The sequence below is a fragment of the Aedes albopictus genome, chromosome 2 (assembly GCF_035046485.1).
Source record: "Aedes albopictus strain Foshan chromosome 2, AalbF5, whole genome shotgun sequence".
NCBI lineage: Eukaryota > Metazoa > Arthropoda > Insecta > Diptera > Culicidae > Aedes > Aedes albopictus.
In genome coordinates this window covers 511028268-511316625 of record NC_085137.1, presented here as the reverse complement: position 1 = coordinate 511316625, position 288358 = coordinate 511028268, and the positions used below count along the sequence as shown (strand labels likewise).

General features: G+C 40.1%; 5 protein-coding genes across 16 annotated transcripts in view; 4 read left to right on the top strand and 1 right to left on the bottom strand.

The window, feature by feature from the left end:
• The window catches only part of LOC109404750 (transcription initiation factor TFIID subunit 4), a 47752-nt gene extending 46586 nt beyond the window's left edge, over positions 1-1166 (top strand). For all 3 annotated transcript variants that reach the window (XM_029870281.2, XM_062854529.1, XM_029870282.2), the window contains one exon: positions 1-1166. This exon is cut by the window's left edge and continues 144 nt beyond it. In XM_029870281.2, the coding sequence (XP_029726141.1) occupies positions 1-15 (15 nt within the window). In that variant the 3' untranslated portion in view covers positions 16-1166.
• A 77579-nt stretch (positions 1167-78745) lies between these two features.
• On the top strand, positions 78746-184394 carry LOC109621675 (uncharacterized). The gene is made up of 5 exons (XM_029870287.2): positions 78746-79663; positions 182982-183171; positions 183232-183621; positions 183715-183821; positions 184164-184394. The coding sequence occupies exons 1-5, from the start codon at positions 78831-78833 to the stop codon at positions 184381-184383; spliced, it is 1740 nt and encodes a 579-aa protein (XP_029726147.1). The 5' UTR covers positions 78746-78830; the 3' UTR covers positions 184384-184394.
• On the bottom strand, positions 79805-183240 carry LOC109621275 (carbohydrate sulfotransferase 11). 4 transcript variants are annotated; one of them, XM_062854535.1, is made up of 6 exons: positions 183217-183240; positions 131003-131777; positions 91403-91664; positions 91124-91329; positions 81357-81524; positions 79805-81286 (listed from the first exon to the last, which is right to left on the bottom strand). In XM_062854535.1, the coding sequence occupies exons 2-6, from the start codon at positions 131135-131137 to the stop codon at positions 80900-80902; spliced, it is 1158 nt and encodes a 385-aa protein (XP_062710519.1). In that variant the 5' UTR covers positions 131138-131777; positions 183217-183240; the 3' UTR covers positions 79805-80899. The 4 variants fall into 4 exon arrangements, with proteins under 4 accessions (XP_062710519.1, XP_062710518.1, XP_019931363.2 ...); XM_062854534.1 differs by having other exon boundaries at positions 131003-131782; positions 183217-183234; XM_020075804.3 differs by lacking the exon at positions 183217-183240 and adding an exon at positions 172641-173148 and having other exon boundaries at positions 131003-131782.
• A 10897-nt stretch (positions 184395-195291) lies between the features above and the next one.
• On the top strand, positions 195292-196470 carry LOC109404761 (adenine phosphoribosyltransferase). The gene is made up of 3 exons (XM_019677698.4): positions 195292-195715; positions 195781-196018; positions 196084-196470. The coding sequence occupies exons 1-3, from the start codon at positions 195639-195641 to the stop codon at positions 196318-196320; spliced, it is 552 nt and encodes a 183-aa protein (XP_019533243.3). The 5' UTR covers positions 195292-195638; the 3' UTR covers positions 196321-196470.
• A 12168-nt stretch (positions 196471-208638) lies between these two features.
• On the top strand, positions 208639-288030 carry LOC109404762 (LHFPL tetraspan subfamily member 3 protein). Of its 7 annotated transcripts, none has more exons than XM_062854524.1 (7): positions 208639-208780; positions 228507-228856; positions 253921-254054; positions 254407-254533; positions 286808-286948; positions 287011-287112; positions 287240-288030. In XM_062854524.1, the coding sequence occupies exons 2-7, from the start codon at positions 228715-228717 to the stop codon at positions 287440-287442; spliced, it is 849 nt and encodes a 282-aa protein (XP_062710508.1). In that variant the 5' UTR covers positions 208639-208780; positions 228507-228714; the 3' UTR covers positions 287443-288030. The 7 variants fall into 7 exon arrangements, with proteins under 7 accessions (XP_062710508.1, XP_062710509.1, XP_029726149.1 ...); XM_062854525.1 differs by having other exon boundaries at positions 208669-208777; XM_029870289.2 differs by having other exon boundaries at positions 208686-208877; positions 287267-288030.
• Positions 288031-288358: the final 328 nt, after the last annotated feature.

Sequence of the window (288358 nt, the reverse complement as noted above, 5' to 3'; positions counted from 1 at the left end):
GCCTACCTCAAGTGATCGTCGATTGTGGTGGTACAAAAACAGCTAAAAATGGTGATACAAACAATGACGGCGCTTGTTCTCTGCTGCTGAAGCCGAAGAAGAACGGCGCCCAGGACCAATCCACGCAGGCCGCCAGCGAAAAGGTTTTTAACTCGAAATCCGATGGCGATGGCGTTCCAGCTCGGAAGCGCGAGGAGATTTCGGTCCAATCAAAATGCGTTTCACGCGGTCAGGTCAGGTCAGATGTCGAGTCAGAGCTAATGGAAGTTCAGAGGAGCGAAGTTTGTGTTCGGAAGCGAATCATCATGATGTGTGTACGTGTGAATGAGTGTGTGCGTGATTTTTGAGATTTTTTGTACATATTTCAATTGGCCGTTCCGGCGGTGGAATATCAGGAATCGTGCGCATGAGTGACGACGAAAAGGATTGGGCGGGTAGATCGCAGTTTGGCAAGGGATTCCGACCGACCGAACTGGTTTTTGATGTTTTATTTAATTTGGAACACTAACTTCGAAATCAAGTGTACAGAAAACAACACATTATAGGGTAAAGTGCACGAGAGCGAGTCTAGGTATGTAGGGATATGTAGGAAAGAAGCAGAAGAATGGAAAAATTAGGTCTAAAATAGTGAAAACAGATTTAAACAATTGTGTAATTAATTTTGAGTCCTCTAGAGCTGTGTGCTTGGCGGAACAAAAGAAAAAAAAACTGGTCAGCCGCAAGCATTGTTTTTGTTTGTTTATCATTTTAAGTCTATATCGATAGGAACAAAATAAAACTCAATAGGAAACAGAAAAAAAAACATTAAGGAAAACAAAAAATCTGAAAATTTCAACCGGATGGATAAAACATAGTTTATATATCTATTAAATCGCCGTTTTCTCGGAAACGAAAATCGATATGTTATAGGTTAAATTGACGAACAGTCAATGAGTAACAAGCTTTGTTTGTGATTATATCACTAAAAATTTAAAAAAAAATCAATGAAAAAAAACTAAAACTGTAATCGTTTATTTATGTTTAATGTGTCCTTTTCATTCAAATTTGATTTAATGAAATGAAGAACCTACGAAAATGAAAAAAAAAACAACAGAAAATGCAAAAGAAGAGATCAACAATAGAGATACATTTTCTTATGAAAAATAAACTATGAAAAGAAAATGAAACACTTGACTTACAGTATCGATTGAAAGAAAACAAAATTACTAAAATCCTACATCTTAAATCTTCGATACATAATTTGTTCCTTTCCCAATACCATTTTATTCCATATTGTAAAGTTTTAGAGTCCTAACACTCCATTTTGGATTTAGGCCTGAAATGAATTGAAATATCCGCAGTCTTCCCCATAACAAACTTGCTCATATTGCATAGTTTTAGAGCTTAAAAATCCTTAAACAACTTCCATCTTCTACTTTACCTCCAAATTTGTATTTTTCGATCTCGATATCCGATCTCTGGACATCTGCCCTATACCAAGTACACTGCATGGGATTCCATAAACAATCGCTATCTTGATTTTGACCCTGTTACGACCTGGAGTTCGGGGTGGCCGGGAGACATGACTCCCAGGTGTAGCGAAATAACACATTAAAACGTTACTCTTTTATTCTTCAACCCTTAATCTAATTTGCAGCTATTTTGTCCATTGGGGCACTGCGTGAGCGATTCCAATTGGCAGCTGCACTTACAGTTTGTACAGCGCCTAAATGTATTCTATTCTAATTTTTTTTGCTAGGTTTCTAGCTGCACTCTGAATAGAGTTGAAACCTCTACACTAGACCTGAAGATAGGAAAGAGTACGTAATCTTTCAGAAGCAGTTTGCCAGACGTACGCGGAAAATGACATCCATTAAGACACTGTTGCAAACTGACTCAGAAAGTTACGGTAGAAGATTGGAAAGTTTTCAATTGATCAGTCAGTCAGGATTTGCCTATGTAGTGTTATAGTCACACGGTTTGTATTTGTCTTCTTGTTTGATTTTGTGGTATGGTTCAATATGTTTTTTCCCCATTACGTCAGTTGTCGTATGTTTGTTTTTTTTTTCATCGAATCAGTCGAACCCCGTTTGTTAAAATATAGTCGATCCTGTGTCAAATTGTTTTCTTCATTATTGCGGATTTTTAGAAAATTTTCCACTCTGCGGTAGCCGCCGAGTTCTACCGCAGCTGTCAAAGTCCTACCGCAGCCATGAAAATGATCGTATCATTGAAAAGTTTGGTCAAATCAAAGCATGCTTGCAAAGTGAAATGTTCTGAAAAGCAACAACAAACAATGGTCATCGGCGTCGTATCCAAGGCTCGATCCAAGGTATCCTTGGACTGATTGATGATACATTGGTAAAAATCATCAGTCTGACAGCTGCGGTAGCTTTTCAATCTTCCGTAAAGTGGAAAATTTTCTCTAAATTAGCAATATGCTAATCGTTTTCTACTTCTCTGTGTTCATCTTTTGTGTCCTTAAATTGTCATCGGCCCAAGACCTACAGAAACATGTAACTGAACTTCTGATATTTTTCTGTTGGTGTCATAATACCATCTGAGTTATAAAAAAAATCGTCAAGTTGGTCAGTTGCTATAAAATTTTAAAATTATAAAGATTGCTTGTCAACTATTATATATTCATCCCCAAATACTATAAAAAATATTCAAATTCGTTCAATTGTCCTATGGGTCCTACCTTGATAAACTTTGTCATTTTTTCAAGCGTGCCTAGAAATGTCAACCTACCTTGTCTTAAACAAGTAACGTTGTTCAGCTAATAAAAGGTAGGTAGTCAGTTTTTTGTCCAAAATGTCACGACGAACGCATTGACGTCAACAACGCGTTTAAGTGTTCGCACGTTAGCTTCGAATCTATCAGCACAATTGAGTGCTGCAAATCTCCTTCCCACTATTAATTCTTCGGTTGATTTTAATTGCTTTATTTAAAGAAAATATGTCCAAGTAACATTGTAAAAATTCGAAAAAGCGACTATGACATCAAAAAATTACTAATCAAAATCAACCGAGAAACGTGGAAAATAGAGCCCAAACAACATTTTGAAGTCAGATGGCTGTAAAAGGTTCCAAAACCTGTCAAAAATCCTATAATACTTTTATTAGGATTTGTAACGATCATCAAAACCTTCTCAAATCCAACCGACTTGGAACTATTGCTTGGGAATAGACTCTACTGAGCCCCGGCGGTTCCTCCGTGTTTATCGAGCATGTCTGATGCATATGATCAGCCATACTCCATCTGCAGCAGCCGGTTCGTGATGAACCGTTGGAGGCGCATTAAAGTGTTAAAAAGGTGATATGTTTCACTAAAGAACACTACATTACAATAATCAAAATGAAACTCCTTCACTTTAATACCGTCAACCCCTGCGAACTTGGCCAGGGCTAAATGTATTCTATTCTAATTGTATTATATTGAACTGGTTGCCTTTGCGCTGCTGTCACTTTTCTGCCCTGTCCATGGCAGAATGATGAACACGAGTTATGTTGATGTGTGGCTCTTGTTCCTTTTCCAGTCCAATTGGGGGTCCATTATGAGTTGCCGTTAGCTGATATCCAGGTTTCCGGCTCCGGCTGGAGCATAGGTACAACACGGCGATTATAATAATTATTAAATTATTTTTCCAATCCAATCCTAACATCTGAGATTGTGCATCGACCGAAGGCATACCAAAATGCTATCGACGAGCAACCAGATCGAGCAGATGCACGCAAAAACGGCTACACTCAAAAATGTGTTCGGCCTGCACATTTTTAGTAAACATCCATGCCGCACATGACTGTGTTGGAAACACACATTTTTTTAAAATTGCTCGTGCGCTCACATGAGCATGTGATGTATTTTGCAATAATTTCGACATAGTAACCTCACTGGCTTTATAAACCACCTTCAAATACCGAAAAATATTGATATTTTGCAAAAATGTGATCGTACGAGCAATTTAAAAAAAATGTGTGTTTCCAACACAGTCCCTGTGTGGCATGGGCGCTACTCAAAAATGAGAGTTTTTATTTTAGAGAGTGAGCAGGCAAGAGCATGAGAGACTATCCAGTGATTCTCAACAGATCCGCACTCTTGAATTTTAGTCTGCCATCTTGAGTTTTGGTCCACCATCTTGAGTTTTCTGATTACCATATTTTTGACCTCCAGACATCTTGCTCATCTTTCTATATCATTACAGTCCAAACCAAAATAGTTCAAAACAATCCAATACTAAAAAGTGCTAAAAAATACCTAATTTTAAAGAAAAAAACAGCAAACAAACCTGCAACTAATACGCATGTACATTGTACAACTACCAAATTACCATTGGCGGAGCCAGCATTTTCTTTTAACTTACTCTCCTAAACATACACGAGAAAGAGAAAGAAGACGGGCTTGGTGGTCTAGTGGCTACCGCTTCTGATTTCTATGCAGAAGGTCATGGGTTCAATCCCTGGCCCGTCCCTTTCATCTTACTTTGTATCTTTTAAACTTTCTCTCTCTCGCTTCTCTACATATACAACTCATGTATATTCATATGTTCATAGCCATCGCTAGAACCAGAAACGAACTGGAAAAAATACGTTTCCCTTCCTTCCAACTTTCACTCACAGCACAGTGTATAACGCCTACAAGTTATGCAACCAAAGCGTTCTGTGCCGGTTGACCTTATTCACCACACAATCTATCACCTTACAAAAACACTATATTGTCGTCACGGTTGAAACCCGAAGTTTCCCCACACCCGACAATCGAATTTTCTCAAAATCCATACGTGAAACCTAACGTCGGACGTAGTGCGCTGGACAGCGGACCTGGCCCTCTATCCAGCGCACTGTGCCCGACGTACATCCGACACACGTTTTAGCAGAAAAATCGATTTTCGCGTGTCAAAAATTCCGATTTTCAACTGCACGAACAATAAATAACTCCCAATCCATGGATCGCATCACCGACCCAACGGAGACCCCTTTCCGTCTAATGTCGAATTCGTTTTTGAACTTGGGTTGGGACTGGATTGGCCGAAAATGTGTAAACAAACAATCGTCAAACAAACTCAAACAAACTTAACTACAAGCGAAACCGAAGTCGGGTTGGTATTGAAACTGTGATCTCATCCAGTTCCAACCCAGGTTGGAACTGAATCAAAAACGAAAACGACATAACAAATACCCCAGTCCGTGCTGGTTGTGGGGATGCAGAGGTGATCTCGGTCTTTAGTAGCAACAACCAGCACACTTTAACATTCCTTTCTCTTCCCAACTGACTATGGATTACTGCACGAACTTATATTGGCCTGCTTACTCTCACACGAAATTTGACGTTTGAGCGGTGTCGGCACCGCTCAAACGTCAAAATTACTGTGAGAGTGAGCAGGCTAGCAAAAATTCGTGCAGTGGACCATAAGGACGTGGCCGGCGCCTTTATTGATCAAAAATGTATGAGCTGCTTAATTTGCACTTTGAGAATAAGTGGAGTGTCCCAGCCCTTATTCATTTGGATCTCAGTGCAATTGGTACCAGCTAAGATCAATCACGGAGGAGCAACCATTGACATGTATAGTCAGATTTAATCGTTTTTTGATTGATCGTAAACATACACGAGAAAGAGAAAAATAGAAGAGGAGGCAGCTTGCCACTAAACAAAGAACAATTATTCCACTGATTTTCCCCTGAGGATGGTAACAAGCGTTGCCGAAACGTATGGACGAATCGTAAACGTTTTCGTTCTAGAAAGTCAAGGACTGATAAGCTGAATTTCCTAACCTTGAACATAGATCTAGTAGTCCAAAAATTAGTCTATGGTCGAACTCTCGCACATGAGCGCTTGCACAGTGACGTCAGCATTGTCTCATTCTCTTTCTTTCCTTCGGCGACCGACGGTCCATAAAGCCGTCCTTGCCCTCCAAAAAAAAATGTGAGGGCAATGTTTACAAATTATTAGAGTCAAAACCTCCATACAGCAGTCCCCATCGAATTTTGTGATCACTTTTGCAGGATTCAGGACAGGGGAAACCCCATCTTGGATTTTATGCATGGTTTTAGAACCTCAAATTCCATAAATCAACCGCCATCTTGATTTTGGTCCACCATTTTAAATATTGCTTGGTCTTCTTGGATTTTCTGGTTACCATTTTTGGACTCCCGATAGATATCTTCTCCAAACATACACTGAGATAAGTTTTTAAATGGACTGTTTTCATATTCATGTTTTTTTAAACTGAAATATCACACATTATTATTATTATTTATTAAAGACACTTTACCACTTATGTGGCATTCGTGTCTGAAATATCACACAGATGTTGCGAAATTGTTTTAAAATTTAATATAATTTCGCAAAATCTGTATATTGTTGAAAATTAAATTTTGAAACATCCAGGACTTGCAAAAAAAATACTGGCAGCAACTTCTGTGAATCTAACAACCAGCTTTCATCAACCAGTTTTATTTTTCCGTGTTTTTACTGGTTGGTGGGAATCTAACAACCAGTTTTTGTACCGTACTTGAACAAAGGGGTGACTTTGTACCGATAAAAGATTAATCCTGTAAAACATGTGTCCGATCCATCGCAACAACTGAAAATGTTGCGCAACGTGAAAAAGTTGCATTGCTATGAAAAATGTTGCATGGTATGGTTACATAGCAAAAAAAATGTTGCATGCTGCAAAACGTTACCTCCATAAGAATACTTATGTAGGCGTCATGCGATGTTGTGTCATGCGATATTAAAAATGTTGCACGATATAAAACACGTTGCATGACATTGAGAATGTTGCATCTCATGAAAAATGTTGCATGCCTCCAAAATGTCACCTTCATGAGAGTACTAGTATTGGTTGTATGTCACTTATAACAATAATGTTGCATGATACAAAAGGTGTATGCCATTAAAGTTGTTGCATGACATGAAAAATGTAGCATCACAAGAAAAATGTAGCATGTCCGCAAAAGATCACCTCTAATAGAATACTAATGTGGGTAGGATGTCAAACAATAGAAAGAATGTAGCTGACATGTTGCAGATATGAAAATTGTTGCATCGCATGGAAAACGTTGCATGCCTGTAAAATGTCACCTTCATGAGAATACTAGTATTGGTTGTATGTCACTTATAACAATAATGTTGCATGATACAAAAGGTGTATGCCATTAAAGTTGTTGCATGACATGAAAAATGTAGCATCACAAGAAAAATGTAGCATGTCTGCAAAAGATCACCTCTGATAGAATACTAATGTGGGTAGGATGTCAAACAATAGAAAGAATGTAGCTGACATGTTGCAGATATGAAAATTGTAGCATCGCATGGAAAATGTTGCATGCCTGTAAAATCCCAAGTAACCACGGTGCTGAAGCCTTATTGCATGCAGATATACGGTGTATTTAGTGCAATCATTACTTTACATGCAAACTTAAGGTTGATTTAAAGTGGAAGTGGGCAATTATAGAATCAAATTAAGATTAAACTGGTATAATCTTGGAGCAGTCGCATAATTGCCCATTTCCACTTTAAATCAACTTTAAGTTTGCATGTAAAGTAATGTTTGCTCTAAATGCACCGTATATCAGCATACAATGAGGCTTCCAGCATCGTGGTTACTTGGGATGTCACCTTCATGAGAGTACTAGTATTGGTTGTATGTCACTTATAACAATAATGTTGCATGATACAAAAAGTGCATGCCATGAAAGTTGTTGCATGACATGAAAAATGTAGCATCACATGAAAAATGTAGCATATCCGCAAAAGATCACCTCTGATAGGATACTAATGTGATTTGGGGCAGTGTTGGTAAACTCACACTCAAAGCACACTCATGAACCGCTCCCGCGTGAACAAACTCGCACGCGATTCTGAATCGTTTTCTCACGCGCGAGAATTTCATGCAAAATCTCGCACTCACGAGTCAAGCGCCGAAATCTCGTTCGCTTGTAAAACGAACCCAAATCAATTTGAACGCCATTCAATGTTGTTGTACGCTAGATTTGCTTTTGTTCTATCATACAATCCTAATAACTTGAGTTCATAGCCAATCATCGCGTACGTCGGACGTGCCCTCGCTTCGCTTACAAAGTAATCATGTGTGGTGCAAGAAAAAACACCCTTGTAGTTGATTTTACCGTTCTGCCGGTTCGCCCGGATGTGAAAAAGGTTCAGCAGTTTTTGGAGGAAGAAATTAAACTTCAATATCCCGATGTTGAAAGCATACAGTTGCATCACCACCGCAACTGTGTGCTCATCGAAATGAAGAATCATGAAATTGTCTCGCGCTACCAAGTGGAGAACAATTGCAAACGGACAATGCTTTGTGCGGGAAAAGAATTTCGCATCCCCGTTTACGTCGATTGTGATTTTGTGACCGTACGAATACACGATCTCCCTCGGTCAATGGATAATTCCATTATCAGTGATCACATGCTAAAGTATGGGGAGGTAATTTCTATTCGCAATGATACGTGGAGACACTATTTCTCCGGAATTCCGAACGGAGTGCGAGTGTTGAGAATGCGTTTGATTCGTGACATTCCATCGTTCATCACTATCGAAGACGAAAGGACGATGGTTTCTTACATCAATCAACCCAAATTATACCATCCAAGCAACAAACCGGCTCACGTCGATCAGAACTGTGCGGGTTCCAGCACACCAACTGAAGCTATACAGAGACGTGTATCAGCTGAAGCGACATCCGACGAGCTATTCAATCCAATCGATTTTCCTTCTATCAACAACACCGAAAATACGTCAACTGATATAAACGAACCTACAGCTGAAGACCGCAGACAACAGAACAACGAAGATTGGACCGACATCGAAGACAATGGATCAAGCACTACATCTGATTTCAACGTTGTGACACACAAGCGTCGGCGATCCTCTAAACAAAAAGAAAACGTTACCAAAAAAGCTTGCGCTGAACAGGGGTCTCCAAACACGGGCCACGAAGTTGCATCAGTCGACACTTTGTCGAAGGAAAAGAATGTTTTGTTAAAAAATAAAAATCGGAAGGGAGTAGTTTTTACTATTTATAATCCAAAATAAATATAAGAATATCGGCTCTGCAAAGCTGAAACCGGCGGGTGAGCCTTAAAATAAACGAAATGGATAAAAAAAAAAATCCTAATAACTTCGATGTAAACATTAAGAACACCAAGAAATAAAGAAATGAGTGAAATCATGAGTCAACTCATGCATGATTTTTTCGGCGGTGAGTTTGGCGAGTCAAGAATCGCGCGTGAAACAACTCAACCATGAGATTTGAGAATTTGAGTTTTTACCAACACTGATTTGGGGCCAGTTAAGACTTAAACCTTAAGTTTAGACCCCAATTCATCTACTAAGGGCAAAGACTTGAGGCCAGTTCACTGAATTTGTGTGGTACAACTGTTTGACTTTTAACAACCACTTTTCCTTGTATATGGGTAACCCACCCTAAATCGTCATTTGGCAAAAACTGCCCGATAGAAAGTGAACGTCTCCCTCCTAAACCTTAAGTTTAGACCCCAAGTCATCTACTAAGGGCAAAGACTTGAGGCCAGTTCACTGAATTTGTGTGGTACAACTGTTTGACTTTTAACAACCACTTTTCCTTGTATATGGGTAACCCACCCTAAATCGTCATTTGGCAAAAACTGCCCGATAGAAAGTGAACGTCTCCCTCCTAAACCTTAAGTTTAGACCCCAAGTCATCTTCTAAGGGCAAAGACTTGAGGCCAGTTCACTGATTTCATGTAGGAAAAATGTTTGACTTTTAACAACCACTTTCCTTGTATATGGGTAACCCACCCTAAATCGTCATTTGGAAAAAACTGCCCGATACAAGGTGAATGTCTCCCTCCTAAACCTTAAGTTTAGACCCCAAGTCATCTACTAAGGGCAAAGACTTGAGGCCAGTTCACTGAATTTGTGTGGTACAACTGTTTGACTTTTAACAACCACTTTTCCTTGTATATGGGTAACCCACCCTAAATCGTCATTTGGCAAAAACTGCCCGATAGAAAGTGAACGTCTCCCTCCTAAACCTTAAGTTTAGACCCCAAGTCATCTTCTAAGGGCAAAGACTTGAGGCCAGTTCACTGATTTCATGTAGGAAAAATGTTTGACTTTTAACAACCACTTTCCTTGTATATGGGTAACCCACCCTAAATCGTCATTTGGCAAAAACTGCCCGATAGAAAGTGAATGTCTCCCTCCTAAACCTTAAGTTTAGACCCCAAGTCATCTACTAAGGGCAAAGACTTGAGGCCAGTTCACTGAATTTGTGTGGTACAACTGTTTGACTTTTAACAACCACTTTTCCTAGTATATGGGTAACCCACCCTAAAGCGTCATTTGGCAAAAACTGCCCGATAGAAAGTGAACGTCTCCCACCTAAACCTTAAGTTTAGACCCCAAGTCATCTTCTAAGGGCAAAGACTTGAGGCCAGTTCACTGATTCTGTGTGGTAGTACTGTTTGACATTTAACAACCACTTCTCCTTGTATACAGGAAACTCACCCTAAATCGTCATTTGGCAAAAACTGCCCGATAGAAAGTGAACGTGTCCCTCCTAAACCTTAAGTTTAGACCCCAAGTCATCTACTAAGGGCAAAGACTTGAGGCCAGTTCACTGAATTTGTGTGGTACAACTGTTTGACTTTTAACAACCACTTTTCCTTGTATATGGGTAACCCACCCTAAATCGTCATTTGGCAAAAACTGCCCGATAGAAAGTGAACGTCTCCCTCCTAAACCTTAAGTTTAGACCCCAAGTCATCTTCTAAGGGCAAAGACTTGAGGCCAGTTCACTGAATTTGTGTGGTAGAACTGTTGACTTTTAACAACCACTTTCCTTGTATATGGGTAACCCACCCTAAATCGTCATTTGGCAATAACTGCCCGATAGAAAGTGAACGTCTCTCTCCTAAACCTTAAGTTTAGACCCCAAGTCATCTTCTAAGGGCAAAGACTTGAGGCCAGTTCACTGATTTCATGTAGAAAAAATGTTTGACTTTTAACAACCTTTTTCCTTGTATATGGGTAACGCACCCTGAATCGTCATTTGGCAATAACTGCCCGATAGAAAGTGAACGTCTCCCTCCTAAACCTTAAGTTTAGACCCCAAGTCATCTTCTAAGGGCAAAGACTTGAGGCCAGTTCGCTGATTTCATGTAGGAAAAATGTTTGACTTTTAACAACCTTTTTCCTTGTATATGGGTAACCCACCCTGAATCGTCATTTGGCAATAACTGCCCGATAGAAAGTGAACGTCTCCCTCCTAAACCTTAAGTTTAGACCCCAAGTCATCTTCTAAGGGCAAAGACTTGAGGCCAGTTCGCTGATTTCATGTAGGAAAAATGTTTGACTTTTAACAACCTTTTTCCTTGTATATGGGTAACCCACCCTGAATCGTCATTTGGCAATAACTGCCCGATAGAAAGTGAACGTCTCCCTCCTAAACCTTAAGTTTAGACCCCAAGTCATCTTCTAAGGGCAAAGACTTGAGGCCAGTTCACTGATTTCATGTAGGAAAAATGTTTGACTTTTAACAACCACTTTCCTTGTATATGGGTAACCCACCCTAAATCGTCATTTGGCAAAAACTGCCCGATAGAAAGTGAACGTCTCCCTCCTAAACCTTAAGTTTAGACCCCAAGGCATCTACTAAGGGCAAAGACTTGAGGCCAGTTCACTGATTCTGTGCGGTAGAACTGTTTGATTTTTAACAACCACTTTTCCTAGTATACAGGAAACTCACCCTAAATCGTCATTTGGCAAAAACTGCCCGATAGAAAGTGAACGTCTCCCTCCTAAACCTTAAGTTTAGACCCCAAGTCAGCTTCTAAGGGCAAAGACTTGAGGCCAGTTCACTGATTTCATGTAGGAAAAATGTTTGACTTTTAACAACCACTTTCCTTGTATATGGGCAACCCACCCTAAATCGTCATTTGGCAAAAACTGCCCGATAGAAAGTGAACGTCTCCCTCCTAAACCTTAAGTTTAGACCCCAAGTCATCTACTAAGGGCAAAGACTTGAGGCCAGTTCACTAAATTTGTGTGGTACAACTGTTTGACTTTTAACAACCACTTTTCCTTGTATATGGGCAACCCACCCTAAATCGTCATTTGGCAAAAACTGCCCGATAGAAAGTGAACGTCTCTCTCCTAAACCTTAAGTTTAGACCCCAAGTCATCTTCTAAGGGCAAAGACTTGAGGCCAGTTCACTGATTTCATGTAGGAAAAATGTTTGACTTTTAACAACCACTTTCCTTGTATATGGGTAACCCACCCTAAATCGTCATTTGGCAAAAACTGCCCGATAGAAAGTGAACGTCTCCCTCCTAAACCTTAAGTTTAGACCCCAAGTCATCTACTAAGGGCAAAGACTTGAGGCCAGTTCACTAAATTTGTGTGGTACAACTGTTTGACTTTTAACAACCACTTTTCCTTGTATATGGGCAACCCACCCTAAATCGTCATTTGGCAAAAACTGCCCGATAGAAAATGAACGTCTCTCTCCTAAACCTTAAGTTTAGACCCCAAGGCATCTACTAAGGGCAAAGACTTGAGGCCAGTTCACTGAATTTGTGTGATAGAACTGTTTGACTTTTAACAACCACTTTTCCTTGTATATGGGTAACCCACCCTAAATCGTCATTTGGCAAAAACTGCCCGATAGAAAGTGAACGTCTCCCTCCTAAACCTTAAGTTTAGACCCCAATGCATCTACTAAGGGCAAAGACTTGAGGCCAGTTCACTGAATTTGTGTGGTAGAACTGTTTGACTTTTAACAACCACTTTTCCTTGTATATGGGTAACCCACCCTAAATCGTCATTTGGCAAAAACTGCCCGATAGAAAGTGAACGTCTCCCTCCAAAACCTTAAGTTTAGACCCCAAGGCATCTACTAAGGGCAAAGACTTGAGGCCAGTTCACTGATTCTGTGCGGTAGAACTGTTTGACATTTAACAACCACTTTTCCTAGTATACAGGAAACTCACCCAAAATCGTCATTTGGCAAAAACTGCCCGATAGAAAGTGAATGTCTCCCTCCTAAACCTTAAGTTTAGACCCCAAGTCATCTACTAAGGGCAAAGACTTGAGGCCAGTTCACTGAATTTGTGTGGTAGAACTGTTTGACATTTAACAACCACTTTTCCTAGTATACAGGAAATTCACCCTAAATCGTCATTTGGCAAAAACTGCCCGATAGAAAGTGAACGTCTTCCTCCTAAACCTTAAGTTTAGACCCCAAGTCATCTTCTAAGGGCAAAGACTTGAGGCCAGTTCACTGATTTCATGTAGGAAAAATGTTTGACTTTTAACAACCACTTTCCTTGTATATGGGTAACCCACCCTAAATCGTCATTTGGCAAAAACTGCCCGATACAAGGTGAATGTCTCCCTCCTAAACCTTAAGTTTAGACCCCAAGTCATCTACTAAGGGCAAAGACTTGAGGCCAGTTCACTGAATTTGTGTGGTACAACTGTTTGACTTTTAACAACCACTTTTCCTTGTATATGGGTAACCCACCCTAAATCGTCATTTGGCAAAAACTGCCCGATAGAAAGTGAACGTCTCCCTCCTAAACCTTTAGTTTAGACCCCAAGTCATCTTCTAAGGGCAAAGACTTGAGGCCAGTTCACTGATTTCATGTAGGAAAAATGTTTGACTTTTAACAACCACTTTCCTTGTATATGGGTAACCCACCCTAAATCGTCATTTGGCAAAAACTGCCCGATAGAAAGTGAATGTCTCCCTCCTAAACCTTAAGTTTAGACCCCAAGTCATCTACTAAGGGCAAAGACTTGAGGCCAGTTCACTGAATTTGTGTGGTACAACTGTTTGACTTTTAACAACCACTTTTCCTAGTATATGGGTAACCCACCCTAAAGCGTCATTTGGCAAAAACTGCCCGATAGAAAGTGAACGTCTCCCACCTAAACCTTAAGTTTAGACCCCAAGTCATCTTCTAAGGGCAAAGACTTGAGGCCAGTTCACTGATTCTGTGTGGTAGTACTGTTTGACATTTAACAACCACTTCTCCTTGTATACAGGAAACTCACCCTAAATCGTCATTTGGCAAAAACTGCCCGATAGAAAGTGAACGTGTCCCTCCTAAACCTTAAGTTTAGACCCCAAGTCATCTACTAAGGGCAAAGACTTGAGGCCAGTTCACTGAATTTGTGTGGTACAACTGTTTGTTTTTTAACAACCACTTTTCCTTGTATATGGGTAACCCACCCTAAATCGTCATTTGGCAAAAACTGCCCGATAGAAAGTGAACGTCTCCCTCCTAAACCTTAAGTTTAGACCCCAAGTCATCTTCTAAGGGCAAAGACTTGAGGCCAGTTCACTGAATTTGTGTGGTAGAACTGTTGACTTTTAACAACCACTTTCCTTGTATATGGGTAACCCACCCTAAATCGTCATTTGGCAATAACTGCCCGATAGAAAGTGAACGTCTCTCTCCTAAACCTTAAGTTTAGACCCCAAGTCATCTTCTAAGGGCAAAGACTTGAGGCCAGTTCACTGATTTCATGTAGAAAAAATGTTTGACTTTTAACAACCTTTTTCCTTGTATATGGGTAACGCACCCTGAATCGTCATTTGGCAATAACTGCCCGATAGAAAGTGAACGTCTCCCTCCTAAACCTTAAGTTTAGACCCCAAGTCATCTTCTAAGGGCAAAGACTTGAGGCCAGTTCGCTGATTTCATGTAGGAAAAATGTTTGACTTTTAACAACCTTTTTCCTTGTATATGGGTAACCCACCCTGAATCGTCATTTGGCAATAACTGCCCGATAGAAAGTGAACGTCTCCCTCCTAAACCTTAAGTTTAGACCCCAAGTCATCTTCTAAGGGCAAAGACTTGAGGCCAGTTCACTGATTTCATGTAGGAAAAATGTTTGACTTTTAACAACCACTTTCCTTGTATATGGGTAACCCACCCTAAATCGTCATTTGGCAAAAACTGCCCGATAGAAAGTGAACGTCTCCCTCCTAAACCTTAAGTTTAGACCCCAAGGCATCTGCTAAGGGCAAAGACTTGAGGCCAGTTCACTGATTCTGTGCGGAAGAACTGTTTGATTTTTAACAACCACTTTTCCTAGTATACAGGAAACTCACCCTAAATCGTCATTTGGCAAAAACTGCCCGATAGAAAGTGAACGTCTCCCTCCTAAACCTTAAGTTTAGACCCCAAGTCATCTTCTAAGGGCAAAGACTTGAGGCCAGTTCACTGATTTCATGTAGGAAAAATGTTTGACTTTTAACAACCACTTTCCTTGTATATGGGTAACCCACCCTAAATCGTCATTTGGCAAAAACTGCCCGATAGAAAGTGAACGTCTCCCTCCTAAACCTTAAGTTTAGACCCCAAGGCATCTGCTAAGGGCAAAGACTTGAGGCCAGTTCACTGATTCTGTGCGGAAGAACTGTTTGATTTTTAACAACCACTTTTCCTAGTATACAGGAAACTCACCCTAAATCGTCATTTGGCAAAAACTGCCCGATAGAAAGTGAACGTCTCCCTCCTAAACCTTAAGTTTAGACCCCAAGTCAGCTTCTAAGGGCAAAGACTTGAGGCCAGTTCACTGATTTCATGTAGGAAAAATGTTTGACTTTTAACAACCACTTTCCTTGTATATGGGCAACCCACCCTAAATCGTCATTTGGCAAAAACTGCCCGATAGAAAGTGAACGTCTCCCTCCTAAACCTTAAGTTTAGACCCCAAGTCATCTACTAAGGGCAAAGACTTGAGGCCAGTTCACTAAATTTGTGTGGTACAACTGTTTGACTTTTAACAACCACTTTTCCTTGTATATGGGCAACCCACCCTAAATCGTCATTTGGCAAAAACTGCCCGATAGAAAGTGAACGTCTCTCTCCTAAACCTTAAGTTTAGACCCCAAGTCATCTTCTAAGGGCAAAGACTTGAGGCCAGTTCACTGATTTCATGTAGGAAAAATGTTTGACATTTAACAACCACTTTCCTTGTATATGGGTAACCCACCCTAAATCGTCATTTGGCAAAAACTGCCCGATAGAAAGTGAACGTCTCCCTCCTAAACCTTAAGTTTAGACCCCAAGTCATCTACTAAGGGCAAAGACTTGAGGCCAGTTCACTAAATTTGTGTGGTACAACTGTTTGACTTTTAACAACCACTTTTCCTTGTATATGGGCAACCCATCCTAAATCGTCATTTGGCAAAAACTGCCCGATAGAAAATGAACGTCTCTCTCCTAAACCTTAAGTTTAGACCCCAAGGCATCTACTAAGGGCAAAGACTTGAGGCCAGTTCACTGAATTTGTGTGGTAGAACTGTTTGACTTTTAACAACCACTTTTCCTTGTATATGGGTAACCCACCCTAAATCGTCATTTGGCAAAAACTGCCCGATAGAAAGTGAACGTCTCCCTCCAAAACCTTAAGTTTAGACCCCAAGGCATCTACTAAGGGCAAAGACTTGAGGCCAGTTCACTGATTCTGTGCGGTAGAACTGTTTGACATTTAACAACCACTTTTCCTAGTATACAGGAAACTCACCCAAAATCGTCATTTGGCAAAAACTGCCCGATAGAAAGTGAATGTCTCCCTCCTAAACCTTAAGTTTAGACCCCAAGTCATCTACTAAGGGCAAAGACTTGAGGCCAGTTCACTGAATTTGTGTGGTAGAACTGTTTGACATTTAACAACCACTTTTCCTAGTATAGAGGAAATTCACCCTAAATCGTCATTTGGCAAAAACTGCCCGATAGAAAGTGAACGTCTTCCTCCTAAACCCAAGGGGAGTGACATATCCTTTCCTAATCGGAATATCCGCATTTATCCGTTTCTAACCGTCGCTAACCGTTGCTAAGCGAGCTGCTAAGTGAGCAGCGGTTAGACACGGTTAGCGACGGTTAGAAACGGATTAAGGCGGATATTCCGGTTAGAAAAGGATATGTCATTCCCCTTGCCTAAACAAACCTTGCCTAAGTTTAGACCCCAAGGCATCTACTAAGGGCAAAGACTTTGTTACCACCCAAAGCGGAAACAATATACCACACCCACTCGAAAGAGACCAATAAGTCGCAATGATAGGCGAGATGATAGGTAGATTTTTTGGATAGGAGTTTTTATGTACGTGGCATTTTGTGTAAGATGAGGGAAAACAACTAAACCATAAATTTAGGCCCCCTGTCTCTAACATCCACCCCCTTACTACGACCATGGTGAATTGAACGATTCACATCTCTCACTGACTGACACTCTGATTCTAAGAACTTGGTACACCTGGGCAGCTGTCAATGGTTCCGGAAGGGAGATATGAGAGGAGAGTAGGAAAGAAAGGAAGAGAGAGAGAGGGGGAAGAGAGTGTACTGGTACGAGGTAACAGGCAGAAAAGAATTAGCGGTCAAGCAGTTCGCACTTACCGGGACGAATCGAGTCGAAAAAAGAAGTTCGCGTGGTAGCAAAGTTAATTATTTCTAAAAAGCGTGATCCGAAGTTGAGAAGTTGTCGGTGTAAGGAAGTTGTGAACCGATCAACGAGTTTTTCCCCGGGACTGTGACGACGAACCTCCAGACACTCGGTGCACCGAACTGGCCCAGGAAGACTGGTGGTAACTGACCGGCGAGCTGTGCACTGGTGACCAACGAGCTGAGCCATCGTTGTGCCACACGCCACGGGTACCGGTAACCGCAGTCATTGAGATGCGGGCGGTAGTGAGGTCCGGCTGGTTTACCCCGCTCACTATCGCTCAATATCCGATGTGTTGCCCGTCCCGTCCGCGAGTGCTCAGACGTCGGTTGACCAGTCATCGTAGACCCCCTTGGCCAGTGAAAGTTAGTCCTTCAAACGCCGCTGGATAAGTAGAACCCCAACACCGCACGTGGCCCGAAGCACAGGACTGTCCGACTACGCTATAGCCAACAATATCAAGCCTTCCTGACATCGTGATTAGAGCAGCCAACCCCTCACGCGCCCAGTGGTACAAGGACCTCAGGACTACGACCGATCAAGCCCCATCAATCCGCCGTTAGGCCAGGTGGGCATCTCATACCCCCAAAACGTCCCACGTGGTTTGGAGCGCAGGACGCCAGGTTTCATTCGCGGTGAAGAGTTCCAAGCCCAGCTGGCCGATCAGTGGGCTGGCCGTGCCACCAGCTGATTCGCATCGATCGGGAGCGCAACCGGAAGGTAGTCCGAAGACGGTGAAACACATGGCAAGTAACCCCTAAATGTGAAGCGATACCTCTCTCTCCCTCTCGCATGAAGTTTAAACGCCCTACCAAGACCAAATGTTCCGGATCGGCCGCAACGAACCCCCCCCCCCCTTTTCTCTATGTAAAAAGTTAAGATAATAAATATGTTTAAGCTTATTTGTATTGTTTTGTGCCACGTCATTTCATGGAGAACGTCCTTGGTTTCTCTCGTACTGGGTCAGTCCTTTGTATCGTTGGTTCCGTTGGGTAAAGGTAAGTGAGTCCACCTGAGTAAGCAGCCGCCGACCCTGAGAGGGTATAGCCGTGGGGCTAGCCGGTGATTACAACTTGAGGCCCGATAGAAAGTGAACGTCTTCCTCCTAAACCTTAAGTTTAGACCCCAAGGCATCTACTAAGGGCAAAGACTTGAGGCCAGTTCGCTGATTTCATGTAGGAAAAATGTTTGACTTTTAACAACCACTTTCCTTGTATATGGGCAACCCACCCTAAATCGTCATTTGGCAAAAACTGCCCGATAGAAAGTGAACGTCTCCCTCCTAAACCTTAAGTTTAGACCCCAAGTCAGCTTCTAAGGGCAAAGACTTGAGGCCAGTTCACTAAATTTGTGTGGCACAACTGTTTGACTTTTAACAACCACTTTTCCTTGTATATGGGTAACCCACCCTAAATCGTCATTTGGCAAAAACTGCCCGATAGAAAGTGAACGTCTCCCTCCTAAACCTTAAGTTTAGACCCCAAGTCATCTACTAAGGGCAAAGACTTGAGGACCGTTCACTGAATTTGTGTGGTACAACTGTTTGACTTTTATAACCACTTTTCCTTGTATATGGGTAACCCACCCTAAATCGTCATTTGGCAAAAACTGCCCGATAGAAAGTGAATGTCTCCCTCCTAAACCTTAAGTTTAGACCCCAAGTCATCTTCTAAGGGCAAAGACTTGAGGCCAGTTCACTGATATCATGTAGGAAAAATGTTTGACTTTTAACAACCACTTTCCTTGTATATGGGTAACCCACCCTAAATCGTCATTTGGCAAAAACTGCCCGATAGAAAGTGAACGTCTCCCTCCTAAACCTTAAGTTTAGACCCCAAGTCAGCTTCTAAGGGCAAAGACTTGAGGCCAGTTCACTGATTTCATGTAGGAAAAGTGTTTGACTTTTAACAACCACTGTCCTTGTATATGGGCAACCCACCCTAAATCGTCATTTGGCAATAACTGCCCGATAGAAAGTGAACGTCTTCCTCCGAAACCTTAAGTTTAGACCCCAAGGCATCTACTAAGGGCAAAGACTTGAGGCCAGTTCGCTGATTTCATGTAGGAAAAATGTTTGACTTTTAACAACCACTTTCCTTGTATATGGGCAACCCACCCTAAATCGTCATTTGGCAAAAACTGCCCGATAGAAAGTGAACGTCTCCCTCCGAAACCTTAAGTTTAGACCCCAAGTCATCTACTAAGGGCAAAGACTTGAGGCCAGTTCACTGATATCATGTAGGAAAAATGTTTGACTTTTAACAACCACTTTCCTTGTACATGGGTAACCCACCCTAAATCGTCATTTGGCAAAAACTGCCCGATAGAAAGTGAATGTCTCCCTCCTAAACCTTAAGTTTAGACCCCAAGTCATCTACTAAGGGCAAAGACTTGAGGCCAGTTCACTGAATTTGTGTGGTAGAACTGTTTGACTTTTAACAACCACTTTTCCTTGTATATGGGTAACCCACCCTAAATCGTCATTTGGCAAAAACTGACCGATAGAAAGTGAACGTCTCCCTCCTAAACCTTAAGTTTAGACCCCAAGTCATCTTTTAAGGGCAAAGACTTGAGGCCAGTTCACTGAATTTGTGTGGTAGAACTGTTGACTTTTAACAACCACTTTTCCTTGTATATGGGTAACCCACCCTAAATCGTCATTTGGCAAAAACTGCCCGATAGAAAGTGAACGTCTCCCTCCTAAACCTTAGGTTTAGACCCCAAGTCATCTTCTAAGGGCAAAGACTTGAGGCCAGTTCACTGATTTCATGTAGGAAAAATGTTTGACTTTTAACAACCACTTTCCTTGTATATGGGTAACCCACCCTAAATCGTCATTTGGCAATAACTGCCCGATAGAAAGTGAACGTCTCCCTCCTAAACCTTAAGTTTAGACCCCAAGTCATCTTCTAAGGGCAAAGACTTGAGGCCAGTTCACTGAATTTGTGTGGTAGAACTGTTGACTTTTAACAACCACTTTCCTTGTATATGGGTAACCCACCCTAAATCGTCATTTGGCAATAACTGCCCGATAGAAAGTGAACGTCTCTCTCCTAAACCTTAAGTTTAGACCCCAAGTCATCTTCTAAGGGCAAATACTTGAGGCCAGTTCACTGATTTCATGTAGAAAAAATGTTTGACTTTTAACAACCTTTTTCCTTGTATATGGGTAACGCACCCTGAATCGTCATTTGGCAATAACTGCCCGATAGAAAGTGAACGTCTCCCTCCTAAACCTTAAGTTTAGACCCCAAGTCATCTTCTAAGGGCAAAGACTTGAGGCCAGTTCACTGAATTTGTGTGGTAGAACTGTTGACTTTTAACAACCACTTTCCTTGTATATGGGTAACCCACCCTAAATCGTCATTTGGCAATAACTGCCCGATAGAAAGTGAACGTCTCTCTCCTAAACCTTAAGTTTAGACCCCAAGTCATCTTCTAAGGGCAAAGACTTGAGGCCAGTTCACTGATTTCATGTAGAAAAAAATGTTTGACTTTTAACAACCACTTTCCTTGTATATGGGTAACCCACCCTAAATCGTCATTTGGCAAAAACTGCCCGATAGAAAGTGAACGTCTCCCTCCTAAACATTAAGTTTAGACCCCAAGGCATCTACTAAGGGCAAAGACTTGAGGCCAGTTCGCTGATTTCATGTAGGAAAAATGTTTGACTTTTAACAACCACTTTCCTTGTATATGGGTAACCCACCCTGAATCGTCATTTGGCAATAACTGCCCGATAGAAAGTGAACGTCTCCCTCCTAAACCTTAAGTTTAGACCCCAAGTCATCTTCTAAGGGCAAGGACTTGAGGCCAGTTCACTGAATTTGTGTGGTAGAACTGTTGACTTTTAACAACCACTTTCCTTGTATATGGGTAACCCACCCTAAATCGTCATTTGGCAATAACTGCCCGATAGAAAGTGAACGTCTCTCTCCTAAACCTTAAGTTTAGACCCCAAGTCATCTACTAAGGGCAAAGACTTGAGGCCAGTTCACTGATTTCATGTAGAAAAAATGTTTGACTTTTAACAACCTTTTTCCTTGTATATGGGTAACGCACCCTGAATCGTCATTTGGCAATAACTGCCCGATAGAAAGTGAACGTCTCCCTCCTAAACCTTAAGTTTAGACCCCAAGTCATCTTCTAAGGGCAAAGACTTGAGGCCAGTTCGCTGATTTCATGTAGGAAAAATGTTTGACTTTTAACAACCTTTTTCCTTGTATATGGGTAACCCACCCTGAATCGTCATTTGGCAATAACTGCCCGATAGAAAGTGAACGTCTCCCTCCTAAACCTTAAGTTTAGACCCCAAGTCATCTTCTAAGGGCAAAGACTTGAGGCCAGTTCACTGATTTCATGTAGGAAAAATGTTTGACTTTTAACAACCACTTTCCTTGTATATGGGTAACCCACCCTAAATCGTCATTTGGCAAAAACTGCCCGATAGAAAGTGAACGTCTTCCTCCTAAACCTTAAGTTTAGACCCCAAGTCATCTTCTAAGGGCAAAGACTTGAGGCCAGTTCACTGATTTCATGTAGGAAAAATGTTTGACTTTTAACAACCACTTTCCTTGTATATGGGTAACCCACCCTAAATCGTCATTTGGCAAAAACTGCCCGATAGAAAGTGAACGTCTCCCTCCTAAACCTTAAGTTTAGACCCCAAGGCATCTACTAAGGGCAAAGACTTGAGGCCAGTTCACTGATTCTGTGCGGTAGAACTGTTTGATTTTTAACAACCACTTTTCCTAGTATACAGGAAACTCACCCTAAATCGTCATTTGGCAAAAACTGCCCGATAGAAAGTGAACGTCTCCCTCCTAAACCTTAAGTTTAGACCCCAAGTCAGCTTCTAAGGGCAAAGACTTGAGGCCAGTTCACTGATTTCATGTAGGAAAAATGTTTGACTTTTAACAACCACTTTCCTTGTATATGGGCAACCCACCCTAAATCGTCATTTGGCAAAAACTGCCCGATAGAAAGTGAACGTCTCTCTCCTAAACCTTAAGTTTAGACCCCAAGGCATCTACTAAGGGCAAAGACTTGAGGCCAGTTCACTGATTCTGTGCGGTAGAACTGTTTGACATTTAACAACCACTTTTCCTAGTATACAGGAAACTCACCCAAAATCGTCATTTGGCAAAAACTGCCCGATAGAAAGTGAATGTCTCCCTCCTAAACCTTAAGTTTAGACACCAATGCATCTACTAAGGGCAAAGACTTGAGGCCAGTTCACTGAATTTGTGTGGTAGAACTGTTTGACATTTAACAACCACTTTTCCTTGTATATGGGTAACCCACCCTAAATCGTCATTTGGCAAAAACTGCCCGATAGAAAGTGAACGTCTCCCTCCAAAACCTTAAGTTTAGACCCCAAGGCATCTACTAAGGGCAAAGACTTGAGGCCAGTTCACTGATTCTGTGCGGTAGAACTGTTTGACATTTAACAACCACTTTTCCTAGTATACAGGAAACTCACCCAAAATCGTCATTTGGCAAAAACTGCCCGATAGAAAGTGAATGTCTCCCTCCTAAACCTTAAGTTTAGACACCAATGCATCTACTAAGGGCAAAGACTTGAGGCCAGTTCACTGAATTTGTGTGGTAGAACTGTTTGACATTTAACAACCACTTTTCCTTGTATATGGGTAACCCACCCTAAATCGTCATTTGGCAAAAACTGCCCGATAGAAAGTGAACGTCTCCCTCCTAAACCTTAAATTTAGACCCCAATGCATCTACTAAGGGCAAAGACTTGAGGCCAGTTCACTGAATTTGTGTGGTAGAACTGTTTGACTTTTAACAACCACTTTTCCTTGTATATGGGTAACCCACCCTAAATCGTCATTTGGCAAAAACTGCCCGATAGAAAGTGAACGTCTCCCTCCAAAACCTTAAGTTTAGACCCCAAGGCATCTACTAAGGGCAAAGACTTGAGGCCAGTTCACTGATTCTGTGCGGTAGAACTGTTTGACATTTAACAACCACTTTTCCTAGTATACAGGAAACTCACCCAAAATCGTCATTTGGCAAAAACTGCCCGATAGAAAGTGAATGTCTCCCTCCTAAACCTTAAGTTTAGACACCAATGCATCTACTAAGGGCAAAGACTTGAGGCCAGTTCACTGAATTTGTGTGGTAGAACTGTTTGACATTTAACAACCACTTTTCCTAGTATACAGGAAATTCACCCTAAATCGTCATTTGGCAAAAACTGCCCGATAGAAAGTGAACGTCTTCCTCCTAAACCTTAAGTTTAGACCCCAATGCATCTACTAAGGGCAAAGACTTGAGGCCAGTTCGCTGATTTCATGTAGGAAAAATGTTTGACTTTTAACAACCACTTTCCTTGTATATGGGCAACCCACCCTAATTCGTCATTTGGCAAAAACTGCCCGATAGAAAGTGAACGTCTCCCTCCTAAACCTTAAGTTTAGACCCCAAGTCATCTACTAAGGGCAAAGACTTGAGGCCAGTTCACTAAATTTGTGTGGTACAACTGTTTGACTTTTAACAACCACTTTTCCTTGTATATGGGTAACCCACCCTAAATCGTCATTTGGCAAAAACTGCCCGATAGAAAGTGAACGTCTCCCTCCTAAACCTTAGGTTTAGACCCCAAGTCATCTTCTAAGGGCAAAGATTTGAGGCCAGTTCGCTGATTTCATGTAGGAAAAATGTTTGACTTTTAACAACCTTTTTCCTTGTATATGGGTAACCCACCCTGAATTGTCATTTGGCAATAACTGCCCGATAGAAAGTGAACGTCTCCCTCCTAAACCTTAAGTTTAGACCCCAAGTTATCTTCTAAGGGCAAAGACTTGAGGCCAGTTCACTGATTTCATGTAGGAAAAATGTTTGACCTTTAACAACCACTTTCCTTGTATATGGGTAACCCACCCTAAATCGTCATTTGGCAAAAACTGCCCGATAGAAAGTGAACGTCTCCCTCCTAAACCTTAAGTTTAGACCCCAAGGCATCTACTAAGGGCAAAGACTTGAGGCCAGTTCACTGATTCTGTGTGGTAGAACTGTTTGTTATTTAACAACCACTTTTCCTTGTATACAGGAAACTCACCCTAAATCGTCATTTGGCAAAAACTGCCCGATAGAAAGTGAACGTCTTCCTCCTAAACCTTAAGTTTAGACCCCAAGTCATCTTCTAAGGGCAAAGACTTGAGGCCAGTTCGCTGATTTCATGTAGGAAAAATGTTTGACTTTTAACAACCTTTTTCCTTGTATATGGGTAACCCACCCTGAATTGTCATTTGGCAATAACTGCCCGATAGAAAGTGAACGTCTCCCTCCTAAACCTTAAGTTTAGACCCCAAGTTATCTTCTAAGGGCAAAGACTTGAGGCCAGTTCACTGATTTCATGTAGGAAAAATGTTTGACTTTTAACAACCACTTTCCTTGTATATGGGTAACCCACCCTAAATCGTCATTTGGCAAAAACTGCCCGATAGAAAGTGAACGTCTCCCTCCTAAACCTTAAGTTTAGACCCCAAGGCATCTACTAAGGGCAAAGACTTGAGGCCAGTTCACTGATTCTGTGTGGTAGAACTGTTTGACATTTAACAACCACTTTTCCTTGTATACAGGAAACTCACCCTAAATCGTCATTTGGCAAAAACTGCCCGATAGAAAGTGAACGTCTTCCTCCTAAACCTTAAGTTTAGACCCCAAGTCATCTACTAAGGGCAAAGACTTGAGGCCAGTTCGCTGATTTCATGTAGGAAAAATGTTTGACTTTTAACAACCACTTTCCTTGAATATGGGCAACCCACCCTAAATCGTCATTTGGCAAAAACTGCCCGATAGAAAGTGAACGTCTCCCTCCTAAACCTTAAGTTTAGACCCCAAGTCATCTACTAAGGGCAAAGACTTGAGGCCAGTTCACTAAATTTGTGTGGTACAACTGTTTGACTTTTAACAACCACTTTTCCTTGTATATGGGTAACCCACCCTAAATCGTCATTTGGCAAAAACTGCCCGATAGAAAGTGAACGTCTTCCTCCTAAACCTTAAGTTTAGACCCCAAGGCATCTACTAAGAGCAAAGACTTGAGGCCAGTTCGCTGATTTCATGTAGGAAAAATGTTTGACTTTTAACAACCACTTTCCTTGTATATGGGTAACCCACCCTAAATCGTCATTTGGCAAAAACTGCCCGATAGAAAGTGAACGTCTCCCTCCAAAACCTTAAGTTTAGACCCCAAGGCATCTACTAAGGGCAAAGACTTGAGGCCAGTTCACTGATTCTGTGCGGTAGAACTGTTTGACATTTAACAACCACTTTTCCTAGTATACAGGAAACTCACCCTAAATCGTCATTTGGCAAAAACTGCCCGATAGAAAGTGAACGTCTTCCTCCTAAACCTTAAGTTTAGACCCCAAGGCATCTACTAAGGGCAAAGACTTGAGGCCAGTTCGCTGATTTCATGTAGGAAAAATGTTTGACTTTTAACAACCACTTTCCTTGTATATGGGCAACCCACCCTAAATCGCATTTGGCAAAAACTGCCCGATAGAAAGTGAACGTCTCCCTCCTAAACCTTAAGTTTAGACCCCAAGTCATCTACTAAGGGCAAAGACTTGAGGCCAGTTCACTAAATTTGTGTGGCACAACTGTTTGACTTTTAACAACCACTTTTCCTTGTATATGGGTAACCCAGCCTAAATCGTCATTTGGCAAAAACTGCCCGATAGAAAGTGAATGTCTCCCTCCTAAACCTTAAGTTTAGACCCCAAGTCATCTTCTAAGGGCAAAGACTTGAGGCCAGTTCACTGATATCATGTAGGAAAAATGTTTGACTTTTAACAACCACTTTCCTTGTATATGGGTAACCCACCCTAAATCGTCATTTGGCAAAAACTGCCCGATAGAAAGTGAACGTCTCCCTCCTAAACCTTAAGTTTAGACCCCAAGTCAGCTTCTAAGGGCAAAGACTTGAGGCCAGTTCACTGATTTCATGTAGGAAAAGTATTTGACTTTTAACAACCACTGTCCTTGTATATGGGCAACCCACCCTAAATCGTCATTTGGCAAAAACTGCCCGATAGAAAGTGAACGTCTTCCTCCTAAACCTTAAGTTTAGACCCCAAGGCATCTACTAAGAGCAAAGACTTGAGGCCAGTTCGCTGATTTCATGTAGGAAAAATGTTTGACTTTTAACAACCACTTTCCTTGTATATGGGCAACCCACCCTAAATCGTCATTTGGCAAAAACTGCCCGATAGAAAGTGAACGTCTCCCTCCGAAACCTTAAGTTTAGACCCCAAGTCATCTACTAAGGGCAAAGACTTGAGGCCAGTTCACTGAATTTGTGTGGTACAACTGTTTGACTTTTAACAACCACTTTTCCTTGTATATGGGTAACCCACCCTAAATCGTCATTTGGCAAAAACTGCCCGATAGAAAGTGAACGTCTCCCTCCTAAACCTTAAGTTTAGACCCCAAGGCATCTACTAAGGGCAAAGACTTGAGGCCAGTTCACTGATTCTGTGCGGTAGAACTGTTTGACATTTAACAACCACTTTTCCTAGTATACAGGAAACTCACCCTAAATCGTCATTTGGCAAAAACTGCCCGATAGAAAGTGGACGTCTCCATCCTAAACCTTAAGTTTAGACCCCAATGCATCTACTAAGGGCAAAGACTTGAGGCCAGTTCACTGAATTTGTGTGGTACAACTGTTTGACTTTTAACAACCACTTTTCCTAGTATACAGGAAACTCACCCTAAATCGTCATTTGGCAAAAACTGCCCGATAGAAAGTGAACGTCTTCCTCCTAAACCTTAAGTTAAGACCCCAAGGCATCTACTAAGGGCAAAGACTTGAGGCCAGTTCACTAAATTTGTGTGGTACAACTGTTTGACTTTTAACAACCACTTTTCCTAGTATACAGGAAACTCACCCTAAATCGTCATTTGGCAAAAACTGCCCGATAGAAAGTGAACGTCTTCCTCCTAAACCTTAAGTTAAGACCCCAAGGCATCTACTAAGGGCAAAGACTTGAGGCCAGTTCGCTGATTTCATGTAGGAAAAATGTTTGACTTTTAACAACCACTTTCCTTGTATATGGGCAACCCACCCTAAATCGTCATTTGGCAAAAACTGCCCGATAGAAAGTGAACGTCTCCCTCCTAAACCTTAAGTTTAGACCCCAAGTCATCTACTAAGGGCAAAGACTTGAGGCCAGTTCACTAAATTTGTGTGGTACAACTGTTTGACTTTTAACAACCACTTTCCTTGTATAAGGGCAACCCACCCTAAATCGTCATTTGGCAAAAACTGCCCGATAGAAAGTGAACGCCTCCCTCCTAAACCTTAAGTTTAGACCACAAGTCATCTTCCAAGGGCAAAGACTTGAGGCCAGTTTACTGATTTCATGTAGGAAAAATGTTTGACTTTTAACAACCACTTTCCTTGTATATGGGTAACCCACCCTAAATCGTCATTTGGCAAAAACTGCCCGATAGAAAGTGAACGTCTCCCTCCTAAACCTTAAGTTTAGACCCCAAGGCATCTACTAAGGGCAAAGACTTGAGGCCAGTTCACTGATTCTGTGTGGTAGAACTGTTTGACATTTAACAACCACTTTTCCTTGTATACAGGAAACTCACCCTAAATCGTCATTTGGCAAAAACTGCCCGATAGAAAGTGAATGTCTCCCTCCTAAACCTTAAGTTTAGACCCCAAGGCATCTTCTAATGGCAAAGACTTGAGGCCAGTTCACTGAATTTGTGTGGTAGAACTGTTTGACTTTTAACAACCACTTTTCCTTGTATATGGGTAACCCACCCTAAATCGTCATTTGGCAAAAACTGCCCGATAGAAAGTGAACGTCTCCCTCCTAAACCTTAAGTTTAGACCCCAAGTCATCTACTAAGGGCAAAGACTTGAGGCCAGTTCACTGAATTTGTGTGGTACAACTGTTTGACTTTTAACAACCACTTTCCTTGTATATGGGTAACCCACCCTAAATCGTCATTTGGCAAAAACTGCCCGATAGAAAGTGAACGTCTCCCTCCTAAACCTTAAGTTTAGACCCCAAGGCATCTACTAAGGGCAAAGACTTGAGGCCAGTTCACTGATTCTGTGTGGTAGAACTGTTTAACATTTAACAACCACTTGTCCTAGTATACAGGAAACTCACCCTAAATCGTCATTTGGCAAAAACTGCCCGATAGAAAGTGAACGTCTCCCTCCTAAACCTTAAGTTTAGACCCCAAGTCATCTTCTAAGGGCAAAGACTTGAGGCCAGTTCAATGAATTTGTGTAATAGAACTGTTTGACTTTTAACAACCACTTTTCCTTGTATATGGGTAACCCACCCTAAATCGTCATTTGGCAAAAACTGCCCGATAGAAAGTGAACGTCTCCCTCCAAAACCTTAAGTTTAGACCCCAAGGCATCTACTAAGGGCAAAGACTTGAGGCCAGTTCACTGAATTTGTGTGGTAGAACTGTTTGACTTTTAACAACCACTTTTCCTTGTATATGGATAACCCACCCTGAATCGTCATTTGGCAAAAACTGCCCGATAGAAAGTGAACGTCTCCCTCCTAAACCTTAAGTTTAGACCCCAAGTCAGCTTCTAAGGGCAAAGACTTGAGGCCAGTTCACTGATTTCATGTAGGAAAAGTGTTTGACTTTTAACAACCACTTTCCTTGTATAAGGGCAACCCACCCTAAATCGTCATTTGGCAAAAACTGCCCGATAGAAAGTGAACGTCTTCCTCCTAAACCTTAAGTTTAGACCCCAAGGCATCTACTAAGAGCAAAGACTTGAGGCCAGTTCGCTGATTTCATGTAGGAAAAATGTTTGACTTTTAACAACCACTTTCCTTGTATATGGGTAACCCACCCTAAATCGTCATTTGGCAAAAACTGCCCGATAGAAAGTGAACGTCTCCCTCCTAAACCTTAAGTTAAGACCCCAAGTCATCTACTAAGGGCAAAGACTTGAGGCCAGTTCACTGAATTTGTGTGGTACAACTGTTTGACTTTTAACAACCACTTTTCCTTGTATATGGGTAACCCACCCTAAATCGTCATTTGGCAAAAACTGCCCGATAGAAAGTGAACGTCTCCCTCCTAAACCTTAAGTTTAGACCCCAAGTCATCTTCTAAGGGCAAAGACTTGAGGCCAGTTCACTAATTTCATGTAGGAAAAATGTTTGACTTTTAACAACCACTTTCCTTGTATATGGGTAACCCACCCTAAATCGTCATTTGGCAAAAACTGCCCGATAGAAAGTGAACGTCTCCCTCCTAAACCTTAAGTTTAGACCCCAAGGCATCTACTAAGGGCAAAGACTTGAGGCCAGTTCACTGATTCTGTGCGGTAGAACTGTTTGACATTTAACAACCACTTTTCCTAGTATACAGGAAACTCACCCTAAATCGTCATTTGGCAAAAACTGCCCGATAGGAAGTGAACGTCTCCCTCCTAAACCTTAAGTTTAGACCCCAATGCATCTACTAAGGGCAAAGACTTGAGGCCAGTTCACTGAATTTGTGTGATAGAACTGTTTGACTTTTAACAACCACTTTTCCTTGTATATGGGTAACCCACCCTAAATCGTCATTTGGCAAAAACTGCCCGATAGAAAGTGAACGTCTCCCTCCTAAACCTTAAGTTTAGACCCCAAGGCATCTACTAAGGGCAAAGACTTGAGGCCAGTTCACTGATTCTGTGCGGTAGAACTGTTTGACATTTAACAACCACTTTTCCTAGTATACAGGAAACTCACCCTAAATCGTCATTTGGCAAAAACTGCCCGATAGAAAGTGAACGTCTCCCTCCTAAACCATAAGTTTAGACCACAAGGCATCTACTAAGGGCAAAGACTTGAGGCCAGTTCACTGAATTTGTGTGGTAGAACTGTTTGACTTTTAACAACCACTTTTCCTTGTATATGGGTAACCCACCCTAAATCGTCATTTGGCAAAAACTGCCCGATAGAAAGTGAACGTCTTCCTCCTAAACCTTAAATTTAGACCCCAAGGCATCTACTAAGGGCAAAGACTTGAGGCCAGTTCACTGAATTTGTGTGATAGAACTGTTTGACTTTTAACAACCACTTTTCCTTGTATATGGGTAACCCACCCTAAATCGTCATTTGGCAAAAACTGCCCGATAGAAAGTGAACGTCTTCCTCCTAAACCTTAAATTTAGACCCCAAGGCATCTACTAAGGGCAAAGACTTGAGGCCAGTTCGCTGATTTCATGTAGGAAAAATGTTTGACTTTTAACAACCACTTTCCTTGTATATGGGCAACCCACCCTAAATCGTCATTTGGCAAAAACTGCCCGATAGAAAGTGAACGTCTCCCTCCTAAACCTTAAGTTTAGACCCCAAGTCATCTACTAAGGGCAAAGACTTGAGGCCAGTTCACTAAATTTGTGTGGTACAACTGTTTGACTTTTAACAACCACTTTTCCTTGTATATGGGTAACCCACCCTAAATCGTCATTTGGCAAAAACTGCCCGATAGAAAGTGAACGTCTCCCTCCTAAACCTTAAGTTTAGACCCCAAGTCATTTTCCAAGGGCAAAGACTTGAGGCCAGTTCACTGATTTCATGTAGGAAAAATGTTTGACTTTTAACAACCACTTTCCTTGTATATGGGTAACCCACCCAAAATCGTCATTTGGCAAAAACTGCCTGATAGAAAGTGAACGTCTTCCTCCTAAACCTTAAGTTTAGACCCCAAGGCATCTACTAAGAGCAAAGACTTGAGGCCAGTTCGCTGATTTCATGTAGGAAAAATGTTTGACTTTTAACAACCACTTTCCTTGTATATGGGTAACCCACCCTAAATCGTCATTTGGCAAAAACTGCCCGATAGAAAGTGAACGTCTCCCTCCAAAACCTTAAGTTTAGACCCCAAGGCATCTACTAAGGGCAAAGACTTGAGGCCAGTTCACTGATTCTGTGCGGTAGAACTGTTTGACATTTAACAACCACTTTTCCTAGTATACAGGAAACTCACCCTAAATCGTCATTTGGCAAAAACTGCCCGATAGAAAGTGAACGTCTCCCTCCTAAACCTTAAGTTTAGACCCCAAGTCATCTTCTAAGGGCAAAGACTTGAGGCCAGTTCAATGAATTTGTGTGATAGAACTGTTTGACTTTTAACAACCACTTTTCCTTGTATATGGGTAACCCACCCTAAATCGTCATTTGGCAAAAACTGCCCGATAGAAAGTGAATGTCTCCCTCCTAAACCTTAAGTTTAGACCCCATGTCATCTACTAAGGGCAAAGACTTGAGGCCAGTTCACTGAATTTGTGTGGTAGAACTGTTTGACATTTAACAACCACTTTTCCTAGTATACAGGAAACTCACCCTAAATCGTCATTTGGCAAAAACTGCCCGATAGAAAGTGAACGTCTTCCTCCTAAACCTTAAGTTTAGACCCCAAGGCATCTACTAAGGGCAAAGACTTGAGGCCAGTTCGCTGATTTCATGTAGGAAAAATGTTTGACTTTTAACAACCACTTTCCTTGTATATGGGCAACCCACCCTAAATCGCATTTGGCAAAAACTGCCCGATAGAAAGTGAACGTCTCCCTCCTAAACCTTAAGTTTAGACCCCAAGTCATCTACTAAGGGCAAAGACTTGAGGCCAGTTCACTAAATTTGTGTGGCACAACTGTTTGACTTTTAACAACCACTTTTCCTTGTATATGGGTAACCCACCCTAAATCGTCATTTGGCAAAAACTGCCCGATAGAAAGTGAACGTGTCCCTCCTAAACCTTAAGTTTAGACCCCAAGTCATCTACTAAGGGCAAAGACTTGAGGCCAGTTCACTGAATTTGTGTGGTACAACTGTTTGACTTTTATAACCACTTTTCCTTGTATATGGGTAACCCACCCTAAATCGTTATTTGGCAAAAACTGCCCGATAGAAAGGTAATGTCTCCCTCCTAAACCTTAAGTTTAGACCCCAAGTCAGCTTCTAAGGGCAAAGACTTGAGGCCAATTCACTGATATCATGTAGGAAAAATGTTTGACTTTTAACAACCACTTTCCTTGTATATGGGTAACCCACCCTAAATCGTCATTTGGCAAAAACTACCCGATAGAAAGTGAACGTCTTCCTCCTAAACCTTAAGTTTAGACCCCAAGTCATCTTCTAAGGGCAAAGACTTGAGGCCAGTTCGCTGATTTCATGTAGGAAAAATGTTTGACTTTTAACAACCACTTTCCTTGTATATGGGCAACCCACCCTAAATCGTCATTTGGCAAAAACTGCCCGATAGAAAGTGAACGTCTCCCTCCTAAACCTTAAGTTTAGACCCCAAGTCATCTTCTAAGGGCAAAGACTTGAGGCCAGTTCACTGATTCTGTGTGGTAGAACTGTTTAACATTTAACAACCACTTTTCCTTGTATACAGGAAACTCACCCTAAATCGTCATTTGGCAAAAACTGCCCGATAGAAAGTGAACGTCTTCCTCCTAAACCTTAAGTTTAGACCCCAAGTCATCTTCTAAGGGCAAAGACTTGAGGCCAGTTCGCTGATTTCATGTAGGAAAAATGTTTGACTTTTAACAACCTTTTTCCTTGTATATGGGTAACCCACCCTGAATTGTCATTTGGCAATAACTGCCCGATAGAAAGTGAACGTCTCCCTCCTAAACCTTAAGTTTAGACCCCAAGTTATCTTCTAAGGGCAAAGACTTGAGGCCAGTTCACTGATTTCATGTAGGAAAAATGTTTGACTTTTAACAACCACTTTCCTTGTATATGGGTAACCCACCCTAAATCGTCATTTGGCAAAAACTGCCCGATAGAAAGTGAACGTCTCCCTCCTAAACCTTAAGTTTAGACCCCAAGGCATCTACTAAGGGCAAAGACTTGAGGCCAGTTCACTGATTCTGTGTGGTAGAACTGTTTGACATTTAACAACCACTTTTCCTTGTATACAGGAAACTCACCCTAAATCGTCATTTGGCAAAAACTGCCCGATAGAAAGTGAACGTCTTCCTCCTAAACCTTAAGTTTAGACCCCAAGTCATCTACTAAGGGCAAAGACTTGAGGCCAGTTCGCTGATTTCATGTAGGAAAAATGTTTGACTTTTAACAACCACTTTCCTTGAATATGGGCAACCCACCCTAAATCGTCATTTGGCAAAAACTGCCCGATAGAAAGTGAACGTCTCCCTCCTAAACCTTAAGTTTAGACCCCAAGTCATCTACTAAGGGCAAAGACTTGAGGCCAGTTCACTAAATTTGTGTGGTACAACTGTTTGACTTTTAACAACCACTTTTCCTTGTATATGGGTAACCCACCCTAAATCGTCATTTGGCAAAAACTGCCCGATAGAAAGTGAACGTCTTCCTCCTAAACCTTAAGTTTAGACCCCAAGGCATCTACTAAGAGCAAAGACTTGAGGCCAGTTCGCTGATTTCATGTAGGAAAAATGTTTGACTTTTAACAACCACTTTCCTTGTATATGGGTAACCCACCCTAAATCGTCATTTGGCAAAAACTGCCCGATAGAAAGTGAACGTCTCCCTCCAAAACCTTAAGTTTAGACCCCAAGGCATCTACTAAGGGCAAAGACTTGAGGCCAGTTCACTGATTCTGTGCGGTAGAACTGTTTGACATTTAACAACCACTTTTCCTAGTATACAGGAAACTCACCCTAAATCGTCATTTGGCAAAAACTGCCCGATAGAAAGTGAACGTCTTCCTCCTAAACCTTAAGTATAGACCCCAAGGCATCTACTAAGGGCAAAGACTTGAGGCCAGTTCGCTGATTTCATGTAGGAAAAATGTTTGACTTTTAACAACCACTTTCCTTGTATATGGGCAACCCACCCTAAATCGCATTTGGCAAAAACTGCCCGATAGAAAGTGAACGTCTCCCTCCTAAACATTAAGTTTAGACCCCAAGTCATCTACTAAGGGCAAAGACTTGAGGCCAGTTCACTAAATTTGTGTGGCACAACTGTTTGACTTTTAACAACCACTTTTCCTTGTATATGGGTAACCCAGCCTAAATCGTCATTTGGCAAAAACTGCCCGATAGAAAGTGAACGTGTCCCTCCTAAACCTTAAGTTTAGACCCCAAGTCATCTACTAAGGGCAAAGACTTGAGGCCAGTTCACTGAATTTGTGTGGCACAACTGTTTGACTTTTAACAACCACTTTTCCTTGTATATGGGTAACCCAGCCTAAATCGTCATTTGGCAAAAACTGCCCGATAGAAAGTGAATGTCTCCCTCCTAAACCTTAAGTTTAGACCCCAAGTCATCTTCTAAGGGCAAAGACTTGAGGCCAGTTCACTGATATCATGTAGGAAAAATGTTTGACATTTAACAACCACTTTCCTTGTATATGGGTAACCCACCCTAAATCGTCATTTGGCAAAAACTGCCCGATAGAAAGTGAACGTCTCCCTCCTAAACCTTAAGTTTAGACCCCAAGTCAGCTTCTAAGGGCAAAGACTTGAGGCCAGTTCACTGATTTCATGTAGGAAAAGTGTTTGACTTTTAACAACCACTGTCCTTGTATATGGGCAACCCACCCTAAATCGTCATTTGGCAAAAACTGCCCGATAGAAAGTGAACGTCTTCCTCCTAAACCTTAAGTTTAGACCCCAAGGCATCTACTAAGAGCAAAGACTTGAGGCCAGTTCGCTGATTTCATGTAGGAAAAATGTTTGACTTTTAACAACCACTTTCCTTGTATATGGGCAACCCACCCTAAATCGTCATTTGGCAAAAACTGCCCGATAGAAAGTGAACGTCTTCCTCCTAAACCTTAAGTTTAGACCCCAAGTCATCTACTAAGGGCAAAGACTTGAGGCCAGTTCACTAAATTTGTGTGGTACAACTGTTTGACTTTTAACAACCACTTTCCTTGTATAAGGGCAACCCACCCTAAATCGTCATTTGGCAAAAACTGCCCGATAGAAAGTGAACGTCTCCCTCCTAAACCTTAAGTTTAGACCACAAGTCATCTTCCAAGGGCAAAGACTTGAGGCCAGTTTACTGATTTCATGTAGGAAAAATGTTTGACTTTTAACAACCACTTTCCTTGTATATGGGTAACCCACCCTAAATCGTCATTTGGCAAAAACTGCCCGATAGAAAGTGAACGTCTCCCTCCTAAACCTTAAGTTTAGACCCCAAGGCATCTACTAAGGGCAAAGACTTGAGGCCAGTTCACTGATTCTGTGTGGTAGAACTGTTTGACATTTAACAACCACTTTTCCTTGTATACAGGAAACTCACCCTAAATCGTCATTTGGCAAAAACTGCCCGATAGAAAGTGAATGTCTCCCTCCTAAACCTTAAGTTTAGACCCCAAGGCATCTTCTAATGGCAAAGACTTGAGGCCAGTTCACTGAATTTGTGTGGTAGAACTGTTTGACTTTTAACAACCACTTTTCCTTGTATATGGGTAACCCACCCTAAATCGTCATTTGGCAAAAACTGCCCGATAGAAAGTGAACGTCTCCCTCCTAAACCTTAAGTTTAGACCCCAAGGCATCTACTAAGGGCAAAGACTTGAGGCCAGTTCACTGATTCTGTGTGGTAGAACTGTTTAACATTTAACAACCACTTGTCCTAGTATACAGGAAACTCACCCTAAATCGTCATTTGGCAAAAACTGCCCGATAGGAAGTGAACGTCTCCCTCCTAAACCTTAAGTTTAGACCCCAAGTCATCTTCTAAGGGCAAAGACTTGAGGCTAGTTCAATGAATTTGTGTGATAGAACTGTTTGACTTTTAACAACCACTTTTCCTTGTATATGGGTAACCCACCCTAAATCGTCATTTGGCAAAAACTGCCCGATAGAAAGTGAACGTCTCCCTCCAAAACCTTAAGTTTAGACCCCAAGGCATCTACTAAGGGCAAAGACTTGAGGCCAGTTCACTGAATTTGTGTGGTAGAACTGTTTGACTTTTAACAACCACTTTTCCTTGTATATGGATAACCCACCCTGAATCGTCATTTGGCAAAAACTGCCCGATAGAAAGTGAACGTCTCCCTCCTAAACCTTAAGTTTAGACCCCAAGTCAGCTTCTAAGGGCAAAGACTTGAGGCCAGTTCACTGATTTCATGTAGGAAAAGTGTTTGATTTTTAACAACCACTTTCCTTGTATAAGGGCAACCCACCCTAAATCATCATTTGGCAAAAAATGCCCGATAGAAAGGGAACGTCTTCCTCCTAAACCTTAAGTTTAGACCCCAAGTCATCTTCTAAGGGCAAAGACTTGAGGCCAGTTCGCTGATTTCATGTAGGAAAAATGTTTGACTTTTAACAACCACTTTCCTTGTATATGGGCAACCCACCCTAAATCGTCATTTGGCAAAAACTGCCCGATAGAAAGTGAACGTCTTCCTCCTAAACCTTAAGTTTAGACCCCAAGGCATCTACTAAGAGCAAAGACTTGAGGCCAGTTCGCTGATTTCATGTAGGAAAAATGTTTGACTTTTAACAACCACTTTCCTTGTATATGGGTAACCCACCCTAAATCGTCATTTGGCAAAAACTGCCCGATAGAAAGTGAACGTCTCCCTCCTAAACCTTAAGTTAAGACCCCAAGTCATCTACTAAGGGCAAAGACTTGAGGCCAGTTCACTGAATTTGTGTGGTACAACTGTTTGACATTTAACAACCACTTTTCCTTGTATATGGGTAACCCACCCTAAATCGTCATTTGGCAAAAACTGCCCGATAGAAAGTGAACGTCTCCCTCCTAAACCTTAAGTTTAGACCCCAAGTCATCTTCTAAGGGCAAAGACTTGAGGCCAGTTCACTAATTTCATGTAGGAAAAATGTTTGACTTTTAACAACCACTTTCCTTGTATATGGGTAACCCACCCTAAATCGTCATTTGGCAAAAACTGCCCGATAGAAAGTGAACGTCTCCCTCCTAAACCTTTAGTTTAGACCCCAAGGCATCTACTAAGGGCAAAGACTTGAGGCCAGTTCACTGATTCTGTGCGGAAGAACTGTTTGACATTTAACAACCACTTTTCCTAGTATACAGGAAACTCACCCTAAATCGTCATTTGGCAAAAACTGCCCGATAGGAAGTGAACGTCTCCCTCCTAAACCTTAAGTTTAGACCCCAATGCATCTACTAAGGGCAAAGACTTGAGGCCAGTTCACTGAATTTGTGTGGTAGAACTGTTTGACTTTTAACAACCACTTTTCCTTGTATATGGGTAACCCACCCTAAATCGTCATTTGGCAAAAACTACCCGATAGAAAGTGAACGTCTCCCTCCTAAACCTTAAGTTTAGACCCCAAGGCATCTACTAAGGGCAAAGACTTGAGGCCAGTTCACTGAATTTGTGTGATAGAACTGTTTGACTTTTAACAACCACTTTTCCTTGTATATGGGTAGCCCACCCTAAATCGTCATTTGGCAAAAACTGCCCGATAGAAAGTGAACGTCTCTCTCCTAAACCTTAAGTTTAGACCCCAAGGCATCTACTAAGGGCAAAGACTTGAGGCCAGTTCGCTGATTTCATGTAGGAAAAATGTTTGACTTTTAACAACCACTTTCCTTGTATATGGGCAACCCACCCTAAATCGTCATTTGGCAAAAACTGCCCGATAGAAAGTGAACGTCTCCCTCCTAAACCTTAAGTTTAGACCCCAAGTCATCTACTAAGGGCAAAGACTTGAGGCCAGTTCACTAAATTTGTGTGGTACAACTGTTTGACTTTTAACAACCACTTTTCCTTGTATATGGGTAACCCACCCTAAATCGTCATTTGGCAAAAACTGCCTGATAGAAAGTGAACGTCTCCCTCCTAAACCTTAAGTTTAGACCCCAAGTCATTTTCCAAGGGCAAAGACTTGAGGCCAGTTCACTGATTTCATGTAGGAAAAATGTTTGACTTTTAACAACCACTTTCCTTGTATATGGGTAACCCACCCAAAATCGTCATTTGGCAAAAACTGCCTGATAGAAAGTGAACGTCTTCCTCCTAAACCTTAAGTTTAGACCCCAAGGCATCTACTAAGAGCAAAGACTTGAGGCCAGTTCGCTGATTTCATGTAGGAAAAATGTTTGACTTTTAACAACCACTTTCCTTGTATATGGGTAACCCACCCTAAATCGTCATTTGGCAAAAACTGCCCGATAGAAAGTGAACGTCTCCCTCCAAAACCTTAAGTTTAGACCCCAAGGCATCTACTAAGGGCAAAGACTTGAGGCCAGTTCACTGATTCTGTGCGGTAGAACTGTTTGACATTTAACAACCACTTTTCCTAGTATACAGGAAACTCACCCTAAATCGTCATTTGGCAAAAACTGCCCGATAGAAAGTGAACGTCTCCCTCCTAAACCTTAAGTTTAGACCCCAAGTCATCTTCTAAGGGCAAAGACTTGAGGCCAGTTCAATGAATTTGTGTGATAGAACTGTTTGACTTTTAACAACCACTTTTCCTTGTATATGGGTAACCCACCCTAAATCGTCATTTGGCAAAAACTGCCCGATAGAAAGTGAATGTCTCCCTCCTAAACCTTAAGTTTAGACCCCATGTCATCTACTAAGGGCAAAGACTTGAGGCCAGTTCACTGAATTTGTGTGGTAGAACTGTTTGACATTTAACAACCACTTTTCCTAGTATACAGGAAACTCACCCTAAATCGTCATTTGGCAAAAACTGCCCGATAGAAAGTGAACGTCTTCCTCCTAAACCTTAAGTTTAGACCCCAAGGCATCTACTAAGGGCAAAGACTTGAGGCCAGTTCGCTGATTTCATGTAGGAAAAATGTTTGACTTTTAACAACCACTTTCCTTGTATATGGGCAACCCACCCTAAATCGCATTTGGCAAAAACTGCCCGATAGAAAGTGAACGTCTCCATCCTAAACCTTAAGTTTAGACCCCAGTCATCTTCTAAGGGCAAAGACTTGAGGCCAGTTCAATGAATTTGTGTGATAGAACTGTTTGACTTTTAACCAGGGGCGTACAATTTCGTTTCAATGATACACTTTCATGCAACATTTGAATGAGTCACTTCAAGTGTTTCATACATTTTTCTAATGACTCGGTCGTTAAAAAAAACTTTTCCACTCATCGTAGCACTCGGTAGTCTCCCACCCGGTCGCATTGCTTGTGCTTCACCCGTCAGAGCATTAGTGTCTCACTGGTGCGCGCTAGTCTCTCAATGGTTACGGGCGCCGGATAATTGGATTTAAGTGGTCGAATTTGTTATCCTCTTTCATAAAACATAATTATCATTCTATTGGCGTGCACCACTATTTAAAAATGTGGTTTAAATAGTGTTTTTAGCATGTTGAAGTATTTCAATGACTCATAAATGAAACGAAAATCCAAGTGTATTGCGGATTCTTAGAAAATTTTCCACTCTGCGGTAGCCGCCGAGTTCTACCGCAGCTGTCAAAGTCCTACCGCAGCCATGAAAATGATCGTATCATTGAAAAGTTTGGTCAAATCAAAGCATGCTTGCAAAGTGAAATATTCAGAAAAGCAACAACAAATAATGATCATCGGCGTCGTATCCAAGGCTCCATCCAAGGTATCCTTGGACTGATTGATGATACATTGGTGAAAATCATCAGTATGACAGCTGCGGTAGCTTTTCAATCTTCCGTAAAGTGGAAAATTTTCTCTAAATTAGCAATATCATCCCATGTTTCATACACACTTGTTTCTGTAGCAGCAACGAACGAGTGTGTTGCTGGGTGAGAGATGAAGCATCACAGCAGTCCGTTCGCATGGGAAACGATTTGCTACAGTCGTCGTACGTCATGTTTTCCTTTCGAAATTGCACGACCCTGCTTTTAACAACCACTTTTCCTTGTATATGGGTAACCCACAATAAATCGTCATTTGGCAAAAACTGCCCGATAGAAAGTGAACGTCTCCCTCCAAAACCTTAAGTTTAGACCCCAAGGCATCTACTAAGGGCAAAGACTTGAAGCCAGTTCACTGATTCTGTGCGGTAGAACTGTTTGACATTTAACAACCACTTTTCCTAGTATACAGGAAACTCACCCTAAATCGTCATTTGGCAAAAACTGCCCGATAGAAAGTGAATGTCTCCCTCCTAAACCTTAAGTTTAGACCCAAAGTCATCTTCTAAGGGCAAAGACTTGAGGCCAGTTCAATGAATTTGTGTGATAGAACTGTTTGACTTTTAACAACCACTTTTCCTTGTATATGGATAACCCACCCTGAATCGTCATTTGGCAAAAACTGCCCGATAGAAAGTGAACGTCTCCCTCCTAAACCTTAAGTTTAGATCCCAAGTCAGCTTCTAAGGGCAAAGACTTGAGGCCAGTTCACTGATTTCATGTAGGAAAAGTGTTTGACTTTTAACAACCACTTTCCTTGTATATGGGTAACCCACCCTAAATCGTCATTTGGCAAAAACTGCCCGATAGAAAGTGAACGTCTCCCTCCTAAACCTTAAGTTTAGATCCCAAGTCAGCTTCTAAGGGCAAAGACTTGAGGCCAGTTCACTGATTTCATGTAGGAAAAGTGTTTGACTTTTAACAACCACTGTCCTTGTATATGGGCAACCCACCCTAAATCGTCATTTGGCAAAAACTGCCCGATAGAAAGTGAACGTCTCCCTCCTAAACCTTAAGTTTAGACCCAAAGTCATCTTCTAAGGGCAAAGACTTGAGGCCAGTTCAATGAATTTGTGTGATAGAACTGTTTGACTTTTAACAACCACTTTTCCTTGTATATGGGTAACCCACCCTAAATCGTCATTTGGCAAAAACTGCCCGATAGAAAGTGAACGTCTCCCTCCTAAACCTTAAGTTTAGACCCCAAGTCATCTACTAAGGGCAAAGACTTGAGGCCAGTTCGCTGATTTCATGTAGGAAAAATGTTTGACTCTAACAACCACTTTCCTTGTATATGGGCAACCCACCCTAAATCGTCATTTGGCAAAAACTGCCCGATAGAAAGTGAACGTCTTCCTCCTAAACCTTAAGTTTAGACCCCAAGGCATCTACTAAGAGCAAAGACTTGAGGCCAGTTCGCTGATTTCATGTAGGAAAAATGTTTAACTTTTAACAACCACTTTCCTTGTATATGGGCAACCCACCCTAAATCGTCATTTGGCAAAAACTGCCCGATAGAAAGTGAACGTCTTCCTCCTAAACCTTAAGTTTAGACCCCAAGGCATCTACTAAGAGCAAAGACTTGAGGCCAGTTCGCTGATTTCATGCAGGAAAAATGTTTGACTTTTAACAACCACTTTCCTTGTATATGGGTAACCCACCCTAAATCGTCATTTGGCAAAAACTGCCCGATAGAAAGTGAACGTCTCCCTCCTAAACCTTAAGTTAAGACCCCAAAGCATCTACTAAGGGCAAAGACTTGAGGCCAGTTCACTGATTCTGTGTGGTAGAACTGTTTGACATTTAACAACCACTTTTCCTAGTATACTCCTAAATCGTCATTTGGCAAAAACTGCCCGATAGAAAGTGAATGTCTTCCTCCTAAACCTTAAGTTTAGACCCCAAGGCATCTTCTGAGGGCAAAGACTTGAGGCCAGTTCACTGAATTTGTGTGGTAGAACTGTTTGACTTTTAACAACCACTTTTCCTTGTATAGGGGTAACCCACCGTAAATCGTCATTTGGCAAAAACTGCCCGATAGAAAGTGAACGTCTCCCTCCTAAACCTTAAGTTAAGACCCCAAGTCATCTACTAAGGGCAAAGACTTGAGGCCAGTTCACTGAATTTGTGTGGTACAACTGTTTGACTTTTAACAACCACTTTTCCTTGTATATGGGTAACCCACCCTAAATCGTCATTTGGCAAAAACTGCCCGATAGAAAGTGAACGTCTCCCTCCTAAACCTTAAGTTTAGACCCCAAGGCATCTACTAAGGGCAAAGACTTGAGGCCAGTTCACTGAATTTGTGTGGTACAACTGTTTGACTTTTATTAACCACTTTTCCTTGTATATGGGTAACCCACCCTAAATCGTCATTTGGCAAAAACTGCCCGATAGAAAGTGAACGTCTCCCTCCTTAACCTTAAGTTAAGACCCCAAGTCATCTACTAAGGGCAAAGACTTGAGGCCAGTTCACTGAATTTGTGTGGTACAACTGTTTGACTTTTAACAACCACTTTTCCTTGTATATGGGTAACCCACCCTAAATCGTCATTTGGCAAAAACTGCCCGATAGAAAGTGAACGTCTCCCTCCTAAACCTTAAGTTTAGATCCCAAGGCATCTACTAAGGGCAAAGACTTGAGGCCAGTTCACTGAATTTGTGTGGTACAACTGTTTGACTTTTAACAACCACTTTTCCTTGTATATGGGTAACCCACCCTAAATCGTCATTTGGCAAAAACTGCCCGATAGAAAGTGAACGTCTCCCTCCTAAACCTTAAGTTTAGACCCCAATTCATCTTCTAAGGGCAAAAACTTGAGGCCAGTTCACTGATTTCATGTAGGAAAAATGTTTGACTTTTAACAACCACTTTCCTTGTATATGGGTAACCCACCCTAAATCGTCATTTGGCAAAAACTGCCCGATAGAAAGTGAACGTCTCCCTCCAAAACCTTAAGTATAGACCCCAAGGCATCTACTAAGGGCAAAGACTTGAAGCCAGTTCACTGATTCTGTGTGGTAGAACTGTTTGACATTTAACAACCTCTTTTCCTAGTATACAGGAAACTCACCCTAAATCGTCATTTGGCAAAAACTGCCCGATAGAAAGTGAACGTCTCTCTCCTAAACCTTAAATTTAGACCCCAAGTCATCTTCTACGGGCAAAGACTTGAGGCCAGTTCACTGATTTCATGTAGGAAAAATGTTTGACTTTTAACAACCACTTTCCTTGTATATGGGTAACCCACCCTAAATCGTCATTTGGCAAAAACTGCCCGATAGAAAGTGAACGTCTCCCTCCTAAACCTTAAGTTTAGACCCCAGGGCATCTACTAAGGGCAAAGACTTGAGGCCAGTTCACTGATTCTGTGTGATAGAACTGTTTGACATTTAACAACCACTTTTCCTAGTATACAGGAAACTCACCCTAAATCGTCATTTGGCAAAAACTGCCCGATAGAAAGTGAATGTCTCCCTCCTAAACCTTAAGTTTAGACCCCAAGGCATCTTCTAAGGGCAAAGACTTGAGGCCAGTTCACTGAATTTGTGTGGTAGAACTGTTTGACTTTTAACAACCACTTTTCCTTGTATATGGGTAACCCACCCTAAATCGTCATTTGGCAAAAACTGCCCGATAGAAAGTGAACGTCTCCCTCCTAAACCTTAAGTTTAGACCCCAATTCATCTTCTAAGGGCAAAAACTTGAGGCCAGTTCACTGATTTCATGTAGGAAAAATGTTTGACTTTTAACAACCACTTTCCTTGTATATGGGTAACCCACCCTAAATCGTCATTTGGCAAAAACTGCCTGATAGAAAGTGAACGTCTCCCTCCTAAACCTTAAGTTTAGACCCCAAGTCATCTACTAAGGGCAAAGACTTGAGGCCAGTTCGCTGATTTCATGTAGGAAAAATGTTTGACTCTAACAACCACTTTCCTTGTATATGGGCAACCCACCCTAAATCGTCATTTGGCAAAAACTGCCCGATAGAAAGTGAACGTCGTCCTCCTAAACCTTAAGTTTAGACCCCAAGGCATCTACTAAGAGCAAAGACTTGAGGCCAGTTTGCTGATTTCATGTAGGAAAAATGTTTGACTTTTAACAACCACACTGTTGTAACAACCACACAAATTCATTGAACTGGCCTCAAGTCTTTGCCCTTAGTAGATGACTTGTCTAAACTTAAGGTTAAGGAGGGAGACATTCACTTTCTATCGGGCAGTTTTTGCCAAATGACGATTTAGGGTGGGTTACCCATATACAAGGAAAGTGGTTGTTAAAAGTCAAACATTTTTCCTACATGAAATCAGTGAACTGGCCTCAAGTCTTTGCCCTTAGAAGATGACTTGGGGTCTAAACTTAAGGTTTAGGAGGGAGACGTTCACTTTCTATCGGGCAGTTTTTGCCAAATGACGATTTAGGGTGGGTTACCCATATACAAGGAAAAGTGGTTGTTGAAAGTCAAACAGTTCTATCACACAAATTCATTGAACTGGCCTCAAGTCTTTGGGGTCGTTCAAATATGACGTCCATCATATAGTGGGGAGGGGGGGTCTGAGAAAGTGTGACACTCCATCTAATAGGTATACAAAAAAGCGTGACAGAGGGGGGAGGGGGGGCCTAAAAATCCCGAAAAATGATGGACGTCATATTTGAATCGTCCCTTTGCCCTTAGTAGATGACTTGGGGTCTAAACTTAAGGTTTAGGAGGGAGACGTTCACTTTCTATCGGGCAGTTTTTGCCAAATGACGATTTAGGGTGGGTTACCCATATACAAGGAAAAGTGGTTGTTAAAAGTCAAACAGTTGTACCACACAAATTCAGTGAACTGGCCTCAAGTCTTTGCCCTTAGTAGATGACTTGGGGTCTTAACTTAAGGTTTAGGAGGGAGACGTTCACTTTCTATCGGGCAGTTTTTGCCAAATGACGATTTAGGGTGAGTTTCCTGTATACTAGGAAAAGTGGTTGTTAAATGTCAAACAGTTCTACCACACAGAATCAGTGAACTGAACTCAAGTCCTTAGTAGATGCCTTGGGGTCTAAACTTGAGGTTTAGGAGGGAGACGTTCACTTTCTATCGGGCAGTTTTTGCCAAATGACGATTTAGGGTGGGTTACCCATATACAAGGAAAAGTGGTTGTTAAAAGTCAACAGTTCTACCACACAAATTCAGTGAACTGGCCTCAAGTCTTTGCCCTTAGAAGATGACTTGGGGTCTAAACTTAAGGTTTAGGAGGGAGACGTTCACTTTCTATCGGGCAGTTTTTGCCAAATGACGATTTAGGGTGGGTTACCCATATACAAGGAAAAGTGGTTGTTAAAAGTCAAACAGTTGTACCACACAAATTCAGTGAACTGGCCTCAAGTCTTTGCCCTTAGTAGATGACTTGGGGTCTTAACTTAAGGTTTAGGAGGGAGACGTTCACTTTCTATCGGGCAGTTTTTGCCAAATGACGATTTAGGGTGAGTTTCCTGTATACTAGGAAAAGTGGTTGTTAAATGTCAAACAGTTCTACCACACAGAATCAGTGAACTGAACTCAAGTCCTTAGTAGATGCCTTGGGGTCTAAACTTGAGGTTTAGGAGGGAGACGTTCACTTTCTATCGGGCAGTTTTTGCCAAATGACGATTTAGGGTGGGTTACCCATATACAAGGAAAAGTGGTTGTTAAAAGTCAAACAGTTGTACCACACAAATTCAGTGAACTGGCCTCAAGTCTTTGCCCTTAGTAGATGACTTGGGGTCTTAACTTAAGGTTTAGGAGGGAGACGTTCACTTTCTATCGGGCAGTTTTTGCCAAATGACGATTTAGGGTGGGTTACCCATACACAAGGAAAAGTGGTTGTTAAAAATCAAACAGTTTTACCACACAAATTCAGTGAACTGGCCTCAAGTCTTTGCCCTGAGTAGATGACTTGGGGTCTAAACTTAAGGTTTAGGAGGGAGACATTCACTTTCTATCGGGCAGTATTTGCCAAATGACGATATAGGGTAGGTTACCCATATACAAGGAAAGTGGTTGTTAAAAGTCAAACATTTTTCCTACATGAAATCAGTGAACTGGCCTCAAGTCTTTGCCCTTAGAAGCTGACTTGGGGTCTAAACTTAAGGTTTAGGAGGGAGACGTTCACTTTCTATCGGGCAGTTTTTGCCAAATGACGATTCAGGGTGGGTTATCCATATACTAGGAAAAGTGGTCGTACAAGGAAAGTGGTTGTTAAAAGTCAAACATTTTTCCTACATGAAATCAGTGAACTGGCCTCAAGTCTTTGCCCTTAGAAGATGACTTGGGGTCTAAACTTAAGGTTTAGGAGGGAGACGTTCACTTTCTATCGGGCAGTTTTTGCCAAATGACGATTTAGGGTGGGTTACCCATATACAAGGAAAAGTGGTTGTTAAAAGTCAAACATATTTCCTACATGAAATCAGTGAACTGGCCTCAAGTCTTTGCCCATAGAAGATGACTTGGGGTCTAAACTTAAGGTTTAGGAGGGAGACGTTCACTTTCTATCGGGCAGTTTTTGCCAAATGACGATTTATGGTGGGTTACCCATATACAAGGAAAAGTGGTTGTTAAAAGTCAACAGTTCTACCACACAAATTCAGTGAGCTGGCCTCAAGTCTTTGCCCTTAGAAGATGACTTGGGGTCTAAACTTAAGGTTTAGGAGGGAGACGTTCACTTTCTATCGGACAGTTTTTGCCAAATGACGATTTAGGGTGGGTTACCCATATACAAGGAAAAGTGGTTGTTAAAAGTCAAACAGTAGTACCACACAAATTCAGTGAACTGGCCTCAAGTCTTTGCCCTTAGTAGATGACTTGGGGTCTAAACTTAAGGTTTTGGAGGGACACGTTCACATTCTATCGGGCAGTTTTTGCCAAATGACGATTTAGGGTGAGTTTCCTGTATACTAGGAAAAGTGGTTGTTAAATGTCAAACAGTTCTACCACACAGAATCAGTGAACTGGCCTCAAGTCTTTGCCCTTAGAAGATGACTTGGGGTCTAAACTTAAGGTTTAGGTGGGAGACGTTCACTTTCTATCGGGCAGTTTTTGCCAAATGACGATTTAGGGTGGGTTACCCATATACTAGGAAAAGTGGTTGTTAAATGTCAAACAGTTCTACCACACAGAATCAGTGAACTGGCCTCAAGTCTTTGCCCTTAGTAGATGCCTTGGGGTCTAAACTTAAGGTTTAGGAGGGAGACGTTCACTTTCTATCGGGCAGTTTTTGCCAAATGACGATTTAGGGTGGGTTACCCATATACAAGGAAAGTGGTTGTTAAAAGTCAAACATTTTTCCTACATGAAATCAGTGAACTGGCCTCAAGTCTTTGCCCTTAGAAGATGCCTTGGGGTCTAAACTTAAGGTTTAGGAGGGAGACGTTCACTTTCTATCGGGCAGTTTTTGCCAAATGACGATATAGGGTGGGTTACCCATATACAAGGAAAGTGGTTGTTAAAAGTCAAACATTTTTCCTACATGAAATCAGTGAACTGGCTTCAAGTCTTTGCCCTTAGTAGATGAATTGGGGTCTAAACTTAAGGTTTAGGAGGGAGACGTTAACTTTCTATCGGACAGTTTTTGCCAAATGACGATTTAGGGTGGGTTACCCATATACAAGGAAAAGTGGTTGTTAAAAGTCAAACAGTTCTACCACACAAATTCAGTGAACTGGCCTCAAGTCTTTGCCCTTAGAAGATGCCTTGGGGTCTAAACTTAAGGTTTAGGAGGGAGACATTCACTTTCTATCGGGCAGTTTTTGCCAAATGACGATTTAGGGTGAGTTTCCTGTATACTAGGAAAAGTGGTTGTTAAATGTCAAACAGTTCTACCACACAGAATTAGTGAACTGGCCTCAAGTCTTTGCCCTTAGTAGATGCCTTGGGGTCTAAACTTAAGGTTTAGGAGGGAGACGTTCACTTTCTATCGGGCAGTTTTTGCCAAATGACGATTTATTGTGGGTTACCCATATACAAGGAAAAAGGTTGTTAAATGTCAAACATTTTTCCTACATGAAATCAGTGAACTGGCCTCAAGTCTTTGCCCTTAGAAGATGACTTGGGGTCTAAACTTAAGGTTTAGGAGGGAGACGTTCACTTTCTATCGGGCAGTTTTTGCCAAATGACGATTTAGGGTGGGTTACCCATATACAAGGAAAAGTGGTTGTTAAAAGTCAAACAGTTGTACCACACAAATTCAGTGAACTGGCCTCAAGTCTTTGCCCTTAGTAGATGACTTGGGGTCTTAACTTAAGGTTTAGGAGGGAGACGTTCACTTTCTATCGAGCAGTTTTTGCCAAATGACGATTTAGGGTGGGTTACCCATATACAAGGAAAAGTGGTTGTTAAAAGTCAAACAGTTCTACCACACAAATTCAGTGAACTGGCCTCAAGTCTTTGCCCTTAGAAGATGCCTTGGGGTCTAAACTTAAGGTTTAGGAGGGAGACATTCACTTTCTATCGGGCAGTTTTTGCCAAATGACGATATAGGGTGGGTTACCCATATACAAGGAAAAGTGGTTGTTAAAAGTCAAACATTTTTCCTACATGAAATCAGTGAACTGGCCTCAAGTTTTTGCCCTTAGAAGCTGACTTGGGGTCTAAACTTAAGGTTTAGGAGGGAGACGTTCACTTTCTATCGGGCAGTTTTTGCCAAATGACGATTTAGGGTGGGTTACCCATATACAAGGAAAAGTGGTTGTTAAAAGTCAAACAGTTCTACCACACAAATTCAGTGAACTGGCCTCAAGTCTTTGCCCTTAGAAGATGACTTGGGGTCTAAACTTAAGGTTTAGGAGGGAGACATTCACTTTCTATCGGGCAGTTTTTGCCAAATGACGATTTAGGGTGAGTTTCCTGTATACTAGGAAAAGTGGTTGTTAAATGTCAAACAGTTCTACCGCACAGAATCAGTGAACTGGCCTCAAGTCTTTGCCCTTAGTAGATGCCTTGGGGTCTAAACTTAAGGTTTTGGAGGGAGACGTTCACTTTCTATCGGGCAGTTTTTGCCAAATGACGATATAGGGTGGGTTACCCATATACAAGGAAAGTGGTTGTTAAAAGTCAAACATTTTTCCTACATGAAATCAGTGAACTGGCTTCAAGTCTTTGCCCTTAGTAGATGAATTGGGGTCTAAACTTAAGGTTTAGGAGGGAGACGTTCACTTTCTATCGGACAGTTTTTGCCAAATGACGATTTAGGGTGGGTTACCCATATACAAGGAAAGTGGTTGTTAAAAGTCAAACATTTTTCCTACATGAAATCAGTGAACTGGCTTCAAGTCTTTGCCCTTAGTAGATGAATTGGGGTCTAAACTTAAGGTTTAGGAGGGAGACGTTCACTTTCTATCGGACAGTTTTTGCCAAATGACGATTTAGGGTGGGTTACCCATATACAAGGAAAAGTGGTTGTTAAAAGTCAAACAGTTCTACCACACAAATTCAGTGAACTGGCCTCAAGTCTTTGCCCTTAGAAGATGACTTGGGGTCTAAACTTAAGGTTTAGGAGGGAGACATTCACTTTCTATCGGGCAGTTTTTGCCAAATGACGATTTAGGGTGGGTTACCCATATACAAGGAAAGTGGTTGTTAAAAGTCAAACATTTTTCCTACATGAAATCAGTGAACTGGCCTCAAGTCTTTGCCCTTAGAAGATGCCTTGGGGTCTATACTTAAGGTTTAGGAGGGACACGTTCACTTTCTATCGGGCAGTTTTTGCCAAATGACGATTTAGGGTGAGTTTCCTGTATACTAGGAAAAGTGGTTGTTAAATGTCAAACAGTTCTACCACACAGAATTAGTGAACTGGCCTCAAGTCTTTGCCCTTAGAAGATGCCTTGGGGTCTATACTTAAGGTTTAGGAGGGAGACGTTCACTTTCTATCGGGCAGTTTTTGCCAAATGACGATTTAGGGTGGGTTACCCATATACAAGGAAAAAGGTTGTTAAATGTCAAACATTTTTCCTACATGAAATCAGTGAACTGGCCTCAAGTCTTTGCCCTTAGAAGATGACTTGGGGTCTAAACTTAAGGTTTAGGAGGGAGACGTTCACTTTCTATCGGGCAGTTTTTGCCAAATGACGATTTAGGGTGGGTTACCCATATACAAGGAAAAAGGTTGTTAAAAGTCAAACATTTTTCCTACATGAAATCAGTGAACTGGCCTCAAGTCTTTGCCCTTGGAAGCTGACTTGGGGTCTAAACTTAAGGTTTAGGAGGGAGACGTTCACTTTCTATTGGGCAGTTTTTGCCAAATGACGATTTAGGGTGAGTTTCCTGTATACTAGGAAAAGTGGTTGTTAAATGTCAAACAGTTCTACCGCACAGAATCAGTGAACTGGCCTCAAGTCTTTGCCCTTAGTAGATGCCTTGGGGTCTAAACTTAAGGTTTAGGAGGGAGACATTCACTTTCTATCGGGCAGTTTTTACCAAATGACGATTTAGGGTGAGTTTCCTGTATACTAGGAAAAGTGGTTGTTAAATGTCAAACGGTTCTACCGCACAGAATCAGTGAACTGGCCTCAAGTCTTTGCCCTTAGTAGATGCCTTGGGGTCTAAACTTAAGGTTTAGGAGGAAGACATTCACTTTCTATCGGGCAGTTTTTGCCAAATGACGATTTAGGGTGAGTTTCCTGTATACTAGGAAAAGTGGTTGTTAAATGTCAAACAGTTCTACCGCACAGAATCAGTGAACTGGCCTCAAGTCTTTGCCCTTAGAAGATGCCTTGGGGTCTAAACTTAAGGTTTAGGAGGGAGACGTTCACTTTCTATCGGGCAGTTTTTGCCAAATGACGATTTATGGTGGGTTACCCATATACAAGGAAAAGTGGTTGTTAAAAGTCAACAGTTCTACCACACAAATTCAGTGAGCTGGCCTCAAGTCTTTGCCCTTAGAAGATGACTTGGGGTCTAAACTTAAGGTTTAGGAGGGAGACGTTCACTTTCTATCGGACAGTTTTTGCCAAATGACGATTTAGGGTGGGTTACCCATATACAAGGAAAAGTGGTTGTTAAAAGTCAAACAGTAGTACCACACAAATTCAGTGAACTGGCCTCAAGTCTTTGCCCTTAGTAGATGACTTGGGGTCTAAACTTAAGGTTTTGGAGGGACACGTTCACATTCTATCGGGCAGTTTTTGCCAAATGACGATTTAGGGTGAGTTTCCTGTATACTAGGAAAAGTGGTTGTTAAATGTCAAACAGTTCTACCACACAGAATCAGTGAACTGGCCTCAAGTCTTTGCCCTTAGAAGATGACTTGGGGTCTAAACTTAAGGTTTAGGTGGGAGACGTTCACTTTCTATCGGGCAGTTTTTGCCAAATGACGATTTAGGGTGGGTTACCCATATACTAGGAAAAGTGGTTGTTAAATGTCAAACAGTTCTACCACACAGAATCAGTGAACTGGCCTCAAGTCTTTGCCCTTAGTAGATGCCTTGGGGTCTAAACTTAAGGTTTAGGAGGGAGACGTTCACTTTCTATCGGGCAGTTTTTGCCAAATGACGATTTAGGGTGGGTTACCCATATACAAGGAAAGTGGTTGTTAAAAGTCAAACATTTTTCCTACATGAAATCAGTGAACTGGCCTCAAGTCTTTGCCCTTAGAAGATGCCTTGGGGTCTAAACTTAAGGTTTAGGAGGGAGACGTTCACTTTCTATCGGGCAGTTTTTGCCAAATGACGATATAGGGTGGGTTACCCATATACAAGGAAAGTGGTTGTTAAAAGTCAAACATTTTTCCTACATGAAATCAGTGAACTGGCTTCAAGTCTTTGCCCTTAGTAGATGAATTGGGGTCTAAACTTAAGGTTTAGGAGGGAGACGTTAACTTTCTATCGGACAGTTTTTGCCAAATGACGATTTAGGGTGGGTTACCCATATACAAGGAAAAGTGGTTGTTAAAAGTCAAACAGTTCTACCACACAAATTCAGTGAACTGGCCTCAAGTCTTTGCCCTTAGAAGATGCCTTGGGGTCTAAACTTAAGGTTTAGGAGGGAGACATTCACTTTCTATCGGGCAGTTTTTGCCAAATGACGATTTAGGGTGAGTTTCCTGTATACTAGGAAAAGTGGTTGTTAAATGTCAAACAGTTCTACCACACAGAATTAGTGAACTGGCCTCAAGTCTTTGCCCTTAGTAGATGCCTTGGGGTCTAAACTTAAGGTTTAGGAGGGAGACGTTCACTTTCTATCGGGCAGTTTTTGCCAAATGACGATTTATTGTGGGTTACCCATATACAAGGAAAAAGGTTGTTAAATGTCAAACATTTTTCCTACATGAAATCAGTGAACTGGCCTCAAGTCTTTGCCCTTAGAAGATGACTTGGGGTCTAAACTTAAGGTTTAGGAGGGAGACGTTCACTTTCTATCGGGCAGTTTTTGCCAAATGACGATTTAGGGTGGGTTACCCATATACAAGGAAAAGTGGTTGTTAAAAGTCAAACAGTTGTACCACACAAATTCAGTGAACTGGCCTCAAGTCTTTGCCCTTAGTAGATGACTTGGGGTCTTAACTTAAGGTTTAGGAGGGAGACGTTCACTTTCTATCGAGCAGTTTTTGCCAAATGACGATTTAGGGTGGGTTACCCATATACAAGGAAAAGTGGTTGTTAAAAGTCAAACAGTTCTACCACACAAATTCAGTGAACTGGCCTCAAGTCTTTGCCCTTAGAAGATGCCTTGGGGTCTAAACTTAAGGTTTAGGAGGGAGACATTCACTTTCTATCGGGCAGTTTTTGCCAAATGACGATATAGTGTGGGTTACCCATATACAAGGAAAAGTGGTTGTTAAAAGTCAAACATTTTTCCTACATGAAATCAGTGAACTGGCCTCAAGTTTTTGCCCTTAGAAGCTGACTTGGGGTCTAAACTTAAGGTTTAGGAGGGAGACGTTCACTTTCTATCGGGCAGTTTTTGCCAAATGACGATTTATGGTGGGTTACCCATATACAAGGAAAAGTGGTTGTTAAAAGTCAACAGTTCTACCACACAAATTCAGTGAGCTGGCCTCAAGTCTTTGCCCTTAGAAGATGACTTGGGGTCTAAACTTAAGGTTTAGGAGGGAGACGTTCACTTTCTATCGGACAGTTTTTGCCAAATGACGATTTAGGGTGGGTTACCCATATACAAGGAAAAGTGGTTGTTAAAAGTCAAACAGTAGTACCACACAAATTCAGTGAACTGGCCTCAAGTCTTTGCCCTTAGTAGATGACTTGGGGTCTAAACTTAAGGTTTTGGAGGGACACGTTCACATTCTATCGGGCAGTTTTTGCCAAATGACGATTTAGGGTGAGTTTCCTGTATACTAGGAAAAGTGGTTGTTAAATGTCAAACAGTTCTACCACACAGAATCAGTGAACTGGCCTCAAGTCTTTGCCCTTAGAAGATGACTTGGGGTCTAAACTTAAGGTTTAGGTGGGAGACGTTCACTTTCTATCGGGCAGTTTTTGCCAAATGACGATTTAGGGTGGGTTACCCATATACTAGGAAAAGTGGTTGTTAAATGTCAAACAGTTCTACCACACAGAATCAGTGAACTGGCCTCAAGTCTTTGCCCTTAGTAGATGCCTTGGGGTCTAAACTTAAGGTTTAGGAGGGAGACGTTCACTTTCTATCGGGCAGTTTTTGCCAAATGACGATTTAGGGTGGGTTACCCATATACAAGGAAAAGTGGTTGTTAAAAGTCAACAGTTCTACCACACAAATTCAGTGAGCTGGCCTCAAGTCTTTGCCCTTAGAAGATGACTTGGGGTCTAAACTTAAGGTTTAGGAGGGAGACGTTCACTTTCTATCGGACAGTTTTTGCCAAATGACGATTTAGGGTGGGTTACCCATATACAAGGAAAAGTGGTTGTTAAAAGTCAAACAGTAGTACCACACAAATTCAGTGAACTGGCCTCAAGTCTTTGCCCTTAGTAGATGACTTGGGGTCTAAACTTAAGGTTTTGGAGGGACACGTTCACATTCTATCGGGCAGTTTTTGCCAAATGACGATTTAGGGTGAGTTTCCTGTATACTAGGAAAAGTGGTTGTTAAATGTCAAACAGTTCTACCACACAGAATCAGTGAACTGGCCTCAAGTCTTTGCCCTTAGAAGATGACTTGGGGTCTAAACTTAAGGTTTAGGTGGGAGACGTTCACTTTCTATCGGGCAGTTTTTGCCAAATGACGATTTAGGGTGGGTTACCCATATACTAGGAAAAGTGGTTGTTAAATGTCAAACAGTTCTACCACACAGAATCAGTGAACTGGCCTCAAGTCTTTGCCCTTAGTAGATGCCTTGGGGTCTAAACTTAAGGTTTAGGAGGGAGACGTTCACTTTCTATCGGGCAGTTTTTGCCAAATGACGATTTAGGGTGAGTTTCCTGTATACTAGGAAAAGTGGTTGTTAAATGTCAAACAGTTCTACCGCACAGAATCAGTGAACTGGCCTCAAGTCTTTGCCCTTAGAAGATGCCTTGGGGTCTAAACTTAAGGTTTAGGAGGGAGACGTTCACTTTCTATCGGGCAGTTTTTGCCAAATGACGATTTATGGTGGGTTACCCATATACAAGGAAAAGTGGTTGTTAAAAGTCAACAGTTCTACCACACAAATTCAGTGAGCTGGCCTCAAGTCTTTGCCCTTAGAAGATGACTTGGGGTCTAAACTTAAGGTTTAGGAGGGAGACGTTCACTTTCTATCGGACAGTTTTTGCCAAATGACGATTTAGGGTGGGTTACCCATATACAAGGAAAAGTGGTTGTTAAAAGTCAAACAGTAGTACCACACAAATTCAGTGAACTGGCCTCAAGTCTTTGCCCTTAGTAGATGACTTGGGGTCTAAACTTAAGGTTTTGGAGGGACACGTTCACATTCTATCGGGCAGTTTTTGCCAAATGACGATTTAGGGTGAGTTTCCTGTATACTAGGAAAAGTGGTTGTTAAATGTCAAACAGTTCTACCACACAGAATCAGTGAACTGGCCTCAAGTCTTTGCCTTTAGAAGATGACTTGGGGTCTAAACTTAAGGTTTAGGTGGGAGACGTTCACTTTCTATCGGGCAGTTTTTGCCAAATGACGATTTAGGGTGGGTTACCCATATACTAGGAAAAGTGGTTGTTAAATGTCAAACAGTTCTACCACACAGAATCAGTGAACTGGCCTCAAGTCTTTGCCCTTAGTAGATGCCTTGGGGTCTAAACTTAAGGTTTAGGAGGGAGACGTTCACTTTCTATCGGGCAGTTTTTGCCAAATGACGATTTAGGGTGGGTTACCCATATACAAGGAAAGTGGTTGTTAAAAGTCAAACATTTTTCCTACATGAAATCAGTGAACTGGCCTCAAGTCTTTGCCCTTAGAAGATGCCTTGGGGTCTAAACTTAAGGTTTAGGAGGGAGACGTTCACTTTCTATCGGGCAGTTTTTGCCAAATGACGATATAGGGTGGGTTACCCATATACAAGGAAAGTGGTTGTTAAAAGTCAAACATTTTTCCTACATGAAATCAGTGAACTGGCTTCAAGTCTTTGCCCTTAGTAGATGAATTGGGGTCTAAACTTAAGGTTTAGGAGGGAGACGTTAACTTTCTATCGGACAGTTTTTGCCAAATGACGATTTAGGGTGGGTTACCCATATACAAGGAAAAGTGGTTGTTAAAAGTCAAACAGTTCTACCACACAAATTCAGTGAACTGGCCTCAAGTCTTTGCCCTTAGAAGATGCCTTGGGGTCTAAACTTAAGGTTTAGGAGGGAGACATTCACTTTCTATCGGGCAGTTTTTGCCAAATGACGATTTAGGGTGAGTTTCCTGTATACTAGGAAAAGTGGTTGTTAAATGTCAAACAGTTCTACCACACAGAATTAGTGAACTGGCCTCAAGTCTTTGCCCTTAGTAGATGCCTTGGGGTCTAAACTTAAGGTTTAGGAGGGAGACGTTCACTTTCTATCGGGCAGTTTTTGCCAAATGACGATTTATTGTGGGTTACCCATATACAAGGAAAAAGGTTGTTAAATGTCAAACATTTTTCCTACATGAAATCAGTGAACTGGCCTCAAGTCTTTGCCCTTAGAAGATGACTTGGGGTCTAAACTTAAGGTTTAGGAGGGAGACGTTCACTTTCTATCGGGCAGTTTTTGCCAAATGACGATTTAGGGTGGGTTACCCATATACAAGGAAAAGTGGTTGTTAAAAGTCAAACAGTTGTACCACACAAATTCAGTGAACTGGCCTCAAGTCTTTGCCCTTAGTAGATGACTTGGGGTCTTAACTTAAGGTTTAGGAGGGAGACGTTCACTTTCTATCGAGCAGTTTTTGCCAAATGACGATTTAGGGTGGGTTACCCATATACAAGGAAAAGTGGTTGTTAAAAGTCAAACAGTTCTACCACACAAATTCAGTGAACTGGCCTCAAGTCTTTGCCCTTAGAAGATGCCTTGGGGTCTAAACTTAAGGTTTAGGAGGGAGACATTCACTTTCTATCGGGCAGTTTTTGCCAAATGACGATATAGGGTGGGTTACCCATATACAAGGAAAAGTGGTTGTTAAAAGTCAAACATTTTTCCTACATGAAATCAGTGAACTGGCCTCAAGTTTTTGCCCTTAGAAGCTGACTTGGGGTCTAAACTTAAGGTTTAGGAGGGAGACGTTCACTTTCTATCGGGCAGTTTTTGCCAAATGACGATTTAGGGTGGGTTACCCATATACAAGGAAAAGTGGTTGTTAAAAGTCAAACAGTTCTACCACACAAATTCAGTGAACTGGCCTCAAGTCTTTGCCCTTAGAAGATGACTTGGGGTCTAAACTTAAGGTTTAGGAGGGAGACATTCACTTTCTATCGGGCAGTTTTTGCCAAATGACGATTTAGGGTGAGTTTCCTGTATACTAGGAAAAGTGGTTGTTAAATGTCAAACAGTTCTACCGCACAGAATCAGTGAACTGGCCTCAAGTCTTTGCCCTTAGTAGATGCCTTGGGGTCTAAACTTAAGGTTTTGGAGGGAGACGTTCACTTTCTATCGGGCAGTTTTTGCCAAATGACGATATAGGGTGGGTTACCCATATACAAGGAAAGTGGTTGTTAAAAGTCAAACATTTTTCCTACATGAAATCAGTGAACTGGCTTCAAGTCTTTGCCCTTAGTAGATGAATTGGGGTCTAAACTTAAGGTTTAGGAGGGAGACGTTCACTTTCTATCGGACAGTTTTTGCCAAATGACGATTTAGGGTGGGTTACCCATATACAAGGAAAGTGGTTGTTAAAAGTCAAACATTTTTCCTACATGAAATCAGTGAACTGGCCTCAAGTCTTTGCCCTTAGAAGATGCCTTGGGGTCTAAACTTAAGGTTTAGGAGGGAGACGTTCACTTTCTATCGGGCAGTTTTTGCCAAATGACGATATAGGGTGGGTTACCCATATACAAGGAAAGTGGTTGTTAAAAGTCAAACATTTTTCCTACATGAAATCAGTGAACTGGCTTCAAGTCTTTGCCCTTAGTAGATGAATTGGGGTCTAAACTTAAGGTTTAGGAGGGAGACGTTCACTTTCTATCGGACAGTTTTTGCCAAATGACGATTTAGGGTGGGTTACCCATATACAAGGAAAAGTGGTTGTTAAAAGTCAAACAGTTCTACCACACAAATTCAGTGAACTGGCCTCAAGTCTTTGCCCTTAGAAGATGACTTGGGGTCTAAACTTAAGGTTTAGGAGGGAGACATTCACTTTCTATCGGGCAGTTTTTGCCAAATGACGATTTAGGGTGGGTTACCCATATACAAGGAAAGTGGTTGTTAAAAGTCAAACATTTTTCCTACATGAAATCAGTGAACTGGCCTCAAGTCTTTGCCCTTAGAAGATGCCTTGGGGTCTATACTTAAGGTTTAGGAGGGACACGTTCACTTTCTATCGGGCAGTTTTTGCCAAATGACGATTTAGGGTGAGTTTCCTGTATACTAGGAAAAGTGGTTGTTAAATGTCAAACAGTTCTACCACACAGAATTAGTGAACTGGCCTCAAGTCTTTGCCCTTAGAAGATGCCTTGGGGTCTATACTTAAGGTTTAGGAGGGAGACGTTCACTTTCTATCGGGCAGTTTTTGCCAAATGACGATTTAGGGTGGGTTACCCATATACAAGGAAAAAGGTTGTTAAATGTCAAACATTTTTCCTACATGAAATCAGTGAACTGGCCTCAAGTCTTTGCCCTTAGAAGATGACTTGGGGTCTAAACTTAAGGTTTAGGAGGGAGACGTTCACTTTCTATCGGGCAGTTTTTGCCAAATGACGATTTAGGGTGGGTTACCCATATACAAGGAAAGTGGTTGTTAAAAGTCAAACATTTTTCCTACATGAAATCAGTGAACTGGCCTCAAGTCTTTGCCCTTGGAAGCTGACTTGGGGTCTAAACTTAAGGTTTAGGAGGGAGACGTTCACTTTCTATTGGGCAGTTTTTGCCAAATGACGATTTAGGGTGAGTTTCCTGTATACTAGGAAAAGTGGTTGTTAAATGTCAAACAGTTCTACCGCACAGAATCAGTGAACTGGCCTCAAGTCTTTGCCCTTAGTAGATGCCTTGGGGTCTAAACTTAAGGTTTAGGAGGGAGACATTCACTTTCTATCGGGCAGTTTTTACCAAATGACGATTTAGGGTGAGTTTCCTGTATACTAGGAAAAGTGGTTGTTAAATGTCAAACGGTTCTACCGCACAGAATCAGTGAACTGGCCTCAAGTCTTTGCCCTTAGTAGATGCCTTGGGGTCTAAACTTAAGGTTTAGGAGGAAGACATTCACTTTCTATCGGGCAGTTTTTGCCAAATGACGATTTAGGGTGAGTTTCCTGTATACTAGGAAAAGTGGTTGTTAAATGTCAAACAGTTCTACCGCACAGAATCAGTGAACTGGCCTCAAGTCTTTGCCCTTAGAAGATGCCTTGGGGTCTAAACTTAAGGTTTAGGAGGGAGACGTTCACTTTCTATCGGGCAGTTTTTGCCAAATGACGATTTATGGTGGGTTACCCATATACAAGGAAAAGTGGTTGTTAAAAGTCAACAGTTCTACCACACAAATTCAGTGAGCTGGCCTCAAGTCTTTGCCCTTAGAAGATGACTTGGGGTCTAAACTTAAGGTTTAGGAGGGAGACGTTCACTTTCTATCGGACAGTTTTTGCCAAATGACGATTTAGGGTGGGTTACCCATATACAAGGAAAAGTGGTTGTTAAAAGTCAAACAGTAGTACCACACAAATTCAGTGAACTGGCCTCAAGTCTTTGCCCTTAGTAGATGACTTGGGGTCTAAACTTAAGGTTTTGGAGGGACACGTTCACATTCTATCGGGCAGTTTTTGCCAAATGACGATTTAGGGTGAGTTTCCTGTATACTAGGAAAAGTGGTTGTTAAATGTCAAACAGTTCTACCACACAGAATCAGTGAACTGGCCTCAAGTCTTTGCCCTTAGAAGATGACTTGGGGTCTAAACTTAAGGTTTAGGTGGGAGACGTTCACTTTCTATCGGGCAGTTTTTGCCAAATGACGATTTAGGGTGGGTTACCCATATACTAGGAAAAGTGGTTGTTAAATGTCAAACAGTTCTACCACACAGAATCAGTGAACTGGCCTCAAGTCTTTGCCCTTAGTAGATGCCTTGGGGTCTAAACTTAAGGTTTAGGAGGGAGACGTTCACTTTCTATCGGGCAGTTTTTGCCAAATGACGATTTAGGGTGGGTTACCCATATACAAGGAAAGTGGTTGTTAAAAGTCAAACATTTTTCCTACATGAAATCAGTGAACTGGCCTCAAGTCTTTGCCCTTAGAAGATGCCTTGGGGTCTAAACTTAAGGTTTAGGAGGGAGACGTTCACTTTCTATCGGGCAGTTTTTGCCAAATGACGATATAGGGTGGGTTACCCATATACAAGGAAAGTGGTTGTTAAAAGTCAAACATTTTTCCTACATGAAATCAGTGAACTGGCTTCAAGTCTTTGCCCTTAGTAGATGAATTGGGGTCTAAACTTAAGGTTTAGGAGGGAGACGTTAACTTTCTATCGGACAGTTTTTGCCAAATGACGATTTAGGGTGGGTTACCCATATACAAGGAAAAGTGGTTGTTAAAAGTCAAACAGTTCTACCACACAAATTCAGTGAACTGGCCTCAAGTCTTTGCCCTTAGAAGATGCCTTGGGGTCTAAACTTAAGGTTTAGGAGGGAGACATTCACTTTCTATCGGGCAGTTTTTGCCAAATGACGATTTAGGGTGAGTTTCCTGTATACTAGGAAAAGTGGTTGTTAAATGTCAAACAGTTCTACCACACAGAATTAGTGAACTGGCCTCAAGTCTTTGCCCTTAGTAGATGCCTTGGGGTCTAAACTTAAGGTTTAGGAGGGAGACGTTCACTTTCTATCGGGCAGTTTTTGCCAAATGACGATTTATTGTGGGTTACCCATATACAAGGAAAAAGGTTGTTAAATGTCAAACATTTTTCCTACATGAAATCAGTGAACTGGCCTCAAGTCTTTGCCCTTAGAAGATGACTTGGGGTCTAAACTTAAGGTTTAGGAGGGAGACGTTCACTTTCTATCGGGCAGTTTTTGCCAAATGACGATTTAGGGTGGGTTACCCATATACAAGGAAAAGTGGTTGTTAAAAGTCAAACAGTTGTACCACACAAATTCAGTGAACTGGCCTCAAGTCTTTGCCCTTAGTAGATGACTTGGGGTCTTAACTTAAGGTTTAGGAGGGAGACGTTCACTTTCTATCGAGCAGTTTTTGCCAAATGACGATTTAGGGTGGGTTACCCATATACAAGGAAAAGTGGTTGTTAAAAGTCAAACAGTTCTACCACACAAATTCAGTGAACTGGCCTCAAGTCTTTGCCCTTAGAAGATGCCTTGGGGTCTAAACTTAAGGTTTAGGAGGGAGACATTCACTTTCTATCGGGCAGTTTTTGCCAAATGACGATATAGGGTGGGTTACCCATATACAAGGAAAAGTGGTTGTTAAAAGTCAAACATTTTTCCTACATGAAATCAGTGAACTGGCCTCAAGTTTTTGCCCTTAGAAGCTGACTTGGGGTCTAAACTTAAGGTTTAGGAGGGAGACGTTCACTTTCTATCGGGCAGTTTTTGCCAAATGACGATTTATGGTGGGTTACCCATATACAAGGAAAAGTGGTTGTTAAAAGTCAACAGTTCTACCACACAAATTCAGTGAGCTGGCCTCAAGTCTTTGCCCTTAGAAGATGACTTGGGGTCTAAACTTAAGGTTTAGGAGGGAGACGTTCACTTTCTATCGGACAGTTTTTGCCAAATGACGATTTAGGGTGGGTTACCCATATACAAGGAAAAGTGGTTGTTAAAAGTCAAACAGTAGTACCACACAAATTCAGTGAACTGGCCTCAAGTCTTTGCCCTTAGTAGATGACTTGGGGTCTAAACTTAAGGTTTTGGAGGGACACGTTCACATTCTATCGGGCAGTTTTTGCCAAATGACGATTTAGGGTGAGTTTCCTGTATACTAGGAAAAGTGGTTGTTAAATGTCAAACAGTTCTACCACACAGAATCAGTGAACTGGCCTCAAGTCTTTGCCCTTAGAAGATGACTTGGGGTCTAAACTTAAGGTTTAGGTGGGAGACGTTCACTTTCTATCGGGCAGTTTTTGCCAAATGACGATTTAGGGTGGGTTACCCATATACTAGGAAAAGTGGTTGTTAAATGTCAAACAGTTCTACCACACAGAATCAGTGAACTGGCCTCAAGTCTTTGCCCTTAGTAGATGCCTTGGGGTCTAAACTTAAGGTTTAGGAGGGAGACGTTCACTTTCTATCGGGCAGTTTTTGCCAAATGACGATTTAGGGTGGGTTACCCATATACAAGGAAAAGTGGTTGTTAAAAGTCAACAGTTCTACCACACAAATTCAGTGAGCTGGCCTCAAGTCTTTGCCCTTAGAAGATGACTTGGGGTCTAAACTTAAGGTTTAGGAGGGAGACGTTCACTTTCTATCGGACAGTTTTTGCCAAATGACGATTTAGGGTGGGTTACCCATATACAAGGAAAAGTGGTTGTTAAAAGTCAAACAGTAGTACCACACAAATTCAGTGAACTGGCCTCAAGTCTTTGCCCTTAGTAGATGACTTGGGGTCTAAACTTAAGGTTTTGGAGGGACACGTTCACATTCTATCGGGCAGTTTTTGCCAAATGACGATTTAGGGTGAGTTTCCTGTATACTAGGAAAAGTGGTTGTTAAATGTCAAACAGTTCTACCACACAGAATCAGTGAACTGGCCTCAAGTCTTTGCCCTTAGAAGATGACTTGGGGTCTAAACTTAAGGTTTAGGTGGGAGACGTTCACTTTCTATCGGGCAGTTTTTGCCAAATGACGATTTAGGGTGGGTTACCCATATACTAGGAAAAGTGGTTGTTAAATGTCAAACAGTTCTACCACACAGAATCAGTGAACTGGCCTCAAGTCTTTGCCCTTAGTAGATGCCTTGGGGTCTAAACTTAAGGTTTAGGAGGGAGACGTTCACTTTCTATCGGGCAGTTTTTGCCAAATGACGATTTAGGGTGAGTTTCCTGTATACTAGGAAAAGTGGTTGTTAAATGTCAAACAGTTCTACCGCACAGAATCAGTGAACTGGCCTCAAGTCTTTGCCCTTAGAAGATGCCTTGGGGTCTAAACTTAAGGTTTAGGAGGGAGACGTTCACTTTCTATCGGGCAGTTTTTGCCAAATGACGATTTATGGTGGGTTACCCATATACAAGGAAAAGTGGTTGTTAAAAGTCAACAGTTCTACCACACAAATTCAGTGAGCTGGCCTCAAGTCTTTGCCCTTAGAAGATGACTTGGGGTCTAAACTTAAGGTTTAGGAGGGAGACGTTCACTTTCTATCGGACAGTTTTTGCCAAATGACGATTTAGGGTGGGTTACCCATATACAAGGAAAAGTGGTTGTTAAAAGTCAAACAGTAGTACCACACAAATTCAGTGAACTGGCCTCAAGTCTTTGCCCTTAGTAGATGACTTGGGGTCTAAACTTAAGGTTTTGGAGGGACACGTTCACATTCTATCGGGCAGTTTTTGCCAAATGACGATTTAGGGTGAGTTTCCTGTATACTAGGAAAAGTGGTTGTTAAATGTCAAACAGTTCTACCACACAGAATCAGTGAACTGGCCTCAAGTCTTTGCCCTTAGAAGATGACTTGGGGTCTAAACTTAAGGTTTAGGTGGGAGACGTTCACTTTCTATCGGGCAGTTTTTGCCAAATGACGATTTAGGGTGGGTTACCCATATACTAGGAAAAGTGGTTGTTAAATGTCAAACAGTTCTACCACACAGAATCAGTGAACTGGCCTCAAGTCTTTGCCCTTAGTAGATGCCTTGGGGTCTAAACTTAAGGTTTAGGAGGGAGACGTTCACTTTCTATCGGGCAGTTTTTGCCAAATGACGATTTAGGGTGGGTTACCCATATACAAGGAAAGTGGTTGTTAAAAGTCAAACATTTTTCCTACATGAAATCAGTGAACTGGCCTCAAGTCTTTGCCCTTAGAAGATGCCTTGGGGTCTAAACTTAAGGTTTAGGAGGGAGACGTTCACTTTCTATCGGGCAGTTTTTGCCAAATGACGATATAGGGTGGGTTACCCATATACAAGGAAAGTGGTTGTTAAAAGTCAAACATTTTTCCTACATGAAATCAGTGAACTGGCTTCAAGTCTTTGCCCTTAGTAGATGAATTGGGGTCTAAACTTAAGGTTTAGGAGGGAGACGTTAACTTTCTATCGGACAGTTTTTGCCAAATGACGATTTAGGGTGGGTTACCCATATACAAGGAAAAGTGGTTGTTAAAAGTCAAACAGTTCTACCACACAAATTCAGTGAACTGGCCTCAAGTCTTTGCCCTTAGAAGATGCCTTGGGGTCTAAACTTAAGGTTTAGGAGGGAGACATTCACTTTCTATCGGGCAGTTTTTGCCAAATGACGATTTAGGGTGAGTTTCCTGTATACTAGGAAAAGTGGTTGTTAAATGTCAAACAGTTCTACCACACAGAATTAGTGAACTGGCCTCAAGTCTTTGCCCTTAGTAGATGCCTTGGGGTCTAAACTTAAGGTTTAGGAGGGAGACGTTCACTTTCTATCGGGCAGTTTTTGCCAAATGACGATTTATTGTGGGTTACCCATATACAAGGAAAAAGGTTGTTAAATGTCAAACATTTTTCCTACATGAAATCAGTGAACTGGCCTCAAGTCTTTGCCCTTAGAAGATGACTTGGGGTCTAAACTTAAGGTTTAGGAGGGAGACGTTCACTTTCTATCGGGCAGTTTTTGCCAAATGACGATTTAGGGTGGGTTACCCATATACAAGGAAAAGTGGTTGTTAAAAGTCAAACAGTTGTACCACACAAATTCAGTGAACTGGCCTCAAGTCTTTGCCCTTAGTAGATGACTTGGGGTCTTAACTTAAGGTTTAGGAGGGAGACGTTCACTTTCTATCGGGCAGTTTTTGCCAAATGACGATTTAGGGTGGGTTACCCATATACAAGGAAAAGTGGTTGTTAAATGTCAAACAGTTCTACCGCACAGAATCAGTGAACTGGCCTCAAGTCTTTGCCCTTAGTAGATGCCTTGGGGTCTAAACTTAAGGTTTTGGAGGGAGACGTTCACTTTCTATCGGGCAGTTTTTGCCAAATGACGATATAGGGTGGGTTACCCATATACAAGGAAAGTGGTTGTTAAAAGTCAAACATTTTTCCTACATGAAATCAGTGAACTGGCTTCAAGTCTTTGCCCTTAGTAGATGAATTGGGGTCTAAACTTAAGGTTTAGGAGGGAGACGTTCACTTTCTATCGGACAGTTTTTGCCAAATGACGATTTAGGGTGGGTTACCCATATACAAGGAAAGTGGTTGTTAAAAGTCAAACATTTTTCCTACATGAAATCAGTGAACTGGCCTCAAGTCTTTGCCCTTAGAAGATGCCTTGGGGTCTAAACTTAAGGTTTAGGAGGGAGACGTTCACTTTCTATCGGGCAGTTTTTGCCAAATGACGATATAGGGTGGGTTACCCATATACAAGGAAAAGTGGTTGTTAAAAGTCAAACAGTTCTACCACACAAATTCAGTGAACTGGCCTCAAGTCTTTGCCCTTAGAAGATGACTTGGGGTCTAAACTTAAGGTTTAGGAGGGAGACATTCACTTTCTATCGGGCAGTTTTTGCCAAATGACGATTTAGGGTGGGTTACCCATATACAAGGAAAGTGGTTGTTAAAAGTCAAACATTTTTCCTACATGAAATCAGTGAACTGGCCTCAAGTCTTTGCCCTTAGAAGATGCCTTGGGGTCTATACTTAAGGTTTAGGAGGGACACGTTCACTTTCTATCGGGCAGTTTTTGCCAAATGACGATTTAGGGTGAGTTTCCTGTATACTAGGAAAAGTGGTTGTTAAATGTCAAACAGTTCTACCACACAGAATTAGTGAACTGGCCTCAAGTCTTTGCCCTTAGAAGATGCCTTGGGGTCTATACTTAAGGTTTAGGAGGGAGACGTTCACTTTCTATCGGGCAGTTTTTGCCAAATGACGATTTAGGGTGGGTTACCCATATACAAGGAAAAAGGTTGTTAAATGTCAAACATTTTTCCTACATGAAATCAGTGAACTGGCCTCAAGTCTTTGCCCTTAGAAGATGACTTGGGGTCTAAACTTAAGGTTTAGGAGGGAGACGTTCACTTTCTATCGGGCAGTTTTTGCCAAATGACGATTTAGGGTGGGTTACCCATATACAAGGAAAGTGGTTGTTAAAAGTCAAACATTTTTCCTACATGAAATCAGTGAACTGGCCTCAAGTCTTTGCCCTTGGAAGCTGACTTGGGGTCTAAACTTAAGGTTTAGGAGGGAGACGTTCACTTTCTATTGGGCAGTTTTTGCCAAATGACGATTTAGGGTGAGTTTCCTGTATACTAGGAAAAGTGGTTGTTAAATGTCAAACAGTTCTACCGCACAGAATCAGTGAACTGGCCTCAAGTCTTTGCCCTTAGTAGATGCCTTGGGGTCTAAACTTAAGGTTTAGGAGGGAGACATTCACTTTCTATCGGGCAGTTTTTACCAAATGACGATTTAGGGTGAGTTTCCTGTATACTAGGAAAAGTGGTTGTTAAATGTCAAACGGTTCTACCGCACAGAATCAGTGAACTGGCCTCAAGTCTTTGCCCTTAGTAGATGCCTTGGGGTCTAAACTTAAGGTTTAGGAGGAAGACATTCACTTTCTATCGGGCAGTTTTTGCCAAATGACGATTTAGGGTGAGTTTCCTGTATACTAGGAAAAGTGGTTGTTAAATGTCAAACAGTTCTACCGCACAGAATCAGTGAACTGGCCTCAAGTCTTTGCCCTTAGTAGATGACTTGGGGTCTTAACTTAAGGTTTAGGAGGGAGACGTTCACTTTCTATCGGGCAGTTTTTGCCAAATGACGATTTAGGGTGGGTTAACCATATACAAGGAAAAGTGGTTGTTAAGAGTCAAACAGTTGTACCACACAAATTCAGTGAACTGGCCTCAAGTCTTTGCCCTTAGAAGATGCCTTGGGGTCTAAACTTAAGGTTTAGGAGGGAGACATTCACTTTCTATCGGGCAGTTTTTGCCAAATGACGATATAGGGTGGGTTACCCATATACAAGGAAAGTGGTTGTTAAAAGTCAAACATTTTTCCTACATGAAATCAGTGAACTGGCCTCAAGTCTTTGCCCTTAGAAGCTGACTTGGGGTCTAAACTTAAGGTTTAGGAGGAAGACGTTCACTTTCTATTGGGCAGTTTTTGCCAAATGACGATTTAGGGTGAGTTTCCTGTATACTAGGAAAAGTGGTTGTTAAATGTCAAACAGTTCTACCGCACAGAATCAGTAAACTGGCCTCAAGTCTTTGCCCTTAGTAGATGCCTTGGGGTCTAAACTTAAGGTTTAGGAGGGAGACATTCACTTTCTATCGGGCAGTTTTTGCCAAATGACGATTTAGGGTGGGTTAACCATATACAAGGAAAAGTGGTTGTTAAAAGTCAAACAGTTGTACCACACAAATTCAGTGAACTGGCCTCAAGTCTTTGCCCTTAGAAGATGCCTTGGGGTCTAAACTTAAGGTTTAGGAGGGAGACATTCACTTTCTATCGGGCAGTTTTTGCCAAATGACGATTTAGGGTGGGTTACCCATATACAAGGAAAGTGGTTGTTAAAAGTCAAACATTTTTCCTACATGAAATCAGTGAACTGGCCTCAAGTCTTTGCCCTTAGAAGATGACTTGGGGTCTAAACTTAAGGTTTAGGAGGGAGACGTTCACTTTCTATCGGACAGTTTTTGCCAAATGACGATTTAGGGTGGGTTACCCATATACAAGGAAAAGTGGTTGTTAAAAGTCAAACAGTTGTACCACACAAATTCAGTGAACTGGCCTCAAGTCTTTGCCCTTAGTAGATGACTTGGGGTCTAAACTTAAGGTTTTGGAGGGAGACGTTCACTTTCTATCGGACAGTTTTTGCCAAATGACGATTTAGGGTGGGTTACCCATATACAAGGAAAAGTGGTTGTTAAAAGTCAAACAGTTCTACCACACAAATTCAGTGAACTGGCCTCAAGTCTTTGCCCTTAGTAGATGCCTTGGGGTCTAAACTCAAGGTTTAGGAGGGAGACATTCATTTTCTATCGGGCAGTTTTTGTCAAATGACAATTTAGGGTGAGTTTCCTGTATACTAGGAAAAGTGGTTGTTAAAAGTCAAACAGTTGTACCACACAAATTCAGTGAACTGGCCTCAAGTCTTTGCCCTTAGTAGATGACTTGGGGTCTAAACTTAAGGTTTAGGAGGGAGACATTCACTTTCTATCGGGCAGTTTTTGCCAAATGACGATTTATGGTGGGTTACCCATATACAAGGAAAAGTGGTTGTTAAAAGTCAACAGTTCTACCACACAAATTCAGTGAGCTGGCCTCAAGTCTTTGCCCTTAGAAGATGACTTGGGGTCTAAACTTAAGGTTTAGGAGGGAGACATTCACTTTCTATCGGGCAGTTTTTGCCAAATGACGATATAGGGTGGGTTACCCATATACAAGGAAAGTGGTTGTTAAAAGTCAAACATTTTTCCTACATGAAATCAGCGAACTGGCCTCAAGTCTTTGCCCTTAGTAGATACCTTGGGGTCTAAACTTAAGGTTTAGGAGGGAGACATGCACTTTCTATCGGGCAGTTTTTGCCAAATGACGATTTAGGGTGGGTTACCCATATACAAGGAAAGTGGTTGTTAAAAGTCAAACATTTTTCCTACATGAAATCAGTGAACTGGCCTCAAGTCTTTGCCCTTAGAAGATGACTTGGGGTCTAAACTTAAGGTTTAGGAGGGAGACGTTCACTTTCTATCGGGCAGTTTTTGCCAAATGACGATTTAGGGTGGGTTACCCATATACAAGGAAAAGTGGTTGTTAAAAGTCAAACAGTTCTACCACACAAATTCAGTGAACTGGCCTCAAGTCTTTGCCCTTAGTAGATGCCTTGGGGTCTAAACTTAAGGTTTAGGAGGGAGACGTTCACTTTCTATCGGGCAGTTTTTGCCAAATGACGATTTAGGGTGGGTTACCCATATACAAGGAAAGTGGTTGTTAAAAGTCAAACATTTTTCCTACATGAAATCAGTGAACTGGCCTCAAGTCTTTGCCCTTAGAAGATGACTTGGGGTCTAAACTTAAGGTTTAGGAGGGAGACGTTCACTTTCTATCGGGCAGTTTTTGCCAAATGACGATTTAGGGTGGGTTACCCATATACAAGGAAAAGTGGTTGTTAAAAGTCAAACAGTTCTACCACACAAATTCAGTGAACTGGCCTCAAGTCTTTGCCCTTAGAAGATGCCTTGGGGTCTAAACTTAAGGTTTAGGAGGGAGACATTCACTTTCTATCGGGCAGTTTTTGCCAAATGACGATTTAGGGTGAGTTTCCTGTATACTAGGAAAAGTGGTTGTTAAAAGTCAAACAGTTGTACCACACAAATTCAGTGAACTGGCCTCAAGTCTTTGCCCTTAGTAGATGACTTGGGGTCTTAACTTAAGGTTTAGGAGGGAGACGTTCACTTTCTATCGGGCAGTTTTTGCCAAATGACGATTTAGGGTGGGTTACCCATATACAAGGAAAAGTGGTTGTTAAAAGTCAAACAGTTCTACCACACAAATTCAGTGAACTGGCCTCAAGTCTTTGCCCTTAGAAGATGCCTTGGGGTCTAAACTCAAGGTTTAGGAGGGAGACATTCACTTTCTATCGGGCAGTTTTTGTCAAATGACGATTTAGGGCGAGTTTCCTGTATACTAGGAAAAGTGGTTGTTAAAAGTCAAACAGTTGTACCACACAAATTCAGTGAACTGGCCTCAAGTCTTTGCCCTTAGTAGATGACTTGGGGTCTAAACTTAAGGTTTAGGAGGGAGACATTCACTTTCTATCGGGCAGTTTTTGCCAAATGACGATATAGGGTGGGTTACCCATATACAAGGAAAGTGGTTGTTAAAAGTCAAACATTTTTTCTACATGAAATCAGTGAACTGGCCTCAAGTCTTTGCCCTTAGAAGCTGACTTGGGGTCTAAACTTAAGGTTTAGGAGGGAGACGTTCACTTTCTATCGGGCAGTTTTTGCCAAATGACGATTCAGGGTGGGTTATCCATATACAAGGAAAAGTGGTTGTTAAAAGTCAAACAGTTCTACCACACAAATTCAGTGAACTGGCCTCAAGTCTTTGCCCTTAGAAGATGACTTGGGGTCTAAACTTAAGGTTTAGGAGGGAGACATTCACTTTCTATCGGGCAGTTTTTGCCAAATGACGATTTAGGGTGAGTTTCCTGTATACTAGGAAAAGTGGTTGTTAAATGTCAAACAGTTCTACCGCACAGAATCAGTGAACTGGCCTCAAATCTTTGCCCTTATTAGATGCCTTGGGGTCTAAACTTAAGGTTTTGGAGGGAGACGTTCACTTTCTATCGGGCAGTTTTTGCCAAATGACGATTTAGGGTGAGTTTCCTGTATACTAGGAAAAGTGGTTGTTAAATGTTAAACAGTTCTACCACACAGAATCAGTGAACTGGCCTCAAGTCTTTGCCCTTAGTAGATGCCTTGGGGTCTAAACTTAAGGTTCAGGAGGGAGACGTTCACTTTCTATCGGGCAGTTTTTGCCAAATGACGATTTAGGGTGGGTTACCCATATACAAGGAAAGTGGTTGTTAAAAGTCAAACATTTTTCCTACATGAAATCTGTGAACTGGCCTCAAGTCTTTGCCCTTAGAAGATGACTTGGGGTCTAAACTTAAGGTTTAGGAGGGAGACGTTCACTTTCTATCGGGCAGTTTTTGCCAAATGACGATTTAGGGTGGGTTACCCATATACAAGGACAGTGGTTGTTAAATGTCAAACAGTTCTACCACACAAATTCAGTGAACTGGCCTCAAGTCTTTGCCCTTAGTAGATGACTTGGGGTCTTAACTTAAGGTTTAGGAGGGAGACGTTCACTTTCTATCGGGCAGTTTTTGCCAAATGACGATTTAGGGTGGGTTACCCATATACAAGGAAAGTGGTTGTTAAATGTCAAACAGTTCTACCACACAAATTCAGTGAACTGGCCTCAAGTCTTTGCCCTTAGTAGATGCCTTGGGGTCTAAACTTAAGGTTTAGGAGGGAGACGTTCACTTTCTATCGGGCAGTTTTTGCCAAATGACGATTTAGGGTGAGTTTCCTGTATACTAGGAAAAGTGGTTGTTAAATGTTAAACAGTTCTACCACACAGAATCAGTGAACTGGCCTCAAGTCTTTGCCCTTAGTAGATGCCTTGGGGTCTAAACTTAAGGTTCAGGAGGGAGACGTTCACTTTCTATCGGGCAGTTTTTGCCAAATGACGATTTAGGGTGGGTTACCCATATACAAGGAAAGTGGTTGTTAAAAGTCAAACATTTTTCCTACATGAAATCAGTGAACTGGCCTCAAGTCTTTGCCCTTAGAAGATGACTTGGGGTCTAAACTTAAGGTTTAGGAGAGAGACGTTCACTTTCTATCGGGCAGTTTTTGCCAAATGACGATTTAGGGTGAGTTTCCTGTATACTAGGAAGGAGGTTGTTAAATGTCAAACAGTTCTACCACACAGAATCAGTGAACTGGCCTCAAGTCCTTAGTAGATGCCTTGGGGTCTAAACTTAAGGTTTAGGAGGGAGACGTTCACTTTCTATCGGGCAGTTTTGCCAAATGACGATTTAGGGTGGGTTACCCATATACAAGGAAAAGTGGTTGTTAAAAGTCAAACAGTTGTACCACACAAATTCAGTGAACTGGCCTCAAGTCTTTGCCCTTAGTAGATGACTTGGGGTCTTAACTTAAGGTTTAGGAGGGAGACGTTCACTTTCTATCGGGCAGTTTTTGCCAAATGACGATTTAGGGTGGGTTACCCATACACAAGGAAAAGTGGTTGTTAAAAATCAAACAGTTGTACCACACAAATTCAGTGAACTGGCCTCAAGTCTTTGCCCTTAGTAGATGACTTGGGGTCTAAACTTAAGGTTTAGGAGGGAGACATTCACTTTCTATCGGGCAGTTTTTGCCAAATGACGATTTAGGGTGAGTTTCCTGTATACTAGGAAAAGTGGTTGTTAAATGTCAAACAGTTCTACCGCACAGAATCAGTGAACTGGCCTCAAGTCTTTGCCCTTAGTAGATGACTTGGGGTCTAAACTTAAGGTTTAGGAGGGAGACGTTCACTTTCTATCGGGCAGTTTTTGCCAAATGACGATTTAGGGTGGGTTACCCATATACAAGGAAAAGTGGTTGTTAAAAGTCAACAGTTCTACCACACAGAATCAGTGAACTGGCCTCAAGTCTTTGCCCTTAGTAGATGCCTTGGGGTCTAAACTTAAGGTTTAGGAGGGAGACGTTCACTTTCTATCGGGCAGTTTTTGCCAAATGACGATTTAGGGTGGGTTACCCATATACAAGGAAAAGTGGTTGTTAAAAGTCAAACAGTTGTACCACACAAATTCAGTGAACTGGCCTCAAGTCTTTGCCCTTAGAAGATGACTTGGAGTCTAAACTTAAGGTTTAGGAGGGAGACGTTCACTTTCTATCGGGCAGTTTTTGCCAAAAGACGATTTAGGGTGGGTTACCCATATACAAGGAAAAGTGGTTGTTAAAAGTCAAACAGTTCTACCACACAAATTCAGTGAACTGGCCTCAAGTCTTTGCCCTTAGAAGATGCCTTGGGGTCTAAACTCAAGGTTTAGGAGGGAGACATTCACTTTCTATCGGGCAGTTTTTGTCAAATGACGATTTAGGGCGAGTTTCCTGTATACTAGGAAAAGTGGTTGTTAAAAGTCAAACAGTTGTACCACACAAATTCAGTGAACTGGCCTCAAGTCTTTGCCCTTAGTAGATGACTTGGGGTCTAAACTTAAGGTTTAGGAGGGAGACATTCACTTTCTATCGGGCAGTTTTTGCCAAATGACGATATAGGGTGGGTTACCCATATACAAGGAAAGTGGTTGTTAAAAGTCAAACATTTTTTCTACATGAAATCAGTGAACTGGCCTCAAGTCTTTGCCCTTAGAAGCTGACTTGGGGTCTAAACTTAAGGTTTAGGAGGGAGACGTTCACTTTCTATCGGGCAGTTTTTGCCAAATGACGATTCAGGGTGGGTTATCCATATACAAGGAAAAGTGGTTGTTAAAAGTCAAACAGTTCTACCACACAAATTCAGTGAACTGGCCTCAAGTCTTTGCCCTTAGTAGATGACTTGGGGTCTAAACTTAAGGTTTAGGAGGGAGACATTCACTTTCTATCGGGCAGTTTTTGCCAAATGACGATTTAGGGTGAGTTTCCTGTATACTAGGAAAAGTGGTTGTTAAATGTCAAACAGTTCTACCGCACAGAATCAGTGAACTGGCCTCAAATCTTTGCCCTTATTAGATGCCTTGGGGTCTAAACTTAAGGTTTTGGAGGGAGACGTTCACTTTCTATCGGGCAGTTTTTGCCAAATGACGATTTAGGGTGGGTTACCCATATACAAGGAAAGTGGTTGTTAAAAGTCAAACATTTTTCCTACATGAAATCAGCGAACTGGCCTCAAGTCTTTGCCCTTAGTAGATGCCTTGGGGTCTAAACTTAAGGTTTTGGAGGGAGACGTTCACTTTCTATCGGGCAGTTTTTGCCAAATGACGATTTAGGGTGAGTTTCCTGTATACTAGGAAAAGTGGTTGTTAAATGTTAAACAGTTCTACCACACAGAATCAGTGAACTGGCCTCAAGTCTTTGCCCTTAGTAGATGCCTTGGGGTCTAAACTTAAGGTTCAGGAGGGAGACGTTCACTTTCTATCGGGCAGTTTTTGCCAAATGACGATTTAGGGTGGGTTACCCATATACAAGGAAAGTGGTTGTTAAAAGTCAAACATTTTTCCTACATGAAATCTGTGAACTGGCCTCAAGTCTTTGCCCTTAGAAGATGACTTGGGGTCTAAACTTAAGGTTTAGGAGGGAGACGTTCACTTTCTATCGGGCAGTTTTTGCCAAATGACGATTTAGGGTGGGTTACCCATATACAAGGACAGTGGTTGTTAAATGTCAAACAGTTCTACCACACAAATTCAGTGAACTGGCCTCAAGTCTTTGCCCTTAGTAGATGACTTGGGGTCTTAACTTAAGGTTTAGGAGGGAGACGTTCACTTTCTATCGGGCAGTTTTTGCCAAATGACGATTTAGGGTGGGTTACCCATATACAAGGAAAGTGGTTGTTAAATGTCAAACAGTTCTACCACACAAATTCAGTGAACTGGCCTCAAGTCTTTGCCCTTAGTAGATGCATTGGGGTCTAAACTTAAGGTTTAGGAGGGAGACGTTCACTTTCTATCGGGCAGTTTTTGCCAAATGACGATTTAGGGTGAGTTTCCTGTATACTAGGAAAAGTGGTTGTTAAATGTTAAACAGTTCTACCACACAGAATCAGTGAACTGGCCTCAAGTCTTTGCCCTTAGTAGATGCCTTGGGGTCTAAACTTAAGGTTCAGGAGGGAGACGTTCACTTTCTATCGGGCAGTTTTTGCCAAATGACGATTTAGGGTGGGTTACCCATATACAAGGAAAGTGGTTGTTAAAAGTCAAACATTTTTCCTACATGAAATCAGTGAACTGGCCTCAAGTCTTTGCCCTTAGAAGATGACTTGGGGTCTAAACTTAAGGTTTAGGAGAGAGACGTTCACTTTCTATCGGGCAGTTTTTGCCAAATGACGATTTAGGGTGAGTTTCCTGTATACTAGGAAGGAGGTTGTTAAATGTCAAACAGTTCTACCACACAGAATCAGTGAACTGGCCTCAAGTCCTTAGTAGATGCCTTGGGGTCTAAACTTAAGGTTTAGGAGGGAGACGTTCACTTTCTATCGGGCAGTTTTGCCAAATGACGATTTAGGGTGGGTTACCCATATACAAGGAAAAGTGGTTGTTAAAAGTCAAACAGTTGTACCACACAAATTCAGTGAACTGGCCTCAAGTCTTTGCCCTTAGTAGATGACTTGGGGTCTTAACTTAAGGTTTAGGAGGGAGACGTTCACTTTCTATCGGGCAGTTTTTGCCAAATGACGATTTAGGGTGGGTTACCCATACACAAGGAAAAGTGGTTGTTAAAAATCAAACAGTTGTACCACACAAATTCAGTGAACTGGCCTCAAGTCTTTGCCCTTAGTAGATGACTTGGGGTCTAAACTTAAGGTTTAGGAGGGAGACATTCACTTTCTATCGGGCAGTTTTTGCCAAATGACGATTTAGGGTGAGTTTCCTGTATACTAGGAAAAGTGGTTGTTAAATGTCAAACAGTTCTACCGCACAGAATCAGTGAACTGGCCTCAAGTCTTTGCCCTTAGTAGATGACTTGGGGTCTAAACTTAAGGTTTAGGAGGGAGACGTTCACTTTCTATCGGGCAGTTTTTGCCAAATGACGATTTAGGGTGGGTTACCCATATACAAGGAAAAGTGGTTGTTAAAAGTCAACAGTTCTACCACACAGAATCAGTGAACTGGCCTCAAGTCTTTGCCCTTAGTAGATGCCTTGGGGTCTAAACTTAAGGTTTAGGAGGGAGACGTTCACTTTCTATCGGGCAGTTTTTGCCAAATGACGATTTAGGGTGGGTTACCCATATACAAGGAAAAGTGGTTGTTAAAAGTCAAACAGTTGTACCACACAAATTCAGTGAACTGGCCTCAAGTCTTTGCCCTTAGTAGATGACTTGGGGTCTAAACTTAAGGTTTAGGAGGGACACGTTCACTTTCTATCGGGCAGTTTTTGCCAAATGACGATTTAAGCGGTCTTCTCACTTTACCGGGCCGGGACCGTGCCGGGCCCCGGCCGTGCCCCGGTCATCGATTTCTTTCTAACGATATCTGTGGCGTGCTTCTCACTAGCCCGGACGGGGCCCGACCGAGCCCCGGCACGGTGTGATGTGAAACACGCCATAGTAATCGCATGTAAGAAATCGATGACCGGGGCACGGCCGGGGCCCGGCACGGTCCCGGCCCGGTGTAATGGGAATAGCCCTTTAAGGTGGGTTACCCATATACTAGGAAAAGTGGTTGTTAAATGTCAAACAGTTCTACCACACAGAATCAGTGAACTGGCCTCAAGTCTTTGCCCTTAGTAGATGCCTTGGGGTCTAAACTTAAGGTTTAGGAGGGAGACGTTCACTTTCTATCGGGCAGGTTTTGCCAAATGACGATTTAGGGTGGGTTACCCATATACAAGGAAAGTGGTTGTTAAAAGTCAAACATTTTTCCTACATGAAATCAGTGAACTGGCCTCAAGTCTTTGCCCTTAGTAGATGACTTGGGGTCTAAACTTAAGGTTTAGGAGGGAGACATTCACTTTCTATCGGGCAGTTTTTGCCAAATGACGATATAGGGTGGGTTACCCATATACAAGGAAAGTGGTTGTTAAAAGTCAAACATTTTTCCTACATGAAATCAGTGAACTGGCCTCAAGTCTTTGCCCTTAGTAGATGAATTGGGGTCTAAACTTAAGGTTTAAGTCTAAACTGGCCCCAAATCACATTAGTATTCTATCAGAGGTGATCTTTTGCGGATATGCTACATTTTTCATGTGATGCTACATTTTTCATGTCATGCAACAACTTTCATGGCATGCACTTTTTATATCATGCAACGTTATTGTTATAAGTGACATACAACCAATACTAGTACTCTCATGAAGGTGACCCCAAGTAACCACGATGCTGGAAGCCTCATTGAATGCTGATATACGGTGCATTTAGAGCAAACATTACTTTACATGCAAACTTAAAGTTGATTTAAAGTGGAAATGGGCAATTATGCGACTGCTCCAAGATTATACCAGTTTAATCTTAATTTGATTCTATAATTGCCCACTTCCACTTTAAATCAACCTTAAGTTTGCATGTAAAGTAATGATTGCACTAAATACACCGTATATCTGCATGCAATAAGGCTTCAGCACCGTGGTTACTTGGGATTTTACAGGCATGCAACATTTTCCATGCGATGCTACAATTTTCATATCTGCAACATGTCAGCTACATTCTCTCTATTGTTTGACATCCTACCCACATTAGTATTCTATCAGAGGTGATCTTTTGCGGACATGCTACATTTTTCTTGTGATGCTACATTTTTCATGTCATGCAACAACTTTAATGGCATACACCTTTTGTATCATGCAACATTATTGTTATAAGTGACATACAACCAATACTAGTATTCTCATGAAGGTGACATTTTACAGGCATGCAACGTTTTCCATGCGATGCAACAATTTTCATATCTGCAACATGTCAGCTACATTCTTTCTATTGTTTGACATCCTACCCACATTAGTATTCTATCAGAGGTGATCTTTTGCAAACATGCTACATTTTTCTTGTGATGCTACATTTTTCATGTCATGCAACAACTTTCATGGCATGCACTTTTTGTATCATGCAACATTATTGTTATAAGTGACATACAACCAATACTAGTATTCTCATGAAGGTGACATTTTACAGGCATGCAACGTTTTCCATGCGATGCAACAATTTTCATATCTGCAACATGTCAGCTACATTCTTTCTATTGTTTGACATCCTACCCACATTAGTATTCTATCAGAGGTGATCTTTTGCGGACATGCTACATTTTTCTTGTGATGCTACATTTTTCATGTCATGCAACAACTTTCATGGCATGCACTTTTTGTATCATGCAACATTATTGTTATAAGTGACATACAACCAATACTAGTATTCTCATGAAGGTGACATTTTACAGGCATGCAACGTTTTCCATGCGATGCAACAATTTTCATATCTGCAACATGTCAGCTACATTCTCTCTATTGTTTGACATCCTACCCACATTAGTATTCTATCAGAGGTGATCTTTTGCAGACATGCTACATTTTTCTTGTGATGCTACATTTTTCATGTCATGCAACAACTTTAATGACATACACCTTTTGTATCATGCAACATTATTGTTATAAGTGACATACAACGAATACTAGTACTCTCATGAAGGTGACATTTTACAGGCATGCAACGTTTTCCATGCGATACATTCTTTCTATTGTTTGACATCCTACCCACATTAGTATTCTATCAGAGGTGATCTTTTGCGGACATGCTACATTTTTCTTGTGATGCTACATTTTTCATGTCATGCAACAACTTTCATGGCATGCACTTTTTGTATCATGCAACATTATTGTTATAAGTGACATACAACCAATACTAGTATTCTCATGAAGGTGACATTTTACAGGCATGCAACGTTTTCCATGCGATGCAACAATTTTCATATCTGCAACATGTCAGCTACATTCTTTCTATTGTTTGACATCCTACCCACATTAGTATTCTATCAGAGGTGATCTTTTGCGGACATGCTACATTTTTCTTGTGATGTTACATTTTTCATGTCATGCAACAACTTTAATGGCATACACCTTTTGTATCATGCAACATTATTGTTATAAGTGACATACAACCAATACTAGTATTCTCATGAAGGTGACATTTTACAGGCATGCAACGTTTTCCATGCGATGCAACAATTTTCATATCTGCAACATGTCAGCTACATTCTTTCTATTGTTTGACATCCTACCCACATTAGTATTCTATCAGAGGTGATCTTTTGCGGACATGCTACATTTTTCTTGTGATGTTACATTTTTCATGTCATGCAACAACTTTAATGGCATAAACCTTTTGTATCATGCAACATTATTGTTATAAGTGACATACAACCAATACTAGTACTCTCATGAAGGTGACATTTTGGAGGCATGCAACATTTTTCATGAGATGCAACATTTTCAATGTCATGCAACGTGTTTTATATCGTGCAACATTTTTAATATCGCATGACACAACATCGCATGACGCCTACATAAGTATTCTTATGGAGGTAACGTTTTGCGGCATGCAACATTTTTTTTGCTATGTAACCATACCATGCAACATTTTTCATAGCAATGCAACTTTTTCACGTTGCGCAACATTTTCAGTTGTTGCGATGGATCGGACACATGTTTTACAGGATTAATCTTTTATCGGTACAAAGTCACCCCTTTGTTCAAGTACGGTACAAAAACTGGTTGTTAGATTCCCACCAACCAGTAAAAACACGGAAAAATAAAATTGGTTGATGAAAGCTGGTTGTTAGATTCACAGAAGTCTGGCAGCACTGTTTTGCACCACGCGCGCAATCGAAGTTTGTTTTTGTTTTGATCGTATCGGGCTTCTCGGACGGGCAGAAAGAAGACTAGTAATAAAACATCAGTGATCATGGCCCTCATATCCCCGCCGAGTGACCATCTGAACGAAATCCCCAGAAGCCTACTGGACAGGCTGCTGTTTGTGGAAAGGATCGTGTTGGGTCGGAACAGTTCAGTGCTTGCTGTGATTACCGCGGATCGCCAACTGCTGGAAGTGAAAGAACGATCGATCGTCGCCTGCGTTGATTTGGGTGGTGGGAGTGGGGTTGAAGACGTTGGACGCAGTGTGCATGAACCGCCAGTGGTTTCTAGCATTTTTGGAACATTGTCCCCAAAAGAAAGTGATGAGAGTAGGGACCAAAGGATCGTTTTGACGGTGTTTCGTTCATTCGATGGATCGGACAGAAAATTGTTCTATCTGTTGGAACTGGATAGAAAGTTGCTAGTCGTGGAAAGGGAACAAAGTCCTTGTGTGAAATTTGTGCTTCGTGAATCATTCGAAGGATTTATCAAACTTTTGATAACGGAACGAGATGACCGAGTCGGGTGTCCGGTTATAAAAATCTATGTCGAACAACAGCTGGAACCGATTGTAACCGACTTCCACGCACACCGGGTGGAGTCCAGTGCTGCCAGTGTGAACAATTTCACCTGTTTCCACGAGATTTTGAAATCGTTGAAAGAGCGCGTGAATCAACGGCGGGCGGAGTTGGCCGCGCTTCAAACTGTGACCGGGGAGTTGTTCGAGCGGATGAATGGGCAGTTGAAGCATGTTCCCAGCTTGCTGCGTACGGAGAATCCCGACGAGAGACAGCCTCTGGTGAAGTACGGAGACGTTTGGACCAAGGTGCATAACGATCGGCTGGTTATTGGAGTTCCGGTTTTCAATTGCACCTATAAGAGGTAAGTGTGCCGTATACCTACTGTCGTGAATTGGAGGGTTTAATAGTTATTTGGGCAACAAGTTGCAAAAGGATGTTTTCAGAACGATTCGTACACTTTATCAACGATGTCATCAAAATGAAACTAGTTATTTTGTTCTACTTAAGATGATTCTTATCGTTTGAAATGTATTTATTATTGCCATTTTTATTTGGAATTTAAATTCATTGATCTACAATTGATATCTTTCTGCTCATCACATTTTTTTTTCTCCTACACCTTGCGACTTTTGTTTCCTACTTAATGTTGGTAGCTTTCTTTCAATTGATTATTTTTAAGTAACGCTCGATTTTATAATTGATCGAATTTATGCGAATTGATCGGTTTTTTTTCTCTTGTTTCTAAATTGATACTCTTCAAAATTCGTTGATTGGTATTGTCAACTAACTGCAACATAAATGATCAATGCAATGTAAACTGCTAAACACTAATGAAAATTCAACTATTTGTCTTTTATGTTCTCTTTTTGTGTAAGGTTGGACTTTGGTGTTGTTATTATATTCTACTTATTGAATACTCTAAAAAGCAGGATAGTTCAGAGCTTGAAGCTATATATGTATTAGGAAGTCAAATTTCAGTAAGGAAATTATTCATTGAGATCTCTGTCCGATGCATGCGTTCTTCGCAACATAAGTTACAACAACGATAATTTAAGTTTAGATCCATCTAAATTTGAGCATTCAACAGTGCCTATCCGAAAATTAAATTGACTAAATAATGAAATCTACAGCTCTTATTACCAATTATGTATATCTGTTTCCCCCCGAATTAATAGACAACTTACTCTGGACTTTCACTGAAAATCTAGATAAGCATTAGATAGTTTTTATTCTACGCATTTCTCGTGAATACATAGTTGTTGTATGATAAGAAAATTATGTTTTTGGCCAAAATTCAATCGTAGAAAGAGAAGCTGCTGTTATAATTTTGTATTTTTCCTATGTACTAGTGGACGTTCAAAATTGATTTCACTTCACTGATATAAAATATATATTTTTGCGATTCTAGGAAAAGTTTCTTTGCATCAGTTGCTATTTGCTGTCATTCTCTCGCGCGGTAATATCAAAACTGATGTCAAGGCGGTGCACATTAGTTACGCAACGCTAAAAAGTAGAACCGCTACGTAATTCATGGACAACGTCTAGGTCTGTAGGCGATCAGTGTAATTTGATGATTCTAAAACAAACGAAACCCCTTCTAGCGCCCCCGTCCGCTGAAGTAGTCATCCGTGCTGTATCCGAACAGTTCAAAGTCGTACTTGTAGTACTCGTACAGGCATCGGACCTGCTCGTCAACCAGTTCGGTGAACAGTTTCACCACCAGGTCGTTGGTGTGGGCCCCCTTGCCGGCGTTCCGCCACTGGGGCTTTATCATGTGCCCCAGCTGCGCCACCGCTATCAGGTAGTTTTGGTCCTCCTCCAGGGTTTCGAATTTGGCTATCACATCGTAATGGAAGAAACAGGGCGTACAGAAGTACGTCACCGGAATCCAGTGCATGTCGATCTCGGTGTGCGGATGCCGGACCTCGTCCAGCAGGTAATTGACAAACTCCGAGAACGTGGGATACTTTTGGGTATTCCAAGGCTGCAAAAGAAGTAAGAAATAGAAAATTTTGTTTCTTGAATTTCCTAAAAGTGTGGAGTTTAGTACTTACCTGACCCTTGGCCAGCTTGCGATACTTCTGGATAATCCGGATGCCGAGCTTGTGGTGGTGCGAGTTCGGCAGTGCGTATTGGATTTTGTCCTTGTAGGCGCTAACCAGTCTTTCAAAGGGGTGTCGCACGATCACGAACGAGATCGAACCGTTGATGGCCTCGCGGAGCTGCAATGGACAGATTTAATTTTTGTTTTAAGCGTTTTACAAACATATTTAAGGTTTCATATAAAAAATCTTGCCATAGAGTAAGAGGCAAAGAGGGAGTGGAAAAATCGTGAAAACTGTTTTAAGTAATTGAACAGCCCCGTGATACCTTAGAGCATGGTTTCCCAAACTGTGGGTCGCGATCCCCCAGGGGGGTCGGCGGCGTTCATCCAGGGGGTCGCGAGGGACAGTAAAATATTGCGCTGTAACAGACAAATGAGGGAATTTCTATGATGGGGTCGCGAAAACTACGTCAGCTGGCACAAGGGGGTCGCGCGACCTGAAAGTTTGGGAACCTATGCCTTAGAGAAATTCTTGGGAATTGGCTACCCCCTTCGCATAACAGTGTCATCTTTACTGTGTTTCCTGTTCACACGGGACTGTTATGCGAATAGCAGTTGGGTTCTCTTAAAATTTCTCTCTGGATTCCGCTTGATTAACTTTTCGCGATTCCATCTGGTGTTGCTCATAGAATTTACCAAGGAGTTTTTACTGGGATTTCTATCGGAGTTTGTTCAGAATTTGTCCCTGAGATTTATACTAGACCACCTCCTAGTATTTCATCAGTAGTTTTTTACAAAGCTTCCGGGGTTTGTTCCAGAGGTTTTACATGTATTGATTCATTCTGAATTCTGCAGGGAATTTCCTCTTGAGCTCGTGATTCGGCAAACAATTTGATTGTTGTAGAAAACTTTACAGTTTGTAGTATGAATATCTACTCAGAAATGTAGCTCAAGTTTACTGCAATGAATGAAAAAGTATTCCAATGTGTACTGTTTCTTTCATTCGAACATGAGCTTTTCTACATGTGTGTAAATACAAATATTTGTCCCGTAATTTTCTAACTGCCACCGGCTACTGGAAGCCCTTGATTCCGAAGAGGAGTTGAGAATTTCTCCGAATGATAATTCGAAAATTAAGTTAGATCAAGAAGAACCGTGGATAACCATGCTAGCATAAAAAAGGAGGGCTTCATGATCAAGCAGATATTCATAATAAGCTGACATTTTGCATCCTGAGCTCTCAAGATTTATTCCGGGATCTCAATAGAAGAGAGTTGTCTTACAGTTATTCTCTCGGGATTCCTCAAAAGATTTTTCCAATGTTCCTACAAGAATTGTTCCTAGGATTTCAATGATTTCTTCAGGAGTTTTTTCACGAAGTTTCTGCAGGAGGTCCTACCGGGATCTTTTTTTTTCCAAAGTTCTGGACTCTGGTTGTCTTTTTTTCAATAAATTTCTGTAAGTTTTCTTTTTGAGTTTCTCCCGGGATTTTTGCAGAAGTTTCTCTCGAGATATTTCTATTAGCTTCTCAGAGGATTTCTCTTCAAGTTTCATTTGAGATTTCTGACGGAGTTTCTCCCGAGGCTTCCCTTAGAAGATTCCTTCCGGTGTTGCTCCCGAAGTGTCTAGAAGTTTTTCAATATTTACCCCGGACTTTCTCCCAAGATTATTTCCGGGTCATTTTCCGGACTTCTTTTCAAGATTTCTACAGGAGTTATTGCTGAATTTGTCATGGAGTTCTTCCTCAGAGTTGAAATTCCGGGGAAGAAATATCGGAAGTAATTCAGGTCGAAAGTATGCGAGAGACTCCGGAAAGACCTACTTTGTTGTTCTTCTGCAAAGTGACGTAAGCGACATTGACAATTTTATTACATCTTCGTTTTTATGTATTAAACTCTTGGTCGTTCTCAATGTTTTCTTCCATAGATGCTAGATTACCACTACATCTTGCATTTACCACAGTTTTATTATTTCACCAGATATATATCAAAAGATGTCGAAACTTGGAATGGCGCTTACGTCACTTTACGGAATTACGGCAGTATTGGAATAATCGGAAATATGGAAATTGGAACATATCGGAATGTAAAATTCTGGGTGTAATCTATAAAAAAAACTCGAGGAGAAAAACCGGGGGAAGCTAGACAAAATCCCGCGAGGAAACCCCGGAAAACTCTCTGGAAGAAATCCCTGGAAGTTCTTCCGCAGAAATCTCGCAAATAATTTTAGCGAGAAACTCTGGGAGCAGCTGTGAAAGAAATCCCAAGGGATGCTCCTACAGAGATCCCGTATAAAAACTCATACAGAATCCTGAGAGCAACTCTAGTAGAAATTCCAGAAACAACTCTCGGAATTCCAAGAAAAATATCCAAACTCTGACAGTAAATCTGAAAAAAAAACTGTAGAATCTTGGGAGATAGTCCTGGGGAAATCCAGAAAAAGAAATCCGGCAAACCTCCAGGAAAAAAAGTTAATAATTTAAGGAAAACTCAGAGAAATGTCATGAGAAGAATTCTCCCGCAGAATTCTCGCAAATATCTCGAAAATATTGGAAAACAAACACGGAATCCACTTGGAAAAATTTCTAAAGGAACTTGGATAAAATTTGGAAGAATCTTCGGAAGAAATTCAGCGAGAAACTCTGGGAGCATATCGGGAAAAGCTATGAAAGCAACCCCAAGGGATGCTCCTACAGAGACCCCGTAGAAAAACTCATACAGAATCCTGAGAGCAACTCTTGTAGAAATTCCAGAAACAACTCTCGGAATTCCAAGAAAAATATCCAAACTCTGACAGTAAATCCGGAAAAACGCTGTAGAATCTTGAGAGATAGGGGAAATTACCTATTCTCGGCCGTTTTGTTCCTTCGTCTTAGGGGGTTTTTTGAAACCTATTGATCTCAGAGTTGGTCTCAAATCCTTCCCAACTAAGCTGAATTATATGGCCAAGTTTCAGGCAATTTGGCTGACAAAAACACCCCATGACGAAGAGAACAAACCTGCCGATAATATCCATTGTCACCCTAGTCCTGGAGAAATCCAGAAAAAAAAATCCGGCAAACCTTCAGGAAAAAAAAGTTAATAATTTAAGGAAAACTCAGAGAAAGGTCATGTGAAGAATTCTTCCGCAGAAATTTGGAAAATAACTCAAAAATATTGGAAAACAAACACAGTAAACCACTTAGAGAAACTTCTGAAGGAACTTAGATTAAATTTGGAAGAATCTTCGGAAGGAATTCAGCGAAAAACTCTGGAAGCATATCGGGAAAAGCTAATCCCGAGAGATGCTCCTACAGCGACCCCGTAGAAAAACTCATACAGAACCCTGAGAGCAACTCTAGTAGAAATTCCAGAAACAACTCTCGGAATTCCAGGAAAAATACCCAAACTCTGGTAGTAAATCCGGAAAAAGCTGTAGAATCTTGGGAGAAATTTAGAAAAAAAATCCGGCAAACCTTTCAGAAAAAAAAAACCGGTAATAATTTAAGGAAAACTCAGAGAAAGGAAGAAATCTGTAAAAAAAGTCCAAAGAATCTTGTGGAACGGAATGCCAACATTGCTACACCGCTAGAAACCTTTGGAATTAAACACTCAACGCTTGAAATAGTTACTACTTTTATCCATACAGAATGCTCTATTTGTAGTGTGTTTAAAAGCTGCACAGTATTGTTCCGATTTTATCACGCCCCTTTTCAAAAATGTTTTTAAATATTCTACAACGCATTTTAAATATGTTTAACGTTGCAAATCGCGTCTTCAACATTCACCTTAAAGATGAGGGGGAACACTTGCTCTCAAATGTAACAGCAAATGAATGAAAAATGAAGGACTGACGCGCGGAGGCCGTGATAAAATCGGAACATTACTGTAGTGCAGCAAACTCGTTTTTGTTCCACAGGTAGTCGTAAAAAAGTCGTAAACCTCAAAATTTCTTCTTTTTATTAATGTGACTCCCAAAATTAACCAGTTCAGGAGGAAAACTTACTCCAGAAGAAAGTTGGATAGTAGGGTACTCAGATAACGCAGGTTTGCGGCAAGATCTAGAAATTCCTCTCCAAGGATTTCTCCAAGAACTCCGCCAAAAATTGCTTCTGAAAATTCTCCTTGAATTTCTTCCAGGGTTACTTCGCAAAATTTTATCTAGGATTTCTCCTGGGAATCTTTTTTAATGTTTTCTTGTGGATTCTTTTCGTGATTTCCCGCGCAATGCTTTCAATGAATCTTCCAGGGGTTCTTCCCAGTTTTTCCCTAAAAATCGTTCGAGATTCCTGCCTGACCGACATTCATTCCGCGGTTTCTCCTGGAGCTGCTTGAGGATTTTATCGAAGACAAATTTCTCAAGGACTTGTTCTAGATCTAGAGATTCACTCGAAGTTTCTTTTGCGATTTCTGTAGCAGTACATCCACTAATTTTTCAAGAATTTCTAAAGTTCCTCTCGGGTTTTTTTTTATAGAAAAACTTCTCCCGGGGTTCTTCGCTGGATCATTCCCGTAATCGGCGTAATCCATCCAGGAATTTCGTTTAAAGAACTTTCCGGAATTTCTTTCAGGATTCCTTCCGGAAATTTATCCCGGAGTTCCATTCGGTATTTTACCTGGCAAATTGTTCACGGAGTTCCTTCCGAAATTTCTGCTGGCATCTGCTGGCATACAATCTCTTGAAAAAATACGAGAGAATTCCTCCCGAAATATCTACAGGAATTCCTCCTCTGAAACCCGGTAGAAATTGTGGGAGAAATCTTCGTACTAGTTCAAGTGCAACACCGATTGGAATTTCAGAAAGAATTCTTCCCAGAAAGAACAATTTCCGATAAAACATTCTTGCAAACTCCTTGGTGAAATCCCGAGATAAATTTCGGTACAAATACTAGCATAAAATTTGGAAGAAATTCTAGAACGCGAGATGGAATCCGTCAATGAACGGAAAGAATCCCGGGAAGAGTTTTACTTTGAATTTCGGAACAAGCCCCAGTAGAAATCCCGAGAGGTGTCATATATAAATTACGTAACGAACATATCTCTCGTAACTTTGAAAAATGTGATTATAAGTAAGTCATCCACGTGACGCTGGGGTTGGGTTTTAAATGCTTTAACTGATTGTCGTTCCAATATGTAAAAAAATGCAAAATTTACATTCCTTCTTTCCAGCGATGTCTCCAGGGATTCCTACAGGAATGCTTGCTGGAATTGTTCCAGGAATTCTTGCTGAGATTTCCAGAATTAGCAGCTAGTTCCAGAGATTACCCTAAAATATCCGCCATGGATTTCCCAAGGATTTTTTTAGATATTCCATCATAAATTCCTCTTGTGATTCCTGCGAGAATTCCCATTACTGGACGAACATTTGAAAAGGGCCTATCTGCTTTGCGTAAACAAACATGTTTTTGTCTCTGTAGGGCCCATCTGCATCCACCCACGCACATCAACACCGTTATCAGAAAGAGTGTTCTTCAAGCTATCTGTTAAGGGTGTTGATGTGCGTGGGTGGATGCAGATGGGCTCTGCAGAGACAGAAACATGTTTGTTTACAAAAAGCAGATAGGCCCTTTTCAAATGTTCGTCCAGATTAGTAATTTTTCAGAAATTTGTAATGGGATTCCTCCTTGGATTCCTCCATAAATTGTTGCTGCGAATCCTCCATGAATCTTCTTCTTCTTCTTCTTTTTGGCTCTACGTCCCCACTGGGACTTGGCCTGCCTCTCTTCAACTTAGTGTTCTTCGAGCACTTCCACAGTTATTAATTGAAGGGCTTCCTTTGCCTGCCATTGTATGAATTTGTATATTGTGAGGCAAGTACAATGATACACTATGCTCAGGGAGTCGAGAAAATTTTCCCGACCGGAACGGGAATCGAACCCGCCGTCTCCGGATTGGCGATCCATAGCCTCAACCACTAGGCTAACTGGAGACCCCATGAATCTACTGGGATTTTTCTAGGAATTTCTGCTGGCATTTCTATGGTAATTTCTCCGGAACTCCGTCCAGGAATTCTTCCGGAGATAAGTTTAGGAATTCTTTCAGATATTGCCCTAAGAATTTGTTCCAGATTTTCCTTCTGTGATACCACTACAAGTTTTTCTTGGAATATCTGCAGGAGCTTCTGCTAATAACCTTTCAAAAATTGTTGCTGGTATTCCGGCAGCATTATTTCTAGGAATTTATACAGGAGCTTCTCTAGGGATACACCCACATTCACACGGGACTTCCTCCAGGATTTTTTTTTCGTAGATTTCTATGAGAATCCCTTGAGATATTCTCTCGGGAAAATCCCGAGAGGCATCCTATATAAATTACGTAACGAACAAATCTCTCGTAACTTTCTAAAATGTGATTATAAGTAAGACATTTTGGAGAATATTTTAGAGTAATCTCTGGAACTAGCAGCTAATTATGGAAATCTGCACCATAAATCTCAGCAAGAATTCCTGACACAATTCCAGCAAACATTCCTGTAGGAATCCCTGGAATCGTTGGAAGAAGGAATGCAAATTGTACATTTTTTCATATTGGAACGACATGCAGTTAAAGAAGTTATAACCCACAAGGATTTCCCAAGGACTTTTTTAGATATTCCATCGTAAATTCCTCTTGTGATTCCTCCGAGAATTCCTATTAGTCACCTTTCAGAAATTTGTGACGGGATTCCCACATAAATTCTTACTGCGAATCCTCCATCAATCTACTGGGATTCTTCCAGGAATTTCTATGGTAGTTTCTCCGGAAATCCGTGCAGGCATTCTTCCGGAGATTAGTTTAGGAATTCCTTCAGGTATTGCCCTAAGAATTTGTTCCAAATTTTCTTCCTTTGATACCACTACAAATTTTTCTTGGGATATGTGCAGGAGCTCCTGCTAACAACCCTTCAGGAATTCTTGCTGATATTTCGGCAGGATTATTTCTAGGAATTTTTACAGGAGCTCTTCTAGGTATATACCCACAAATGTCTGTAACGATTCCTCCAATGTTTAATTCTTCCTAGAATAACTTCATGGATTTGTTCAAGAATTACTCCATGAGTTTTCTTACATATTCTTTCGGGATTTCCTGTTAGGGTTCATTTAGAAGTTCCTGGTGGGATTCCTCCAGTAGTTTTTGTTGCATTTCTTCCATGAACTTATGCTAGGACTCTTCCAGGAACTCCTCCGGGAAAAACCCCAAGGGTTTTTTCCCGGAGATTTCTATAATAATCTATTTGGATATTCTGCCCCCACTCGCATAACAGTCCCATCTTTGCTGGGGCAGTATTCCCCTTAGAATATTTCCAAACAAACTCGTGTAATACTTCCAGCGTTTTTTTCTTCTTGCGATTCCTTCAGGAACTCATGCTGGGATTCTTACTGGTATACCTACGCAGGACTTTTTCCAGGAATTTCTATAAGAACTTCTCTAGGATGTATCCAGAAATGTTTGAAGGAATATCTCAAATAACTCCTCCTAGAATTACTCCGCCTATTTTTTTTTTCAGGAACACCTTTTAGGATTCTTTCAGGAATTCTTTTTAGAATTCCTTAAGGAACTCTGCTGGGATTTCTACCTGTGATTTATCAATGGATTAATTCAGGGATTTCTCCGGAGAACACTCCAGGAATTTCTAAAAAAAATCTTCATAGTTGGTTACAATTATTTCTCCAGGAATTCCTCTTGAGGTTGCTCCAGGATTCCTCTTGGTATTTGTACGGGAATATGTGTATCTTAGTATTGCTTCAGGAATTTCTCTTGCGAGATTCATCTGGTATCCCTACATAAATTCTATAAAAATACTTGCTGGGAATTCTCCTAGAATTTATGCTAGAATTTCTCGAGCCATTTCTGCTGCGATTCCTCCAGATATTTCTCTAGACATTTTTCAGGAATTTGTCATGGATTTCATCAGGAATTTCATCTGGAATTATTACAGTGATTTATTCAGAGATTTCAATGAGAGTTCCTACAATGCTTCTTTTTGCACTCCTGGGATTATTCATGGAATTCTTCTAGGGATGCCTCTAGGGATTTCTTCGAAGATCACAATGGGAATTCCTTCAGAAATTACTTTAGAGATTTATCCGGGAACTCCTCTAGAGGTTTCTACAGGAATTACTTGCGGGATTTCTTAAGGAATTGCTGTAGGGGTTCTTCCTGTAATTCCTTGGATTATTTCTCCATGAGTTCCCTCAGAAATTTTATCAAGGATTTTTTTTGGAGTTCATCCTCTTGGAATTTTTTTAGAGGTTTTCCCTAGGATTCTTCCAAAGAGATTTCTCCGAAGATTTTTCTCAGGATTCCTCTAAGAATTTACCATACTATTGTGTGTGTGCTTTTCCATTACTGGCGTCGCGTAACCGCTACCAGTATTAAACGTGTGCTGTCTCTCACAACCCTCACTCGCTGCGATATTATGTTTGGCCATTTTTTATGTCTAAAGAATTGATTTTAAAATGTATCCCAATTTTGTCAGCCCAAACCGCTACCAACCCGGATAGAAGAAAATAACTAACGAAGATCAAATTTTGCCATTAAAAATGAATAGCTGAATGGCAAAATTTGTTATTGGTTTGTTGGGAATAAGAGCTAAAAGAACAAACATAATAGCTGACGGAAAATAACTCAATAATAACTAATTTTGTCCTTATAAGAACAAACCAAGGACAAAATATTTCAAAATGAAGAATAACTGAATAAGTTATTATCGAGTTATTGAGAACACAATAAGTTATTTCAAATAAGATCATCATAATTGTAAATTTTGTTCTCATGATTGGAAAAAAATGTATTGTAAGTTCTGAAATGTTTTGTCCTTGGTTTGATCTTATAATAACAAAATAAGTTATTATTTACTTTTTTCTGGTACAAATGGAGTTATCATTATTTTTTTTCTTTTAGCTCATATTCCTAACAAACCAATAACAAAATTTGCTCTTCATCAATATTCTATTTAATAAAATACATATTAAATAACTCATCATTACGCCGGGGCCCGTGGCGTAGTTGGTCACACGTTCGCTTCATATGCGGATGGTCATGGGTTTGATTCCCAGCCCCGGCACTTGCAATTTTTCGTCAGTTGCTTTTCCCCCGAGAGCAACTGACTCCTGACCCTCTTCTGAGCCCCATGGCTCAAACGGACCCGGATACCTGGACATCGGCGAACTGCTTCTCATAATGGACCCCCAATCGGACTGGAAAGGAACAACGACCATCCATCATCATCCTTGTGCTCATCATTCTACTAGGTATAAAGTAGAAAAAGTGAAAGCAGCAGAAAGGCAACCAGTTCGATAAAGTAGAATAGAATCTAGGCGCTGTACAAAATGTAAGTGCAGCTGTCAATTGAAATTGCTCACGTAGTGCCCCAGTGGACAATAGAGCTGTAAATTAGGTTAAGTGATTAAGAATAAAAAAAAAAATAACTCATCAATAACAAAACAAGTTATGATTGCAAAATATGCAATTAGGATGTTTTTTACTTAGGATGCTCAAAATAACTTTTGCTATGATTGCATATTTTTTTATTATTCAGTTATTTATTGTTATTCAATAATAACTCAGAAATAACAAATTTTGCAATGATAATATGTTTTGTTCTTAGCGAGTTATTTAGTGTTATCCATACATAACATAAGAATGATAAAATGAGATATGATGGCAACATTTGTTATTATTTTGTCCTTGGTTTGTTCTTCGCCTCTACCCGGGAAGAGCTGGCAAACTCGGGTCCTCATTGTATTTACTTCAAGAAAATGTAGTAAACTCAAGTTTACTACTTCTATTCCTCAGAACTGTCTAACTCCATACTCACCGCATCCACCGACGGCCTGGGATATCGCTGCCGGGCGAGTTGCAGTGGCACATCTTTGGTCTTTTTGAGGAACTCCGGTGTGTACCCGGCCAACAGGTTGAAGTTGTACATCCACGAGGTGGACGCCGCCTTGAACACGTTGCACCACACCAGGTGGTACTCCCGGTTGATGAGATATTCCCACGCTTTGGGCTTATAGTTTTGCTCTGCGGAAGATTTAGTAAAAGGAGTGTTGTAAAACATCCTCCACATGGGGAAAAACGGTCGCCATATACTCACTTGGTTCGTTTAATCTATACTCGTTGCACTTGTCGTTTAATCGTGTCACGCGTTCCTCCATGCGGTGCTTCATGTAGTCCATGTCTATCAGATATTGGTTACTAGTGCTATTCTTAATGGCTTTATGCTGAAGCTGTTGGTCGTGTGTCGTCTGTTGGTGCTTCCGGTATTGCTGCTGCTGATGGTGGACCACGGCCGGAGGAGGATGATGCACCGCGTGGAACTGGAGCTGATGTCGGGAGCCATTAGTGCCGGTACCGTACTGTGGAAAAATGGGAACAGATAGGATAGCGAATGTAGGATTATTTTCTCTGTCGGGGTCAAACCGCGGCCTGGTGCATGCATGCATGCATGTATCCATGAGAGCAAAGGATCCAGTTTGACATGGTATGGACGTGGTCGGATGAAATTAAATTGGATAGCTTCAAACGACCCGTGTTTGCTCTGCGTATAGTAGTGCCGCTGTGATGTGAAGGCAGTTGACGGAAATTGAATTGAGTCCTGCACGGGAAGGTGGTTGGCTTCCACGCGAGGAATCTAGTTTCTATTCATTAGCTCAACGTTGCATGTGACATGATGAGCGTACACATGTGCAATCAATTTTCTTCCTTCAGGATGTGTTGTTTCTCTTGATTGTTTTTGTTCTACCGACTTTTTCTTCTTCACCCATTACATGCCCTATCGTAGAGGGTCGCCAATGTTTGTTCCCTAAATTGAATTTTTGACTTAACCCTTCCGTTACCAACCCCCCCCTAACGAGAGTGCGAAAAAATACTCTTTTCGTTATAACTTTTTTGTTTTCCAATATTTTTCGACCAAATTTTGAAACAATAAGCGGATATCCTTCAAGTTTAAGGATTTGCTACGAAATGTTGGAATGGCCACCTGGTTCCGGAGTTATTCCGGAATCAAAATGGGTCATTCGATTTGACCATTTTGGAAAAAGTAAATTTTCGATATGAGAGCCGTTCAGTTTTCAGACCTAAGTGCACTGGAATGATAGAAAAATTTGTCTAGAAGGCCATCCCGGTCACTACGTGCCTTGGAACCCGTTTTACGGATGTTCCGGGGAACCGGTTCCGGGGTCAATTTTTGAATATGATTCAATACCATCATGCGACACCTCAAACTTCGTGGTTTTTCAAGATGCATCATTCTGTACTGTTTTGGCGTTGTCTGAAATACTGTTGGCCATTTTGGAACCGGTATTCGGATTTCCCGGGAATCGGTTCCGGTGGTTCCGGGGTCCAATTTTCGAAAATAAACAAACACCATCATGCGACATATCAAACTTCATGATTTTGAAAATTATGGCATTTTATCATAATGATTGGCCACTTAGGATACATTTGGCCATTATGAAATCGGTATACAGATTTTCCGGAATCCAGTTCCAGGGCCAAGTTTTGAAAATAGTTCAATACCGTCATGCGGCATCTCAAACATCGTGATTTTCAAAATGCATCATTCTGGGCTAATATTGCGTTATCTGAAATACTGTTGGCCATTTTAGAACCGGTATTCGGATTTCCCGGGAATCGATTCTGGTGGTTCTGGGGTCAATTTTTCGGAATCCCTCCGGAAATTTATCCAGGAATTCCTCCGGAAATTCCTCCAGGAATTCCTCCGGCAATTCCTCCGGAATTCCTCCAGGAATGCCTTCCGGAATTTCCTCCAGGAATTCCTCCGGAAATTCCTCCAGGAGTTCCTCCGGAAATTCCTCCAGGAGTTCCTCCGGAAATTCCTCCAGGAGTTCCTCCGGAAATTCCTCCAGGAGTTCCTCCGGAAATTCCTCCAGGAATTCCTCCAGGAATTCCTCCGGAAATTCCTCCAGGAATTCCTCCGGAAATTCCTCCAGGAATTCCTCCGGAAATTCCTCCAGGAATTCCTCCGGAAATTCCTCCAGGAATTCCTCCGGAAATTCCTCCAGGAATTCCTCCGGAAATTCCTCCAGGAATTCCTCCGGAAATTCCTCCAGGAATTCCTCCGGAAATTCCTCCAGAAATTCCTCCGGAAATTCCTCCAGGAATTCCTCCGGAAATTCCTCCAGGAATTCCTCCGGAAATTCCTCCAGGAATTCCTCCGGAAATTCCTCCAGGAATTCCTCCGGAAATTCCTCCAGGAGTTCCTCCGGAAATTCCTCCAGGAGTTCCTCCGGAAATTCCTCCAGGAGTTCCTCCGGAAATTCCTCCAGTTGTTGCTCCGGAAATTCCTCCAGGAATTCCTCCAGGAATTCCTCCGGAAATTCCTCCAGGAATTCCTCCGGAAATTCCTCCAGGAATTCCTCCGGAAATTCCTCCAGGAATTCCTCCGGAAATTCCTCCAGGAATTCCTCCGGAAATTCCTCCAGGAATTCCTCCGGAAATTCCTCCAGGAATTCCTCCGGAAATTCCTCCAGGAATTCCTCCGGAAATTCCTCCAGGAATTCCTCCGGAAATTCCTCCAGGAATTCCTCCGGAAATTCCTCCAGGAATTCCTCCGGAAATTCCTCCAGGAATTCCTCCGGAAATTCCTCCAGGAATTCCTCCGGAAATTCCTCCAGGAATTCCTCCGGAAATTCCTCCAGGAATTCCTCCGGAAATTCCTCCAGGAATTCCTCCGGAAATTCCTCCAGGAATTCCTCCGGAAATTCCTCCAGGAATTCCTCCGGAAATTCCTCCAGGAATTCCTCCGGAAATTCCTCCAGGAATTCCTCCGGAAATTCCTCCAGGAATTCCTCCGGAAATTCCTCCAGGAATTCCTCCGGAAATTCCTCCAGGAATTCCTCCGGAAATTCCTCCAGGAATTCCTCCGGAAATTCCTCCAGGAATTCCTCCGGAAATTCCTCCAGGAGTTCCTCCGGAAATTCCTCCAGGAATTCCTCCGGAAATTCCTCCACGAATTCCTCCGGAAATTCCTCCAGGAATTCCTCCGGAAATTCCTCCAGGAATTCCTCCGGAAATTCCTCCAGGAATTCCTCCGGAAATTCCTCCAGGAATTCCTCCGGAAATTCCTCCAGGAATTCCTCCGGAAATTCCTCCAGGAATTCCTCCGGAAATTCCTCCAGGAATTCCTCCGGAAATTCCTCCAGGAATTCCTCCGGAAATTCCTCCAGGAATTCCTCCGGAAATTCCTCCAGGAATTCCTCCGGAAATTCCTCCAGGAATTCCTCCGGAAATTCCTCCAGGAATTCCTCCGGAAATTCCTCCAGGAATTCCTCCGGAAATTCCTCCAGGAATTCCTCCGGAAATTCCTCCAGGAATTCCTCCGGAAATTCCTCCAGGAATTCCTCCGGAAATTCCTCCAGGAATTCCTCCGGAAATTCCTCCAGGAATTCCTCCGGAAATTCCTCCAGGAATTCCTCCGGAAATTCCTCCAGGAATTCCTCCGGAAATTCCTCCAGGAATTCCTCCGGAAATTCCTCCAGGAATTCCTCCGGAAATTCCTCCAGGAATTCCTCCGGAAATTCCTCCAGGAATTCCTCCGGAAATTCCTCCAGGAATTCCTCCGGAAATTCCTCCAGGAATTCCTCCGGAAATTCCTCCAGGAATTCCTCCGGAAATTCCTCCAGGAATTCCTCCGGAAATTCCTCCAGGAATTCCTCCGGAAATTCCTCCAGGAATTCCTCCGGAAATTCCTCCAGGAATTCCTCCGGAAATTCCTCCAGGAATTCCTCCGGAAATTCCTCCAGGAATTCCTCCGGAAATTCCTCCAGGAATTCCTCCGGAAATTCCTCCAGGAATTCCTCCGGAAATTCCTCCAGGAATTCCTCCGGAAATTCCTCCAGGAATTCCTCCGGAAATTCCTCCAGGAATTCCTCCGGAAATTCCTCCAGGAATTCCTCCGGAAATTCCTCCAGGAATTCCTCCGGAAATTCCTCCAGGAATTCCTCCGGAAATTCCTCCAGGAATTCCTCCGGAAATTCCTCCAGGAATTCCTCCGGAAATTCCTCCAGGAAGTCCTCCGGAAATTCCTCCAGGAATTCCTCCGGAAATTCCTCCAGGAATTCCTCCGGAAATTCCTCCAGGAATTCCTCCGGAAATTCCTCCAGGAATTCCTCCGGAAATTCCTCCAGGAATTCCTCCGGAAATTCCTCCAGGAATTCCTCCGGAAATTCCTCCAGGAATTCCTCCGGAAATTCCTCCAGGAATTCCTCCGGGAATTCCTCCAGGAATTCCTCCGGGAATTCCTCCAGGAATTCCTCCGGGAATTCCTCCAGGAATTCCTCCGGAAATTCCTCCAGGAATTCCTCCGGAAATTCCTCCAGGAATTCCTCCGGAAATTCCTCCAGGAATTCCTCCGGAAATTCCTCCAGGAATTCCTCCGGAAATTCCTCCAGGAATTCCTCCGGAAATTCCTCCAGGAATTCCTCCGGAAATTCCTCCAGGAATTCCTCCGGAAATTCCTCCAGGAATTCCTCCGGAAATTCCTCCAGGAATTCCTCCGGAAATTCCTCCAGGAATTCCTCCGGAAATTCCTCCAGGAATTCCTCCGGAAATTCCTCCAGGAATTCCTCTGGAAATTCCTCCAGGAATTCCTCTAGAAATTCCTCTAGGAATTCCTCCGGAAATTCCTCCAGGAATTCCTCCGGAAATTCCTCCAGGAATTCCTCCGGAAATTCCTCCAGGAATTCCTCCGTCAATTCCTCCAGGAATTCCTCCGGCAATTCCTCCAGGAATTCCTCCGGAAATTCCTCCAGGAATTCCTCCGGAAATTCCTTCAGGAATTCCTCCGAAAACTCCTCCAGGAATTCCTCCGGAAATTCCTCCAGGAATTCCTCCGGAAATTCCTCCAGGAATTCCTCCGGAAATTCCTCCAGGAATTCCTCCGGAAATTCCTCCAGGAATTCCTCCGGAAATTCCTCCAGGAATTCCTCCGGAAATTGCTTCAGGAATTCCTCCGGAAATTCCTCCAGAAGTTCCTCCGAAAATTCCTCCAGGAATTCCTTTGGAAGTTCCTTCAGGAATTCCCTTGGAAGTTCCTCCAGGCGTTCCTCTTGGAAACTATTGGTGGAACTCCCTGGAAGAATTCTTGGGGGAACACCCGGAGGGACTCCTACAAGTATTCCTTGAAGAACTTCTTGAGGAGCTCTTGAGGCAATTCCAGGAGAAACTTCCGCAAGAATTTCCAGGGAGAATTCCTGGAGGAATTTTCGAAGGAACTCCTCGTGGAAATGTTGGAGGAATTCCCGGAATATTTTTTGAAGGAACTCCCGGAGAAATTTCCGTAAGAACTCCTGGAGGAAAATTTAGATGAATTTCCGGAGGAACTCCTGCAGGAACTTTCGGTCGGAGGAGTCCCTAAAGGAACTTCCTGGGAAAACTCCTGGAGGAACTTCTTGAGGAATTCCTAGATGAAATCCTGGAAGGATTCCTGGAGGAAGTTCTGGAGAAACTCCCTGAGGAATGCTCGGTGGTACTCCTAGAGGAACTCCTGGAGGAACTTACTGAAAGAATTCCTGAATTCCTAAATTTCTCATGGAACTATCGAAAGAACTCCTGGCGGAATATTTTGAGGAAATTTCTGGGAGAATTCTTGGAGGGATCCTTGGAAAATTTCCCGAAGGAAGTCTCGGAGGAATTCTCATAAAAACTCATAAACTCATAAAAACTTCAGGAGGAACTTCCTGGAGAAATTCTTGGAGGAACTTTCGGAGGAATTCACGGAGGAGCTCCTGAAGGATTTATGGTGGAATTTTGGAGATATTATTTAGGTGATACCTGTTTGAATTTTCGGAAGAAACTTCTGGAGGAACCTCCGGGGTTTGCGCAGGTAACCTGTCCAAAAGCGTTCGGAAGCATTTTACGCGAAATCACCCGAAACGAATTTTTGGAAAATTCTCTGTAATTAATTTCTGGAGGAACCCTCACAATATCCAGGAAGCATGTCTAAAAGGAATTCTTGGATGAATCCCCGGAATCAAATCTCCATAAGAAACTCCTGGAGGAATCCCTAAAAAGAAATACCTGTGACACTTTTCGGAGGAAACTCCTAGGGGAATCCTCGGAATGAGTTTTTGGTAACCTCGCTGGATTGAATAAACTGGAAGAACATCCTTCAAGAGGAATCTCCTGGTTGAATTCCGGAGGGTATTCTTTGTAGAGGTTGCGGAATTCCATGAGGAATCTCCGGAAGGCATTCCTGGATGCATTCTCAGAATGAATACCAAACAGTAGCAGTTTCTGGTTCAAAGCATAAATATACGGATAGCAATCAATGGCTCCGCTCGTGGTCGCATGATTGCGTTTGTTCATCTTCGAAAAATTGACCCCAGAACCACCGGAATCGATTCCCGGGAAATCCGAATACGGGTTCTAAAATGGCCAACAGTATTTCAGATAACGCAATATTAGCCCAGAATGATGCATTTTGAAAATCACGATGTTTGAGATGCCGCATGACGGTATTGAACTATTTTCAAAACTTGGCCCTGGAGCTGGATTCCGGAAAATCTGTATACCGATTTCATAATGGCCAAATGTATCCTAAGTGGCCAGTCATTATGATAAAATGCCATAATTTTCAAAATCATGAAGTTTGATATGTCGCATGATGGTGTTTGTTTATTTTCGAAAATTGGACACCGGAACCACCGGAACCGATTCCCGGGAAATCCGAATACCGGTTCCAAAATGGCCAACAGTATTTCAGACAACGCCAAAACAGCATAGAATGATGCATCTTGAAAAACCACGAAGTTTGAGGTGTCGCATGATGGTATTGAATCATATTCAAAAATTGACCCCGGAACCGGTTCCCCGGAACATCCGTAAAACGGGTTCCAAGGTACGTAGTGACCAGGATGACCTTCTAGACAATTTTTTCTATCATTCCAGTGCACTTAGGTCTGAAAACTGAACGGCTCTCATATCGAAAATTTACTTTTTCCAAAATGGCCAAATCGAATGACCCATTTTGATTCCGGAATAACTCCGGAACCAGGTGGTCATTCCAACAATTCGTAGCAGATCCTTAAACTTGAAGGATATCCGCTTATTGTGTCAAAATTTGGTCGAAAAATATTGAAAAACAAAAAAGTTATAACGAAAAGAGTATTTTTTCGCACTCTCGTTAGGGGGGGTTGGTAACGGAAGGGTTAAACGTATTTCTCGTCAAAGTCAACAAACATCCTTAAAGGTATATATTATGTACATACATACGGTCACAACACGCTGCGTTAAACTTTTATATGCTCTACTAACAACACATTAGACGTTATTTGTTTGTCCCACGTAACGATGTGTACGCATAGAAACAGGAGTACCCCATGGTTGTTGATTTGATGGATCTTCAAACATTGAGTCACGCTGTGACACTCGGTGTGGGTTTCCAAGAAGCATAGGGTGCCTCCATCCCCATAAAGCATATGCTTTCCAGAACGGTTCCTTTTCAAGCACAAATTACGATAAATAAAGAAGGGTGGCCATTTTTGTCTTTCGAGCATTACACGCATGATGGCCACTTTCAATAACCGGGAAAGCTTCGTGTGTCCTTTTTCTTTTTACACGAATCGAGTACAATATACGACCTAGGATCAACGAAAGCGGAAGCTTTGGTTCATGATAGGGCAAGAAACTCATTAGTTCTCCTTCCATTCTTTATTATTAATATAATATCAACAGAAACAAATGGGATGTGGAAAATCAGAACCTGGTACTTTCCGATGAAGTGTACGTTTTTATTGCGTAAAGAAGGATTTCTATTTGCTTTATTTGAACGCATTATATAACAACATTATACATATACAAGCAATGTGGGTCATAGGTGATTGTTTACAGGTTAAGGGTCTTGTCGAGCATTCCCATTTCAAAATGCAAAAATCAATAACAAATTTGTAAGATACTCCATCCTTGAAGATGGGCCAGTACAATACATTTTTGTTGGACGATATGATTCCTAACTCTTCCAGTATTATTTGTATTGAGTGGCAGCTAAGGTGTCAGTCTGAAGCTTTACTCAACACTTCGATACCGGAATAGCTGGCTCAGGGCCAATGAAGTCATGTGATGCACCAGTGCAAGATAAATCATCAGCCAATTCATTCTCAGCGATGGAAGAATGTCCAGGTACCAATACAAGGTGAACAGCGTTTACTGAATTTAGCTTCTCGATTTGAGTTCGACAAGCGATAACTAACTTTGATCTAGGGTTGGCCGTTGGTCAAACAACAGTTGTGTAATTCAATTTGATATATTTGGGTTTTAGACCTCCAGTTGAACCAAAGGTCATTATTAGGTGCCTGAAGGCCATACAAGTTTTCTTGATTCAGAACTCAAATTGAGGTGTCCAGGAAAGCTTGGAATCAAGAATAACACCAACGTACTTTACCTGTTCAGTCACATCAATTTAAGAATCAAAAAGACGTAAAGGTCGAACGCCATCACGGTTTCGCCTTTCCGTGATGTTTTATTCGGATTAACTGAAAGGCCATACATATTGGTAACAACAATTCTCAACTACCTGAAGGGCGCTTTGAATCAGGTCGAAAGGGTGATGCGCATACCAGCTAGTAATGTTAGATAGTCGTCAGCATAACTATAAGTAGGAAAACCGCTTCTATTGAGTTGCCTCAATAGTGTATCTGCTACAAGACTCCTCCTTGGGGGCATCCACAAACACTCAATTTCTTAATCGCTGCTTGACGGAATATCGAGAAGAGTTGTCGGTGTTTGAGCAAATGGGAATCATTGCAGATAGATATACCATGACTCCGTGCGTTAACACGTTAACACCAATGGCAACCCTCATATCTAAGGTAAGCATGTTGGTTCACATCAAGAGGCACGTTGACCAGATGAACATCACAAATGTAATGATCCACTATGCATTTCAAAAGAAAAGAGATCATACTGATAGGTGTGGAACTCTTTGCTTCTTTATACGGTGTACGACTCGCTTTCAAACTGTAAACATTTCTACAACGGATTTCCAGCCGTATCGTTCAGCAGCCAAGGGTTTTTTGTAGGCCTTGCGAGCCGACCTGAAAGCATCCGAACCAGCCGAACCTCATCTGTTCCAACTCTCCCTACATTGTTTCCTGAGCTTCGCCAAATCAGAGTTCCACCAAGGGGTTCTCTTCCTTTTGTGCTCTTCACAGACCGTAGTGGGCTAGCCTTTTCAAAAGCTTCCAAGATGAAGGTGTCGTTGTAGTATCAATGGCATCATCTAAATCACTTGTTTAAATGCATCCGTTGGGTATGGTTCATCATGCGGTAAATACACCGAACAATAGACGTGTTGAGGTTTCCAACCAATGAGAGTCTAATAAAGGTGGGGAAGAAGATATTTCGTGTGCGTGAGATCCGTGTCTGGTGCAAAACATGTCACTACTACAAGCAAAGCGAGCTCCCATAAGAACGCGTGTCAAATAGTGACGTCACTATTTGTGTTTACATTTTTCTTTCGTTACTAATACATAGCCATCTCTTCTTCTTCCCCACCTGTAATATACTCTCATTGGTTTCCAACAGATACCTCAATTGTAACAGCACATACATGTTGGATTTCAATCTAATTGAATGCGATCACAGGAAATCTCTATTATTAAGTTGAATTGTATTGATTGAATTTGGGGGAAATTAAACAGTTTACGTTGAGTGGTGCGACAGATCAGCGGTTGTGATCTGATCGCGGAAGTATAATCGGAGTAAAGAGATGTGTTTTCGTGTGACATAATCCGAGAAGATGATAAACTGGGATGGTTCACCTGGGATCCCAACAAATTTGAAGGCTCGTCTGGGAATCCCAGACGGTGTACACCGGAGTGCAGTTATCAAATCAGAGCGAAATGATATGGACACGAAGAACAATAACGATATCCAAGTTATCAATGGATGTGGAGAATTGATTTCAAACCATTGTGGTAGTTTTTGGGCTGTGTTCGCAACTCAAGTGGAGATGTTTGTGGTTAATACGTCCAAACAAGCACAGGAAGTAGGCGAGTTGAGATCAGAACTTAATGTTCTTAGATCAGAAACAACATCATTAAGTTATAGCATCGGTGACATTGAGTTGCGTTCGAGTAATGTGATTCCGAAGCAAAATGATATGCAATTAAACAATTAGGTGACTACTCACTTAAAGTGCAAATTTCCGGTAATACCAATCCGTGTGGTCAATTATGAATTTCAAATAACTCAACGTACATATGTACAGATGGGTAAGTTATTGGTTAAATTGGGAAAAAAATCCACAGCTCAGGTGAGATTTTTTCCCAATTTAACCAATAATTTACCCATCTGTGCATATGTACGTTGAGTTATTTGAAATTCATAATTAGGTGACTTTTAACAATTAGCCAAAGCGACGACGGTATAGTATGTAGTGTGCCCGGTCAACCGAAGACAACGAGCGTTGCGGCTGCGATATCGAATGATTCTACGAATGAAGAAAGTTCAAACCGAGGTTCAAACATCACAAAGTGCACCAACGTTGATCATCTATCGTACAAACATCGCCAGCAAAATAAATCCCGAGACTCTCGATTATTTCGGTTTGAATTGAAGTCGGGCAAATAGCGGAACAAAAAGAAGCAGCATCGTCAGTTTGAGAAACGAAAGAGCCCACTACCTTACTAAGCCCGATTTCTGCTAGTGCGGCGGTATAGAAAGTGGTTTGCAAGTGGACCTGTTAATCGAAAGGATGTTACTCTGGAAACAGCTGATCAGAACGACGAGGACCAAGATGACGGTGACGGGGATGAAGGCAACATCCGAGCCAGATGTCGGTCAGGATGGTCGAATGTTGGATTTAAATCTAATTAAATGCGATCACATGAAATCTCTATTATTAGGTTGAATTGTATTGATTGAGTTTTTGGGAAATAAAACAGTTTACGTTGAGTGGTGCGACAGATCAGCGGTTGTGATCTGATCGCGGAAGTATAATCGGAGTAAAGAGATGTGTTTTTGTGTGACATAATCCGAGAAGATGATAAACTGGGATGGTTCACCTGGGATCCCAACTTACACCTCTGGTGATAAGTTCGGAGATGAGTGTAGCAACAATTGTATTGTTGACAAGCATACATGCCCGAGGAATGACACGCGAGTTTTCCACTTAATTTTTACTGAAAGTAGCCAACGCCGGGTTCACAAGAAATCCTAGTTCCCCTTACTAAAGTAAGGTTCTTGGGCTAAGGTTACTAGGGCTGCATCATTTTGCATAAGTCTGCAAAAATTGATCGTTGCTTTTTTATGCTGTAGATTGATCTGAGTTATCCTGACCCCACTACCCAAACAACGCAAGATCAGACTCTTTACAACCACAGCTCAAAAAATAACAGCAGCGATAAAACCAATTCGATATCGATTGAAGAGCGCCAGAGGCGAAAATACACAGAGTACACCTATAAAATACATAATACGAAACCATAGGTGATTATCAGGGCTAATAAATAACATATTCATAATCCCACCCTTATTAGGCCTCGAGTTTGAGACTTAAGAAAGGTAGCCTATTATCTAAAAAAAAATACAAGGTCCAGTTAGCGCAGTACGGGCGAAATATTGTACAGGCTCCGTTAGCGGTTAGGTTTTAATTAGATCCCCTATAGCCATTAATTGCTAGGCATAATAAGCATATTGCCGCATCACACCATGAATTAGGGGTCACCTGTTTGATGGGCTTTTACCATCGGAACAGGCAGTCCGTAGTTCTTAGCCAATTAAGACAATTTGTACTGGCACTACATAGCTATCTATGCTGATCGGAAAAAGAAGTTAATATTGATGATATACTTCATATGGACTCGAACAGTATTTGAGCTGCGTTTGTCAGAGCAGATACAGTCCATTTGTCGCGAATATTCGCCTGGTAGCACAGGGTGGGAGAACCTTCCACCAGACCCAAACACAGGACCGGGACGACTGCTAGCCGCTGACTGGATTGTCTGGACTGTGCCGGGGGGCTCCGGGGCAAAACCTTGTGCGTCGCGGGTGACATCGATAGGTCGTGGGCCAATTCTACTGCAAGTTTGGAAGACACATTGAAGAGCTGTTTTTTTTTGGTTAGGTTCGAAAGGACGGATCGATGTAGAGGAACTTACGTATTTTCGGTAGTTTTGTTCTCTTCATCATGGGGTGTTTTTCGAAACCTGTTGATCTCAAAGTTGGCCTCTAAACCTTCCCAAGCAAGCTGAAAACGACCAAGTTTCAGGAAATTTGATGATGATGATGAGAACAAACCTGCCGATAATACCCAAAATTACCATACCTTTTGGTCAGTAAAAAGGGTTACTGACCATGTTGGAAGCTGCTTTGGTAACCGTTACTTTGAATGATACAAACGATCGGTCTGCGAAATGCTTTCCACGAGGAACTAATTTTGTAACAGTAACAAGTGATGTGTGAATGTTTGAGATATCAATAACATGCTGTAAGAGAAACAATGTTGGAACCCTACACATTTTATTTTCCGTACCACGCCCTACGTTACGGCACTTAGATACAAAAAATAAAATAAAATGGATCATTACATATGCACAAAATACATCAAAATGCAACAAATACATACCATAAATTGTGCACTGTTACTCAAATGGATAACGAAGTCCAATCCCTGGATGACAAGGTTTCATTATTGTGCCATCAGTCAATCCTGTAATCGTATTTTGTCTGGCGGGTTGCCTTTTGTTCGCAACTTGTGTTTGGTGTAGGAAGTTCTCATCCTAGACCTCGATTCGGGCTTTGATACAAAACCGTCTGAATTTGATGTCCGTCTTAGGGGAATCCTTGCATGTCTCGTAGTTAAACTTTGCCCGAATTTACCAGAGCGCTACAAATGCTTATTTAACGAACAGGAACATATCCACAAGCGAGGGTATAACACACAATACAAAATAAAGACACGTTCACTACTAATTACAGTCGTAGCACACTCCATGCAACAATCGAAGAAATTTCCTTGAATCGAAAAATGCGACTACAAATTCTAATGACATCCCCATGACATGACAGACATGATGAATGAAAATATGAAAACCAACATAACAATGCCGTAAACGTGCTTCTTCATGTGAACTCAGCCGTAATTTAAAACAATTACAGTGTGAATGTCGTCAAGAGCACGTCGTGCTCTAGTACCCGTGATCCCATTTATCAACACCTACCAACTGCTGTATGAAGATAAATAGGGTAATTCGCCAATTGTTGAACGGTTAGTACTGGCATTTTAGTTTTCGTTTGTTTTTCCGTGCATAATTCCACTTTAGTTGAAAAATATCCAGTGAACGTTTAGATCTACTTATTCCCTAGATTTTGGGAATTTGTATTCTCTTAAATTCCATTTTCTACGAGAAATAGAACATTTGTATGAGAAATCTGTAACCCAAATGTTGGACGCTTCCTTAAGCTAGCTCATCTTAATGTTTGACGGTTGAAACTTTGTTCGTAATTGATGACGTATAACTAGACATAACCCTATCATTCATCTGTTTTTATTTTGGGCACCAAACCCAACATAGACCCAACAGTTATCCGATGTGGGTCCAACAGTGGTCCAACATTTGATAAAATTTGACCCGACTTTGACCCGACATTCGATATTTTTTTCACTCTGGTGTTTTTTTTCCGGGTTTTCGTGTTTTGTGCCCAGCTAGTCCCACCTAGTGACAATTCATTTAAATGACAAAGGATCGGTCATTTGAAGAGAGCTCTAGTGGACTGGAATCGTTTTAAACATGACTAGATGCAAAATGGCAAAAATGGATTTGATTAGAAGCGAACACGACAGACGAAAAGTACGCCTTTAAAAGCCCTTGAAATACTCCTGGAAACCCATGGGACCCACTCAACCCCCAAGAACACTCATGGAACGATCCTGAAATCCCTTGAAAACCCGTGGGTTGCTCCTGAACCTCCTTGAACGCCTTGAAATACTCCTGGGACCCTCTTGACACTCTGAATCCCTCTTGAACACCTCTGGAACGCCCTTGAAACCCATTGAAAACCACTGGATCCTTCTTGAAGCCCGCTGGAACACTCTTGGAACATCCTTGGAACGCCCTTGAAACCCCATGAAATGCACGGCTAGGTAAAGTGAAAAAAATATGGCAGTCATGCTAACATCGCAGGTAGAGTGTCCATTTCCCGGGCATTTTTCTTGTCCCGGGATTCGGGATAAAAATTGTAGCATATCCCGGGAAATCCCGGGATCCCGGGATTTTTAGGAAATACAGATTTCAGTGGAAATTGAGATGAATTTCAAATAAAACACCATTTGTCAGCTATTGTCTATCCATTTTGTTGAATATGGAGGGGAATTATTGTTACAGTAGTCACTCATAAACACAGCTTTTTTAGTTTCAGAAATCCTATAAATAATAGGGACCCCAAACTAAATTGCAATATGCTGCTGGAGAGCTAGCAGTACTTTTTTGATTAGTTGCAAAATATGAATGCAATTTGCCAAAAATTCTTTTAGCATATGTAGATATTGTTTGATATAACTCTTGACTGAGCTTCTAAAGGGGCGAACATGTTTCTGTAAACTAGGTATTGTCTCGATTATTTGAATAACAAAACAATACATGCCCACACAAAGTTTAATAATTATCGAGTGAGTAAAATTTTTGTTTACTTGATTGTTACAGAGGATTTCGTGATTTTGTGATGCAATTATATGTAGAAGTCGTCAAGAGAATGTGTTGTTAACAAAAACTGAACCGTCCTCTTGCAGGCTCCATCAAGAATTTTTAAAATTTAACGCCAATAATGGGCATAAAATCATGCATTCCGGGATTCCCGGGAACTCCGGGAAATCAAATATTAAATCCCGGGATACGGGAAATCCCGAAATTCCCTAAATCCCGGGAATTCTTGTCCCGGGACGTCCCGGGATGGACACTCTAATCGCAGGTTATGACAGTGTTCAACAATTGGATCATGGATGCAAAATGATAGTGTGATAAGAAAAATATTTTTTTCATATTAAACTAGCTGTCCCGGCAAACTTTGTCTTGCCAGGTTGAAGTGGTTTGACAACTGTGGAGGTCATTTTAGCACAGCACTCTAGATTGGTTTCATTTCGTTCCTGTCGAATTTCTTCTCGATTCATGAAAAATCATTAGGCTCTACAAAATTCCCAATAGATTTCTCTTGAAATTCCTTCGGGGGTTTCCCCACAATAGTTCGTTCAGATCTGCTTTGGATTTTTTCACACCTACCTTCAGGAATTCTTTAAAAAAAATTTCCAAAGATTCAACTTTCCTGCAAACATAACTGAGGCTTTCCACGAAGCAGCACGAATTCATTTTAATCGATGTTTTTTAATCTAGGCTCAGTGTACCAGTTATGGCTATAGTACCTCAAATTCGCCATATTTGATTATCAACCTTTAAAGATGCAAATCAACAAGAAAAATTTCGTGAACAACAGATCACGTTCACAAAAGATGATTGCAATCATTCAAACTTCACAATTTGCTCAAATTATGATAGAAATAAATCATTTTTCTTAACTTTTCGGCCTTCTTGCACTCTATTTCGCCATAGTGTACCAGTTATGGCAAATCCCATAAGGAATGCATGTAAATAGTGCGAAGTGGAACACAAATTAACAAATGTGTCCATAACTGGTACAGGGTTCCTATCATTAGCACACGCCGTAATTATTATTAAAAGTAGTTTTGGCTCCGTTTCTATATTTTTCCTGTAAAGTATGAAAACTAATCAGTCTATTAACATATCGATGACATTTGTCGGTCTTCTTCTTATTATTGTAGAAATAGTTTTCCTTGGGTAGTGCGATAACTGGTACAGGCACCCTACTTTCACAGTTGTTCTACTTTTTAGTTGATTATCGTAACTTTTTATTACATATAAACACAGCCTCCACGAATACGAATCGAACCGTGCAAGAGTCATGCTGATCATTTCAGCCGTTCGTGACTTTTGTTGCCTCAAAGGGACTTCAAACTCATTTATATATATATAGATAGATAGATAGATAGATAGATAGATAGATAGATAGATAGATAGATTACACTGAAAATGTGATTTTAAACAATGTTGAACTGTTGAGAACATCCTTCCAGTTCTTGTAACTATGGTGTGCCTTTGATATTTGTGGTTGAATTGCCCGCAAAGCTTATTTCGTAACAGCAGTTTCTTTAAATTAATCTCAAGAATTGTGCAGTTTTCGTGTCATCAGCGGTACAAAATTTTTGATTAATATTTTTAACGTAAAATATGTATAATTTTGTAACTTAATTGGAGCAATATCGTGACACACATGTATATGCATCAACATCATACGTTTACGTTGAGCGAAAATTACTTAAGTAAGATTTATAATAAAATTTTCAGAAACTGTTCAACATTTGGGTAGTTTACTATTACTTTAGAGCTTTTAGTAGAACTTGTTACTTCAGACTCTAGTTTAATTTAAAAACACTTCACTAATACTTTACTTTTGCAAAAGAAAATAAAAAATGAATAACTCTTTTAAAGAAAAACTAGAAAGGACGAGCAAATTCCTTTTAATTCTACTATTGTGCTTATCTTCGGACAGATAGGCCTATTTCGTCTGTGACTTACAGACTTCTTCAGTGTCAAGTGCACTTGACACTGAAGAAGTCTGTAAGTCACAGACGAAATAGGCCTATCTGTCCGAAGATAAGCACAATAGTAGAATTAAAAGGAATTTGCTCGTCCTTTCTAGTTTTTCTTTAAAAGAGTTATTCATTTTTTATTTTCTTTTGCAAAAGTAAAGTATTAGTGAAGTGTTTTTAAATTAAACTAGAGTCTGAAATTTGGGTAGTGTTCAATAATTAGCGAATTACCCTACCCGTGGAAAATTTCATCAAGGCATGAGGAAGAGAAGGAAACATATTTTGATGCACTGTTTGTTCGAAAGGCAATGAATACATATTTCATAAAAAATTGTATGTCTACCTACTTATGCAAGTTGATGAATTCAATTGTTTTCTAAAAAAATATATTCGAATACATGAATTGTTTAAGAACAAAGTAAATGGTTTTTCTCAATTCCTGCCCTACCATTCATAGTAGGGCCCATTTAGATAAAGCGGTAAACGCGCGGGTATACAACATGACCATGCTGAGGGTGACGGGTACGATTCTCGGTAGGTTCAAGAACTTTTCGTAATGGATATTTCCGTGACTTCCTTGGACATGAAGCGTCTACGTGCCTGCCACACAGTATACGAATGCCAAACGGTCAATTGACAAGGCAAACTGGCAGTTTATAACTATGGAAGAAAGAACTCTTCTAACGCTACGAAGAATGCTTTGTCCCAGTTATCACGGTAAGTCAAGAAGAAGAACTATTAGTGCATTAATGCTCTTCTCACCTTGTTAATATGCTCTCAAATCATTGCTAAGTTTGCGTATAAAAAGTTTTGTTCCTTGTAAGCATGCCCATGAGTTTCTCATCAGTTTTCATCTGGTTGGAAAGTAACATATGTGACAAATGTGCATGCATGCTCCATTCAGGAGCTGGAAAGCTGTAGAAACACTTGAAAAGTTCTTGTTTCATTTACGCCGTACTCAACGAACCCCCTTCAACCAAGTGGATCGCTTCGGGCTGACTTTTCCCTGCCCACAGCGGAGTGAGGTGCTTTATCTTTTGTTTTTTCAACAAGGCTCTAACCTTTCCACAGCAATGATGTACTAGGCTCATCTGGTGATGGTGGGACATGTGGAAGGCTAGGCTTTTTGCATTGGATCGCACACCACAGCAGAAAATCGTTCACTTGTTCGGCGGTAAGTTTTAGATTAAAGTCTATTCAAGCATGTAGAGAGAGTGGCTTCCGGGTAACCGCCGAGAAGGACAACATTTTCTGCTTTTGCATCTTTCCTGTTCTTTCATACAAATGAAGCACATCGTAAGGAGGCTTGTGATCCTTTCTTGTCCGTCACCGTCTCGTGCCTTTGAAGCGTGGAAATCTTTTCTGTGTTGTTTGAGAAGTTTTCGGTACTACGGGCACTGAACGGGCTTTGCAACGATGTTTTCTTTTCATTTGGTTGCTCTTGGCTGGTTCTTGTGTGGTGATGTAATGAAATTTCTTGGTCCTCATGGAAAAATCGTGTTTACAAGTGCCAGCCGGACCCTTTTCAACAAAAAATTTCCCAGAAATTTACCCGGCAGCCGCAGACGACCGGTATATAGAATAAATGGACAAACGACGACTATTATTGCAAAACTCCTTGCTAAATGTCGTTTTAGGAAATGCTTTTTGCTTCTATGGGGAGCAAAAGAAATATATTTTATGGAAAGATCTTGCGCACCTTCACCCTTTCAACATAAGCTTATTTTCCTGGAGGAGTTAATAGAGATTTTTTTTTTCTTGAAGACGCAAGTTGAAGTTACTAACAGACAAAGGAAGTTACTTAACAAAACTTCTGAAGGTTAATCTTTAAAAGAACTTGAACAAACTAGAAGCTGAACTCAATTCCTGAACAGATTTTGGACAGAATGCCTGGAGGAATGACTTGAATAATTGCCAATTCTTAGGAAACGACTTTTCAGAAATTTCAAATTCAATTATGAGTTCTCGAAATACCACTTCTGAAAATAAATGTGCGCACTTGAAGCAGCCTTTTCCGCAATTAGGACGTTATGACAAAACGATCAAGTAGAAAGATAAGCTCATTATTCGTTCATATATTTGAATATTTCGATTCAGGTTAAAATAAACGGCATCACTTAGCAAATCATTCCAAAGAATGCTGTTATTTTTTCATTTCGCATGATTCCTACAAAATCAGAAAACGTTACAGTAGCATGTTTTTTTTTCAATCCGTCGACGCTTTTTTCCGGTCACTGCCTCCTGGCTCCTGTTGGCTATTCCAAATGTTCCTATCAGGAAAACTAACGTACGAAAATTATGCACATACACGCTCCCTCCGAAAAAGGAAGACAAACAGAGTTCAAATTTGGCACACGTCCAGGAAAACCCAATATCCGACTACAAACAAGTGCGGCTATATGGGCAAGCTCTGACAGCAAAAATCAGGACCCCGAATGTGGTTAGGCGGAAGGGCCGGTAATGATCACATTTTCATAAACCGGAACGATATCTCTTCTCTTGATGGGCTGTACCGTCGTCGTCGTCGGAAACCAGCCTGTACCATAATCCCATGGCCAATATCGATTTCCATTCTTCATTTCATATTCCTGTCCTGTACGAGAGCTGTAGGTACGCAATTATTGCACTGTGACATACTTATTCGAGCAAGCGTGGGAGTTTTCCGGTTGACGATTGAATTTTTCATGCAGAGATTTGTCGGACGAAGCGGGCAAATCCGCACTGATAAGTTGGGTTGGGTTGGGTTGCACGAAAGTAGTGTTGCTGTCATAGAAAATTCATATCTCAATGCATCAAATCTAGGTGCATTTTTTCCTGTTGTACGGTGTGCTATAATTTACGAGGAAAATGTATTATCCTTTGATGTAAAGATTGGAATCCGAGCACGTTTTGAATTATTTGCATATAATTGGACTCGTTTATTTCTATCGCTTTCCGAAATCAGGATATTAAAATATATGAAAGCATATATGGAAAATGTGAAATAGAGTATCATCATAACGCTACTGTACCGAATTTTTGCAAGTTTATATGATACTAGCGCCTTAGAGTTAAAAATACTTTTATAATTGCCATGCTAAAGTTTTCAAATTATAAAAAACGAGTAATAATTTAATATTTTCTCCACGAAGACCTACAGGGACACCGCCGGAGATTCCTTTAGGAGTTCTTTCCGGATTTGTCAAACTTTTTCCGGAATTTTTATAGAAAAAAGATTCATGGAGGATTCCCCAGAATGATTTTTGCGAGAATTATTCCAGAAATTCTTCCTTATATTCCTTTTGAATGCATTTCTATCCATGTTTTTTTTTTTTGAGAATTTCTCCAGGAATTTTTCCTTATTTTTTTTGGAGAAATTCCTCCCGAAATATTCCTTGGGATTAGGAGTTTCTAAAGAAATTTTTCAAAAGATTCATGTTGAAACTAGTCAATGGGTTTCCAAAAAAAACATGTGGGGTTTATTCATTGATTCTTTAGGAAGTTACTTCAAGGATTGCTACAGAACTTCGTGCATATATTTCTTTAAACATTTCTGAGGGCATTTCTCCAGCATTTCCTTCACGGTTTTCCTACGGATTTCTACCAGAGGTCTTCAAAAAAAATTCTACAGCAATTTTTCAAAGCATTTCTTCAAAAGATGCAATTGCAGGAGAAAATGTATATAGAGATTGGAAGTTTTTTTCAGAAATGCCTCTAGGGTTTTCCATTAGTAATTCAGTTTTTTTTTCAAGATACTCAGAATTCATTATTGAAATTTCTGGAGGTTTCTTCACGTGTTACTTCATATATTTATTTAGTCATTTCTCAATAAAATTCTCAATAAACTCTGCTGGAACTCCCTCAAAGGTTTCTTCAGAAGTTCCTCCAGCAAGGATTACTTTTCTTTCAGAAATGTTTCCGGTGATGCTTCAAAAATTTCTTCAAATATTCTCAGCAATTCCTGCAAAAAATATTCCAGAAAGTATTCCCTTGCATTTTTCAAAGAACTTTTTTAGAAATTCTTCAATTAATTAACTTGCAGAGGGTTCTCCACTTCTTTCACGCATTCATAACGTGGAAAATATTCCTTCAAAAGTTAATTTTTTACAGAAATTTCTTCGGCGTAGAGAACAGATTTTTTCTGGATTTCATTTTTCTTTCTGCTGGATTTCCTAATCCAACAGTAATTTTTCACGATAGCTATTTAAGAGTTTTGTATACTAATTCCTTCAGAAATTTTATTAGAAAAGTATAAAAATTACTCACAAAGCATTTCAACAAGATCGAAAAATTGGTTGAGGAGTTTCTTTAGAAATTGTACAGTTCATTTGTCTGCAGCTTCTGTTGACATTTGTGAAATGATATCCACATAAATTAATCAACGGATATCTTCAAGAATCCATTATGAATCCCTTAGGAAAATTTTCAAAAGTTAGTCCAGAAGTTTCAAGTGTTTTTTTCTAGGAATTTAGGAGGTATCTGATGGAGTTTCTACAGGTTACTATCAGGCGTTCATTCCGAAACTCCTTCAGAGAGAAAAAAAACTTAACTAAAAAATGTTCTGCAGAATAGTTTCAAGAGTTTCTTCTGGTATTTGCCAATGATATTACTAAGAATTTTTAGAGGGATTCCTTCAGGGATTCTTTCAAGTTTTGCTCCAGCATTTTTTGTGCAATTTTTGGAAAACAAATTTCTGAAAAAAATTCTGGAGGAATATCTGATGCAATTCTCGTAGGAATCCCTGAAGTAATCCCAAGAGCTATTTTTGACGGGACCGCAATTTCTAAACAATAATTCTTGTAAAAGTTTCTGTGGAAATCTCTGTAGCGTTTTCTCAAGGAATTCTTGGAAGAACCCTTAAAAGAATTTGCTAAGGAATCTCTGCAAAAAATAGAGATATTTATAAAAAAAAAACCTAACGGAAAATCTTTTGGTCCGTCTTGATTCGTCGTTGCATCGCGTCGTCGTTCTGTGTGCGTGCTTTTAGAGGAAAAAACTAGTTTTCGTGCGAGTCGGTTGTGTGATGCCAGCAGCGGATGACATTTCAGTTCGTCTTGATTTGTCGTTGCGTCGTGTCGTCTTTCTGTGTGCGTGCTTTTAGAGGAAAAAAAAATAGTTTTTGTGCGAGTCGGTCGTGTGATGCCAGCAGCGGATGACATTTCAGTCCGTCTTGATTCGTCGTTGCATCGCGTCGTCGTTCTGTGTGCGTGCTTTTAGAGGAAAAAAACTAGTTTTCGTGCGAGTCGGTTGTGTGATGCCAGCAGCGGATGACATTTCAGTTCGTCTTGATTTGTCGTTGCGTCGCGTCGTCGTTCTGTGTGCGTGCTCATCTTCGTACGGGGCGGTTTAGTGTGTTTTTGGAGGCAAAGTGGAAGTGCCGCTTTTTTCATTCGGATCGGCCGCGTCGTCGTTGACAATTTGAATGTGCACATCGTCGTACCCGTGTGTTGTTGTGGCGGTTCAGTATGATTTCGAGGTCAGTTAGTGGAAGATGCTGCAGCACATACGCACTGGAGACTTCGAAGGATGTTTATTGGTGAGCTCGTTCCATTTTATCATAATAATTATTGCTAAAGGATGTATAAAATTCTGATCTGGTTTTTGTGTATTTATCTAACAAATATTGAAAAGTTCGTCACGTCATGTGTCGGCGCTAGTTCCAAATGCACATTTAGTTGATAATAAATATGTTTCTTTCATTTTTGCATGTACACAAAAGTTTGAATGGTTCGTCATCTTCGGTGTCGACATTTGTTATATTTTAGTCCAAATGAATAAATGGTAAAAGATAGACGGCGAACCATGCGGTAAGGTCTTTCTGATTTATTTATCACGTAATTTTGTAAATACTTGTGAATCGATCGCGTTCAGCATTGTCTCGCGCGGAAACGCAAACTACGGGTGCGTCGGTGTTTAACATCAAAAAATCCAAACATTACATTCGTTTACCACGACAAAATCCTCAACATATCTCCATTTCCCCTGTCCAAACTCCTAGTGATTTCTCGTAGTAACGCAGAGAATTCCTCGGTTATTGGCCTAAGCGAGAATCACGTCATCACTTCCCTCCCTATCCTCAATTGACCTGCATTCGGACGCGGCCGGCGCTGGTATTGCTTTTTGAAAAGTATTGGGATTCCAGCATTTACACAATGAAGAGAAAGCTAATCCCAAGCATCATCTGTTAGTTCAGTGCTTCCCAAACTGTGCGCCGCGGCGCCCTGGTGCGCCGTGAATATCTCTCAGGTGCGCCGCAGGCTTTTGAGCCAAAACACAAAGAACAAACTCTTATCATTAAAGGCAGAATATATTTTTAGTTGTTTTTGTATTGTTGTTTGGCAAAACTAGTGTCACCTCATGCCCCTCTTTTTGTATTCTATACCAATGTCTTGCCTTTTTGAGGACGACTTAAAAAAAGTCATTCAAAGAGGATTTCCCTCCTGAATTTTCAATTAACAAGTCTACCAAAGTCTACGAATGTTTTTCGGAATTTCTAATATCCTCATGAAACATTTGGATTAAAAAAAATGAATTTCCGGAATTTTGAAAATTTTTGTAAAGACACTTTTGAACTTTTTATGATTCTGCTTAGTTTTTGATTTTATCAATAGCTTGTAATTCAAAGTAAATATTTCAAGAATTTTTTTTGAAGTTCTTTCCATAATACTGTCATCGTGATTCGTGCTGTCTCAAACGCATCGGGACGACATTTTTACTTACATCACTATCATAAGTTGTTTGTTTGTCTCTATAATTGAGATTCCAAGGTCTAGACTGGTTTAACTCGTTAAAAAATCTGCGACAATTTGTGTGTCAATTTCATGCATGATTCTGAAAACCATTTTTTTGGAGTTCTTGATTTAATTTGAGTTGAGTTTTTTGAGTTCCGAATACAAAAACATGACCCCTCACCGTCACTGTCAGCCGTCATGACAGCATCTGAACAATCCATATTTATATCTATTTTCTCTAAAATTTGGTCATTTACGTACTTTGTTTAACAAATTTAAAAGTTTTGCAATGCAATCCTCCAGAAATCTAAAATACAAATTTTAAATTCTGCGAATCTTTAAGCAATTTTTATTTTTTATATTTTAATTATAAGAAAGTATGACACTGAAGGCTTTTTTTACGATTTTTATTTGAAATTTTGAACTGAAAGTGTTAAAATTATTAAAATTCTTTGTAAAAAGTAGTTGGTGCGCCGCGACAATTTTGAAAATGTCAAAAGGCGCCGCGGTAGCAAAAAGTTTGGGAACCTCTGTGTTAGTTCTTTGTGTAAATGCAGTTGTCCTTGCAATAACAGAGGAGCAACCGCGGGCGGTCAATCATGCTCATGCTCATGCTCAAGAATTCTTTAGAAACGTATTCCTTCCCATGAACTTCCTTAATATTTTTTCCACGATGACCTCCAAGGACACCACCAGAGATTCCTTCGGGAGTTCTTTACGGATTTGTCAAACTTTTTCTGGATTTTTTTTATGGTTAGAAGATTTATGGAGGATTTCCTAGAATGATTTTTACGAGAATTATTCCAGAAATTCCTCCAGATATCTCTTTAGAATTAAATTTTAGAAATTTTCACTCGCGTTTTTCTTTGAGTATTTCTTCAGGAATTTCTCCTTTTTTTGAGGAATTCTTCCCGAAACATTCCTTGGGATTAGGATTTTCTGAAGAAACTAGTGCTTGTGTTTCCTAAAAAAAGATCTATTTAGGGTTCTTCCAATGATTCACTTCAAAGATTACTACAGAAGTTCGTATTTCTTTAAACATTTCTGAGGGTGTTTTCCAAGGATTGTTATCAGCATTTCTTTAACGGCTTTTTTGGGCTTTTTGGTTGTTTGATTTTAATATAAGTAAGTGTTTAAAAATAGAATTAAGTCTAGCTAATCAGTCTGTGCGGCATTCAGCCGAAGATATTGTCAAATAAATAAATAAATTATAGATTCCAAATATTATTTAAAATTTTAGGGTTTTCCATTAAACATTCAGTTTTTTTCAAGAAATTCAGAATGCATTATTGGAATTTTTGAAGGTTTCTTCAAGTGTCACTTCATATATTTATTTAGTCATTCCTCAAGAAAATGCTCAATAAACTCTGCTGAAACTCCCTCAAAGGTTTCTCCAGAAGTTCCTCCATGTATTTCTCCAACAAGAATTGCTTTTCTTTCAGAATTTTTTTCGGTGATGCTTCAGAAATTTCTTCAAATATTCTCAGTAGTTCCTGCAAAAATATTATAGAAAGTATTCTTTCGCATTTTTCAAAGAAGTTTTCGAAGAATTCTTCTATTAATACTTGCAGAGAGTTCTCCACTTCTTCCACGTATTCATTGCGTGGGAGAGATTCCTTCAAAAGTTTATTTTTACAGAAATATATTCGGCGATTCTCTTCAGATTTTTTTGGATTTCGTTTTTCTTTCTACTGGATTTCCTACAGAAATTTTTCCAGGTAGTTCTTTTAAGATATTTGTGTACCAATTCCTTCAGAAATTGTATTAGAAAAATATAAAAGTTTCTCACGAAGTATCTCAACAAGATCGAAAAATCCTTAGAAATTGATTGAGAATTTCTTAAGAAATGAACTCGTCTGCTGCTTCTGTTTGAAATGATATCCACAGAAATTCATGAATGGATGTCTTCAGAAATCCATTATGAATCCCTTCAGACAATTTTCAAGCAATTTTTCCTTAAACTCACTTTTAGAGTTCATCCAGAAGTTTTAAGTGATTTTTTTTAGGAATTCAGGAGGTATATTCTTAAGCAGACACGAATGCCACATGAGTGGTAAAGTGTCTTTAATAAATATTAATAATAATAATAATAATTCTTAAGTTTCTACAGGTTATCAGGCGTTCATCCCGAAACTCCTTCAGAGATAACATCGAAAATAGTTCTTTAGAATAGTTTCAAGAATTTCTTCTGGTATTTGCCAATGGTATTACTGAGTATTTTTTAAGAGACTCCTTCTGGGATTCTTTCAAGTGTTGTTCCAGCATTTTTTGTGCAATTTTTGAAAAAAAAAACTTCTGAAAAAAATTCCTGGAGGAATATCTGATGCAGGAATCACCGAAGTAATCCCAGGAGCTGTTTCTGACGGGACCGCAATTTCTAAACAAAAAATCTTGTTGAAGTTTCTGTGGGAATCTTTGAAAGAATTTCTCAATGAATTCTTGGAAGAATTTACGAAGGAATATTGGCAAAAATAGAGATACATATTTCTAAAAAACTCCACTAATTTTTTTTTTGAAAAATTCTAAAGAAATTCCTGAAATTCTAACAAGGCTCCGGAGATATTTTTAAAGGAATGCGAGCAGAACTTTCGTAAAAAAAAATTGGAAAGAATTTCTGAACAAATCTCCAGTAGAAGCCCTGTACCGTCGTGCGGGGCTTCTTTATACACTTTTTCATGGTTTTTCAATTTTATGACATTATAACTCCCAGAGTAGTCAATGGATTTCCAGAATTTTTACACACAATAATCGTGAGTATGTATGTAGGATGTAGGCAAAATTTGAGCTAAATCCATCAATAAACAAAAAAGTTGTTCATACACCAATCGGACACATCTCATATAGAACTGTATGGGGGCTACTTTGGACATTTTTAATTAAAAAAAAACTGCGTTTAAAATTCCAGGATTATTTAGAAAACTACATTGTACCAATACTGTAGTATACTATATCATGTATTATTTCAATAAACATATGCGTTTTTAGATGGCTCTGTGCTATCTTTGGTATTATGAGCAGCGTGATATTGTAATAATAGACAGCCTTAAAAAAGGTTAGGTTAGGTATGTTTATTAGAGAGATTTTCAGCCCGAGGCTGGTTCATCTCTTATTAAAAAAAATACCATCAGTTCTTTATTTTGGTGAAATGGTCATTTATAATGTATAACGATACAAATATTCGATTGTATATGCTACGCTGATACATCTTGAATGAATTGAGCAACACTTTGAAATTTATGAACTGTAGAAACAATGCATACAGAGCAAATGTTCTGATACGTTATATATATGTTTTTGGTTTATTCGATGTTTTTTCGCGTCCTGGCAAGGATCTGTTTGAAAAACAATTTCAACCAAATGAAGGGGAAAATATTGCTTCATAATAGTCCCAAAGACATCAAACAGATTCGAACCATATTTTGAATAGAAAAAATCCATATTCAAAAGTGTCCAAAGTAGCCCCGCATTTCAAAAGTAACCCCGCACGACGGTATATGGATATTCCAGAAGGAACTTTTGGAAGAATCTCTAGAGAAATATCTGAAGAAATACTAGGAAGAGACTTAGAGAAATCCCTGTTTTTGTTGAACTTCCTGGTAAAACTTCTCGAGAAACCGTTGCCGGAATATCTAAGAATGTTTATTAAAGACATTTTTCAATAAAATTTTGGATGATTTTTTTTAAATATTCCTGGAGCAATCTGTGTACGTATTTCTAAAAGAGTTCCTGCAGTAATTCCTGGAGAAACTCCTTGATAAGCTACTGTAAAGCTCCCTCAAAAACGCTCTTGAGTAGTTTCTGAAAGAATTCCTGACGGAATTCATAGAGGATGTTTTTGAATAAATTCATTTAGGAACTCGTGAACTTAGAGGAAAAATTTCTGGTGAAATACATGGAGGAATATCTGGAGGTAATCCAGAAGGAATTCTTGCCGTAGAATAATAAAATGCAAGAATTGCAGGAAGAATTCCTACAATATTTTCTGGATGATATCCTGAAGAAATTTCTGGACACTTCCTACGAAAATTTTCACTAGAATCTTTAGAGCAATTCCTAAGCAAATCTCTGATAAACTTCTTGAAAGCCAACCTGTTTGAAATTCTGAAGGAGTCTCGAAAAGATTTTCTTTGAAAGAATTTATGAAGGAATCCCCGGAGAAATTCTCGAGGATATTTTTAAACGTATCCCTAGAAGAATTCCAAAAGTAATCCCTAGCGGAATTTTAGAAGGAACTCGTAGAAATCTTCCTAAGAGAATTTTCATAGGAAATTTCTTGGAAATTCGTTGTGGAAGATTTCGAGAAATTGCTGGAGAATTTTTGAAGAATGTCCATGAAATAATTTTTGAAGAAACCGCTGGAGGAGTTTCAGAAAGAAAACTAAATTTTAAGACTAAAATCATGGAGTAATTTGTGAAGGAATCTATGAATTTTGGAAGAACCCATTGAAGATGTCTTTGAAGAGTCGTTAGACAAATTTACTGAGGAACAGGGATGCCAGATGATTTTTTGAAAAATCTTTATCACTATTTTCAAAAATCTGTATCCCATACAAAATTTGGGTGAAAAATCTGTATCCCATACAAAAATAAAATAGTCCCCCTTTTTCAAAAATCTGTATTTCATATAAAACAAAATCTGTACGGATGCTCAAAAATCTGTATAATAAAGATTAATCTGTATATATGGCATCCTTGCTGAGGAATCTCAGGAAGATATTCCGATGGAATCTCCAGAAAAAATTCTCAAGGAATCCCTCGATAAATTTCTTAAGGACGCTTTGGAAGAGCTTCTACAGTAGACTGTGGTATATTCTTTAAAGGTATCATTGGAGCAACTTTTGAAGAACTTCTGAATTTTAGATTTTCTGACTTCTTGGACGGATTTGAATCTATGAAAGATTTTCTGAAAATTTATGAAAAATAGCAAAAACATCGAAGAAATCACAAAGGCGATTGTTTCATATATTCAGTAGAGCGGGAATAATTCGTAATTTCATTGAGATGCCATTCTCATATATGCATGGAAGCGAATGAAAATAATATGTAGTTTATTTTACGCAGTGGCGCTTGTATTTCTCCTCTTCTTGGCGTAACGTCCTCCTGGGACAAAGCCTGCTTCTCAGCTTAGTGTTCTATGAGCACTTCCACAGTTATTAACTGAGAGCTTCCTCTGCCAATGACCATTTTGCATGTGTATATCGTGTGGCAGGCACGAAGATACTCTATGCCCAAGGAAGTCAAGGAAATTTTCTTCACGAAAAGATCCTGGACCGACCGGGAATCGAACCCGTCACCCTCAGCATGGTCCTGCTGAATACCCGTGCGTTTACCGCCTCGGCTATATGGGCCCTTGTATTTCTGATTTTCTAATATCTCAAGAGCTGATTATCTCTAACTCAATTCCTAAAACAGAAACACTTTCAGAAACAGGACAAATTGAAATCATTAATACAATCTTTCGGCGCTCTATTTTTGTGTTGAGTTGAGATTTCGTTCCCTCCTGCTGAGAAAGTCAAACAAAAAAACAAAGACTGGCGAAAGTTTTACCAGAAACTTGATTTGTATTCGCTGAGTGGGAAAATCCATTCAACTTTTCCATTTCCTCGTACTTGTAGCAGTGAAATGTTGAACTACTCATTTTATCTAGACACAGTTTCTATTCAACGTCGAACGATTAGGGAAAGCCTTGAGAAAAGCGACAAACACTTTGATAATGAATGTTCCGATGGTTAATCCTGCAGCGTATCCCTGTTGCCTTGGAAGTGTCTTCCATCCAATATCGGAAACAGAATAATGCACAGATAAAATGCTTTGTCAAATGTCATCTGTAGGTTGTTTGACATTTTTCCAGAAACTTTTTTCTGTGCTCCCTGCACACCACACTAATTTCACTCTTGTCCATTCTCCGCGGAACCAGGGGGCTGCTGATAATTGGAAGTGTAAGAATGAAGGCACACCGGATGAACCGTCTCATTTAAATTGCAAATTGATCGTTTGAGCTTATACTAGATCCGAAGGGCTCCCGCTAATGGTTGCCGACACTATGTTGTAGTCATGGGCCGGCACTGACTTGTGGGAGCTTTGTCACAGTACTCGTAGGTAGCGAGCAAGCGGCACTATCTCCCGTCCCGTCGGACGTTGAAAAATTGGAATCACGCTTTTCCCGCTGTCGCAATGTGTCGTTTTACGCTCGTTCCTTCCCCCGCTTACCGCCGGGAAAAGCGTTTGAGGTTGAATAATGAATGAGCTTAATCAGCAATGTTCACTTCCAAGCCCCTGCCTGTCGCCGTTGCGTTGGTTGGTCGTCGTCGGTCAGAAAGCTATGGAAATGTGCGGTAATTAGTTGCTCCTGGATTAAAAGGAAAGGGGGAATCAAGCGGAAATTGACCGATTTTGGCGAGTTTGTGACGTTATTGATGATGGGGAAAATTAGCATGTTATTTTTGTGTACGGTTCATTTAATTAAAAATCTATTGTATCGCATGTTTTGAAGTACCTATTACCAAGCTAATAAGGATGATCGCATTCACCATCAGTCCGACCTTTGCAGTTTCGCGTTTTATGCGGATGCACAGCTGATGTTAACTAAATAAATGAATGAATGAATGAATGCGGATGCACAGCTCTGCCACCGTTTCAAATGTTCATGTCACCCACAAAGCAAACAAATTGACCAGCTTCTGCGAAAATCGTGCCCGACTGTCGCAGCCCTCGGCAAAATTCCAATTAAGTGGATAGTTTGTCCACGGTGTGTCAAAAACCGTTATTAACAAAATAAAATACCCATCTAAGAGGGCATCCATAAAGTACGTCACGCTCTTAGGGGGGAGGGGGCTTACGAAAAGTGTGACAAGCAATGCATTAAATATACGAAAAACCCGTACGAAGGGGGGAGGGGGGTCGAAAATTCCCAAATTTTGCGTGACGTACTAAATGGATGCCCCCCAAGCGGTACCCACCATTCGAAAGATATAGTATCCAGGTATCATCTCTGAAATTTCGGAAATGTTTCATCAAGGGAATTGATAGTTTGAGCGAGTTGAAAGTTGAGGACGATTTTCAATGAAATTCTCTTTGAACTATTAATATTCAATCGTGGCTGTATCACGATTGTGGCCATCAACCTGTCCCTTATAAATTTGGAATTCAATATTCGAAACGTATAGTATTCGATTAATCCTACTGAAAATTTAAGAACAGTTTATCTACGAAATCAAAAGTTATCTTGAATTGAATTTATATTCCGAATCCTTATGTTTTTACAGTATTGATGGCAAATAAACGGTTACCATTCACTACAAATAACTAAAATCAGTTCAAATGCCCACTATTGTAGTCAATTACAGCATTCAATAAGGACTGTATCGGAAATTAACTATAAACATTCAAAATGGTCTATCTCGACGCACGGTTGGTCTTTTCATTCCGGTTCTTCTATGAAATCTTCACAATATAGTAAAGTTTAGAACAGCTTGAAGAAATTTGGAAAATGTTTAGTGTTATTGAAAATATGGTTCTATGAGTATACCACACAAAATAGCAATCTGTACAAACTGCATTTTTTTTAAATTTTTTTAATGTTTCAAACATTTATAGCGAAAAAAAATTGTACGGGAAAAAATCTGGAAAATAATGATTATTACTAGCAGTTACGTACACATAACATATCACTCAAAACCGACTTTTAAAATTCTTATTTTGGATAGAAAAACCTCCAACATTAAGAATATGGTCTATCCCAAAAAACACATACTTTTTGGTCGAACTTTGACGCTCTGTTTTAAATATCTTTAGAGGTTATAAAATTCCGTTCTCTGGTAAAACTACCTCTGCAACACATTTAAATACATACCCAATCGAAAAAATGCAAATTTTCAACTTTATGTATTTTTTATTTGCGTAATCGTTCTTTGAAGACGCATTAAAAAAAAAACTCCTCGAAAAATGGCCTTTTTTCATTTTTAAGAAGTGCCCTAAACTGCGGAGGGAATTTTTCTTGATGAATTTTCCTATATCATGAGCATTCTGGAAAAGAATATATTTGCGCAAAAATAAGAGAAATGATTGAATATTTTCCCACAGTTTTCGCAATTTTAAATTTTTGGGAGGTGTCCAAAATTTTAAAAACATATGTGCAATCTTTGAGATAAAAGTCCAAGATAAATGATTATTTTTTGAAAATCAGAACTGCCATTCTTTGTTTGAGAGATTTATATAGTATCTCCAAAAATAAAGTTATGTTTATTTCGATCAGATTATTTTTCAGGCAATTGTGAACGTTTATAGTTAATTTCCGATACAGTCCTTAGCTGGATGAAATAGGATTTCGATGCCTTGGAGCGTACAATATCTCCCCCATGTTTCGGCAAAATCGCTGGGAACCCTCTCAGTAGCTTGCTCTCTAAACACACCAAGAGATTTCTCAGTTTTTTCTCAGAACACGTTAAGAACCGCTAAATATGAAACTTTTAGGAAATTGATACAGAATTTGCAATCAACGTGGTGTATGAATGGTCAAAGGGCATCTAGCGGATCTGTATCAATGCTTACTAGAAATTGAGAAGGGAAAGTATTATTTTTTGTTATGTGTAGAAGCGAGTCAGCAATTAAAGCAAATTGCTGGGCGATTTTCAGTAGTCTAATGGTAGCGTTGTCACCATTATTGCACGCGAAAACATCTGAGCAAGTAAGCGAAACGTAATGTTTGTTGTGTAAATGAGCCCCTAGTTAACGGTATGGATTAGGAGTTGATTGACTGCCACTCCCCAACCTGCTTTCCATATAACTCTTGGAACGCATTGTACAAAGCCGCCAAAAAAGCAAGTCCTGAAAAGATACAGTTGTGGTCCATGATGGCTGTTGTGAGACATCTGCAACGAACGTATGGCTTCACAGGAAAAGCATATCTCAATTTGACGCTTTGAAGGTTCTTGAAGGAGGTCCTAAGCTACACGATCATTTAAATGTAAGCGTTCAATTAACTATGATGGTTTAATAATAATTATATTTCAGGCGCTAAAATTCTATAAAGACATCTACAGAGCGTGTTTCATAGATAAACTGGATACAGACTAATACCACGTTGAAGGCTAGATTTGGAACGATATGGGAATTTCCCAAAGTTTCATATTTTGCAGTCCCAGTTGCCGGTCTGAGATGATACATACTGGAAAATCTCTTGGTGTGTTCGGAGAGCAAGCTACTGAGAGCGTTCCCAGGAATTTTTCAGAAACATGGAAGAGATATCGTACACTCCAGACATCTATATCCTATTTCAACCAGCTGTAGACTGCTGTCATTGACTACAACAGCGGGCATTTGAATTGGTTTTTGTTATTTGTAGTAAACAGTAACTGTTTAATTGCTATAAATACAGTAAAACCTATGGATTTGGATTATAAATTCAATTCACGAAAACTTTTGATTTCGTTGATAAAATATTCTCAAATTTTCAGTAAGAATACTCGAATACCATACGCTTCGAATGTTTAATTCCAAATTTTTTAGGGACAGGTTGATGGCCACGATCATGATACAACCACGATTAAGTATTAATAGTTCAAAAAGAAATTTATTGAAAATCACCCTAAAATTTTAAAATGCTCAAACTACCAATTCCCTCGATGAAACATTTCTAAAATTTCAGAGATGATCCTACCTGGATACTATATCTTTCGAATGGTGGGTACCGCTTTGATGGGTATTTTATTTTGTTAATAACGGTTTAAGGCACACCGTGTGCCTGAAACCCTAACGCACTTTTCACACCGTCTATCGTTACTTCTCGTTAAGTTTCCTACAGAAACCTTCATTTGACTTATTTTTAGGGATCAAAAGGTGACCCCTGACGATTTTTCTTTGAAAGTAATTTTACCCATAGTCCACTATACACACACTCAAACGGGTCCACTACAGGCGGTTTCAGGACAGAACGTCAAAGGACAAAAGGTCGAAGGACAAAAGGTCGAATGGACAAAAGGTCGAATGGGACAATAGGACGAATGGACAAAAGGTCGAATGGACAAAAGGTCGAATAGACGAAAGGTCGAATGAACAAAAATGTTAGTAGAACAAGTCACCTGCTGGTGTGTCTCACTTATACGAAAAATATTTGATGAGTGTTTTTGCTCATTGAGTAACATATTATAGTGTTGTTATTAGCATATGCATTTCAGCCACTAACATTTCTATAGGAGATTTTTCCTTCTTTTGTTTCAAGTTGCGTTAATGTAGTATTTAATGGCAATTTAGTTCGATTTTTTGTTCAAGAATTTTTCCTTCTTAAATTTATGGGCTGTTCTTTTAGGTTTTGTAACTGAAATGATTATTGACTCTTTAGGTACTTATTTTTCAATCTGAAATTATTGAATAAATTCAATAGCTGTTCTACCTAACTGTTGAACTTAGTGATGATCTTATCTTGGATAGATAGGTCCTCCTCTCCTCTTCTTGGCGTAACGTCCTCACTGAGACAAAGCCTGCTTCTCAGCTTAGTGTTCTATGAGCACTTCTACAGTTATTAACTGAGAGCTTCCTCTGCCAATGACCATTTTGCATGTGTAAATCGTGTGGCAGGCACGAAGATACTCTATGCCCAAGGAAGTCAAGGAAATTTCCTTTACGAAAAGATCCTGGACCGACCGGGAATCGAACCCGTCACCCTCAGCATGGTCATGCTGAATACCCGTGCGTTTACCGCCTCGGCTATATGGGCCCACCAGGTAGGTAGTTCCTGCGAATTTCACTGTATAGGTTTTGTGTGCTTATATAATATCCAGAAATTTGTCTATCTCTAATTCATAGACTGTTTGGCTTCATTAAATCGTTGTAATGATTGGAGTTTCAAATGACAATATTTTAATCTATGATTCATCCTTCTTCTAAACATAGTTTTTTTTAAGGAATTTTGTTTTCCACCACTTTAATTAATAACAATACTTTCTATCATTTATGAGCATCTATTCCGAACTGCAATGCAATGCGGTAATGAAATGGAGCGTTTAAGTTACGTACAAGGTTTAGTAGACACTTTCAATAATGTTTTTAAGTCTATTGTCTATTTAACCTTTGTCCTATTCAATCTTTTGTCCCATTCGACCTTTTGTCCCATTCGACTTTTTGTCCATTCGATTGGCGATCCATAGCCTTAACCTTGAGGCAGTCGCGCGGTTGGCCACTACCTGCAGCACCACGTTAATGCGTAGTACAAAAAGCTAGAAAATACAACAGCGCGACCGCTTGAGGGTTAACCACTAGGCCAGGGATGCCAGATGATTTTTTGAAAAGTTTGTATCGCTCTATTCTAAAATCTGTATCCCATACAAAATTTGGGAGAAAAATCTGTATCCCATATAAAAATAAAATGGCCCTCTAGCTCAAAAATCTGTATTTCATATAAAGTGAAAGCTGTATGGAAGCTCAAAAATCTGTATAATACAGTTAAATCTGTATACATGGCATCCCTGCACTAGGCTAACTGGAGACCCTATTTCTATATTTTTCCTATGCAGCAATACTAAATTTACTATGGGTACAATTTTCATTTTTTATGGATCATTTGCATTTGTATGTATCATTGTGGAGCATTTCAGTATTATTTATTGATGCAAAATATCACTTTTAATGAGGCAATATTATGCTTCACCGGTACATTTTCTATCAAGTCAAGTATGGAACGTTTTCAATTATTTATGGGTAACATTAAGATTGCACATTTTCATAGAACTATGTTCATTCATTATGGAATGCTTTTTAATTTTATATGGAGCGTTTCTATTTTTTTGTGGGCGCAATGCTCTCGAATATATAAGAAAACCCAGGATAAATTTGTAAACGAATTCCTGATAGAATTTTTGAAGAAATCCATATCTGCAGTAATTTATTATCGAATTATTGAAGGAATCCCTTGATAAACTCCCAATCGATTCCTTATAAAAAAGAATTTCTGAATTATTTTCGAAAAATCTAATAGAATTTCTGAAAAAAAAATCCTAAAAAAATCTGCAGAAATACTTTACAAATTCCAGATAGAACCATTTGAGAAAGCTCTTGCGATATTCTTGAAGGAATACATGGAGTAATCCCCAAAGAAATCCCTGAGGAAATACATGGAAAAATATCCAAAATAATCCAAATATCTGATAAAATTCCTTTAGGAATCCCTGGAGGAATTCTTGAAGCCGTTCTTGAAAAACTCACTTGACAGGAACACACTGGAAGAACCTCTTAACCTTTTGGAGCCGATTTTTTTCGCCGCTGTCGACGCAACCTCGCTGGTGTCGAACACGTTTGTTATGCTCGGTTTTATCGCCGGGGTTATATATGACCCCTCCGGCTCCAAAGGGTTAAGACATCCCTGGATAAACTTTTGGAGGAAAAGGGAAATTCCTGGAGAAATTCTTCGCTGCAGCCTTGCAGAATTCTCTGTAAGAATGGCTGAAGGAATCGCGGAAGGAATTTCAGAAGTATTTCTCTGAAAGAGCCCTGTGACCGATTTCATATGCCCTTGTGTGGTCATAATGGCCAAACCACAAGTACAATCCCAGATTAACATTCTAGAATCCCATCTTTATTCATTTAAGGCAAAAATAATGAAAATCGGATCAGAAATGTAATTTCTCGAGCGCAAAGTTATGGATAATTTTTGACCCCTTAATGCATAACGTGCATAACTTTTTCTCAATACATTAGGAAGGTTAAACCTTAGAACAGTTCGATTTAACTCGAAAAGGATGGGACGGTTCCAAATGTTACGATATCATATCAGTGAAAGTTGACTGCCTATGACACAGTGAGCAGCGTGTAATGCAATGGCAGCCACCATTTACCGATAAAGCGGCTTATAATTAATTTCCAGAATCCCAATCTATCTGCTTATATTGCTTCCGTGGAAATAACTTTGGAGGATTACCCCAGGACTAATTGATTACGACCCAATTTATCTCCAAATAGGCACCACACGAGCGCAAATCATAATTGGACAGTTCAGGCCAAACATGTCTAAAGGTCCTATCTGCAGAAGAGAGGCTCTCTTTGGTGTCCCTCTCTTTCGTTAATATCTCAGCTGTTTATTTGTATTATGGTTGTCTCCTAGGTTGTCTCCTTGCATTGAACGATGGTCAAAACAATCGTCTTTTGATTTGTACTGCAAAAATAGTTGAAAAGTGTACCATTACTTTGCAATAATTGTAATTGAAAGTAACCAAAGAGAGCCTCTCAAATGCAGATAGGACCTATTGAAATGTTTGGCCTGAGTTTCCAATAAATTCCCAATCGCCATTTTCGCTTGATTGGAAACGCTATAGTTCACTGAGAAAATAAATCACATATCCAATGGAAAATTTCCATTAGTTTGGCTATATAACTGTTATTGGATTTCCCGATGAAAATTTCTTCGGAAATATCACATGAAATCAATACGGTCTATGGAAAACATTAGGAAATCACATAGCTTCTATTGGAAAATCACATAAATTCGCAAAATCTATGTGATATTCCCATAAAATTCAATGGACACGCGTATGAAAACAGTCCATGTGAAAATCAGATGAAAACAATACGAAAACTTTTTCCAGTGTTGACTTATTAAGCTCAGAGCACCGGGCCGGGTCAACAATTTAATAAATTGGACTCCCCATCATTACCTACTGCCCCAGTCAGTACGTTCTATCTCTATAACTTATAAGAGTCGATAAAAGGAAAAATCGATTTTAAATTTTGGCAACATTGTATCAATTTTTTTTCTGGATTCCACTGCCAATTTTCTTCAAAAAAGCCGGAAGTGTATATGTTACATGCAGTGCTGAAAAATTCATTTCGTCATATCTGAATTCAATCACCTACAGCTCATTTTAGAAGCTGAACCTGAGAATATGATATATGGAAAACTTGTGCGGCTCGACCAATTCTGCAAGAAAGTCACGGAAAAACCGCAATTTTTCGAATATTTAAGGTAAATGTCACGGACTACCTTTGAAAAATGCCAAATGATATTCACCGTGAATATCATTTGCATTTTTCAAAGGTAGTCCATGACATTTACCTTAAATATTCGAAAAATATATTTTTTTCCGTGACTTTCTTGCAGAACTGGTCTAGCCGCACAAGTTTTTCATATATCATATTCTCAGGTTCAGCTTCTAAAATGAGCTGTAGGTGATTGAATTCAGATATGACGAAATGAATTTTTCAGCACTGGTTACATGTTATAGTTTCAAAGCTATAAATTAAGAAAAGGAAGGAAAAACTTGGATTTTTCTTGTATTGGCAAATACGACGGTTTCTGCCACGGGCCGATCGGCATCAAAATTTGGACTTTTTTCTTCCTCCATTTGAACAATTATTCCATCAAAATTTGATTAAAATCCGCGATGATCGATAACATGTTTCCACTTTTTCTAGGTCACTTCATATGGAATGACCCATATTTGTATTAAAAGTGATTCATAATAGCGTCAAACAATTAGTTCTTGGGTCACATTATGGATCGCTATTGAAAGTCACATTATTTTACTATTTTAATCCCAGAATCAAGCAAAACTTCGCTGAATAGATACAGTGTATAAAAAATCGATGGATTCCGACACTTTTCGAGCTTACCACTGCGGGAGTAGCTTCTTATGGAATTCGGCTATTTTCTGGCAGTTGTGAGAAGACAACTCTATTGCTGCATTATGTTGGAGGGTTAGCAAGAACTTCAATAGAATTATAATCACAGTAGGCTGAGAATTGAATTATATCAGTGTTTACCATATATCCGTCCAAGCGAGTTGTAAGAATAAAGATCAGATCATTCGACAAAACCTGCTATTTCATTGAATAGTTCAACACATTATACATTTGATTTACAGATTAAGTTCTTGTAAATTACATTTCCTTTTTGAGAATAAATAGGATCATGCTATAAGAATGAAAATATATGTTTAGAGCATGTTATGCAACTTTACCCCTAATATTATGTTAGGGTCAATATGACCCAGACAGGTACGCTGAACGTGTACTACGCCTTCGTGGTGCGAAAAACCTAACATCTTAGGAGGGTTAAATATCAAAGTGATCCGTAACTGTGTATAGACGGTGTACATACTACATAGCTTGCTTTTGGATAGAATGGATTTTAAAGCATAGATTTACTAATGGCACTGTGACCCTATTAATGTAATTATGTGCGGTTATCCGTAATAAATCGTAACTTTGTGACAGTGGAACTATGAGATAATTAAGCTCTATGTATAAATAATCAAATTTATCACGAAAAAGGATGGGATGAGCCCAAATGTTACGAAATCATATCAGTGAAAGTTGACCTCCTATGACACAGTGAACAGCGTGTAATGCAATGGCAGCCACTCACCATATACCGATAAAGCGGCTTATAACACAGCGCAACATTTTTTTGTCTCAAAAGCAAACTTATGTGTCTCCGAAGGATTTTGAGCCGCTGAACCCGAATCCGGGCTCAGATTTGCTCCAACACGTCACAATTTTGAACTATACCTCAATTTATAGGGCAAAATATGCGATTCTGGGCTTTTTTGACTGCAAGCCATTGAGCATGGAAATATTTTTTTTATGCAATCAAAAGGTTAATTGGTCAATTAACATCTAAATTTACGACTCATGCAAAATATTTCGTTTTACCTAATCAAATTTCATAGATTTAAGCATTTTACGTTAGTATGAAAACTTGCATGCAACTTTTGGAGGGTGACTTGTATGGGAAATATCGTACCTAACATAAATCGCTTAAAACTATCAAATTTGATTTGGTAAAACGAAATATTTTGCATGAGTCGGTAATTTAGATGTTAATTGACCATTTAACCTTTTGGTTGTTAAAAAAAATAGTTCCATGCTTAATAACTTGCAGTCAAAGAAGCCCAAAATCGCATATTTTGCCCTATAAATTGAGGTATAGCTCAAAATTGTGACGTGTTGGAGCAAATCTGAGCCCAGATTCGGATTCAGTGGCCCAAAATCTGTCAGAGACACATAAGTTTGCTCTTGAGACAGACCAAAAGCTATTTTTTGTTACGCTGTGTAATTAATTTCCAGAATCCCAATCTATCTGCTTATATTGCTTCCGTGGAAATAACTATGGAGGATAACCCCAGGACTAATTGATTACGACCCAATTTATCTCCAAATAGGCATCACAAGAGCGCAAATCATAATTGGACAGTTTCCAATAAATTCCCAATCGCCATATTCGCTTGATTGGCAACGCTATAGATGACTTACTAAGCTCAGAGCACCGGGTCAACAATTTAATAAATTGGTCTCTTTATGATTACCTACTGCCCCAGTACGTTCTAGCTCTATAACTTATAAGAGTCGGTAAAATGAACGGGTGTTTGATACTCACATTGTACGCCCTGAATCGATACAGATGATCGGAGGTGACGAGATAGAGCACCGTGAACGGGATGACCGAGAGGGTGGCGAAAAACAAAAACAAGCGCCTAACGATGCGACATTTGGTCCTGTTGAGTCCTTTCATCTAGAACAGCTAGAATAGTGGTAGGTTTGTCACCAACGACGACGACGATGATGGTGATGACGGAGATGGTTCGGTGCGGTCGATTGGTTGATCCATCAATAACCTTGGCTCCGGAGCTGGGATGGGCTCTTCGGGGTCGTTTCCGGGTATAGAAGGTTGAACAGGCTTCTGCGAGCGAGCTGTTGCTATCAGTAGATATTTCTTCCGAGCCGTTCCGAGAAGACACTATTCCCCGCCCTGGTCACACTTTGGCTGTAATTGGCTTCAATTGGCGTGTAGCACTGAATTAAATATGTATATCACAAAACACACTGACTGACACACTGCGCGTGAACTTGGCCCGATATTCGCTGCTGGTTGCCCCTTCTTCAGCAAGAACTCGGACGATGATCGCGTCGCGTCGGATGGTTGGTTGGGAGGAAGATAGGTGGGTTACAGCTGGGCTTGGTTGGTGATATTTTGCATCTATAAAACAACAAACCGGCTAACTGGCGGACGATTCGGTGGCAACACGTCGCTGTCGCTGATGCACTTCTAGCTCAACCGCGATGAGTTCGACACAATCGTTTCGCGGGGAGCTGAGCTTGGCCTACGATGTGAGTGCATGTGAACATTTGCGGCAGCACGTACGATGATTGTTCTGTTCTGAAAGTAGATAGAGGGAGACGGAGGTTGATATGCTGTTAGCTATACCTAGTTTAGTGTTGCGATTTGTTTTGTTCACATCAATTGAGATGGGTAGTTTAAAACACATTACACTGAATCTGAGCCGCGCGTCCCCGTGATTCATTATGCGTCGTCATTGGGGAAGAGGCGGACGTTTCAGAAGTCATAAAACACGAGTGTTCCGAGTCACGTTCCGTCATTGCCTTGACGAGGAATTGCTTTTTGGTCAACTGTAGATTTGATTGCAGATGTATTCTGATGTATCGTAACTGACTTTGCTTACTTCCTTTCGCAGAAACTTTTTCGAAATAGTAACTCTGTTCCTGAGAATTTAGCAGGTCAAACGTAGTTACATCATTCCTTGATGAATTCCTTGGGCATGTACATGATATACACATGTAAAATGGTCATTGGCAGAGGAAGCTTCCAGTTAATAATTGTGGAAGTGCCCATGGCACATTAGCTGAGAAGCAGGCTTTATCACAATTGAAACGTTACGCCATTAAAGAAGAAGAAGAACATAACGATATATCTCAGTACTTGCTATGTGAGAAGCCAGATTATCACTCCACGTACTATTCGTTTACACCGTTACATGATTTATAGTGTGCTAATGAGTACAGCTTCTTAGAAGAACTCACTGTCTGTTTAGATGTTTGTATGAAGATTAAAAATGCATGCAACTGGCGGTTCTTAAGTCGATTGGACTGAAAACTTTGTTCTGTACTGCGCGAACACGTCGCACAAATTAACTATTCGGGGTATCATTTCCGAACTGCGCGCACTTGTTTTTGATAGCACATTGTTAGGGGCTGTCCATTTATTACGTAAGGGAATTTTTACGATTTTTCGACACCCCCACCCCCCCCTTGTAAGATTTTTTGTATGAGAGCCCAAAAATTTTTGTATGGGTCGTAAGATTTTTCAAACCCCCCCTCCCCCCATAAACCCTTACGTAATTAATGGACAGCCCCTTACCGTGAGCAGGCAGACACTTCCGCTCGACGATGGAGTAATTTGTATGTACCTAATTTCAAGTGCGCATTAATGTGTGACGCGATATCTTTCACTTTAAATTAATGTGCGATTAGTTTCATTGTGGCTCGTTATCGAAGTTGAAATAAAAAATTTCCACACCATGGTTTTACTGTGGGAAATACGGTTATGGCCACATGTAAGGCTTACTGATATGTTCGCATTAGCATACCACACTGATAAACGCGCAGCCCCAATAAATTCATCCATTCGACATGTCGAATAGAGCGCACTATTTATTGGTTTTGTATGTATGTAAATTGTTTGTGACACTACAAGTACATCCTATAGGCCTGATGAGCTACACGTGTTCCAACTTTTGTAATAAAATGGTCACCGCTTACGGGCAATATGATTGATGATATATGATGTTGTGGTTGCATCTCTATTGCATCGTATGTGGAAACAGCATTTCATACATTTTTACGGAGAAACAGCGGAGAAATTTTTTCCCAATGATTCAAAGATTAGTACCAATAGAACCTTATAAGAGGAAGAATGCCGCTGGAGTCGCTGCTGTATTTTCTATTGCTTGTGGAGATAGGCCGAAACAAGTGCTAATGAGAAAAAGCATGCACTGTGACAGATAGATATCGAGAATAAAAAGGAAAACCTGCAATATTTGTTCTTTATTACTTGGAGTTTTTTCGGCTTCCAGTCACAGAAAAAGCGTTGATTATTTCAATTCATAGCCTATATTTCGATCCTGTGGTTGAGATCTTCATCATCTCAACCAGGGTGCTGGTTGGTTCAATGTTATAAGTGCGGTGCTCTACCCTAAGGAAAACGACAATCCTCTGTGTTCAAAATGATCTTCACAATTTGATTCATATCGAGCCCTGATGAAGATCCCAACAACAGACAGAATCAAACGTAGGCAATGATTTGTTGAATTTCTTAAGCAGGATCCCTCAAGAGTCCCTTGAACAACTTAAGAGAAAATGTATCGAGAAATATTTCATGATTTTATGGAAAGACATCCAAAACACTATCTGTAAGAATTCCCTAAAAAATATTTGGTGATATCCCACAACAAATACCAGGAAAACAAAATAAAGGGTGTCTTCGATAAAATTGGCACACAGAAAATATTGTATAACTTTTGATTGCGTTCGTCAAAATAGCTATTTTTTCGACCATGAGTAGTATATTATGTGTAGCTAATACCATCCAATTTTCATTAAAATCGGTTTAGTATTGGCGCAGATATTGTCGATATCATAAAATGAGATTCTAGAAAATTTGGGCACCCATTTCAAAAAAATTCTTAGGCTATAACTTTTTTGTTACCTCATCAAAATGTTTAAAAATTTGACTCGACATTCTTAACATAGTATCAATTAAGTGGTAAAAATTTGATCGAAATCGGTTCAGTACTTTTTCTAGTAAATATCCAAAGCTCAAATCGCTTCAAGGTAAATTTTAGGTACTTTATTACCATTTCCAGTTCCGCGTGCACTATTTTGACTGTTGAACTGATAATACTGTCCCGATTTTTATAAAACTTTGAAATTGTTGTGTTCAACTGTTTACAGTGAAAATTTCAGCCATTTTTGTTGAGTACTATACCAAAAACCACATCTGCTTATTGTGACATAGTGCGACATATATGGCTATAACTTTTTAACGGTATGATCAAATTGAACGAAATTTTGACAAATTACTTCTACATACATACTTGACGTACATAAATTTTCATTGATATCGGTTCAGTGTTTTTGGCACCAGAGTTTAAACGGCAAAAAAGTGATGTTTTCCAAAATGTTTGTTTGCACAAGATTCTCAAGTGGCAATTTCCTTGATTCAACGATATCTCCGCCTATACTCAACCGATTTTAATGAAAATTTTATGGTATTAGCTACACATAATATACTATTCAGCTAATTTGACGAACGCAATCAAAAGTTATACAATATTTTCTGTGTGCCAAATTTATCGAAGACACCCTTTACACTTAGGTATTCCAGGAGAAATTCCCAAAGAAATCCCTAAAGAAACTTTCAAAATAAATGAAGGAGTATCCGATTGAATTCGTGGGTGAATTCTTGAGGGATAAGCTCCGTAAGAAATCTCTGGCAGAATATCTGCAAGAATATCTGATAACATTTACAACGACACCCCTGCGAAGTTCTTCTAGGTTTCCTTAGAAATATAATTCGGAAAATACCAAAATAGTTTCCCGAATATGTTAAGGTAATCCTGATGGCGCCATTAGGTGAATTCCGCAATAAAGTACTTTGATGAATTCCCCGTAGCATCCATTTAGAAATATCTAATGATTTTCTGAATTGCCAAACCGAAAAAAGCCTGGATGACTTCCGAAAGGAGATCTCTGGAGGTATTATCCTGTGAATCACTAAAGAAAACAAGTAATTACTGTAAAACTTCTGTAAAGAATACTTGAAAAAATATCGGTGAAATACCTGGAGAAGTTCACAAAAGAACTATTGTATGAATTTCTGAACAAATCTTATGCAAAATTATTCTGCAGAATACTTTAAAAAATCCTAGGATTCATAGAAAAATTTTACAAAGAATCCAAAAAAAAATTGAAATTCCTGAAGAAATGTCCGATGGAATTTCATTCAAATATTTTCCAATTAATGTCTGGGAGAATTAACCCTCGAGCAGTCGCGTCTTTGACTACCTGCAGCGACGCCGCACTCACGCTGTGTTCCACAAGCGTGCATTTTTCATGGTGTGTGTACTCAGTACACGACACGACCGCTCCCGGGTTAATCGCCAAATTTCTGGAAGAATCAATAAAGGAATTCTGCAAAGAATCATTAAAAGAATTACCCAAAGATAATGTCTCAACAAATTCCAGGACAAATTCTAGTATGAATACCTGAAGGAACCTAATGGAACCCGTAGATGAATTCCTGGAGAAACCTATGAAATAATTCTTAAATGAGTTTTTCAATAAATTTCTGCAGAAGTTTCGCCAAAGAATCTTTAAGTAATGAAAATCCTTGATGGAATCCCGCTAGGAGGATGCTTTGGAGAAACTCTACATTTTCATTAAAATGGATTTCTGGAGTATTTTGCTATGATTTTCTGTAAAGATTTCCAAAAGAATGCCTGGAGGAAATTTCCGAAAGAATTCTTAGGAGAAGTCCCATGAGAATAACTGGAGCTTTCTCAAAAAATCCCTGCCAAAATTCATCAGGAATCCCTAAATGAAGTCTTTGTAGAAATTTCGGCTGATATTGTGATAAATCAAAATGAATTCCTGAAATCATGTCTGCATGAATTCTCCAATAAATTCCTGCAGAAGTTTCCCAAGGATTTCTAAAAGAATTCTTCAAAGAAAGTCCTTAATGAAAGTTCCTGAAAGATTTTTTTTAAATAGTTGATGAATATCACCTGAATGTACTCCTGAAAAAAAAAAATACAGGAACTATACTCTTACTAATGTGTTTACTATGAAAACTGACCAATCAATCCTATAAATGAATCCCCAGTGAATCTTTGAAGAAGTTCTGGATAGAATTCTTGGAAGAATGAACCAAAAAATTTCTTGGAGGAATCCCTCTAAGACTCATTGGAAAAAAACAATGAAATACTTTGAGAAAGTTTCGATGGAATCCCTAGTCGAAGTCCCCAAGCATTGTCAGAAAAAAAAATCAACAAATCCTTTGGAAATATAACAAGGAATCCTTGTAGTGGTTCTTAAAAAAATTACAAATAGTCCTGGAGAAAATTTCAATGATTTTCTGGAGGTATTATCGGAATTATTTTTAGAATTCTGAAGAAACTCATGGAGGAATTTCTTAAGAAAACCTTGATGGAAGGCCCGAAGAGTTCCCCCAGGAATGCTTACATTAAGTTTCGATTTCTCACGGAATTCCCGAAAAAATCTCTGAAGAAATCCCCAAAGGAGTCCCTGAGAATACCTAGAGGAATTTCTAAGGGAACCATTGATTTAAATTATTGTTTACGTCTACGCGATGTGACATTTTGCTACATTTTTTTCATTAGATAACCCCAACTTCCAACTACTTGTGGAACTATTGATAAACAATCAAAAAACGATAGATTTACAACTAATATTCTTTCGTTGATCTCGAAAAATTTAGTCAATTTGCAATAACTTATGTTCAACCTCTTTTTTGTAAACGTTTTCTCGGTATAGAAATAGTTGTTCAAAGTTGTGGGAAAGAAAGGATTAATAAGCTTAGCCGAAAGACAGATGGAATTGTGAAAATAGGAATGTTTATGTTAACTTTTATGTTTTTTTTTTTTTTTTTTTTATTCAGCAACAATTACAATTACAACTATAACATACACACAAACTTAAAACTATTGGCTCTCCCGGTGTAAAACCATAACTGAGCCGTGATTCGACTTGTTTAAATTTTCATCTTTTTTTTTTAATTTTTTTAAATTTTTTTTTGTTTTTTTTATATTTTTTTTATTTTTTTTCTTAAAGCTAAAACATAAATGAGGTTCTCCGGATTGGATCTACAGTTGTCTTCGGGATTTGCGTTGTCCAGATTTTCTGCAAATGTAGATTACATTTTTAGTTGATCAAATTCTTATCTTATTTTCCGAGATAAACACGTGGATTAGTTGTAGCATTTTGAAGTCCTTGCACCCCAAAATGTCTCTTATTGTCGGGTGTTCATTTTTTCCCATGTTTCGTAAATCGTTTTTGAGTTTTTCTCTTTTTTTCAGCGTACCGTTCGCATGACCATAACACGTGGTCAAAATCTTCATATGAAACTCCACACTCACACATATTAGAATCAGTTAGGTTTATACGATACAGATGACTCTTTAAGCCATAGTGATTAGACATTATTCTTGAGAACGTTTTAATAAACATTCTATTTCCAAGTTCTGTTTCCAAGTTCTTGAACCAAGGATTTTTAGATACTCGAGGTATAATAGAATAGCACCAACGTCCCATGTCACTTCTGTCCCACGAAAGTTGCCAATCTTCAGTGATATGTTCCCGTATGAAATATGTATATTCTCTGATTTCTGTTCCATGTTGGAATACCATTCCTCTCCTAGTCCCAAGCTTTGCTAAATTATCCGCTTGATCATTACCGTATATATTGCTGTGTGCTGGTATCCAAAGAAGTTTAATTCCAAATCCTTGAGCGATCAAGGATATGATTACTTCCTTTATTAGTAATACTGTTTGGTTCGTACTACCACGAATCTGATTTAACTGTAGTGCTCTTAAGGCACTAAGGCTATCAGAACATATAGTGTACTTCGCAGGAGGAAGTTTCTGGATTAGCTTTAATGTGAATAGTATGGCAGTAATTTCCGCGGAAAACACTGTGCATGGTTCTTGCATGCCGAAAAAATAGCTGATATTCTCATTATATACCCCAAATCCCGCCGTTCCATCTATACGAGAACCATCCGTGTAGAAGATGCTTTGTTTATTTTCCGTAGCAATTTTATGTTGAAAGATATTCTGAGCCACCCTATTTAGATGATGCGTTGGAATGTTTTTAAGCTCTGTTAACAGCGATTCGTCTATATCAGGTTTAAAAGAGTGAGTTTCGATACCAAAAGAGAAATTTTTTGTTGGCGGAGGATTTTTTATATCTATTGTGATACAATGACGGTAGGCAGATAATAATCTACTGGACGGGTTGATTTCAAAAAGATCATCCAAGATATCAACTACCGGGTGCTTCTCTGCTATGGTCTTAATCAAGAATCGGCAATTGAGTTCAAAAAATCGGGTCTGTAGAGACACTATTCCAGCTATGACTTCTACTGATTTTGTATGTGTAGAGTGCATTAAACCTATGCTTATTCTCAAACATCGATATTGTATTTTCTCCAATTTATGCAGATGTGTATTACACGCGGATCCAAAGGTAAAGCATCCGTACTCCAGAACAGATAGTATGGTTGTTTTATAAAGCATTAGCATGTCATTTGGGTGTGCACCCCACCACGTTCCAGTTATGGTTCTCAAAAAGTTAATTCTCTTCGAACAAACTTTTTGGAGGTATGTTATCTGAGCCTTCCAGGTCATTTTGTAGTCGAACCAAATACCTAAGTATTTATGTTCAGTTACGTTTTCAATCTTTTCGCCATACAAAGATAGTTCAAGATTAGGCGGGTTGCGTTTATTTGTAAATAGTATAGATTTAGTTTTCTCCACGGAAAAAGTAAGTCCGTTTTCGGATGCCCAATCCTCAATACGGTTGAGTGATTGTTGCATAAAATGCTCGATTACAGCTCTATCTTTTCCTGAAATACTTAACACCGCGTCATCAGCAAATTGATATAAAACACAACCATTGGGTAAAACTCGATCAATATCATTTGTGTAAATGTTATATAGAAAAGGACTTAAACAGGATCCCTGCGGAATCCCGAAGTAGCTGTAGCGGACTGTTTGTAAAGAATTTTTGTTGTAAAATTTCATTACTTTGAAGGACAAAAGATTACTCAAAAAGTTAACTAGTTTGGTGGGCAAACCAAGTTTATCCATCTTATCAACTAGAATGTTAACAACGATGGAATCGTATGCCCCAGAAATATCAAGAAAAACTGAAGCACACTCCTGTTTTTTGTTGATGCTTAATTGTGCATTCGATGCAAGTAAAGCCAAGCAATCCCTGGTTCCTCTTCCTTTACGAAATCCGTACTGCGTTTCCGAGAAAACGTTTTGTTTTTCGGCCCACAGCTCGAGCCGGTTCAACAGCATTCTTTCCAACAGTTTTCGAATACACGATAGTAAACAAATCGGGCGGTAAGACTCAGGTAAAGATGGATTCTTTCCTGGTTTTTGTATGCTGACAACTTTTATTTGCCTCCAGTCGTCTGGGCAAACGTTTTGTTCTAATAGATCATTAAAAATTTGTAGTAGAGCTTCTCTTGCAACTTCCGGTAGATTTTTAAGGACAGCCATTTTGATTTTATCCAAGCCAGGAGCAGTATTGTTGGACGAAGATAGTGCCATATCAAATTCATATAAACTCAACGGTGTACCCAGATTCCCGAATATTTCGGCTCGACTATTAGAAAAATATTTAACATTTGTTGGGACGTACGGTGGGCAAACTTTTTCCACAAACTGATCAATCCATTGTTCTGAATACTCTGTCATAGATTCAGTACGGGTTTTGCAATTTCTCATCTTTCTGGCAACTGACCAGAGTGTAGAAAGTGATACATCTTTGTCTAAAGATTCGACAAAGTTCTTCCAATAGTTACGTTTTTTACTCTTGGTCGTTCTTGTGAAAGCCGCTTCAGTTTTCTTGTATTCAAAATAATGTTCTCTTAAACCCGTGGAACGGAATATTTTGAACGCGTTGGATTTCTCTTCGAGTTTTTGCGAACATTCTCTGTCCCACCAAAATGTAGGATCACGAATCTTATTTTTCCCCGATTTAAATCGTTTAGTCTGAGACTGCATCAGGCATCGTATAAGGGCGTTGGAAAAGTTTTCGTATCTGGTTTTCACGGGATCAAGATTTTTCTGTGAAGATAGTTCTACTGATAACAAGTCTCTAAATTTATTCCAGTCGATATTTTTTGTCATGTCGAAAATGAAATCTTCTGTGAGAGTATCCGTAGCAATTGTTGGAGTGTATTCTGTAATTATTGGCAGATGGTCGCTATCATTGGGATCATCCACCACCTTCCAAGAGCAATACAAAGCCAGGGAGTTAGAACATAGGGATATATCAACGCAACTTGACACATTTGGTGGGCACGCTATTCTGGTATGTGACCCGTCATTCAAAATAGACATCTGGTATTCGTCAATTATATCATATAAAATATTAGCTCTTGCATTGTCTCTGAGACTTCCCCATGAAATTCCATGTGCATTCAAGTCGCCCAACAAAAAACATGGTTCTTTAATTTGCGAAAGACTGTTCTGCAAATCTGCAAGAGTACACCGACCATTCGGAGGGATGTATGTCGACAAAATAGCAACAAATTTATCATTAACTTTCACGGAAACTCCTACACACTCTACACTACCTGACGTAGGAACGCTGATCGATTTGAATTCAATACCGTTTCGTATTCCAATCATGACTCCGCCATAAGGCTGCTGGCGGTCTTTTCGTAGTATGTTATAAAAAGGTACTCTGAAAAATTTTTCCTCAACCAACCAAGTTTCGCAAATGCAAAATATATCTATGTTGTTTTTTGACAACAGGGCTTTTAGACGATCTAACTTCGGGATGACACTGTGCGCGTTCCACTGTAGAATTTTCAAAGATTTTGAGGAAGTACTACTAGAGTCCATTAGTTCTGCGCAGGGGTTTCAAGGGGCGTCGATGAGGGAGAGAATTTGTTCCAGAGGGCAGTCAATAAAGGGACTAACTTTTCGATCATATCTATCCAGAACTGATCGATGTTCAGAAACTTGCATATGGTTTTAATCAATTCTGAAATGTTTTGTCCAGAAACACGTGGCAATTGCTCAATGTTTTGAGTTTCAATTCTTCGGAACCCTGGAATATCTGATCCGCGTGGTAGAGGGGGGAACGGATCATGTGAGCTATGTGCTTGCTGATGACCGGCTGTACTCGGTGGTTCAGTTCGCTTGTCTTTCCTAGTCATATCGCTTTTCGGAGAATCTGGCTTCCCTTTGAAATCTCTCTTTCTCTTTCTCATCGGCGGTCGAAAACTTCCGAAGGAGCTTTCCCCATCTCCATGTTCATCATCTTTCTGATGGCACAGTGGTTCGAAAACATTTTCTGACTCAAACCGAGGACTAACCTGTTGGACCAACGCTTCATACGACGATTTGCTACGGTTTTGTAGAATTTTCTTATGTTCCTTCCTCTTCGCTTGATAATTTTGGCAGTTTTTGATGGAATCGTGTATTTCGTTACAAAGAAGGCATTTCTGGGCAGTGTTGTTTGCTTTTTCACAAGCAGACACGTCATGCTGATCTCCACATTGCACGCAACGGGGTTTCGAAGAGCAATACTTACTGGTGTGGCCAAGTCGACCACACTTTCGGCATAACATGACCTTCGGTGAGTAAAGACGGACATTGAGCAGAGCTCCGTTTATGCAGAGTAGATCAGGTAAAGCTGTACCTGCAAAAGTTACTCGCATAGCGTTCGATGGTGTAAAAGAGGCTTCATTAGATGCTACTTCTTCGCGCATAGCGAGTCTTTCGCATTCCAACACAGGAAGCATCGGAAGCTGAGGATTAATGAACTTTCCCTGGCCATATTGCAAAACTTCCTCAGGAGAGATCATTTCGTCGTAGACAACACCGTCAATTTCAACTTCCGCGGACGGAATGTAAACTCTGTACAGCCCTCTGAAACGAGGAAGAATAACCACTTCGTTTGCTTCGTTACGATCGGACATTGTAACGCGAATTTTGCGAAGCTCAACTTGCTTGATTTCTTTAACCGTTTTGAACCTTTGGTGCAATTCGGCTGAAATTAGCAGAAGGTTAAGAGGCTTGTCGATTTTTCGAAAGAAAACCGTGTATGGTCCTCTGGCACTTTCAGGGTATACCCTTACTCGCGGTGCCTCTGGAGTGCTGCGCATATTGTCCACTCCATGCGGGAGTTTGTCAGTATGGGCCACTTCCATCTTATCAAGCGCGTCCCCTGGTGGATCCGGAGGATCACCGGTTCCATCCATTTTGGATGGAGGGCTTTGCAAGTACAAATTGAAAAAACCTACCTCTGGTCGCGTGTTAGTTCCAACCTCAAAACAAAAAAAAAAAACAAAAGGGGCTACTTATCTTTTCACCAATCGAACAAAAAACCTTTGTATATAGCACTAGTACTCAATAATAGAGCTCACAGCACGGAGAAACAGAAACGAACGTCTGCCTGCGTCGACCGATGAACTGCGAATGTAACTTTTATGTTCGGCTATCTCAGTCATACTCTTAATTAGACGTTATATGTTTATTTTACCCGACGTTTCGGCCATTGGGTGTGGCCTTTTTCAAGGGAAAAATGGTTTCTCGTCTTCGTCTTAAAGATTTTGCGAAGACGAGAAACCATTTTTCCCTTGAAAAAGGCCACACCCAATGGCCGAAACGTCGGGTAAAATAAACATATAATGTGAACGTCTAATTAAGGCGAAACTGGAAGCATTTTCTCATTTTTTTGGTTTTTGATTTTTTATTAAATAACGAGGCAATATTTTCAAAATCGGTTTTCGTGCACATGTAGAGTATGGATCAAGGTATCTTCAGGATTTTTTTTAGGTGGAAAATGTTTTCCATTTTTGCAGAAACCATTTTTTGTGAAATTTTGTTCAAAAATGGTTTCTGCAGAAACGAAAAACATTTTCCACTACAAAAAAATCAAAAGATACCTTGATACATGCTCTACATGTGCACGAAAACCGATTTTGGAAATATTGCTTCGTTATTTATTAAAAAATCAAAAACCAAAAAGTGAGGAAATGCTTCCAGTTTCGCCTTAAGTGTATGACTGAGATAGCCGAACATAAAAGTTAACATCAAGTTCCAGTCGCAACTATCATCGGAATGTTTATGGTGTGGGCTCGGAGTCAGTTGGGCTTTCTATTCCGCAGAGTCGTTACCTGTTCTGTGGCTTAGTTGTTTAAAGCACCGGTGTAACGAATACGGAGTCGTGGGTTCGGATCCCACCAGAATACGATTTTTTCACAACTTCATCTCTCAATTTGCCAATTCATCAACATTCTGTGTCTTTCAATTTTCAAGTTTTTGGAGCAATGGAAAAATTGTTTTACTGGTCATATATACTTTTGTCCCTTTCAATAACAGTACTTTTTCGTTGGCTACTCTTTGCTGTGAACATTCTTTAATATTGATCGAAATGCAAAAATATTTTCCTCTGCAAAAGTTTAGCCAGTCGAACTTTAACGCTCTCGGGTTTGTTTTTTCATTCATTTACGAGCTACATAAAAAAAAACCCGATTTAACCTTCACAGTACCAGGTGCCAACATCAAAAGTTTAAAAATCTGTAACTTTGTCAAATTTCCTCCGATTTTGATGAAAATTTTACAGAAAATCACAAATGAGTTGAATTTTAGACATATGCTATGGAACCATAAAAGTTCACCGTTGTTCCGGATTTAGGCCGGAAAAACCTGGGGTACCCTAGGTACCAAAACAGGAACTTATTGAGAAAAACACTCGAAAACGTGTTGAAATTCGCAACAAATCAATTAATTTTAAATCTTTATTCAAGCACACCTGTACATGCACGGTTCTGCGACAGTAGAACATGTTCCGGCCGCGTAGCAGGCCGGAACCGGTTCCGGTAGGGACCCAAAGGGGACACTTTCTGAATTTCACAGAACCACATCGTTCGACCGCTCAAAATTCATGATTTTTCATGTGGTTCTCAATAGGCATAGTGCCGATGTCCAACAAAGGATCTGGTCACTTCCGGATATTCCGGAACCGGTTCCGGTAGGGACCCAAAGCGGACACTTTCTGAATTTCACAGATCCACATCGTTCGACGGCTTAAATTTCATGATTTTTTTTTATCTAGAAGCCAGTAGCCATAGTGCCAATGATCAAAAAAAAATGTTGGCCACTTCCGGATATTCCGGAACCGGTTCCGGTAAGAATCTAAAGGGGACACTTTCTGAATTTCAAAGAACAACATCGTTCGACGGTTCAAAATTCATGATTTTTCATCTGGATGTCAATAGACATGGTAACAATGGCCAATAATTAACCTGGCCACATCCTGGATATTCTGGAACCGGTTCCGCTAGGGACCCAAAGGGGACACTTTCTGAGTTTCACAGAACCACATCGTTCGACGGCTCAAAATTCATGATTTTTTATCTGGATGTCAATAGGCATAGTGCCGATGTTCGACAATGGTTCTGGCCACTTCCGGATATTCCGGAACTGGTTCCGGTAGGGACCCAAAGGGGACACTTTCTGAGTTTCACAGAACCACATCGTTCGACGAGTCAAAATTCATGATTTTTTATCTGGATGTCAATAGGCATAGTGCCGATGTTCGACAATGGTTCTGGCCACTTCCGGATATTCCGGAACTGGTTCCGGTAGGGACCCAAAGGGGACACTTTCTGAGTTTCACAGAACCACATCGTTCGACGGCTCAAAATTCATGATTTTTTATCTGGATGTCAATAGGCATAGTGCCGATGTTCGACAATGGTTCTGGCCACTTCCGGATATTCCGGAACTGGTTCCGGTAGGGACCCAAAGGGGACACTTTCTGAGTTTCACAGAACCACATCGTTCGACGGCTCAAAATTCATGATTTTTTATCTGGATGTCAATAGGCATAGTGCCGATGTTCGACAATGGTTCTGGCCACTTCCGGATATTCCGGAACTGGTTCCGGTAGGGACCCAAAGGGGACACTTTCTGAATTTCACAGAACCACATCGTTCGACGGCTCAAATTTCATGATTTTTTTTTATCTAGAAGCCAATAGTCTTGGTTCTGGTCACTTCCAGATATCCCGGAACCGGTTCCGGTAGGGCCCCAAAAGCTACACTTTCTGTATTTCACAGAACCACATCGTTCGACTCAAAGTTCATGATTTTTCATCTGGATATCAATATGCATAGTGCCGACTGCGGACAATGGATCTGGCCACTTCCGGATATTCCAGGAACGGTTTCGGTAGGAACCTAAAGAGGACACTATCAAAATTTCACGTAAGCCAGTCGTAGAGCCAATGATCAAACATTGTTTTGGCTACTACCGGATTTTCCAGAACCGATGCCAGTAGGGATCCAAAAGGAACACTTTCAGATTTTTACGTAACCTCATCATTCAACGGATCAAAATTCATAATTTCTCATCTGAGCACCAATAGGCATAGCATAGTACGATGGCCAATAATTGATTTGACCCCTTCCGAATATTCCAGAAACTAAGTCAAACTCAAACGAATCTGAAGGGGATTTCCAGCAAGAATACGAAGCGATATTCATAGAAGGAGCTTTAGAGAAATTCTGAAGGAATCCCTATAAAAAATCTCAGCCTGAATTTCTATTGGAATTCATAGTTACAGTAGAGACTGCTGCATGAATCCCATATAATATATAACATGAATTCCAGCCAGAATTTTAAGGGATAAACTCTAAGAGGAATTCCTGGAGGAATTCTTGGGAAAATCTCTGCAGGTATCACATGAGGGTTTTTAGGAGTAGAAGGCAGACATTCTTGCGATTTTCCAAGCGGAATTGGTGTTGAAATTTTTTGGAAAATGTCTGTAAAAATCACAGAAAGAACTTTCCTAGAAGAAATACTGAAGGCATTCTTATAGAAATCCGTGAAGAAATGCCAAGGAGATCTCTTGAAGGAATCCATGGAAAAATCTTTAAAAAAATCCACTTGATGTGTCTCCATAAATGCCTGATGGGAGGAGATTCTTTATGAGAGTGCTTCTCCAGAGGCTTCTCTAAATATTCCTATACAAATCCGTACTGTGATTGTAAAATTGTTCCTGTGATTGTTCCCAAAGAATTCTATCAGGTCATCCAAGTGCATTCCACCAGAAATTCCTGAATAAATACCAGCAGCATTCCTGCAGAAATTTGCCATGATAATTTCCGCAAGAATACTTAATTATCAAGTGGTTCACTAATCAAGCTAGATTCTAAAATTTAAAAAAAATCTGGATAATACTTATTTCAATTTTTTTAATATCTGCAGGAATCACAGGATGCTTTTTTTTGTAGGAATCTCATCTATAATTACATGGGGAATTACAGCAACAATATCTGGAGGAGTTCTAGTATCGCTCAAGGAATTTGTCCAATATTTCTCATGTGTTTCCAGGGATTTATCAAAGGACTCCGCCAGGAAATCTTGTTGGGATTTCTCCATACTGAGATGCAGGCTCTGTTCCACTTAGAGCGCTATTCCAATAAGAAAAAACAACAGAAGGAGGTAAATTTCATCACAAAGAATAACATAGTAGAACGCATGAAAATTCCTAAAAAAATCCCTAGGAAATGGTATAACAAAAAAATAATAATTTCAAGGCATCATCCACAAAAAACGACACAATTCTGGAAATTGAGCACTCGGTGGCCATATCCAATAACTCCTAAACGGTTTAAAACTGTTGATAATCAGTGTAAGATGGCGGAGGAGTAAATTTTAATGGAAATAGAGTGAATTTAATTGCGAATGTATATGGAAAATACGCTGTGTACCAAAAAAAAACAACAACCATTTTTATAAGAATCTGACCCAGTGACCCACCGGAATAACTCCGGCCACAGGGACCATTTCGACGTTCTCTGTTCACTTTCATAAACTAGAAATATGTACGAGTAAACTGTAGAAAAAATATTCAAATTCGTTGAGTATTTACTAAAAGTATAAGTTCGTTTGCGCTGACTCAGGCCGTTACGGTTTAAAGCCATAAACACATGTAAAATATTATCAGCAGTGGTGATTATCTAACCTCAGATGTAGCTGTTCTACGAGTACTTATTTTTAAATTTTATGAATAAATGAGCTGTAGTAGGTTTAGATTGATGTTAAATAATGATTTCAATTATTTTCGTTTTGTTATTGATCATAGATTCACCGGAATGACTGATCTCTAAATCGTAGCACAGGTAAAAAGTGAGGTTACGAGACTCCTGATTATCAGTACCTGGTACAGTTTCAGCATAATCCATACAGTAGAACTACCGAATTATTGAACGATTTGTCATATTTATTGTAAACAAAAATACTTTCGCATTATAGGGTTTAAGATTCTTCAAATAAAGGATCTTATTTTGAGCACTTTCTGCTATAACTAAGTCAATTTCAAAAACTGCGCTGCGTGGCTCTTCTGTGACACATGTGCTGCTTAGGATGACTTATGAATGGAAGAAAAGTCATACATTTTGAGCTGTTGCACGATGGGGTTACGTAAAGTTCTGAAAGTGTCCTCTTGGATCTCTAGCGGAACTGATTTCGCAACATCCGGAAGTGGCCAGAACCATATTTGATCATTGGCTCTACGACTACGACGAAAATCATGAATTTTGATTAAACGAACGAGGGGGTTACGTGAATTTTTGATAGTGTTCTATTTGGGCTCTTATTGGAATCCCGGAATATTCTGATGTGCCCAGATCTATTGTCCGCCATTGCCACTATATTTATTAACATCAAGATGAATAATCATGAATTTTGAGCCGTCGAACGATGTGGTTTTGTGAAATACAGAAAATGCCCCCTTTGAGTCCCTACCGAAACCGGTTCCGGAATATGCGGAAGTGGTCCGAAACATATTTGATCATTGGCGCTATGACTATTGGTTTCTAGATATAACATCACGAAATTTGAGCCGTCGAACGATGTGGCTCTGTGGAACTCAGAAAGTGTCCCCTTTGGGTCCCTACCGGAACCGGTTCCGGAATATCCGGAAGTGGCCAGATCAATTATTGGCCATCGGCACTATGGCTATTGACATCCAGATGAAAAATCATGAATTTTGAATCGTCGAACGATGTGGTTCTTTGAAATTCAGAAAGTGTCCTCTTTGGGTCCCTGCCGGATCCTGTTCCGGAACACCCGGAAGTGGCCAAAACATTTTTCGATCATTGGTACTATGGCTGTTGGCTTCAAGATAAAAAATCATGAAATTTAAGCCGTCGAACGATGTGGATCTGTGAAATTCAGAAAGTGTCCTCTTTGGGTCCCTACCGGAACCGGTTCCGGAATATCCGGAAGTGGCCAGAACCATTGTCGAACATCGGCACTATGCCTATTGACATCCAGATGAAAAATCATGAATTTTGAGCCGTCGAACGATGTTGTTCTGTGAAACTCATAAAGTGTCCCCTTTGGGTCCCTACCGGAACCGGTTCCGGAATATCCGGAAGGGGCCAGATCAATTATTGGCCATCGGCACTATGGCTATTGACATCCAGATGAAAAATCATGAATTTTGAACCGTCGAACGATGTTGTTCTTTGAAATTCAGAAAGTGTCCTCTTTTGGTTCTTACCGGAACCGGTTCCGGAATATCCGGAAGTGGCCAAAACTTGTTTTGATCATTGGCACTATGGCTATTGGCTTCAAGATAAAAAATCATGAAATTTAAGCCGTCGAACGATGTGGATCTGTGAAATTCAGAAAGTGTCCGCTTTGGGTCCCTACCGGAACCGGTTCCGGAATATCCGGAAGTGACCAGATCCTTTGTTGGACATCGGCACTATGCCTATTGAGAACCACATGAAAAATCATGAATTTTGAGCCGTCGAACGATGTGGTCCTGTGAAATTCAGAAAGTGTCCCCTGTGGGTCCCTACCGGAACCGGTTCCGATCTGCTACGCAGCCGGAACATGTTCTACTGTCGCAGAACCGTGCATGTACAGGTGTGCTTGAATAAAGATTTGAAATTAATTGATTTGTTGCGAATTTCAACACGCTTTCGAGTGTTTTTCTCAAAAAGTTCCTGTTTTGGTACCTAGGGTACCCCAGGTTTTTTCGGCCTAAATCCGGAACAACGGTGAACTTTTATGGTTACATAGCATATGCCTAAAATTCAACTCATTTGTGATTTTCTGTAAAATTTTCATCAAAATCGGATGAAATTTGACAAAGTTACAGATTTTTAAACTTTTGACGTTGGCACCTGGTACTGTGAAGGTTAATCTACCTATGGTGAACAGAACCCTTCTTACACTCATTAAACTTATTGTTGTATTATTTGTATTTATCATATTTATTTTGTGTAATTGACCAAAAGTTCTAGAAAATATTGTGGATTTGGCATCTAGTGGATTGGTTTCCAAAATAGCATCATGGACCATGGACTTAACTACCAGAAATGCCAGACATCTCCTAGAATCTTGTATGGAATGTTTAAAAAATAGCTTACATATTCTGGAATATTGTATCTTTTGTTAACTGCCAAAAGATCTTGAATCGATTAACAAATGGATAAGAAAATCATTTATTATGGTATCCTTGGTCAAAAATCTCTCAAAAAGTTAACCTGTATTATTCCCAAGTACTCTTTGAAAGATTTCTCGGTAACCAAATGTCCAATCCTAATGAAATTGTATAGGGTTCTACTAGAATGTTGTAGCTTTCATTTGGTGCCAGAAGAACCGAAATCGGTTGACAGACGGCTGAGATATTTATTATGATACACTTGGTCAAAAATCTCAAAAGGTTTAGTTGTATAAATCCTAACTCTTCGAAAGATATCTCTGTAACCAAATGTCCAATCGAAATAAAATTTCTGGGCGATCTACTAGGATGCTGTAGCTATCATTTGGTGCCAAGAGAACCCAAATCGATTGACAAACGGCCGAAAAATTTATTTTGATACAGTTGGTCAAAAATCTTAAAAATTTTAGATATATTTATGACTCATAAATTCTATTCGAGAGATATCTCGGTAACCAAACGTCCATTCGAAAAAAAAATCAATAGCGTTCTTCTAGGATGTAGTAGCTTTCATTTGCTTCCAAGAGAACTCAAATCGGTTGACAGACGGCTGAGAAACGTGCGTGACTTTTTTTGGTAACGCACATACACACACACATACACACACACACACACACACACACACACACACACACACACACACACACACACACACACACACACACACACACACACACACACACACACACACACACACACACACACACACACACACACACACACACACACACACACACACACACACACACACACACACACACACACAAACATCGGTATCGGGAGAACTTCCACCGCCGGGGTTTTTCTCCGTCGGAGTAGGCTAGGGCCACCGCCGGGGACTAGACCGAGTCTATCGCGAAGAAGCACCGGAATTTGGTCGTCGGGGCGCCTGTGAACCGGAAGCCAGTCTCCAACCGGAATCGCAGGAGAGACCTCGGCACCTGTCTGGGAAGAAACGGTTTCGGAAGATGTTCCACTGCCGGGGAACTCTTTGTCGGCGTAGGGTAGATCCACCGTCGGGGACTACACGAGTCGTGCGCGGAAAGCTGGAGTGCTAAATGACGCAACGGCGGCACGGGGAGGACACCGTTCGGAGCAAGTTAGTAGGATCCGAATGCCTTGCGTGGTATTAGAATAACAAATTGTGTGTATGTTGTACCTATGTGTCGCTGAATGGCGATGTTAGGTACTAACATTAGAACGTGTAGAATAACAAATTTGAAACTAAGCATGTTGTCCGCTTAATGGCGAGCCAACACCAACCGGAGTAAGCAAAATACGAGACGTGTATGAGTATAGATTAGGAGCGACAAAAAGTGCATGAGCACAGTAGCAGAAGAGCGCATGAGCGCATTGCCCCCCCTGAAGCAGTCGCATATCAGTGGTACCAGGGGGATCGAGGCATCAAGGTGTAGCAGAGTTTTTCCAATCGGTTTTCTCTGCTGGGGAGGTTGGGAGGAAAAAAAAAACACACACACACACACACACACACACACAAATACATACATTTGCTCAGTTCGTCGAGCTGAGTTCATTGGTATATTAGACTCGGCCCTCCGGGCCTTGGATCGAAAGTCGGTTTTTCGAGCGATATTTATAGTCCTTCTTATGGGTGTAAGAAGGGTAAAAACATAAGGTATTTAATACCTGTACCCGAGGATGCTACCACAAGGTTGACGGTAGCCCTAATTGGCTTCTTTAGTGGTGTTGAGATAATTCCATATTCACAATCTACATGCCAAACTGAGCCGAAATCCAAATTTTCATTAACTTTGGTGCCCGGGAACCTATTTAAAAATCGATTTAAAGTTTGTATGGGAGCGATTTGTCGAATCACCCCTCGCCGCATTTCGTACTGGGCGGAGCTGTCAAGCAGTTGCCCAGCTGTCAAAAGGTGATTTCAAAAAATCTTTTTGTAATTGAATTTAGGTATCAAAATAAAGTTTAAAAAATCTGAAAAAAATCATACTGGCTTAAAAAAAGGTGCTCTTTCGAATAAAACAAAAAAAATCAATATATTATTCTTAATTTAAAAACCCAATTATTGACGCGAAAACATACTTTTGTACTTTCTCCTCGGTCTCGGAGACTCTTCATGTCAGCCAACCTAGCAGTAAAAACTCCCCAAAAACAGTCCATCAACCGCAGACATGTGTCAATCAACTTGGCTCAAATTTAAACCTCGTTAGAATGACACTGGATTAGACGCGTGACTGAACCAGACGCAAGTAATTAATTATACGCAGATAGAGGCCACTCCAAAGTCCAGTCCTTGTCGCAAATGCTAATGACCCTTTCGGACTTGGTTTGGTTTGGCGCAGAACGACGACGACAATGACGGCTTGAGCGGAAGGAAAAACAAATCACCTCCCCAGTCCAAATTTCGTTTTTTGCCAACCGGAGCTCACCTACGCACGATTTTCGGGGACGGAAGGAGAATTCTAAATGGCTCACTTAAATGTCATTTCCATGCTTCCGACACCAACGCACAGCAGAATTCGTTAATTTTCTGGGGAAAACTTTCTGCATAGTAATGCATAGCGTGACTTGTACCATATCGGTCTCAGTCATCAATGATGATGTCGCGTGGTCGTAAAAAACGACCTCGGCTATGCATTAGCAGAAGAGCAAAGTTTTCGTGCAATGTACCTACGCACCTGAACTGATTCTTTGGTTTTGAAGTTAATAAACCACCAACAAACGGAGAGCTAGGTGCCCGGATAAAAACTAACCATAGGGTGTATGGTGAAAACCATTCCTGCACCATACATTGTACCAGCTACAATAAAGTGTATTGTAATGAAATGGTTCGCTATACTATACATTTACATTGGATTTTTATGTACCAATATATTATACTGTTTTTCTTACGTTTGAACCATTCACTTTTCCGAAACATAATTTTTCCGTGAGTTTTTAATTATTTATTCAGTTTAAGATTTTTTCCGTGCTTTGTTTTGTTGATGTTTGTGACTTTTTTGATGCAAAGGAAAGGAAAGAGAAAAAAGTGATTAAGTTGAAACCACGCAGAACAGTCGTCTATCTTCGCTTTCTGCCTTATGTAAAACTTTGTAACGGTCATATCAGAGTATGTGGTTATGCTCCCGTTGCGCGGCGCTAGCGTCTCATCACTTACATTGTTGTGTTTGCTCGTCGTTTTTGGCCGTTTGGCGCTCGTGTCGCTTTGTGGGCTAGTGTATTTTAACGATGAACACTGCCATCGTGGGGTCAAACCGACTTTATGTGTGGGGCAGTCCCCGTTGGTGGCATTGAGGTACACTTAAATCCTTTACACACGATTTCGACGTATTCTTGTTCGAGCTTAAATGTCTGTTCTCTGTGTTGAAACATCAATTTAAAATCAATAACATGCCCAAGTAACCACAGTGCTGAAGCCTTATTGCATGCAGATATACGGTGTATTTAGTGCAATCATTGCTTTACATGCAAACTTAAGGTTGATTTAAAGTGGAAGTGGGCAATTATAGAATCAAATTAAGATTATACTGGTATAATCTTGAAGCAGTCGCATAATTGGTTACTTGGGTGTTTAAATCAGTGGTAAACCAGATGTCATAAGAAGTGCAGATCCAAGCAGGGGTCCAAGAGATATGGCGGGCTAGGTGTGTAGAGTGCGATGAGAGAAATACGAATGTAGGCCAACCCGGAAAGATGCAGGTCAGATCTCGGGTCAGATTACCGTAAATCAGTGAATGAGTACAACACTATTCTTTCTGTATTTGCATTTAGGGGAGTTTTCTCCTCTTCTCTCATGTGAACTTGCCTTCGACCACAATCGAATCAAATGCGATTGACAAACTTTATCTTTGACGTAGAACCATCTTTAATGTTCGTCTGTGGGTTCGCTTTTTAACCTAACTTATATTTGAATCAAACTTGACAGTTATTTCATGAGTTGTTATGTATTTCAAACTTTAGTCAAACTGGTGTCTCAATATTGCAATAACGGTTAAGCACGCTGTAATGATACTTATGTATCTCGTCACCCACTTCGTGCAACTACATTAGTGGTCTAATAACACTTAGCGCGCTCGGCATAGTTCCATCATGCCGCTCAAAGTGTTGCCACAAATAATGCTTAGTTTGCAAAACCCGGTTATCTGGCTGGGAGACCAAGCTTCAACTGTTAATGCAATCAGAGACTACTCAGGAGGAAAATGTCAAGATAATATAACAATATATGGTATATGTAATGTAAAACAATACAACATAACAAAAGAGAACCATTCCAAAACCATTTGATTAAATGTATAATCAGTAGTGAAATTACAATTAAAAACAATTTATTTACGGTACGTTTTATTGTTTGAAACCATTCATGTACCATACAATGTACGGTATATTTAAACCCACGTATCAGTATTTTGAACAATTCATTAACAATAAAATGTATGGTTTTGCAAAAAAATATATATGGAGAAAAATATTTTTTTATATTGTTACGATATTTAACAACCCGTATAGTATATTGTAAAAATCTTATTTACAATTCACGGTATGGGTGTCTACATTACATCTTATTGTTTTTGTATTTTTATTTTTACAGTGGTGTCTATTGTAAAAATATGGTTCTAAATAGTACTGTTACAATACAACGTTCGGTTTTTCTACTGTATTTTTTATTCGGGTGGTGTAGCTCGTTGCCGAGGTGATTATTTGACTTGTTGTTCGGAGGTTTTAAAACGGTGTTTATTCACACATCGTGAAACAGATTAACTTCTTCCATTGATGGAGGCGCCACGTCGTCTGCCGCGGTGGTTGCGATTATTTATATAAAGCTGCACTTCTTGAGCAAGGGGAGCTCTGAAGTGCATGCGTGCTCAGCCCATGGCCTGTCTGAAGAAGTATACGGAAGCAGTAAAATAAACGAATCGTACAGTGTAGTAGTACTTACGGCACCCATCCCAGTCAGTGGTGTTTTATGTCTGGGGGACGTCTAGGAAGAAGCACGAGTTCTATATTTACCAGGAGCGTGGTTTTATCTGATGCGTTCGGCATGAAATGTACGCTTGGAACTGGGTTGATGGATTGTATTTTTTTGAGTAAAAAAGAAAGATTTAGATGAAGTGCTACGATATTGAAACCGAAGTTTAAAATGTTATCAAAACCTGCAAAATACTGTCCAAACAGGCGAACTTATTCATAAAACTACTAGTGTACAGCCTCATGAGATTGTTCAAATTGGTGACGTAGGACTACGGTTTCTTGAGTCAATTGTGTTGATATTGTAGCTACATAGCACCAACAAAATCATTAAATTTAGGACGAACTGCAAAATGAGCTCCATCGTATGATATAAATTTATGTGTGATCTTGACGTTCGCGCACCTATTTGATCCAAAAACTGCACTGTGCTCCCGCTATATATGACGAGCGAGGTTTTTTTGGTAGTGTTGTGCTTTTTACAATAGCGCGCGTCCTGAAAAGTTAAAATTACAAAGTGCTATTTATAGTGCTGACTTTTTGGTGAAAATTTAAAAAGGTTTCATGCGAGAATCGAATTTGATATGTAAGCATATAAACGATCAATTCTCAGTCCATTTGATGCAGTAGAACTCGATATTTACAACTTCAAAGTTTGAGACCAATGATTGATGATTCTGAAAACTTGAAGCGAACATGTCTCAAAATCTGTTAACTATACGCACGATTGACACGGCAAAATGCTGTTTTTTTTAGTTTCTATCATAATTTTCAGTCAGTCTTGAATTTACTTATGTTATGTTAAATTTTCCTGTGTTGTTATGATTTTTATTTGATTGTTTTATGATATATGTACCTCTATAATGAAGGGGAGAGGTTAAGTTCATTTAGAAGTTCGGTTTATGGATTAGCGATCTATATTTTGAGCTGGGACTGCCCTTGATAGCTAATCCAGTATTATCAGATTAGCTACACTCAAACATGGAACCAATAAGCTTAGGACTAACAGGCAACTTCAGTTTGTGAGTGCTGGTTCTATTTTCAGGCGTGAATGGTGCCTGCTATGTCAGATTGCTGGTTAATGTGGGGAATGGGATGGAAGTGATGTTTGCAATCGCTTGCCCACGGCAGATCGTTAGGTCCCTCTGCTTCTGCACAACTTTATGTTAGGATGTCGGAGTACTATTTTTGGAAAGGCTGTGTTGCAGAGGGTTCACGCATTGGTGCATGGATGTTAGGTGATAGATTGTTTGTTGATTATTCTGAAGGTTATTTAGCATAGTTCGCAGGGTTGTACAATTCTTTGGAAAGAGGGAAACGACTTTTTAACGGCTTCTAGTTCCAGCAATGGCTGAGTTTATGTAGTTTTTGAACGGTTTTTGATATTTATCCATGTTGAAACCATTTTTAATGGAACAGTTCATCCACAACATTCTTAGGCAACAAAAATATTTTCAAAAGCACGTTAGCAGATTTGATTTTTTTTATTATCTGTATTAACGAGATTTTTAGCCCTAGGCTAGTTCATCTCGGGACCCACGCTTTACTTCCCTTCCGAAGGAATAACCCACATTTTGTGAGTTTGTCGGGATTGGGATTCGATCCCAGGTCCTCGGCGTGATGGTCAAGTGTTCTAACCATCACACCAGATCCGCTCCACAGATTTGAAATTGATCAAGCGGGTAAAACATTATTGGGCTCTAAAGCTTTTTTTTTGCGAAAAGAAGAAAAAATGAAAGAAATCTTTCAAAATTTATATTTTGCGTGACTTGCGAACTGCGAAAATTTATGGCTTTAAAAGTTTTTTTTTTCAAAAATCGATTCGAAAGAGATTAATAAACAAGGATTAAAAATCAGTTTAAAATTGAAAAAAGTTATGACGCTTAAAGAGAGAGGATCTGTTTATTACTCAAAAATTCAACTTTGTGGCGTTTGCACCATAAATATTTTTGGTTCATACTTATAACGCGTTGACAAAATCAGGTTACACTGAATTCTTTTTTTACACGACTTTTTTTTACGCGATTTTTTTTGCACGACTTTTTTTACGCAATTTTCTCGAAGTTACGCGATTTTTTTTACGCGATTTTGGTCATTTGCGGAGAACAAATCGCGTAAAAAAAATTTCCTTTGGATTTTTTTTGCGCGATTTCTCGAAGTTACGCGAACTTTTTTTACACGATCTTTTTTTGCGCGAACGCATCAATCGCGTAAAAACAGAATTTAGTGTAATTGATTTTTAACTAGGGTAATTCGTCAATTGTTGAACACTACCCAAATGTTGAACAGTTTTTGAAAATGTTATTATAAATTGAACTTAATTTCCGTAATTTTCGTAATTTTCCATCAACGTAAACGTATGATCTAGATGCGTATACATGTGTCATGATATTGCTCCAATAAAGTTATAAAATTATACATATTTTACCTCAAAAATATCGATTGAAAGTTTTGTAGCGCTGATGACACGAAAACTGCACTATTCTTAAGATTAATTTTAAGAAATTGCTGTTACGAAATAAGCTTTGCTGGCAAATCGACCACATATATCAAAGTCACACCATAGTTACAATAACTGGAAGGATGTCCTTAACAGTTTAACATTGTTTAAAATCACATTTTCATTGTAATTTCATTTGAAAAAAATATTTTTCTTATCACACTATCATTATGCAGCTAAGATCCAATTGTTGAACACTAGCATAACCTTCGAGCATGCCAGATATTTTTTTTCACTTCACCTTTTTCAGGAGCGATCCACGGGTTTTCAAAGTATTTCAGGGTCATTCCAGGGGTATTCTAGGGAGTTGACTGGATCCCATGGGTTTCCAGGGGTATTTCAGGGGCTTTCGAAGGCGTTTTTTTCTTCTGTCATTTTCGCTTCTAGTCAAATCTTTTCAGCCATTTTTTGCATTTGGTTCTGTTCAAAACGATTTTCAGTCCACTAGAGCTTTCTTCAAATGGGAAGAGATTCCTTGGGAACGTCCATAAATTACGTCATGCTTTGAGGGGGGAGAGGTGAGAGGAGCTCAGCAAAGTGTGACGACCCGTACAAAAAATCAGAGGTCCCATACAAAAAGTGTGATTGCGTGACGTATTTTATGAACGCTCCCTCACTTGAATGGATTGTCACTCAAATGATTAACTGGGCGCAAAATACGAAAAAACCCGGAAAAAATTCCGCCAGAGTGAAAAATATTGGCTGTCGGATCAAAGTCGGATCAAATTTTATCAAATGTTGGAACACTTTTGGACCCACATCGGATAACTGTTGAGTCTATGTTGGGTTTGGTGCCCAAAATAAAAACAAGTGAATGATAGGTTGATGTCGGGTTATACGTCATCAATTACGAACAAAGCTTCAACCGTTCAACAATTAGCGAAAACCGTCCAACATTAGGATGAGCAAGCTTAAGGAAGCATTCAACATTTGGGTTACATACTTCCCATACAAATGTTCTATTTTCTCTTAGAAAATGAAATTTAAAGGAATACAAATCCAATGGGCAGTATAAGGAATAAGTAGATCTAGACGTTCACTGGATATTTTTCAACTAATGTGGAATTATTCACGGAAAAACAAACGAAAACAAAAATGTCAGTACTAACCGTTCAACAATTGGCGAATTACCCTATGAGCAACCTTAGGGAAGATCGGGTAACCAACCCCGGTGGGAACTTTGATCGTTGGCTGACAGGGAAGGGGAGAGGGGGGGGGGGTCTGCTTCGGCAAACCTGAGCGACTATTCTTCAGGAGGAGCGGCTCACAGCGTCTGATCACCATGTTGGGGGCGGCTGATCTACGTCCGAGTGCCAGGGAAGGACTCTAAGCTCAACTGCGCACTATGGTCCTCCGGAAAGTAGGGGGTTGGTGTCAGGCCCTACGAGCCAGTCGTAAAAAACCATTGTAACGGAAAATCAGCAGCAGAATAATACGAACCGAGACCAACGGCAACGACCCCAGTTAACAAAAAGGACTTGCGATTCGAAACTCGGTACGTGGAACTGCCGATCTCTCAACTTCATTGGGAGCACCCGCATACTCGCCGATCTACTGAAGGACCGCGGGTTCGGCATCGTAGCGCTGCAGGAGGTGTGTTGGACAGGATCTACAGGGTGCGGCAGGAAAAAATGCAAAAAGTTCAAGGCACTATTACACGCTAAATGTGGGATATGTATGACTATTTTTTCATGACAGTGTATCAGTCAATGTCTATATTCTAGCACTGAAAAATAAAAATGAACTTATTTGATGTTTCACATGTGATAATGTAGGCCTAATAAGCGGATATCAAAAAACTGCGCGCCCAATGGTCATTAAACAAAATGACTATAACAGTAACAAAATTAGCTCAAATTCGATGTACAACCAGACCACACTGATCCAGAATCATGTAGTTTCACATACCAGATGAAATAAGTACATATATTTGATGATATTGTAGAGAAAATCAAAAATTTTGTTTCGTCAGATGCGAAATTTAGCGACCTGTGCGATTTTCTGCGGTTTGAAAATTCTGGTTGTCTTCATCTTCAGGCGCCGCCCTGTAAAGGTTAGTGACCAAAATGGGAAATTTTTTAATTAACTTTTCAGAAAACTAGCCTATTATAGATCATGGAACGTTGAAACATAGATTGGTTAATGTCAAATGGACGAAAATGAGGTTTGAAGTTGAAAAACACTTTCGCATTTTTTCCTGCCGCATACTGTATGGTGCGAACGTTTAGAGGTCATCATACCATCTACCAGAGCTGCGGCAACACACGCGAGCTGGGAACAGCTTTCATCGTGATGGGTGATATGCAGAGGCGCGTGATCGGTTGGTGGCCGATCGACGAAAGAATGTGCAGGTTGAGAATCAAGGGCCGATTCTTCAACTTCAGCATAATAAACGTGCACAGCCCACACTCCGGAAGTACTGATGATGACAAGGACGCATTTTACGCGCAGCTCGAACGCGAGTACGATCGCTGCCCAAGCCACGACGTCAAGATCATCATAGGAGATTTGAACGCTCAGGTAGGCCAGGAGGAGGAATTCAGACCGACGATTAGTAAGTTCAGCGCCCACCAGCAGACGAACGAAAATGGCCTACGACTCATTGATTTCACCACCTCCAAAAATATGGCCATACGTAGCACCTTTTTCCAACACAGCCTCCCTTATCGTTACACCTGGAGATCACCACAGCAGACGGAATCTCAAATCGACCACGTTCTAATTGATGGACGGCACTTCTCCAACATTATCGACGTCAGGACCTATCGTGGCGCCAACATCGACTCCGACCACTATCTGATGATGGTCAAACTGCGCCCAAAACTCTCCGTCATCAACAATGTACGGTACCGGCGACCGCCACGGTACAACCTAGAGCGACTGAAACAATTGAATGTTGCCTCAGCATACACGAAGAATCTCGAGGCCACGTTGCCAGACGAGGGCAAGCTCGATGAGGCCCCTCTAGAGGACTGCTGGAGTACAGTGAAGGCAGCCATCAATGACGCAGCCGAGAGCACCATCGGGTACGTGGAACGGAATCGACGAAGAGTGCAGTATGGTTTTGGAGGAGAAGAACGCAGCGAGGGCGGTAATGCTGCAGCAAGGGACTTGACAGAACATGGAACGTTACAAACAGAAACGGAGACAGCAGACCCGCCTTTTTCGGGAGAAAAAGCGCCGTCTGGAAGAAGCGGAGTGTGAAGAAATGGAACTGCTGTGCCGTTCCCAAGAAACACGGAAGTTCTATCAGAAGCTCAACGCATCCTGCAACGGCTTCGTGCCGCGAGTCGAAATGTGCAAGATAGACACGGAGGCCTCTTGACGGACGGACGTGAGGGGATTCAAAGGTGGAAGCAGCACTTCGATCAGCACCTGAACGGCGTGGAGAACGTTCAAGATGGGCCCAGAAAAGTTGGCCACCTGTCTGCATCGGCTGATAGTCAGGATCTGGGAAACCGAACAGCTACCGGAGGAGTGGAAGGAAGGGGTAATCTGCCACCTTCACACGAAAGGCGACCATTTGGAATGTGAGAAATTCAGGGCGATCACTATTTTGAATGCTGCCTACAAAGTGCTATCCCAGATCATCTTCCGTTGTCTGTCACCTAAAACGAATGAGTTCGTGGGAAGTTATCAAGCCGGCTTCATCGACGGCCGGTCGACAATGGACCAGATCTTTACCGTACGGCAAATCCTCCAGAAATGCCGTGAATACCAGGTCCCAACGCATCACCTGTTCATCGACTTCAAAGCGGCATAAGACAGTATCGACCGCGCAGAGCTATGGAGAACCATGGACGAAAACGGCTTTCCTGGAAAGCTGACTAGACTGATTAAAGCAACGATGGACGGTGTGCAAAACTGCGTAAGGGTTTCGGTTGAACTATCTAGTTCATTCGAATCCCGCCGGGGACTGCGACAAGGTGATGGACTCTCATGCCTACTCTTCAACAGCGCTCTGGAAGGTGTGATGTGACGAGCCGAGCTCAACAGCCGGGGAACGATTTTCACGAAATCCGGTCAATTTGTGTGCTTTGCGGACGACATGTACGAGCCTTTAGAACTGCGGCAGAGCTATGCGCCCGCCTGAAACGCGAAGCAGCAAAAGTTGGACTGGGGGTAATTGCCTCAGAAACAAAGTACATGCTGGTAGGCGGAATCGAACACTACCGGATCCGTCTGGGTAGTAATGTTACGATAGACGGGGATACCTTCGAGGTTGTGGAGAAATTCGTCTACCTCGGATCCTTACTGACGGCTGACAACAACGTGAGCCGTGAAATTCGGAGGCGCATCATCCAGAAGAAGCTAGGTCTAAAAAGATTCATCCACGCACCAAATGCACCTTGTACAAAACGCTGATAAGACCGGTGGTCCTCTACGAACACGAGACATAGGCCATGCTCGAGAAGGACCTGTAAGCACTCGGAGTTTTCGAGCGACGCGTGCTAAGGACGATCTTCGGCGGTGCAGGATAACGGTGTGTGGCGAAGAAGGATGAACCATGAGCTGCTGCACTTTACGGCGAACCCAGTATCTAGAAGATGGCGAAAGCCGGAAGGATACGATGGGCAGGACATGTTGCAAGAATGCCGGACAACAACCCTGCAAAGTTGGTATTGACGACAGATCCGATAGTTGGCACAAGAAGACGTGGAGCGCAGAGAGGACGATGGGCGGATCAGGTGGAGCGTGACTTCGCGAGCATCGGGCGTAACCGAGGATGGAGAACGGCAGCCACGAACCGTGTATTATGGAGAGATATTGTTTATTCAGTTTTGTCTTGAATCTGATGTAATTACTATATAAATGAAACGAAAATGAAAATAACCATTTGTAGGCGTGATATTATAAAGTTAGAAGGAAGAGAAACGGCTTTTCAGCGACTTCTAGTTGTAGTCATAGTTGAGTTTATGTAGAGAAGAGGAAGAATTGTATAAAAAGAAATGAAGTAGGAGGAATGGAACGGGACAGAAATTAAACATAGGACATACAAATCAGAAGCGGTAGCCACTAAGCTCGTCCGAGCCAGTTTCAAAGTTAATCGTTGAATCAGGAAGTGCGTTTGCAGTATGCACATATGCGGTGCTGTTGTAAGTGTTCTAGCCGTTCTGAAAGGTTTCTAAGGTCTTCTGTTCTTCATAAAATAGTAAACTTCGAATCTATAAAATTTTATAAGATTTGTTCGTGTTTTCATATGTAGATGGAGATTTCATGGAGAGTACACCCAATAAGAATATACAGACGTGTTCCTACGTCAAAATGTAATCGATGGTAAACCAGTTTCGATTGATTTTGATTTTTTAAAACATAAATTTCTTAGGAAAGGATTACCTTAGACCTGCCATCTGCAAACGTTGGTTTAAAATATTTTTCTTTCATTTTGTTTGATTTGCCTTTGTAATAGAAAAGCATAAAACGTACATTCAGTAAGAATTTATTGCTGTGATAAATTCTCAACTATAATCCCCGTTAGGCCTCTGTATTGCTGACGACGGCAGTTACAATTTTCTTTCATTCCCCTGCCCTGTTAAACACATGCCATTCCGTAGTAAAACATTCTCTCGCAGCATGGCATAAATATGATTTTCGCTCAGTCCATTTAGCATTACTTTAAGAATGTATTTAATATGTACCAATTAATTTAGTTGTTGAATATGCAAAAAATGTAAAAACGATTCCACGATCGGCATTAATTGGGTCGGATCCTTCCGAGAAGAATGTTTCTCAAAATCCAACCCATGAGCTGTAGAAACATTGTGGACATGATTTATGCATAGGAGGATGCTTCGCGTCAATTTCAATCTGTTTTCGTTTCTCATCCGTGAAGCGTTGTTTTTCCTACTCCCAGGCATTTCCAAGTGAATCAGTGGTGCTATTTTTCACTTCCTCCTACTAGTATCCCATCGCGGAGTTCCACCCGCCTAGGCGAAATCACTACAACTCGAAATAACGCGGCTGTCACTTCGGCCAGCTTGATGCCCAAGTTGATGTGAGCTGAGCGAGCGACGGACGGATGGCACTAATGTTTACGTCGTCGTCGTTACTTCCATTTCGCATTTAACATCCATTCGGGGCCACCCACCTTGCGGTACCTTTTGTGCATGAATTAGGTAGGTACCTGCCTACTTACTAGGTTCACGTAACAAGCTGAAACGTCGAATGAGACACGTTCTGCGGGGTTAGTGGTGCTGATGCCTTTCCTTTACTTAATGGGGCAGCATGGTGGTTATTTTTACACCGTCGCGGTTCCGCTTTTTGGTCGATTTCTGCCTGGTAAAATGCTATGTATATGCTATCGGTGATGTGATGATCATGATTGTAAGATATTTTGTAATAAGTTCATGGTGCTTTTGAGTTTGTTTGTACTAGGTATAACCGGAAAAAAGTTGTTCTAATACATCGATTATTAACTTTTTAATTATTACATATCATATTATTTCTGTTTATATTTTATTAATTTTAAATGTTTTTAATCTTTACTAACGAGATTTTAAGAACTAGTTAATCACAAGGCCCATAGTTTTGTATTCTTTTTCGATAGAGCGGGATTCGGTTGTAGGTCTTCGGCGTAAAAGTCACGTACTTTAACCATCACCTAGGCTCACTCAATTTTTGATAATATTCTTGGAAGATTATTATGGTAATGTTAGCATAAATTTGCAAAACTTCTTCGTACGGCGGCTCATCCAAGTGAGGAAACGCAGTGATTCTCAAACTCTTTTGAAACATAGAATTATGTAGTATTAATTTAATAACTGATCAATCCCAGAAGAAATACATCTTTTGTCTCACATTATTTGTACAATCTGGTCAATCGTAATAGGGAAAATTGTGTATTTTCGGCAGTTTTGTTCTCTTCGACAAGAGTTTTTTTTAAAGCTGTTGAATTCAGAGTTGGCCTCAAATCCTTCCCAATCAAGTTGAATTATATGTCTAAGTTTTAGGAAAGTTGGTCGACAAAAACCCTTCATGACGAAGAGAACAACCTGTCGATAATACCCATCGTCACTCTACTATGAAGTTCAAATTTGTTGGTACATTATAATCGGTTCTCAAAGCAAAAGTGCCGATAACAAAAACTCCAATACCACAAACCCATGATAAACTTTTCGTTCTTTTGTTCTCCTTCTATACAACGTAATCTCTTCATTTTGCCATTAGATTCATTCATATCCAAACGGGTATCGATTTCGAACGTTTTTTTTTGTTGCTGAGTTCGAACGATATGCTGCCACTGAACTAATGGCGCTCAAGCTGTACTTTTATCATCGATAAACAACTTAGTGTCTAATGATAAACAAACTATGTAGGTACATACCTACCTACAAACGGAAAAATGAATGGAAGTGGAAATGGCTTTTTGCACATATACTTTTGGTGAGTGGGCTTGCTTGCGCCTTCATTGTTGATGGGAGAAAACGACTCGCGTGGAGATTACGGCGACAGCAGGACAGAATATCGAGAGCGATTTGAGTGTTTACGCGCTACTTGAGAGGATAAGTGAGATTGAGATACTGTGGGTGTACATTAATTTTGTGTGAAACTTTTTAATTTGTATCAATTCTGTAAAAATAATCAAAAAATATTTTCCGGTGGTATTGAGCCAGCAGTATCTTCTAGAGAAATTTCATAAGGAATCCCCAAAGAAACATTTCTGAGAAATGGCTGAAAAAATCGAGATATTTACGAAGGAATTTGTATAAAATAACCCTTGATAAAATTTGATAAAATATTGAGAGGATCATCCTATGGGTAGCTCTCGCTGAGAACGTCCCACTATTTACATCATGTCTTTAAAAGTATTTAAGGTGCGCAAAAGTGTCTTAATTTACAAAAGTGCAGATAACTTTTGATAGGAAAAAGATACATATCTTTTTTTTTATTATGTTGTATAAAAATGTCCCAACTTTCGATTGACGCAATACGCGAAATTTTGAAAATTGGTGGTTGCCAACATGGTGAAAACAAAGTTTTGGTATATAAATTCAAGATGGCGGCCTAGATAATGGCTGAAATCAATATGGCTGACTAAACATTTTATAATTGAGTAATTCTCACTGAGATCTGCTCACTATTTACACATTCATTCATTCATTTATTTAGTTAACATCAAATTCATGATAATAGTGAATCAACAATTTGCTGCCATAATACTCGATTTGCAGCTGCAGCTATCCAACGTCGGTCACGCCCAACACTCGCCAGATCACGCTCCACCTGGTCCGCCCATCGTGCTCTCTGCGCTCCACGCCTTCTTGTACCAACCGGATGGTTAGCAAACACCAACTTTGCAGGGTTGTTGTCCGGCATTCTTGCAACATGCCCTGCCCACCGTACCTGTCCAGCTTTAACCACTTTCAGGATGTTGGGTTCACCGTAGAGTGCAGCGAGCTCGTGGTTCATCCTTCTCCGCCACACACCGTTCTTCTGCACGCCGCCGAAGATCGTCCTTAGCACCCGTCGCTCGAAAACTCCGAGTGCTTCCAAATCCTCCCCGAGCATCGTCCGTAGAGAATCACCGGTCTTATTAACGTCTTGTACATGGTAGATTTGGTGCGGGGGTGAATCTTTTTTGACCGCAGTTTCTTCTGGAGCCCATAGTAGGCACGACTTCCACTGATGATGCGCCTTCGTATTTCACGGCTCACGTTATTGTCAGCCGTTAGCAAGGAACCGAGGTAGACGAATTCTTCTACCACCTCGAAAGTATCCCGGTCTATCGTAACATTGCTGCCAAGGCTTGTCCTGTCTCGCTCAGTCCCACCTACCAGCATGTACTTTGTCTTAGCCGCATTCACCACCAGTCCGACCTTTGCTGCTTCGCTTTTCAGGCGCGTGTACAGTTCTGCCACCATTCTAAATGTTCTAGCAATAATATCCATGTCATCCGCAAAACAGACAAATTGACCGGATTTCGTAAAGATCGTACCCCGGCTGTTGAGCCCGGCTCGTCGCATAACACCTTCCAGGGCGATGTTGAATAGTAGGCGGGAAAGTCCATCACCTTGTCGTAGTCCCCGTCGAGATTCGAATGAACTGGATAGTTCACCCGAAATCCTTACGCTGTTCTGCACCCCGTTCATCGTTGCTCTTATCAGTCTGGTTAGCTTCCCGAGAAAGCTGTTCTCGTCCATGATTTTCCATAGCTCTGTGCGGTCGATACTGTCGTATGCCGCTTTGAAATCGATGAACAGGTGGTGCGTTGGGACCTGGTATTCACGGCATTTCTGGAGGATTTGCCATACGATAAAGATCTGGTCCGTTGTCGATCGGCCGTCGATGAAACCGGCTTGATAACTTCCCACGAACTCAATTACTTTAGGTTAAAGACGACGGAAGATGATCTGGGATAGCACTTTGTAGGCGGCATTCAAAATAGTGATCGCTCGAAGTTCTCACACATTAACTTGTTGCCTTTCTTGTGGATGGGGCAGATTATCCCTTCCTTCCACTCGTCCAGTAGCTGTTCGGTTTCCCAGATCTTGACTACTAACTGGTGCAGACAGGTGGCCAACTTTTCCGGGCCCATCTTGATGAGTTCTGCTGCGATATCGTCCTTACCAGCCGCTTTGTTGTTTTTGAGCTGGTGGATAGCATCCTTAACTTCCCTCAGCGTGGGAGTTGGTTCGTTCCCGTCCTCTGCTGCAGCAACATATTCATATCCTCCGCTGCCTTGGTCCTCCGTGCCTACATTCTCTTCGTCATTCAGGTGCTCGTCGAAGTGCTGCTTCCACCTTTCGATCACATCACGTTTGTCCGTCAGGAGGCTGCCGTCCTTATCCCTGCAGATTTCGGCTTGCGGCACGTAGCCTTTGCGGGATGCGTTGTGATTCTGGTAGAACTTACGCGTTTCTTGTGAACGGCACAGCAGTTCCTTTTCCTCGCACTCCGCTTCTTCCAGGCGGCGCTTTTTCTCCCGGAAGAGACGGGTCTGCTGCTTCCGCTTCTGTCTGTATCGCTCCACATTCTGTCGGGTTCCATGCTGCAGCATTACCGCCCGCGCTGCATCCTTCTGTTCCAGAACCGCTCTGCACAAATCGTCGAACCAATCGTTTCGTCGACTCCGTTCTACGTACCCGATAGTGCTCTCGGCTGCGTTGTTGATGGCTGCTCTGACTCTACTCCAGCAGTCCTCTAGAGGGGCCACATCGAGCACACCCTCGTCCGGCAACGCTGCCTCGAGATTCTACGCGTATGCGGTGGCGACATCCGGTTGCTTCAGTCGCTCTAGATCGTACCGGTCCTGTACATTGTTAATAACGGAGAGTTTTGGGCGCAGTTTAACCATCACCAGGTAGTGATCAGAGTCGATATTAGCGCCACGATAGGTCCTGACGTCGATAATGTTGGAGAAGTGCCGTCCATCTATCAGAACGTGGTCGATTTGCGATTCCGTTTGTTGTGGTGGTGCTGGAAGAAGGTGCTACGAATGGCCATGTTCTTGGAGGCGGCGAAATTGATGAGGCGTAGGTCATTTTCGTTCGTCAGCTGGTGGGCGCTGAACTTTCCAATCGTCGGTCTGAATTCCTCCTCCTGGCCTACCTGAGCGTGGAGATCCCCTATGATGATCTTGACGTCGTGGTTTCGGCAGCGGTCGTACTCGCGATTAAGAAGTTACGGTAAGAGTCCATCTTTAAAAAATTTTTACAGTTGACTGCAGAGATCATACATTTTGTTTCATATACTCTGAAATTCTCTGAGTTTACCAGGTTTCTTTCGGATGAAATTAAATGTCCTCAAAATTCCAGGTTACTCACAAGTAGTAGTTAAGCTATGGAAATGTCAAAGCATCAAATTATTAAAAAAAATGTGGGGGTTAATTGATGTTATCGTTTTTTAACATTTTTTTGTATAAAACTGTCGGGGTCTGGTCAAGTACTTTGTACATCAAAGTAATGAATTAGTGATTTTCGAAGCCAGCCGAACTCTCCCAATTCATTCACATGTAGTGGACATTCTGTTCTAACTTTTTGATTTTATTCAATATTCTAAAAACATTCAAACAAATTGATTTTGTGTTGAACACTGCAAACTGTTGACAATAAAGTCTGGAATGACTGCGGGCCTGTATTCAAAATTTAATTCTGGCTCGCGAAAGTAGGCTGAAGAACAATGCAGTATAAATTTGTATGTAATAGCTCTTGATGAAATCTTTGATAAAACATTGAAAGGAGCATTTTTACCTCAAGCTGAATATGTTTTCAATGTTATTTGTTCTGTAATATTCTTCACATCACTTTTGAAAGGGCGTATAAAAAAACGATTATTTTTTTTCCAAAATTGTAACTCGAAAATGGTTTGTTAGATTGAAACGATGTCTTCGAAGATGTTTGAGGATATTTGAAGGATTTTTGAAAAAAAAAATACGCTGAGAGTAATATTCATCTATGTCTGATGTATAATTTAAATTTTCCAAAAAAAACCTTACTCTTCGATTTTTTAGTATTTGTTTTTAAGAATTGTTCCCTTTTGCTTGTTTTCAAAATCGATAAAAACATATATTCTAAAAAAAATAGTTGGAAGCAGCATGAGCTACTGGCAAATCTTGAGGCTAGAAATCAGCCTTCTACAAAAAATTAAACAAATCTTATGGTATGGTTTTCGGAAAAATAAAGTTATATCACAGAGAACAGACGTCCAAGCTCACGAAGTGCAGTTGTGTAAAGTATTGCAACGGCTGTTTCGAAATAACTGGGAGTGTGGCCATAACGCGGCGCTGTCACATTTCAAATAGCAGTGCAAATTCGCCGATGTTTTATCTTGTGGCGCTCGTGTCGCCAAGTGTGCACTTCAATATAGCTCCACCAAGAGAATGTGTTGGATTTACTAGGAAAACAATAATTGTATTTTTGTTCAACTCTAATTGAAAGTAGTGAAACTAATTATAAATGGATTGCTCAAATTTTGATTTTGAATTAGTGAAAGAATCATACATCTTGTTATTTGAGCAAAAACAGCTCAGTCTCTGAGTAGCAAAATTTAAAAGTGCGCTAGTTAAATGTTTCTTTAGTAAGCATCGCGACGAGTTTTTAGGTGGGAAAGTCATCGTCGATGTCGCCACTGCGCTTGTTTTTTCTTAACACAAGATTTTCAAGCAATTTTGTTCGAGCATGTTCGGTCTGTTCTCTGTGGTTATATGACATCTAACTAACATAGATCCGCAATGAATATAACTCTCAGTGTAATTTTTCCTAAAGTCTTTCAAGTTTCCTTAACATCTTCGAAGACATCATTGCAATCCAACAAACCGTTATCGAGTTATTAATTTTTGACGAAGAAAATGACGAATTTATTATATTAGCTTTTTCAAAAGTTAGGTGCAGAACATTGCAAAACATGGCGCCTACGCGATTCGTGCGTTGAGTTGAAATGCTCAATAGGAAACTGGTTTCCTTTTAAGTTCTTTTATACTAGGGTGCGTGTATCAGTTATCGCACTACTTTATTACTTCCTACACTATGGAAAACTATTTCTACAAACATAAGTAGAAGACCGACGAATGTCCTGAATATGTCAAATGATTGATTAGTTTCCATACTTTACAGATATAACACAGAAACGGAGCCAAAACTACTTTTATTATTTAATACGGCGTGTGCCAATGATAGGAACCTTGTATCAGTTATGGACACATTTTTTAATTTCGATTCCATTTCGCACTATTTACATGTATTCCTTATGAAATTAGCCATAACTGGTACACTATGGCGAAATAGGGTGCAAGAAAGCCGAAATTTTAAGGCAATTGATTTATTTCTATCATAACTTGAGAAAATTGTGAAGTTTTAATGAGTGCAATCATCTTTTGTGAACGTGACCTTTTGTTCACAATTTTTTTCTTGTTCATTTATATCGTTAAAGGTTGAAAATCATCTATGGTGAATTTGAGGTATTACATATAGCCATTACTGGTACACTGGGCCTACGGTGTTCTTACAATTGTTGTTTTTTAAATTTGTTTTGATGTATGTCTTAAATAGTTTTAGCTGTTTATGTTCTGATTTCTTGAATATGTGATGTCCGTAAATTGTTCGTGTTAATCGTTTCAATGTTGAGTGTTGAAGCTGGTGTAGAGTGTATTACATTTAAGTCCATTGTTGAGAAGGGTCGACTGTGTCATTCCTCAAGGGAGTGTAACGAATGCGAGGTCGAGCACTCGACACTGTAGTAGAATGTAAGTAACAGTCGAAATAGGCCTATCTGTCCGAAGAAAAGCACAGTAGTGGAATTAAAAGGAATTTGCTCGTCCTTTCAGTTATTCATTTTGAATTCTTCTTTTAAAAAAGTGATCATCTCGATTGTGAGTCGAATTACATTCCGTCGAATGCGTTTGGTTCAATGGATAGTTTATACCAAAGCTGGTTTTATGATGATGTTAAGGAGAAACTTCAAAGAACACAAACATGGCTGCCACAATAGGCGACTTGGTCCTCTACTCGCGTTTTCAAGAGCACCAATCTTGAAAATTCGTAAACAAATGCGCTCGATTTGGAAAAGCTGCCTCTTTTTGCAAGTGAGCAAAGCCAGGATAAACAAGTGCGGCTTGGTTTAATGCTTCTTTCGTCAGATTTGTGCCTCTAAAGTTTGTATGCAAAATCGCAAAGGGATTTCTTGATGTTTCACCTTAAGTAGTTTCTTAGTAGCGCATTTTTTTTTTGGTTAGATGCTGGTTTTTGGTGTTGCCCTGTTATTGTTGTTCAAGATTTTTTTAAATCTAACGTTATTAAAGCTTTTCCAATCTGTATTAGCGTCCAAATCAACGGTGTAAAATTTGGAAGCGATTGGTTGCGTCCTCGTATTCTGCATTGCGATTGAAATTTGTATGGAAGTTAGTATGAGAAAACATTTTTTTTTGTATTTTACTCACAAGTTGATTTTTTTGTCTAATACCATGTTACCAATGACGTTATTCGCTTGGTAACTTAGGCCAAAAATTGAGATTTTTTTATTGATGTTCCTTTACATGTTAAATGTTAAGCACCACCGGTCAATCTGTACGTTATAACTTTTGTCGTTATAACTTAAGTGTCGGATCACTTTGCGATCTTCGGCAAAGTTTTTCGGCATATTCTGGGCTATACTTTAACGTCGTTGGTTACATGATACTAGACAAAAAAAATTAACTTATGAGTAATACAGGTTGGACTCGATGATTATCCGGGGGTTCAGTTAACCGGGGCCCCGATTATCCGGGGCTCGATTGTCCGGCAAAAATGGCTCGATTATCCGGGGAAAAATCTGTTTTTGCTTTGTTTACAATTTTTTTATGTAAACAAATGTGATAAATATCACATTCCACACCTGTAAATAGAATTTAGCCCATTTGAAATTTGTTTTTTTATTTTTTCACATTTTTCAGCTAAAATATCATTTTTAAAAACCATGATTATAATAATACCAGACGTTAAGTTTAAGCACTACAACGTCATGTTAGCTTATGTGTTTAACGAGCAGTTTTGATTGAAGAATATCAAAAATAAAAGAAAAGATGCATGGCTCGATTATCCGGGTGATTCGATTATCCGGGGTGATATAATTTTGGAGTCACCCGGATAATCGAGTCCGACCTGTAATGCAAAAAAGAACGTTTTCCCATACAAACTTCCAAACAAATTTCAATCGGAACGCGGAATACGGGGATGCAACCAATCATTCCCATATTTTGCACAGTTATTTAAGACGCAAAAAGGAACCGAAAAAGTTTTGTTCCCAAAAATCGACTTTGTTGACGCAGTCTAATGAGCGTACTGGTATTGACGGGTTGGATTTCCGGTCGTTCCAGGAAATTTTCGAAACTGAAATTTCCTTGCGCATAGAGTATGCATGCCTGCCGCACGATATACACATGCAAAATGGTCTTTGGCAGAGAAAGCTCTCAGTTAATAACTGTGGAAGTACTCATAGAACACTGAGCTGAGAAGCAGGCTTTGTCCCAGTAGGGATGTTACGCCACGAAAAAGAAAAAAAGAAACGGATACGGTAATGTGAATCTTTTGGAAATATCGAAATGTTATCTCAATACATCTGAGAGAAAGAATTCGGTCAATCTGTTTTGTTCACTCTTAAAAATTTAATATTCTTGCCTGGCCCACAGTAGGTTACAAGTGGTGAAGGCCAGATGGTGTATTGCATCCTCATTCCCGAGAATCATTGCCAAATTTTCCGCAATACAAACAATTCTGTACTTTCTTGCTTCATTTTTGCACTTTTGATACTCTCCGTCAGAGATCATTGGTACTCATTCCAATATCATTCATCTCGTTGACCATCCATCCCCCAACTCCACACTTCGATTCACCGAAGCCACCACGCCTCCCTTTCTGAGAACAACTTAAATTTTCGGCTACCAAATGTATAATCCTACCACGCTCAATCAGAATCTCTCCTTTAAGTTTTCATTCAGCGTTATGCTATATCGTTCGTTGTATTGGTTTTTCATTCTCTCTGTTTAGTCGGTCATTGATTGATTTTTTTCACCTTTTCACGGTAAATTTCCCACGAAGAATGTATGCTGCATTCTCTCAAGGAGCGATGATTCTGCTGCGGCTGCTGCTTCTGAGCAGACAACAAATCACTTCTGCTGATGCTTCATCGAGTGCCGAAAAATTGTCTAGGCTTCTTCCCTCACTATTAAAAATAGAACATCACAAAACAGCAGCAGATTCCCGGTGACAATCTTTCACATGAGCTCGTTCGGCTTTCTTTTATGTTCGCATCCGGTAGTAAACTAAAGTGACTGAACTAGCATTCTTTTCCTTCAAACAAACACCGAAAAGATCCGATATATTACTGCAAGGATTCGCGAAAGGAACTGCAAGGAAATGTAAAGATTCAGAGTAGTGGAATGGATGGTGTGGCGGTACGTTTTGGGGCAGGCGCGCGCGCGAGTATGCTCTTCCCTTTCGGTTGGCTTTTCCTGCCTTGGAGCGAGTGTGGGAAAGCGATGTGGCCCGCACGGTGTTCTCTGCGAAACTGAGCCGTTGTTGCTCGAACACCATACGGTTAGAATGTTTACTAACGGTGAAGTGGTTCTCTGCTTGCAATCGTTTGTGAGAGTGAGTTACTGCTCAAACGGACGACGACGCTTGCTTGTGGGTTTTTGGTTGATTGGTGTGGGATTATGCAGCATTTTCCGCGTGCGCTTTCCTTTGAGTTACCTAATCAGATGGTTCGATGGGTGGTTGTAGTAAAGGATTGTCGAGTTGGGAAAAACGGGAGAAAGCAAGACAAGAAAGCAAGGTGGTGATGGAAAATGAGAATGAGATTGGAAATAGAGTCGACAAAGGATGCATTATTGGAACGATTGCACCACGCGATAAGTGTGACTAGGGTAACATCAGAAAACATTGGAAAGAGTAGTAATGGAAGAAATGAAATTCAATAGTCTCGGAAAATGCTTTAGAGATACTTTTGGATTGGCAGCGATTAATTTTACTGATTACTGTTTTCACTTTTCTGCCTCAGGTCATTCACATTTGTCCATAAAAGTGCTCATTCCACCTAACATTCCACATTTCAATCGCATTACATTCATTCATTCAGGTCGTTCATAATTATTTCGATCCGTTAAAAAGCTTGTGGACAATTCATTTTTGACCCTTGACGAGTTCATCTCGGGACCCTCGTTTAACTTCCCTTCCGAAGGAAGAACTCAAATTTTGACAGTTTGTCGGGAGTGGGATTCGATCCCGAGTCCTCGGCGTGATAGTCACGTGCTTTAACCATCACGCCAGGTCCGCTCGTCAAGAGACTTGAAGTATTTAAAAAACAAACAAAAATAGCGAAACGAAACGTTGCAAACTTCACTTGAAAGAGTCTTGTCATGAAATCTTCAGAGGGAATACTCGTAAACCCTATTGTATACGATAAAATTTCTAAGAGATATTTCCAAGTGTCTCGACAGTAGTTTAACAAATACGATGCGATGTGTTGTGAATCCAGGGGCTAAACATGCAAACATCGCTGATTTCTGTTTAATTTAGGGCTCAACCTAGACGACAAACATTAGTTCATTCACATATGTTCATGTTCGGCAAATGACGTTTTAAGGAAATGTGATGAAAATGGATTTTGTAAAAATGCATTGGAAATATTAATATAAGAAAGTGCAGTCCTCTATCATCAAAAATAAACTGTATGGTAGTACCAGCTTTTCCTGAAGCGGGTTTATTTTGATATACTAGCCCTGAAAAATCACTCACAAGATAGAAGATGTTTATTTTTCTAACCAGGAGTAGAATTCATAAGATTTTTCGCAATTTAACAGCGATAAAACATAGCTTATCAATGAAACTAGGAATTGTTTCCACCCTAGTGGATATAAAGAAATCGCCTGGGATATTTTCGATATGTTTGCGCCCAGATAAATAATAAGAAAAAACTGCCCTCTAATTGTTTTTGTTCTCTCATACTTGAATGAATAATTTCTAGGACATTTTTCTTACGCTCTGATAAATTTTGGGAAATTAAGTATGCGATTTTAGATTTAAACTTGTAAGGGCGTATAGTTTCAGAAAAAATATATTTGTGAATATTTCCACAACAACTTCCAGAATAATGGAAGATTTTTCCAGAAATCCCTCTATGAGTTTCAACAGAAATTCAATAATGATTCTTTCAGAAGTTCTTTGAGAGATGACTCAAGAAGTTCATCCATGGATATCTTCAGAACTTGCTTCATCGATTCCGTAAATCCTCTAGGTATTTTTCGTCTAGCGTTTTTTTAAGAAAATCCTCCAGAGATTTTTTTGAATTTTTGAAATTTTACCAGTTATACCTTTGGATATTTCTTTTGGATTTCTCCAGGGATTCCTTTAAAAAAATTATAGTTTTCTCTAAAGTTTTCTAGAGGTTATCGAAGAAATTAATGTAGGAACTCTTCTAAGGGGGTTTACCTTGAATTTCTTTCAAAATTGCCCCGTGGATTGCTTTAGAGAATACTTCTTTCGTTTCAGAAAGTTTTCCACGGATTTCTTTCAAAAGTTCTTTTAGAAGATCTTCCATGGATTGCATGAATATTTTTTCTAGAATTTCCTTCAAGACTTCCATTAGAGGATGATCTTCTAGAAATTTTCTCAAGAATTCTTCTAGAAAAGCTTCCATGGGTTTCCTCCAGTGCTTCAGAAGAAAGGTTACATTCAGAAATTTCTCTAAGGATTTCTTAAGAAAATCTTCAATCGACTCCTTCAAAACTTGTTTCAAAGTTACCTTTAGAAATTCTTCCAGGGATTGCTTAAGAAATTTCCCTGGAGATTCCTGCAACAAATTTTTATGAGATTACTTTATTAATTTGCCCAAGGATTATTGGGATAAGGATATTCCAACATCTTATCTAGGCGTTCCTACAGACATTTTGTCAGAAATACGCCCACAGATTGCTCCAGGAAAACTTCCAGAAAATCCTCCTAGAGTTGTGAAAGGATTTTTCCAAGAATTTTCCTACATATTCAGAGATTATTCAAGAGTGCTTTCTTAGATTTATTATTTATTCAGTAGTTTTACTGAAAATTTCTTTAGAAATTCTTCTAGTCCAGGGATCTCCAGAGACTTCTCCAGAATTTCAGAGTTTTCATCGGAAATTTCAGCAATAAATTTGTCAAAACTTCTTCTATAGAGTTTAGAATTTGCTCCTACAGTGCCGTAAGAAATGTGCTTGGGATTCCTTCACAGATTCTTGCAGGAATTGTTTCAGATATTCTTTCAGGGATTTTTTTTATAATAACTGGCCAAATTCTAGTTGTCCCGTGTTCTAAATATGGGAATCCCTATTAACATGGGAAAACTATACACCAAACGGCAGTGAAGGAATTACTGAAGAAATCCCTGGAGGATTGTTCAAAGAAGATAAGCAGATAAGCCAAGGTCGCCAGGGTCCGTGGCGCAATTGGTCACACGTTTGCTTCATAAGCAGATGGTCATGGGTTCGATCCCAGCCCCGGCACTTTCGTCAGTTGTTCTTTTTCCCTGAAAGCAGCTGACACTACCCCCTTTTCTGAGCCCATGGCTCAAATGGACCCGGATACTTGGACATCGGCGAATGGCACTCATAATGGACTCTCAATCGCAGTGCTTGAATTTGAGTGAATATGAATGATACGCTCAAAACTTGTTAAAAATAATCAATTTATCCATAAGAGTATGATGTACGTGACTATTATAATCGATTTAATTCGAGTTTATGTCATTTGCACTGTAATAACGAGATAAAAATCAAGTATATTCATTGCCACTTATATTTTTTATTGCTCCCGCTCCCACTTGCTTCTGAAGAATGTTGGCCAATGAAGGCATATTGCTACTGCTTTGGGTTGAAAAGCGCCGGTCAAAGAAGAGCAAATTTTGATTCGTCTGAGGTAAAACGCTTCAATTTTCAAGCGCTGCTCAATCGGAATGGATAACGGAATACATCAACATCCTCATGCTCATCATTCTACCATGATAGGGTATAAAGTGAAAGCAGCGTAACGGCAACAAGTTCGATATAGTAGAATTAGAATAGAATACATTTACGCGCTGTACAAAGTGTAAGTACAGCTTCCAATTGGAATCGCTCACGCAGTGCCCTAGTGGACAAAAGAGCTGTAAATTAGGTTGAGTGATAAAAGCATAAAAAAAGCTTCTGGTGGTAAAGGTATTTTGGAGAATCCTGGAAAAATCTCGGAATTTTCCAAAGTGCTTACTGGACATAAATACTTGAATTTTTAGAGGTATCCCTGAAAGATTTCCAGATTGAGAGCCTGGAATAATACCGAAAGGAACTCTTCGATATATCTCATTAATTCCAAGAAAAAAAAAACACGAGAAACTTCTGGTGGAACTCTGGAAGTAATTCCAAAGAAAAAAAGCTTAGAAATTTTTGGAAAGATTCCTGGAGAAATCTGTAGAAGAATTTCTGCAGGAATCTCTTAAAAATGTTTGTAGATATTACAAGTGCTGCTGGCAGCACTGCCCAGTAGCCGAATGATCACATCAGGAAGAACAAAATGTCAGGAGAAGAGAAATGTCACATTGAATAGAGAAGATTTAGGTGCCAACTCATGCAGGTGAAAATTATATGAATTGCTGCTAAATTATTGAATTGTTCCTAAATTTCTAAGTCTATTTACAGCCTATAATTAAAATGATGTGATGTCTAAATGACAAATTATTCAAAAGTGTTATTATTATAACTATCATCGAGCACAGTAAGTACTATACGTTTTAAGCAAAACAAAAGTATAACCTTAAATCTACTATCACAGATGTATTACCACAATGTTACGGACGATCATGCAACTATTCTAATTAGAGCTTAAATCGAATTATGTAAGTGTTTTCTACCTAAATGATTATAATTTACATAATTAACCTAATGAATTAGTAAATTCCAACTTAATGGCTAGTTTCCACCTCGTACGTACTGTGCAAAAAGATAGGACAAGTAATGGTCAAGTAATGATTCCACTTCAAAATTACTTGTGCAGTTCGCAGATGGCAAGTAAGGAAAAAAGTGTAACACTCGTAACGCCTCCCGTGCGTATCAAATGGAGCTGTCACTTTTCCTTGCGGAAGAATAGTCCGCGCTATTATTCCGTAAGGAAAAGTGACGTTTCTCCCCATACTGGATCAGTTGTCAAAATTACTTGCGGAAAAAGGTGGAATTTTACTTGAGCGCTCTACTTGGCAACAAGAAACTAAGCTTAAAGCTGTTTTCGCACCCAACATACGGAGTCTGCGATCTACTAAATAGAATTCGGCTAACAGCCTCAAGAAACCCCATTTATCGCCGTAACAACAAGCAAGGGTACTGGTGGAATCCTTGAAAAAATCGCTTAATATATTTCTGAGGAATCCCTAAAGGATTTTCTGAAGGAATCTTTGGAGTAGAGTGTCCATCCCGGGACGTCCCGGGACAAGAATTCCCGGGATTTAGGGAATTTCGGGATTTCCCGTATCCCGGGATTTAATATTTGATTTCCCGGAGTTCCCGGGAATCCCGGAATGCATGATTTTATGCCCATTATTGGCGTTAAATTTTAAAAATTCTTGATGGAGCCTGCAAGAGGTTTTTGTTAACAACACATTCTCTTGACGACTTCTATAATTGCATCACATAATCACGAAATCCTCTGTAACAATCAAGTAAACAAAAATTTTACTCACTCGATAATTATTGAACTTTGTGTGGGCATGTATTGTTTGGTTATCCAAATCATCGAGACAATACCTAGTTTACAGAAACATGTTCGCTTCTTTAGAAGCTCAGTCAAGAGCTATATCAAACAATATCTACATATGCTAAAAGAATTTTGGGCAAATTGCATTCATATTTTGCAACTAATCAAAAAAGTACTGCTAGCTCTCCAGCAGCAATTTAGTTGGGGGTCCCTATTATTTATAGGATTTCTGAAACTAATAAAGCTGTTTTTATGAGTGACTACTGTAATAATAATTCCCCTCCATATTCAACAAAATGGATAGACAATAGCTGACAAATGGTGTTTTATTTGAAATTCATCTCAATTTCCACTGAAATCTGTATTTCCTTAAAATCCCGGGATTCCGGGATTTCCCGGGATATGCTACAATTTTTATCCCGAATCCCGGGACAAGAAAAATGCCCGGGAAATGGACACTCTACTTTGGAGGAACTAGGATACTAGGAACTGGAGATACATCTGGAGGAATTCTTAGAAGACTTTCTTAGACATGAGCATGAGCAGAGCATGAGCATTGGTGACTTTACATTTCGTAGTTGCTACTCCGTGATTGACTAGAACTAGCGGAATTGTACAGAGAACCAATAGATGGGGCTTGGGATTAGCACATCTTCTTCAATGTACACATTCCGAGAACTATAACTTTATTGGTTCAATAACGGCGCCGGCCACGTCCTTACGGTCAACCGGGGAAGGGAAGGAATGTTAGTTGGACAACCGTGTCTACTAGAGGATGTATGTATATACTACTGTGCCCTCCACAGTTGTCACGGGAAGGAGTTTTTGTTAGTTGGGAGGGATTGGTAGTTACTTAAATCAGGATTCACTTTGGTAAGCATTTCAATCTATGTAACCATAAGCATACACAAAACATATATTTACAGAATTGGGCTACCAATTCTTACAAGACTTTCTTAGACAATGCTTTAAAATTTTTAAAAGAAATTCTGCAGAAACAAAATAAATCTTTAAAAAAAATCTTTAGAGAACGATTGAAAATATCCACACGCAAAAAAATCCGTTCCGATATACGTGCACACTCAGTCACGGCAACGGGAACTATGCATAGCAACGATAACAACAATGTACACCGTGAACTAGATGTCACGGTTACTAGAACGCCCATACTGACAGCTGGAACTAGTTCCAGTTCACGGTGTATATTTGCTTGTTCTCATTTTTGCGTTTGTTTGTTCACGTTCATCAGAATGGATTTTTTCGCGTGTATAAAAAGAAAAACCGGAGAACCTCCTGCTGGCAGTGCAAGCAGAATTTATTGGAAAACACTTTTAAAAATGCTAATAGATTCTGGCGTAGTTTCTACAGGACTTTCTGAATGAGTCTTCGGGATTCCGGAAAAAGATCATAATAAATCCCAATAAACCTCTGGAGGAACTTACAGAAAAATCTCTTCAGTATATTCCAGAGGATTTTCTGAACAAATGCCTGAAAAAAAAACCCTGAATATGTGGAGTAATACCTGAAGAAACCTTTGAAGAAAATTCAACAGAAAAAAAAATCTTCCGTGAAAAAAATATTCTGGAATTGCATTTTTTTGAAGAAATATTTCGAGGAATTCTTGAAGAAATCTCTGGAGAAATTCCTAGATAAGATTCTTTCAGAAATGTTAGAAGGAAAACATGCACGAACTGTTGTAGCAATCCTTGCAGAAATTTCCCAAAGTATCCCAGAAGGAAACCAAGGAAGAATTTCTGAAGAAAACCGTGGACTAGATTCAAGATGAATCTTTTGAAAAGCTTTTTTAGTAACTCCTGAAAAGAAATCAAGAAAAAATCCTGGAGGAATTCCTGAAAGAATCTCTGGAGAAACTTTCACAGAAACAAATGGGCATGCATTTTAAAGGAATACTTTGAGGAATCTTTAGAAGAGTTCTTACCGAAATCATTGTAGGAAGTCCTGTAAAAATCTTTTTTCTATAAACATTCCGGAAACATTTTGAAAATCCCCTTAAAGAATTCTAGCGGTGTACTTGGAGATAATCGTGGAAAAAAAAATCTCAAGAAGGCATACATTCTGAAAGATATCTCGGAGGAACCATTAGATGAATTCTTGCCGAATTCATAAAAGTAATTATATAAATATTTTGTGCAATAACACTTCATGCAGCGCTTTCTTCTGAATCATTCTTAATTATGTGCAAAATTGAAGTCATTTCCAAGGACCAAATACAGGTGGCCCTAAAATTTGGAAACTTTGAGTAACCAACTTTACCCTATGAGAACAACAATTAGTGCGTCTAGTGTTAATTTTTGTTTAGTCCGTACAGCCTCTTTCAGAAGACAGTGTCCGTGTCTTTTCTTCCTTAAAATAAAAATGTATGTATAGTGGAGTTACAAAAAAAGCGTACTAATGGAATTAAAACGATCATAAAAAGCGATTTTCACTTTCAGTATGCAATCTACGAATTACTCCGTTACAACGCAACGCAACGCAACGCAACGCATAAAAAGCGATTTTCAAATTTTGTTGCCTTAAAATAGGAATTTGTTATCCATTTGGGTATACAGGGGGTGGAAAAAAATGTTTGGGATAGGCAACTTTTTTTTCTCTCACAAAAATGTTCAATATGCCGTAACATTTCATAGAGTGCTCCAAAAATTCTAAAATTTTTACTGTTTGTCAACCTATTATATGTGCACCATTGGTACAAATTTGAGCTCGATTGATATTTGTATGTAAATCAGATTATGACGAAATAACATAACAAATTGACACGTACAGCAAGCAACATATACAGGCAACTTCTCTCATAAAAAAATTCAACATGCTGTAACTTTTAACAGAGTGCACCAAAAATTCTCAAATTTTGACTGTGTGCATCATTGGTACAAATTTGAGCTCGATTGGTTAATCTTTCGCGAAGCTAGAACCGTTCGGGTAAAACACTATTTTATAGACAACTAAATTTTGAGCTGTCATATCTCGGAGACTACTGAACCGAATTGAATGAAATTTTAAACGTTTATCAACAATATATCAATGCTTGAAAATTCTTTAAAACATAGGTACTTTTCACACGTTGAAAAAAACAATGATGCAAAATATCACCTCACGAATGCTCAATCAACTTATCAATTGTATTTTAATCGCTTGCGATTGAACTGCACACTGCTCAGTGATGACCATAGGCAAAGAGGTGGCAAAACGAACATGATGTAACTCACAAACGAGTTTGCACACATCTGTCGGTGCCGTCACATGCTCACCCGAACAGCCGAACAACACCGAATGGGTTGGTTTTAGAAGTTACGGCACGAACACTCGACACGCACACAGAAGCAACATTCGCATGTACCGACACCACACCAGTAACGTTTCCAGCCTACGATGCTTCGCGATAAGCTGATCGAAAAGCATCGAAAGCGATGAAAAGACAGGCTTGGCTGGAACGCAACAGCTCAACGGCGAAAAGGAGCAGCCAACAATGCTGATCAGCATCGAGTCTGTTCGTGTGCTATTCGTACGGGAGGTTGATTTGATAAAGCGAGGAAGGCTGAAAACGTATTCGTTTCGAAGCGAACCGAATTATTTCGCGAATGCTTTCACCAATTAGGATCTTTCTCGAAAAAATATTAATTTTTCACATCTTTGACTTTAAATTTTATTTTTGATATCCAAAGATTTTCTTCTTCTGTTCTTAAGATATCTATTATAAGATATATTAGAGCCCATTTAGATTAAAGGAAGAACACATTTACTATTTTTTGTGCGGTATTGTAAATTTGACTCATTTTTTCTCTATATGGGTGAACATGTCAAATCATCATAACTTTTTTCCACGTTCAAAAAGTACTTATCTTTTGAAGAATTTTCAACCTTCAATATATTGTTATTATTATTAATATTGTCTTTATTAATGAGGTTTTCAAAAATAATAATATATTGTTGATAATCGCTCAAAATTTCATTCAATTCGGTTCACTGGTCTCCGAAATATGACAGCTCACAATTTAGTTGTCTTAAAAATAGTGTTTTACGAGAACGGTTCTAGCTTCGCGAAAGATTAACCAATCGAGCTCAAATTTGTACCAATGATGCACACAGTCAAAATTTGAGAATTTTTGGTGCACTCTATTAAAAGTTACAGCATGTTGAACTTTTTTATGAGAGAAAAAAGAGTTGCCTATCCCAAACATTTTGGCCACTCCCTGTATGTGTTGCTTGCTGTACGTGTCAATTTGTTATGTTATTTTGTCATAATCTGATTTGCATGAGTTTTATATGTTGAGACGAGGAAGAAAGTATAGGAGAACTTACGTATTTTCAGCAGTTTTGGTCTCTTCGTCCTGTTGAAACCAGTAGAACTCAAAATTGGCATCAAATCTTTCCTAGCTCAACTAAACTCTACGACTCAGCTTCAGGCAATTTGGCAAATTTGGCAAAAACCCCCATGACGATAAATCTGCCAATAATAACAAAAGTCTCCCTATATGAGATAATGCAAAATTAAAAGAAAGTCGAGCCGGGAATTGGTAGAGTAGAGAAGCGTTATTCAGTTTACTCACAGTTCACGGTTCACACATTGATTGGCTCTAATCAAATCATAATTCATAGCCAATGCTTCGATAAATACAAGATATCTTCATCTTTACTCTTTCAGATGCCTCACCCTTACAAATTTAAAGTTGTTCGTCAAGAGCTTGACGCAACAACAACCATTCGAGTACAGCTGCAAATACTACCAACTGAAGGACGATGACTTCAATTTCAAAAACTTGGAGCAAATCTTGGAAGCCGAAGACATCATCTCCGATGTTCCACTCTTTCAGCAGGAATGGGAACAGCCGAAGGTGAAATTCAGGCAGGAGATTCCTAACTACGTGATAATAACTTACCTCCGTTTGTTTAAGGTCAACGCTCTGCACTCAGGTCAAACAGGAATTCTGGTAGCCACTACCAAGCTTTCCAGCTTAGATACTCTGCAGCTAGCCACCGTTTTCGAATGCTTTGTATCGTACGACGTGGCGACAACCGGACAAGACTCCTGCCCGCGTCTCCAACTGTTTGTGGGCCTAGTGGAAGTCAAACGAACCGATTTGTACAGTACCAATCTTGCAGCTGGTTTCAGCGGACGCGACACTTTCAAAGACTTGCTGTCGGTTACGGCCACTTCGCAGTTTCTGGCGCTGGAAATCGCATTCCAAAAGGTACCGATACGCGGTTTCGATAGGTTTTGCCTCGAGACACTCAAGTTCAGATCGGTCAATTTGGGCTCTGCTGCCGTGGAACTGCACCAACAGGTAGGCTATTTTTGTTGATTTGTGTTATTTATCGCCAGACGCGACGCTCGATAACGGCCGGTGACGAATGAATGCGTGTTCGTCTTATTGCAGGAACTTCCCAATATTCTCTATTATGATGATAACGGATACTGGCGGTCGATGTTGATAAGATTGGATGAGTTAAAGCAGACGCGACAAAAAATAAAAATATACTGCACGTAAGATGGAAATTAAACTGCAGCATTCCTTCCATGTAGCGCGCTAATTGATACTGTGTAGATCTAAATCTATAGTTCTTCGACTGGCTTGTTCATGTATTCAGCAACAATTACTAATGTTTTCACAATTTTTAAATGCTAAGTTATTGAAAATTTTTGAAGAGTACATTCTGTACTCAGAGTTGGTCGAAAAACCACCTAATTCCATCTAACAGAATAAAAAAAAAACTGTTTATTGTGCACTCCAAATATGCAATAATAGATTGAAGGTGTCCTACATGGAAGGATTACTGTAATTAACAATCAACCCCGATACTGATTCACCACTCTATTTTTTTAAAGGAATTCCCATCAGATTTTGGCACTGCTACATGCTATTTACTCCGATTACGAGGAGAAATGTTCAATCAATTTGATTGAGGATCAATCAACCAATGTGATGGACTTCAAGGAAAGCCTTCTGAATGAGTTGACTGCCAAAATCGAAAATCCTTCGGACGTACGAAGTATTCTACTACAAGAACTGAAAACTGATTCGCTTTATTCAAAATCAACCATCTAAGTACAACATTATCTGTCTTTCTTTCAGTTACATTGGTAAATTCACAAGCCCATCCCCATTTCCGTTGCCGCGGTTATCGATGCCCACGTGGATGTTAACAAACTTTCCAATTCGGTTGTCTCGTTCTTCGTCGACTTCTTCCTCCACGTCCTCGGATGTTTCCGTTTCTTCCGCCGCTGCTAGAACCCGCTTCTTCATCGACTGTTTCGGTGACTCCGCGGCGGCTTCAGCTTCCTCGTATGGTTCCGGATCGGTTTCGCCGTCTCCGTCGTGCAGGATATCAACGAAAATGGACACTAGCGGGTCGTCATCCGGAATATGGTGGGCACTGCTGGATAATACGTACCGTGGGTCCGCTTCGTTGATTTCGGCCTTGACGTCCTTGCCCGCTAGTGGGGCTGCGTGGATGCAAGCAATGCAGCCGATCACTGTCAAAAGAAGGGTTAGTCTCATGATTTATTATGTGTTTGTCGGCTATTGGATACGAAATGAAAGAAATCTTCGGTCAACTTTGAGTGTCGGTCTTTTATAATTTGTTTTCGGTTGTATAGATTGGTCAGGATTGTTGGCCATTTGGTTTATGAGCTATCTGTTACGGTATTACTCAAGAGATAAAAAAGGTGGGGATTGCAAGGCAAGGTGACCAGTCCGTTTCTGAAGAGATATGATTTAATTTCATAAAGAAAAAGTTTGCATGTTATACCATACAACAGATATAATAATATTGGATGATATCTGGGGATGTCAAAAGATTATGGCAGTATATCCATGAAACAGTGGTAACAACAGCCCAGTGATAGGGTTTATATCTGATTCCCGTCTAACTAAGCACTGACCAATAATGATCGAGTTTATTCTTGCGCTTCGCATAATGCCTCTTGGTCAATTTGGTATCAATTGCTAATTTATAAATTAGCATCTATATCATGTCAAAAAATATTGTGAAAGAGCTAAAATTTCCCTAAAATAATAAAACGCAATCATTCAGTTCCTCGAATTCTGCTCCCGTCTAGTCCACATCTATTTCAGGCACAACCTTAATTCAATTCCCGGCACACCTTCTACGTGACACTACGGTACATAGGATGGTCACAAATTATGATTAGAGCGTACGTGTTTGTTTATTTTAAAAGTAGGTGAAATTCTTCGCAATTCAAACCAAATCATGTGTTTAAAGTACGATTGAGCAGAAAGTGCACAGTGCAACGAAGAAATCTTTGTATGTGGCTGTGAAATACGATGCTTCATATGCAGAGAATCATCGCAAACATTTGCGTGCATCCTTCCTAGACGAAGACAACTTGTTGTTTACATTTTACTCACGAAAAAAAACAAGAGATTTACAGTAGACTTTTGATAACTGCATCATGTTTACGTCGAAGGTAAAATTCATTCGACTGTTTCAGCTTATGTGAGGTGAAATTGAAACGTATTTTTTTAATTTCTTGTTATATATTAATTTAAAAACTTAGTGCTCATTCTTCAAAAAATTAAAACGTGAAATTTCTGGTATTTATTCGATTTTCAGTACTATATATATATATTTATTTGTTCAACATCATTAAGACAAGACATAATCAACAATAGTACGCCACAATACTCGGTTTGTGGCTGCCGCTCTCCATCCTCGGTCGCGCCCAATGCTCGCCAAGTCACGCTCCACCTGGTCCGCCCATCGTGCTCTCTGCGCTCCACGCCTTCTTGTGCCAACCGGATCCGTTGCAAACACCAGCTTTGCAGGGTTGTTGTCCGGCATTCTTGCAACATGCCCTGCCCACCGTATCCTTCCGGCTTTGGCCACCTTCTGGATGCTGGGTTCGCCGTAAAGTGCAGCGAGCTCGTGGTTCATCCTTCTCCGCCACACACCGTTCTCCTGCACACCGCCGAAGATCGTTCTTAGCACGCGTCGCTCGAAAACTCCGAGTGCTTGAAGGTCCTCCTCGAGCATGGTCCATGTCTCGTGCCCGTAGAGGATCACCGGTCTTATTAGCGTTTTGTACATGGTGCATTTGGTGCGTGGGTGAATCTTTTTCGACCGCAGTTTCTTCTGGAGCCCGTAGTAGGCCCGACTTCCGCTGATGATGCGCCTCCGAATTTCACGGCTCACGTTATTGTCAGCCGTTAGCAAGGATCCGAGGTAGACGAATTCCTCCACCACCTCGAAAGTATCCCCGTCTATCGTAACATTACTACCCAGACGGATCCGGTCGTGTTCGGTTCCGCCTACCAGCATGTACTTTGTTTTTGAGGCATTCACCACCAGTCCGACCTTTGCTGCTTCGCGTTTCAGGCGGGTGTACAGTTCTGCCACCGTTCCAAATGTTCTAGCGATAATGTCCATGTCATCCGCAAAGCACACAAATTGGCCGGATTTTGTGAAAATCGTTCCCCGGCTGTTGAGCCCGGCTCGTCGCATCACACCTTCCAGCGCGATGTTGAAGAGTAGACATGAGAGTCCGTCACCTTGTCGCAGTCCCCGGCGAGATACGAATGAACTGGATAGTTCACCCGAAACCCTTACGCAGTTTTGCACACCGTCCATCGTTGCTTTAATCAGTCTAGTCAGCTTCCCAGGAAAGCCGTTTTCGTCCATGATTCTCCATAGCTCTGTGCGGTCGATACCGTCGTATGCCGCTTTGAAGTCGATGAACAGGTGATGCGTTGGGACCTGGTATTCACGGCATTTCTGGAGGATTTGCCGTACGGTAAAGATCTGGTCCGTTGTCGACCGGCCGTCGATGAAGCCGGCTTGATAACTTCCCACGAACTCATTTGTTTTAGGTGACAGACGACGGAAGATGATCTGGGATAGCACTTTGTAGGCAGCATTCAAAATAGTGATCGCCCTGAAGTTCTCACATTCCAAATGGTCGCCTTTCTTGTGAATGGGGCAGATTACCCCTTCCTTCCACTCCTCCGGTAGCTGTTCGGTTTCCCAGATCCTGACTATCAGCCGATGCAGACAGGTGGCCAACTTTTCTGGGCCCATCTTGATGAGTTCAGCTGCGATACCATCCTTACCAGCTGCTTTGTTGGTTTTGAGCTGGTGAATGGCATCCTTAACTTCCCTCAGCGTGGGAGTTGGTTCAGTTCCGTCCTCCGCTGCACTGGCGTCGTCGTTCCTTCCGTTGCCGTGGGCTCCCGTGCCTACGTTCTCCACGCCGTTCAGGTGCTGATCGAAGTGCTGCTTCCACCTATCGATCACCTCACGTCCGTCCGTCAAGAGGCCTCCGTCTTTATCCCTGCATATTTCGGCTCGCGGCACGAAGCCGTTGCGGGATGCGTTGAGCTTCTGATAGAACTTCCGTGTTTCTTGGGAACGGCACAGCAGTTCCATTTCTTCACACTCCGCTTCTTCCAGGCGGCGCTTTTTCTCCCGAAAGAGGCGGGTCTGCTGTTTCCGCTTCTGTTTGTAACGTTCCACGTTCTGTCGAGTCCCTTGCTGCAGCATTACCGCCCTCGCTGCGTTCTTCTCCTCCAAAACCGTTCTGCACTCTTGGTCGAACCATTCGTTTCGTCGATTCCGTTCCACGTACCCGATGGTGCTCTCGGCTGCGTCGTTGATGGCTGCTTTCACTGTACTCCAGCAGTCCTCTAGAGGGGCCTCATCGAGCTCGCCCTCGTCTGGCAAAGCGGCTTCGAGATTCTGCGCGTATGCTGAGGCGACATCTGGTTGCTTCAGTCGCTCTAGGTTGTACCGTGGCGGTCGTCGGTACCGTACATTGTTGATGACGGAGAGTTTTGGGCGCAGTTTGACCATCACCAGATAGTGGTCGGAGTCGATGTTGGCGCCACGATAGGTCCTGACGTCGATAATGTCGGAGAAGTGCCGTCCGTCAATCAGAACGTGGTCGATTTGAGATTCCGTCTGCTGTGGTGATCTCCAGGTGTAACGATAAGGGAGGCTGTGTTGGAAAAAGGTGCTACGTATGGCCATATTTTTGGAGGCGGCGAAATCAATGAGTCGTAGGCCGTTTTCGTTCGTTTGCTGGTGGGCGCTAAACTTACCAATCGTCGGTCTGAATTCCTCCTCCTGGCCTACCTGAGCGTTCAAATCTCCTATGATGATCTTGACGTCGTGGCTTGGGCAGCGGTCGTACTCGCGTTCGAGCTGCGCGTAAAATGCGTCCTTGTCATCATCAGTACTTCCGGAGTGTGGGCTGTGCACGTTTATTATGCTGAAGTTGAAGAATCGGCCCTTGATCCTCAACCTGCACATTCTTTCGTCGATCGGCCACCAACCGATCACGCGCCTCTGCATATCACCCATCACGATGAAAGCTGTTCCCAGCTCGCGTGTGTTGCCGCAGCTCTGGTAGATGGTATGATTACCTCTAAACGTTCGCACCATGGATCCTGTCCAACACACCTCCTGCAGCGCTACGATGCCGAACCCGCGGTCCTTCAGTAGATCGGCGAGTATGCGGGTGCTCCCAATGAAGTTGAGAGATCGGCAGTTCCACGTACCGAGTTTCCAATCGCAAGTCCTTTTTGTTCGCTGGGGTCGTTGCCGTTGGTCTCGGTTCGTATTATTCTGTTGCTGATTTTCCGTTACAATGGTTTTTTACGGCTGGCTCGTAGGGCCTGACACCAACCCCCTACTTTCCGGAGGACCATAGTGCACAGTTGAGCTTAGAGTCCTTCCCTGGCACTCGGACGTAGATCAGCCGCCCCTAACATGGGGATCAGACGCTCCTCCTGGAGAACAGACGCTCAGGTTTGCCGAAGCAAACCCCCCCTTCCCTGTCAGCCTACGACCAAAGTTCCCACCGGGGTTGGTTACCCGATCTTCCCTAAGGTTGCTCATAGTTTCCGGCCGGTACCGCGTGGAGGTAGGGATAGGAGTTGCTGGGCAGAGGCTAGTGGATCACAATGGGATCTGAATTGCGCAGCATACCCAGCCTTTACCGTGCCATTTTCAGTACTATAGGGGCTGGTTATTGATACTCTACATTATTGGTTTGCTTCCATCTGATGAGCGATTGGCAAAGATAAGTTGGAATACCTGTAGCTACTCACTATTTTCCGTCTAATATGACGGGAATTAGCGCATATGACGAATCAGATTTCTATTCTTGGTACCCCTTAGCGGCTCCAACTTAATGATACGAGGTGGTTGGTACTTCATAGAGGTTGGTACTCCAACTTCTAGGTACGAGGTGTGTCAACGAGCGAAGAACAATAAGAATGCCAATGATCGGTACCCGGCAAGCAGAAGCGAAACGAATCCACTGCAGCAAGCAACGGCAGCAGGAAAAGAGTGGGATTACTGAAGTGCAGGAAAGCATGGATCGGAACGATATGCGAAGCATCGTACCAAATATGAATAGTAGGCAGATGAAAATGTTTTGTTCTCGTACATTTTTTGGGTTATACTTTTGGTCTCATATTAACTGTGCAAAATTTCAAATCGATTGGAGAAACTATATTTTAACCCTCTAATACCCAAATTTTTGAATTTGATCTAAATTACATTTTTCATCATCTAAAATCGATTTAATCATGTTTTGGAAGATGATTCATTTTAATTCTCGATTTCGAGAATTTCAGTTTTTGGTTTTTCTAATTTTTATTTTTGAACATCCCCACACTTTTATATTTTTCCTGGAAGCCTATTTGGGGTACGGATTTTTTGAGATGAAGACATTTTGAGATTTTATGATAATTGTTGAAATATTTTTATTTTAATTTTTTTTCATAGAAAATTTTATTTTCCGTGTAATTTTAAGGAAAATAACTTTAGAGTGTATTCGATTCCCTTAAACTATTAAACTAGGGTAGAATGATTTGGGAAAAATTTAAAATATGTTAATTGTAGCGATTCAATGCAAAATAAACAATGACTTCTAAAAGGTGACTAAAACATCAATTTTTCAATGATTTAAAAAAAATGAAAATACGCTTTAAAAAACATCAAAAAATATTTTGAGATATACTAAACAGTCCTCAATATCGGCCAAAAATATAAAAATTTTGATTTTTCTCGAAACAAAAATTATAAAAATGCTCAAACTATACCCCGTCTAAATGCGGGGTTGGGTATTAGAGGGTTAACGCCCGTCATTCTAAGTTTCCATACAAAAATAAGTAGATGAATGGTTTCTATTGGAAATTGAAATTGCATAATAATTTCGTGGAACAAATTCATGAAAAAATCGGTTTCGGTTTCAAATTTTACCAGTACTCCCGTCAAACAAATTTTAGAAATTTGGCGGGAAATTATGTAAGAATTTCCATCATGAACTCATAATGAATGTTCGTTTTATTTCCGTTAGAATTAGATAGAACCCAAATCAACTTAAATGTATTGTATAATGAAAATTCATTGCATGAAATTTTGAATGCGACTCGTTGCAAAACTGGTTTTTTCAGCTATCTTCGTATTTACCCTCGGAAAGTCGGACTATACTTTTTCATAATTTATCTATTTTTACATGACATATGAAATTAGAAATGTTCTTCTAGTCGTTTTTAAGCGGTATTTTTTTTGAAAATTTCAAGTTTTGTGTTCATATGCGTATGGAATGGATTGACTATGCGTCTCCATCATTTTAAAAATGATGTTAATTTTATTTATATTTTTTTTACTTTTTGTTTTTCTCGTACACTAAGTGTACTGGAAAGGCTGTTCACATAAAATCGATTTTTTGTAAAAAGGCTCGGAGGATCATATTTCATATACCAATCAACTCAGTTCGACGAATTGAGATGATGTCTGTATGTGTGTATGTATGTACGTCTGTGAGCAAAATAAGTTCACTCACTTTTAAGGCACTTCCCTTTGGCCGATGTTTGTAACCTTTAGGATAGTTGACGAATTTTGGGCGGAAATCATCCGTGGTGGCCAGATTTCGGCCCAAAATTCAAGGTGGCAGCCTTATATTCAAGATGGCGACTTAAAATTCAAGATGGCGGCAGTTTAATAGAGTTCCAGGCTCTAAAACCATGTAATATGGGGTATATTTGGTATGCGGAAGATGTTCGGAGTCCAAAAATGGCGACCAGAATAATCGAGATGGTGGTCTAAAATCCAATGTGGTGGCTCCAAATACAAGATTGTGTCGTTTAATTGCATTTTAGGCTCTAAAACCATGTAATATGGGTATATTTTGTATGGGGAAGATGTCTGGACTCGAAAATGGCTACCTGAGTATTAAAGATGGCGGTCTAATATCCAAGATGTCAGAATTCAAAATGGCGGCTGTTCAATGATGTTTTAGGCTCTAAAACCATGCATTATGGGTATATTTGGCATGGGGAAGATGTCCGGAGTCCAAAAGTGGCGATCAGATTGAATACTCTGGCGATCTAAAATCCAAGATGACGGCTCTAAATTCGAGATAGTGGATGTTTAATTGTGTTTTTGTCCCTAACACCATGAAATATGGGTATATATTTTTAGGAAGATGTCTGGACTCCAAAAATAGCGACCCTAGTATTAGTGATGGCAGTCTAAATCACAAATGGCGGCTCCAAATTCAAGGTGGCAGCTGTTTAATGGTGTTTTAGGCTCTAAAACCATTCAATATGAGCATATGTGATATAGCGAAGATGTCTAGACTTCAAAAATGACGACCAGAATATCCAGGATGGTGGTCTAATATCCAAGGTGGCGGTTCCAAATACAAGATAGCTACTATTAATGGAGTTTTAGGCCCTAAACCACGCAATATGGTATAGGAAGGATTTCCGGAGTCCAAAAAAAGCAACCAGAATAACCAAGATGGCGGCTGTACAATCGAGTTTTAGGCTCTAAAACTATTTAATATGGGTATATCTGGAATGAGGAAGAAGTCTGAAGTCCAACACTAACGACCAGAATTTCAAAGATGGCGAACTTAAATACAAAATAGCGGCTCAAAATTCAAGATTACGTTTATTTTAAACTTAAAGCTCAAATATCAAAAGCCAGATAAACGATGTGATTTCTGATGCCATGAAATGGAATTCTGTTAAACGTATGAAAGTGCAATATTTATCAACATGTCACTTGAGTTTTATTAAAATGGGTTTTCGATGGCACGAGAAAGGCGTCATCACCGCAAGGTGAATTAATTAGGGTTTTAATATGTACACATGGGCCACTGAATGAACCTCAATTAGTAAAAGTTACCAGCGAATTCGCCTGCTGCAGTCTGATAATTAATGCCTTCTGATTTTCCTACGGGAGTTTCTTCTCGCATTCCCCCTAGAGTTCTTTCTATGATTCATTCAGGATCTTCTTCTGGACTTCTTGCAGGAGTGCCTTCTGAGATTGATCTTAGAATTCTTTCTAAGGTTCCTTCAATAGACCCCCTGGAGTTCCTGCTGTAAATACTTCAGCAGTTCTTCTAGTGTTCCTCCAGGAATTAATTTTGGAAATTCACAAGAAGTATTTTCTTGGATTTGACAAGAAGTTCCTTTTTTTGAGAATTCCTACAACAATGCCAAAAGTTTCTTATGTGATTTTTCAAGGAGTTCGTTCTCAGAGATTCCTCAAGAAGTTAGTTTGAGTCTTTCTTGGATTCCTGCAGAAGCTCCTTCGAGGATTCCCTCAGGAGTTCCTTTATGAATACCCTGGAGTTCCTTCTGGGATTCCTCCTAGATTTGACAAAATTGACCACAAGTTATTTCTAGGATCCAAGAGTTCTTCTTTCAGAAAATTGGGAATTCTTCAACCCAGAAGGTACTGCTGGTGTTATTCTCAAAAAAGGAAATCCTAAAAAACTTCTAGACAAATCCAAAAAAACATCTTGTGGATTCCAGAAATACAGTATCGGACAATAAAAATGCACCAAAGCCGTTTTCCCATACAAACTAGTCAACTTTAGATTGCCATATCTCAGTAATTTATCAACCGATTGTTTTCATTTTTCTGTGGCGAACTACAAAACATTTCAATTTTCAAAAACTGTTGAAAAAGTTCAGTGATAACTATTGTTACAAAAGTTACAGATAGGTTGAATTTTGACAATAAAAATGCACCAAGCCAAAAAATGTTATAGCAAAAAATGCTTTCGTCATATCATAATGGTGCTTTCGCCAAATATGTTTCTTGTGTGATGACAAATAAGTTTGCTGTAGAGACCAACATGATTTGACTTCAACATTTTTTGCTACACAATTTTTTGTGTTGGTGCATTTTTAATGTCAAAATTCAAACTATCTGTAACTTTTATTGCAATAGTTATCGCTGAACTTTTTCAATAGTTTTTGAAAATTGAAATGTTTTGTAGTTCGTCACAGAAAAATGAAAACAATCGGTTGAGAAATAACTGAGATATGCCAAGCTAAAGTTGACTAGTTTGTATGGAAAAACGGCTTTGGTGCATATTTATTGTCCGATACTGTAACTGCTGGAGAAGTTTTAGTAGGAACTCCTGGATTCCCTCGAAGGAACCTCTGCAGAAGTTTTTTTTTTATCTGTATTTGAAAGAACTCTTAGATGAATCTCTGAAGTACTCCTGAAAGAATTTCAGAAGGAGCTTCTGAATGAATTTTAGAAAAAAAAAACTCTAGGAGGAATATGAGAAAAAAATGTAAGAAAATTAGAAGAAATTTATGGAAGAATTCAGAAGGAACTATTGAAGGAATGCCTGAAGTAATTCATAGAGGATCACTCTGCAGTAGGCAAATTTTCTGGCATTTTTACTAGCTGAAGTTCACTCAGTAGCCCATGCTGTATGTATACATGAAAATGGAAAATACAAGGAAATTTTAAAATGATGGAGACCAGTGAATCAAAATTCAACCATCGCGCAACAATAATGACAATGTCGCAACCTGTATTTGTTGCGTCAATCCACCCAATGCGACATAAGTTTGTCCCAATTTGAAAATAATATGATTAACATCGTACACCACGAGTTTAGAGATTTTTAAGCCTTGCATTACGATTTTCAAACGGTAACTTTGGGTCGATAAACACTGCAACTCTGGTGAAGCTCGATCATCAAACAGTTTTGACTTTGGGTTAGTAATAATTGATTACTCATGAGTTGAAAAGTACGCAACAAATTCAGCTTCCGTTTTGTCTGCAACAAAAAAAACGAGATCATGTCATTATCTGTTACCAGTAGGGATAAAGAGTAATCATCGCGCCTTCTTTGTTGCTTGTTTTGTGCCTTTTTTTGTCTGACAATTCTCTTCACTGATGGAGACGCATGGTCATTCCATACATATATGACCACCAAATTTGAAGTTAAAAAATGCTGCTCAAAAACGACTAGAAGTTCGAGGTAGTTTTTCTTAAATCTCGTACCAATAATATGTATTTCATCGTGAAAAAAAAAATACAAATCGGTCGATTGGTTCAAAAGTTATGACGACTCCAAAATATAAAAAATGAGAAATGTTTTTTGGATTTTCAAAATTTTTGCTGAAGATCATTCCTACCTGAGCAATATAGGAGCATTTTTATTATCAAGTCTATTCTTTTTTCATGGAATGCCTTTACATATTATGTAAGATTCGATTTGTAAAAAAAAACTATTTTTTTCAACTCGTTGCATTAATAGCTATTTCTATTACGTCGTTTGGCACCATGTTGTTTACTATAATTTTTTTCATTACCATAACCCGTAATCCATTCATAATAGGCAACATGTTTTATGTGCTAAAATGGATATAGTACTTGCAATCTAGCTTTATTCAGCTATGGGAGCTGAAAATGGTAAGAGCAAAATTTAATTATTTAAAGGGTCATAGCATTAAATCTATAAATAAAGTCGCTTTTGACAAAATGTGAATAAGTAGTAATGGTTATAATTTAACCAGTTTCTTATAAGAATCGCTTTGCGTGTTTTCAAACTCTCTTTGCAATAGCTTTGTCAGTCGAAGTAGCGTTAGCAACCAGCTATGTCAGTTTTGACGTATCCATTTTATATGCCTTGTTGTTTCCATGTGTTCGTGTCACTACCAGCTACGAAATTGACACAGCCAGAACAGACCGATAGATAAGCCGACAGACGACCTCGCGAGAGACAGTGCAGTAAACAAAATTATTCTATCTTTTGCGTAAGGCAAAACTCTTCCATTAGTTAGATATCGAATTCAAGCAAACGCAGCGAAGTTGATTTAGTTCAATTAAACAATCACAATCGAATACTACGATCATTCCAACCTAGAACAATCTAGTCATTCGTCGTCGTGCAATATACACATAAGCTGATAAGAATAGCCCACCGACTGTATTAGGTTCTAGGTGCTACTGTTGGTTCAGAGAGTTTCTTAGGAGTCTTTTGTAATCACATTCAGAGATAGGACATCCATCGAAGATGACTGCCGATTTGGAGCTAATCAAGAAACACATAGGAGAGTACCCCGACTTTCCCAAGAAGGGAATTCTGTTCAAGTGAGTTTTCAAAATTTCCTGCCTTCAAGTTAAAGTTTAAAAAAAAAACTAATTCCCTATCACAGGGACATCTTCACCGCCCTGCGGAGTGGTCCGGTATGTCAAGCTCTCAAACGCATGATAATCGCACACATCCGCTCGACCTGCCCGGATGTCGAGGTGGTGGTAGGCCTCGAAGCTCGAGGGTTCCTCTTCAGTTTGATGATTGCGGCTGAGTTGGGAATCGCGTGCGTTCCGATTCGTAAGAAAGGAAAATTACCTGGCGAGTGTGTGAAGTACGAGTACAAACTAGAGTATGGAACGGTGAGGAATTTTGTTTAAATGCTATTGCATTGAAGTGAAGTGAATGAAGTAAAATTTTCTTTCAGGATGTGTTCGAGATCCAACAGGGTAGTATATTGCCAGGTCAGAAGGTGCTAATCATTGATGACCTGCTCGCAACGGGAGGAACGATGGACGCTGCAAATAAACTGGTGCAGCAGATTGGTGGCGTGGTCGAGCAGAATTTGGTCATCATTGAGCTGACAACGTTGGGAGGGCGCAAGAAATTGCAAGCTTCCGGGTTTAATGTACATTCCTTTATCCACTATGACGATGTCGAATAGCATATAAGCCGTGACATAGGAGTTTTGCCACTAGAAACTTCTGCCATGGGGTTTTACCTTTAATGTTCAATCCACATGTTCTGTTATTTTGTTCAATTTTATTGTTGAATCGATGGTTTTTTATGTTGAAATAAAATTGTATCTACTATATTTGTTTTGAACATCAATTATTTGTATGCACTTTACGAGATCCACAAATAGTTCGAACAGTTATTTAGACTTGATTCGAAAACGTTATTCACATGACACGCGACTTTTCCATTTTTGTTTTACTAAAAGTGACAACACCCCTGGGCAAAGACACAACCTTGTGATCAGCTTGATTGCTGTCAGGTCTCGGGACTTAAATATATCTTCATTCTACAGAGAAAGATGCACACTCGTGGTGCCAACAAGAATCGATACTTTTTGTGATCAAACAAAGAAACGTCACGGTCCTTTTTTGTTGTTTTTGATATATTTGATTTCTATTTGCAGAATGGAAGTTTATACACAATTTGTCCTTCTATTTTTTGAAATTATTATTAACCAAGCTTCCAATATTGAAGACACAAGAACAAGAATCACAACCACAAGAAGAACTAGCATAAACGGTTCACTGAAATCAATCACCATTTCATCAAACTTGTTCGTTTTGTGTGAAAATATGCAAAGGTGAATAACGTTGACCAATTAATTAACAACACATTCTTTCACAGCTCAATACGCAAAATCAATCTCCCATCTTTCCTCATCCTTAAGGCCACGTAAAACTTAAAAGCCGCATGGCTAAAGAGGTTGCAATGCCTACTCCGAAACTCCACGGTGTATTATAGACGATGTGAGTTCTTGGACTTGCCTTGGAGACTTGGCCCTATGACCCCCTTGTGCATTAATAAAATAAAATACTAAAAGTGACAAAGATCGGGATACTAGTCTAGTCTAGTCTACACATACCCAGCCATTCATTGAAAGAATCCTGGAAAATGATAGAATCGACTAATTCTACCATTTTTCTTGTCATTATTAATGCTTGCAGTACATCGGAAATGCATTACAAGCATTAAAATGGCCAGGCCTACTGTGCAGCGTTATTGAGTTTACAATAAAGCCATTGAGTGGGGACATCTCGTAACAACCGCTCAGCTTTTTAGAAAGCAAAGAATGTGAAAATCGATGGGGGTGACGATGCTAAGAAGGTTAATGTCACCCCTTGGTCCTTAGCTTCCTGGGATGGAACACAGGTATTTGGTCCGTGTCCTGGCCTTTATGCCTAAGCTTAAGGACAGACTTGTTAGAATCCCAAAATGGCCGCCAGAATGGCCGACTTTGGCCCCTACTCACGATTTTGAAAGCACAAATCTCTCCATAAACAAAACCAGCGCACCTGAGCTTCTTATTTCAAGCTTATTACAAGTGAGCAAGAACAGAATAATAAAATGCACTGTTGTTTGAAGCTTGCTTCTTGAGATTTGTGCATCTGAAGTTCTGATGCACTGTTGAAGCGGGTTTTGAAGACGTTTGTCCTTAAGCGCCTTTATTCGCTCTCTGAAATGAAACAAACTGAATGCGAGGGAAACCTTGCGTAACGAAAAATTAGTATTCGAAGGTAGGTAAATGCCACCTTAACCCCTTCGGGACGACTTCTTTCGCCAACCTCGCCATTGTAGAACGCATCAGCGAGGTCCAAATGACCCAACCGTCCTGAAAGTGGTTAAGGAAAGAGAGAAAATGTAGGTTGAAACAATCTCACCAATTCTTGAAATTGTTGTTCCTCAATGTTAACGAAGATTCCTCAACGCTACCAGGACGATTGAATTTATGCAGTTTGTTCACAGTTGTATCCAGTCCATGCTGCTGCTTCTTCGTATCCATTTCGTATCAGCTCTTCCTTTTCATCGCTATTTCACGCGAACACCAGTTTTTTGTTAACAGAAAAACTGCCCACATGCGGACACTACTCGAGTAATTGGAATAGTCTCATCACGGTGTGCCAAAAACCGTTATTAACAAATAAAAATGTCCACCCAAGTGCCACCCGGCATTCGAAAGATATACTATTCTAGTATCTCCTCTGAAAATTTGAAAATCTTTAATCGAGGGAAACTGAAGTTTTTGTGATTTAAAGATTTTGAGCCATTTCTATAGGATTTTCTTATATGAGTAAATATGCACGCACGGTGTGCCTGATACCACTATTAACAAACAAAAATGTACTCCAAACTCACACCCGGCGTTCGAAAGATATACTATTCTAGTATCTCCTCCGAAAATTTGAAAATGATTTATCAAGGGAAACCAAAGTTTTCACTGTTTGAAGATTTCCCTATATTTTCATAGAATTAGCTCATATATGGGAATATGCGGTGTTCTTCATATCTTAAACAAATAATAACACTGATAAACAAAATTTAAAAAAAAAATCGTATTATGAGATGAGAAAAAAAGAACAGGGTTTTGGAACCCTAGAAGTGTCATAGTGAAAGAATTTTCGAAAAAATATTGGACTTCACAGTTAAAGACCGAAGTTTGAATTGAAAACTTGGGGTGTTCAACTGATATACGCATTAGAGTTTCTAGGGTTCCAAACCACTATTTTTTTCTCATCCCATGACGCGAACTAGTGTTGAACGGCGTCATGAGTTTCACAAATTCCAAAAGTACAATAAATATTCAAGCAACTTCTCTGAAAATTTGGCAACATTTTGTTTTATCTGTAATAACGAGATTTTTAGCCCTAGGCTAGTTCATCTCGGGACCCACGCTTTACTTCCCTTCCGAAGAAAGAACTCAAATTTTGTGAGTTTGTCGGGAGTGGGATTCGATCCCAGGTCTTCGGCGTGATAGTCAAGTGTTCTAACCATCACACCAGGTCCGCTCCACATTTGGCAACATTTCATTGAGAGGAATGTCAATTACCGTAGTTGATTATTTCATAGTTCTACCTGCTACTCGAATAGAAATAAAAATGTGGCACGCAGTGAGCTTTGATTACATAAACTATCTAAGTGTTTGGCACCGGTTTTTTTTGTTTTTAAGCACGTTATAAATATATTGGTATCTTGTCGGTGAATTTGAAAACGTTTCATGGTGAAACGAGAGTTAAACATGGTGATTTAAGTCTATGGTTAAACTGAATTAACAGCCCAATGTTTTGGTATTCCTAGGAAGCTTTGTCTATCGTTGGTATAATTTTTAAGATATTGAAGCTTTTAAAGTAAACCTAAATGCTAATCGTTTTACTACCCAGCTTTTATACGTCATGTTACTAACGTCTCTTCCGTGAATTTATAAATTTTACATTTGAATGGTCATCAGTAACAACAATTTTAAGCTTTCAGGTTCAATTTCATTGGAGATATGCATACTACCGCTTTATCTATAAACCCGTTAAAAACACTTACTGAGTTTTGTAATAGTATCGCTTACAAATATATATTCATTGCGAGGAATGATTAACACGAGAAATTGAAATAATATTCTGAAGTTACCACATTTTCATTACACTTTATCAAGATATGATATGATATTTTCAAAACCACTGTAATTTGCGAGCGTTTCAATGAAATGTTGTCAAATTTTCAGAGAAGTTGTTTGAATGTTGTATCTTCGGAATGGTGTTTGTGAAACTTATTAATATGTATTTGTTTATGATTTGAAGAGCCAATGAAACATCCTATGACAATATTACCATATATGAACTTTGAACTTATTCTATGAAAATAGAGGAAAATCTTTAAACAGTAAAAACGTTGGTTTCCCTCGATAAAACGTTTTCAAATTTTCGGAGGAGATACTAGAATAGTATATCTTTCAAACGCCGGGTGTGAGTTTGGAGTACATTTTTATTTGTTAATAGTGGTATCAGGCACACCGTGTGTGCATATTTACTCATATAAGAAAATCCTATAGAAATGGCTCAAAATCTTCAAATCACAAAAAACTTAAGTTTCCCTCGATTAAAGATTTTCAAATTTTCAGAGGAGATACTAGAATAGCATATCTTTCGAATGCCGGGTGCCACTTGGGTGGACATTTTTATTTGTTAATAACGGTTTTTGGCACACCGTGGCTCATTGATTCCACTAGCATCAGCATCCACTTGCGCAAATCTTAAGCAGTTCGTAGCTTGACGGCTAAATCCCCGGTAGATTGAGAACTTTTACACAGCATTTTCTCTCACTTTTTGAGCACATAATACGCAAAATTTAGGATGTGAACTATTGGCTGGTGTAATATCGGCTTTACGGAACGAATTATCCGGGAGAAACGCAACCAAAAACACTAAAATACGTTCCCGGCGAATTCTACTCAAATCGAACCACTTCATATTCGTATATTTTCTCACATTTCCCACATTTGAATAATTGTGCCGAAAGACATGACAATAGGTCTCTTGCAGTATCGCGAAAAATATTATTTTCCCAGTACTATCACAGCTATCGCTCGGCTTCACTGGCGTTTGAATGCACCGAGGGCACCCGCTTGGATGTAATAATCTGAGTCACTCACTTGTTACACTTAATTACAGTGAACAATGTACCACCTCAGCACTGGAAATCTAACAATCATCCGATGGCGTAGAACTAGCCGAATCACCGACGGAATCGCGAGAAACGGAAGCTTGAAAAAATAAGTGACAAACACACCAAAAACTAGACCGTTCAAAAGTGACAAAGATCGGGATACTATTCATAAATATGTATACACCAAAACCACTTGGACTACACCTTTTTGCATAAGTCTATAAAGATTTGTCGTTGCTGTTTTTTATGCTGAACTATCCTAATCGTAGTCAATACTCAAACTGGGCAAAATTAGACTCTACGCAGTATCAGCACGTAACAGAACAGCGACGGTAAAACTGCCGTTCTACGCATAATTGTCCCATATAACATGGGGCAATGGGGGGTAGAACGGCAGAAATCCAAATAGTGCGTGCGTGCGTGTATACGTTAACGCATGATATGGTGTATTAACCCTCGAGTGTGAGACTTAAGATTATTAGCTGATTAGTTTGGGCTAAAACAAAGGTTAGCTGCTACATTGCGCCGATTAGCGTAATACTATGGACGACGCTCAGATACTTTCGTTCCTAGACAGAGGTGTGACCAGTCGTTCAAAGAGAATGCCCTTGCGGCTCGCTTCTAGTCTTCGCAGCCTGAGAAAATTTCAAAATTAGTTTTGTTTTTGTTTATTTCCTAAATGGAATTAACAGAAAATCTACTCTTTCCTCTGAAATGACTGGAATTTGATAGACATTAAAAATACATGTAATTCTTAGTACTGTGTCAAAATTTTAGCTCAATCGGTTCATAGACACCAAAGATACAGAACTCTAAACATGACTATTTTCTATGGTAATCCGCAAATGTTTAATTTTTCTTTCCAATGCAATTGGAAATAGTCATCAAGATTTCCAAATTTAATCCTAAAAATGATTAGGAAAGTGGAACCATCTCGGCAAGGCTTTTATTTTGGGCACTTTTCTGATATAACTCTGTCAATTTTGAACCAATTGATACAATTTTGGAACGCAGTGAAATACGTGTAGTATCTAGCCGTGTACAAAATTTCAAGTCGATTGGTTTTTATCTGATTGAGTTATAGCGATAAACTGCCCCAAATTCACTTCTTAAAAAGATTTTTTTTTGGATTCTTAAGGCAAATAATCAAAAACCACAACCGTGGTAGTCAGTCATCCCGTCCCTAAAGTGCATCCGTGTTGGCAGAACCGTAGAAGGAACAGCAGCAGTCTTCGCAGTAGAGCAGTCGTCGAACTTCGTCATCGAGTTGACAGCCGTTAACTTCAACAGAAGAAGAGCAGTCGTCGGTTTCGTACCGCCGGCGTCATCGTGTTGTTGGGTAGCAGCAGTCAGTGTAGCATAAGATTTAGTCTAGGCAATGGTTTTTTTGAAATCGCTTAGATTCCAAGGTGAGCGGTATGTTTATATGCAAATGAATTGTATCACCCTAAGCAGCATACGTTCCACATGAGCATGAGCATGAGCATAGATGACCGCACAATTCGTAGTTGCTACTCCGTGATTGACCAGAGCAATCAAAATTGCACAAGGAACCAATAAATAGGGCTTGGGACTAGCTTACTATTCTCAATGTACACAGGTCGAGAGCTCTCAACTTTAATAAGGTCAATAACAGCGCCGGCCACGTCCTTACGGTCATCGAGGATGGAAGGGAATGTTAGTAAGACAAACGTTGTTATAAAGACCGCGAATCGCTGCATCCCCACGTTTGTCTCAGGAAGGATTTTTTTGTTAGTAGGGTAAGGTACATTGTCAGTCCGGGAGTCACCTATGGTTGGTGATATGATTTGACAATGGATCAATATACACAAACCGCCGTTAACAACCGACCACTTTTCGACGCAAGAACTAGCCAAAAAGAAAATTCTATCGCGCGTCTCCACTCCACTAGGGAGCAGAAACCTTTAGTCTATTCCACACAGAAATACACTGAACGCGACTCACTTGTCGGCGCCCGGATTTTTTCTCGACCGGCGAACCCGAAGTAACATTTTTCACTCTTTTGTGTAAATGCAAAAAATGAAAGAAAATATTTCAGGCCAAACATGTCTAAAGGTCCAATCTGCAGAAGAGAGTCTCTCTTTGGTTTCCCTCTCTTTCGTTAATATCTCAGCTGTTTCTTTGTATTATGATTGTCTCCTTGCATTGAACGATAGTCAAAACAATCGTCTTTTGATTTGTACTGCAAAAATAGTTAAAAAGTGTGCCATTACATTGCAATAATTGAAAGAGAAAATGAACAAAGAGAGCCTCTCAAATGCAGATAGGACCTATTGAAATGTTTGGCCTGATTTATTATCAACTAAAAGTGTATTGGAAACTAGCGCCGAAGGGAAGCGAAAAATTCGGAACCGACTCGAACCACGGCGCGCGCACACTCGTCCCGTCTTCGGAGCCCCGCAGAGAGAAGGGGAAAGAAAATCGCAAAAATCTAGCAAAGCGAGCGCGCGAAACTTTGCTGCTGCCGAACTACCGCACACTACTGACTGCTTGGCGTCCCGTCGTCGGAGCCCCGCAGAGGGAAGAGGGAAAGAAAATCGCAAAAATCTAGCAAAGCGAGCGCGCGAAACTTTGCTGCTGCCGAACTACCGCACACTACTGACTGCTTGGCGTCCCGTCGTCGGAGCCCCGCAGAGGGAAGAGGAAAAAAAATCGCAAAAATCTAGCAAAGCGAGCGCGCGAAACTTTGCTGCTGCCGAACTACCGCACACTACTGACTGCTTGGCGTCCCTAAGCAGCATACGTTCCACATGAGAGAAACTCTTCAACCATCTCTTTACTCTCCATCAGCTTGGGCATAGTAGATGTAGATACTCGCAATAGATTGTAAGCCAATATAGCAGTTAGTTATCCACAGATCCACCGTCGACCGTCCTACCGCGACCGCTTTGAAGAATAAATTGAATTCGATTGTATAAGCCAGTTTTTTCGATCACAATAAAAGTGTTTTTAATGCCGCGGGTCGAGTTCGCCGTATCCGAAATCCGGTTCCAGTGTGATCCCGTGAGAACACAATCATTGAACTCAATCTGAAATTCTTGGAGGAAACCCCTTCAGGTTTTAATAAGGAATTACAAAATACTCAGAAAAAAATCTGTTGAACATTGAAGGTATAACTTTTTGCAAAAGGACATTGATAAAATTAGAACAAGAGCATTTTTTGTGAAGCAAATATAGACAAACTGGCTCAAAATTTTCTCCTTGAATAAATGAGGAGACAAAACATTATTGGCATAATTCTGAAGAGAAAAGATACAATGCTTTGGCAATAAGGGAAAACTATGTCAAACGTACCTGGGCGTACAGCAATGCTCTTCTAGTAATGGTACTCATGGAAGGTGCTCGGATTCACCGCATAGTTCGCAGGAGGTAATCATCGTCCTTCAAAACTCCTTCTTGATGAGAAAACTACGAGATCTCTGGATGCAACGCGGAAATCTGTTTGTTACACTAAACCCAACATTTCGCGGAAGTGGTCGTGTTTCTGCGGTCCAGTGGCTTGGTCAACATTGTCCATATTGATTGTTTGTCCTTATGAAAAGTTCACCGAATTGAAATGTTTGGTGGTGTCGGCACCTCAAAAGGAACTCCTGGAGGAATCTCGGAAACTATAATGAAGGAATCTAAAAACAAATCCCTGGAGGTTACCCGGGTTTCGTGGAGGAATCTGGGTATGAGTTCTTTGAGAAATCCTGGAGAAAATTACTGAAGAAATCCCGTACAGTTCCTGAATGACTTTCGGAAATAATTGAAGGAATTCCAGATGGAACAGCTTTAGAAATCCCAGAAGACTCCTGAATAAACCCCTGAAAGAAAAAAACTCCTGGAGAACTCCTGGAAAAAAATCTGAATAAAAACACGTTACAAATTGCTGGTGCAACCTCTAAAATCCTAGAGAAGTTTTTCAAAATTCTTTTTATTCGTGAGTTTTACCTAAAGCTAATTCTTCATGAAATCCTAGAGTAGTTCCAGATGAGATTCCTAGAGACTTCCGGAATGAACTCCTGGAAGAATTCCAGATGAAACTTTTTCTTAATCAAACTTCTTGAATAATTATATAGATATATAATAGATTATAATCTTATAAGGAGCTATTTGAGGAATCTCATTAGAAACTCTTGGAGGAATGCTGGAAGAAATTCCTTTAAAAATCCAGGGAAGAGTTCCTCAAGAAATCAAGCAATTTGAGCAGTGTCGGCTTCCTGGCAGACCTCGTTGGAGTCGCCATATTTCGTCTCCATTGACGAAAGAGTTTCGCTGGATTGCCCTAGATTTGTCCACGAAATCATTCCGTCATAAAACATGAACGCAAATTCGGATGACAGCGTCGGAACAACCTTGCAATTCCTGAACTTCTTCGCCCTTGAGATACCTCAAAACTCTCCTCGCCGCTACCCAATCTCGCTCCGTGGGTGCTATGTCTGGACCTGTCTGGACGAGCTACCACAACGAGATAGAGAAGACATCCTTGGAGAAGACTTCCGACGACACTTCAGTATTTAGAGGCATCCTCTAGCAACTCGCTGTCATCTTGTCGTAATCCCAATCCTTCGGCATATTCACTGATATCGCATTCGTCGAGCAGTTGACTGATGTAGGTCTACAACTCGCTCCTTCTTCATGACGTACAGTCGAGTCTCCATTAGACGCTGCCACCCACTTTACGCCTTCCGCAATTTCTCAGCTGTCTTGCATCCAATCTAGATGATTTTTTTAGCGCAGTTAGTGCTTGCTATAGAATCATCATATACAAAAAATGAGCTACATATATTGGTTAGAAGACAGCGTGGAAAACGCGGTGGGCGTCAAGTGGGTGACAGCGTATTTCCATGCCTATGTCGTAAGCATAGGTACAAGTCGAGAACGTATTCATCAAGCTTTCGTGTTTGTCTGCCATGCGTGTGACTCTCAATCGTCATCCTCGGACTTTGCTTCTTCTCTGATTCAAGATTCTCTTCCTCAGCCTATCTTCTCTGTTGTCCGTTGGCTTTAACCTTCAACTCGTCGCAGCAGACGGTGATGTGATCTGTCTTGCAATACAAAAAAAATGCTAGGCTTCGAATAGCCCGCCAATGTCGTATTTCTGATTAAGGACGTGAAGGTATAAGTCTCTGTATGTAATAATACGAAGGTAAGCCGACCCTAGGGGTTGGAGATTTTGGGAACACTTCTCGACAGTACATGATTTTGCTAATATGTAGGTAGCGGTCAGTACTGCCTCACCTCAGTAGCGCCTATCCGTGCCGGAGTCTATGAGCTGAGCATACATGTGGCCATCTCCGCGTTGGACCGATTTTTGGGTGTTCACCTGCGGCAGTCACGATGTCTTCTCCTTCACCAGCAATCCAACAGCCTTCATTATCGCAATACACTGCAAGCTTATTTTCTACCAATTTGGCACTGATACCAGGCTATACCAGACATGTCGTCAGCCCAAGCACGAACTTCATATTCTCCATGTCAATCTTCACCGGGTTTCCGGAATCATCTACATCGGTAATCACTTCACTGTGCTCTCCGAGGATCTTAGTTCTCTGACCGTTCGCGAGCGTGATCCTCACGTTGGCGAATGCACTCAGCGTTTCAACATAGTCAGAAATGTGGGTCCTATGAGTACTAGCACCTTCTTTTATTCTGAACCCGTTGTGGTAAGTAGTTATAGGCTTACTTTATGCTTTATGCGTTTTTACTGTGCCCTTTTCAAGTTTCCAAAGTGGAGGATAACGTGCCTCTGGAGCCGACCTACTGATACCTGATACTAGCCCCACTATGCCGACGATTGAGCACTTTTAGCAAAGGTTGGTCAACTCCACCACGGATTTCAAATTTACAAATTCGGCTTTTATTTTTTTTTTGAATGAGTGTTATCAGTTTTGTACATTTTAATCCCACCCTCAAACGCTTAAACCCAAGTAAAATGCTTTAGTCGAATAGACTAGTAGAGGTTCTCAAAATCATGATGCTACAAAACTAAAAGATATGAGGTTTTATGACGGTTCTGAAAACCTCTACAAGACTAATCAAAATATTACTTAGGAATGTTTGTCCTTTGACTACCACTTGCAGTGAATCAAAATTCGACCATAGCGCAACAACAACGACAATGCCGCAACCTGAACTTGTTGCGACATTCTCCCAATGCGATATAAATTTGTCCCAACTCGAACCGAATTGGTGATTTGATGTTGCATGAAGAAGAAGAAGAATAACGATGGTGTTTAAAAAAATCCTATCTCCACAACACAGGGGAAGATTTTAAAATGCCTCTATAAAATCTAAAACAAAATCTAATTAAAAGCGGTTTGATGTACGGTGTTAGACTTTGGACGGACTACATATTGAACGTATAAATTAAAATTTAACATTTTTTTCTTGATAAGGTACTTAATTTGTAGTCCGTTCAAAGTCTAACACCGTACATCAAACCGTTTTTAATTAGATTTTGTTTTAGATGTTATAGAGGCATTTTAAAAACTTCCCCTGTGTTGTAGAGATAGGATTTTTTCAAAACACCATCGTTCTTCTTCTTCTTCTTCATGCAACACCAAATCACCAATAGGACAAAGATCGTGCACTACGAGTTTGAAGATTTTTAAGCTTTGCATTGTGATTTTCGAGCAACAACCTCGAGTCGGTAAACCTTGCAACGCTGCTGAATATGTATCATCGAAAAGTTTCGATTTTGGGTTAGAAATAATTGATTATTCACGAGTTGAAAAGTACGCAACAAATTCAGCTTCCGTTTTGTCTGCAACAAAAGTTTTCGAGATCATGTCATTATATGTTACCAGTTGGGATAAAGAGTAATCGCCACGTCTTCTTTGTTGTCTGTTTTATGCCTCTTTTGTCTGACAATTCTCTTCACTGACCACTTGTAAACTTCATGAGCGTCAGTTATCCACTGAGAAAGATTATTAAGAGGTACCAAACTGATTACACTCTTTCTTGGTTTTACAAAACAATGCAACTTCTTATAACAGTTTCATTGATGGATGCAGCTTTATGAAGATCTTTTTTTTTTTTGTCTGTATTAACGAGATTTTTAACCCATCTCGGGACCCACGTTTTTACTTCCCTTCCTAAGGAAGAACCCACATTTTGTGAGTATGTCGGGAGTGGGATTCGATCCCAGGTCCTCAGCGTGATAGTCAAGTGTTCTAACCACCACACCAGGTCCGCTAAAGATCTCTTCAGTACATATTTTGCACATTGTACATGATTTTTGCTAGTTTGCTTGATGTGACTAAATGATGAAAGTGATCAACTTCTTCCGATTTACGGTATGAGTTTATGTCGGTCATTTTTAGATTTTCTGGATATATTTTTAATATGTTTAGGAATAAAAAACATCCTAAATTGTTAATCTCTCTGCTTAAATCTAAACCGTAGTTTTATGTTTGGAATTTTTTTTTTGTTTTCCTGCTAACATTACTTAAATACATATATTATATTGTTTATGTTTTATTCTTTAAGTCGGGTTATCCTCTCATTATGCTCTTTCTCAGCGCTGAGCTTGCAGCATACCACATTGCATTGTTCATACCACAACAACGCTGTATGTATCAAGGGGTCCACCTATGGTGCTGAGAAGATCACATTGAGCAGAATTATTCATTTCTCTAATAAATATTAGGTATATGATCACAAATCAATGCTCTTGAAAATTCAAGAATCTTACTATAACTTTGTGATGTTCCAAACACGTGAACCCCTTGGTTAATCTTCTGTAAGCTTACAGGTTTTGTCCGCGGAGAGATGGTTCAATTCAGCTCATACGAGACTCTCCATCACTTCAACAAAGCCCAAACCCAGAGCTACCATGGATCGCGACAGCGATCGTTCTCTCAGTTTGGAGCAGAAGCTCAAGCGCGTTGGACGTCGAACACCTTCTTTCGCGTTGGTCATTCGCCACAGAAACGGACGAACGGATGGTGGTAGCTCGAGTTTTTATTTCATTTGTCATATACAAGATAGTCGTAAAGAGACCTTTTGCTCTTTGGAATCCGGGTATTCAAAGCGTTTTACCTTTAGGTTTGTTTCTTCGATCTTGTGGTTGTGCATGTGTATGCGGGTCTTTGGAGGCTTTTTTGTTTTCTCAGTGGAGTGACATTGTGGAAGGAAATTCCGTTTTTTTGATTGAGTTCGACAGGAAGTTTCGGATTGGGGGTCCAATTGTGCGCCAAGATCGTGTAATAACAGTGCTCAGGTGAAACTTCCTTCAACCTTGACGAAGCTGTGCGATTGTTTGTGAAAAGAATAAGCAAGAAGATCGCGCCTTGCATTTAGAGGGTGTGCTTGTAACGGTGATCGTGTGAGTGTGTAGCGTGATAAAGAAAAACAACCCACTGCAAAGCATAGAGGGTAGAGAGCAGACTCAGAAAAGTCTCGTGCATTTAGGAATTGTGTGCGCGCGCGTTAAAGGCCAGCCAGCAGCTTGAAGGAAACTTTAAGCCAAGACGTGTGAGAGCCAACTGAGTCGAGGCAAAACGTAGACACAAAAGCGACATAAAGAAGGGAAAAATAAGCGGCGGCAGAAACGAGCAAAGAATGGGAAATAAACATTTTTTCGTGTGAAATTTACAACTTAAAAAGTGGTACAACCAAACGGAGGTTGGATTCCAGATTGAAGTGGAAGCTGTTTGTGGTGTTTGTTGGTAGTTTAGAAGGCGAATGGATTCTTTGAAATGATTCAATGGAATGATACATACATATCCCGTGGTGAAATTGCTGTTGCGACTTGGGTGACAAGTGACGAACCTTATTTTGTGATGGTGAAAGAAGAAGCTCTAGCATGGCGACGGAGCTCCTGCGTATGAGGTCTAGGCCAAAGTTGAAAGGTTTGCAGTTATGATAATGGTCGCATAAAACTTTGAACGCGAATGCGTGTGAATATGACATAGGATGATGCTTTTGCTATTTTTCTTCTAGTAAGATGTCTAAACTAAAAGCGGTTTTTATTAGTCATAAAATTTATCTGAGTTTCATAATTGGGGAATGTGGGTATACTTTTCAACAACGTTGGTTAATATATTTTTTATATCAGAGCCTTGTCCCTTTTCACTGCCAGGCGTACTTTTCGAGACCCTCCAAGAACAGACGACCTAAAACAGTCTAGAATAGCAAATCGTTCTTTTCTAATTACACTAGTTTACAAAATAAAATGAAGCCGTAAACTTCTGTCAACGACCAAGAAGCACAATTTAGCACTGATTTTGAAACCGCGCTTCGAAAATTTTTAAGTAGAACAGTTTTTGCGTTTTTGCCCAATATCGAGTTTTACAACTTTTTAAAATAAGGAATTTACTAAAATTCAAATATCGTTTTGTTCAACCAATTTGAAATATTTTTCTATAAATTAAAAGCTGAATATAATACCCATCGAACATCTAAATGCAGGTTGTGCGTCAGATTGATGAAATTCAAGATATTGGCAAGTTTTAGGGATGATCTCCTTAAATTTTAGCAAAATTTCCAAAAATATATGAAGTTATGTATTTTTCCAATAAGAAAACAAAACATTCAAAAAAATATTTCTCAACGTTTATTTGGCATATCATATGTAGACGAGTTACAATAAAAAAACAGCTCAATCGGAGCATTGATTACGGAGAATGAGATGTGTGAAGTGAGCGACTTTGCTTAAAAATAGAACAAAAATCGATTCCAAATCTAGTTCCAAATCATCAATCTTGTATGGAAAGTCGAGAAAAATTCCGCTCTACTGTTATTTTTTTATCCTTCGCGTTTTCGAACTCAGTGCATGATTCTACACCAAAAATGATCATCAGCTTACCCAGTTTAAAAATGCTGTAAACTAGTGTTATAGTACATATAGTAATACATGTTGCTTGGTTGCGTACTTAACAACCACCCTTCTCGATTAGCCTACTTCTACTTCTTTTCCTTTTTTGCATGCCGTCTCCACTGGGACAAAGCCTGCTTCTCAGCTAAGGATGCTGAACACTTCCTTAGTTATTAACTGATGGAGCTCCCTCTGCCAATTTTGCATGTGTGTATCGTGTGGAAAGCACTCTATGTCCAAGGAAGTCAAGGAAATTTCGTTTACAAAAACTTCTTCGCCTTCGTACGGTGTTGCAACACTCTCGCCAATACTGTATAGCTCACTGCTATTGGTTTAATCTTATCAAGAGCTAAATGTGATACGATGATAACACTATAGGTGTTAATTTGAGATATTCCCAGGTAACCACTAGGCACTATTATTCACCTCACGTGCTAATACAGTGCTGTCTTTGAACCAACATGTTCTACATATAGTGTATAGTAATAGTAGTTTAAGCCCAAAAAGGCAAAATATAGTACATACTAATGGTTACTTGGGTTATGTACAGTAGTTTTACCTGTTATCTCATGCAAACCAATATACATATCATAAGTATAGACTCACAAAAAGCATTGCATCACCCTGGCTCACTTCGATATCTCTAAACCAGAATACATACAAAAATGCCGCCTTCAGAAAAGATGTTGCTAATGGGCTTCTGAAAACTTTGCTGATGAAAACATCTTTGTAAGTCTTCAGGTTTTGGAGTTATAGAGGTGAGTCAGAGTGATGCAATATTGTTGCAATACTTTTTGTGAGTTAATACTAGGGCAGTTCAATTTACCCTATGACTTCATCTATGTGTAAGTAAATGCTCTACAGCGCAGAGAACCTTTTTTTTGAAAATTCTCCATACTTATTCCCTTAACCTATTTTGCTTTTGTGCCACCTTTGAATCATAACCGAAATGGCTGAAAATTTGACAGGACTCTAGTTTTACACCAAGCATTGTAATGAACACATGGGAGCTTTTAATTTTTGACAATCTGAACTGCCCTAGTCTATACTTATGACGGGTAGTGTAACTGTTTTGTTTTTATTCGAGGAAGGGATCACTCTATATTTTTTTTTCGTACAGAGATTAATGACGCTTAAGTCTAGGCTTTGGAGCCTGCAGAGGGTTAAATTCTTTCTTCCCATCCCAGGAGGAAGAGCATCAATGGAGCGACATTAACCGAGTAAAGTCAAGTCACTCCCAACGTATTTACTTCACATTCATACTAATGCGAAGATATGACGAAGCCACACTTCAAGAGCACAAATCTGAAGAACCGAATGTCATTTTGCGCTGAAAAGTTGGTCCTTTGGCTACCACCAACCAACCAACAGCGCAAACCGACATTTGATTCTTCAAATTTGTGCTTTCGTCATATATTCACCCTAACATACTATGCTGGTTGGTACGAGATGTCCCGTTCTATAGCTTTGATGCCACAATATCAATATCCACAACAAGACGCTGCACAGTAGGTACTGGCCGCTTTCTTGTACTGTATCTCCGATGTGCTGCAAGCATTGATACTTACAAGAAAAATGAGTGTAAGAAGAGAAGAACGCAGAACGTGGAACGATACAAAGGAACGCGGAAGCAGCATACCCGCCTCTTATGTGAGAAAAAGTGCCACTTGAAAGAAGCGGAGTTCGAACAACTGCTGTGCCGTTCACAAGAAACGGAAGTTCTAGTCTAATCTTCTAAACATACATAGCCATTCATTAGGCGCTGTCCATAAACTACGTAGACTCAATTCTGGTAATCTCAGACCCACCCTCCCCCCTCGTAGACTTTCGTCCATACAAAATTTTCGAAATTTGTATGGAGCGTAGACTTTGAACCCCCCCCCCCCCCATTCGGAATTTACGTAGTTAATGGACAGGCTCTTTAAAGAATCCTGGAAAATGATAGAACTGAATACTTATAATAGTAATCTACTACTTCTATAACATGGGGCATTTATGCGTAGAACGGCAGTATATTTAAGTAGGCTCAGTGTACCAGTTATGGCTATAGGACCTCAATTTCGCCATAGTTGATTTTCAATCTTTAAAGATGCAAATCAACAAGAAAAACGAAAAACAACAAAAAAAAAAAAAACGGAACACGTTCACAAAAGATGATTGCAATCATTCAAACTTCACAATTTGCTCAAATTATGATAGAAATAAATCATTTTCCTTAACTTTTCGGCCTCCTTGCATCCTATTCCGCTATAGTGTACCAGTTATGGCAAATCCCATAAAAATGCATGCAAATAGTACGAACTGGAACCCAAATTAACAAATGTGTCCATCTGGTACAGGGTTCCTATCATTGGCACTCGCCGTAATAAATACTAAAAGTAGTTTTGGCTCCGTTTCTATATTTTTCCTGTAAAGTATGAAAACTAATGACATATAGATAACATTCGTCGGTCTTCTTCTTATTTTTGTAGAAAAGTTTTCCTTAGGAAGTGTGATAACTGGTACAGGCACCCTAGTCGATTCTATTATTTTCCAGGATTCTATATATGAATGACTGTGTATGTGTAGACTAGACTAAACTAGAACTTCCGTGTTTCTCGTGAGCGGCACAGCAGATCCATTTGTTCGCACTCCGTATGCTCCAGTATCTTGCTCCCGCGTTATTTTGTATCGTTCCACGTTCTGTCGAGTACTGTGCTGCAGCATGGTCGACTTCGCTGCCTTATTCTCTTCCAAAATTCCTATACAATCATCGTCGAACGAAGGAACGATTACTTCGGCTCCGTTCCACATACCCAACGTTGGTTTTAGCAGCGTTGTTGATGGTTGCTATTATCGCACTCTAGTAGCCATCTAGAGGTTCTGCGGGTGTGCGGTGGCGACAGTTGCTTCAGCTGCTCCATATTATAGTGAGTTGGCCGTCGGACCGTGCGTTGTTAATCTTGGAGAGTTTTGTCGCGTTTTTACCATCACCCAGGTAGTGGCCAGAGTTGATGTTAGCGCCACCTTAAATAGGTTCTAACGTCGAAGATGGCGTAGGAGTGATCAATGTTGATTCCGTATGATGTCTCCATCTCCAGGTGTAACGAAGAGGGATGCTGTGTTTTAAGAAGATGCTACGTATGGCCATGTTTGTTCGTTCGTCTGATGGTGGGCGCTAAACGAGCGTTTAGGAGTTCTATGATGATCTTGACAGCCAGCGGGCGTGCTTGTGTTCGAGCTGCGCGTAGAGTACGTCCTTATTGTTATCAGTGCTTCCGGAGAATCGGCCCTTGATCCTCAGCCTGCACATTCTTTCGTCTATTGGCTGCCAACCGATCATGCGCCTGTGCATCAAACCTCACTGTGAAAGATGTTTCCAGCTCGCGTGTGTTGCCGCAGCTCTGGTAGATGGTATGATTACCTCTAAACGTTCGCACCATGGAGCCCGTCCAACACACCTGCCGCAATGCTACAATGCCGAATCCGCGATCCTTAAGAAAATAGGCGAGTATGCCGATACTCCCTATGTAGTTGAGAGATCGGCAGTTCCGTGTTTTAATCGCAAGTCGTGTTTCGTCGCTAAATTATTTGTCGTTGGTCTCAGATCGTATTATTCAGTTGTTAGTACCTGATGGCACAAATTTCCCAAATGAAGGAGAACGTGCCTCTTGAGCCGACCTACTGATAGTACCTAGGCGCAGTTGAGCCTAGAGTCCTGCCCTAGTACTAGGACGTCTATCAGTCGCCCCTATCATGGGGAACAGACGCTGTTGTGAGCCACTCTTACTTTGCAATAATGGTGCCTACCTACTTTTTCAAATGCAATCAGACAAGAGGTCTTGAATCTAACACTGTGCAATGCTGCAATCTTTGACAAGATCGCCAACTGGCACGTGTCAGATGAGATTTCTCTATCTGATCATAAACACACAATCTTCAATTGGAGCGGTGAAGATTATTCGAGATCCGCATTTAGAAATTCCAGGAAGACAAACTGGGATCAATATGTAGAATTGTTGAATTCGCATTCATTTACAATGGGAGGAACTATCGATTCAACCCAAAAGTTGGAATCATTTTCTCAAAGAGTAAATGAAACTATGTATCATTAATTCCTTTAACAGCAGTTGTCCCACAATACAATCGTCTTCTACTAGAGACGTGCCATGATGGAACTTTAACCTGGATCGCCATAGAAAATTTTCTCGTAAAATGTATAGAGCGAAACAAACGGGAGATTGGACTCAGTACAGGAAAGCCCTGACTGAGTACAACAACGAAATACGAAAATCTAAAAGAATATCTTGGTTGCTAACATGTGAAAACATAAACAATGCTCCTGTAGTTGCTAGACTACAAAAAACACTTGCAAAATATCATGCAAATGAATTGGGAAATCTGAAGCGTTACGTTCCAAAGAAAACTCCTCGTGAATCTTTGGATTTCATGATGGAAACCCATTTTCCAGGTTCGGTTCTAAGTGTGGATTCCAATGATACTATATCTGAGGAAGGTGAAGGATGTCCTAGTATAAACTCATCGGAGTCGACTAGTACAATAAACACCATCTCAGATTTAGCTGATGAAATCTTCACGAAGGCCAGAATGGAAAATGCGATTAGATCTTTTCAGCCTTTTAAATCTGCAGGAGTTGATAAAATATTTCCAGCACTGTTTCAAAGCGGAGAAGCGGTATTGGTTCCATGAGATGTTCAAGGCTAGTGAGATTGAATTACATTCTATTAAAATAGAGACTTGTAACAGTTCTATTTATACCAAAAAAGGGAAGCGAGACAAGACGAATCCGAAAGCATATAGACCAATTACTCTTCCCTCAGTTTTGTTGAAGACTATGGAAAAGTTTTTGAAGGATTTTATCAACTCTTCTTACATAAAAGAGCATCCCCTATATGACTTCCAGTTTGCTTATTAATCTTGTAAGTCAACAGTTACGGCACTTCGATCGCTAGTAACAAAGGTGGAGAAAACGTTTTCAGCAAAAGAAAAAGCTCTATGCGCCTTTTTAGATATAGAAGGAGCATTTGATATGTCAGCATTGACAATGTCAATGCATTCACAAGCTAATATCTATCGCATGTGAATAATTGTGACCAGTTTTATTCATCTAATTACTAGCTAGATGTCAACGTGAAAAAAATCTTAAACTTTCCATTATTCATTGTTAAAATTTCAAAAGTTTGCTGAAAACTACAGTGGCGCTTACGTCAACTATGCGAATATGGGCAGCGCAGCACTCCATCAAAAGTTTTAGATGCGATTCTTAATCTGCTGCCTCTGCACGAGTACGTGCAATTAGAAGCAGAAAAGGAATTGCTGCAACTTAAACGAGTTGGAAAGTTTATGCCAAGTGATCTTGTTGGTAACCTGAGCATTTCACAATACTTCTAAAATAGGCCAGTAATGAAAATTATTAAATACTGGATTACACTTGTGGAGAACCATGTTGTTCCCTACAAGTTGCACGAAACAGCTCGCGTAGATTGGGAAAGGCGGAGGTCCCACTGTTCGTCAAAGATCAATCAAATTCTTTACAGATGGCTCGAAAGTTGGAATAAAAACGAGAGTAGACATCTACGGCCCTGGAATACAAATTTCAAAGGCGATGGGACTCTATCCTACGGTGTTTCAAGCAGAGATTCTTGCTATTTTGAAATGCGCAAATATCTGCCTTGAGAGAAAATACAGATGTGCAAATATTGGTTGATGATGATTAACCTGGGCCTTACATTTGGGAAATATTTGTGTTTTCTCAGATAGTCAAGCTGCACTAAAAGCATTGTGTGCTTACAAATGCACTTCACAGCTTGTCTGGACATGCATTCTTTCACTGCGCAGGTTATGCCAAGGGAACTCAGTAAACTTATACTGGGTTCCAGGTCACTGTGGCATTGAAGGGAATGAAATGGCAGACGAGCTTGCTTAAAGTGCTTCCAATTTACAGTTTGCTGGCCCAGAACCATTCTGCGGTATATCAAACTGCACAATGAAAATGAACCTAAAATGCTGGGCTGAGCAGAGGGTGATATCCAATTGGATGAAAAATTTCAATCAGTCAAAACGATTTATAACATCAAATGCCAAAAAAAACTCTTAGAGCTCAACAAGAGAGCTCTATGTATGTACACTGGCTTAGTAGCTGGACACTGCCAGTTATCACTTCAAAAATATTGGCCAGATTAAGAGTGATATCTGTCGTTTCTGTAATACGGAACGTGAAACTGCTTTGCAGTTGTGGTGCTTTTGCTTTATACACGCGCAGGCAAAGATATCTAAACAGTGGTTGCTTGAAACCCAGTGAGATCTGGTCTACAGAACCTGGGAAGGTCTTGGGGTTTATTAATTCCATTGCACCTCACTGGGAGACGACGCGTCGCGGCAGAAGCTGATTTCTTGACTCATGGTAATTAACTAGCTAGATGCGAATATCAAAAAGGTAAATGCCACAAAAGTTCAGCTTATTGGACGCAGTGGCTTAGTTTCCCCAACAGGGAAGGAAAAAATAGCCACTCCTCATGGAGCACAGATGCTAAGTTTTGCAGAAGAAACACCCCCTCCCCCCTCTGTCAGCCTACGACTAACCCAGACAACCAGTAATCGTATAAGTTGTTGCATAAGATAATAAAGTGGAGGCCATATGCGTGCATGCCTCCATTTAGGCGCATGTGAAATATACGCATATCGCCTCCACTTTAACATTTTTAACATACGATCATTGGTTGACTGGTAAAGTTCCCACCTTGCTTGGTTACCCGATCTTCCCTAAGGTTGTTCGCAGTTTACGGGATGTACTACGGGAAGGTAGAGATGTCAATTGCTGGGAAGAAACTATGTGCATGAGCTTTGAATTACAAATCACCAAGTCCTTACCGTGCTCGGTTGTTTTGTTAATCTACTAATTATTAATGCACTCTAAGCAGAATACCCTCTTCGAATGAGTGTAATCAGTTTCGTGCCTTTTAATTCCGCCCTATTTTGCTTATCCTTTGACAGATACACATATTTCGACTACCAATTGTAATCTTCCTCAGTGTAAGTTATCCAGTGGCTAATTATTAATGCACGCAGAACGTCGAAGATGTTGTAAATCATAGAGATTGATACCACCCGGTGTCAACATATTGAGGGAGCTCTGAGATACCAAAAACTGAGTTCACCAAAAACAACTAGAAAAGTAGTGAACGCGCAATCGGCGCAAGGTTGCCGATACCGTGTAAAACTAGCGAGGTTGTAATCCCAGTAATCAATCAATATTAGAGCCTAAAGCGGGTTGTTGCAAATTTGCATGGAGCCAAGCTTTCTTATGTATCGTGCTAATTTTTCCGCTGTGCACCAATCGTTTATATTAATACCTACATCGTTGCCCCAATTTGACCTCCTTCAGTGAGAGTAATGACCATCAATCAAGGGTTGGTCAACTCCAAGCTAATCATAATGATCACGAGTTGGCAAATTCCTTAATTCGTACGTCACTGCTGCTCGTGATCAACGCGTATCACAATTGACCGAAAAAAACCTCTATACTTTACTATGCTTGCACTTCATTGGCCAATCTCCACTGCTGTGGAGCGTGAAATGGAGTGATGTGTGAACGATTGGATTTCTGTAAACCCATCTTGCTCGGCTCATTTTCGGTGCATTATAGGTATCTCCCATGGCAAAACAATCAACTAAACAAAAACAACCATCGCCCGGCATCTCAACCAACCAGGAGTGCGTTGAGAAATGCACCAACATTATGCAAGGCACACAGCAAAAGAAAAATCATACGAAGCGAGAAAGATTGCTCTTTCTGCTCGTTGAAAGGGGAAAAATGCCATTCATACCTTCTTGTGTTGGCATCGCCTTTGCGTTGGCCTACAAAGCAGGAAGCCAACAATGGACCGCGCATAAACCGCGCGAGAGAGATGTTTTAGCAAATTTCGCTCCACGTTGCTCCAACTTCGATTAAGGGGGGAATAAACAACGAAACTGGCGCGCATGCGGCCACCCTGTCTGTCTCTCTGGTCGTGGTCGGGTTCAATCAGCAGGCTCAAAAGCTCAGCCGGTTCGCGGTTTTGGCTGTGACGATTCAGTGACTGACTGGTTGGTTGGTTGGTATATTGCAACAGCAGTAGTCAGTGGCAGCAGAGAGTTGCTTTTCTATTTGTAAGCAAAAGCAAATATTGCTCGGTGGATTTGTGCGTTGTTCGATGCCAGTTAAGAAACCAGATCGCATAACTTCCTTCTTGCTGTTGGTTGTAAGACAAATACGAGAAAGACGACGACGACGATGTGGTACAGATAATGCATGTGAAATTAGTGGTATTGTTTTGAATTAGACCTACGAGAGTGCGGCAGTCGTCTTTGTGGTTGTTTTTCTTGAACAAGTCTGAGGAATGTGATTGATTTACATAAGTAGAAGATGAAAGACTTCTACAGCTTTGAAGATTCAAGTAGGTTAGTGGACTGTGATTAAATTGTAAGCAGTTTATTACATTACAGTTTTAGTTTATTCTGAGCTTCTGAAACTCATTCAAAATATAGATTTTTTTTTTAAATTCAGTACAATTTACAAAACTCCAATTAAAATTTCTGCAAAGCATTCTTTACCCAAGATTCCTAATAAGATGATTATTCATTCATATTGAAATGTTTTTAGAAATACTTTCTTGAATTCTACCGATTTTTATCTGCAATTATTCTGAGAAATAATGTTTTGCAATTCCTACGATACATTATAACGTTTTACATTATAACGATAAGTGTTTCTGACTACAAAATAGTCTGAAAAACACGAATCGGTTTATGAATCAAAAAGCATTCGTACGAGTTTTGAGGAGAATGGAATTTTTGTTCAAATTTTATATGAAAATGTGATGGTGGAAACGCTTCTTTCAGGATTCGTCTAGAGATTTCTCCTGAAATTTCTTGAAGGATCATATTCTGATTTATTGACCGTATTCTATTTATAACTTAATCATTTTATGGCTATATCGGTCTTTTTGTACTCGGAGTGTAAGGAAGTAGAGATGAAAGTGGATAATGAAATGATAGATATGATAGTGCTTGCTAGGTTGCGAACAAGTGTGAAAATTTATAGAAGGTGCACAGTTCATATGGAACCTAAATGGAATAAAAAAGTGGACTGGAACGAGAAGTTGATGTTTTTCCCATACTATTACATAGGCGCGTGACCGCTTGGCGATTGACGAAAGAATGTGCAGATTAAGTATCAAAGATAGATTCTACAACTCACAGCTATACTTCCTTGAGGCACTTATGGTGACTAAGACGCATTCTATACGCAGCTCGTACGCGAGTACGATCGCTGCCCAAACCGTCGTGATTAACATCATTTTAGGAGATCTAATCACTCAAGTAGACCAGGAGGTGAAACTCAGATCGAAAATTGGAAAGTTTAACACCCACCAGCTGACGAACAAAAACGGTCTACGTCTCATCGATTCGATGTCGATGCTTCCAAGACAATGACCATTCGTAGCACTTGCTTCCAACACAGCCTCCTTTATCGTTACAACTACAGATGATTACAACAATCGGCATCGCAAATCGACCACGCTCTGGAACTTCTCCGTCCGACAATCGTTAGGATCTATCGTAGCACTGAAATCGACTCTGATCACTACCTGGTGTTGGTCAAGCTCAGTGAATCAAAATTCAACCATCGCGCAACAATAATGACAATGTAGCAATCTGTATTTGATGTGACAACCCACCCAATGCGACATAAGTTTGTCCAAACCTGAAAATAATAGGATAAACATCGTACATCACAAATTTAGAAATTTTTAAGCCTTGCATTGAGATTTTTGAACAGTAACTTCAAGCCAGTAAACACTGCAACTCTGCTGAAGATCTATCATCAAACAGTTTTGATTTTGGGTTAGTAATAATTGATTATTCACGAGTTGAAAAGTACAAATCCAGCTTCCGTTTTGTCTGCAACAAAATTATTCGAGATCATGTCATTATCTGTTACCAGTAGAGGTAAAGAGCCGTGCCTTCTTTGTTGCTTGTTTTATGCCTCTTTCGTCTGACAATTCTCTTCACTGGTCAAGCTACGCCCAAAACTCTCCGTCATCAATAATGAACGGTACTTACGACCGTCATAGTACAACCGTGAGCGACCGAAGCAAATGTCGTCTCAGCATACGCTCAGAATCTCGAAGCAGCGCAGCTTTGTCGGACGAGGGTTAGCTCAATGTGGCCCGTAATAAAGTCCTGGAGGATTTACATTAAGAATATGTGAGAGAATTCCAGAATCAACTTCCGGAGGAATTCAAGAAAACTCTGCGGACATTGCAGAAGGACCTCCTGGAAAAATCAAAGAAGGAACTTCTTGAAGAATTCAGGTTTTTTCCAGGATTTTCTTCTGTAAACCCAATCTCCTGCAGAATTCATCCAAAATTTCTCCAGAAGTTGGTTCTAGGATTTCCCCAAGAATTCTGTGTAAGCTTCATCCTGAAAATCCATGCTGGATTCCTCTAGGTGTTTCTTCTGTGGTTATTCTAGGAGTTCCTTCTGGAATTTCTCCTTTTGAGAGTTCTTCTAAGTTTCTGAGGGCTTTTTTCAGGAGTTCTTTCATGAGTTCCTTCCAGATTTTCTCGTGGGTGTCTTCTAAAATAAACAAGCAGTTTCTTCTAGAATTCTTCCAAGAGGCCTTTATTGGATTCCTCAGAGTTTATGTTGTCCGTCAAGAAGTTACTTTCTCGGTTCCTCTTGGAGCTCCTTCTGAGATTTTTCCAGGAGTTCTTTCTCTGATTCGTCCAGTATTTTCTTCTGTAACTAATCCAGGTGCTCCATCTGGGATTCCTACAGGAATTGTTTTTTGGGATTCTTTTCTGGTGGATTATTCCTTGGAATTCCTCTAGATGTTCTTTCTGTGATTTCCCCAGGAATTTCAACCATGATTTCTTCCGGGACACCTTCTGAAGTTCTTTCTGATATTTCTTTAACAACTTTTTGGAGATTCTTTGGGATATTGCTTGTATTGGCTCGGCAGTCTTATACAAACAATAGGCAAACTACAATTCTCTCGTTTCGATGTTTCAGTCTTGGTTTGGAGCGGAAAAGTTCGCTTTGTATTTGTACTAGACTGCCGAGTCAATGTGCTAAGCCAGTTGAAATTTTCATCTTATTACTTTCAAGATTGATTCAGGTACTTCTTCCGAGTCACTGTGGCCTCTTTCCTCTGGATTCCTCTGAGAATTCTGTATAAGATTCCTCCAGGAGGTCCTTCTGGGAATTCTCTAGGAATTCATTAAGTAATTCAATCGAGTAATCCTTCCGGAGTTCCTCCAAAACATCCTTGCGGAATTCCTCAAGAATTTCTTGTGAGGTGCCTTCATGAACTCCTTTCAGAATTCCTTATTCTTTCCGGAAATTCCTCCAGCACTCTGCAGATTCTTCTCAGATATTCTTAATCCATATAGGAGTTTATTACTGAGTTTTTTTTTCATAGAATTAAATGCTTATAGAATTCCTCCTGGAGTTCTATCTGTGAATACTATCTGGGTATTCCAGATGTGGGCTTCGTGGCCGTGCGGTTAGGGGCGTCAGTCGTCTAACCGTTTCGTAAGCCCCGGGGTGTGGGTTCGATTCCCGCTCCAGTCGGTGAAAAATTTTCGTAAAACGGAAAATTCTCCACTGGAGCACTGGATGTTTCGTGTGTTGTCCGTTGTCTCATGTTAGTGATCGTTCAGTCTGTGCAACCTCTGGTTGAAGATGTCTTTTTATGAATCAAAAGACTTGCAAATGTTCCAATAGAAGGAATTATAGATAAAAATCCTAAATAAATGAATTTAGGATCTTCTAGAGGAATTTCAGAAGTCCTGGTGGAATCTTTGAGAGAATTTCCGGAACTCCTTGAGGAACCCCGTAAGGCAGTCCTAAAAAATCCCGAAAATAATCTCTGAAGAAATCTCGCAAGAACATATGGAAGAATCCCAGAAATCCCAGAACGTTCCCAAATTATGTTCATCATAAGAACCTTTAATCATTATCCTAGTCCGAAACACGCCGGCATCCACCATCAATCTGGACAAAGGCAATGCGTTAACAACAAGGGCACGAAACGTAAAAGAAAATATTCTCAGCAACCGCGGCGAGCAGTGCGCCATAGATGTTACAGGGAAATTACTGGGGAGTATATTCGGTGTGAATAGAATGGAATATCAAATAAGTATCATACTTGAGGAACACGCTTGAGGTCTTGTCAAGGGGTAGCCTTGTCTTGGTTGATTTTGTAGAAAATTCACATACATTTTGGAAGGCCTATAGTATACTTCTAATGTATACCATTAGAAAACACAAATTAGTTCCCAAAATATGGTTTTCCCACACATTGTCTTCCTGAAAGGATTAAGGAGTATCTGGGAGTATCAGGGGTAGTCCCCGGTGGTTACAGGATATTTTAGAAGAGTGTCATAGGGCCGGCCTAAGAAGGGTTCCCTTGGAAGATTGAGGGGGATTTCAGAGGCGTTTTCGGTTATACAGAGGATACAGACGATTTCAACGAGGTGTCATGGTGGTTTCAGAGCGATTTCCAAGTGGTTAGAAGGAAGTTCTTCTTTCGGGAGGATTCGAGAGTTCCTGAAGACTTCAGGGATCTTTAGCAATGGTTTCAGGGGGTTTCGGGGAAATTTTAGGAGCGTTGCAGTGGGTTCCAGGGGATTTCGGTGCCATAAAAATTCTAGGGTTTCAGGAGAATTTAGGGGTTTGAAAGCAGTTTTCAGTTTCTAGGGGAGTCGGGATTTAGCTTTAGAGGATTATAGGAGGTGTCAGGTGAACTTCAGTTCATGAGGAATTTCAGTGTGGTTTTTAGGCTATTCGGGGATATTTCAAGAAAGTTTCAGAGAGGGCTTTACTGGGGTTTCAGAGGCATTTCAAGATGATACAAAAGGTTTTAGGGGGTTTAATGGAGATTCGAGTGTTAAGGGAGTTTCAGGGGGGGGGGGGGGGTGTCAGATCGGCTTCAGGAGAGTTTCAGTGTCCTACCAGAAGAGTTCCATGGTGTTGCAAAGAAATTGCAGGGGCCCTCAGAGGAGTTCAGGGATATTGAAGGGAGTTTACAAAAAGTTTTCAGGAGATTTTGAGCTCTTTTCATGAGGTTTCAAGGGGTTTTGAGGATCATGTCAGGTTATTCTTGGATATCAAGTTAAAGATGTCTCGCGATGAGCACTTTGAGCGACTTGACTGCAAGACGTCCGTTCAATTGTGACAAAGAAACCAGTGATCGTGTGCTATTCGTACGGGTAGTTGCCTTGACAATATGGTGGAAATAGAGAGAAACCTAAAACCAATTAACCCTCTAATAGCACAGCGTAACAAAAAATAACTTTTTGTCTGTCTCAAGAGCAAACTTGTGTGTCTCCGAAGGGTTTTGGGCCGCTGAATCCGAATCCGGGCTAAGATTTGCTCTGACACGTCACAATTTTGAGCTATACCTCAATTTATAGGGCAAAATATGCGATTTTGGGCTTTTTTGACTGCAAGCCTTTAAGCAAGGAAGTATTTTTTTTAAGAAATCAAAAGGTTAATTGGTCAATTAACATCTAAATTAAAGACTCATGCAAAATATTTTGTTTTACCAAATCGAATTTGATAGTTTTAAGCGATTTATGATAGGTACGATATTTCCCATACAAGTCATCCTCCAAAAGTTGCATGCAAGTTTTCATACTAACGTAAAATGCTTAAATCTATCAAATTTGATTAGGTAAAACGAAATATTTTGCATGAGTCGTTAATTTAGATGTTAATTGACCAATTAACCTTTTGATTGCTTTAAAAAATATTTCTAAGCTTAATGGCTTGCAGTCAAAAAAGCCCAAAATCGCATATTTTGCCCTATAAATTGAGGTATAGCTCAAAATTGTGACGTGTTAGAGCAAATCTGAGCCCAGATTCGGATTCAGCGGCCCAAAATCCTTCGGAGACACATAAGTTTGCTCTTGAGACAAAAAAATGTTGCGCTGTGTAGCCAATCCCGCCTTTAGACGGGGTATAGTTTGAGAATTTTTGTAATTTCTGTTTCGTGGAAAATCAATTTTTTTATATTTTTGGCTGATATTTAGGACTATTCTGTATATCTCAAAATGTTTTTCGTTGTATTTTTAAGCGTATTTACATTTTTTAAAAATCATTGAAAAATTGATGTTTTAGTCACCTTTTAAAAATCATTGTTTATTTTGTATTGAATCGCTACAATTAACATATTTTAAATTTTTCCCAAATTATTTTATCCTTGTATAATAGTTTAAGGGAATCGAATACACTCTTAAATTATTTTCCTTAAAATTACTCGGAAAATAAAATTTTCTGCGAACAAAATTTAAAATAATGATATTTCAACTATAATCATAAAATCTCAAAATGTTTTCATCTCAAAAAATCCGTTCCTCAAATTGGCTTCCAGAAAAAATATAAAAGTGTGGGCATGTTCTAAAATAAAAATTAGAAAAATCAAAAACTGAAATTTACGAAATCGAGAATTGAAAAGAATCATCTTCCAAAACATGTTTAAATCGATTTTAGATGACGAAAAATGATATTTAGATCAAAATCAAAAATTTGGGTATTAGAGGGTTAATGATATCATAATTCCTAATTTCTAAACACATTCAAAACTAAATCTTGTTGAGCATACGTGATTTTTTACTTTGTATCTATGTCTTTTTAGGAAGTTCTTATGTGACATGTAAAAAATGCCTAAAAATTCAAATTTCACCAAATAGTAAATCGTGAATAACTCAAAAACGGATAGAAAAAATGCCATGCTGTCTTCGGCAAAGTTTTTCCTCATAAAGTTTCCTATCTTTTTATGGAAATTGTTTTAAATTAGCATGAAATTATGATGAAATACTTTTTATGATGGGTAAAATGCAAAGTATATAAAAATGGCATATTTTAGTAAATTTAAAAATTCAAAAAGTTACCTACAAAACATGTCGTTAATTATTTTTCTCAAGTATTTTGGATCTATATCAAGCTGTTAAAAATATAAAAATGATGGATGTTGTCAGTTTTTGTACGGTAAAAAATATTTGAATGAAATTTATTACGAAAAATGTCTATTTTTCAATAATCTCACCGGGACGACCTATAAACGTATTTCTGAAAGTTTCCGTCATACAAAAGTTTGTTTCTAACACCCTTCATTTGCATAGTGAGCCCCAAGATTTTTGACTATGTGCAATTTTGGGACACGCTACTACTTACCTATAACATCAGAGAATGGCTAGCTTGATTTCAAGCAGACTTTAAGGGGGCTTCAGCAGGGTTCATGTGGTGTTTCTGGGAGTTTAATGGGTATTTCAGAATGTTTTACCCGCCGTAATCCCTCCTTAAACCTTACCCCAAGTCTTCTAATTGATTTGTAGGCAATTGAATTTGTTTTAAGAAAGGCTAAGTACTATGCGATTCATTTACTCATACTGAAAAATTGCAATAAGAAGGCACAGAATGTTGTGAATTGAAAAAAATCATAGAATAATTTGTGATAAAAATCGCGATCTAGTAGGATTTGAACCCACGGCTCTGTATTTCTTGGACCAACGCTTTACCCAACTTAGCCACCTAACAGGAGTCAAGATGAGTAAATTTATGGCTTCGAAACTGTTTTGAAATCTCCACAAAAATAAACATGTTTCTTGGGCATCGTCAGTGAAAAATATGTTTTTTTTTAACAAAAAGATACCTCTCCAGACCACTGCGCTTTCCACACTTTGACTTACCTTTGTGAACTGATGGTAAAGGTTCAAATTTTGAAACATATTCTAAAACAATCCAACAAAACAACAACAATTGGCTGTTGATCATCCAAATTAGGATAAAATCGTTTTATTTTCCAAAATTCCATTTTGATGAAACTTTGAAGCGATATCCTCTCGTGTAAATGCAAGACAAATGGTTCTTAGAAAGATATTATATAATCAATCGTATTGCGATGATAATTTAGTCTTTTGATGCCTTCGCAGCTCCAATTTTTACAGACCTTGGAGAGCTTTAAGATTTATTTTAATGCTTACGGGTCGGCCCAGAGATATTCGAAACAGTCGTGACTCAGATGGCTCAATCTTCTCCAGCACAGAAAGTCAGTGCAGTGCTTTCCGGAGAGTGCTTAAATCGTACTTCAAACAGTCATCATGCAAACGACGACCTACTCGGACGTACTCGGAAAGCTTCCTCTAAGTCAATTCGCTCAGTTTTCTAGGTGGTATTTCAACGAGCAAAGCACCCGTTGTAGCGCTGCAGCGAACCAGGTGCGGCGAGAGACACCACCGCTCGGGGTGAGATTATTAAAGTTTAAGCACACAATTTACGCGATTCGGCAACAACCATCGACGAAGCCACGCTTGTAGAATCGTGTAGCTTTATGAGAATGAGTCACAGCGGTGCGGTGCGATCGGTGATCGCACGCTATTCACCGAAGACAGGTGACTTGTTTCAGCTTCTGCTCGCCTGGTATTTTTAAGCTCGATCGTGGCGCTCCGACTCTTTGGGGATTTGAAAGTATGTCCACCGCCGGGTCTGGACCGACGATCTGGAGATAGACGATCGAGCTACGTCGGGGAGAAGTGAACGATCTCTGTCGATCGAAAGGGAAAGTTTTTTTTTCGGGCTGCTGATCGGGTTTGTCGTTTGGTTATCGAGGACTAGTTTTGGTAGGTTTTGATAAATATGTTAAGTATGCGTATCTGATTCGGTGGGGTTCATGTTGAGAAAGAGAATAACCACGAATAACCCAACAAAAAGAAACAAAGTTCACTTGCAGAACGGGTACCCATCGATGACGGGTGTGCGGTTGATACATATTTCAAATTTACGTAACTCGTTCGGATTGATTGTGACCAATTTCTAATTATGATTGGATTAACCGCAGCATTTTCGATTTCGTTACATTTCTTTCATGGTCGAAGTCGTGCTGATCGATGTGAGAAATGTCGAAAAGGTAGCGCTCTGGCCGTATGTGTTGTTGTGAAATTGTGGGAGCAGCTTGATACCGATTGAAGATCACGTTGGTCACGCCGCGCCGGTTTGAAGAGAACAACGGTTGCGATAGTTTTGCTATGGTTCGCGGTTTGAGGAATTTTTGCAAGTCTCACCAGGGTTGCCAACAGATTTCTATATGTATCCATAGTCGTTCACAATATCAAAATTTTTCCAAAATTGATGCATGTCTCTATATTTGGCAACCCTGCCTTTTAACAAACATTACAACATATTCCGTTGCACTCACGCCGTTCAGAAACCTTCAACTCTGGCAGCAGAGGAGGAATCTAGATCGTCATCATTTTAACTCGCCGTCATGCTCAGGTTGCTTAGCAAGTGATCATCACCGCTGCTGCTCAGTCACCTTCGCCACCTTCTATAAACCGCGATGCGATCACCATCATCTGCGCTGTGTGCATCCTGTGAATTTAATTGCTTTTAGGTCTTAACCGTATCGCTTACTCACACCAGCACATCCGCCACCCCCATGGACAGGCAGGCTGCGGTCACAACCATTTGAGATGGCATTTTGCAAGAAAAACTCAGCACATCGCAGTTCCCCCCGAACAGAAGACAACCTTCATGGAAGAGTAGCATCTTTTCTTTAGAAACGAACGCTCTATGCCACGAGTACTGGTACACACCGTGCCGCCGCCGCCGCTAGTTCTCTCCCTTTATTTGCTGTGAAAAAGTGTCATTTTTTGTGCTGAGCACCTGAAGCTTTTGCTCGCGGATGATCGTCTAGGTCTAGGAGACCAGAGGTGGTGCATAGCGCTTCACGCTCATACAGTGCTTGACTTGCAATTAATGGATGATCGGGCTTCAGGGCGTCGAGTTCAACTATCTGTTTGTAATGTTTGCAGCAAATCATCCAGGTGAATAGTGTGCATAGTTTAAACAAACAGTGTATGGGTAAACGATCAACCGCCATAGAAGAACAAAAAGAGAAGATCATCATCAGTGTACTCGCCTAAAGTGATTGCGAAATACCCCCTGTGGTACCACCTCAGAAGAAGATTGAGTGCTAAAGTTCTGCTGGTTCACCAGTCAGCGTCAGACAGAAAAAAAACCATGGGAACGAAGATAGAATACGTCGACTCGAGTCACATGTACGCGACCAACTACATCAGAAACTCGAAGGCGATCGCAGTGCTGTGGGCAATTTTTAGCATTTGCTACGCGATCATCAGTGTTGTGGCGTTTGTCACACCCGGTAAGTACCTCACCACCATGCATATATGTAGCCTTTTACGGAGTTGGGTAGATGTTTTGTACCGTCTATGGGTATGTGCGCGATTTGTTTGTTTGTTTTAACAGCTGACTTTCGTGGTTGTTCTTTTACAGGTGGTGTTATATGGGTTGCAAAGTGGCATTTCAAAACCTATTATACAATCGTTACAAGTTGACAAACAGAGTCCACTTGCGAACGTAAGGGTTGTTCACCATTTGTGTGGGTCAATTTGAAATGTGTATCATAGAGTTGAACGTTGTGGGTTTAAACACAGGTCATCGGTAGCTAACCCGACCAGAATGAAATAACACAATATTGACATTCTTTTGGGGATACGACTGAGGTTATGTACACCCGATTCTTTTTTTTGCACGGGTCTGGTTTTTGCTGTAACTCAGTCAATTTTTAACCGATTTTCATGAAATTTTGTACACATGTAGGCACGGTTAGTACTATTAGTGCATGGTTTTAGAGCCTAAAATACCTCAAACCAGTCGCCATATTGAGTTTTTGGCCGCCGTCTTGAATATTCTGTGTGCCTTTTTTTGGACCTCGGTTTTAGAGCCCAAAACTTCTTAAAACAGTCGCCATATTGGATGGTAGGCAACCATCTTGGATTTTGGGCTGCCATCTTGGATATTCTGGATACCTTTTGTGGAAACTGGAAAACTTTCTCATTCCAAATATACCAATATGACATGGTTTTAGATCCTAAAATAACTTAAAATTGCCACCATTTTGAATGGGGCACGTTCGGTGTAGTACTAGGTTTGTAGGGCCTGTCCATAAACTACGTAGACTCATTTTGGGCATTCTCAGACCCCCCCCCTCCCCCTCCGTAGACTTCTGTTCATACAAAATTTTCGAAATTTGTATGGAGCGTAGACTTTGGCCAGACCCCCCCGTCCCCCCCTAAGAGTCTACGTAGTTTATGGACAGGCCCTAATGAGCTGAATTAGTATGGTGAGAAGGTCAGTTCTCTGTTTCTGCAATGAAATGATACAAAAAGTGTAGGTATTATGATTCCTTGCCTAATTTGATGCTGTTTGAGCAAAACTTTGGATAACTATGTTGTTTATGTTGCAAGAAATGGAGAAAACAACAACATTGTTGCCCAAAGTTTTGCTCAAACAGCATCAAATTAGGCAAGGAATCATAATACCCACACTTTTTGCACAATTTAATTGCAGAAACGGAGAATTGACCTTCTCATCATACTAAAATTCAGCTCATTACTACAAATCTAGTACTTCACCGATCTGTCCTATTGTGGAACGCCATTTTGAATTTTGGGCCGCCATCTTGTGTACTCTGGTTCCCAGTTTTGTACTCCGGGCATCTTCTCCCTACCAAATATACAAACATTGCATTGTTTGGAGCCTCAAGCTCCTTTAATCAGTCGCCATCTTGAATTGTGGACCACCATGTTCGATTTGGGGCCGCCATCTAGAATATTCTGGTCGCCATTTCTCGACTCCAGACATCTTCATACTCACTCTATGCATATTAGTATGGGAGACGCTTGTATGGAAAAAATAAATCCTCGCTCCAGTCGACTTTTTAGATCCCATTCAGGTCCCATATGAACCGTACAAAATTTCAGCGCAATCGGTGAAACTATAATTTAGCGCAAGCGGTTTAAAGTTTGCATAGGATTTACTATGGGAAAAGTTGCACTTTCAAACAAAAAATCCCAGAGATCGCCCTCTATCGCCTTAATTCAAATCGATCATTGCTTCTTGTAGAAAAATCATTTATGAAACTTTCCTTCGAAGACCGCAAAACGATTGGATGCTTATGGAAAAAGTTATTGATTTATTACCGATTAGTGATCCAACGAACGGATTTTTGTTTTGCTTTATCAGCAGCACTGCTGCTGCCGTTGTTGCTTGGGGTGGCGGGAGGCATCACCACCCCCAGAAACAGCAGCATCCAAGGCAGCAGCTACAGTGCTGCTAATAATACAAAACAAAAAGCCATTCGTTGGATCACTAATCGGTAATAAATCAATAACTTTTTCCACAAGCATCCAATCGTGTTGCGGTCTTCGAAGGAAAGTTTCATAAATGATTTTTCTACAAGAAATGTCGATTTGAATTAAGGAGACAAGGGGCGACCTCTCGGATTTTTTATCTGAAAGTGTAACTTTTCCCATAGTAAATCCTATGAAAACTTTGAACCGCTTGCGCTAAATTATAGTTTCACCGATTGCGCTGAAATTTTGCACAGTTCATCTGGGACCTAAATGGAATCAAAAATGTCGACTGGAGCGAGAATTTGATGTGTGTCCCATACTAATGCATATTCCATGGTTTTAGAGCCTAAAACTCCTTAAAATAGCCGCCATCTTGAATTGTGAGCCGTCACATAGAATTTTGGTTCACCATCTGGTTCCCGTTTTTGGAATCCGAAAATCTTCTCCATACACTGAAAGACAGCTTGCGGTAATCATCAGCATAAAAATGTTTTCAAATTTACCATGGCAAAGCGTGATCATCGACCCACAAACGCTTCTTGTGTGCGTTTTGTTTCCTCTCGTATCAACCGATTCGATAGCCTAGTGGTAGCGTGCGAGCCTGGTGATCTCAAGGTTCTTGGTTCGAATCCGGTTGCCAACAGAAACTTTTTTTTAATTGTAAATCGGGTTCATGGTGAAATTGAAAACATTAATCTGTTGAAATGAAAGGAAATTCAGTCTGCAAACAATTAGTTGCGTTGTGTATTTAATAATTTACCCTCAGAATAGAGTTGTCCACCGCAAGCCGTCTTTCAGTGTATCAAATATAGTCATCCATATTGTACAGATTAAGAGCGTTTAACGCACCTTAAAACAGCCACCTTTTAAAAATTGTGTGCCGCCATTTTGAATTATAGGTCGCCAAGTCAAAAAATCGTCAACCTTGCTGACCTTGATTACAAAAATCGGCATAATTTGATGTGTCGCATGATGGGGTTTGGTTCAGTTTTATTATATGACCAGTTCCACCGGTGCTAGTCCGGATCATTAAAACGGTCATAACTCCGGAACGCCTTGTTCGATCCGGACCATTTTAATAGCAAACAATGCGGTATAATTTTGGTTCGATTCTTGTTTAAATCCGTGGAGTCGACGAATGGGAAGTGTCTTAAAAATGAGTGAACTTTTTTTGCGCACAGACAAACATACATACACACATACATACATCATCTTAATTCGTCGAACTGAGTTGATTGGTACATGTGACTTGATCATCCGAGCTTTTCATCGAAAAATCGATTTTGGAGTGAACATGTAGCCTTTCCAAGACACAGTGTTCGAGAAAGACAAAAAAGGACCATCGATTTCGAATGGAAATGCTCAGAAGAAGGATGTTTCTATAGGATTTGAAGTGCAGTGGTTTGTCGATTTTATCACTAGTCGCTTTAATCACTACACACCCAAATACACGGTTTTCATTTCGAATGCGTGATTCTCTAAAACATTAAAATCAATCTAAAATAGCACAGAACATGAAATTGTAGTTTTTCAACTACATATTATGTAAAAATACGGTTAATAAATTCTACAGGTTACCGATTAAAACAAAAACATTATTTTTAGTTTTATCAATTTTACAGTTTTATTTTATTCACGGTGAAATTTCTTTTGACTTCGATAAAACCTAAAAACTACGAATTCTTCAAAAAAAAACCCGTATAGTAAAAAAGTTGTATTTTCGATTCGACACTTACCACGAAACCCGGGTAGACGTGAATATCATAATCATATCTCAAAACGATCAAATTTTTACGTCATACCTTAATTTGATAATGGTGAGATATTCAAAAAGTTGCCAAATATCTGCTCAATATCTCATCGTGATATAATTTCAAAATTAGTACTTAATTTGATCTTCAGAAAGTATTGTGCAACCCTAGGTACAACCCGCTGTATAAATGTCGAAATTTCTCAGCATTGCGCATGAATACTAACTTTCGTGTATATTTTCGTTATAAACCGTCCCCAAAGTATGCAACACTTCAGGGGATAGGGAATTTATAAATTACGTAACGCTTCAGAGGAATAGGGAAACAGCCTAGCGTTATGACCCAAACAAACAAGTTGAGGTTTTCATAAAAAAAACGCATTATGGATGCCCCCAGATCCTAATAAACCAACCACTGCCAACAACCGTGTTCAAAATGCTTATGTTGCACGAAATGGTGAAAACAATAACACAGTTACCCAAGTGGACCCGAGTGGATAACTGACACTGAGGAAGATTACAAGTGGTAGTCGAAATACGCGTATCTGTCAAAGGATAAGAAAAATAGGGCGGAATTAAAAGGTACGAAACTGAATTACACTCATTCGAAGAGGGTATTCTGCTTAGAGGGTTCGAAAAGTCGGTACAAAACCCAAATTTTTTGCTAAAACGGCATTGAATTAGGCAAGACATCATGATAGCCACGCTTTTTGAATCATTTCATTGCAGAAATGGAGAATTTACCTTCTTATTATACAAAAATTCAGCTCATTACTCTGTTTGTCCCTATTCGTTTTTTTTCGAGAGTGACAAATATTTTTGTTTGCTCGGTACACCTTTTGACATGTCAAAAGTGCACTGAAAGACGGCTTGCGGTTGAAATTGCTATTCTGAGGGTCAATTTAAATACACAAGGCCACTAAATTTGTGCAGACTGAGTTTAATTTTTCAATTTTACCATGGATCCGATTTACAATTAAAAATAGTTTCTGTTGGCAACCGAATTCGAACCAAGAACCTTGAGATCACCAGGCTCGCACGCTACCACTCGGCTATCGAACCGGTTGACATGGGATGAAGCAAAACGCACACAAGAAGCGTTTGTTGGTCGATGATCACGTTTTGCCATGGTAAATTTGAAAACATTTTTATGCTGGTCATTACCACAAGCCGTCTTTCAGTGTGGTCAAATATTTGGCATTGGTCAAAGAGTGTCATACTAGCTTCAGTTTGCAACTTTTGGGTTGAAACTGTATTAATATTCTGCAACCGAACATTTATTATTGAAAAATTTGAAAAATACTACTTAAGATCAAAATTGGCTCTTCACATTTCCATGTGCAACATCCACAAATCTGAAAATTACTGCTCAAGATCAAAATCAGTTCTTTCACACATTTATCTATAGCATCCGAAAATTGTAAGATCTGAAAACTACTATTAAAGATCAAAATTTGCTCTTTCACACACTCATCTACAACATGGCGCGATCAAACCAACACAACTACCATTAGCCGCAAACACCTTGGAAAACGTAGAGCTTGATGCTCTTGTTACCTACTATTTTCAGATATGAGTCGTAGTGCAGTGGTAATGTCACTGATCATAAACCACAAGGTCACAAGTTCGATTCTGGTCGCCTTTCCTTTGTTTTTTTTTTAACTCTAATCCATCTGTCAGATCATGTTTTGATATTGGTTTCATGTTTTACAGCCCAGATCTGCCCAGATATTAGTTTGATCTTATAATATCTAAATGAGATTTTATTGTGTTCTTCCCCATACTAATTTTTGATCTTATTTTTGATCTTTTATCTCTTATGTCAAACAAACCCATAGCTAAATATGATCTTGAGTACTTCTCTGAGTAACATCAAATGATGATATTGATATGATTTTATCTTCTTCTCGGGAACCCTTACATTTAATTGCCTGTGAGTAATGAAAATGATGTTTTTTTTTCGATGCGAAAGTTGATTTTAAATATGGTAATTTGGCATTCATTTTAAAATTTCTCAGGCAATCCTAATGAGAATTGAGATTTGAGCTTGAGCTTGATTGATCGCCCGTGGATGCTACACCAGTATTGTCAGACCAGCTACACTCACACAAGGAACCAATGAGATATCTGCCGGGACTAAGCAGACATCCTCGTTGTGTTAGTGTTATCTTCTATTTTTAGGCGTCAATGGCACTTTCCATGCAACGTCAGGTTGCCGTCTAATGTGGAGAAGGGGAAGGAACTGATGATGGGAATCGTTTGTATCTGCGACAGACGCAATATACCTCTGCATCTGCACAAATTCACGCGGATTTTTGAGTTTAGGTGGGATATGGTTGGCAGAGGGTTCACACATTTGGTGCGTGGATACCAGGCGTAGAATTAGTGTGTTCATTACACTGAAGATGATGCGGCACAGTTCGCTCGGCTGCATAACTCGTAAGTGTTGTCTGATGAATTCTGTACTGTGAAAGTTGAAAGGACAGGAAGCAGCTTTTCAAGCCGTTTCTGTAATACCGATGGCAATGGACATACATGAGTTGTAAATGTAGAGAGGAAGGAGAAAGAATATAGAAAGATACAAAGTAGGAGGAAAGGGGCGGACCAGGGATTGAACCCTGGACTTATTGCATACGGTAGCAACTAGACCACTAAGCCTGTCTCTATTCAGAAATTCCCAATTGAAATTGCTCAAGAGATACACATCAAAATTTAAAAAAAAAAATACAGAATTGCGCTTTTGAAATTACCGAAGTATTTGCAATTGAAAGTACCGAGTAATTCTCAATTTTTGAAAGAAAAACCCGTAAACATTTCTGAAAAACTGCCCGAGAAATTCTCGAAAGATGTGACGAAGGAATTTCATTGGAGTTTCATCAAATGTTAGTTACAATCAAAAAAAAAATCGAATGAAATTGCCAAAAGAACTCTTGATGCAATTGTGATCAGTCAATAAAAAATGAAAATATTCTAAAGGGATGAAGACATTTTTATGAAAATTTCCTAAGGACTTAGCATATTTTGCTGTGTTGAAATAATTCCATATTCTTAATCTGCATGCCAAACTGAGCCGAAATCCAAATTTTCATGAATTTTGGTGCCCGGGAACCTATACCAAATACCAAAATAAAGTTCTAAACATCTGATAAAAATCACAGTGGCTCAGAAAAAGGTGCTCTTTCGTGTGAAATGAAAAAATCTATACATTTGTGAAAATTTAAAAATCCAATTCTCAAAAAATATGACAAAGAAATTTCGGCAAAAATACCCAAAAAATGCTATAGGAATTGCAAAAGGAATTACCGAACGATTTTCGAAGCACAATGAAGGAATTACAAAATAAGTTTCTAAAAGAGTTGCATGAGAAATTCTTCAAAGGAAACACTGATGAGATTCCTAAACAGTTTTTCGAAGCAAGTGACAAAGGAATAGCCGAAGATGATCTCTAAGAAACTTCAGCAGGAATTCCAGAGATCATCACCCATGAATTCACGAATAAATAGTCCAAAGAATTCACATAGGAATTACAGAAGGAATTGACAAAAGTACTACTGTGGGAGTTTTTAAAGAAATTGCCGAAGAAATTCCGAAAGGGGTTGAAAAAGAAATTCTCAAAGTGGTTACCGAAGAAAGACCCTAAATATTCTGAAGGAATTCCAAAGGAATAGTCGTGTCATTGGCAAGGAGGCATTGTGAGGTATTCCTAGAGCTGAAATAGATACCAAAGGCATTACCGAAGCAATAAAAAATAGATTAAGCAACCAAAAGAACTAAGCTGGTGGTTTGGAAAAAACCAAAAGAGCTGGTGTAGTAATTTCCTTAAAAGCTTGAGAAATTTCTAATGACAAAGAAACTTAAAAAAATCCGAATAAATTTATAAAAAAATATACCAGCAGTTCCCAAAGTATTATTTCAAACGTATTACCGAAGAAACTCCTAAAAGGCCGCTTAAATTTCCAAAGTGATTACTAAATAATTACCGAAAGGAATTGCCAGAGAAATGCAAAAGAATTTCCAATGAAATTGTTGAGAAAACTTCCTTAGTAATTTCCAAAATAAAGTTCCCAACAATTTCCTGAAATTTCTGTCCCGTGCGTGAAAAGATGATTTAGAATCGCGCATCAGTTTGCTTCACAAAGCTTGTGTATAGGGATTTATTGGAATCCTAGCTATCTGCTCCTTTTGACTATTTAGTTCAGGGGTTTTCAGATCGTGCACCGCGGTGCACTTGGTGCACCGCATAGCTTTGACAAGTGCACCGCGGCACCTAATAAATTCAACCTCCACTTTAATATTTATTACAGGTCGGGCTCGATTATCCAGAGTCAGGTTCATAAGCTCCCCCGTTCTGAAGAACGCAACGCTCTACAAATCTGAAATTTTGGCTGATTACTAAACAAGGTTGGTCGTCCAAATTTCAGCTTTATGCACCATTCCGTTCCCCAGATATATATTTGGAAAGCTTCAGAACCCGACACCTGATATTTGGGTCCGACCTGTATTTTGCTTTTCAATACACTTGATGATTGCTAAAAAAATCAATGGAAGAAATCTGATAAAGAACATGGAAGTCACACGGCAATACCATTGACAGGTATTCCATGTGATCGTGAAAAAGTCATCATAAAATTGGCAAAAAGCTGTAAAAAAAATTTACCAAAAAATGTCAGAAATACCAGAACGATTTTTTTTTCGAGGATTCGTGGGAATCCATAACAACAGACATTCTACAAGAAATCTGCAATGTATCTTGAACATATTCAACAAAAATCTAACAATAAATCCATGTTTTCCATGCTTTCAACTAAAAACTTATGATTCTCAAAAGAGATTTCTCCCGATCTCCTTTAGTTCGCTAAAATATCTGGAAGAAATCTATCAGAAATCTTATTAGTATTGTGCCAAAGTTCTGACAATATACTTTCCATTGATCTCAACTGGATTTTGCTCTCCACAAACAAAAACCTAGTGATTGTCTCAGGGGCCAGAGTCTAACATAAACACACTAAATTTCATTTAGAAGCTAACTCAAACCCACGATTGATCCATGATTCTTGTAAGGAATACACAGACATTTATATTTATTTTGGCAATAATTTCAATTAAAAAACAAACTAGCTATCTCACTCAATATTTTGAAAGAACCCAGTATTATCTCTGCAAGAAAATATACAAAGTTGGACAACCTTGTCACCCAAAGCTTGGACAAATAACGAAAAAATTAAGTCAGTGTAATAATCGTACTATTGTTAGAAAATAAATCATCGACGAATGTATGCCTTTGGAGTTAATTTCAAAAATACTACTGCATTTTTATAAACTTAAAATTGCATGTTTTGACAGAAATGAATAGGTGCACCGAAAAGTAAATAATTTCTTAAAAGTGCACCGCGAGCCAAAAGTCGTGATTTAGTTGAATTGTACATCTTTGATCAATAATTAGACATTTTACGAAGTGTATGAACATACTTATGACAGGGAATGAATGAACAAAGAGAAGCATTCAGCTGACAATGAATGCGGTGAAAATCGAATGAAAAATTGAGAATGTCAATCTTCACTTCGGATCTTCGAATTTGATACACTCTGTTCGGTTTACACTCCCATAGGGATTGTCACAACTCGCGTTGATATTAACCTTCCGTAACTCGCGCGGTTGACCACCACCTTCAGCACCACGCTAACGTTGAGTAAAAAAAGCGAGATTTTTTCAACGTGTTGTACAAAATTTAACAGCGCGATCGCTCGAGAGTTAAGTTTGAAACTAAAATAAAGACTGGACTCGAAAAAAATGAGACACACAAAATAATGTATAACTTTTGATTGCGTTCATAAAAAAAGATGATTTTTTTAACCAGGAATAGCATATGGTGTGTAGTTAATACCCTAAAAATTTCATCAAAATCGGTTCAGTATTGGCGCAAATATTGGCGATACAATAAAATAAGATTTTGGAAATTTTGGGCGTCCATTTTAAAAATTGTTTAGGCTGTAACTTTGTTGTTAGCTCATCAAAACGTCTAACAATATGACTGTAAGTTCTCCGAGTAAGGCATAATAAGTGGTGAAAATTTCGTCATAATCGGTTCAGTACTTTTTTTTAACCATTCAAACAAAAAAACGGGTTTTTCAAATTTTGGGCACTTTTTAACATTTTAAAATCAGTGTGCACTATTTTGACTGTAGAATTGGCAACACTGTCTCGATTTTTATGAAATTTTGACAGTGTAAAATTGTTGTGTTAAACTGTTTTCAGTGAAAATTTCAGCCATTTTTGTTGAACACTTTAAAAGTTAGAGCATTTTGAATGTCACTATATCAAAAACCACATATGCTTATTGCGACATAGTGCTACATATATGGCTCTAACTTTATAACGGTTAGATCAAATTGAATGAAATTTTGTCACAATACTACTACATATATACTAATAGTACATAAAAATTTTCATTGAAATCGGCTCAGTATTTTTGGCTCTACAGTTTTAGGTAAAAAAGTGATATTTTTTAAATTGTTTGTTCGCCCAAGATTCTCAAATGGTAAGTCTCTTGTTTCGACGATATCTCCACCAACACTTAACCGATTTTGATGAAATTTTTACGGTATTAGCTACGCATAATGTACTATTCCTGGTCAAAAAATCTGCGATTTTTGTGCACGCAATCAAAAGTTATACATTGTTCTTTGTGTCTCATTTTTTTCGAGTCCACTGCCGTGTGCAGCATAGTTGTCCCATGTTCTATGGGAATCCCTATTAACATGGGACAACTATGCTGCACACGGCAGTCCAGTCTTTACTAACTTTCTTTATTATACAGTAGTTAAAAGGAATGAAATTCTTACAATTGTCTTGGGAAACTATTCATGTGTACTCATGATTGTTTTAATGCAATATAACAAATCGTCTTTTACGAAAATTCCAATATTCAATTAAAAAATCGAAGGAATTGCAATTGCCGCAAATTGATGGAGGTGAAAAATGGTCTAGTTTTGATTGGTCTAATCAAATAATTAATTTGATTTTTTTCTCAGCCGCAATAATGGTAGCATACAAAACAAACGATAACAAAGCGAGAAAAATGTGTAAACCGCACCGATATGCCGGATTACACTGAACCAATTTATTCATTACCCTATTACTTCACCATCTGGCGGAACCTTCGCTGCCGCAACCCCAGCAATGGTGGACTGTGGGAGATTGCACTTTGAAATTTATTCAAAATTTTTTGGGCATGTTGTAGTCTTGATTTATGTTTTAAGGGATTAACGTATAGGTCATAGTACATTCTGGCTAGGGCCTATTAACACTATTTTTGTACCTTCAGTTTTGACTACCTAATGCAATTTGACTTCTACGTTGTACCACTGTGCACCGGCCGATGATAATAATTCTGGAGCTCGATTTGAATAGGTCGTATGTGCTTCTGTCGATAAAAAATTCGATCAGTTTATTTTAGTTATTGTAGCAATATGGAAGATATTTTTGAGACTTTTAATGATGGAGCGGAAAGCTTATTTTGTGAGGATTCTGCTGTATGTATCAACTTTGTTCAATTTCAACGGTTTTCGCTACAATAAGCGAATTAAACTGATCGAATTTTTAATCGACAAGAGCACATACGACCTATTCAAATCGAGCTCCAGAATTCTCCTGGCAAATTATCGTCTATTTCATTGGCGTGAACAAAAAAGAGTTTCTTGTTTTGTTTTTGTCGATTTGAGATGATGGATTCGCTCGTTTTTCACCACCTCTCACCTCTGTGCTCGCATTGCATTGAGATTTGAAACGGGGGTCAAACACACACGATACACATGTGCCTGATGCTGCCCATCCTTCCCAGCCTATTCGCGTTTGGACGTAAATTTCGACACATGTTGAGAAGTTGCACAATAGAAGTGGCCTCACCACAACTGGGGCATCTACTTGTTGAAAGGTTCAATTCGACTAGGTACCGACAGCCGGAGAAGTCATTCCATTCATGCGGAAGACGGGCAATTTGCTTCTTGTCTTCACTTCGAGGCACGGTAGTTGATCGTCGCTATGTTCGAGCAATGTAAGTGTTGTATTTTTTTCCTTCTGTTTTGGCGTTTTTTATGCAACGATAAATTAAAGTGTTTGAACCAAAACGGGGCCTGTTTTTCTTCTCTTTAGAGTTATGCCAATTTGCTAGTATTTTTCCGCCTGACTGAGAGAGAAAGAGGAAAAAATGTGTAATTTAGGTGTTAGTCCATTCATTGATTGGCGCAGTCACTACTCGGCAGTAGGCAATGCGCGGTGGACGACACAAGTGGTGAAAAGTGTATCGGCGTAATCAAAACTGTGGCGCCGCTAGTCAGTCACTCTGTTGGACTTCACGCCTAGAGAGACAGGAAAAAAGCGTAATCGTTCGAGGCCAATGATTTGGTACGCGTTGCATAACTTCGATTCTAACATCGAAAGTCCAAAATGGAGCATAAGCTGGCAGGTTCAGACGAACTGTTTTAACATTAGATGGTGGTCTACCAGAGTTTAGTGATATTTTGCTGCACGACAGGTTAAGATCATATTTACGCTTCCTAATACATTTTTATGAGCTTTTACGCTTACTTGGCTTACCGGTCAGACTGAAGCCTGAGTGTCCTTTGCTGTACGTAAGAGTCGTCTGCATTCTACTCGGCCCATGGCTATGCGTCTCCAGTTTCGCAAATCGTCCTCCACTTGATCGATCCACCTAGCTCGCTGCGCACCATGCCTTCTTGTACCGGTCGGAGGCTGCCCTCGAGAACCAATTTAGTCGGGTTGCTATCCGACATCCTGATGACGTAACCGGGTGGGTCACCGTAGTCTCAAGGGTGCGTTGGTCCTGCACGTAGAGTTCATATTTTGTGCCCATAGAGGACTAATCAGCGTTTTGTAGATAGTTAACTTCGTGTTACGGCGAATTTTATTCCATCGTGGAGTTCTGCAGAGTCCAAAGTAAGCTCGATTTCCTGACACAATGCGTCTCTGAATTTCTCTGCTGGTGTCGTTATCGGTGGTCACCAGTGAGCCCAAGTACACAAATTACTTGTACTTTGTTTTTTTTTTTTAATTTTTATTTCTGTGTATTTTAACTTAAGCTAATTCTACACTTACTTGTACTTTGTCTTCGACACATTAAAGTCGAGAACCAGACTACCAGACGGTGCACATGGTCAAAATTTTTAAAATATTAATTATTGGGTTTCTTATTGATGTTTAGACTACTGTGATAATTTGAGAATCCACTAAATCATCATTTCCCAGCGCTGGCAGCGTTTTGTTTAGGGGAATTGTGGGTAAAATGAACAGGGTGTTGTTTTACAGTTATTAACGTATTTCTGCATGTTTCAACGATTTGATTCTGTGTGATAACTTAAATCATTATACTTCTGCTGATCTTGAACTTTTGAATTAAATAAACTACTTGATTATGACGAAAATATCAAAAGCCATGCAAAAAATATGCTCTGATGTAAAATTGAGCTTATTTGAATTAAGGTCAATTCGTATGTTTTTCGCAAATTATGACATGTGTGATCCCATATGCCAATAATGTACTTCCAAAAGATAATATTCAGTTAAAAAAAAAAAGGTTACGCTTTCCATAAAATTTTTAGAACAACTTAAAACCAGAACTACTTGGGGGTAAAATGAACAGCTGGTTTAAACTTCATCCATTTTTTTATAAAACTTTGTGCAAACTCGGTATATTGAAATCTGTAACACATATTTTGACACAACTAGTGCAATAATTTTATAAAAAAACAACCCTGAAAAACACACGGTTTACAGTTCATTATTTCTTCACAATAAAGACATTCTACCTACTGTAAATGATTGTAAGATGTAGGAAACAAGTTAAAGTTGTAAGACAACTGATAATATGTTAAGTTTTACTCTGTTATACAGGCCTAAAGTACTCATTTGCTTAGGGTGTCCATTATGCCCCTAATACCCCTACATTAGTACACTATATTCAGATATCGTAAAAATATAATTTTCATCTCACTGCTAGTTGAATTGATCACGAAAGTACTACTTTCAAAAGTAGGGCTCTCATCTATAAAACCACTTCTTCTGACAAACTAAGCTTGTAAAATAATTCTTTTTTTAAGGTGGAATAATGTATAAAAGGCGGATTACTGCTACTTTTAAACATTAATGATAAATTAATTCAAAAAATCTTCAAATAACATTTCACTGTATTTAAAACAGTGAAAACATTTTTTTAATCATGCAGAATAACTTTACACGCTATCTACACTTATGAAAAAAAAAAACGAATTTTACTACCAATTCTAGGTGGATTACTAGGTGGATTACATTAGTGATAGAGTAAAGTGGGGCAAAAGTTCGAGTGGGGCAAGAGTTTCTTTTGAAGTTTTTGAGCGCAATTCCAATTATTTTTTTCGGGTGTCAAGGTTGTTCGAAACCTTTTTAAAGAAGAGTCTTTCACTCAAAAAATTATGAAAATTGATCAGTGTTTTGAAAAGTTATGACAAAATGTTGGTTTTTGATCGAAAAAATGTAATTTGCGATGGTCCTTCCAACGCATGGATTGGATTTGTAATGAAATCGAACTCGGTATTTTATTTTGGGGCGTAACTAGGTATATTTTGAAGATGCTTTAGCATGTATAACTTTTTGCAAAAAAGATTTGGAAATCATATTTAACACATAATGGGGCAAAAGTTCGAGTCATGTGGCAACTTCAGGTAAAAACCTATTGTGTAAAATGTATATATCATCTCTAAAAATAATGGAAGTAGTGAGAAAATGCGATCAAAGTCGAAAAAATGTGTTGTTTTATCTGAATTTGGCGGAAAACTACTAATTTTTGGTGTAGTAAATTTAACCCTGGTTTGGGTAAAATCCAGATCGAACTTTAAAGTGTATTCCAGTTCCAACATCAAATATTAATTGGTTTCAGGTATTTCTATTATCAAAGTGTCAACATAGTGTGCTACGGTTAGCGAAATTCCACAAACACTAGATTCGAACTTTTGCCCCAGTGGTGGGGCAAGAGTTCGAATAAGACGCATACATACAAAAGGTGTTGTAACTCAAAATTGAAAAGATATTTGGCGTAACTTTGTTCAGCAAAATTTTAGCTCATGGATGGTAGAATCACCACACGGTATTCATTTATTTTTATTTGCATCGATTTTTTTCAAAAAATTGAATTTTCAACTAGGGTCGAACTTTTGCCCCACCTTACTCTACCTAAAAAGAGGGCTCTAGCATACCATATAACTTATTCAAAGATATCACACCAAGGACCTGGGATCGAATCCCAACTCCCGACAAACTCACAACATGAGAGTTCTTCCTTCGGAAGGGAAGTAAAGCGCAGGTCCCGAGATGAACAAATCTCGTTAAAACAGATAGAAAAAAAATATTCAGAGACACTAATCCTTCAAAATCAACTTTAAAGGTCCAACATTATTATGATCAGGAATTTGGGGTGGAAGGGAGTTTCCTGGAGGTCACAAGCAGGCATGGAATCCTCCTCAGAGCAAAACAAGAGAACAAAAAATCTACTCCGTGCTCCCGCATTCAAAGCTAGAGCGTTTTTTCTCGTTCTGTTTCCCCTTCCTGCTTGTAGCTTGTGACTCCGAAAAACGTGCGGATTGATTGCTCAAAAACGTGCGGTTCCTCAAAATTGAGGCACTTTGTGCACGCCGGGAGTGAACATGAATATGTTTGTGATAACAAATCATTTATTAACAATTTCGCAAGTCTTTATGTGTGCAATTATGTGATACCGCCCGATCGGCGAGCTCATACTGTGAACAACGCCATAGAAATTGTCACCAACTTACCGGGTTCCTCAAAATTGAGGTACAAAAAAATTACACTTTGTGTTGATTCTAGTGGCTCAACGTTTCTCTTTGTCTCGCTCCCGTTTTCTCTTTGTGTATCGCTCCCGCACCAACGACTTCGGTAGGAACGCACAAGGATAAAAAGAGCAAAAACGTTCATTTGAGGCACATTGTGGGAGCAAATAACAAGCCTGGTCACAAGGGCATTTCAACGGATCTCAGGGGGTACAAGGAAATCTCAATGGTGTCTCAAAGTAGTTTAGGGGGATACCAGGGCGTCTCAGTTGCGTTTCAGGGGATCTCAGTATAGGATTCAGAGGACTCTGGGGCATTTTAGGGGGTCTCAGGGCCGTTTCAAGATGCCCCGGCGGGTTTCAGGGAGTACAATGAGGTCTCAGGGGGTTCCAAGGGTCTTACACACTTAAATTAAATCGCCGACCTCAGCAAATGGATTGCCTACCCGGGTAGAGGAAAAGAGCTCAATAATAGCATATTTTGATATCGATATCAAAAAGAGATATTTAAGTAAAAAGAAAATCGTGTTAAGTACTGTTCCTTTTAATTCCACTAAGAATTTGCATCCTTTGACAGATACGTATTTCGATCTCAACTGTAAGGTCGTTTTCAGTGTCTTGTACTTGACTCGACTCGACTGACAAGGCACTGAAGACGACCTTACAGTTGAGGTCGAAATACGTATCTATCAAAGGATGCAAATTCTTAGTGGAATTAAAAGGAACAGTACTTACGATTTTCTTTTTACTTACAGGTATTCCACTAACAAGCCCAGTGATGTTGGTTTGATTGATATAAGAAATAAAAGATCTTAAAAATAATATCAAATATTTTCACTCGTGGAATATCATCATCATATCATATTTAGAACTTATTTCGGTAAAAGTTCCATCATGATGCCGTCCAAACTTTGCCAATATTTCGGTAAGGTAGCATCCATTTATTACGTAAATTGTCATTTTTTTACACCCTCTTCTCCCTGCGTAACGCTTTTTTGTATAAAAATCTTGAAATTTTTATATGGACCGTAACGCTTGGCCGTACTCCATCCTGCCCTAGAGTGTTATGTAATTTGTGGACGATGTCCAAGCCAACTTTATATTGAGATCTAGGCAAAGTTCACCGAGGCTCGGTAATGGTTTACTGAAATCTCGGTTTACCGAGAATCAGTAAATATTTTCCCAAGATTAATTTCTGAATTGAAGTATGCACGGGGCGCTTCAGGTTGTCTCAGGAGCGTTTCAAGGTGTCCCACGGGCATTTCAGTGGGTCACAGGAGGCTTTATAGGGGTTCCCGGAGGGCGTTTGAGGTGAATTTTGAGACTACCAGGAGATCTTAGGGGCGTTTCGGGGTATCACAGGGGTTTTAAGAGGGGTTTCAGTGAGGTTAAAAGTGATATCAGGGGAGCTTCAGAGGCCTCAGGGGCATTTCAGGGTCTTAGGGTGGTCGCCGGGTTGTCGCCGGGGCTTTTGTAGGAGTTCTCCGAGGGGTTCTAAGTGACATTTTAGGGAGTCCCAATGGAGTTCCAGAGGGTGTCAAGGGTGTGTCAAACGGCCTTAAAGAGTGTCAAGGGTGCTCCAGGGTATGTCAGGGGCATCTCATGCGGTCTCAGGGGGTTTCCGGGGCCTCAGCGGGTTCTGTGGAGGTTTCAGGGGGTCTCAGGAGCACTTTGAGGTTTTTCATGGAGGTTTCAAGCACGGCCCTGAAGCTCCATGAATCCTCTTTAAGCCTATTGCAATGCCTCTGAACGGGAATTAATTCCCCTTAAACAAATCTCAAACCCCCCTGAAACCCTTTGAAATCCTCTCCAAAGCGCACCTACAACTACTTGAAACCATCTTAAGCCCTCCTGTAGCCCGCCAAAACATCCCTGAAAGCTCCTGGATTCTTCTCCTCATAGGCCCCTCTGAACCCCAGGGAAGCTCCTTGGCTTAATCTCAAAACCTCCAAGAGATCTATAGAATTGTTTCGTTCAATTAAAATGCTGACTTAATTTATGAACAAAATTCCCTCCTTTTATGCCCTGTTTTAATTTATGTTCATTTTTGTGTTATGCACTCTCATTTCATTGCATAAAAAGAGGTTCCTGTGTTCCGCTCTGCGTCAAGATCCGACTTCTACGTTTGTCACCTTTGGGGGTGGAAGCTCAGGTAAAATATTATCTCCTGGGCGCCCATTAAAAACACCACCCCCGGCGAAGACTGGCGCTCGAGCCTAGCTATTTAGCACTGTAGTTGGAGGAAATGCCAATGCAGAACCCGTAGCTTCCGGGAAGGTAGGCCCAGCTCCCTGGGTTAGTGGGTTGGTGTCAGGCCCTGCGAGCCAGCCGTAAAAAAGACTAGCACCGGAAAATCAACAAGAGAAGAATGCGAACCGATACCAATGGCGACGACCACAGCGACGAAAAGGGACTTGCGATTGGAAGCTCGGTACGTGGAACTGCAGATCTCTCAACTTCATCGGGAGCACCCGCATACTCGCCGATATACTGAAGGACCGCGGGTTCGGAATCGTAGCGCTTTTTTTTTTTTTTTTTTCTTTATTATAGTGTTTTTTAACTTACGCTAGTTCAACACTTTGTCAAGTTATGGGTCACCAGAAGGGTGCCTCAACAAGGGAGCGCCAGAGGGGCGTCTCCGAAGAAGTAAAGGTGATCCTGAGGGGAAAACCTTCCGAGCCCAACCACGGGGTCTCGCCGATAACATTTAGGGGGCACTAGGACATCTACAAATTTGTTATTATATACACAGTTAACAGTAATGAAAGGCACTTGTACAACGTATAGGAACAGCAAAAAAGGTGGGTTAAAAGTAATAATTCTGGAATCTCCAAAATGCCAGAATGGCAAGAGAGGAAGCGCTGGTCCGTGGGGTGGTGTGATGAGTTTTCTCTTGGAAATCCAACTACTTCTTGTTCGATGATTCGGTGAGACTGCTGCGGATATTGCACTTTCGAATTAAATCTGGTCGTACAGACCAGCATCTTTTAGAAAGCATATGAGTGATGCCAAAGCCGCTTTATCATTTCCTAAAGCGTCACGGATACTGCCAGAGATCCCATGGATATTCCGGGGAAACTCGTACAACGGGCAAACGCAGATTACGTGCTCCACGGTGTTGCGTATATCACAATACGTACATATTCGGCGAAAAGGGCCATCACCACTCATACTATGCGAGAAACGCGAATGCCCAGTCCTTAGACGCGATACTATTCTTTGCTCCTTTAGTAAGGGGAGGTCTTCCCAGCGGTCGGTTGAAGGCTTAATCTTTCGCAAGTACGGTGAGTTCTGTTGGGCCCATTCGGTGTTCCAGGATTCCCTGAAGATTTTCGCTAGCCATCTTTTTACATCGTCGAACGGAACACTTTCGTTGTAGCGAGGCAATGAGTGGCCGGAACCTGCGAGATGATCAGCGGTTGTATTTCCGGGGATACCACAGTGCCCGGGAATCCACGCAAGGGTAGTACCGGGCAGAGCGTCGAGCAATATGCCTTGAATCCAAGGGTGCGTAGGTTTCTCCGACTGCAAAGCGGACACAACGCTTGCCGAGTCCGTTAGGATAATTATTGGACGGTTAGATGGTTTGGTGGCGGCTATATACACGGCTGCAGCTTCCGCTGAGAAAACCGAGCAGAGTGGTGAAAGACTCTGGCTGATGGACATATTGGGACCGCAGACCCCGATGCCGACGCCAGCGACAGACAGCGATCCGTCGGTGTAGCGGTGATCATGGTAAGGGTAATTGGAGCGTAGCCAATCTAAAACGGTCGCTCGAAGTGCGATTGTGTTGTCCCCTGCACGGAACTGGTTTGCGATCGTGTTGTCTGTGTTTGGTTTGGGCGAGTGCCAACAACTATCTCCGTTCCAGTGGATCCTGGCCACTGCGGGGAGATCTACATTGGCGACCGTACGGAGGATACTGTTCCCCTCATTGAGGAGGCAGATCCTTTCATCTCCGGTTGTTTTTTCGATGATAGCTGCAGCTTTTTTGCATATTGCTGCGGATATAAAGAAGCGGAAAGGAAGGAGACCAGCTTCCGCACAAGCAGAGTCGGCAGGCGTGGAAGGGAGAAGTCCAGATATGGTGCGAATGTATCCATGGTACACGGGTGCGAGGGTTGTTATTAGACGGTTCTTGGCAGGACTCGTAAGTTCAAGACCGTATGTTAACCGACTGTCGATAATCGCATGCGCAACGCGAAACCGGATATTTCGGTTGTTCGACCGATGGGGACGGGAGATAGTACGGATTAAATTGAGCCGTGTACGACAGTTCTGCTTGACCGAGTCAAAGTGCTGCCGGAAGGTGAGCCCACGATCGATGATTACACCAATCACTTTTACCGTTTTTTTGGTGGGAATAAGCTGCCCGTCAACGGTGATAGGCACGGAAACACGATGGTTTGAGGGGCAGACGTGGCATCGTACACTTTTGGAGGCAGATAACTCAAATCCTACTGTGGATGCCCATTTGAAAACGGCGTTAACAGCCGCTTGCGCTTTGATCCGGACCCGAGTTGGTGTTTTGCCAGATACTACGATAAGTATGTCATCTGCGTATACGAATACGTAAATTCCTTTCGGCAAGTTGTTGAAGATACTGTTCATGGCAATTAAGAAGAGTGTGACAGCTATCACCGACCCCTGCGGTACGCCGGTTTCTTCGGAGAAGGATTCGGATGAAGTATCTCCAACAGCAACTCGGAAGGAGCGTCCAGACAGGAAGTTCTGAACGAATCGAACTATATGACCGCATAGCTTCCATTCAACTAGTTGGCGTAGAACTAGTGGTGTCCAAGTCCGGTTGAAAGCTTTGGACAAGTCCAGTGAAACGATTTCAGTGTGTAAGCCGTTCGATTGTGCTGAGTGAAGGACTTCTCCGAGCTGGGTAAAATAGGTGCTTGTTCCATGGCCAGCACGGAAAGCATGCTGTCGATGATCCAGTAGGTCATGGGATTCCAGAAATTGTTTCAGCCTTCGGTTTGCCATCCTCTCCATCACCTTGGAAATGCAGCAGGTCAGGGCGATTGGTCGGTATTTGGAAGGATCGCGAGTATCCGTATTTATCTTAGGAATAGGAACGACAAGGCTCTCACTCCATTCCGAGGGGAGGGTGTCGGTGGTCCATGATTTGTTAATAAGCTCCAGTAGGTGTAACTTTCCCGAAGGGGGGAGGTTTTTAAGGAGGGGATAGCCGATGCCGTCCGGGCCAGCGGATTTTTCACTGGAACACTTCAGCGCGAAAAGGAGCTCACCGAGAGAAAAAGGTTGATTTATCTGCGTATTGTCTGGATCTTCGGGGACGATATAGGATGTTACTGAGTTGATAGTAGGTTGTGTACGACGCTTGAAAGATTCGTTGTAGTTACTGATGCTTGACAGACTGGCAAAGTATTCACCAAGGGCCTTGGCTACTGCAGGGGGGTCTGAGATGGGTGTGTTTTGAAGACAAAGGGTCAGCGGTTTTGTCTGTCGTTTCCCACTGATGGAGTTTATCCGGCTCCAGAGATCAGCTGAGGTCTGCGATGCGTTCATACTTTCTAGAAACATCTCCCAGCTCGTATATTTTGCATCTGCAATTACCTTCTTGCATTCAAGATGCGAAAGTCGGTATATACGCAGAGCTTCCTCTCTGTTTGGGTGGCCCGTAGGGATGCGCTTAACGGCACGCAATGCTTTCCGTCTAGCTTTAACAGCCCTCCGAGTTTCGTCCGTCCACCAATTTAGGGCCCTACGACCTGGTTGGTTATTTGTGCGAGGAATGGATGACTTGGCAGCTTCATTGATTGTATTGGCAAAGACTGTCCAATTTGTTGGCTCTTGATTCCGGGCTAGGTCACGAAATGTTCGTTGATAATTGTCCCAATCGGCCTTCTCGTAAATCCACCTTGGGCGTCGAGTGATCGCCGGCGGGGTAGCCATGGTAGTTATCTGTATGGGGAAATGGTCACTACCGTAGAGATCGGGATTGACATTCCATTGAAAGCGGTTGACGTGCGACCGACTCACCGCTGTCACATCAATGGCCGATGAAGCGTGGTTGTTGAAAAAGGTGTTGGATCCATCGTTGAGAACGATGAGATCATGTTCTTCGAAAAAGTGCAGTAGCGAAGTTCCTCTGGCGTATCTGGCGAATCGTAGCGCTGCAGGAGGTGTGTTGGACAGGATCTATGGTGCGAACGTTTAGAGGTAATCATACCATCTACCAGAGTTGCGGCAACACACGTGAGCTGGGAACAGCTTTTATAGTGATGGGCGACATGCAGAGGCGCGTGATCGGTTGGTGGCCGATCGACGAAAGAATGTGCAGGTTGAGGATCAAGGGCCGATTCTTCAACATTAGCATAATAAACGTGCACAGCCCTCACTCCGGAAGCACTGATGATGACAAAGACGCATTTTACGCGCAGCTCGAACGCGAGTACGACCGCTGCCCAAACCACGACGTCAAGATCATCATAGGGGATCTAAACGCTCAGGTAGGCCAGGAGGAGGAATTCAGACCGACGATTGGAAAGTTCAGCGCCCACCAGCTGACGAACGAAAATGGCCTACGCCTCATCGATTTCGCCGCCTCCAAGAACATGGCCATTCGTAGCACCTTCTTCCAGCACAGCCTCCCGTATCGTTACACCTGGAGATCACCACAACAAACGGAATCGCAAATCGACCACGTTCTGATTGATGGACGGCACTTCTCCGACATTATCGACGTCAGGACCTATCGTGGCGCTAATATCGACTCCGATCACTACCTGGTGATGGTTAAACTGCGCCCAAAACTCTCCGTTATTAACAACGTACATTACCGGCGGCCGCCCCGGTACGATCTAGAGCGGCTGAAGCAACCGAATGTCGCCACCGCATACGCGCAGAATCTCGAGGCAGCGTTGCCGGACGAGGGTGTGCTCGATGTGGCCCCTCTAGAGGACTGCTGGAGTACAATCAAAGCAGCCATCAACAACGCAGCTGAGAGGTACGTAGAACGGAGTCGACGAAACGATTGGTTCGACGAGGAGTGCAGAGCGGTTCTGGAGGAGAAGGATGCAGCGCGGGCGATAATGCTGCAGCATGGAACCCGACAGAATGTGGAGCGATACAGACAGAAGCGGAAGCAGCAGACCCGTCTCTTCCGGGAGAAAAAGCGCCGCCTGGAAGAAGCGGAGTGTGAGGAAATGGAACTGCTGTGCCGTTCACAGGAAACACGCAAGTTCTACCAGAAGCTCAACGCATCCCGCAAAGGCTACGTGCCGCAAGCCGAAATCTGCAGGGATAAGGACGGGAGCCTCCTGATGGACAAACGTGAGGTGATCGAAAGGTGGAAGCAGCACTTCGACGAGCACCTGAATGGCGAAGAGAATGTAGGCACGGAGGATCAAGGCAGCGGAGGAAATTACTATGTTGGTGCAGCAGAGGACGGGAATGAACCAACTCCCACGCTGAGGGAAGTTAAGGATGCCATCCACCAGCTCAAAAACAACAAAGCGGCTGGTAAGGACGGTATCGCAGCGGAACTCATCAAGATGGGCCCGGAAAAGTTGGCCACCTGTCTGCACCAGTTAGTAGTCAAGATCTGGGAAACCGAACAGCTACCGGAGGAGTGGAAGGAAGGGATAATCTGTCCCATCCACAAGAAAGGCGACAAGTTAATGTGTGAGAACTTTCGAGCGATCACCATTTTGAATGCCGCCTACAAAGTGCTATCCCAGATCATCTTCCGTCGTCTTTCACCTAAAGTAAATGAGTTCGTGGGAAGTTACCAAGCCGGTTTCATCGACGGCCGGTCGACAACGGACCAGATCTTCACCGTACGACAAATCCTCCAGAAATGCCGTGAATACCAGGTCCCAACGCATCACCTGTTCATCGACTTCAAAGCGGCATACGACAGTATCGACCGCACAGAGCTATGGAAAATTATGGACGAGAACAGCTTTCCCGGGAAGCTGACTAGACTGATAAGAGCAACGATGGACGGTGTGCAAAACAGCGTAAGGATTTCGGGTGAACTATCCAGTTCATTTGAATCTCGACGGGGACTACGGCAAGGTGATGGACTTTCCTGCCTACTATTCAACATCGCCCTGGAAGGTGTTATGCGACGAGCCGGGCTCAACAGCCGGGGTACGATCTTCACGAAATCCAGCCAATTTGTATGTTTTGCGGATGACATGGATATTATTACTAGGACATTTGGAACGGTGGCAGAACAGTACACCCGCCTGAAACGTGAAGCAGCAAAGGTCGGACTGGTGGTGAATGCGGCTAAGACAAAGTACATGCTGGTAGGTGGGACTGAGCGAGACAGGACAAGCTTTGGCAGCAATGTTACGATAGACGGGGATACTTTCGAGGTGGTAGAAGAATTCGACTACCTCGGTTCCTTGCTAACGGCTGACAATAACGTGAGCCGTGAAATACGAAGGCGCATCATCAGTGGAAGTCGTGCCTATTATGGGCTCCAGAAGAAACTGCGGTCAAAAAAGATTCACCCCCGCACCAAATGTACCATGTACAAGACGTTAATAAGACCGGTGGTTCTCTACGGGCACGAGACGTGGACGATGCTCGAGGAGGACATGCAAGCACTCGGAGTTTTCGAGCGACGGGTGCTAAGGACGATTTTCGGCGGCGTGCAGGAGAACGGTGTGTGGCGGAGAAAGATGAACCACGAGCTCGCTGCACTTTATGGCGAACCCAGCATCCAGAAGGTAGCCAAAGCCGGAAGGATACGGTGGGCAGGGCATGTTGCAAGAATGCCGGACAACAACCCTGCAAAGTTGGTGTTTGCTAATCATCCGGTTGGTACAAGAAGGCGTGGAGCGCAGAGAGCACGATGGGCGGAACAGGTGGAGCGTGATCTGGCGAGTGTTGGGCGTGACCGACGTTGGAGAGCTGCAGCTGCAAATCGAGTATTATGGCGGCAAATTGTTGATTCAGTATTATCATGAATTTGATGTTAACTAAATAAATGAAAAATGAATGTTTGTCACCTTTCTGGACTCCCATCAAACCATTTCTGGATCATGTGTGAGCGGGTACATATATGTACCTTCTCACTTCCAGCGCTGCAGTACTCACTGCTCCGTTGATTAATGTCTATAGACACGAAAAGGCTTTTGGAGGACCATCTAAGCAGGATTTCTATTTTGGGCATTTCTATTGGTGCCCAAAATAGCAGCCACAGTCCAAGTGATTCGGCACCCTATGAGTTATGTTTCCAAATTAAAAAAATAATTAAAACACCCAATTGCCTCAATTTATTCAAACTAACTTTAAGCTAACATCACAACATTAAATTAAATTGCTGATTAAATTATACCTATTTTTGCCCGAATAATGTTGTACTTCCCCATGAATCTCTAGTATATAATTATTGCAATAAATTAATCGAAATCACTTCCACTTCCCCCAAAATAACACCCAATCATTCCGCACTTAATAATCTTTCAATTTCCCATCTCTCACCTCCTGTTTCCAGAATGGGTCGGCGATTCGGACTCGGACGCCGGCGGGCGGCTCGGCCTGTGGCAAATCTGCCAGAAAGATGACCTCAACGACAGCTGCAGCGGCAAACTCGAAGACCTGCTGGCGATGCAGTCCATAGCTTTCCAGGTTGGTTCTATTTGGTGCTGTGTTGTTTTACGTGTGTTTTCACCTCATTTTGTGCGCGAAATAAATCAGCACCGACGCGTTGAGTTGTTGGTCGGTCGGGCTGTCGGGGGAAGTAGGTTAAGTAGTCCGCTGCGTGCCGCTCGGCGGTTCGAATTTTAAGTAGAATAGTAGCATGGTTTTGTTTCTTTGCTTGGGGCTTCCGTTAGCGCCTATGGGACAAGCAATCCGTTACTCACCTGATGATGGGAGTTTATTACGGTCGCTCTATCAATGGCAAATAAAGTGTCGAATTGCTGGGAGAATAGGGTCAAAAAGAGAATTATATTACTTGACTACTTTTTCTCATTCTTAGGTGGCCACTGTGTTCTGCGGTTTGGCCGTCGCTACATCGGTTCTAGCGATCTGCTGTCTGCTGTTGATGGTGCTCATGAAATCGACCACAGTTTTTCACATTTGCGGTTGGATGCAAATGCTGTCCGGTAAGTTTTTTTTCTATCAATTTCTAATAATGTATTGTTTTGTTAGTTTATGTGTTATACATTCTTTAGATCAGTGGTTCTCAAATTATGCATCGTGAAGCCTCACTTCAAAGGCTTCAAATATATAATTGATAAAATACAAAAAAGTGGTCAGTGCACTAATTAATTTACCATATAGTTCTCGCGAGGTAATAGGTCTTAAAACCTCTGTTGGATAGTTTGTTTTTTTGTCTTAAATTTTTACAATTTTGACTACCAAACCACTACATTTTTACTGCTCAATGATCATCATTTCTGGACTAATGTTATCTCCATCAATGATCTACAGAGAACAACTCGAGTCACCTGCATTAACCAGTCAGCACTGTCTGCGGTTTGCTCTAGTTTCGCTTCCTTTGTTTGATCGTGGCGTAATCACCAAGCGGCTTCTTTAGAGCTTCAGAAGTCAGCGAGGTGTGGAACGCTCTAATGGGGTGGAAGAAATAGCAGCGACCATCTTGTTGGCCTCGGCTAACCGTGAACTGACGTGACTGACGACCACACCATGCACTCTTTCAATTATAATTTATCTCCAAGCAGTGCACTTCCGCAATTCTTTCCCTGAGAACGTGAGACTTTCCAATGGTTTCATACAGCCTTGCGCAGAAACTTCGGTTTTTTCTTCTCTAATGCGTTGCGTTGCTACCGGTTCGCGTTGCTGTAGGCTCAGATCCAGTAGTGGCGCGCTAATAAGTGAAAGGAAGAGTAGCATCGGTAATTTACCAATTACAGCAGGTAATTGCTCCGCGAGAGCACCACTGCCATCTCTAGCTTTTAGCTTAGAGCCACCGAACTGGAAGCGAACTGGTTTCAATGTGGTTTTCTTGGAAGCGTTCACCGTGCAGGTGGGGAGCAATTTAGTAAGTGACGGTGGCGAAGTTCTTCGGTAATACCTTTGGGTAACGCCTTGCAAGCTGTTTGAGGGCATGCTGTAATGACACAAGTTGCCTACCGTGAAGGGAAGTTTTCTTTGCAGATTTACCTTGGCTGATGATGCAATAATGAATTAGAGGAGTTTTGAAGGTATGACAATTTGTTTTGAATCTTGAAAATCAAATTGCTGTTGATTGCTCTGTTTCTAACCAATCAATTTCCAAGGAGTCGTATATGATTTCTACTTTTAATCTATATATCTATATATATAAAAATGAATTTCTGTCTGTCTGTCTGTCTGACCGCTATGCATTCGGAAACTACTGAACCGATCGGTGTGAAATTTTGTATGTGGGTACTTTTGGGTCCGGGGAAGGTTCTTAGTAGAGATGAGAAAACTGATTCAATTTTGAGAGTGAATCGCACCCGATTCACTCTCAAAAAAGAGTCGTCTCTTTTGATCGATTCAGTAACTCATTTCCGGGATTTGAAAAAAATGTAAATTTTCGATGTGAGCCGACTCCTTTTCGTACAAATCTACCCAGTTTTCGAGAAAATTCACTTGCATGGTACGGATGTTGACGGTCTGCACAAACATCTGAGAATAAAGTGCAGGAAATGCAGGATTCGCAGGTTTTCGTTAATTCCACCGAAGAATCGAATCACTACTGGTGCGAGCCGACCACATAATATAAGTATGAAACCCATATTAATTGAAAAAATTGCGATGTTTTGCGTCGAATCATCATTAGGTGCGCAGTCATACTATTTGTTTTTGCAATCGTTATGAACGTCAACGAATCGTAGCTCTTTTGAAAAGAGTCATGGCTCACTCAATTGGTTTCGCGAATCGATTCTTCGAGTCGATTCGAGAGTGAGTTACCCATCTCTAGTTCTTAGCATAGCGTGAAAACCCTCCCCCCACTGAAAAGGGGGGCTCCCAGACAAATGAAACAGAAATGAGCTGAGAGAGAAGCGCAAAACTCAAAAGCAACAAAACCAATCTAGAGTGCGGTGCTCCAGTGACCTCAACAATCGTCAAATTTGAATTTCCAAGAAGACAATGTTGTTGACGTGTGATTTCAGAGATTGACGAGAAGTACACGGTATCGGCCGCTTCAACCCAGAAAGGGACACGGGAACTTTGACGTGTGTCCTAAATCTATCGTTTGTACAGATAAATACCGTTGCTAACTGTTGGTGCGGGGTTCGTTGGCCGACAAAGCGTCACCAGTCGAGCTGTGCGGCCAGAAATCTCGCTGAGGAAGGGGGGGTGGTGGTGGAAGAGGCAGGCTTCTTCCATCGTATGCAATTGGTCGGTGGTGGACTAACCACCTTGGGAAAAGCTCCCTTACGTTTAGGGCCTTCGTCCCGAGCTATTGCCCTCCTATGAGTACTCACGGTCATTTATAGTTAGGCGCGAGAACCGTTCCCGGTTCCACAGGTCGAGGCGTGTGCTGGACGGAGACCTATTAAAAGGTCTAAACAAAGAGGACCTATTGGATGGTACATTTTAAAAACTGTCTCCAGCTATAGTGCAGAGTATTCAAATTGACATGCGCAGTTCTCTTCACCATAGCACAGCCTAGGTCCTGCTAGGAAAGGGGAGAGGGGTTCTTGAACCGAATTTATAAGGTCGATAAAACTAAACGCATGCTATTATAGAAATGATTATATGCATGATTAAATGTACAAAACCATTTTTGTTTAAAAGAACACTCAAAAATTTAGGTGGCAAAATTCTTAAAACTGTCCATTGGGGCACTTTTATTCTTAAGACTGCGACAAACAGCCTGAAAAAAGATTTCGAAGTGGAAGATTAAACCCATTAATTTAGCTCATGTAAACCTGTAATTTGATTTTTCCTAAAATTTTAACAAAATCATTGGTTTTACAGTAAGTTTGAGCTTATTTTTTTAGTGAAATTTTACCGTTTTCAGTCAACAAACAGTTCCTAAATTGTGATTATAGCTTAGTTCAGAACCAAAAACATACGTATGAGTGAACCGAAAAAGAATTACGATAGCTTATGTTGTTATCAAGCAGAAAAAATAAATAAATAAAAATTATAGGTGGCAATATAGTTGCTACTGCCTTATAAAGGGTTAGAACATCCACATCACACGGACGTCTTTTAGTAATAGTTGCCGATTAAAGGCGATGGCCGCTAAAATTCAAATTTTGTCCCTTTCCCGTCATTTGTTATTTCGTTGCCGCTCATATCTACAGCCATGTTGCATAATTAATTTCACTTCTGTGATATTTTCCTACTGTTGAAACACAAGAAACGTTAAGGGTCCGACACTCAACATACAATACAAAACAAAAACCAACAATTTGTAACCCAACGGTTACAAAGCAGTAAAAAAAAGCGAAAAAAGCAAAAGTAACTCTATTTGACATGGAGGTTTACGAAGGCTGGAAATGTCAATAATATTGTGAGTTCCAAACATGAAAAGGCTAAAGACCATTAGGCCAAACGTTTTGCAGCCGAATAAACAATATCCCGAATTAGGCCTAAACCAGGACATTAGGCAGAAGGTCATTGAACCAAATTCCATTAGGCAGAATGATCATCATTCCCGCATTGTCACACTGCTAAATAGTTTATCTGAGATTTTTCCATCTTTTTAAAATAGGTAATTCTTTCGCATTAAATACATTGTGGGCGTTCTAGGAAGAAAAGATCGACAAAAGATAACATTTATTCAGACAATTCAACACAAACTGTGTATTTCCCAGTTAAGAAAGTTGAACTTCTTCTTAGTCAGAAATGTGGAGGTTTGTGAAGACCAGAAATGTTTCTAAGGTGGTAGGTAAAGGTAAAGCCTCTCATACAGATAAAACATGACTCACACAGATAAAAATAATGAGATTTTTTGTTTGTTTTTATTAATGTGTATTTTAACATTATAAGGATAATTCCACACTTAAAATAATAAGATTTACACGTCATGTAATGTGGCTGGCAAGGTTGGTGTCGATAGCCACCGAGAAAAGGTTGTGGTTTCTAACTCCCGTGGTGTGCCGACTTCTTCCCGAGAAAACAAGCCCGGGAGGACCGGACAATTGGCTTGAGAGGGCTGCCACCAACCGGAAGGTTTCTGAGGAAACGATTTTCTAGGAATTAGCGGAACATTCATTAGGGAATCCATAACTTCTCAATGGAAGACTTATGGAAGACTCTATGTAATCAGAATCAGAAAGTATGCATATTAGAATGTTTGAGGAAATCCTGATCAACATATCTAAAAAGTCTCCGGGGGAATTGCCCCGGATGTTAACTGGGGCCATTTTTATGTTAATTGGGTTTGTCTTACACTAAGCGAACACTCATATTTTCCTTTAGGAGTCCATTCAATTGTTCCTCAAATTATTCGTCTAGAAATTATTTTAGACATGGATTTATTCAAAATTTTATTAACCAGCGATTTCTACAGAAATTGTTCCAGGAATTCGCTTAAAAACTTTCCACTGATTCCCTAAGGAATTCCTCATGGGGTTTCTTTAGAAATTCACCCGGGAATTCCTTCTGTAATTTTTTCAGGAATAACTTTCGGAATTATTTTAAAAATGACTTCAAGAATTCTTCTAGGCATTCATCCAGAAATTCCGTCAGGAGCTGTTTCAGGATTCCTCTGTGAATTCCTTCAGGGATTTGACTAAAAAATCCTACAGGGATTCGCCTTGGAATTCCTCTATAAAGCCCGCAAGAGATTCCTCTAGAAATTCCTCCAGGCATTCCCCTATGTAGATTCCTCTAGCGATTCCACCAGGGGTTCATCCAGGAACTCATCCAGGAATTCTTCCCAAAGATTCTTCCAGAAAGTTCTTCAAGAAAATCCTCCAGAAATTCTTCTAGGGAATACTCTGGAGATTCCTCCAGGAGTTCCTTAGAAGATAGCTCAAGGATATACCCTAGAGATTTCTCCATAAATTCTCTCATGTATGTCTACTGGAATTCCTGCAGGAGTTCCTCCAGGCATTCCTCAGGAGTTCCTCTAGGGATTGCTCTTGGAATTCCTCCACGAATTCTTTTGGGAATTCCTCCTGGAATTCTTTTAGAAATACCCAGACATTCCTCCAAGGATTTTTATGGGGATTCCTCCAGGGATTCATCCAGGCATTCCTTCAGGATTTAATTCTGGGACTCCTCCAGGAATACCTTCAAAAATTTCACCAGGAATTACCCCAGGAAATCCTGCAGAACTTACCTCAGGGATTCTGGATTTCATCCAGGCCTTTCTTTCAGGACTGCTACCAAGTATACCTCCAGGAGTTACCCCAAGAATAGATCCAGAAAATCCTCCAGGGATTCCTTTTTGAAATTCTTTCAAGAATTTCTTCAGTAATTCCTCCATGAGTTTTTCCAGGGATTTCTCCGGGAATTTATCCAGGGTTTCCTTGAGGTTTTTTTTCAGAAATCTCTCCTCCAGGTATTACTCTAAGGATTCCTCCAGTGATTTCTCCAGGAATTAGTTCAAGGGATCCCTCCAGGAATCCCACCAGCATTTCCTCCAGGAATTCCTTCAGGAATTGGTCCAGATATTTACCTGAAATTCTTTCAGGGAATCCTCTAAAGATTCTTCCAGAGAATTCTCTAGGTGTTCCTATGAAGATTACTCCAATTATTCATCCAGATATTCCTCCAAGATTTTTTCCTGGAATTCCTCCAGAATTTCCTAATGGCATTTCTGCAGGGATTCCTCCAGGAGTTTCTCTGGAGATTTCTTAAGGATTCCTCGAGGAATTTCTCCAGGTTTTTTTTTCTCTAGAGATACCTCATGAAAATCCACTAGGGATACCTCGAGGAATATCTCCAGAAATTCTTCCTCCAGGGATTCTACCTGAAAGTTTTCCAGCGATTTTTCAAGAAAATCTTTCAGAAATTCCTCCAGGAGTTCCTCTGAAGATTTCTCGAGGAATTTTTCTAGATATTCCTCCAGGAATTCGCACAGGCATGTCTCCAGGCATTCCTTCAGGAGCTTCTCTAGGGAATCCTCTAGGGATCGCTCTAAGAATTTCTCCAGGAATTCTTTTAGGAATATTTCCAGGAATTCCTCCAGGGATTTTCATTGAGATTCCACCAGGGATTCATCCAGGCATTTCTTCAAGTTTAGATTCTGGGGCTCCTCCAGGAATACCTTTGAGAAATTAATCCAGTAAATCGTTCAGGGCATGTGGAGTGTTTTGAAGGCAAGGAATGTTTCAAAAGTTGAGGGTCTGTGACCACTCCTTCATCTGGGAGCAATACCCCACCATCCTTAATTTAGCATGTGGACATCTTTGAAGGCATGGAATGTCTATGATATTGTGAGCCCTTCCAAAGAGTGGTGGGGGCTCTCACGCAAATGAAATAGACATTTTTGCATAACTAGGAAAAAGTGGATGGTCGACGGTTATTACAATTGCTTAAAATTACAACATACCTAAATGTTTCCTTCTTTTTATCGAAGGTTTTTCTTTCGAGTGGCGTTGTTGTTTAGTTTATGGGAGTTGAACTGTCAATTCTATGGTCGATGTGTTCTTTTGAGTTACATTGATAAAGCGTTGGTTAGAAACCAAACCACCAAACAGCGTTCATTATCTGAGATTTTTAATTCTTTTAAAGTAAGCTGTTCTTTTGCACTGTTATGAAAGAGTGGGTCTTCACATGAAAAATCAACCAAAAGTATAAAATAATAATCAATACGAACTACGTGTTTCTCAGATAGGAAGCATGTTCTAATAGAAGTATGAACTTAGTCAAGAATATTGAAGTATGAAAACGGATGGGGAAAAATGCACCAAATGGAAAATAACGTGCCTCTGGATCCGGCATGCATATACATATACAAATGAGTTTACATTCCCTTTGGAGCTAACAACTAATAAATGAATTAAATGATCAACAAGATTTTTAAATGTCCAATTTGTACTCATGGTGGTTATGTACATTGTACGTATGTAGATCAAGTTAAGAAAATTAACGAAAAGATTCGAAAAACTGTGTCGTAGTGCAAGAGCCACAAATAAAATGGGCAATACAAGGTTTGCCGGGTTAGCTAGTAAATCATAAAATTAGCTGGTTATAGAAGCGCATGTAGCTTTTCCGACAATATTACTCAATAGAATATAAAATACCTTTTTGCGTGGGATATTATTCCAGTAAATTGTTTGGGTTCAATTTCAGTCCCATATCAACTGTAGAGAGACTTTATTCTAGCGCTCGCTGTTCTAATTTTGCATATGATTTACCATGGGAAAATGGCTTTTTAAAGAATAAATCATCAGGGATCACCCCTTGATCTATAAAAAAAATATAAAGACATATTATCATCCACAACGTAAATATATGATTTGTCGTTTATCGTTGAAAGGCTTCTCAAGTGTTCTCAGTTTAACAGAACACGCGACACCCATTTTTTATATTTTGAAGACCACGTAGTTTTAAAAAGGTTTATATTGGTTTTATAGGATACCTCAGATCAATTTTCATCGTAAATAAAGGACAACTGCAGTCTTCATTTTTGTAGATTTATGCAAAATAGTGTAGCCCAAGTGGCTTACCTTAATATCATTTCGTAGCGTAACTTCTTGTGAAACCAGTTTTGCTTTTGCATTATACATGAAATGGTGAATTCACATGTCGTGCCTCGAGCATGCTAGACTTCAGGATAACGTCAACAGTAGGTTAAATCTATTCTTCTGGATTTTTTCAAGCAAGTTGTTGCATATAGTTTTCAGCATCTTTTCGTTGATTTTAGGTAGTGCTGCTATCATGATTACATCATCCGAAGTAGATCAAATATTAGTTTGAGCGGTTTCAGTTCGATGAAATATTAAGGTAGTACAGTTCATGGATAGCTTAACATAGAACTGTACATATCCTAACTCTGCTTGAGTAGAATTTGTCATGAGTTGTCGTCAAATGAGAAGTGCCCATTCTTTGCATATTTCAGCTCAACAGACTGGGGAACCTGTACTAATTTAGTTGCGAACACGTCCTATGGATAACTCGCTTTCAATGGTACTCCAAGAGAGTTGGATAGTTTGGTTACTACAACGCGCTCCATTGAGTTATACCGTAACCATTGTTTTAACAGGTGCTTGTCCTCTGCGGTCTGTGATGACTGCAAGAAGTACTCCTGCATGATCGGTGAAGTTCAAAATATATAAACCAGGATAAACCAGTATTTTTATATAGCGGAGCTTACGCATTTTCGGCAGTTTTGTTCTCTTTGTCATGTTTTTTTTTTTTAACTTGTCGGACTCAGAGTTGGCCTCAAATCCTTCCCGACCAGGCGGAGTTATGTGCCCGCAAACTTCCCCCATGACGAAGAGAACAAACCTGCCGATAATGACCTTAGTCACCCTAGTTACGAATCTCTAGCATCCGCTCCGAGTATTGTAGCTGTAGAATCGAATCAGTGGGTACTTAAAAGTTCTGTTTCCTTAAAATCCCCAGTAGCAAATAGAACTTTTACTATTTTTCTTCAGAGGCATTTGAGTATTTCGAACATTTTTTGTACAGGCAGGTCTGTGTTGGTAGGTTTGCTATTGACTAATTTCATGGCGTGGAATTATTCTATAGTTTTATCGGAGCTGTAGCGTGGTTCAATGGCGCCCTTGGCAGGCATCCTGATTGGCGCCCCACGACAATTGAACATTGTTAATTTGCTGAAAATTTGATTTATTTTCTTTTTAAGTTTATTTAGTTGGAATTTGGTGTTTCTAAGAAACAAATTTCCCTCGATTTTTTAAATTTGTGTGTTTTTTACTTGATAATTTTCAGCGACCCTCAAACAATCTATGTTACAAATTTTCGATGATTTATTCAATTTGTTCCATTAACTTTACAAAAGGCCTCTTCTAAAGTTTAATCAAAATATTTCTAAGAAACCCTTCAAGATTTTTTTCAGTTAACATATTAGACGAATCATGGACATGGAGAAATAACAGGAGGAAATCATGAAGATGACTTTGTTGAAATCTCTGGACAAAGTCCTGCTGAATCACTGAATATAATCATGTTAGAATCTCTGTAGTAATTCCTGCAGGAAGATCCGGAGGTATATCTGACAAAAACCCGAGAAACATTTCAGCAAGAATTTCTGATGAAATTCATGGAAAAATTCTTGAAAGACTTCCTGGAGCAGTTTCTGAAGAAATTCCTGAATCCTGTAAAATTGTGGAACCATTGGAAGGTTTTTTGAAGGGAGAATTTTTGAAGGAATCCTTGAAAAAGTTTCTTAAGGAATCTCTGGAGGATTTTCCAAAACAAATCCCCACATGGTTGAAGAAATCCCTGAAAGAATCCAGTGACAGATTTTCTAACGGAATACCTGAAAAAAAAAAACTGAATTTATTCCAAATTCATGGAAGAGTTAAAGAGGATGAAAAGTTTTGTAGAAAAGTTTTAGCAGTAATTTATGGAATAATCTCTAATGAACATGAACCAATTTCGGAAGGGATCAATGGAAGATTTTCTAATATCGACATTTTTTCATTCTAAAGAAATCAGTAGAAGACTTTCTGAAGGAAACTGATCGAATTTCTAAAAGAATCTATAAATGATTTTCTAAAAAAAAATCCTGGAAGAATTTCTGAAGGAATTCTCAGAGAAATTTATAAAGGAATCGCTGGAAAGATTTCTAAACGAATTTCTACAGGGGTTTCTATATTATTATTATTATTTTTCTTTATTATCGAGATTTTCAGCCCTCGGCTGCTTCATCTCGTGAGTTTTTATAAGAATCCATGACAGATCCTTATCCGTAATCCTTAAGTGTATTTTTGCAGGGATTTCTACAAGAATTTGTGAAGAAAATTTTGGAGAATTTTGTTAAGAAATTCATTGAAGATTGTCCAGGAGAAACCCAGGAAAAATAGTGAAGTATTGAGAAATAGATGTATCAACCCATAGAAGAATTTTTGAAGGAATCTTTGGAGGAATTTCTGAAGGTATCCTTAAAGAAAATTGTTGATTTTTTAAAAGAATATCTGCAGAAATTTCTCGCCCAGGTTTATCATCATCAGAAATTTCTTATTTTTTTGTGAAAAATAATCTAATAAAATTCTTGTAGAATCTTAATAAATTCTTAAATAACTTCCTGATAGCCTCCCTGGAGAAATTTCTAAGAGAATCCTTCGAGAAATTTCGTGATAAATCTCCAGAAGAATTTTGAATTTGATTTTCTCAAAGGATTCCGTAAGTATTTCACGAGAAATTCTTTGAGAATTTTTTTAAGAACCCCATAGATGAATTTCTGAAAGAGTTTTTGAAAGATTTTGTGAAAGAAACCTTGCAAGAAATTATCAGATAGAAACTTTCACAAGAATTTCGAAAACATATTGAGTTTCTCAAAATAAAAAAGTAGATAAATTTCCAAAAATGTAAGGAAAATGCATTTGATTACTCAAATCGTTGGACTCCCACTAGAGCCATTGCAGTTTCTGCTGATCCCTCGATTTTGGAAAATGGTGGCCGATTCAAACCGTTATAACTCGAAAGTTTCTTCAAAAACTGTTAGCATGTTAGCAACAACCGATTTTCAAAATTTTTGCATCAATTGAAAGCTAGGACATTTATAAATATCATATCAAAAAATTAGAGATGTTTTTTTCTCCTTTCAAAGGTTAACTGCAGTTTTTCTTACTTTTTTGGCAAGAACTTTCTAAAAATCGCCACATATGTATAGCATTTTTGAAGACAAAGTGTAAATAGTGGGCTGGTTTCAGCGAGAGTTGCTGATCTGGAATACCTATTCATTTGAACTCACATGCCTCCCAATTTGGTATGTCAACGTCACTGACGCTTTCCAGGCCTGCGTACAATCCATAGTTACTGCCACGTGCCGACCACGTCCTTATGGTTATTGCGAATCGCCATAATACGAAGCAAAACCATATAATACGCGCAATCTGATTGGGCTATAGTTCTCAAGAAAGCAATTGATCTTATCAGTTTAACTTATGTCTACAAAACCAACGGGATCGCGATGAAGGATCAACCAAAAACCGTAGTCTGTATACACTTTTTATTATACAAAGCTTTACGTGATTGATTTGAATAGGGGCAGTACGAGAGTCAGTGCATTCACCTTATTGTTGTTCTTGGCAGGGCAAAGAAAAGGCTCTACTTGTAACAGCGAAACATCTAATACTAGTGTGTCAGGTTAGAAAGTAAGTTAACTAATCTACAATTGCAGCAATATATTGCATAGATTATATCTTATTCTCTCAGTTTCATCCGTTCATCCTAATCCTAACCTGAAACACATCAACCTAATCCACAAGCCTAGGAAGCGTGCACCGATTTTCACTTTCCACCGGAATGTATATTTCACTTTCACTCGCTCGGAGGATGCATCCATTCCTTATGGGTTTATCAGAGAACTGGTTTCCTGCACAAATCACTCTCTGGTGCAGAGCGTGCTGGTTATCCGCAGTATAACGCTTGCGAAACTAGGTGAAAACTTCATTTTCCACAAATGGTCGCTAGAGTACCTAGTAGGGTATCGGGATGCTTCGTTGGCATAGTCCCCTCGTTCGGCCTATCTTAACGTTATCCAAAAACTCAAACAAACACGCCGAACTGGATATCGGAAAAGCTTTGCGCCAAACACCTGTAACATTTCGTTTCAATTTTAGCACTTTGGAGTATTAAAATTGTATGAAAATGTCACTTTGTTTAGCTTTTGTAGACGCCATGATTCTTCGGCTTAGTGGGTAGTCTATACACATGATCATAAATGGCATGATTCTGGAATATTTCGAATTGCCTTTTCAATAACTGAACATTTGATGCAACGGTCAAAGATGCTATTTTGAATTTGTATGTTTGTTTTTGACGAATAATAACTATTTTACAAATTACATGTGGGCCGAATATTGAGGACACTTTTTTCACTATGTACCCAAATCTTGGCCCATCAGTAAAGTGACGTCAAAAACACCGATAAAGTGACGCCAACAACATTGCTTGCGTAAGAACCAGAAAGAACGAACAGAAAGATAGATTTTGTGTGCGGTGACTGTAAAAATATAACACAATAATCGGGTTGCATTGTTTTCGTTACTAAAAAAGAAATAACTTAAGTTTAAGTGATTTATTTATAGTTTTTTGAAAATTTGGCTCCGAAAATGTAATTTGAAAGTATGATTGGTGAACAAACAGAGATAATACCTCAGCAGAAATATTGAAAAAATGAGATAATAAGTGGTTCTAGTGCATGGAAAGCAATAGGCCAACGTTGTATCCACTAATAGGCCAATTTATGTACCATAGACCAACGTTGCATACCATCACATCGAATCTTTTCAACTTAGTTAAGTAAATTCTTGAATATTTACGTAAGTTTACTTCCAGTTGGTAAAACATGCATTGCCTAGAGTGCGTAATAGGGTCAACATATTATTTCTAGTGCTATTAATTCATGAGTTATGGTCAAAATTGTCAAGGCGGTTTGCAAATTAGGCCAAGGAATGATCCATATACCCTACCTACCTAACCCGACTGCCGTTTGAAAGGAAAACTCGTTTGTTGATCGTTTTACTCGCTTTAGGCTTGCTGAAAGTAAGTAAAGGTCATTCACTGCTGGTGGTGGAGCAATACTAGTTATAATTGTATTGCACCAGAAAGCTCCCTTCTAGCAAATGAATAGTAGACTGGGTTTTGAAGATAGGAGAATTCAGAAGAATGGTGTGGTGTGGATATTTTTCTACCACAAACGGTACTACTGTATTCTATAGTGCATATTGACCAGGTAAAATGCCAGGTAAAATGTACCAGGTCTGATTAATCGACAGAGTAAATTCATGGATTAGGGGTATTAGGGGCATAATGGACACCCGGGGCGAAATGGACACCCCTGTTTTTGCTGAAACCGTTGACTTTTATGTGAAACTTTTAATGCATAAGTGTAAATGAACAAGTCATGGTTCTGTTTTTCAAAAGTACCAAATATTTTGCTCCAAAATAACCAAAATATTATTCAAATTGAAATGTGTTTTTCATATGGTGAAATTCTTATAATTTTGAAGCAGCATCAAATAAGGTCTTACGAGTGTTGGAGTGTGTCCACCATAAAAACAAGTGAATTGTTTCCTTATCTACATGTATACGAAGATTTAGCAAAGGATGCAGTATTTTATTTTTGATCAGAATTTACTTAAAATAACAATTTTAATGTTGTAGTCGATTCGGGGCGAAATGAACACTGCAATTACGAATGGATGTACGCGCATTGCATACTGTTAGGCGTTTTAGAAAGTTTGCAAAAAATCAATCCGATTATTTTAGCCTAAAGGTTATTTAAATAACTTAGATGTTATGTAAACTCGTCTAACATGGAGTATTATATCTGTGGTATTGATCTCCGTAGGAAAATTACTTAACTGGTCGATGTAACCAAAGAATTAGCATAAAATATGCAGGGGTGTCCATTATGCCCCGATGGGTGTCCATTTCGCCCCGTACCTTCCCTGCCAGCCCCAAAAAACACACGGTTTACAATTCATTATTTCTTCACAATAATGACATTCTACCTGCTGTAAACGATTGAAATACGTAGGAAACAAGTTAAAGTTGTAAGCCAACTGATAATATGTTAAGTTTTTGTCTGTTATACAGGCCTAACCTAGTCATTTGCTTAGGGTGTCCATTATGCCCCTAATCCCCCTACATTTTATTTGTTCCGAGAGATTTTACCCAGGAGGGTTTAGAAGATGCACTCTTCACTTGAATGATAAAACGACTTCTCAAACTCAAGTCTGCTGATATTGACCCACATAACTGTGCAGACTCTAAGGGGCAACCATTCACGAACGCTGGAAACGATGTCCCCAACTTCCTTCCTCTTTTACAACAAGGCAAGCCTCCAGTGAAGCAAACGACGACTGATCAAGCGCAACTCTAGCAGCGTCTGCTTTTGAAGGTGAACGACAGCGACGACATCTCACTTTTACCGCCATGTGTGGTAGAGTAGCAGTAGCAATCCCGACAAAATAGAGTCAGGTAGGTATGTAAAGGAGGAGTTACGTCCGCGACAGTCGTCGCGAGATCTTGCTAAGCACTTTCTTCGATTTTCACCATCTGTCTTCGGGCCGTGTTGTGCACGCTCATAAACATGTGTCAAGAGCAGCAGACAAAAGCAGCACCGGACGAGTCGCTAGTCTATGACCGGCCACTGCACGGCAGCCCAAACCGGTTCTTAGTTTGGTGAAATGCCTCTGAGCCGAAGAGGGGCAAAAGCTTTTTGCAGCATAAAACAACGATCTCTGAAAGGTTGTTTTGCTTTCGTTTGAACGACTGACTTCCGTAGTTGGCGTCTCCTGAGGAAATTGAGATGCTTCCAGGCAGATTAATAAATTCACTAAATTGTTCACAGGTATGTTCCGTTTTTGTCAACATGGACAGCCATTTTCAATTACCAAAAACGTAAAAAATTTCATTCGTAAAACATTTTGCAAAATATTTCCGTTTGCAAAAAAAAACAGTTTTAGTGACAATTCTATTACGCTTTCCAAAATGAAGCACTTCCCTGAATAATTAATCTTTAGAAATGCGATTCTTCGGAAAAAAAAATCCTAAATAAGCATCTTCTGAGAATCCCCAAGGGATTCCTTGGTTCTTATCAGTATCATTTTTTGACTTTTTCGTTAAGGATTCGATTTTGACTGAAAAAGGTGATTAAATTGAAAATGACCAGATACTGTAACAAAACCTTTATCATAATAAAACTTTTCAAAAGTGATAAAGTAACATGACAATCACTATACCATGGACACGGGCTATAACGAGATCTTATATTGGTCGCAGTGATTTATGTCCCGAACAGAGAAAAACAGGTTTTTTTTCAAGGGTTCCTCTGTCAAAGGTATTTTGTGCCAATTTCTTGGAAATCGATGAAAAGTTTTCAAACAAATAGTTTAAACCCCTGGGTTTTTTGTAGGCATTCCTTCTAATCCAGATCTCGTGTTTAGTATCATACAGGCGTATCTAGGGTATTGGTTCCCTTATTAAGCATGTGGCATTTTCAATCTACGAAAAACAAAGGATTGAAGCACTGTTTTTGTTTTGTTTCTTATTTTTGTAGTTTTTGTTGGAAGTGAGCACGCATGTAATCAAAAAGAACAGAATCGATTGGTGCCGTAATCACTTGTTTTCGAATAGGATGAATATTGAATATGGAAGCGTGAGATTACTGATGGCGCTCATACCCTACATTGATTGTTTACTCTTCATCGATTTTTTCTTTGGATTATTTCTTAAAATACGACCAATTTTCGGATAATCTCTCGGTATGTTTCGGTGAAGGACGACTAACAATGAGCATCTGAAACAATAAAAAGAGCCGAAAATAATTTGAATGCCAAGTTATTTACCAAAGAGAAAATCGACGAAGAGAAATCGATCATTGTAGATACGCCCGTATGATACCATGCGCGAGAGATGTCTCTTTTAAAATTCTTGCTGGTGTTTGTACAGGGATTGCTTCACGAGTTCCACCAGGGATCGGCATTACAGTCGACTCTCTATGTCTCGTAATTGAAGACATGCACTCTAGATTGAAAAAAAAAACATCTGTAACTAGGAAAACCTACAACAAACAGTTGTTACTTCGCCTTCCCAGAATGTTTTGTACTTTGGAAACGAGGTCTAAAAACCTGTGAAAATGGTCATTAGAGTGTGTCATCCGTTATATGAAAAAATGGAAAATTTGATGGCATCCCATCAAATCAAAGTTCCATTTCAGGACTGTGTAAAATTTGGGCACAATCGGTTATATCTACGTTTTGTTCATCGCGTTTGAAGTTTATATGGGATTTTACATGGAAAAACATACTTTTTTGCATTTTTCTCACGAGAAACTCTAATTTTTCTACCGATAATGTAAAAACATAGTGTGAACATAGCCTAAGGTGTCCTGAAAAACTTTGTCGAATACCACGAAGTGATCTGATGCCTATAAAAAAAGTTATTGCGTTGGCATTGCTTGCCGAAACAGCATGATTTTGTTGCTATAACTTGAGTATAACTTTGTTTACAAGCATCGGATCGCTTTGTGGTCTTCGACAAAGTTTTTCAGAACATCCTAGGCTACTATTTTACACCATTGGTTAAAAAGCTTCAGACAAACTTTTTCAACTTATGACAAAATTACAAAAAAGTATGTTTTCCCATACAAAACCCCATACAAATTTCAATTGCAATGCGCAAAGTGTAGACGCAACCGATCGTGCCCTAATTTTACACAGTTATTTGGGTCCTGAAGTGGAACCTTAAAAACTTTGATCTGAGAAATCGGTTCCGAAGACACACGCTAATGGTCATATCAATATATAGAGGGAAAATCTTGACCATAATCGAAAAATATCGCATCGAGATAAGAAGATATCGACACATAGAGAGGAAAAATGTATGCAGATTGAAGGGTGACCGGTCCCTCATCGAGATAGGAAGAGATATTGAGATGAAAAATATCGAGACATGGAGAGTCGACTGTACTTTAGCTACTCATTCTGGATTTTAACCAAGAGATCCTCTTGAAAATCTTCCAAGAGTCAGTTTTGAGATTCACCTAGTTGTCTGGAAATCTTTCAGAAGTTCTTTCTAGGTTTTCTTTAGAATTTCCTACATCTTTCGTCTGATGGTTACGATGGTGTCCCCCGGGTGTAGTATGGGAGGTGCGGTTGACTTTCGATTGGAGAAGGCTTTCTCTATTAGTTAGAACGGTATCCGGACTAAGGAGGACTTCGAAAAGTATCCTCCTGAACGGACCGAAGAACTGCCAGAGTCAAGTTCCAGTCAAAGATTGTTTGTATTTCGGTAATCAGTTGGCTTATATAGAGTTACAATATTTGTTCTTAACCTACCCTATGCATAAGGGTGAGCGAGACGCCTGGAGTCATTATAGGAAAAAGGTTCTTGAACGTCGTGTAAGAATTTTGGTGGACTTGTGCAATTTGATGCCACTCGCTTTGAGTGCTTGTTGGTGCGGCCCTTCGACTACACGCGGGGTGGAAAGGAGAAAAGGCAAATAGCACTGATCGGAGCGTGGTCACATATGGTTGCAATTAAATGCTGTTCTATATTTTGGTTACATTGCATTTTTGAGGCGGATGGCCTTTATTGCTGTCTGTTTACGTTAGGTGTGATTGATATGGGTTAACAGGGGTTCTTAAATAAAATACCATTACAGTAGCCAGGAGGGGCCTTCAAAGGGACAAATTTGACCATTAGTAACATTATCTATCAATCCCAAACATCACGAAAATGCCAATTTATTAATTTATTGTAGTAGACATAGGCAGAATAGATATGAATATATAATTTCGTATAAAATTAAAATTGCCTTACTTCTTGCCAGGATGAAAACCGAATGATGTTTTTTTTTAATAGAATAAGATAGAAAAAAAAATCACACTGGCCACGCCTATGGCAAAAGAATTTTGTTGCTATTTTACATGTTTATGTTTGTTTTGTCTGTATCTATTACAATAAATACTAAAAATGGCATTTTCATCAAGTTTGAGATTGTTCAATAATGTTCCATTTGACCAAATTTGCCCCTTTGAGGGCTTTCATGGCTACACCACTGATGTGTCACCCGAAATACTTTGGATTTATTCATATTTTTACCAATAGAATTCAACATAAACAGTTTGGTTGAAATCCCCGGGGAACACCAACGTAACCTTCCCTTGTGAGTTCATGAGTTCCTTTCAGGCTTCACCCAGATATTCTTCGTGGCATTCCTCCAAAAGTTTTTTCGGGATTTCAGCAGTGGTTCCTTCTGGCATTTTTCTATAAAATCCTTCTGGGACTCGTACAAGAACTTTTTGGATTCCTGCAGAAACTCCGCCTGGAACTTCGATCTTGTATTCTTCCAAGAGATTTTGCAGGATTCTCTTCATTCCTGACACTTCCCATCTAGCAGATCCATGAAGGTTTAACTGAAGCCTCTGTCAATGTCTGAGCTCTCCCAGATGACGTGATGAGCATTACACAGAAAAAAATATTCATGTAAAATTCAGCGAGAAATAATGCACATAAAGGGAATGCTAGAGATAGTGCATATTTACATGAGATATCATGTAAAATTACGTTACAATCGTGTAAATTCCCGCTAATAGTCACGTAACCGGTTGGATTCCTTGATGGTTTACACGATGGATGGCGGAAATTTACACGACTGTAATGTAATTTTACATTATATCTCATGTAAAAATGCACTAACTCTAGCATTCCCTTTATGTGCATGATTTCTAGCTGAATTTTAATTACGTTTTTTTTTTTCTTTGTAGCATCACTTTACCGAAAGACTTGTAACTAGACGTACTATTGAGGTTTCCAAACAGAAGCATCAATTGTGATACCACCCAGCCAACAAATTGATTCACATAACTCTGCTACAACTGTGCTAAGTGAACTCTTATCCGTCCAAAACACATTGTATAAGATGCACCAAATATGCTCTATTCGCACAAATTTGGAGGCCATATACGTACATGTTGAGAAAATCACTTTGAGTTATACAATTTCAGGTGAATTCATTTGGCAAGTGATACACTCCCGTGCAAAAGTTTGGGGTCACCCCCTCAAAAACATGGAAATGTTTTTCGGTCATATCTCAGTCATCTTTCATTTAATCCAGTCGTTCTCAGACTCTGTCGAAAGATTTAGAGTTAGATTTGATTCGTAGGTACTTTTCAAAAATTTTATATGAAAATTTTAGTATAAAAAGTTTACCTAAACTTACATGTTTTTCCTAAACCTTTACGAAAAATTGTTTTCCGTGTAATTCAAAATTGGGTCGACCAAATTTTAAAATTAAAGTGGCATTAGAACCCTATTTCTATCCTCTTTGAGAGCCATTCATTAGATTTTAGCGAAAAAAATCAGAACATAATTTAAATTATCGAGTTAGGATTACAAGTCACCGTGCAAAAGTTTGGGGTCACTTTTCAAATGAAGTCTGAGTCGGATTTTTATTCAAATCGTCATTTGTTTTGGTGCAACTGCAATTCCTTCGATGATAGATGAATTCCAAGACACAGAAATGGTTATGAAATGTTCATAAACTAAGTTCTACACTAAGTTAAGGTAGAAAATGGTATATAAAATCCACACTAAATCAGCTAAGTGCGTTATATAAAGTGCGAAAGAGGATGGAGGTGAAATAAAAATGACTGATTCGTTTATTCTACCCTATATAACTGCAAGTATTATAACCACAAACATACAATTACACCAAAATCCATAAGTTTCAGGAATGTTACATATTTTAATTTAAATGGCATTTTCATCAAAAAGTTATCCCTTTGCTTTGCACCAAAACCCGAAATCTCGAATGTATTAGACACATTCCACGCGTTACGTTCTGCGCGAAAATCAAACTTTTGCTTCCAAAAACTGTTATGTTGTTAAATACATGCTAACCAGCATATCAAACGATCAGATTTGAATAGCAGATTCATTTTCTGCTTACTAATTGGGAATTGGATCTTTGTACTTCGAAAAAAATCAATTAATACAGCGTAACGAGACACCATCGCAAAAAATGACGAATTTTGCCCGAACGACAAGAAATTTGCTACTTTTTTGAAGCAGTTTTCAAAGTTTCAGGTACTATTCGAAAAATATAGTTTATTATCTTCATTTTAATGCAAAAAGAATCAAAATCGACAGCAAGAGCTTTGAAATATCGTTCAATGAAGTTCAAAAACCGCGGTGTAGAAGTGCGTGGAATGTGTCATTAGTACATTCAAAGAAATGACTCGTTGTAACGGTTTTTAGGGTAATGGTGTATTTGTGGTTTTAACACTTACAGTTATATAAGGTAGAAATCACGAATCAGTCATTTTTATCTCACTTTTATTCTCTTTTGCATTTTATATAACGAACTTAGCTGATTTAGTATGGATTTTATATACCACTAGCTGACCCGGCAAACCTTGTATTGCCCATTTTAATTGTTGCTCATGCAATACGTCTCAGTTTTTTGTTAATTTTCTGAACTTGTTCTACATATGAACATAGACACCATGAGGACAAATTGAATTGTTCAAAAATCGTGTTGATCATTTCATTCATGAATTAGTTGTATGGTATCAAAGGGTATGTAAATTAATTTGTATATACATTGGAATGCCGGCCCGAGAGGCACGTTATTTTCCATTTGCTACATTTTTCCCCATCCGTTTTAGCTGATTTTTTATGTGAAGGCCCATTCTTTCATAACAGTGCAAAAGAACAGTCTATTTTAAATGAAGGAAAAAAATCCCCAAATAAGAATGCCGTTTGGTGGTTTGATTGCTAATCTAACCAATTCTTTATCAATGTGACTTAAAGGGACAAATCTTATATGACCGTAACAGTTCAACTGCCATAAACTTACTCAACAGTGCCACTCGAAAGAAAAACCTTCGAAGGAAACATTTGAATATGCAGTATATTTTAGCAGTTGGTCCGTAAAGAAAGCGGGACTTGAAAGAACAGCCTATTACTAAAAGAAGGAAAAGCCTGTGATGGAGTGAGCATTATAAGCAGCAGGAAGTCCAACCTGTGTGACAAAGATGGCATGGTGATCATTATGCCTGTGGATTCAATGAACATTCGGCCTGATGTCCATTCGAGCTATTCTTCATTCGACTCTATGAACTTCGGCCTAATAACCGTCGGCCGTACACTTTTTCCTAGTTATGCAAAAATTTATATTTCATTTGTATGAGAACCTCCTCCACCCTCTGGAAGGACTTACAATATCACAGACATTTCATGCCTTCAAAAATGTCCACATGCCAAATTTAGCTCGTTTTGCACATGTAATGCAGACCATTTTGTTTCATTAGGGTGGTGATGTGCTGCTCCCAGATAAAGGAGGGGTCGCAGACCCTAAACTTTTGAAACGTTCCTTATCTTCAAACTCATCCACATGCCAAATTTTGTTTTATTTGCTTGATTATTTTTTGAGTTATGAGTCATGTTTTATCTGTAAGAGAGCCTTTACTTTTACGCGCATCCATAGAAACATTTCTGGTCTTCACTATTGTGCCTTGCAAGATAAATCCGCGAAACGCGTTTGTCTTCTTCTTTTCCATCAAGTTGCCAAATATGCCCGCACCACTACGAGCGACCTGATGGTCAGAAATTCTGCATGCGGCGCTCATATCAAATCCACATGAGGCTGCGGCGATATGGCCGCGAGGAGATGCACGCGATACAGACGCAATGTGGAAATGGAAAAGTTTAAGCCACATCCTCCTGCAGCATCACTAAACCACATCCCGATTATTAAATACAAAGCCGACGAGGTGATGCGTATGCGTATAGTGAAACAATGTCGTGATAAATATTGTTACGATTTCTGGCCACTTGAGATGCCATTGTGCTTACTTTTGTTTTGATATGAACGGCCTGAAGGCTGCTGCGATGCAGCTGGGTGGTTGACAATATCTGTTTGATTTTGACATTGCGTCTGTATCGCGGGAATCTCCTAGCGGCCATATCGCCGCCGCCTAATGTGGATTTATTATAACCGCCGCAATAACCTCCACATTTTGACTAAGAATAAGTTCAAACTTCTATCAGAACATGCGTGTTAGTATTCCTGTTAAATTCCTCGAGGAATTGCTGGTAAATTATTGGTAAATTTCTCGTGGAATTACTGGAGGAATCCTTGGTGGAATCCATGTATTCTTGGAATAACGCGTGTATAATTTTCTTGAGGACGATTTCCTAGAGAAATTCCTGGGTAAATTGCCGTTGCAATTCCTGAACGAATTACTGGATTAATTTCTGCAAGAATTCCTGAGGAAATTTTTGCAGGAGTTCCTGGGATAATTCCTGGTGAAATTCTTAAAGGAATTCCTGGAGGAGTCCAAGAATCAAATTCTGAAGAAACCTGAATGAATCCCTGGAGGAATCGCTGTAAAAATCCCTGGAGGAACTCCTGGAGTAATGCCCGAAGGTATTCCTAAAAGAATTCCTTGAGGAATTTCTTGAGCGATCCCTAGAGGATTCCCTAGAGAAGCTCCTGAAGGAATGCCTGGAGACATGCTTGTGCGAATTCCTGGAGGAATATCTAGAAAAAATACTTGAGAAAACTTCAGAGGAACTCCTGGAGGAATTTCTGGAGGATTTTCTTGAAGAATCGCTGGAAAACTTTCAGGTAGAATCCCTGGAGGAATCCTTTAATGAATTTCTGGGAAAATTCCTCGAGGATTCCCTAGTGGAATTTCTACAGTAATTTCATGAGGTATCTCTAGTGAAATATCTAGAGGAATCATTGACGGAATTCCTCGAGGAATCCTTAAGAAATCTCCAGAGGAACTCCTTATGGAGTCCCTGCAGAAATTCCATTAGGAATTTCCAGAGGAATTTATGGAGGAATTCCTGGAAAAATTCTTGGAGGAATATCTGGATGAACTATTAGAGGAATCATCGGAGGAATTCCTGGAGGAATCTCTGGAAGAATCTTTAGAGGAATTTCTGGTAAATACCTGGGCCTAAAGGAATTCCTTGAGGAAATGCTGGTGGGATCCCTTGAACACATTCCTTGAGAAATCTCTGGAGGAATCCTTGGAGGAATACCTGGAGGAGAAATTTCTGGAAAAATTCTTCAAGGAAACCCTGGAAGAATTCCCGGAGGAATCCCTTGAAAAACTCCTGGAGGAATTACTGAAGAAATTCCTGAAAGAATTTCAAAAAGGAATCCCTGGAGGATTTTGTGGAACAATTCTTGGGATAATTCTTAGAGGTGTTCTTGGTGGCAATCCTGGAGGAAATGCCTGGATGAAATTCAGAATTCCTGAGGTAAATTCTTCAGGAATTCCTGAGTAATATCTGCAGGAATTCCTGGTGGAATTCTTAAAGGTATTCCTGGAGGAGTCCCTGGAGGAATCCCTACAAAAATCCCTGGAGGTAATTCCAAAAGAATTCCTGGAGAAATTCCTAAAAGAATTCGTGAAGGAATTCCTAGAGCAATTCCTAGAGGAACTCCTGAAGGAATGTCTGGGGGAGCTTCTGAAGGAATTCCAGTATACATACCTGAGAGAATTTCTGGGGAAATCTGTAGAGAAATTCCTTGAGCTATCTTCTAAGGAATTCCTGGAGGGATCTCTTGAGCAATCCCTAGAGGAATTTCTGGAAGATTTTCTTGAAGAATTACTGCAGAGAACTTTCAGGTACAATCCCTGGAGAAATTCTTGGACAAATCCCTGAAAGATTTCCTGGAGGAGTTCCTGGATGAAACCCTGGTGGAATCTCTAGAGGAATTGCTTGAGGTATATCTAGAGGAATATCTTTAGTAATTTCTAGAGGAATCTCTAGCGGACTTTATAGAGGAATTTCTGGACGAATCCCTGTAGGACTTTTTAGACGAATCCCTGAAGGAATTCACAGAGGAATCCTGGAACAACTCCTGAAGGAATTTTTGAAAGAATCCCAAGAAAAGTGCTTGAAGTCATTTTTAAAATACTCCCAAAAGTTGTTCCTGAAAAAATCACAGAAGGAATTCCTGGAAAAATTTCTGCAGAAATCGCTGGAGAAAAAATCTGAAGAAATCCATGTCTGCAATAATTTTTAGACGAATTATTGGAGGAACAATTGAATGGACTCCCAAAGGTTTTTTTAACATAATTTTTAACATAATTTTCAAGGATTTTTTGGATCTAAAGATATCAAATCCCCAAAGAAATGTCTGGTATAATCCCTAGATGCATTCTTGAACGAATCTCTGGGAGAATCCAGTCATTTTGATTCTTCAAAACTGCAATCCAGATTTGCATATTCACTTATCGGGCGACTATGCTGCTTAGAAGTCATTTCAAGTCAGGTCCCCTGGCCCACCTCCAGAAAAAAAAAAAAATCATCCGGTTTTTCAGGTCGTAGTATCCTCAGAAATCTGCCGGTTGGTGGCAGTCCTCTCAAGCCCCAGCCCCCAGTCCTTCCGGGCATGTTCCCGGAGGAATCCCTGGAAAAACTTCTAGAGGAATTACTGAAGATATTCTTAAAATAATTTCAAAAAGGAATCCCTGGATGATTTTCTGGATCAATTCCTGGATCAATTCTCGGGGTAATTCCTGAAGATATTCTTGGTGGCAATTTTAGAGGAAATGCCAGGATGAAATCCAGAACTTCTGAGGTAAATTCTGAAGAAATTCCTGAGTTAATATCTGCAGGAACCCCTGGGGTATTTCCTGGTGGAATTCGGTTGGTGGCAGCCCTCTCAAGCCAGTTGCCCAGCTCCCGGTCCTGTTTCCTCGGGAAGAAGTTGGCAAACCACGGGAGTTATAAACCACGGCCTTTCCTCGGTGGCTATCGACGCCAACCTGACCAGCCACCACCGTTGTCGCCTCGCCGTTGTCTTCCCGGCGTTTTTCACCACCCACGCTGCCGCGTCCGGACATTCCGGACTTACTTCTTCGGGACGAAGATGTTGTCGCCCACCAGTGGGTCAGAAACCCCCGGCCATTCATCTGCAGCTATTGGGGCCAACCTGATCAGCCACCGCCGTGTTTGCCCCACCGGTGTCGTCTTAGGCAAACATTCAATTTGTTATTCAAATTTGACAATTGTTGAGGTCACTGTAGCACCGCACGCTAGATTGGTTTTGTTACTTTTGAATTTTGAGCTTTTCTCTAAGCTCATTTCTGTTTCATTTGTATGGGAGCCCCCCTTTCTAGAGGGGGGAGGGGTCTCGGACCAAGCTAAGAACCTTCCCCGGCCCCAAACGCACTTACATACAAAATTTAACACCGATCGGTTCAGTAGTTTCCGAATGCATAGCGGTCAGACAGACAGACAGACAGACAGACAGACAGACAGACAGACAGACAGACAGACAGACAGACAGACAGAAATCCATTTATATATATATAGATTTTCTACCTTAACTTAGTCTGAAACTTAGTTTATGAACATTTCACAACCTTTTATGTGCCTTGCCATTCATCTATTATTGATGGAATTGGAGTTGCACCAAAACAAATGACGATTTGAATATAAATCCGACTCAGACTTCATTTGAAAAGTGACCCCAAACTTTTGCACGATGCAGCATACTAAGGGGTGACCCCAAACTTTTGCACGGTGACTTGTAATCCTAACTCGATAATTTAAATTATGTTCTGAAATTTTCCGCTTAAATCTAATGAATGGCTCTCAAAGAGGATAGAAATAGGGTTCTAATGCCACTTTAATTTTAAAATTTGGTCGACCCAATTTTGAAATACACGGAAAACAATTTTTCATAAAGGTTTAGGAAAAACATGTAAGTTTAGGCAAACTTTTTATACTAAAAATTTCATATAAAATTTTTGAAAAGTACCTACGAATCAAATATAACTCTATATCTTTCGACAGAGTCTGAGAACGACTGGATTAAATGAAAGATGACTGAGATTTGACCGAAAAACATTTCCATGTTTTTGATGGGGTGACCCCAAACTTTTGCACGGGAGTGTATAACTTCGTTTTATGACTTTGCTTGGCAATATATATAATTTCATTTTGGCATGTTTAAATTAAAAAAAAAGTTTTCAGGCCTCGATTTTTCTACCTGCAGCTTATTAATCAGACACCCTACCACTGTGTCAATCACCGACTGTTGTGGAATGTGAAATTTAAGCAATTATAAATAATAAGGCTGGTCTAATTGGGTACAAGTACCAGTATTGGGTGATAAAATTGTGCACTCAAACACAGCCAACAAATTGGTTGATGTTACTTTGTCGCAACTCAGTAATGTGGATATTTATTCGTCCAAAAAAAATGTTTAAAATGCACAGATTTGCTCTATCCGCAGAAATTCAGGAGGCCATACGTACATATTAACAATAGCATTTGGAAATATGTACACAATTCTAGGCGAATTCATTCGGCGTATTACAAAATTTGAAATATAACTTGGTTTGAGCCTTTATATGACTTCGTTTTCACAAAGAATAAAATAACAACAAGTCGTGTCCGACTCTTTGATAAAAGTATAAATATTAGCAAAAATAGTGATAAAAATACAAGCAAAGTGTGAAATATATTTTGATGTTTTCGTAAACTTCTTAATTATGCTGACATCAAGCTGTGCAGCAGAAGCTAGTTGCAAAAATCGTTCAGGGAACGTGAGAAAAATTCCCTAGAACAGCGCAGCTGCTGATCCGCGATTTGCACACACTGCCCTGGAGCTGCCAGCAGGACATTCAGATAGGTGAATGTAATGAACTCGCCTGCATCTGTACTTATGTGATTTAACCCTTTCAGGACGTTTGGGTCATTTACACCTCGCTGGCGCGTTCTACAGCAGCGAGGTTGGTGAAAAAAGTCGTCCCGAAGGGGTTAAACGATGCGCCAAGCGAAAAAGTTCCAAAAACACTGTATTTTCATCATCCATTGGCTCATCAATTACATCCCCTTGCCGTATAATTCCATTTTTACAAATATGAACACATATATAATCTCGCATTTGAGATTACAATAGAGTCGCAACAATTGCATTTGAAGTTGTTGAAGAATGTCAATTTGAAGTTGTATGAATGTTAAGGCAAAGTTGAAGTTACTAATGCTGCCAAATGAAATCGGATAAAATTGTGGGATTCTTATACGATTTTACCAAATTTGATATTGCACCTTATATAATTCTAACTCAATTTGTTCGATAATATAACTTTAGACTAACATCCTTATATGACTACTGGTTTGCTGGGCACATATATCTCTGGTGGTTCTATCGAAACGAGTGTAGCAACGATTGCGTTGTTGACAAGCACACATGCTCGAGGCATAACACGCGAGTTTGCCATTTCATATTTGCTGAAAATAGCAAACGCCGGGTTCACAAGGATTCCTAGATGGAAATTCCGCGTACGAAAGTAAGGATCTTGTACTAAAGTCACTTGGACTGTACCATATTGCATAGATCTGTAAAGATTGATCGGCTCCAGAAGCACGTTCTCCTTCCTCTGAGTCGCTACCCAAACTACACAAGATTAAACCCTTTACAACCACAGTACAACAAAAAACAGTAGCAATTAAACCAGATCGGTATCGATTGGAAAACGTCAAAGGCAATAATACACTGTGTATATCTCATAATGCGAAACCATATAGGTGAAAACTTAAACTAATCAATAACATCTTCATAATTCCACCCTTAATTAGCCTTTAGTTTGTGACTAAAGAAGGGTAGCTGATTGTCTCGGAGAAATATAAGGTCCACTGTATGATTGGCCCTGTTAGCGCAGTAAAGGCAAAATACTGTGAAAACTATTTATTCCTAGGAACGGTAAGCCTATAGCCGCATCGCACCACGAATTAGGGGTCACCTGACTAGTGGACTCTTACCATTAGAACAGGTAAGTCCTTAGTGCTGTTCTTAGTCAGTTGAACCAACCGCTACCGATACTAGCTATCTAGGCTGATCGGAAAAAATATTTAATATTGAAGATCAACTTCACACGGGCCCGAACAGCGAGCATAATAAGTAGGTACACTGAAGTTTTTTTTTACGCGGTTTTTTTTTACGCGGTTTTTTTTTACGCGGTTTTTTTTACGCGGTCCGTCCTAAAAAAAAACCGCGTTATTTCAAGACCCGTCGTAAAAAAAAACCGCGTTATTTCAAAAACCGTCGTAAAAAAAATCCGCGTTTTTTCAAAAACATGCGTAAAATAGTCAGCACCACATCTAACGTGACTTGACTTTTTTTACGACGTTTTTTGAAATAACGCGGTTTTTTTTTACGACGGGTCTTGAAATAACGCGGTTTTTTTTTACGACGGGTCTTGAAATAACGCGGTTTTTTTTTACGCGGTTTTTTTTTACGCGGGACCATTACCGTCGTAAAAAAAAACTTCAGTGTATTTGTGAAACTATTAGATATATCAGATGTCCGGATACAGAAGCATATTATCCGCTATTTGAAAGATTTGATCATCACCATAAAATGGGCCCATTTAAGTATATATTTGCGGAGAAGGAACAAAATCAGGGATGGAGATAGAGATAAGAACAGTTACGGAAATTATGAATATTTTCGATCAAAAATAGTTTTCTTGTTTCTATTGGATTACACATGACATTGAGGGGAATTTGAGGTGTCGCATTATGAGGTTCTTTTAAAATCGTAAAATGGCCATTTCTGCCAAAGAGTCTAAGGTCTCAGAACCTGTCCGTGGCCATATGGCTATATGGAATGATATGTCACTATCAGCGAAAATGAAATACTGTTTTCAAGTCGAGATGGTTATGATATAGTATTACTGTGGATCATTCCACATTTAGATTCGCCTCGCCGAAAAGGGGAATAATTACACAAGTTTACAAAATAAAACGAAAGTCGTGAACTTCTGTCAACGACCAAAGTTTTTGAAGCACAATTTAGTGCTGATTTCGAAACCAACCTTCAAAAAATTTTAAGTAGAACAGTTTTTGAGTTTTAGCTCAATATCGAGTTTTGCAACTTTTCAAAATATGTAATTTACTAAAATTCAAATATATTGCGTTTTGTTTAACCAATTTTAAATCTTTTTCCATAAATTAAAAGCTGAATACAATACCATTCGAACATCTGAATACAGGTTTTGCATCAGATTGATGAAATTCAAGATATTGGCGAGTTTAAGGGATAATCTTCTTAAATTTTAGCAAAATTTCCAAAATTTTTTGAGGAAATGTATTTTTTTCAATAAGAAAAAAACAACTTAAAAATTCTTTCTCGACGTTTATTTGACATATCATATGTAGGCGAGTTACAGTAAAAATTTTAGCTCAATCGGAGCATTGATTACGGAGAATGAGTTGTTTGAAGTGAGCGACTTTGCTTAAAAATAGAACAAAAATCGATTTCAAATCATCAACCTTGTATGGAAAGTCGAAAAAATTTCCGCTCTACTGTAATTTTTTTCCTTCGCGTTTTCGAACTCAGGGCATGATTCTACACCAAAAACGATCATCAGCTTACCGAGTTCAAAAATGCTGTAAACTAGTGTTACAGGAGGACCCCGCCATATCATAGTTTAGATATATGTACTCTTCCCCTTGATTATATAATATTATTAACGTATTTCTATAGTTAAGGTACCCAAAAACATAAAAATGGCTACAGATGACAAAAGATATTTCTATCCGGATGTGTTAGGCCATCCAAAATGTCCTTGAGATTACATCATGATGTCAGCGGGTGTAATAGAAACTTTTTACATTACACAAAGCTGCGATATTGAATCTTCCATGTCCAGTGAATCTTCTGGGACCTTAGAAAACATTCAAACAACAGTTACGATGTTCTAGGTCGTCTAAGTAATCATTAAGTTTGAAAAATAGGATCTACAGCGACTACAGTTTAATTATCGGTTACATATCACTGTCACGTAGGTTTGTTGGGGCTCATAAGAATATAAACAGAATGTGTGAGTTCCTTTTTAGATATTCAGAGCTATCCAAACTGTTCTGCAATTTAGAGAATGGGATGTATCGATAATCCGGAGACGGTGGGTTCGATTCTCATTTCGGTAGGAAAATGTTTCTCAACTCCCTGGGCATAGTGTATCATTGTACTTGCCACACAATGTATAAGTTCATGCAATGGCAGGCAAAGTAAGTCCTTCAATTAATAACTGTGGAAGTTCTCAAAGAACTCTAAGACGAAGAAAGGCAGGCCAAGTTCCAATGCGAGCGTCGTGCCATAAAGAAGAAGAAGTATTAACCTGCTGAATATTCGACATCTGATAGTTGAGCCGGCTGTGATCAGTTAACGCTTTGCTGAGCATGCTGTAACTCCACTTCTACTTAATGAATACATGAAAGTTGTTTTTTTTAAGTTTTTAAGGCCTCTGGATTGCATTGTTTAAGACACTAAAGATCATCTCGAACAAAGTACCATCAGTTAAATCAGAATGTAATATATCATACCTTGTTACATTTTTCGTGCCACAGTAAAGAGCGCAAATTATCACATTGCTCTTAGATCAGTACGAACTAATTTTCATTGAAACCATCCATCTTTAACTGTTTGCCCGAAAATTGCCACAGTTCCAGTCGATATAATTACCGAACGAAACACCAGCTTCCCACGGAGGATCATACCTTGAAGAAAACAAACAACTCACCCATAACGAAACGAATTTCGCAGCTGCCTCGGCAATCCGTTTAGTTGCACAATTGAGCGCGAGCCCCCATCAGGCCGCCGGCCATAATTGAATCTAATGGAAGACCAAATCAAAACACCATTTAATTATTGTTTCCTTACCTTGTGGTTACTTACCCACTGAATTGGGCGAGCTGTGAAGTGCGCTCCGTCCCTTCATCTGTTTGATGGTTGAAAAATAACCACTTCATCCGTAGGGCTACGGTGATTCGGATACCGTTTTTACGGATCGTCGAGAGAAGCTGTGACTTGAACCAATTTTTTATACACGGTTCAAATATCTCCAGTACATACATTTTCAATTAAGGACCTCCTGCGTTGAAGACCTACTGGGCTTGGTAAACCCTAAGATGAGATTGGGTAGACCATTCTTTTAAGTGTGATGCTTGTTAAACTGTGATGCAACTTCAAAGTCATCGTAGATATATTTAGCTAGGTTTATTCACCCAAATTCCTCTACGATTTCGTGTGAACAAAACATGAGTAAAAGTGATGTTGTAAACTGAAGGTCATGACTTCAAGTGACCGGCGCATTAACTCATGAACAAAAACAATCTGGTTTTGTTTCGTATGTGTATGAATGGCGGGACCAGCCAGCAGTGCGAACAAAACCAACTCATCGCGTTGGCGATGATCAGCGGGTCACTTCCTCTGCGTCTCCCAACCCCATACATCAGTAGGCCATGCATAGGTATGGAACGAGCGCATCGCATTTCGTTTTCCAGTGCGTTAGTGGATTTTATGGTTTGTTGACCACAACTTGAATTGTTCCCAACATCGCTACGCATCCATTAACTACTTGTTTAAGCTTGATGTCTATATAAATAAACCATATGTCACTAGATCGCTTTCAACGATGATTTGGTGCACTCAGGCTATAGATTTGAATATTAAACGTACATAAAAAAAAGCATTTGTAAACTCTTTGAGTTGCTTGGTATATTTTATTACTTGTATCTTAAGTAATTTGATGTAACATGTAATAGGTACTATTTATTACTTTTTTCGATTTTTACTGGCTCTCGCAGTCTAGGGGATCAAAACGGATAGTTTTGTTCTGCCCGACGTTTCGGCAATTTGTATTTGGCCTTTTTCAAGGGTATAACTGTCTACCGTTCTACGTTAATGTCGCCTGCTGTTTTGTGTATTTGAAGCTTCTTGTTGTAGAATCGTCCTATGGGAGCTTTGTTCCAATAACTCTCGTGGCCGCAACATGCCACTCAATAACACATCCGTCCGTACAAGGTTCCCGTATTTTCGTCCGTATCTCCGTTCCGCCTTGTTGTTGTTTATTGTTGTTGCCCTCTTCAACAGTTCGATTGTGCATCACTCCTTCACACTGAACCAAATACTCCTTTTTCATTGATTTGCACATATGTAACTCTATACTTGTATGCAGTTTTTAACATTTTTAAATAAATGATTGGTAGTACCGTCATCGATTGATTACACTAGTTTACAGCATTTTTGAACTCGGTTAGCTGATGATCATTTTTGATGTAGAATTATGCCCTGAGTTCGAAAACGCGAAAGAAAAAAATTACAGTAGAGCGGAAATTTTTTCGACTTTCCATACAAGGTTGATGATTTGAAATCGATTTTTGTTCTATTTTTAAGCAAAGTCGCTCACTTCAAACATCTCATTCTCCGTAATCAATGCTCCGATTGAACTGAAATTTTTACTGTAACTCGCCTACATATAATGTGTCAAATAAACGTCGAGAAAGAATTTTTAAGTTGATTTTTTCTTATTGAAAAAAATACATTTCTTCAAAAAAATTTGAGAATTTTGCTAAAATTTAAGGAGATCGTCCCTAAAACTCCCCAATATCTTGAACTTCATCAATCTGACGCAAAACCTGTATTCAGATGATCGAATGGTATTGTATTCAGCTATTAATTTATAGGAAAAGATTTAAAATTGGTTGAACAAAACACAATATATTTGAATTTTAGTAAATTACATATTTTGAAAAATTGCAAAGCTCGATAATGAGCTAAAACTCAAAAACTGTTCTACTTAAAATTTTTTGAAGATCGGTTTCGAAATCAGCACTAAATTGTGCTTCAAAAATTTTGGTCGTTGACAGAAGTTCACGACTTTCGTTTTATTTTGTAAACTTGTGTTATGCTTGTAAATTTGAAGCACTGTGACTGTATTCTGACAATAATTTTGTTTTAACTGATGCTTTACGATTCCCATTATTTACGATTTGTTTGTTTCTCGTTTTCATTTCAGCCCTTTGCATGGTCATTGCGTGCGTGTCATTCCCATTCGGATGGAATTCGGACGAGTTCCGGAAGATTTGCGGCCCGGAGTCCAACCGCTTCGAAGTGGGCCTGTGCGGATTACGGTGGGCCTATCCACTAGCAATCATAGGTATCATGGCTGGTTCCATAGATGGAGAAGACGTTCCCACCAAATTCACCTTCTCGTTTCAGCTTGCATCGATGGATTCATCTTGGCCACTCTTTCGTTTATCCTGGCTACGCGACACGTCCGGTTGCAACCGGAGCCGCAGTATCAGAGCAGCATGTACAAAGGTAACGTGTTATTTTCACTGCTCAGCAAGCGACGTACAAAAGGGGGAAAACCGGATACCGACCCGACCCTGTTCCGCTAGCCGACTTGTGTGCTTTATCTATTTCTGGTTTCTTGAATGTTTTTAAGGTGAAATCAACAACGCCTACGTTACAGATGCCGTTAGTATCGCCGGTTCGCGCAAGTCGTTGAACTTGCAACCGGTCCTGTTGGTAGCACCACCCCATCACCACATGATGACCGGCAACGATACGCTCTCGAGTCGGACAGCCAGCCGTTACGGAGGACCCCGACCGGACTATCACAGCTCGCTGCATCAGTTTCAGCTATAGTAGGCGGACGAACGAGTCCCCGTTGCTGTGGTGACGGGGCTAATGCTTTTGCTGTATAGTAAAGAACGATAGGTTTATAGAAGTTGCTGAATTTTTCCTCGTGCAATGAGAAATTCAAACCGTAAGAGAATTTTTCCGACTCGAAGGTATGAGGTGAAATGTAACTATTATAACGCAACTGACGTTAGCATCGAACAAAGCGGAAACAACGTAACGTTTAGCAAAGATATAACGGTTACTATCCGTTACACCCATTCCAATGGTTACGAAGCGTTACTGTGAGTTGCAAGCAATAGCTTGTGTGCAATTTTAAGTAACAGCTTTCATACCCCCTTGGAGGCAGTGTTGGCAGATGGTATCAATTTATTGCATATTAATTTATTTCTAACTCGAAGTATTTACACTCTCCTTGTGGGATTAGTTTTCCGAAGGTGAACCATTTTCCAAACGCACGGCAAACATTTAAATACTCGTTCCAGATCATGTGCGAAACGAACTGCATAGTATTTCTACTCCTATGAATTGTTATCTAGCATTTTATTGTAGTGTAGGTATTTTAGCGTGAAATATACGAAATTTTAATTTTAATATTGTATACATTGTTGATGACTTCCTTGACATTTTCCCAAGGGGACGGCAACCTATTTTTTCACTATGGAGTTTGACAGGTTGAATTGTACCCCCTTAAGTGGAGCATAAATTTATGCTCCAGCCAAAATATTCACCAACACAGTCGTGAAATTTGAATGTTTACCTTTTTACGAGGGATATTGGTGCAAAACGCTTCTATCACATTAGATCTCATAAAAGTGTTGGTCATGAAAAAGCGGCATATTTAATAATTTTTAATTTGAGAGTGTCAATGTTTAGGTAAAGTTTCTACGGAGAGTGGGAATTGTTTGTGAAAAGACACAGC

What these genes read in the sequence shown, in the direction of transcription:
- LOC109621675 (XM_029870287.2), top strand. Translation starts at nt 78,831, where the DNA reads ATGGCCCTCATATCCCCGCCGAGTGACCATCTGAACGAAATCCCCAGA. An exon ending in TTCAATTGCACCTATAAGAG is followed by an intron (nt 79,664 to 182,981) that starts GTAAGTGTGCCG and finishes TTACTCTTTCAG; the next exon opens with ATGCCTCACCCTTACAAATT. An exon ending in CCGTGGAACTGCACCAACAG is followed by an intron (nt 183,622 to 183,714) that starts GTAGGCTATTTT and finishes GTCTTATTGCAG; the next exon opens with GAACTTCCCAATATTCTCTA.
- LOC109621275 (XM_062854535.1), bottom strand. Translation starts at nt 131,137, where the DNA reads ATGAAAGGACTCAACAGGACCAAATGTCGCATCGTTAGGCGCTTGTTT. An exon ending in ATCGATTCAGGGCGTACAAT is followed by an intron (nt 91,665 to 131,002) that starts GTGAGTATCAAA and finishes ATTTTTCCACAG; the next exon opens with TACGGTACCGGCACTAATGG. An exon ending in GTATAGATTAAACGAACCAA is followed by an intron (nt 91,330 to 91,402) that starts GTGAGTATATGG and finishes AATCTTCCGCAG; the next exon opens with AGCAAAACTATAAGCCCAAA.
- LOC109404761 (XM_019677698.4), top strand. Translation starts at nt 195,639, where the DNA reads ATGACTGCCGATTTGGAGCTAATCAAGAAACACATAGGAGAGTACCCC. An exon ending in AAGAAGGGAATTCTGTTCAA is followed by an intron (nt 195,716 to 195,780) that starts GTGAGTTTTCAA and finishes TCCCTATCACAG; the next exon opens with GGACATCTTCACCGCCCTGC. An exon ending in ACAAACTAGAGTATGGAACG is followed by an intron (nt 196,019 to 196,083) that starts GTGAGGAATTTT and finishes ATTTTCTTTCAG; the next exon opens with GATGTGTTCGAGATCCAACA.
- LOC109404762 (XM_062854524.1), top strand. Translation starts at nt 228,715, where the DNA reads ATGGGAACGAAGATAGAATACGTCGACTCGAGTCACATGTACGCGACC. An exon ending in TTGGATGCAAATGCTGTCCG is followed by an intron (nt 254,534 to 286,807) that starts GTAAGTTTTTTT and finishes TTTTCATTTCAG; the next exon opens with CCCTTTGCATGGTCATTGCG. An exon ending in CTATCCACTAGCAATCATAG is followed by an intron (nt 286,949 to 287,010) that starts GTATCATGGCTG and finishes TTCTCGTTTCAG; the next exon opens with CTTGCATCGATGGATTCATC.